General features: G+C 38.7%; 5 protein-coding genes and 1 long non-coding RNA gene across 23 annotated transcripts; 2 read left to right on the forward strand and 4 right to left on the reverse strand.

Moving 5' to 3' along the window:
* Window positions 1–67070: 67070 nt before the first annotated feature.
* Window positions 67071–70816, reverse strand: LOC125689546 (uncharacterized). Its single transcript, XR_007375333.1, has 3 exons — window positions 70137–70816; window positions 68093–68221; window positions 67071–67470 (listed from the first exon to the last, which is right to left on the reverse strand). It is a non-coding gene; the product is annotated as an uncharacterized LOC125689546 (long non-coding RNA).
* A 209-nt stretch (window positions 70817–71025) lies between these two features.
* On the reverse strand, window positions 71026–159560 carry WDR27 (WD repeat domain 27). 9 transcript variants are annotated; one of them, XM_048936840.1, is made up of 24 exons: window positions 159275–159560; window positions 157935–158076; window positions 155868–155992; window positions 155306–155419; window positions 154769–154820; window positions 153648–153718; window positions 152690–152804; window positions 151899–152031; window positions 151541–151644; window positions 151093–151160; window positions 150291–150424; window positions 148663–148736; window positions 147445–147523; window positions 145112–145183; window positions 143807–143910; window positions 141594–141683; window positions 138135–138256; window positions 137446–137579; window positions 133418–133515; window positions 133050–133171; window positions 128198–128295; window positions 117212–117310; window positions 106368–106466; window positions 71026–71936 (listed from the first exon to the last, which is right to left on the reverse strand). In XM_048936840.1, the coding sequence occupies exons 1-24, from the start codon at window positions 159464–159466 to the stop codon at window positions 71762–71764; spliced, it is 2616 nt and encodes an 871-aa protein (XP_048792797.1). In that variant the 5' UTR covers window positions 159467–159560; the 3' UTR covers window positions 71026–71761. The 9 variants fall into 9 exon arrangements, with proteins under 9 accessions (XP_048792797.1, XP_048792799.1, XP_048792798.1 ...); XM_048936842.1 differs by having other exon boundaries at window positions 71779–71936; window positions 117208–117310; XM_048936841.1 differs by lacking the exon at window positions 71026–71936 and adding an exon at window positions 100712–101224.
* Window positions 159561–159798: 238 nt separating this feature from the next.
* On the forward strand, window positions 159799–162300 carry C2H6orf120 (chromosome 2 C6orf120 homolog). The gene is made up of 2 exons (XM_048935954.1): window positions 159799–160124; window positions 160905–162300. The coding sequence occupies exon 2, from the start codon at window positions 160952–160954 to the stop codon at window positions 161507–161509; it is 558 nt and encodes a 185-aa protein (XP_048791911.1). The 5' UTR covers window positions 159799–160124; window positions 160905–160951; the 3' UTR covers window positions 161510–162300.
* On the reverse strand, window positions 161513–179046 carry PHF10 (PHD finger protein 10). 4 transcript variants are annotated; one of them, XM_048935951.1, is made up of 12 exons: window positions 178917–179046; window positions 176818–176924; window positions 176495–176625; window positions 175935–176018; window positions 174462–174595; window positions 174198–174347; window positions 173164–173273; window positions 172272–172425; window positions 169721–169876; window positions 164814–164922; window positions 164362–164550; window positions 162425–162934 (listed from the first exon to the last, which is right to left on the reverse strand). In XM_048935951.1, exons 1-12 carry the CDS (start codon window positions 178983–178985, stop codon window positions 162849–162851), a joined length of 1479 nt encoding a protein of 492 aa, XP_048791908.1. In that variant the 5' UTR covers window positions 178986–179046; the 3' UTR covers window positions 162425–162848. The 4 variants fall into 4 exon arrangements, with proteins under 4 accessions (XP_048791910.1, XP_048791908.1, XP_048791907.1 ...); XM_048935953.1 differs by lacking the exon at window positions 169721–169876 and having other exon boundaries at window positions 161513–162934; XM_048935950.1 differs by having other exon boundaries at window positions 162425–164550.
* A 1253-nt stretch (window positions 179047–180299) lies between these two features.
* DYNLT2 (dynein light chain Tctex-type 2) lies at window positions 180300–188148 on the reverse strand. Of its 6 annotated transcripts, XM_048936262.1 has the most exons (5): window positions 185351–186421; window positions 185197–185252; window positions 183147–183323; window positions 182209–182367; window positions 180300–180880 (listed from the first exon to the last, which is right to left on the reverse strand). In XM_048936262.1, the coding sequence occupies exons 2-5, from the start codon at window positions 185233–185235 to the stop codon at window positions 180770–180772; spliced, it is 486 nt and encodes a 161-aa protein (XP_048792219.1). In that variant the 5' UTR covers window positions 185236–185252; window positions 185351–186421; the 3' UTR covers window positions 180300–180769. The 6 variants fall into 6 exon arrangements, with proteins under 6 accessions (XP_048792219.1, XP_048792222.1, XP_048792218.1 ...); XM_048936265.1 differs by lacking the exons at window positions 185197–185252; window positions 185351–186421 and adding an exon at window positions 188000–188148; XM_048936261.1 differs by lacking the exons at window positions 185197–185252; window positions 185351–186421 and adding an exon at window positions 186752–186852.
* ERMARD (ER membrane associated RNA degradation) lies at window positions 186894–205929 on the forward strand. 2 transcript variants are annotated; one of them, XM_048936258.1, is made up of 18 exons: window positions 186894–187007; window positions 188262–188430; window positions 189526–189665; window positions 190178–190279; window positions 191167–191256; window positions 192781–192878; window positions 193480–193616; window positions 194746–194860; window positions 195307–195409; window positions 195861–195890; window positions 196592–196660; window positions 197468–197638; window positions 198421–198504; window positions 199325–199404; window positions 200223–200351; window positions 201524–201733; window positions 202623–202736; window positions 203411–205929. In XM_048936258.1, the coding sequence occupies exons 2-18, from the start codon at window positions 188262–188264 to the stop codon at window positions 203568–203570; spliced, it is 2001 nt and encodes a 666-aa protein (XP_048792215.1). In that variant the 5' UTR covers window positions 186894–187007; the 3' UTR covers window positions 203571–205929. The 2 variants fall into 2 exon arrangements, with proteins under 2 accessions (XP_048792215.1, XP_048792216.1); XM_048936259.1 differs by lacking the exon at window positions 200223–200351.
* Window positions 205930–288358: the final 82429 nt, after the last annotated feature.

The raw sequence follows: 288358 nt of genomic DNA on the forward strand, positions 1-288358 counted from the left end.
TTCAGCCCATCTATTCAGGACACAGGATATGGATTGATAGACTGTGTTTCAGCTTCATACTTTTAAGCCAACAGTACGACAGCTGTCAGAGACCAATGATATTTGTTTTGGCAGAAACCTAGAGTGATTTGGACCAGTAATTTTTGAACCAATATTAAACTTAGACAAAGACTGAAAGTTTTTGAACCTATCTGAATCAGAGAAATAAGATCACACATAAGGTTATTAATTTGCATTCTAAGGTCTCAGTGTTTGTAATTAAAACTCTAGAAGTAGATTATTATTGTCTAGAAAGTTATGTTTTTGCTTTTGTTGTTGAAACTATTCTGTTATTTACAGATATGTACGTTTACACTAGGGAAACAATTTATTTAGTTTCTCAAATACTTTGGGTTAAGTTCAGCAGAACTTATGAAACAAGTTAACAAACAACATGGTAATAAGTAAATATCTTAAATATAAGAGAAAATGGGAAGAAGGGGAAAGGGACACTACGACAGCAGCCGCTTCTCAAAAAGATGCAATATACTTCCCAAAACAGAGCTCTGAAATAGTCTCTAAGAAGCCATTTATTTTCATAAATATGTGTTTAGTTGCTAAAACACAGTATTTTCCTATGACTAAAAAGCATTAACTACTTTAGCTTATTTTATGAAGTAAATAATTCCATGTGTACCAAAATATTAAACCTACAAACATACAGTTGAGTTAATCTCCTATAATTAATTCAAGAATATGAAATTAATTCAGGAATGCTAAAATTATTTATGTTCCTTTTGTTTCCCATATGTGTTTTTTATTGATTAGTGGAAGGAAGAGAAGGTTTGTTTTCACTCAGATAATGTAACAATTTGGAAAGAACCATCAAATACTCATTGCTGATTATGGATATGGTGACAAACGTACCGTGTCATTCCAAGACATATTTTACTCTGATAATCCCCCAAAAGACCAGCTAAGGGACTGATAGACAGTTTTCTTCACACACATCATCAGATCATCTGACATGATTTTCTGGATATCATGGTCCATTAAATTCTATTAAAAGATTCCTGCTTTGATCCCAGTAACATGATTTTATTTAAATCGTATTTTCCAAAAAGATATACCTAATATTTCTTTCTGGTCCATTTATTTCCATCATTTATCTTCACTCTTGAAAAAAAAGTAAATGCTCACTTTATAATCCAAATTTGCCTGTGGTATGTATATACATATGTGTGTGTGTGTGTTTGCTGTGGTTTTTGTGAGAACCCCTAGAAGCACAGTATTTTTTTTCCTGCACAAGTACTGTGAAATACTTCTTAAGCTTCTCTAGATTTTTTCTCTAATCTTTGAATCATTTAGGCAGCTTGCTGTGTTAACATGTCCAGTTTTCCAACACCCAGTCAACAATGTGAACATTAGGTATTTGCAGAGAGCATCTGGTTCCAGGGACACTTAGTTTAGAGCCATTAATCATATATTTGTTCCCGTTGTTCCTCTCTTTGTGTGATTAAAAACAATTTGAGTTTTTCTGCACAGCTAAGTTGTTTCTCCAGTGCATCCCTTCAAGTCATCCTGTTGCTTTTTTATCCAAGGTTACAAGCCACCAATCTATAAGCATCAGCAGCAGTGATTATATACATTTATTTGAGGACTGCTCGAAAAGCAATGCCTCCTATTTTATTGTGTTGACTTACAATGTCATGCAGGGTCTTGTTCATCACTGCTGAAAATGTGCAGCTAATGGTGGTGACTACTTTTGAAAAACTAGCATTTTTAGGTGAGAATTTTCTCTATCAAATAGTGTTGTTGTACTCTTTGTAGCTGTTGTTCCGTGGGAATAAACAGGAGGCATTACATTCAGAGTGACCTACATAAAAGATTGCATGAAAGTGTACTGAAATGTAGTTCTTTTAGGAATGATAGATCACACTATGCTATGTACTACAGACTTATCTTTTTTTACTACTTATAACTGCCTTTCTAAGCACTGCAGAGCTTCCTGTATGAATACCTCCACTTCCCTCAAAAATAAAATAGCATTAGTCACCAAATCAACAGCACCATTCTTCTGTGATAGAATTTCTGAACAGCAAATCCTGAATTCAGAAATCTTGAGACCTTGTGATACAGAAGAGAAGAAACTTTGCTGTTTATAACTGCACCTGGATTGCAGGAACTCCTGTGATGTCAGGTACAAGAATGTCACAAAGTAAATTTTGACAATAGGCAAGAGCTCTTGTTTGTCTGCTGTTTTTGAGCATGAACTTAGTAGTAAACAGCAGCCACTCATGGAGCCTTTTCCCTAGCCAGATTGCCATTTCTGAATTCTAACCAAATCAAAGACTCTTGTAATCTAATAATAGATACCATTGGGGAAGATCAGATTTTGACTTCTTCTGTATTATGATGTTCCAGCCTTTGTAGATGTCAGACTAGAGCAGGAACTATGAACTCTCAGCCTAATTCCTAGTAAGACCAAAAGCATACTTTTACTTTGTCTAAGCATACATTCACTTTTTGCTCTTCTCATACTATGCAATACTATTAATATATATACATATTAATATATACATATATATATACTATTAATATATACATATAATACTATGTAATACTACATACCACCTGGAATGCACAAGAAAATCAGTGTGTTTTGCCTTATTTTTACATGAGTTCTCTTCTGCTTACTTTGCATATGCTGCCATATTCTCCCTAATGTATGAAGCCTTTTATCAATCAGTCACTAATCCTCCAAGGCGGTTATCAATGGCTGGAATAAGAAGTTAAGGCCCAAGCAGTAGTGAGGTCCTTCAGTACAGATGGACTAAATGCCCTGGGCAGAACTCAGGGTGAACACTGAAAGGCACATACATGGTTACCTACAACCTTTTCTGTCCTTTTGAATGTGATACTCAGAGGTTTCTCTGCTTGCCCACCAGATATCATATTAAGAAGGAAGACAAAGTCAGCAAATCATTATAAGATTGAGATGAGGCTATAGCACAGGAACCACCTGGAAGGCCAACTGTGTTCTGGGCTACATTAAAAAAGGGGCAGTCAGCAGGGAGAGGGAAGTGATTGTCCCCCTCTACTCAGCTTTTGAGAGGCCCCATCTGCAGTACTGCATCCAGGCCTGGGGCCTCCAGTACAGGAAGGATGTGGAGCTCTTGGAGTGGGTCCAGAGGAGGGTCACTAAGATGATCAGAGGGCTGGAGCACCTCTCCTAAGAGGAAAGGTTGAGAGAATTGGGCTTGTTTATCTTGGAAAAGAGAAGGTTCCAGGGAGACCTCATTGTGTCCTTCTGCTACTTGAAAGGAGCATATAAACAGTAGAGGGAATGGCTCTTTATCATTGGGTGGATAATGACAGAACAAGGGGGAATTATTTTAAGCTGAGACAAGGGATGTTTAGGTGAGATATTAGGAGGAAGTTTCACACAGAGGGTGGTGACACACAAACAGGTTGCCTGAGGAGGTTGTGGATGCCCCATCCCTGGAAGCATTCAAGACCAGGCTGGATGTGGCTTTGGGCAGCCTGGTCTGGTGGTTAGCGACCCTGCACATAGCAGGGGGGTTGCAACTGGATGATCATTGTGGTCCTTTTCAACCCAGACAATTCTATGATTCTGTGAAATTCCTGAACATTGACCTTAAGCAACCAGTGGCCTTCTTCCTTCCATGCTCATTTGGCAGCCAGTGGGGTGTGATGCTGATGGAGCTTGGCCACAGACTTGAGAAGCCCAGTCCACAGTACTCAATTATATGAAATAGTCTGCCTTGCACATTATACTTAAATGTATTTCATTCTTTGCCTATAAAATGCCTCACATACATATGGAATAATAAAAGTAGTAATACTATTTATGCTTCTGTTAATGGAAAAGTTGCTATTTGCTACTTATCCTAGCCCCTACTAATGGAACCATGTCCTGGTCTGGCTTCAGCCTGGTCCCATCCCCAGGGAGGTGCCTGAGGCCTGGGACTGGGACTGCTCCTGTGCCCCTAGGTGCTTGCTGCTGGTAGAGCAGAGGTAGGAGCTGCTAGCCAGGCTCTGCCATGGGAGATCCTATCCAGAACCCACAAGCAGCTCCTGGTACCATGAGTGCCCTGACAGTCCTTTCTCACACAACTGCACTTCTGCTTTGACTCTGGCTGTTGCCTTGTCCCTTACTGGCAATTGCAGACCATTTTTCTCTTGGTATCTGTTACAATTCTGCCAAGCAGTGTTCTTTAACACATACTTACCCCATTCTCCCAAAGGAAACAGTTTCATTCATCTTTATATAGAGTTATCTTAAAGTAAAGAAACACAAAGCCAAAACTTACCACAAGAACAACACTTGGCAGTGACGGAGATGATTTTGTAATTACTAGAGAATACTTTCAAGTTGTGACTTACAAAGCAGAGACAACCAGCAGAAAGTAAGGAGGGGAATGCTGTGTTTCTCAAGAGAAAAGTGAGGAGTGGACCTGGAGTGGTCTCAGAAAATGGGGAGTGTTGACTGCTTACAAAGCACACTTTGTTCACTGTGACTGATTGCACAGTGTCATCATCTGGATTAGGTGAGCAGGAATGCAAGACTGGCCTAAAAGCTCTTTAGTCACTTTGGAAAAAATGCACATAATGATGAATATTAACCACACATCTCTGGAAACTTTTTTCCAGCATCCTCAGATTACTTGAATTGTAGACTTTCGAGCAAATTGTGGTCCTTGCATGATTATCCCAATGCATTCCAGACAATGCTTGTGTTTATAATTTATTGTTAGATAAAAAGGGAGCTACAGATTCAGACCAATAGTCTTGAAATCCTCTAATAGTAGGGAAGAAAGAACGAAAGTTTATAGATTAATTGGAATGGCTCTTTCCTGTTCAGATGTAAATATCTCAAGCTCCTATTGCCCTTTGGCAACTTTAAATCTTGCTCCAGAGAAACATATTCCCTCCTTGTTTTGCAGTACCTGGTTGTCATGAAAGAAGGCCTCACAAACAGCCCTCTCAGTTTCAGTTACCCAGAAGCCAAGAAAAGACCTCTGAGCATTCAAAATATGTGGAAGTATCCTACTATTTCTGTGCAGAGTTAGTTTTCACAATGAGGGAAGTGTTATCAGGGCCAGTCAAAGGGCCACAGCACCTCAATACAGAGCCAGGTCTGGAGGTATGTGGTAGATAGACGAAGGATTAACAGGAAGACAGAAAAAAGGATGTTAAAGAAGTTAAAGGATGAGTATTTAGGCAAGTCATCCTGCATGCTTGCAAGATTATTGAGTGATAAACAGTAAAATGATCTAAGGAACCATGAAACCCAAATGTTAATACTGGAAATCATTTCCAGGCACATAAAAGAGAAGAAAATCTTCAGAGCGGAACATGATTTGCCAAAGAGAAGTCATGTTGAAATATAAAAACTGATAAGTTTCTATAATGAAATACCCAGCCTGATATATGAAGGGAGAGCACTGGATATCATCTTCCTAGACGTCCGTAAGGCTTTTGACGCTTCCACCCACAAGAACATGTTGAAGTATGGGCTGGATGAACAGACTATGAGGTGGACTGAAAATGGACTGAATGGCTAGACCCAGAGCATTAGAGTTCAGTAGCATAAGGTCTATCTGGAAACCAATAATGAAAGGAGTACCACGGGATAAATGCTGGGTTTTATTTTTTTTTTAAGATCTTTATTAACTGAGGGGAGTGGCTGACTTGTCAGAGAGCCATGCAGCCAGCCAGGGAGACCTTGCCAGGCTAGAGAGCTGTGCCAATGAAAAAATTGTGAAGTTCAGCAAGGAGAAGTAAAAAGTCTGCATCTGAGGAGGAACAACACCATGCATCAGTACAGCACACGCTGGCAGGTATTCACCTGGAAAACAGCTTTGTGGCAAGGGCCTAGGATGCCTGGCAGACAACAACCAATGTGCCCTTGCCACTAAGAAGTCTAGTGGTATTCTCGGCTGCATTAGGCAAAGTATTGCCAGCAGGTCAAGAAAGGTGTACTTTCTACTCAGTATTAATGAGGATGTATCTGGAATACTGTGCCCAATTCTGGGCCCCCCAGTACAAGTTCCCATCACCTTCATTCAGCACCTGATCTCCCATGCAGAAAAATAACTGAATCTTCATGCCAAAACTAAAGCATACAAAAGGAGTGAGGAAGTGATCAGTGGAGCTGCAGTCCATGTTTTATTGCAATAACTGTTTATTAGTCATTTGAGAAGCCAAATATTTTATGACATGCACAAATAAATGGCACTCAGTACAGGGTATTCAAGATCTAAAATAAGCCTTCTGATTCCACTGTGGGAAGAAATTCTTACATTTTGTCACTTCTGAATGAATGTCAATCCTTAAGGCTAGTTGATGTTCTGCCTCAGTGTTCCAGGTAAAAGAGTACCAAAACTTCTGTAAATATGTGCAACAAATGCCCAGAATCAGAACCATCTACAGTGGTGTTGGTACAGTAGAAACTTAGATGAACAGACTGAGAAGAACACAGATGTGTTCTCGGGATACTATTGAGTAATGAAATGATGACAGATCTACAAGATATAAAAGTAGAATTAATTAAACTATTGCTCAGACTAAGAAAATTCCACATAATGGACAACCAGCAGAGCCATTACAAAGTGATAAATGAAACAGTAAGGCTGATGTCAATGCTCTTTCCATAGTTTAAATATTCAACTTCATAAGTAATATTCTGGTAATATTGCAACATGAGAGGTATAATGCATCATGTCACTAAGAGATAGTCATTCTAGAGTTCATCAAGAAAAAAGAGGTAACTGTTTCCTTAGATCAAGACTTTTGCAGGGAGCATATGTGAATAAGAACTCATAAAACTGAATTCTTAGCCTTCTTGTTCAACTCATCTGATGTTATTATGCAAGCTCTTTCTAGTGAAGTTTGTGGTTTGATGATAAATTTCCCAATATTACTTTTTTATTGTTGCTACTAAGCTATCCACAAAAGAAAAATTTAAAGCATTTTTATTTTCTCTGTGCTTGCAACAAATACACCATAGAAATCTTTCATTTAAGAAAAGATGAGCGTTATAAGATCTGTTCATGTAGGTCAAGGGAGTGGGACTTATCTCCTAACTTAAATGTCTTAAAGTGAATGCCTAGACTGATTATATGCATGAAAGAAGAAGTGGTGCTTCCAAAGGACAACTGTCTTCACTTACATTAGGACAGGTTGAATAATCTCAAGATATTTGTCTGTTGCATTGTCAGTATGGGGATCCTATACAAGTAGTTGGGGCCAGATATTTGATTTTTAAATGGCTAAGTAATCCCAACTGAATATCTGTCAGTTATATGAAACACCAGGTCATGCTTGTGTTGGTATGTATGTAAAAGCTGCCATCCACAAAATGTTCCAAGATATTCTTGTTTTCTCTTTCATCTACTCTCTCTGAGTACAGTCATTTCATATGTTCTATACTCTGCCTCTCTCCTTCCTTTATCTTTTCTGCCCTGAACTTAAATTATAGTTGAATGTTGTCCTCCATCTTCTGCTTTTCCCTTCTTCAAAGATCTTTAATTATAGTTAAATCCAGTGCAGTATCTTCTTACTCAACAGTTCTGATCTCTATGTGTGTTATAAATTATATTTGCTTACTTTGCTGACCAATACATGTCTTATCACTCCGGGAAAGATTACTCAAAGGTTTTACAGGTCTGTAAGAATAGTGAACCAATTTTCCAGTAATAACCCATGGAATTACTATAAATGATGGTATGAAAAGAAGTTCCCTTAAGTTTGTTTGTTTGTTTGTTTGTTTTCCCCCAGAAACTAGGAAGCAGAAATAAAAAGAAATGAGGTAAAAGGGGGCTGTAAAATATCAATTTGAAATGCAGTTTTTCTCTCAGGAACAGCATAGGGACTTAAAAGGAGCAAACAAGCTCATCAACATTGTTCCTGTATTTTATCTTAGCTATTTGGGCTACAATGCAATTTTGTATGTCTTTATTAACGTACATACACTCGCTGAGGTCCATACCACTATTCATATTCCTGCATTTAACAATGTCTTGGTTTCAGCTGGGATAGAATTAATCTTCATCATGGTAGCTGGTATGGTACTATGTTTTGGATTTAGAAGGAAAATAAGCTTCATAACATACCACATTTTAGGTGTTGCTGAGCAGTGCGTACACTAAGTCAAGAATACTTCACCTTTTCATGATGCCCCACCAGCGAGGAGATGTAGGTACACAAAAATCTGGGAGAACATAGAGCCAGAACAGCTGAGCCAAACTGGACAAGGGTATGTCTCATACTGTATGGAATTATGCTGAACAACAAAATGGGGGGTTTGGCCATATGGGCTACCATGCTTGAGCACTGACTGAGCATCATTTAGCAGATGGTGAGCATTTTTGTTCAGCACTTGTTTTGTATATTCTTTTCTTCCCCCCCCCCCCCCCCCCCTTTCTTTTCCTTCCTATTATCCTATTTCCTTCCTATTATTATAATAGGAATATTCCTATTATTATATATTCCTATAATCTCTATCATCCATTATCCTATTATCTCCTATTATCCATTATCTTCATAATTCTCTCCCCATTCCACTGTGGTGAGAGTGACTGAATAACTGTGTGGTGTTTAGCTGACTGCCAGGTTAAATCACAACAAAAACACTTCAGAGATCATGCTTTCATTCTGTATTTTTGCTGATGCCTAGTACAAGATGTTCTGATCCCTTCAAGGATTGCCATCTGATGAGATAAATGAATGATCACTCCCCAGTATTTTTCAGTTAAGAGGGAAGGATTTTCCCTCTACAGTAACTGGCTAGTAGATTTGATTTGGTGTGACTTGTGGTGATTATTAATTCAGTAAACAAAAGGGAAACATGAAGAATTTTGGTAGTAGATACATACAGGGAAAGCCAGATGTACAAGGCAGCTAGTGTCACAAGGGAAGTGAAAAGGCATTTCAACTGGTACCACTCACAGATAATCAAATTAGTTTCTTCTAATGTTTGAGTCTACTAATCCATGACAGACGTCAGCTATTCTGCTTAATTTCACTATCAGCAAAGCTAAATATTTTTGGGAAGGGATTCACAGAACAGAGGAACAAAAAATTGCTTGGAAATATTATGAAACTAGAAAACTAAAAAAAAACAAAAATAAATAAAAAAAATTATATGATTCTCAGGCATGTGTAATGTGTTCAAGGATAAGATCAAAAAAAAAGAGCCTGTAAGCATAGAAATTATCACTGAAATTCCTGACTTCACCCTTTCTAGCTTCCTGAGGTGACTAAAGGCTATGGATGCCTGCATATTTTTCATGGAGCTATCTTGAACATCTCAAATTGTGCAGCTTTCCCCATGCAGAAGAGCTTCCTTTTTTGGCTTGGATTGAGCACTGAGGCAGCTCTCTTACTTTAGGAGCTAGACAAGCCAGCCAAGTGGCCTAACACCTACCTCCCCAGAGCTATCTCATCAATGCACAATGACAGAGGCAAATCCAGAGGACTACACGTGAGATGGCAGGGTAGCCACAGACATTTTGAATGCAGAACATGGTTGGAAGAGGAGATAATGGGTATTCCTTTGTCTAAGACTGTCCCCATATATGGAGAGGCCCATCTTCCTTCCACTCACCAGGGATTCATATTAGCATCTGTTTTGAAAGAGACTGCTGTGACCAGCTGAGCTCATAAATATCATAAATATCTAAGGTGTGGGGGGCAGAATGGCGAGGCCGGACTCTTTTCAGTGGTGAGTGGAGACAGGACAAGGGGAAATGGCCGGAAACTGCAGCATAGGAAGTTCCGCACAAACATGCGCAAGAACTTCTTTACAGTGAGGTGACGGAGCACTGGAACAGGCTGCCCAGGGAGGTGGTGGAGTCTCCTTCTCTGGAGATGTTCAAGACCTGCCTGGATGCCTACCTGTGCTACCTGGTGTAGGGAACCTGCTTTGGCAGGGGGGTTGGACTCGATGATCTCTGGAGGTCCCTTCCAACCCCTACAATTCTGTGATTCTGTGATTCAGTCATTTTGATATCTGTAGGGATGCTCCCTAGAATTGCTATTGAAACCTCTGAGAATCAATTCTGAGACCAAGGAAAGAAGATAGAAGTGTCTAGGCTATTAGAATTGAAAGTAGACAGTAGAGCTAGACTATTCTAAGTCTAGCATGGCCAGGGGAAATCATAATGGAAATGCGCTGATAAGTTTTGGAAGGAAGATAAGTGAGCTCAGTCAAAATTTTACCTTTGCTTGATTGTTGTAAAGACAGATTGTTACTGGTATCCCTAAGATATTTTTTCAGTGTGCTTAATCCAGACAATCTTTTCAAGGAGGAATAACAAATACAAGTAAAATTGATACTATCTAGGTAATAAAACAAGATTGCCAGTTAAAACTGGGAAGAAGCTGACAGAATGAGGTCCTACATTTAACGTGTGCAGTGACGCCAAACAAATAGGCGGTTGACATTTCAGAAATAACGAATGCATTACACATCTGGCCTTGAAGAATTCTTCCTGAATATATTTTGGTCCAATGGTATCAGTTGATGTATCATCTGTTTTCTTTGGCTCTCTAGTGATGCTATCATCATGGAATGTGAACCATATTATTCTTATGAAATTAAATGTCACAGAAGTCAGATGCACTGGCTTGTATTTGATTTACCTACCAGTATAGCTACTCTTGGAGGGATGGTTATTAGCCATGACTAAAGTGCTAGCAGTAAATAAATATAATGGTAACTTAAGTAATGCCTTTCTTGATAAAGAATATGGGAAAAGAAAATTCTATGATTAAAATGAGATCTCACTCTTATCTGTATTACAATTATTCTGTTTTGATTGTTAGTTTTCTGTATTTCTCCTGCTTCCACTCTGTGACATTTGTCTGGGATTGCATTTGCATGTGTGAATCAGATAAATTATAGCAGTGCAAAACTTCTATTTCAAATCTGCAAAACTGATACTGTTTTGTAAGTTCTCAGCGTACATTTTTATCGCAGCATCAATCAAAATAAAATATTGCATGATTTTGTTAAATTAAAAAAAGAAAAGCCTAAATGCACAGAAGGCACCTCATCGGGAATATTCATAGGTATTCATGTATCTTTTATTTCCAGGCAAACTGGAATTGTAGGTACATATGAGGCATGCTCATGGATCATTTACAATTTAAGAAAGGCAAAGTTATTTCTAATACTGAAATGTGAGATTATATGTGAACAAAGTACTTTGAGTCTGATACCACTTTAGAATAAAACCAGTTAAAAAAAGTATCTGTTGTACTGCTTGTAAGACTGAGTAATGAACTGGAAAGCTAAGGATAAAAAAGTATAGTTACTTTTAAGTTAACTATGGGTTATACACCTCAGGGTTGGTTTTTGTTTTCTTTTTTTTTCTTGTTTGTTTGTTTTGGTTTGGTTTGTTCTTTTTTTGTTTGTTTGTTTGTTTTTTTTGTTTTTTTTGTTTGTTTTTTTGTTTGTTTGTTTGTTTTAGTATAGATATATCTATATCTATAAAAAGCTAAAATGAGTTCATATTTTGAATTAGCCAATAGATACTTAACTCAAAAATTAACAAATATTTCAGTCCTGGTGCCAGTCATTATAAAAATGCCATTTTGCTCAGAAGGGTTAAAGATTTAGGACTCTATACATTTGGTCTAATAAATGAATAACAGCCTTGATCCAAAGTAAAGGTAGCTGAGCCTAAAATCCTGCTGCAACAGTGGCCATCAGCAAGCAAACAAGAGTAAAAGCAAGGTAAACATACATGACAGTTTCCCTGCTCCAATACTATGTAGATTTTCATCAAGGGTCTGATTACAGACTTCTTCAGACAACAGTTATTATGCAAGTTTAGTAATTCTCAGTGGATATATCTTTCAAATATGTGTCCTATCTCTGTTCCACAGGTCTGTTAATCATTTCACAAGGAAATGTCTCTACTTGCTCAAATTCAAGCAGCTCCTACAAACTTCATTTGATATCCCTCCTTATTATAGTGGAAAAGACAGTGAAACAGCCGTTCTTCCATCTGTCTTATGTGAACTGCTCATTATTTTTAGATCTTTGAAACATTTCCCCAAAACTAAAGTGACTATATTCGCTTTGTTAGTCCTACCTTTCATCTTAGAATATTTTAGGTTGTAAGGGACATTTAGAATTCATGAAGTCTGACCTCCTGCTCGAAGCAACGCCACCTTCAAGTTTAAATTCAGTGAGATTCACTTAAGTTCTCCAATAGAGAAGTTTTTGCAGCTTTCCATCTAATTTCTGAGAAGGAAATCCAAGTCTGTCACGGCCCACCTATATTTCCTGATCCAAACTGCAGGTTCTGACCTGATACCTAACAGGTGGGATTGGTCTAAACAGTAGTATCTATCCAAAAAATGTAGTGGCTTATGAAAAGTAGTTCTCAAGCATACCCTGTAGTCAAGAACGAGAAGAGCACCTCAGGGTGTGATTTATCCCATGTAGTCAAGAGATCTCTTGTCATGTGCTGAACTGCACTCTGTTTCCCACGTTGGTTTCTAGGAGGAGCCTGATCTCATAAATTTTCTAAAAGAAAAGAATCAGATGAAAAAAGTTCCAACAAAAGTCCTCAGCTAGGAACAGCTAAAAGACAGTATTACAACTGAAAATTCCACAGCAGACCCTTCTTCAAAAATTTTATTTCTACCGTGCTCAGTGTGAACTCACTGCTGAGAATGCTGAGAATGTACATGCACTTCAAAAGGATGCTGTAAAAAAAAAAATAATATGTGATATATCTAGTATAAGGGAAGGAAAATTATGACCCAGGAAAATTATGGAAGCCAGGATCTATCTGTATCTGGCTGATTTGCTATTCTGTGTTTTCTGAGAATGAGCTGAGTATTTTCCATTTTTGAGATGTTCAGTCTACAAGTTAATTAAGTAATTTCAACTACTATAAAACAAAGTTAGAAATTCCACCCTCCTGGTCCAAATCCCAGCAGAGATCAGGTTGTTAAGTACCCATGTAACATGAAAGTGTCATTCAACTGCTAAAAGTTTCATCCAGCTTCCACTCACTTCACAAAAATTTACAGTTAAGAATAACAAAATGTTCCGTAGATTTATGATGTGACAATTTATCTAGATCTCAAACCAAAAATAATTAGCTTATTTTGTAACCAGTGCACAAAGGAAAATTCTAAATTCAAATATTTTTAGTATAATTCTACAGAAAACATTTGATCATGTATTTTACAACCACAGCTCTCTATAGCTACAAAATATGTCTTGCACTCATCTTTCTTTCATTATTCAATTGATTAAAATGTTGTATAAAAAATCATTTGGAGCCCATTCAGTTTTACACATCTATGTATATATCACCCATTGGGTAAATAGTAAGTAGTTTTGAACATGAACCTGGTCTCATTCAGTTTAGATTGTTTCAGGTCTTAATCATGCTCACACCAGCTGAATCTGCCAGGCCATTTTTGGACAAGAGTGTTTTTGTTGTTTTTGTTGTTGTTTTTAATCTGGGATGTCTTTAGAAGCTCTACCAATGAAACACAGAATAACTTGCAACATCCACTTTGGAAGTTAAGAATTCACCCAAATTTACTCCTAATTTTCTTCTGTAAAGACAAATGTAAAGTCATCTGCTGCTTGCCACGCTGACTGCATCAAAAAAATGGTACTTCAGCAGAGGTTGAATTTGAAGGTCTGAGTTTCTGTGTTGTCAGCAGGAAAAATGGAGGAACTGACAAATTTTATTGAAACCATCAACTTGGAGGCTCTGGGATGGAATGCTGGAATTACATTTATTGTGCAGCCTTAATTACTGACTATTCCTTACACAACATTGCAAACCTTCCTTAGATATTGATTATTTAGTTTTGGTCTTTGTAAAGCCTTGGGGATGATAATTTCAGCTGGTGCCTTCACTACATCCTATATACCTAGTGATACTTTTTTTCTTTTATATTTTGTTTTGGAGATTTTTTTAGTCACTTAACTGCTTGTGTGTTGTGTCTCAACCCCAATAGACAGCTAAGCAACAAACTCTCCCTCCCTAAACTGGAATAGAGTTAGAGAATTAATAGAGTGAAAACAAGAATAATTGTGGGTCCAGATAAATACGGTTTAATAAATAAAGCTTAAGCTGTATGTGCAAGCAAAGCAAAATAAGGAATTCATTCTCTTTCCCATCAGCAAACAGGTGTTCACCCATTTCCCATTCTGTGTGTGAGTTGTGGCATAAAACATTTGGACATTTTGACTCGGGTGGCCTGGCTGTGTCCCCTCTCAGTTCCTTGCGTGTCCTCATACTCCCTGCTGGCTGGGAAGAGTGGGAAACAGACGAAGACCTTGGCAGTATGTAAGCAGAGTTCAGCAATATGTTAAATATCATTGTGTTATCAACACTGCCTTCACCACATCCAATATATAGCATCAAATGAGCTACTATGAAGTAAATTGACTCTTTCCCTGCCTGGTTAGTTGTAGTAATGTGATTAGCAGAAAATCAGAAGTGTTAGAAGAATGACATAGTGACTAGCCTAAAGCATATTCATTCAAGACAATGGTAGTTCTCCTAAGGAAGCAGTCTTAGATTTGTACAATATGAAAGAAAGTAAAGACCTACTTTATTCCAGGAAACAAAATGGAAGATGCAAAAAAGTGAGCTGCAGAGCAAGAAATAATAATACACGTAAGCAGTCAAGACAAAGAGTGAAGTAAACTAAAAAGCAGCAGCTTGTACCATGTCCTGGCTATGTTTTTGAGAATGATTCCCAGATCTTTTCTCTGAGCCTTAAGTGGCAATATTGGATGAATCTGGGCATATCAGCCAGTGACTTGTGAATCCTATGCAAGTTTCCTGTATCACCCCAAAGAAAAACAATTTTATCTAGAATTATTTTTATTCTGAGCTATTTTTCAATTAATTACTGAACCTATACAATATGAAAGCCATTGCTTCAACAGTCTAACAAAATGAATGCCCTCCACATGAATGGTTTCAAGTTATATGCACAGGAGGCCTATAGGAAATCAAATACGTAGAAATGTACATAAGCTCTCATGATGTTAAGATCTGGCAGGCACCATGTGCTTTCGTTTAAAATAATAATAATAATAATAATAATAAAAGATCAAGTAATGAATGACAAGGGGAGGTTGTTTCCTTTACAGCCACTTTCTATGTATGGTGACTGAGTTTCATCTTACAGAAAAGGAAATGTTCATTTGAACAAATAAGAAGGAACACCTAATCCTTAGTGGTCTAGACAATGGTATCTTTAAACATATACTGTGTTTTATTTGCAGCATTCCCTGGTATTCTTCCAAGAAATGTAATTTCATGAAGATTCATCTCAGAAGACTGGCTATTCCCTCCCACCCATACATTCCGTATGCTGTTTTTTGGGGTTTTTATTTGGGGGGGTAGGGGGGGGGGCTGCCTGGGATTTCTGGTGTTTTGTTCTAGTGTTACCAGAACAAAACACAAATACAAGCCTCTATGTGTCCTCCACTAGCATTATTCTGAATGCTAGCAGGGTGAAACTGTTAACAATTACAGTTTGTTGACCTAATGGCCTATCAGGATGTGCTTTCATTCTGGTGGGATAACAGAGAAAGTGTTGCAGAGGTTCAGAAACATAGTTCTCAATTCGGAAACTTTTTTTCCCACACAATCACAAAAAGAAAACAAAGTCTAAGTTCAAGGAACAGAGGTTCTTTTGCATTGAAGGGTCATTTTGAAATGTTGACATGTCTGTTCAGATTCGCAGAGGTGTTTTTTATATATTGTAGTGCTCTGCAAAGGAAAGTAGATGAACAGATGATCTTGTGACTTTACTATAAAATTCCTATGCCTCTTCCCTTTGCTTAATTTGTCTTTGTGAAACAGATTCCACAGAAGAAAGGATTCTCCTTCTTCTCCCTCTCCTTCTCTCTCTCCTCTTTCCCCTTCTTCTTCTTCTTCTCCTTCTCCTTCTCCTTCTCTTTCTCCTTTTCCTTCTCCTTCTTCTCCTTCTCCTGTTTCTTCTCCTTGTTGGTTATTTAAAAGGAGATCTGAAATTAAATTTAGATACATCTTATGTGAGAAAAAAATATAAGAAGAAAATGTTGCTCCACAAGACTGAATTTATAAGTACTTCTGAGTGTACAACAGAACTGTGCTCAATAAATGTCACCAGTAAAATCTATCTTCTGTGTCCTGGGCATGTGTTACCTCTGAAAGGGAAATAAACCATTTTTCCTGTAGAGCATTGCTACTCTGAAGTAGGATCTGCTGCTTCATTTCCACAAATGGTGGAGAAAACCAAGAAAAAAAGTGATATAAAGTAGTAACAGGGGAGTACTGCCTGGATTCCCTGGTGACATTAACAGTCCTTGTGCTGCATTTTGGGTAAGTTTGAGTTTATACGAAATAAACATAAAATGCTAGCATTTTTTTCTAACCTCAATAAATTTATCTCCAAATGGAATGTGAGCTCAGTGGTATTACTGGATGACCTAGAAATAGAGAGTGCTAAAATTGCATGGAAATCAGGGTAGAAAAAAAAAAGCCATACAGTGTACTATATTCCTTCAAGAAGTATTTTTACTTCAGAAGACATTTCTTTATTATTAAAATGCATTTGCTGTGTGGGCCTTGAACAGATGCATGCTTTTCAAAACTTAATAAATCATTGACTGTGGTTTTCAAAAATGCTGTTCCACCCACTCTCTTGTTCAGAGAAGGCTGCAACAAATGACAGACCTTCCCTTTAAGGTTTTCTGATTCATAGTCTGTCAAAATAGTGGGTAAAGAAATTCCACAAACTGAGGATCTCTCTTAGATCCTTCTGATTTTATTGCTAAGTCTCAGATGCAGTAATGCAGTAAGAAAGTGTTGCACTTTCAGCAAGGAGTAGGCTTTATCAGCCAACATCTGTTACTTGAATTGGACACAGAAATGAATGAATGGCTAGAGAGCCAATTGACTAAAAAATATGTATATATATAAGCGTTTTGGAAGCTATTTTCCATTAAGGAAGCTGAATGCTGATGCATCAGATGAAAAGATGGTCCCTTTGCTCCCATGACTGTGTTATTTGTACACATGAAACAGCAAGTGTTTATAGGAACTACGGCAGAGGCATGTGATATAAAAGATCCTCTAGGAGTATTCATACGTTTAACCACAACAAATCAATTTTAGCATAATTAATTTTAACAGAGTGTAAATAAAAAGCTTGTTGACTACATAACACTACATAATACTACATTATACATACTACAATAAAAAGCTTGTATGACTACAATGCAGTATAGTACATAAGAAACAAATGTTTCACCACAGCTTTGAGCAACCTAGAGATGAAGCCAAGGACTGCAAGAATGGAACAACTGGAGAAGGATTTACCTGAGGGCCAAAGAGGGTTGTCCAATAAGACTTCAAATCCAATGGCTTAAGTTTATGCATATGTCTATATTACTTGATGGAGAAGATGCTGCTGCTATTTGTCCTGAAAACCACTCCAAGTACATCCTGCCATGACTACTTTTTGGGTCTTTGTTCCAGCCTTTCTGGATGCATTAGCAGAAAACATTGCTATTGTTAAGAATTAATCCAGCATTATACGGGATCTCTGATTGGCAGTCATTCATGAATCTTAACTGGCAAATAAGGCAAAAAAAAAAAAAAAAAAACAACCCACAATGCTAAAACTGAAAAAAGGCACTGGGAAAACAAACAAACAAACAAACAAACAAACAAAAAACAACACAACTATGTTATGTACTAAATTACTTGTATTAGATTTCTTATTTTTGCCACAAAGTGTTTTTACTCATACTGCTGCTAAAAACAACAGCTACAAAGCCTTTGCCATTTAAGCAACTCTTCCCCTATCATCCATTTCTTCTTAGTTTTACATTGCGGAGCAATGATGTCATTTTGGGTTGATATCACTTTAACTTACAACAAAACGTGGCACTCAACATAAAGAATGTAGCCCATCCCAAACAGGCACCTTTAAACAGTCCTGCAGGGCTTGCATATAGCTACTAAAAAATCCACTAAGACTTCAGAGCAAAATTCAGTTGAAAACTCAGTCCAAGTTTCACCCCTTGCAGAAGTATGACTGTAAGAGTGCAAGGCCAGAAGATCTGTGCAGAGCACATGGTTCTGAGCTGTCCAGATGTACGAAAGCACACGGGGTCACTGTTCCTGCCGTAACCCCAGAAGCAAGTGTCCTTTGAACAGTCATCTGCTCAGTTCTGTTGCAAAAGGTGAGCATTCCTAGGTCCTGCTACCTAAACTCATTTAAAACAAGAGGCCAGTGGAGCAGACAAGGAAAGAGAGACCTGTACAGGAGCAGACAAGAGCTGGTATCACAAGGAAGTAGAATCCCTTGGAAATGATGGAACAGCAGGAATAATAATGCTTGAATCCAAAGTTCGGCAGAGGACCTGGATGAAGTACTGAAAGTTCTCAGTAAGCAGGAGTAGGATCAAGGTCCCTCTGCTATTCCAGTTGGCTGGCTCCACACAGCCTTTAACTTCTTCTCAGGAAGGCAGTTTCCCTCCAAACATTTTTCTCTCCAGCTGTAAGTTAGGCTGATGATTTATTTTTTCCAGAGGTGGTGTATCTTCTTAGTCACTCACATGAAATGATATTTCAACAGATATTTTTGGTGACAAAGTGCACCCTGTACTGTCTTTCTGCAGGAAAATGTCAAAAAGCATGGAAAAAACTTAAATAAAATCATGCAGCTTATAAAAACACATTCCAAATAGTCAGACTGATGGGTTTGAGGGGGTGAAATTTTGGGTCACCTCAGCTTCAAAAGCAGAAAGCATCAAGAGGATCTTTATCATGCTCCACAAAATGGATAATTCTTGAAGCAGGGTAAGAGGAAAACTAATGTGGCTGTGGCCTTATAGCCCAACACTATAGGCAGAAATGCAAAGAAGTCTGGCAGGAAACTGTCTCTTTTTCATGACTAAGAGAAGGAAGCATAGATACTTCCAGAAAGCCTTCAGCTTCCAAGGACCTCTTCTTTTCATATCTTCATTAAATGCTTCAACAGCTTTGAATGCTGGACTATATTGTAAGTGCAATGTATTTTTAGCTAGCATTTGTTTTCCTTTCCTTGCATTCCTTTCATAAAGAAAACTGAATGTCATTACAGTCACTGGCATCCTTTAAAGTGTTAAAACTGCTAAGTTGTATATTTTGAAACTGCTTTACATTACAAGGAGGTATATATACCTGGCATTTCTAAGCTTTCATAGCATCTAAAAGAAGTTCATTTTATTGTAACTAACAAAATAAGAAACCACAATGCAAATCTTCCTGGAATTCTTTTTATTAGTTTGTTTTAAGAATGAATCTTAAAGAAATCTCAGTTATATCTCAATATGTCTGCAAGCAAAAAATAATTATGCTCACCTGACCTAGACGTGTTAATGGACAGACGGAATTGTGCACTTTAATGTTGATGAACATCTGCTTTACAAAAGTGTGCAGCTGCTAATGTGCACATAAGCAAGTGCATATTTCAGCATCTAAGTCCCAGTAAAATGATCTTCTGCTATTTGTACATGCTGTGCTAGCCATGCAACCCCTATTCAGCTTTTATTTCACTCACAGAGTACACATAATTATATATTGTCAACACCAGCAGATTTGTCAAGTACATATTGTGCATCCACCTGTAAATTCTCAGAAGAAAAATTTTAATAAAAACGTCCTGTCTCTAAGAGAAAAACAGAAGAAAATTTGGACACAAAAAAATAAAGCATTGCTAGAAAATCAGAAAATTGGATCCAGTAGACTATTTAAAAATAAGAACAACTGTGATAGCTAAATGTGCCTAATCTGATGGATGATGATAACACAATACTTCATGTATGGCTACAGACTTTTCTTTCTACTTTTCTGTAGATTATACCATTATGGAGATATTGAATTTTAAAAATATTTGCTGTCATGAGAATATCTCTCTCCCACTGCTTCTTTGGCAAACTGAAAGCGGCAGAAAGAAAATAGCTTGCTGGCAGTATTTGTGCAAGTCTTCATTTTCAGAAGAATAATTTGGAACATTTGTCATGTAAAAGTCAGTAAGAGGCCACACTTGAAGGCAAACTGATGATAAAATGAATTGTGTTCTCAATTGTACTGATGTAAATATGTTGTAATGAAGTTACTCCCTATTTATACTGGTATGGTAGATGGCAGTAGTGGGCATTTAGGTTAAACTTAGGTTAAATTTAGTGTAGGTTGAAGGGCAACCAGCAGACTCTACCAGTCCACCAGTCCATCACCTCTTGGAGTTATGGCACATGCAAAGCTGGAAAGTTTCAAATACAAAGTCTCATCCACCTGTCAAAGTATTAGAATTTTCTGTACTTCCTGGCATCAGCAAAAAATAGAAATCAAGCCAAAATGAAGCAGCTGAACTAACTAGTTTTGAGTTTCTAGCGTAAGGCTCTTAGCATCTGCAATTGTCTCATAAGCATCTCTTTGTGTTATCAGAACATCTGAATAAGTAATTGAGAGCAGCAGATTTTATTTATATGTTTTAATTTTTTTTTAAAAAAAAAATCTGATTCAAATGCCTTCAATAGAGGCATATATGTAGCCAATATAGCCAGAAGATAGATTGATCCAAGTGCTGAATTTATCTGGTTATAATCAAGAAACTGTTCAGATCTAGATTAATGAAAGGGCAGATATTTCCAGTACACAAACTGCTCTAATTCAGGAACGATTTTGCTTGTACTATATTTAGTCAGAAAAGTCTCCATTTGCAAATTTATATGCCTCCTTCTCTCTTCCTTTCACCCCAGTTAGTGTTTGTGGCCAATCTCGTACTTCTTGGAAAATTCAGCAAACTGCAGGAGTGCTCACACTGTGCCAGCATTGGCAGAATGGCAAGAAAAATGATCAGCTTAGATCATTCTTAGGAGAAAGAAGAGGAGAGGAGAGGAGAGGAGAGGAGAGGAGAGGAGAGGAGAGGAGAGGAGAGGAGAGGAGAGGAGAGGAGAGGAGAGGAGAGGAGAGGAGAGGAGAGGAGAGGAGAGGAGAGGAGAGGAGAGGAGAGGAGAGGAGCTTATAAAACATATCTAAAAGGGAGTTCAAGTGTCCTTGAGACAAGATGAACGTAAGCAACAATGCTACTTATACCATCTAGCACCATCTTTAATGGTCAATGCTTAATACAGCTGAAGTGTGTGCCTAGGTTTCTACTGGCATTTTTCTTAAGGCTAAGGTTTGCAGTTTTAAAACCCAGAAACCCAGGTAAGAATTTTTTAAAATTATACACTTTCTTATATTTGGATTCATCCTAAAGCACAGCCCTTATGTACAGAAAGTTGGTATGCTGAATTTCCAGAATATTTGATTGTAGTTCAGTCCACACAGAACTAAATACTTTAGTCAGTCCTGAGAAAGCGCAGTTGAGAGCAAAATCACAAATATGGTTTACAGGATAGAAAAAGTGATTTATTATGAGAGACGGGAAACGTTTAATAACTTTGTCTTGCAAAAAGAAACTTGACAGGTGTCTTGTTTGTAGTAGGTATAAATTCTTTATGAGAAGAAAATATGAGGTACAAAAATGCAAAGTAGGAGAGAAAGAAATGACAGAAAAACAATGTCTGATGATGAGGTCAGCCAAATGCAATTGAGATAAAAACCATAGTTGCTCTGGTTTTTAATAACTAGAATAAAGCACCAAAGAATTCTCAACTCTTTATGCCTTCAGCTTCAAACTTTCCATCTTTCTAAAAGCTACTTTTACCAAACAGAAGTTATTAGACTCAGAGCAAGGCCAGCAGAAAGTGATACAGTGAAACTTGATAAACCATGATCTTACACTTAAGACCTAATTGCTCAGCTTGCAGTAAATTCTGTGGCTCTCAAACATAATATAAGGAATGGTGAGCATTTAGATTGAATACATCCAAAGGAAACCAGATGCCATAGACAATATTGCTGGTAATCCTTTCTGGTGCTAAAACAACTCCTACTGCACACGCTTCTCTCCTGGGATGTGCTATCCAGTAAGACAGGAATTTTTAAAAATATAACTTTGATCTGTGCTCTTTCTGACATTCTTCCAATTATCTTGCCAGATTCCAAGCGTGAATAAACACAGCCTTCACCTTTACCCTCCCAGCTTCCACTGGAAAAAATTTCCTTACTTTTTTTTTTTCTCTCATGCAGTGCTCTAGGAGAAAATGTATATACAAAGCAGTGCAAAATACAGTAGAAATTTTAAGTTTTATTGATAGTGTCTATCTATTCTCTGCAGGAAAGAGATAATTCTGGCCTAAATCAATTTTGAAAATGCAATTATGCCCTCAAAACATCCAAGTGTCCAGTTAAAATCAGTGTAAAGATTCTGATTAACTTTAATTGGCACTGAATCAGACTTAAATACAGGCCAGGCAGCCAAAGTGCTGTATGTGCTTGTACTTGCAAGAAGATATTTAGTTTTTTGCTTTCTATTCAAAAGTTAACATTTCCTGGAGATTTCCTTCATAATTGACTCATACTGATAAGAAGCTATGCACACAGTGTAAGGGCAATCATCTATTTCTGTTTAAATATGCTGCTTTAACATGAAACAGCCTTTGTATGGATTATAGAAAAGTAGATAGCACCTGACTGAACAAATTCCAACAATATGGATTGTCAATGGGTAAGGTCAAAATCACAACCATCTCACAAGTTACTTCAGCCAAGGAGTGATATGACAGTGGGGATCAGAAATAAGTCTGTGGTAAGGATCAGCTCTCAGACTTCTTAGAAATAGACCTCTTTTCCACAGCACAACAGTAAAGTAAAATGTTCACCTACGGGGAAGTTAGGAAAAAAAAAAAAAAAGGTTTCTATGTCAGCATTTTGACAGTTTTAATGTACAGCTCCCACATGGCACCATCCAAAATCAATCTGATCATTGCTTTTCTATTATAGGAAACAATTGAAAGAGATGGTAGACCAGAGATGCAAGTGAAAAAAGCAGTGAAATTGACCTAACTTTTAGTTGCTTACAAGTTTCAGATACTGTAACTCTAATTGCTCGATAAAAGGCTATGCTACATGCTAACTTCCTCACATCTGTTAGTACACAGAAGACCTTTTTCTCCACACTGAAACCACCGAGATCCATGCTGGACATGAAACTGTAGAGCCCAGAACAATTCTCAGCAGTGATGTAGTTAAAGCCAGGTGCCACAGTCCTGCCTGCTGTGAGATGCTAACTGAGCCTGAATTTTGGGGACTCTTTTTTTGTTTCTTTATATACAATGTCCCACTCTGATCCTTATCCTGGAGAGGAAATAATTGCAATACTCTTGGCAACAGTTGCCAGTGTTGAAAACATGAGTAAGGGAGAGAAATGGAGAGAAAGGATTTTGAAGTTGTCCTCACTCATGATACTTAATCCAGGAACCACTGTTCAAAGAACTGTTAAAGGTCTCACATTAGATTCTTCAGAATTTCCCCAGGCTAGACAATGCATAAATGGCAATTCCACAGGTAACTGAAATCTCAACTTCAGTAAAGCTTCCCTTCCATTTCTGTTTACCTGCATATAATCATAGAATCATAGGATGGCCTGGGTTGAAAAGGACCTCAGAGATCATCTAGTTTCAAACCCCCTGCCATGAGCAGGGTTGCCAGCCACTAGACCATATAACAAACCCTCTTTTCTTTGAAATACAGGAGTAATGTTCTGAACTTCTGGTAATGTTGTTTTACAGACAGAGCTGCTCACACACAAAGATTAAAAAAGGGGAAATTGGTTCAGCTAACCCTTTTGGACCAGGCTTGCATATTCTCTCCTTCAGCTTCCAGAGCTGGTTGAACTGATGAGCTATTCTTTTCTGTCTTCAAACCCTGACAGTGAATTCTTAGCCTAAGGGAAGGAAAAAGGGTTTCACTTATTTTTACAGTAGGGATTTAGAGGTGTTCTTGAAGTGATGAAACTGCAAATTTTAGCCAGAAGTGCCCTAAATCTTGTGAGAGTATTGTAAATTTCCCTGTGTGCAGCAGAGCCCTACCTCCTCCATCCTGACCCATACTATCCTTCAAAACTGTTCCAGAAGAGACAGTCAACTATGATGAATTAAGTGTGTTTGCAAGGGACCAGATCTATGTGACCACCAAAGGAATGTTTCCTTTCCTGAAAGAACTATCTTTCACAAGAGATTTTCTGTTCCTTTATAAGTTATTTTTCAAGCATTATTAGTATCATTAGTATTTAATGAATGTTCTGTATGTTCAAATATTCACTATATTTATTACTTTCTGGCTGAGATTACCCTGAATTCTCTGAATTTCCTGTTATGTTTCATCTATTCATTACAAAAAGACAGATGCAGACTTCTGTCTAGTATGCACAAGAAAATCCCAAAGTTATTTCCCCAGAGCACAGGACTCTTCATTCATCGAATAGAACATAGATAGAAAAGTGCAACATTTGTTCGGTAAGCCTCAAAACCCTGTCAAATGAAGTCACTAGAAATTACTTTATCCTTATATTATGATATAAACTATTACAATTAGTACAGAGAAAGCAAGTTAGAAATTAGGAAGAGAAAGCAAGACCGTGCATTCAGATTAGTATCCAAACATAGAGGTGTAAGAAGTTACAATATTTCAGATTAATATTTAAGCAAAAATTGCCAGGGTTTCTTTACACAAAGTAAAGTACCAAAAAAAGAGAATATTTTTGTCTGCATGCATTAAAGATTAGCACATGGTATGCTCCATCCATGTCTGACTGACATACAAGTCCCATTATCAGTAAATCCTTTCATTCTCAGCTTACATTAAATATAGCTAAGGTGGAGCTTGAAATCTTTCTTAGCCATACTGATTTTTGGTACATCAAGAAGTGTTTTTCCTACTTAGAAAATTAAGCAATTATATATACAATAGTATATATTTTTTCCATTATTAATCAATCAAGTAATTTATTAGCTTAAATGCATAAAAGCCAGTTGTGTATTTAAGGTATATGAGAGGGTGTTTGATATGTCATCAGTACCCAAGAGCAGGCCCATGGAAAATATGAAATTCTTCAACCAATTAGTGAGGCACTGCAGATGGTTTGATTTGGAATCATTAGGAGGAAGAGATCCTGGCTCCTTGCAAAAGGAGATGTGAACAAAGCGAAGGAACTGCAATCCGCTGACCTCCACTATTATCCACAAGAAGAAAAAATAAAAGAATTCTCTGAAATTACCAGCTGAACATGAAAAATAACTAATTCCTGATGTAATATTTCCACAAAAGGAACTGCAAATCTCAAAGAGGAAAGGAAATGCACAGGCATGAAAAGAAAGTGTCAGCAGAGTAATCTATCCAACATTGCAAGCTGCTATAGAAAAAGAGAAAAAAGAAAACAACATAAATGTTTACACAGAAAATAAAAGAACAAAAGAAATCCTGAGGTGAATGCCAGGAGCTTGGATTTTTGTTCACTTGAAATAGTTCATAACTTTTTTTAAATTCTCTGTTCCTACAGTGCAGTCTGCCAGGTTCAGCATATGCCTGTTAGCATTATATTTTCATGGCTCTGCAGGAGTTCTAGGTGCCATACAGATAAATGACAGGAACACATCCATTCACCTTCCTCTAGTGCAGCTTTTTCCCTTACTTGACCAGAGAAATGAGCAGCACCAACTCATAAATAGAAAGTGATTGAGTATGAAGGCTTTGCAGAAAGCTGATTGGAAAAGGACGTTTTCCTTTTAACAATGTTCGTACCTCAGTGTAATTTGGAGCAGCACTTTTTTTTTGCATTAGACTTTTTTTTTAATTCTATTTTTCACCAAAACTAGAAACAGCTGTTTTCTGATGTCGACTGGTGTATGTGGTAGCAGTGCGGGTGGAGAAAGAGATTTCTTTTTCCTCACAAGAAAGACACAACCATGGAAAGTATGACGTTTTGGAAAAGTGTTAGCAGGTGATATAAAACATTTCTTTGGTTTACACTAGTTAAAGAACATCCATCCAAATTGCTTCTGAATGATTCCTGTTTAAAGTACAAAGGTTTGATCACCACAACAGTGATTAGCAGAACAAAATAATCTTTTTTCTTTGAAATCATAATCCCCAGGAGAGGATGTTTGGAAAGCATTCTTCGGCTACAGGAACCAATTCTTGCCCCTCTGACATATTCCAAAGTGATCATGTGAAACAGAAAAATAAAAGCAGAAAGAGCCCAGCTGTCCATCACTCCCTTGTAATTATACCTCTGGCTTTTTCCTTTCTCTTCTCAAAGCAGGAGTATTTTTAGAAGTGCCACTTAGTTATTTTGAAATATTTTTGACCACTGTACCACAACACAAGCTTTTTTTGCTTTAGACAAACCTATCATATGTAATGTTCCTTCAGAAGCTCCCTGAAAAGATGGATGGAAGTTTACCAATTTAAGCAGAAATGGGCCCTAAGCCTTCCAAACACCTCTTCACCAGTTCCAACATCCATACACTACAGCATTTTGCCCCAGTGATTCAGGCTGAGGTTTGCAATAGCTCCTCAGTCACTTAGCTGCAGCCCTGTTAGCTGTAAGGACACATGCCATGGTGCTCTGCAAAGCCATGGAACAGGGCAGTAAGCAGGAAGGCACAGGAGGTTCCCCATATAAAGGATTTCTTATTTTTTGTGCAATATTTAATCATATTGTGGACTGTTTTTTAAAGATTGGTACGAAGTTTACATAAGTTCAAAGGTGATCAAATAAATTAATGAAAGAAAGAGCTATCAAGGTTGATTGAATACAAATACTCCATCTCCACCTGAGGAAGTTTGTAAGTCATAAAATTTTGCTTGGACTCAGTACATCCATTTTTATGGTCTTATGTCATTTAACACCGATACAGCACCAAAGGTCTTTGTAGAGCAATATAAGGCTGGGCCAGTGGGGCAGCTATCCTTATGAAGTCTAAGATCTTAGATTTGAAAATTGCTCCTTAGAAGGAGGGATGCTTGGGGTGAGAGAGCTAGTTGGTACTTCCCTTCCCTTCCTTTTCCTTCCCTTTGGAAGATTAAACTGCCTGCATTATTCTCTCCTTGCCACTTCTCCACATCCCTTGGCAGACAGACCTGTCCTTTTTTGTAAAGCAACCTTGAAGTACAAACTAGACTGTGGTGTTTTTGGTGACACTTCATGCTAATTAGAGTCAAATGTTATCAGCACAAGGCTCAGGAAATGTAGAGAACTCATATGGAAGTGTCAGTATGATTTTCCTGAACATACGTGCAGTCTAGGTCTAACTTCCAGTCTTACGATTCAGAGCACCTTCAGTGGACTAAATCAGGCTCCCTTTGGAATGACTCATGGATAATCAAAAGGATCCACAGACACAGGACTGCTGCTCTCTGGGTTGACTATGCAGACTCAGTCTTTGCATGTACACGTCAAGAAAACAAACTTCCTGTGCTGTCTTGAACAGTAGCAGCAAAAGTCTTTCTCCTGCTGGGACTAAAATTGTGTACATCCTGCATGAGCTGACTGATTCCCCCTAGGGACATAGCCTACTGATTCTGCTTTCTTCCCTCTCTACTGATAACCAGAGAACCCTTGAAATGGGCAGGTGTTATGCTCCCAGGTGTTGCTGAGTTCAGCTGTGCTCACTCCAGGACCATGACCTCTGTTTGGAAAAGGAACCCCTACTTTAGTGCTGGGGAATGGTGTAAAGATAGCAGGGACACGCTACTCTGTGAAAGCCCCCAAGGCAGTGTGAGCTACAAAACACCACTGTTAGCCCAGACCAACCCTAGGGAGGCATGTGGGAGAAACCCAGCCACTGGCCAGCCTCCCTCCTGCATTTTGCCAGAGTTGTGGAAAGTTCAAGGTGAGCCATTCACTTCCTGTAGAGCTTCCCAGTCTGATCATGAGGTCTATGGGGAAGTAAACAAATGACATGTCCATCACTCCCTTGGGTTTACAGCCTCAGTTCAACAGACAGATGCCTCACAAATATATGTACATTTATTCTTGTTAGTTATCCCTTAAGAAAAAAGCACTCTTCCTTTAATCTGTACTCCATAATTTCTCGTGTAATACTCTCCTTAAGTGAGCACACAGCTGTACGCCAGTGGCTGAAGACTAAGTAGAAACTAATTTCAGGTTTTGGCCCATAGTGATTTTAAGAAGTCACACCTGGGCTGGAACTTTGGGTGCCAAGATTTTAACCTGGAGCAAATTTTTACAGCCAAGTTTGAAAGCCCTGAAAATGAGAAGCGAGAGGGAATGTTATAATGGAAAGGCTGGCATAACTTCAGCTGCTCTATAGCAGCCATAGAAATCTCAGAGGCCAGGAGATAGAAGAAAATTCGCCAACTTTCACTCTGTTCAAATAAGGTAAGACTTGCTAAAACATTTCACTCTTTAAAAAAATAAAATAAAGTTGCTTTCACCTCTTCAGAAAGCCACCACTTATTAGGGGGAAAAAAAAAAAAAAAAACAGTCAAAAATAATATGAATACACTTTCCTTCAAAGTCTACTTTTCTTCTTTGTGCTGCTTGATTTTTTTCTGTTGAGTAAAATGAGATGTGGGAAACTACCTTTAAAACGAATTTGACTGTTCCTGGCTGGAAGTTTGGTCTCTACCTATCCAGAAAAAGGCAGTATAGTCTGGGCCATTCCCAACAATAGAGTGGCGGCAGGCTAAATATAACCTCGCTTACAGCCCCAAAATTGGCATCTAACACCAGGGGCTTACAATAACACTGGAGCTGCTCCTGCTCCAGCAACAGCCAAAGCAAGGGGAGGGAAAGCTCTGTTTGTTTTTCAGCTGGGCCCTCATTCTTCACTCAGCTGTTTGCTATTAGGGCTGGAGCAGTAGCAGTGAGAAATTCATTGCTGGTTGGTCTCCGAATCCTGACACAGTTACAGCGCAGACCCAACCAGCCAAATCCACAAAGGATCAAGGGAAGGGGAAAAAGAGAGCAACAATCTTTTAAGTGCTTGCCGTCTTGCTTATATTGCACCTTTCATCCCCGAGGAGCCGATTTACCGAGGGTCTGACTCTGCCCCATTCCTGCAGAGGTGCGTATTGCGAGTGCTGGAAGCAGCACAAGGAATTTCCTCTCGTCTGGCTCCCTCCGCCCTACTGGTGTGACCTGTGTGACTGGGAGGTTCTTCCACCATGTCCCTCCAGCTGTCACCTGCACCGTGCTGCCTGCCAGCTCTGCTGGCAGGGGAGGAGAGATGGGGGCAGAGCAGAGTGAAATTGTGAGATGGCCAGCAGGAAAGTCCTGCACAGAGCTGCTGCTCTTTGTTCCCTGGAAGGGCACAAACCAGGCGCAGTCTTAGTTAAATTCATCCTGATGTTCTGATGGCCTTTGGACCCAATTTTGCTGGCGCTGACACAGGTATACAGTGAGCTGAATTATGCTGAAAATATTTTTTTTGCTATTTGACTTTAGCTGGAAAAAGGAAAGTTGGACTAATCTTACCAGCACATCTCTATTTAGTTCAGTGGAGTCACTGACATACCCCAGTGTTGGGGGCAAAGACTTGGCCCCACAGGAGCTTAGTGAAGAACACAGGCTCCATAGGGATGACAGGCTGGGTGAAAAAGCAGAGACTCCTTTCCAAGACAATTCTCCAGAGCATTTGCTATTTGGGAAAATTAAAACTGCTGTCTGGGGTTTTGTTTTTGTTGATAAGAACGTGCTACCAAAGTGAATCACTGCTTTTCAGAGCAGGCTTCCCTGCTGCTGCAGAGAGCAGAGCTCAGCTTCTCGCAGAGGAGAGCTTTGGAGGAGGAGCCTTGGCTTGGGGTCCCTGGGTACAAAGGGTGATTTCTGCTAGTCCTGCTCGAAAGCACTGCAGCTGAATGACGGCTGCTGGATGCAGACAGCATCGGCAAGAGTTCGTGCTAGAAAGCCAGTCCCAGTGGTGGAGCTGATTTGCTTTCATTCTTTTGCAGACTATTTACATTTGAAAATACAGATGGTATGTAAGAACACTGGAACTTTTCTGCCAGTATAGCTGCTTCCCCTTCTGGGGACTCCACGCTGTCTGGCTTTTGAGCTAAGTGATAAGATTCCCAGGACTGGGAATTTTGTTTTGCATTTCACTGCCTCCTTGTCCTGTTGACATAATGATCTCATATGCAAAAACAAATCCCCCCCGACCACAGCATAACAAATAGAATGCAATACTTGACACATGGACTCTGAGACCGTCTGCCCAGTTTCTTTTACTGCAGTAGAGTAAAAGAGTCAGTCTTCTCCTATCTTCAGCCCGTGTACAACTGCGTTCAACTGCAGTACAGTTGAGTGTATTGCCAACTGTCACCTGTGAGAACTTCCCTCCCAGCTATGCTTTCTGATTACTGGGGACAAGTCAAACACATCCCCAGAGGCTGACAAACTAGACATGAAGGAATACTTCGGAACGTTTGAAAAAATAAAACAAGCAGCAAATGATTGCCTTTGTACAGAAGTAGTCTGAGTTCTTCATTAAGAAGCAAACCTGTCACTAGATCTGTGCAGGTATATGTAACTACAGCTGGCTGCAATCTGCACACATGCAGTGTGAGCAACATGAACGGCAGCATCTTGATATTCAGCATATTTGGAAAAAAATCTCATGTATGCTGGCCCATCACCTTAGATCAGGTCTGATGCTTACACTGAAACCTGAACTCCCCAGAAGGCAGCAAGAAAGGAAAGATTCATAGCTGTGTAAGTATCAGCTGTCACCCCACAAGAACTGCTTGCCTTTGTTTCTAACCCACAGCACAGCATGTTTACTTCCTCTACTTTGTAAACAAAACTTGTAGTTGTTCAGGGCTAGAAGCTCTTGATAGGCTACCCAGCACATATGGGATGACAAACACTGCATGTTGATCAGTTGAAAAAATATGGTTCTGGTATTAGATGATTTCTGCAGATTTTTTGTGATAGATACCCAAAAAGTAATTTTTAAAAATGCATTTCTGTTCACAAGCTTACACTACATTGCATTAGAAGACAGGGTCTCTACTTATACTAGAAAACTTCAGGAGCACATCTGCTGAAGTACCAGGAACCACTGGTATGTACGGCTGTACTCTCAACCCAGACATGTGAGTTCTGAGCTGTGCCAAGTCCTGCAGTTATTCAGCTGAGCAGACTAGTATCAGCCCGGGTAGTGACACTCTTATTCTCTATAAAGAAAGAGAAAACTTGACTAGTAAGAAAGGAGAACAGAAGTGAGCCCACAGCCTGTATCACACTACATACATTTATTTCACTACTACAGAAATACAATGAATAAAAGCCATACTAAACAATTTATTTCATCTATAGCAGAAGCAGTTATGTTCAAGTATCTGTGAAGAAGCCCACTTTTTTAATGCCAACATTTGTCCTGAGTACTCTGTGACTTTTTGATATAAAAACATGACAACTCCCAAGAATAGATGTTAGTCAACTGACCCAGGGCTTTCTTCTTCCAAAGTTACCTTTAATTTGCCCTGGACACCTCAACAGCTCCATACTGAATTGGCTTTTCAATAGGCTTTTATTCCAGTGGTTAAAATATCCATTTCACCTCTGAGGAATAACTTGGAATTACTCCACTAAGGCACATCTGGCATGAGCCTCATTAATCTTGAAACAGTATGATATATGCCCTGCAAAATTTTGGCACTGTGAAAGAAGGAAATAATAATGTTCCTTCAGAAGCTCAGAATTCCTGGCATTCTACACAAGTTACTATAGAAAACATAGTCTACCTCAGCCCTACACTTACAGATAGAACATCCTAGCAGCTGCCTTGAATTGTTTTGCAGAGATTAAAAAAACAAAGTCTGATGTGTCTTTGCCAGTCCTCAACTGGTTCAGCATAGTACCTATAAGTCCACTGTCTTCCATTGAAGCCCTGACTGGATTACAAATGACATCCCATGAAATCAGCTACAAACACTATAGAAGGACCACGAATTTCCAATATATGTGAAGTTCAAAGACCCTTGAGGATATGAAATTTCTTTCAGCAACTTCTGTAACTAATACAACCACATGCCAAGACTCATCATTGGTACATTAGGCGATGAAAATCAAATCTTGTAGACAATCATTCTTCCACTATCGCATTTGTTGTGGTAAAGTAGCTTCCACCTGTTAGAATATGAAAACCAGACAAAGGAAATGCTTTTGACATTGAAGTCATCACTAACATCACTAGAAGGAGTAAATCTGTTTTTAAAAGCACCGCCTGAATCTTTGAAGTCCTTCCGAAACATTGACAAAGTCCTCTGCAGGTCTTTAAGTTGGTAATGATAGTCTCTAGCATATCTAAGAGCAAGTGGAGCTTGACAGATTTGCACATTTATCTTATCAGCACAGTCTTAGATGATGGAAAGAAATAAGCTATACATCTTACTTTAGGTTCCTAAATCATGTGGAGATGAGCCACACTCTAGACATCTCTATTTCCCTCAATTGTCTGTTGAAGGAGGCTAGGATGATTAATTCGAAAGTAATCGTTCATACTTGATCATCTGAATACCACAAGACTGCCTGAACTGCCAGTAAACCTCTGACCCCTTTACAAGACATCTCCCTTTAGATCACATACTCTCTATTTCCTCCTTTCCTTCATACTTGACTACACAAGTTGAATGCAACGCTCAATCACAGTGAAGGTGATGTTCTTCAGTGTTTTGGAGGCAAGCAAACAACAGAGTGCTTCTTACTACCTGTGAGTGTCATTTAAACTTACAGTACTACTTGTGAGTAGAGACAGCACAGTGTGATTTAAAGTTTTGGTTAAAGACCATGCTGAAATCCTAAACTTCAAGTGTACTCATTGAAATGGCGCCTTGTTCTTTGATCTCAATGGGATTTGTCAAGGATGAAAGTATTATTTCACCTGAGTAAGGATTCCAGATGTCCAGTCTCATGTAACTAAACTTTAAAGAACAAATTACCTACTGTTTTGACCAAGTTACCTCCAGTGTTCTTTCATGTGCTTATAGGTTCTTAAAACACAGTTGTCATTCAGTATTTGAGGTCATACTGCAGTGTTGCTATTCTTGCAGTGCATTCTATTCATCCAGTGATCATGAAAATGTATCTGAAACAGCAATATTTTCAATCGGATGGAGCTATGCATTGGAAATCAGTCAGCCGTGTTCTAGCTCAGGTGTGTGAAGCAGGACTGTGTGCAGACTGACTGAGTCTCATCAAGAATGTGAGCACATCATACAAATAACACTAGCCATATCAGTTAAAATAAGAGCACTGACAGATTAGTTTCTCCATCAATGTGAAATCAATCTGCAATCCCTCCAGAATGTTCTACTATTTTGTAGCGGTGACATTACATCCAAATAATATTGGATAATTTTTGAGTCCTGGGTTAAAAAAAAAAGAAAAAAAGAAAAAAAGAAAAAAAAAGCTCATAAATTAACCATTTTGGTTTAAGTTAATGAATCTCATAAACGAAAATAAATCAATAAATAACTCCAGAGCAGCCCTATGCATATGATTTTGACTCTCCTGCAACTGTTCATTTTCTCAAGCTCCTACTCCCTGTCCACTCCCAAGACAAATCAGCTATTGCGGACATGACATGTAGCCCTGTCTTAACATCAGACAGCTTACACAGCTTCTTGTACCAACCTGCCTACTCTTAGCTTGGTGGGCACCAGGAAGCAGAGGGCAACTTTATTGCTCCCCAGAGAAAGCAGCCACATGCTGCTCCTGCTTCTAACAAGCAAGCAACTTCACCAACTCTCAGCCTTCGTCAGGGAAATATTCTTGCATTTCATTAATGTTGATGTTTTATTTCAAGCTTTACAGACAGGAATGATATGAATTTTATTTTCCCACAAAACTTCTCACCCCTATAGCTGCAGAGAAAAGCTCAAGAATTTATGTAGTTAATATTTAAGTTCCAAAAGACAAAAGGGCAAGAAAGCAAACCCAAATGGGCTTATTTGCAGCTCAAGAGTTTTAGAACATAATTTTTGGGAAACTTAACCCAGGGAAAGGGAGAACATTTGGATGTTTGGGACTGGAGGTCAGAATGCAGGGATCTACAGCAGAGCAGCACATGCCTGGTACTGCTCCTTTCTGCCCTCAGGCCCCCATGGCAGCACACCGACCACACACAGCCCAGACAGTGCTTGTCAGTGGCCAACAAACAGCACAACGGCAAGACTTCCCTCTGCATTCAGCTGCTAAACCAGAGGCAGAGAAGCAAGGAATCTTCTCCTGAAGATATGGTGCCTAAATAGATGGGAAGAAGGCTAGGTGTAGAAGTAGAAGGTGTAGAAGTGTCCTAAGCCAGGTAAGCTTCCCAGTAACATGGCACACAGTACATGGGGAAATGCTTCCTGACATTATTAAACATAAAGGCCTTATGAAGTGTCTAGCTCCTTGTGCTTCAGTAACATCAGAATTGAAATGAAATGCAGTAAAACAACTGTCCCTTCCTTTCTGAAATAAAAAGAAAAAAAAGAAAAAGAGAAGAAGAAGAAAAAAAAAAAAAAGCTGCAGTTAGCTTTACTGCAGCAATAGGCAAACTTAATTTACTGTCTTCCTTCCTCCAGGGCACTGTCTGCTAGACAGGACATCTGAGAGGGTCCCTAAACAGAGCTGCTATGTGAGGAATCCTGAGCAGCAGAAAAACACAGGACATGGAAAGTTTTTTTTTCCAGGGCAATCCTCACCTGGTTTTTATTGTTAATGAAATCATCTCCTGAAAACAGCCAGACTCACAAGCTCCATTGATGCAGGTCACCTCATATTATTAGGCCACAAAACAATCTTCCCCCAAATCACCCTTAGAGGTTGGTTTATACAGTGCTCTGTATGTTTATAACTGAGAATGGCCAAAATGTGACCCTGCCAATGGAAGCAGGAGGTTGTTATGGCACAGCATCATGTGGCTGCTCTGCAGCACTCTAACAGACCCACAGGATTGGATCAAACAGTTAAGGGGGGAGCTGATGATCATGCCTTGGTCTGGAAACTGAACAAGGATGAAGGGGAAAAAAGCTCTTTTCATGGATTCCATTGATCCTCTCCATGGATCCATGGGGGTGTCTTGATGGTTTGCTCTGCTGTTCCGGATCCACAGAGATGCTGCAAACCCATCCTCCTAAATTGGGTGTTTGGCACTGAAAGTTCTTTGTGGTTCCTTTTAACCCCAGAGGATGGATCTTTCCTATTCAATAACGCCATTTCAGTCTGCTCAGCTATATTCACCCCAGCTCTCAGTCTTCCAGTACAGTTTCAACCCCAGCTTCATGACCAAAATCTGAGGAAAGTCCTTGGACCTCTGACACTCAATAGGAGAACTCAGGAATTACAGGATGTCTAATAAGGGCTTGTAAGAGTTCACATGACTATTATTTCCTGCAGCCAGAATACAGAGACTATTATTAGGTCACTTATCTCTTTTCTTCTTGACCCCAAATACTCAGTGCTTCAGATTGTCCTGAAGTTGGAAAACCTTTCAGAATATTCCCTTTTAAATTTCAAGTAGAGAGAAGGCAAACCCACTGGTTGCTCCCAGACACATATTCAGCTCTACAGAGAAATGGTTTTAGCTGCTCAGGCTTCACCCCGACGCCTTTTATGGATTAAACGTGATGCTGCCCCGTCACACTCAAAACATCCCTCAATCTTTCTCCCTTTCAAAGCTCCCGCAAACTGCTGCCAAACTGTTCTGCAGTGCCATCTAGTGAGGCAGACACATTTTAACAGAACTTCCTCACTGAGCATGGACAAAAAATCATTCTGACAAAGCTTTTCAGTTTTTTGCTAAGGCTTATTCTTCCCTTCCCATATAAAAACCTCCCCTCGAGTCTTTTTATACAGAGTCCAGCCAGACAAGCCCCTTCCTCCTGATAGGAGGCCCAAGTCTTTACTCCAGGACAGTTTCCCAGTTTACCAAGTCTATCACTGCTGAAACTGGATCATACCTTCACAGTCTGCAACATATTAAATGGGTGTAGAGTTCTGACAAAACTCAAAAAGGCAAAGTTAGGATATGTGGGAATGTGATCTTTCATGTTGGGTGCAAAAGGAAAGGAGATGGACATTGAGTGGATGAAGAAAATAACAGAGACTCATGCAGGGAGGTGGGAAGAGAGGAAAGTACCAGCTGGGGAAGGGAAGACAAGATGCAAGAAGTAAGAGACTTGTCTGTAGAGGACTGTGTCTGCCATTCTGCAGACAGGACAGAAAGAATGAAGCAGGAGATGAGCTCATGGCTAAGGCAGTGGAATGATGCCACAGAGCTGGACTTTCTTTCCTTTCCCAGCATGCCCAGGGGAAACACATCTAGTCTTTTAAGTCTTTTCTCAGGTGGAGCTTAATGTGTGCTTCTTGATTTGAGTGTATCAGGCTGGACTAAAAATGGGGTCTTCAGAAAGGTGAAGACATGAAGCCATAAATAACACTGCTAAGAATTTCCACACTGAATTGTCACTCAGGGCTATACCATAAAACCAGCATGAAGGGCGCATATACTCCAAGAAAACCATCAGTTTGAACAGTGGCGATTTCTGGCTTTCTCGTGTGTTGCTAACCAATTTCCACATGCTCAAGCACAACTCTACCTTTTTAGAAGGTAGGTGTTCCTGTGGTCTGATCTGCTGTGAGTTTTCATGAAGTTTTATGAGGCTAGGAGTCAAACTACTAATAAATGGAACTGCATGTAAACTGATCTTTTAATAAAACTACAGCTATTGGGGGGAAAAATCTTTGTAAGATTTCAGAATGGTCTGCGCTACTTTTTCCATTTTGCTTGGCAGAAATGTGAAGCAGTGGCTGCACCGAGGAAGCAGAAAGCGACCTCTTAAAGCCCTTAACTATATCTTTAAGCACCTGAAAGAATACCACAATCACTCACTGTTTTAGTTCAGTAAGGGTAGGAACTTAGTATACCTCTAAGTAGCAAAAAGGGAGGGAAAAAGTGAAAGAGAGAAAAGCCGCAATAAACTCATGGGGTATTTTCCATACTGCGTGGCTAGCTTTTCACTATTTACATTACATAATACACAGCTACTAGAATTACTGTGTCCTATTCCAGAGAAGCTTCCGGAAACCAAATTATTTAGTGGCTTAGAATGAATGCTAACCCCCTCATTTGAAACACAAGCTTAATAATATAGAAGTTTATTCTACCCAAGGGTATGTGCATCCAGTGTACTTGAGAATTATTCCTCTGTATGATAGATTCATCTTGATGGGCATATTTACAAAGGCTTTCTTCCTAGGATAATTGGACAATTTTGGTTTAGGGGAATAGAGACATTTGAAAAGTATTCTAGCACAGTAAAACACTCCAGAGATCTGGCTACAAAGAGCTGAGGCCTGAGTAAGTGAGAAAAACTCGGAAAGGAGAAATGAGATCATCAGTCTCAAATGGCCAAGAGGCCTGCTTGGATAGGCTGTGATTGCCACTAAGACAGCCATGGGTGACATAGCTGCCCCTTTTTGCCTACACCACACAAGGATGAGGACCACTGTTCATTTGTAATGCATGAGCTCACCCAGCCTCCTTATGATTTTCTCAGAGAACCCCTCCCATGAAGTACTAGAGATCTGTCAGTGAGCTCCCCAAGGCTTGCAGAGTGGTTGCAGGTGATGTATCATCTGCCTGCACGATGTGAAAAACCAGCAGGCAGTTGAAATTGCTATTGCAGTGCAAAATCACACTTAAATCCTTAGAGTTAAAAATAATTCACCACCAATACAAAGATTCAAACGTGACAAATAGGTTTATGCAAGATGAAGATTCACTTGTTCCTTGCATATTCCTCTCTCCCCACTACCTATACTGAGAGTTGCAGCTGGTATCTTACAGACCCCTTATACCTCACTGATTTATCCTATAAAATATTTATTTCTATAACATATAAATATGAAGAGATTTATTCAGTTACCATATTTCCCCACTTAACGTCTTTTTTTTTTTCTTTAAAATACATTGAGGGTTAGTATTCACAAACTATCATTAATTTGTTATTCACAACTAGCCGAAAAAAGAGATGTTACATGTGCTTGTTTTATCAGTCAGGAATCAGATTGGGCAGGGTCACCAGGATGCTACTTCTTTGCAGCTGCTAAACCTAGACTTTTCAGAAATAAAAGATAATAATTTCTTTAAAACAGCTGTTCAGTGTCTATTTTCAGAAGTGGAGAGGAGTCACAGCTTGCAATAACATCCTTTTATGCTTTGTCTAGCTCAGACTGACTCTGTGGCAGCACAGGGAGTGTTGGAGCATCCCAGCAATGCCTCCTGCCTAAGGAGCCCACCCTGTTGCAAAGGCCCTGGCCTCCAAACCACCCTCAGCACATTTGAGGCATCTCACTCAATATGTTTCATATCCAAACTTCTTATAAGAAAGACACTATTTTGTGTAGTCATAAACCAGAGAGAAGGGGAAACACAAACACTGGAGTCAAATCCTTTGTGGTTGGACTTGATGATCTGGAAGGTCTTTTCCAACTTGAGCAATTCTAAGAAGAAAGAAAAGCTTTATTACAGTGGGAGAGGATGGGGAGGAAGTAGGAGAGGGTGATGAGCAACACAGGGAGGACAGTAAGAACTGGCTGCTTCATTTGGAGGAAGGATGCAGGAAAGAAGCTGAAGGAGCTGTTAGATCTCTTTCTGTGCTGAAGTGGCAGGTAGTGGCTGAAGCCTCCCTGTGAGGCTCTGGAATAACAACACTTTTGAAACGTGAATGGCCACTGAAACTAAAAAGCTTTTTTTTTTTCCTTTGTATCAAAACACTCAGAGCCTCTCTGCCTTTTACTGGAAGTTTAAGTGTAAAATTTGTGTTTGCAAGATTTAAATTATTCAGTCTTAACTCACACACTTACTTACACTAAAGAGAAAATCATAGCAGGGAAAGGATACTTTCCTTGCATTTGCTTTAAGCATCACCCCATAATCCAAAGTACAGTTTTTCTGATTTCATCCTTGCAAGGAAATTTTCTGTAGCCCTGACTGTCACAGGAACTGAGGGCTACTAAGAACTATTGGCAAAATGTACAGCCAGCATAAGAGTTTATATCCTGTTCATATATATGTTTAGGGGTGTAATGTTCTTGGCACCAACACTTGAAAATGTCTGATTCAAAGTCACCTAGCAATTTGCCCAGGTTATCCCTTTCTTGAGAACTTTGTCAGACTACCAGGAAGAAACGTGAGATGGCCACCAGTGTTTGCTCTAAACATCAAATTTATATTCAACGTCCAATGGGATTGCAAAGCAGGTGGTGGTCTAAAGCTTTAACCATCACAATCTGCCCACAAGCAAGGTTAGAAACTGCCAAGCGTCAAAACCTGCAGCTAAGGAGGTTTGCCTACTACCAGGAACAGGCTACAGTCCTCAGATTTGACTAACCACATAAAGTAACAACTTTGTGAGTTCTACAGAAGTGTACAGAAGTTTGAAGCTGCGAAAAGGAAGTGAGCCAGTAAACAGTTTAAATTACATGGCGTGGGTTCTAGAAATAGCCATGAAACCTTAAGAAGTGCCATATGCTCACCTGGGAGTACCTCAAAATCAGCAAACACCAGGGATACTTATAAAAAGTTTTTTCCAGTTGTGGAATAGGGATTGACTAACAGTTATCAACTCCAGTGGGAACACAGGTCTAGTAATCATAGGCTAAGTATATCCCCTGACTTCGTAAGCACATAAGCACATAGATGCAGATATCTGTTCAGAAACAAGCCCATTAGGAGTGAAACTGTCAGATGAAACTGATCCTGATGCACCACCAATTCTTGCATAGCTGCAGAGATGTGTTCATTATGAGGCTCCAGTGCTACTACAAGAGCAAGAAGTCCCATGAATTCCAAGATTCACAAAACCACTGTTTGGCACTAAGAAAATAAACAGCATTTTTGCAAAAGTAAAACACCACTAATGGCTTGTTTTGCAATGGATTACGTGCTGAAGTGGCGGAGAGGGAAAGGGCAGAGATAATCCATCTTGATATGTATTTTAAAATAAAACAAAAAAGCTGAATGTGAGTTTAACAAGCCATTCACACTAGTAATCATGAAAGTTTTCTGTAAGATCACCTGTTGCATAAGGAGTCAAAGTCTCAAAGGTTAGTGGGTGAAAATGCTGGTGCTAAAATTTCGTAGGCTATATTAAAAAGAAAACAAGTCGAGACAGACAGTAATTTTATTAAAAATTGAATTGTCTCTTAGTATCACGTTATTATCTTCTGGAAAATTTATATTGTCCTAGGAAAACTCTAGCGTGCAAAATGTTCAATTGAAAGACATGAGTTCAGTCATTTATTGGGGCCTGGCATAAACAAAGGTGTTCTACGCCAAGTAGACGTAACCAGGCAAGCTCTTTGACATTCCTACAGCAACAAGTAATTGTTATTATTCCAGCTTCAGATATGACAATAGCTTTCTTGTCTCCTTACATAAGAAAGAGCTATCATTTGCTTTGTGAAGCCTGGCAGGGAGCACTTTGTACCTCAGTGAAGAACAACTCACAATAATTGATTTTAGCACACACGCTTCACAGTTTGGTCAACATTAAGAGTATGTTCACTTTACTTTGTGTTGTGAATGAATTCTGAATGCAATAAACTTGTTTTAAAGCAAAACTTTCAACATGTTGAGGCCTCACATTCACTTATTGATTATTGGTTGCAGTTATTAAAGGCTCTTTTATTAGAGTAGAAATCAACATATCATAAGTAATCCCAGCCTTTCTTAGAAACCTAAACTAATGAGACAACTGTGACAAGGGGTAGAAAGACATTCATATGGTATGAGCACAGCAATGACAACCTGTGACTATAATGTCACTCATCCAAAATCATTCATTGGGTTTCACAAATGCGGTTGTGTCACTCTAGCAGAGAGTGTTGTGCACAATTTGTGCACAAAGCCTGTTTCAGTGCACGGGGAATGTATCCCTGACTGAACAGCATTCATTGCACAGATCTTTTCCTCAGCACCAGCAACTGCATCATTCTAAGCAGCCAGCTGAAATGCAGCAGGATTCCTTTCTTTGGCTTCATGAGGTTATATTTTGATTGTGCTCAGGTAGAAGGATCAAAAGCACATCATTTCCATCTCATCATGGTGCTTTTTGAGCACTATTTCAGTGGTTTGCTAAATAAGTACTGAGCATAAGCGGTCTCTGTTGTGGCCCAATTGTGCTGTAGAACCTGTAGAACCTGTAGATCCTGTGTGCTAGAACAGATAAGTAGGGAAAGAATTTGACCAGAATAAAGTAGATCCCATGCCAGAGGTTATGCCTTAGACCACTGGCCTCCTTTTATGGGTATGATCATGGTGGGTATTTTTTGGATAGCAATAAAAACACAAAAGAGTTACAACTTTTCCATATTAAAGACTAAGTCGTATCAGACTGGTCCTTTCTTAGGTGAGGTGGAAGAAACAGGCACAGCTTCTGCCTTTGGTATAAGGAGTGGAAGCACCATGCTGGGCTTTCTCTGAACGTTTCCAGATTGCTCTTGAAACCATCCATCTTTCCTATCTCCCACACTGTGTAACCAGCAAAACTGACTAATCTTGTACCCTAAGCAGTAGTAGCTTATACTGTAGCATTTAAAGATGAAGGATTAAGTACTGACACATCATCATAAAGTACCACATGTTTGTCCATATCTGTGCCTGCATCTAAATCTGTTCTTACCTGTATTTATATCTGTATCTGGAAGGACGAATAATCTCATGAAAACACGGAAATAAAAAACCAGGAGCACAAGCCAGAACTTGGCCTTCTGAATGTTAAACTGTTTGAGAAAATCAAACAGTAAACATTATACAGTGTCAAACAAATGGAAAACATCTAAATTCCATCACATTTTATTTGCAGATAAATATTTTAAGTGACTTTAAAAAAAAAATTCTGGTATATTTATGTAATCCTCTAAAACTACGAGTTTAACTGTACGGACAGTAGCTAGGAAAATAATGACAATGCGGATGATTTAATTATCTGTTCACGGAGCAAAGCTGAGATTGTAAAATTTTGGGCACTGATCACTGAAATGCAGCACTCCAGTACAGTGCTCCACTGGGGAGATATTCCCCCTTCTTGTTCTTAGGGTGATGAGATGATCCTTCGATTCATTATTTCTCACAGTTGGCCTTTAATGTAAGTAATTTGAAAGAAGTAAAACAAGAAAGAACAGATTTTTTTACTCTTTAAAAATACTGGTTGTCCTAGGTTGGACTATTGGAACAAGTCCACCAGGTTGAAGTTGCAGAGGTAACCACAGATCTGCAGTTTATTACACAGAGAGACCTGGTTATATAGAATTTTGGAGAACACACCTTCTTGGAAAAGCACAATTTACATGTTTGTTCCACGTGGATTTAGATTTTCAAGATTGTTACAGCTGTGGGGAGCCAGGGCTACTCCTACTCCCAGAGAAGTAAGGGGAAATGTGCTGTTATATGCAACAAACAAACAAACAAACAACAATTCAGTGAGTGCCTTTGCAAACTACTTGAGAAGGAAGTGCTACCAGTCAGCATGTGTAAGGGTCTGGCTGTTTGTTACCTTGCCACAGACAAATCTTCCTGAAGTTTGGTCCCACGGAACTCTTCCGAGTACTAGCTGTAAGAACCAAATTTGACCTCATTTGGGCAGAAATGTGATGTGTAAAGGAGACACTCTGTGTCAGTAATATTGATTCAGTAATTGAGTCAGTAATATTGAATCAGTAATAAATGACCCAATATTGGTCAGATGAGAATCTGACCCAACACAACCATTTTGGTGTTTGTGCTCACATGTGTGTGTCTGCCTGTTTGAATCCTTTCAATAGGCGTTTCTAGCTACACCCGCAGCGGATGACTACAAGCATTCTTCTCCCATGACTGGTACATAGCAATCCATGCAGCTCCCTGGTGAAGAATTTTGTTTTAAGACTGTAGCCTTTCCCTATCCTTTTACATCTCATGACAAAGGGGAATAAATTCTCACTGTCTGCGTTTCCAAAACGGCAGACAAGTTTATTACTGCTAGTAATATTTTCAGCTACAAAATTAAATCAGCTGAACAGCCAAAGCTTCTGACTGAAGTAGGAGGATCCCACATTTGGGACTTTCTCTTTTTCTGTGTAACGCATCAGCAGTCCCTGGTCAGAGTTTGGTCCCATCTGGCCACAAAGTTGAGGCAAAAGAAGCCTGCTGATGGCTCAGCAGGTTGGCCTTTGGCCAGCACTGAGTGCACCTCTCCTGCCTGAGACCTAGAGAGATATGGAGACAAGGAGGGCAAAATAAGGGGGAGAGAAGTTTGAGGAAAAAGCAAAACTTATTTCCCCAGGCACTATGAGCAGATGTTCAGGGTGTAATCTAGCTGATGCTCAGGGTGGAAAGTATTTCCCAGGTGACATGCAGTTGTGGTGTTGTTCACCATTGCTCTTTGTTCAACATATCTTTGTTTGCCTCCTCTGAAGTACTGGGTACTGTTAAGTGCTGACAGGTGAGGGCAGTTTTCTGCAGTGGCAAAAATAGTTTAAGCTCTTGTTCCCTACTGCCTCCCAGTCACTGACACCTATTTCCAGCTCACTATTTCTCAAACCTCCTTGCTTTCAGAAGATGGAGATCATGCAAATGGTCATTACAGCCTGACATCCCTAGAGAGCTGGAGCAGCATAACTGAAGGGCAGGCAAGTTGTGACACCAGAGTACCAGAACCTCCCACAGTGGGGCAGAGCCACAGCATCAGCTGATATTGGCATAAACATAACACCTGAGGCTGGAAATTCTGGCCAGTACGGGATCCATCCACCAGCCTCAGAAATGTCCTTCCATAATGCATCTTTCACCTAAAACCATTTCTGGCAAGGCATGCACTTTCTTGCTACACCACTACTTTTGGTTTTGATGAGAGGCATTCACTGGCTTTTTTCTCACTAGAGGTTTCACTGCATTTTATATTTAATTAAGTATTTTTAAAATCATGTTTTTTGTCTGAGTACATGAGAGTTTTAGACAAAACTTTTGCAACGTTATGCCATATTAGATTGGCCCATTAGGATTAGTCTTCAGTAATGTGTGGAATTGCAATTAATTTGGGATATTATTAACATTTTCTAATTGAAAGTATCCAGTTATGGTTCTTCACTTATGCAGACAATAAGGTTTAATCCACTGTGAGATTCAGGGTTTTCCTTTCTTGCTTCCCAGAGTGTGAAAGTATTTAAAACCAGCTACAGGTCAAATTTATAGTGGGAACATTATAGTCTTGTGTTCCAGAATTGGGGTGGGAGTCAGGCTAAATCCAGAGTATCAGTAGCAATTTTGAATTAATTCCAACTTGTGCACATCTTTAGAACCTGTTTGTTAGAGATGGGCAACATTCACAGCTTAATCATAAACATTTGCTACTAATATTAATCTGTTTCTGTTTATGACTCAGAGCACTTTGTTGCCAGAACACTGAAAACCCCAAAGGGCAGTGACAATGAGCGTATTTATGATGTTTGCAGAGAAGTTGGATGGGGGTTATGGGGGATGGTTAAGTTGTTTTACAAATTAGAGTTATGGCTATTTATTATGAGTCATTTTATTGTTTGTCTCACCACATTACCTCGCTTCAGTCTATGCTAAGCTTCATGCTGAGAGAGAGCCCTTGCCCTGGGAGCCTTCCCAGTCAGGTGCCAAGCATCTCTGGAGGAGACATAAAAAGCCCCCATGGAGGTCAGACAAGGTGAAGGGCCAAGTAAGAGACCCAGGTCAGTCCAGGGGCACACAGACCATGCACTCATGTCCCACTGGCTGCTTCAAAGGGTAGGCAACCACAGGAGAGAAGCAGGCACCTATCTAAATGAGAAAGGAAAAGGGATAGAGCCTCCTACACCACCCTTAAGGCTCATCTTCCCCTGAACAATGTATCCCCCATTTACTTTTTAGAGACAATTGCAAATGTATCTCACAGCATAAAATAAGAATAAAATATTTTCCTGGACATCAGAAAATAACATCTTTGTTTCTGGCCACTCTTCATTTGAAGGAGTGGGATCTCTCAAGCAAGCTGGAAACACCTACAAAAAGCTACAGATGTCAGGAGAAGGAAAAGAAAATCATTTCTAGCTTTAACAGCAAAGTAAATTCCCTGAGACTCCATTTCCCATTCTTCTGAGGAAGGATTTGTTTTATTCCCCCCAAGTGCCATGGCACAGCTCGGCCATGCACATGAGAAGAGCTGTAATATATTAATATCAATAGAATATATTGAACACTACCAGCATTTCTATGGTAGATCTGTTTTCCCCTAAACAGTCCCAAATTCTTCCTACATGCCCTAAAATAAGAAATCTGCCCCTGGGTCTATACAAAAGATGGCACTATAAGACAAAGTCTGGCATTCAGATCTCCACTTTTAGCCTTCCACAGTGCCACAGGATGCCTCATAGGAATTCCCTCAGCATAACAGATTTTCAGAACATTTAAAATTAAGCATATATGTATAATGGGGAAAAAACAAACAAACGAACAAACAAAAACTCCCAACAAATGCAGAAATGCAGAGCAGAATCATTCAGGTATTAGTTGAGATATAAGCAAGTAAAGCGAATAAACGTTTCTAATTGACTTGAATGGCCAGTTGGTTACACAACCTCCAAAACAAGGACTGGGCTGTGGACTTCAGTGCATTTGTTCCTCTGAGTCATAAATGTGTCAGGCTCCCTAGAAAAGGCCAGCCAAAGGAGATTGCTCTCTATCTTCCCTTCTGTTTCATTCCATTGGCCATAGGCAATTCCTGAGCATGCTCCTAAATGGTACAAAATAACAAGAACTGGATCTGGTTCACAGGGAGCACACCAGTGTCCCATAATCTTCACTGTTATCCCATTTCTCTCAAGCTCCTTATCTCAGCATAACTTTTTGGCTGTGTTTTGTTTCTATTTATGACTTTTTTCCCCCCTAGATCATTTGTGTTGGCCCAGGTGTTTGGTAAATAGAAATGAGACATGTCAAACACATAAATGAACACAAAACAAATTATGGATAATTTACTGGTCCTGAAGATTAAGAAAAAAAGAAAAAAAATATATCCTCTTCAATATAGAGGTAAGGCAAGTTCACCCTTTCTCCATCTTTCAGTTGACCCACAAGGCTCCGCAGAGGATACCAGGAACGTCCGCGTGCTGTAAGGCTGATATCTTGCCATTAGGCTTTGCACAGCTTCTCAGATACAGAACACCTTCCTCATGGCTCACAGTGCATTCACCCTAAACTTGCTGAAAATTATTGGATCACAAAGATCAGTTGAACCTCTTCTTACTTCCAAATTCTAAATGTCTTTGATGTCAGCATTAAGACTGTAAATTGCTTTATGCTACAAAATGCTCGTATAATTATTTGCTTAATGATCAGCTGTATTTTTCATTTAGAAGTGTGCAATATGAGGATAGGGTGAGTACAAAGATCTACTAGCAGTTTTTTTTATGTCTATTTTTCATAAAAAAACCTTGCCTACTGAAACTTATATCACTGGTCTTAGCCACTGACCAAGTTTGGTCTGTACTTTGCCTGAGGTACCTTAAATGTTGGAAGAGGCTAAAGAGAAACCATTACAGCTGCCTTCTCAACCTCGTGTCTGAGCAAAAGTAGTTAGCCCCTCTCCAAGAGATTAACACTGAAAAGTACAGCCCATCTCATCTTGTGAAAATGCTGCAGTCAATTACACTGTGGCTGTGCCTGTGCCTCCTGTGAGGCTCATGTTGAGGCTCATGGTGAGGCTTTGGAAAGCCAACCAGGATGATATTCAGCTCTCAGCCTTACAAACCCAGGCTTACCAGAGCTCAATTAGGAATCCAATCCAATCATTTGAGTGCCAAATTAGAGGAGAAAGTGATGCTATTGGTTATCTGTCCAGGTCTAAAACATCACACTTCTAGGCTCAGTGGTCCTTTCTGCACCTGCAAGGAACACTCCCAGGTATGAGTACATGCTGGGAGAATATCCTGCTGGAAAACAGCTTTGCAGAAAAGAACTTAGTTGCCCTGGTGAACACCAAGCTGATCATGAGCCAGCAATGTGCCCTGGCAGCTCAGCAGGCTAGCGGTATTCTTGGATGCCCTCAGAAAAGCATTCTAAACAGATGAAGAAAGTTGACCCTTTCCCTCTACTCAGTGTTGGTCAGGCTACACCATGAAAGAAAAAGAGAGAAAGATGAGAAAGAAAGAAAGATTCTTCTATCACACACAAAGAGTAGAGATTAACAATTACATTTGATGTGGTTCCCAAGCTGAAAAAGTAGGTGCTGGAAGTCTATTCTATTTGGCAGGCAACATCTTTTCCTGCATAAAAGAAAATAGATAAAAATCTGGGACTTCCAGTTGCAAAGGAGAAACCTCGTACTGTGGCTCATCTTTTTGGGTTGGTCAAGATCCATCCATAAGTAGTTCTGAGTAATGCCAGGGTGGTCATTCAAGCCCACACTGTCTGGAAAGGAGGGACATCATAAATTTCTGAAGTTTTATTCTCACAAAATTTATGACATATTTGTTTAAACTTAGTCATTGGGATATTTCAAATAAAGGTAAGTTGAGCATCCAAATAATGGAGTCTTGTCCCACAACCCTGTTATCTAGCAACAATAATTCCATGGTTGCATTAAATTACTTATGCTAATTGTGTAGGTATTTGAATTTAAGGCTATAGAAATCAGGTTTTGATTGGAAGCATTAAGAAGTTGTCACTTCAAGAAATATGCCAGTGAAAATTTTCCTTCCTTACAGAAGCTTTCTGGAAGATGAATATCTCAGGGCCTTTGACATGCTTTCATTCTCCATCAGGTGCCATCACATTGCCCAAGATAGAAGAATTCCAAGAGTTGCAAGAGGCAGAAGCTTTCAGCTTTGTTACTTTCCTGGAAAACACTAAATTCTTTTCACACTTTTGTCTGAGAAGAATAAACAAAATAAATTGCATCCCACATCAAACTGAAAATAATCCATGATTTCTGTTTTAATTTCTTTAGCCACATCTGCTTTGTATCTTGTGAAGATTTTTTGATTTTGAATGTATGGCATATGTCCAGGATGTTTTTCATCTGGGAACCTGTAATTTTGTGCTCTGAAAGATCAGCCAACAGTAATAGCAATATTGCCTCATTCTTCAAGGAAAAGCATAAACATGCCCCTCTAAGATTTCCTTGCAGAAGTTGTAATTGCGTATTATTCCTAGTGCATATGATTTCTCAGAGAGACTATGGCGTATAGAGAAGTAAAACAGAGTTGATTATTCCATGAACAATTAAAAAGAAAAAAAGAATAATAAAAGAGCAAATAATTCTTTGAATTCAGTGAGTATGGCAAGCCTTTCCTGACTTCTTAACCCCGGGTCATAGAGAACATGACTTTGCATTGGCAGTTGGATTTGCATTCATTCTTGTCTGCAAACAGATCTGGGGTGGGGAAAGAGGAGAGCCCCTACTAGAACTTAACTTGGAATTTCCCAGTCTTTCTTCCAGCTCTTACAAAAAAATCAAAGAAAACAGATGCAGTGAGGGCACTGTGACACAACAACTGTTAAGATGTAAACACTCAGAGGTTCTGAACTGTGAAATATATTCTAGCTTGTTCATGGTCTGGAAGCTAAACACATTTTGCTGCTGCAGTGCTCAGCATCTGGTTGTTGGATTAGAGTTGGACAGCTGGAAGCCTACTGTTAAAAATAAATGCTATCACAGTGGTAAACAAAAGATCTTTTAAATGTTTGAGTAGCCAAAATGTCAAGGAGAAAATACAAGAATAATAGGAGAAAATAAAAATGTTATCTCAGTTATACACTGTGCTAAGTCAGATAAGAAAGTTTGAAATAGATATTTAAGTTATTTTTTGATATGGAGCGCAGTCACAGTGAATGAGGGAGTGAGTATTCAACTTCATATAGAGCAATCTTAATGAGGATAATGCTTTCTTAAATATGAAAGTAAAACTTTTCTACAGAAAAAAATCAGTTCTCCCTGATGAATTCTCCAGAACTTTTTGCAATATCCAGTGTATGTCCTCCCTCATACATGTACTGATTCATCACATCTAGCTTTGAGACTCCAATCTAAGGCAGTAACTTATAGAAGCTTTCACAGACAATGCTAGGAATCTTTCCAGCATAGTTCATTTCACTGGTCTTAGCAATCTATCTGTGTCCAGAAAAACCCTCACAAGATGATTGTGACAGCCTTCAGCATCAGCAGACACTCAAGAACTATTTGAGACCATGGGAATGTTTAATATTCCAAAGGTCATATCTGGACTCTGAGCACAATACTTTTGCGAAGTCTGGAGGGAAGTAGATGACAAGATGCTGCAGAATGAGTTTGGAGTCTAAGAAAACAATTCTAACAGACAATCAGAGTTGTGTATCAGTGCTTGCAGCACCTTTACTGTAATCCCAAGCAGCATTGCTTGTACAAAGTAACCTCATCGCTTTCTAGCACAAATTGTTATCTGTTTCACCTCCATGGAAGAGCTGAAAGCACTAACCATAATAATAAGCAGAGGTCAGAATAATAAGTCATTTCACTTAGGACTCCCAATCTCATCTCTGTACGAACTGGGAAGAGAAAGAATTTCAGTGTTGTAGAAAAGCTCTCAATAATGGATAAGTTCCCTTACCAGGAGATATCCTGTGCAAGTCTTCCCCATTTCTCAAGAAGAACAAAAAGAAAAGGGAGCTGAATAAAGTCAGAAGAAAAAGAAAAGAAGAAACATAAAAAGAATTACAGATATATTTTTTTTAATTTATTGATTTGTCCTTTTCAGATGGATAGTTAGCTGACATGAAAAGGCATTATAAGAAATCTAAACTAGTACATAGACATCAATCCATCAAAACATATACAAGTAAAGCAACCACAACGTTTTAAAGACTGTTTCTATATTTGCAAAGTTTACTCATAATTATTTCAGTTGGTAAACTGTAGAAGCATCCATTACACTACATTCAGCTTTATTCACATACGGAAAAATCTTCTGGAATGTAATAAGAGTGAAACTCAAATGGCCCAATAGAAATGACTGTATCCAACATTTATATCCCTTCTATACAATTATATAAATTGATTTTTAAATTCTGTAGGAAGACTATCACTCTATTAAAGTCTGTCAGATTTTTTCCATAAGCGCTACGTGCAAAAGTGCTTATAGCAAATATTCCCATGTTCTTCTGCATTAAAAAAAATACAGCAAAATCTGTGACCTTCTATATATCCATTTGTTAATACTCAATTGATTGATACTAGAGTAGAGAGACCTTTCCTTTTTTTGGACTTAATGGTATTTGGAAAGAGACCCCCTGCAATCCATCCAACAAATCTCAGTGATGTGAGAAAAGAGACCACTAACACATCAGTGCTCTCTAATATTGGAAGGGAGACCCCCTTTTGCACTGAATTAGTGCCTGGAAAATCTGCTCCCCTTATGCTTTTTCCATGTGATTTGCTGGAGCTCACTCTTGCTCCATTGCTGGGAAGGCCAGGACATATCCCCTGGCAGTTTTAAAAACTTTTATAAACTGGAAAGTATTTTGTTGGCTTGAACTTTGCTTGCCTAGAATCTATGAAAGATGCTGCTGTTATTGTTGGGGTGTTAGTTGAGTTAAATCCTGTTATTCATTACCATTCAACTGAATGGTTTATTTTTTCAAAAGTTTTGTATTTACCTCAGGATGTCAATTAATTTTATTCCCAATTGCTTATTTGTGTTTCCTCCATTTGTTTCATTCTCATATGTTCAGGAACTTGGGGGGTGGGGGGGAAGGGGAATTTATTGTTCCAGCTTGGTTTCCAATTTTTTATTTCAGTCTAGGTGAGAAGGCTAATCTACAGTGATTCATATACCTGCCAGGTGAAAAAGAGATGGATGAGAGAGTTATGTTGCCAAGCAAGCAGGCCCTTTCCTAAGCAGCCTTAACAACAGCTGCATTTTCATCATCCCTGAAATGTGAGGAAGCCATGTATGGAGAACTTTGATGTTTCAGGTGAAACAGAACAATGTTTTTGTGATAAGAATTTGCATGTATTTAATGTGAGCCCAGTGCTATATCACGTTACCCTTTCTAAAGCAATTAACTGGGCCTCCCTGAACTTTCACTGGCTGAAATATGATTTGAAATCCTGGAAATGCCAGTGTGTGTGTCTGTATGAGCATATGTGCACAGACAGGGGGAGAATGCAGCATTCTTAATTCTCTTTCCAGTTTACATAAAAATCTCTTGTAAAAGATCTGAAAATATGTATAAAGTTTAGATCTTAAAGTCATTTACCATTCAGCGCACTCAAAAATTTGCCAACAAGTCATTCACTTACTTATTTGGCTCCTTGCCTATGAAATGCACTGTGGAAGGATTTATACAAAGAGTTTGATGGAAACGGGAGACCAAGTCAAGACTATATTCCCGCACTGCTGAGGAAATATGTCTTTACTAAAGTGAATGTACTTTTTAGTGTGCCTGGAATGAAGTTTTAAGCAATAGTTTTAAGCTGGTGATTTGTGTACTTTGAACTCCATAATGGAAATAATACCAACCACTGATTTGGGTAAAACTAAATCCTGGAATGGCTTTCGTCCCATTGGATCATTCCTCTGCTAAAGAAAAAACTTATTGCATCTGAAAGAAATAATATTGTAAAATCAATAAGGGAGAACAAGTAAATCTTTTTAAATCAAACTCAAAATTTCCTGAAAGCCATGAAACACTAGGACAACATCAGTTTGGGTGTTTCTACTTATTTGCCTACTTCTGTTGCTATTATAAATGCAACACTTAGCTACAGATCATGTTATAAAGTGTCATGGATAGTTCCTATGGTAGGAATATAGACAGACTTGAAGTCAGAAATTACTCGTGTATTTATCTGTGTCAGTAATTTATTAACTTGCACATCACTTAAGGAAGGATCATTCAGACCCCACCAGAGCACTGCACACATTGCAAACAGGTAGGTGCAATGCCAGAGCATCCCTGGCCCATGTCAGAATGGAAATATATACCTGCTGGTGAAGGCCACCCAATCTCTCATGAATTATGCCATAGTCTTTTGCCACCTTTTCAGTGCATCCAGAATGCCATTCCTAAGGCTACATGCTGATGAAGAACTTTCCAGCTGTGCTCCACCAGTAGTTGTGTGACTGAAACAGAAGTTTCTGTAGCTGTGTAGTAGTTTCACAGTAGTTGTGTGACAGTTGTGTGACATATGTGCTCATTGTCAGTGGCAGCAAAGTACTTGGGGAAAGATGCACATGAGAAGACCTTTTGAAAAGGTCATTTTAATCTGTGTTGCAATAGAGTGCTTGGAAGAGCCACAACATTTCTACTGTATTCTTTAAATGTGGCATTTCTAAGCAGCCTGGCCCTCAGTTATATGATTCCAATCTCTGGCCTCATAAAAATTTAGAAAAAGTAGGGAGAATCATGATGAAATATTTTCTAGACTGGTCTGAAATAGCTCATGAGTGCCAATTTATTTGGAATTGATCCAACATTTTTTTTTTCTCATCAAAGTAAGCATATGTGGTCAGTTCTGTATACAGCACATAGAGAGCAAACAGGGCACAGGCACATGGGTAAGAACACTGAAACGTCTGTACAGAGAGAAAGGACTCATTGAATTATCTGGCTTTCTCTAGATAAATATCTAGTAAATATACCCTGCTAAGCAATGTAAAATAACTAATGAGCCATAGTCCACTGAGAATCACTGGCAGTATGACTTTACCTCTGGCTTAATTTTTTGTTTTATTGTATTGAATAAATGAATTTATGAACTTTAGTTTCAGTACCTTTGCTCCTGCTCCAACCAGAAATTAACTCTGCCTCTTCTATATGGAAATTTGCTCACTTATGATAGTGCATTGCTCCCTCATTCATTATCCTGTCTAAAATGAACATTACCAAACACAGTATTCCTGTACAGCTTTCTCGCAAGATTGAAAGGAGAGCAAAACTGCCAAGTAGGCAGGAACAACAGAGTTCAGCATCAGAGCGTGTCAAAGAGTACATTCCTTTCCTGTTACTGCTCATTGAGAGGGAAGAACAGAGCTCTTTTCAAATGGCTTCTTTCTTCAGGAACAGCCATCTCACTTACAGGTACAGCATCCTCCAACAGTGTGTGCATGCTCACTGACAGTAAAACGATCCACGATTTAAAAAAATGCATATTTTTTTCATAGAAAACCACACAATGTGCAGCAGCACTCCTTGGCTAAAGCCCACGGACTCAGGCAGACCACCCACACACTCTCTGCTGCATGTCACCCTATAGGACAGAAGTAAGGTCCTGATGAGGCCTGAAGTCATTGATCGACTTCTCAGACAGCAATCACTTAGTGGAAATAGTGAGATTCTCAGCCAGAAGAGGGGTAAATACTAAGTAACAGAACAAATTCCTCTAGGTTAAGTTTCATTTTTCACAGAAAAATGAAAAAAGCATAAAGCATACTATTTTAACAATTCTTTAAAGTAACTCCAACATTAGGAGGTGGTAAATACAGTCTGTTTTTCAGTGTTTATTCCCATTTCTGACCAAAATGTCCTTCGGGGCATGCTGCACAGAAAACAAAACCTAGAAAGAGCCTGTAAAATTGTTACAACAGGAAGAAAAGTGCCAGCTAACAGTAGGTAGAGCTTTTATAATAACAATACTTCATGAAAATTTCATAAGCATCTTTAAAGATGTGTTTTTTTCTCCTGTTCTCAAAAAAAGCTGTAAAAATGCAGTTTACTTATCAGTAAATTGTAAAGCAGGTGGTGTGTCTCACCAGTACTAGAAAGAAACAGCAGACACTGAGTCTAAAGTACCACAATCATCCAATTAAAATCTATTGCAAGGACTATTAATAACTTGCAATCCTCCAATGATGAACACTGCGCAAAAGAAGACTCTAAAGTACATATGATATCAACATATGTTTTATCCATAACATTATGGATTGCAGTACTCAATTCCAAAATTTTCTTAACACAAGAGAAACGTGATTTTTCAGCAACTCCAAACCACACACTTGAATGATCAGTATAAAGCATGCCTAAGACCAAACCCAGTACCAACACTTCATAACAAGGATGCAGACTCTCAGTTTGCTCACCTTTAAATCCACCACCACCTCTGAAGGACTTGAAAATCTAGTCATGCCAAATACGTACATTACTTAACTTCCCTGAAGTTTTGCATCCCCTTCTTCTGACTTCATCCATCCACATAATCACCACCACAATTACAAGAACAGATTCTTCTAGTATTGTACCTTTCAGTACCACCTCCCAAATCCAATTAAAATTTTTTGTCTGATGGAAGCTCCATCAATTTCCCCATGATTCTAACAAGCTGTCAGGGGATAGCTTTGACATCTAACTGTCTATTCAAAAGGAAGTGTGTATAATTGATTTAGGAGTTATCAACATTCAAATGGTATATTGCTTGATTTTACCTTCAAGAATAAACGGGGTCTAATCATCATTTAAAAGGCTGTTGTCTGCCAACTGCAAAATACCCAACCCAAGGGCATCTCCAGGGTTTGAAACACTAGCTGGGTTTCTAGACATCCAAACTTTTTATGTCTCAGCATTTCTAACCAACTCTCGCAGTTCTAAAATTATCATCTATTTATCTAAAATCAACCTTTAGAACTCACCAGATGAGGACTTCTGTTTTTTTTTTTACCTTCTGCAGAGTTATGAACAAGACCAGTGGTCTTTTTTGAATAACAAAAATGCTAAAATGGATGCAGGTGAATCACAATTCCATTGCCTTACTTTTCTGCCGTGGTTACTTTGCCAGATGTGGAGTGTTAGTTACTAAAAGTCATCAGCATTCAGATCCTTGTCTTCTCAAATATAATCTCATGTCACTAATACAAACTAACAGCAAGAGAGCTAAGGATGTGAGAGCAGACATAAGACTTCTTGCTTGAAACTTTGCTTACAATCTACCTGCTTTATTATGTTCACAGAAGAAAGAGGAATAAGTAAGAGGTCATTATTTTAAGGTTTTTCTACCATTCACTGCCTCCTAGAAGGGATCCAAGTGAAGCAGTATGCCCAAGCAGTGTACCAGAGCGACATGAATAGGTAGAATTTATAGGCCATGTGGGAAATAGATCAGTTGCAGAGGAGGTCCTTTTCTCCTGCTTTTGCCACTTGATTCACTCCCACTTTTAACAAAAGTCACTCAATTTGGTTATTTCATGAGATGAAGAACCTACTACTTCACTAAGCAGTTTTCCCTCATACAGTGTTAAAAAAATGTGTGGTCATAGATTCTTTTGATGTTTTTGTGCATGCATAAGACAAACATTCAGTACTTTCTTTTCTCCAGATATGAAGGTATTCAAATAAAGCATCTAACCTCCATTTTTTTTTAAATAGAGTTAAATTTTAAAGTTAAATTTTATTTCTTGCACTATTAACTTTGAAGCTTTTTTCCATGCATAGTAGTGCATCATCTTTGCACAACTGATTTTTGTATTAGGTGTGTAACATGCTCACTGCAGATCTTGAGTTTGTCTGGTTGAAGTGGCTTCATTGACAACTTTACAGGAAAGAGGATCCATTCTTTCCAGGTCTGAAATCCTTTTTTAGCCTAAGGCTGATAGGAAACACCATTTTGAGGATCAGGACCTCAGACAAATTTTGTTTGCTTTCCCTTAGTATTTTTAAATGTAACAATAATATCTTCAATAGCATTTGTGCTGCTTTTTTTTCCAGCCTAATCTCCTGTTGTTTTATATTGCATGTTTCATCCAAGAGCATTCATTAACTATTCATATTTCAGGTTTCTAATTCTCTTTTGTTGTTGTTGTTGTTGTTATATATGAAAGATACTACCCTGTATAACACTCAGCTATAGAGGTCAGCCTCTGCCTTCAGCCACAAAACAAAAGCCATAAAATAAAACCCCCCTTAAGGCTGAGTTCATTTTCAATTGACTATCAGCATCAGAAAGAACTGAGCAAAAATGCCTCAGAACAGTAAGAAGATTTCCAAAGAGAAGGAAGCATCTCAAAAGCACATAACAGAAACTCACTAACCAACAGCCACTGCATCCCTGTGAGGAAACTACAAACTGCTCAATAGGAATGCAAGAGCATGGATGCTGATGGCACTGAGCTTCAAAGATGTCACATCTGGAAACACTTCAAACACTGTGGTGAAGAAACCAACAAGGACAGTGTAATAATCATAACCAAAAAGTGACAAATAACAGGGAGAAGTTTCTCCACATGTAAAGTGACACATTTCAGAAGGTCCTTGGCAAGGCACATTGCTGAGGGTGGCAATTACGACAGTAAAGGAGGAATGTACCGAATAGGTCCCTGAAACCTTCTCCCTTGAGCAACTCCACTTGACCTTGGAATGGTCCCATTCAACTACAAAGAAAACTTATGCCAGCTTCTTTCAGTCACAAGATTAGTTGTTCTCAGTACATTTGTATATCTATATAGTTCATATAGACTTGGCCAAAGGCTTGCATAACTGTCAGCCTCTATATCAATTAACCATTAAGTACAGTTCTTCTTCCTTTGTGATATTAACCAAATGTAAGCCTGACCTGCTCTAAAAAAACAACTTTTTTTTTTAAATAAAAAATACCTGTTTATGTCATGTAAGTCATATGGAGGCCCTTCTCCATGTGACCATTCTCTACAAACCAGCTTTTCTCTGCTTTCAATGACACTTCAGGCTCTTCTTGTGCCCCTTTGGATTCATACCCTAAGCTCTCCTCCCATTCTTCCACTCCTTAATCAGAATTGCCCTTTTCTCTACAAAATCAGCACCTGGAAACTCACATGGATGTTAGTTCACCCTCATCACTGCCTTCAGTAATGCTGAATACCCGCAGCCCTGGTGCTTGGCCTGTGCCAAGGAGGTTTGGGCAGTCACACAGAGCTGGGCAGCAGGACAGGCAATGTTACCTTTGGCTTTTGGCTGCAGATACCATAGCCTGCGTGAACAAAGACAGTGTTTCTTTAGTTTAGGACCTAAGAACTTGGCAGACAAGATAAAACGTCTTAGATAAAGAACTTATGTCCGTCTCACTTTGGCTGTTTTTAAGATTTCTGAATGCTTTGGCAAACTCTAGCCCTCTCCTCAGGACCTGGAAAGCAAGCCCTCTTCTTCATAGTGCAACCTGCTTTTTTTCCACAGGTTGTCAGCAGCCTAATCACTGTGCAGGCTAGTATATATCTTTGACCTGGCCAGCAAGTCACTGTGGCCTGCCAATTATATGTCTGCACTTAATGCATGACTTTGTCTCAGCACTTGAACATTTCACACTGAAAAGAGAACCTCCAGACTTTACCCAGTGAACGGGAAAGTTCTGGCAAATTGATCTGCTGCCTCACCTGCAGCCTTGCTTTTGGTGCCAGGGACAAAACCCAGATCTTTGTTTCTGTCCACCTGAGAGCTCTGAATTCACATCTGATCCCAGAATACACACTGCAATGTTCCTGCATGTCTGTGCAATCTTAGTGCTTCTTAGACATTCAGATGTTTACTGTTACTCAGTTTTATTAACAGCTGCAGGCACATGAGGCTCATCTCTGAGAAACTGCACAATTGAGTCCTGTTTGTAGCTGTAGTTGATTGGAGGCAGGAACAATAACAGATTTGCTTTATAAGGAACTCATATGTGGCCTAGATCTGTCTCAGGAAGAACAATATCAGCAGCTGTGGAGCACTGGATTTTTAATTGCTGGACAAACAAAACTTTCAGATTCTCCCCAGTCTCTGCTATGCAAATGAAAAAGTTCTGTGCCTCCATTCACACCCCTGCGAAGGAAGCAAACTGTCACAGCAAAGTAGGTAAAGGACGTGGCATTTTCTAGAGGTAACTTAAATGTATAAGAATAGGAAGATTAATACCATAGTTGGTATTATATTATGATACTAATAGTATACTGTAAGAGCATGATTTCTAAACTATGATACCATAATCACTAACTGTTAAGTATTACAAAAATACTTTTGTGAACTTTTTTATTTTGTAGCTCTTCCAACTCTTCCTTGTTTGTCAGCAACAGGCCACCAAAGAATCTGATCTTCATTTATAACTTAATTATTCCTGCATCTGTGAATCAGAAAAGATGACTTCTAATAGGTACAAGCATTCACCATTCATACTGGAAGATACGAAATTCACAGAAATTTAATTTTTCATCCAAACACTGGACAGAAGCAATGGCAGGTGATTCAGTTTATTGGTTTCATACTATCTATCCACATACTCAAACATATAGCTAATACTCCTCCACCAGGACTCTTCTGCCACCAAGCAGGCAGATACTCTAACCTTTGAGAAGAAGGTTTGATATGTTTCTCCCTCCTGGCTAGCAATTTCAGTAACTTTCTATGCTCTCTAGTAGCAAGTTTGTCATACCCTGCTGTTGTCATTTCCATCCTGGAGAGATCCCTCCTTCCCTACTCTTCGCCCCCTGCCAATCCCCGGACAGCCTAAAGAACCTGCCTGGACCCCTGAACCAACAATGTTGCTCTTGCCTCCAAGCATCTCCATTTTGATGGAAAGCAGTAGGCAACACTCATCCTGCTCCAGATCTGTAAAGAACTGCCATGGCAGAGAGAGCTGACAAAGAAAACTTCTGGAGATTCCCTGCCACTATCAATCCCTATCTAAAAAAATTAGTGGCCAAGGAGAGCTAACAGAAATTCACAGAAATAAAAGGCTGAAGATGGAGGGAAGTCAGCAAGAAAAGAGAGGAGCCCTCACAAAGGAGGATAAAGAAATCCTTCAGGAAGTAGCTGTGATGGAAAAGGGATGCAGAACTGAAGAGCCTATGGCTGAAGCACCAGTATTATTTCCTTTGTTTTGCACAAACTGAACGAAGTGATTCTTGCCACATCCTTAATCTATTATCTCACAAAGGAATAACAACAAATCAGGAGAAAAACATTATGCAAAACAGAATGGAAAAGAGAAAACATTTCCAAAGGTGCTTCAACATAGGAAGATACTGTGATTTAATCCAGGTTCTCCTGGTTATTCCTGGCTATAATCTTAGGTTATGGATGCAACCTGGAGTTCGTCACCAGTCGAGTTCTGTTTATTTTTTTCTAATAAAGATGCAAAACTCTTCTGTCAGTAATGCATTAAGCTGAAGGAAAAAAAATCCCATTAGGATCCTTATATTCACATATGTGCATCTCTGTTCTTGTAGAGAGGCTGCCAGAGAACGTAAAAGGGAGAATCGTGAGTCAACAATCTTTTATGTTCACATAATGTCTTTTGGGACTGTGTATGTTCTAACACAAAGCCATATGTTATGTGATCATGGAGAATAAGCATTTAATCGTAGCTATTATATAAAGCCATGGCTTTTTTTTTTTTGATGGATCAACTGAGCATTGTTTGCATAGCTAGCACCATGGAGCCTACATTTCAAGCCAAGGGCTTAACTAATCAATACCATTTCTCATGTGTTAAGTGAACTTCATTATTACCCTTCAGTTTTGGAACTAGAGGTGACATTACTTTACACATGTATTGCTTTTTTGTCATTTCATAATTAAATTTTCAAAAAGAATGCAATAGGAAAAAATTAGGAAAGTCTTTTCACATGAGCTTTTGAAAACAATCTCAAAAAAAAAAAAAATGTATTCTCCCATGCAAAGAGACAAGAACCCCGCTGTTCCAGCAAGGAGCAAACACAAGAACATGCAGACAGCAACTCTGGTCAGTGTGCTGATCAATTGTGTTTTGTCATTACTTCAGGGTACATTTCATGTGACACACCAGCTTTGACTGCTCTGCAGCATGATGCCTTTAGAGTTCAGGCACAGTGTAGTCATCCAGGCTGACCAGTCAGTACGACTGGTCTTCTTTACTAAAGTTCAGTCAAAATCTTTGAATAATTTTGCTGTCTGGACCTCAGATACCATATAGGATGAGTGAGTGGAATGGAAGCTGGAGGGAGAAAGGAGAACCACAGCATTCTGGTGCTATTCTAATCCATGTATATGTTTTGTTCCATTCTAATTTTTCACAATATTTATACCACAGGAGCCTTGAACCTTGCAGCAACTGAATGTATCTGTGCTGAATTTCATGTAGCAGAGTTATAAACACAGCTATGTTTTTCACCAAGACCACCACAACGCGTGCGAGGTGTCTGCTGCACAGCTTTATTGGAATTAAGTGGCAAGCAGAGGGATCACAGTGAGTTCAAGAGACCCAAGAATTTTAATCTTTTTACCTCTGCATTTGCACAGTATCAAAATTCACATTACAGGGGTATCTCTACTTTCATGCTTACATGAAAATAATTGAGAACTCCATATTTATATGTACATTCTGTGGATAATATTAGAAATGGAAAATCTGTGCACTAGGAAACTCAAAATGTTATCTTCAGGACTAGTATTTCATATTCAAAATTGGATTTGTTAGCTACACTAGTAGACACTGATTTTTTCCTAACGAAGTAATAGTGAATGCTTTACTCCTTACTTGATTTTTAAGGTTCTCTAATTCTAGAAAGGAAGAAAGTGAAAGCAGACTAGAAGGTCGTGAACTACTTTCTCACTTAGTACTCTCTGGCACAGCCAAAGCTATGAATAAATCACTCCTTGATCGGATTATTAGCTGCTAACTAAATAGGCTTTTCAGCCCTGCAGCATACAAATGCCACCAAGACAATCAAGCCCAAATAACTAAATATTAGAACTTCCCTCTCATTTCTTTTTCCTCCTGCTAAATTCAAAACGAAAATGAGCAGGTGATTGTAGGCTATTCCCAGACTGGAAGTTCATTTTTTTCTGGCCATCTATGAAAACGCTAAAGGAAAGGAAGGCAAATTACTTACTAAAGTAGTATATGGACCAGGGATTTTGTTGTGAAGAGGCAGTGGTGGGCTCATCAAAGATATACGCTTTAGTTTGAAGTCCTTTACAATTCCTGAATGTGTTGATTCAGGAAAGCCAACAAGATCTGGGTGGTTGGTTTTTTGTTTGTTTGTTTATTTGTTTTTGTGTGTGTCCAAGACAGTTTTCTGCTGGATTTCTTTATGAAAATTCCACAGAATCAGTCTTGCACTGTGGAAAACTGGCTGCTTATTTGTTAATTCAGCCCACCTATGTTTGGACTCCTGGTTGCTCTGTACATTTTGGACTAGGGTTTTAAGACCTCTCCACTTTGTTTAGGATTCACAGGGAGATGCCATGGATCTGGAGGTTCTTGGTTTTCTGGCTAAGTATCTTACCAGTTTCCCAAAGTTTTTCCCCCCTGTTCCACTGGCCAATTTGAAAGCTGCACAGTGGACTCAATGTCTTACTCCTTGCTCATCCAGCAATTTAGATTCTCAGATTCCCACATTCAAATGTTTCCTGCACTGCTTGGGAACCAGAATAACCACTCACTGACTCGTAGGCCTCATCTGAGACTTTTGGAGGCCCTGTTCCCTGACTTCTCAACTACCCATCTTCCCACACTCCATGCTAACTTGAAAAGCAAGATGATGAGAAGGTGAGCAGTCTGTCTGCCTGCAAACCAGAAGCAGGCAGGAAACAAGAGCATTTGATTTTATGTGTCGTGAAGCAGAATTTCCTGGAAATCCCACACTGGGAAACAAACCTTTAAACCTGCCTTTTGACATTTTGTCCTGCTTCAAAACAAAGCCCTTTTTTACAATATAGAAGCACTTCAGAGAAAGATATTTTCATTTTCCCCAGCAATACTGATGGAGCTATTCACTAATTCCATTTCAGATACAAACCAAATACACATTCTCACTCCCCTTGAAACGTTCAGAGTAAAGGGAGCAGAGCTAAAAGTGACTGCAAACTCTGAATTTCTGCAAAGCTTTCTCCCTTAAAAAAAAAAAGAAAAAGCCAAGGATGACTTCTGGAGATTCAGACATTTCATCTCAGCTACTGTTTCTTGTTCAGAGAGTCCTTTTTGCAATGAATACCAAATTGCAAAAGCAGAGGACAAGCGTTTAGAGAAAGGGTTAAGGGACCAAGGAAAGTTCAGAATGTCTTTTTCTTTACTTCTTTTCCATTACTTTAGAATGCAGATTTATGTTAGGAAGTTTTTCCAACTGAATATTAGTGAAGGGGAGAGGAAATAGCTGCAGCAACTCATTTTATTTTATTATCCTTTTTATAGAAACATTTCATGTCTGTCACTCAGAATGTTACTTTTATGGGGAAGTCCTCTGTTAGTTGCTTGATGATAGGGACAAGTCTAAAGCAAAAAATTCCTCCTACTTTGGCTGTAGTTTTGTTATCGTATATAACCTCAGACAAGCCAATTAGACCAAAATATTTATAATGAATCATTTTACCAGCCTCATTATAGGGCATCCTTTCCTCTTTTCCATTTAGAAGGAAGTACAGGGACTTCATGCTCCTAGAGAATCTTAGAAAAGGTTCAGACTTGAAACTCATGTAACTATCATATAATTTGGCAACTTTACCGTAAAGGAATTTGGAAAAAGCATTACAAGAGGAAACCTCACCCTTCTTACAGGTTTCCCTCTGGGACAAAGCTATTTCCCTTCTTAATTACATTACTTCGGAAGACACCTATAAAAAAAAATGTATTAACCACATACAGTAAATACAAAGTGCACAGAGATGTTGCTGGGTGTTAGTTCCAATTGCCATTTATTAATTTTGAAGTGCTTTTCCGGTCTGTGTGCCAGAGGACTACGTAGGATAATGATGGTGTGCATAAACTGTGATATATATGAAGGGTGTGCAGTATCATCATACTTAGTGAGTGTCCACACTGGGAAGAAAAATGCTTTAAATCTCCAGTCTCCTCCACCCAAACAATATTTATTTCTACATCATTCTTTCAGTATTTATTTTAATCTGTATCTTAGGTTATTCCAACTGTCCTCAGAATGTGGATTATTTCAGAATTTGCTGAAAAGAGAAATATCAACTAAAATTATTTGTACTAAAGCACCAACTGGCAATCTAGAGATTGTAAGTGTAAAAACACAAAAAAATGAAACTATAGCAGTGTGACTCCTGAATGAGAAGATTTTCTCAACCATGACTATATAACTTTGTTTTCTTAAGCAGAGTCAATGTGATTTACTGTCACGAAATCAAAAAGCTGCAGTGGATGAAAAGACTTGGGATTAGTAAAAAAAAAAAAAAAAAAATCATACTCCTGTGTTAAGACAGAAGATAATTTGCATTAACTAAATCCCAATTCTCCATATTGTGCTTCCTTTGACAGAGATATTATGATTTCATGTGTGGGAGAAGAGAGACAGAAAGGGTAAAAGAAAGCATATAACCATGTCAGACCACTGATCACAGAAGTTTCAATTAGAGTAAAATAAAAACTTTTTCCAACATTACCTCACAGCCCAGAATCACATATGGAAGAAGGCATTTCATTCATTTGCTCAGCTTCCATTCCCTCCCCTTGAAATGTCTTTTTTATCTACAATGGTGGAGAGTGTTTTATACTCATTAGTCCAAGATCCCCTGGTGTAACCCTAGCTAAGGGTATGGAGTTGGGCCAGGAATGCATTCAGCCTCTGGTCTCATTCTTTCTGGAGCCATTACCACCTGAAACCAGCATCCTCCCCTGAGGCATAGCTTTTTGGTCAGCTCATTGGCGCACACAGATATGAGGCAACATTATCTGCACAGTGATTGGTAGCTGCTTGTGAGACCAGTCTACAAATTGGTAAAATGAGATACCTTTGGGTATTGTGGGAGAGTATACTATATGCAGGCATTTCTCTCTTCCAAAATGAGAGCTTAAACAGCAAGTTTAGGGGCAGGTGCTATCCTGGGAAAGCAGAAAGTGCTTAATCCAAGCATTTTGGCAGGACTCTGGGTAATAGCATGGAAGCAGAAAAGCAACTACATTACTATGTGCTGTTATTTTTCACAGCTCACACTGCAAGTCAGCTCCAAGATGAGTTTGCTGTTGCAGGCTTTGCAAACAAGTGGAAATACCCAACCAGCATTTCAGTCAGTTTGAATTTGGGCCTGTATTTAAGCTACACCTGCCATTTCTTTCTTATTGTCTCACTGATGCTCAAAGCAGTAGAACAGCCAGCACAGATTTAGCTACCTGTGAGCTTGCTCCCTGTAAGAGATGGCAGCCTTACTATTCACATCCTGCATGAAGACTTTAGATAATGCTTGTAGACAACTAGAACTCTTCTTTTATGTAGAGATTAGAAAGTATGTGGGATTAAGAAGGTTTTAAGACTAACAAGTCTCAGAATTTTGAAATCCTGTCTTCTTTTAACTTCAGCACACAGTGAAATCAGGTTAACAATAAAAGTAAAGGATAAAAATTAAGTGCCACATCAAGATCCTGTAACAATGGAGAAAATGCTGACTCTGGATAATATGCATTTTTCCTCCACCCTTAAGTTGTGTAATTCCTTTCTTCTGTTAATTCAACTGCTCAGAGAAGTGTTGTGCAATAACATGGAAGTTCCCTGTATATGACACCACTAATGAGAGAAACAGCAGCTGGGAGCCTCCAGTCACTCTCCTAGTATGGCCAGTCCTGCAGTGGAACTCTGTAGCTTTCGTATGAAAGCTACATAAATATTCAGAAGTTGCCTTATTCTTCAAGATAACATCAATACATTTTTTTCTGTCCCTTTCCAATAGATGTTGCACTATGGCTCTGTTGATTCAGGGTAACTGCATTTGATGTGATCATAACATAAGGACTTCTCTTCAAAGTGACATATCAGTTTTATCAGCGCAAATAAGGAATGGCTCTTTTAACACACTTGCAGGGATTAGATGTAAAACAAATGTGACATCATTGTTGCTACAGCGCCTGGTCCAAGGACTTGTACTTGCTTTTCTCATCTAAGAACTCTTTGAATCTATCAAAGTAGTTAGATTCAAAGCCAACAAATTGTGTCAGAGTCCAGTCCTCAGATAAGAAACATTTGAATATAAGCGCATGATCAAGTATTTATTACAACAGGGGAATAATGCACCAACACAGTTCTGATGAACATAACTTTGCACTGCCAGATAGAAAAGTACTGATAACACCCACATGATGTTGATCTTAACATTAGCAGAAGCTGAAGTACTCTGTTTTCACAGGAAAGACAGAATAAAGTAGTAATTTCAGCTGACTATATCACTGAATATTCTCTCCCCAAGCCCCCATCTGAACTAAGTAAACTAAGAACACCATATTTGGCAGTGAATATATAACCTAAGAGCCAAGTCAGCAGGCAACTTCTTCCTTCTTCCACCTTCCAGAATCTTTGCTTATTAAGTTTACAGACAGTAATAGCTTAGGAAGGACTCAGGATCCAAATTCAGTCAAATCTTGACCAGTTGGGAAAATGAACTGAAATTACATGATGGAAGTGAACTTCAAAAAGTGACAAGTTTCGCCATTAGGAAGAAGGCTCTGCTACACACATTTGAGAGGGGCAACAACTATCTTGCTTGTAACTCCTTTTAAAGGCACTGGAGCTCCAGCAAACAGAACAGAAGTCAGTAATGCTACGTAGCTGTAAACAAAAAGCACCACAGCAGAATGTCTAATTACAAGTGATATATTTAAGATTAGCCAAGTCAAGCCTTCAGACAACACAGCACTGACTTGACCTGTAATGATGTAACCTTCAGGGAGTGCTGTGCTTCCACAAAGAACACCAGAGAACGGGAAAAAGTACAGAAAATATCAAAAATACACAGAAGTCTAGAAAGCAGAACCTATGAGTACACACTGAAAGACCTGGCTTTGTTTAGACTAGAGAAGAGAAACCTGAGGGGAGACATAGGATCAATCTGCAAATACACAGAAGGCTGCTGCTAAGAGAAAATAAGTTACTCCCTGTGCCTAATGGATTAAGACAGAAATTAATAGGCTTAAATTGGACCAGGTGAGTTTCCTACCTGAGGATGCTGTGGAATCCAGGTTCCCAGGAACACTGCAAACATTTAGAAGTAGCTGCATTGGGATAGAGGGCTTAGCTTTGGCAATAACACTTCTCAAGTCCTGACCTTTCTTCTGTGACTGGATGATAGTTTCAACCTAATTACCACAATATCTTTCAGTACTCCTCTTAGAATGGACTCTTGCTCTGTAACAAACAAAGCAAAAGAAAACCATCAAATCACAAGGTCTCCCTTACATGAACAGAAGGAAGATGTGAGTCAATTTGTGGTTACTAGCTAAAACAGTGCAAATACTTTACTGAGCTTCATTTAACTTTGGTCAAAGCATAAAATTAATCCATATGCTTTTAAACAGAATTGGAACACATTACACTTTGTGTTAAGTCAATGTTGTTGCTGCTGTAATTCTGCTCAATGATGGGATAGCATTTACATCATCTTTGGTCCAATGGTTTTTTTTTTTCCAGAGACATTTGAATTTCATGAAAATATATGCAAAAAAGGACTTCAGTTAAACATCACAAAAATGTGTTTGTTAGAAGTATACTGTTATCCTTTGACAGTTATTAAAATGCCTGAGAGAGTCCACTCTCAGCAGCACACATGCTCACAAAATTAAGAGTAATTACTGACACTTCACTGAAGTATAGAACTCCAAAGAGCAGAACCTACCTTAAGTGGTCATACGAATACACTGGTAGGTAAAAGTTCAACTTAGACAATAAGATGAAAAGTAGTATCTGACAGAGCATCATTTCACTGTCCTTGAATAAAATTAATTCATTAAACCTCTAAGTATTTCAGGGGATCATAGAATTACAGAAGTTGGAGAAGACCTCCAAGATCATCCAGTCCAACCATTCACCTATCACCAATATTTCCCGCTAAAACATGCCCCTCAGTACAACATCTGAATGTTTCTAGAACACCTCCAAGGACAGCAGCCCCACCACCTCTCCAGGCAGCCTAGTCTAGTGCCTAAACACTCTTCTGGAGAAAGAGTCTTCTAGCTGCTCTGCCCCAAGCCTGTAGCATCACCTGGGGTTGCTGTGGCCAAAGTGCAGACCTGTAACTGGTCTTGTTGAACTTTATCCTGTTGGCCTCAGCCCAGCTATCCAGCCAGTCTAGATCCCTCCATGAGCCTTCCCACCCATAGGCAGATCAACGCTTAATGCTAAGTTGTGTGGCAAGAGGGCTCTGAGCTCCCCTGCATATGTGGCGAAAGAGGCACAGACTCCCTTGCTGGTGCAGAACGAAGTATCTTTATTGAAAGTGCTTATAACCTTTTATACCCATGCAAGAACAACTGGTTACATGTGGGAGCCAGGTGCCTTGTGTATGTTTACATCTGGCTCAAGTTACTAAGCTTTTTTACTCATTAGCATGATAATGACTTTCTTTATCCCACATCTCCCCCTTCTCTTCTTAGTAGAGAAAGAAGAAAAACGATGGGTTCTTTAGAGCACAAACAATAGTCCATATTAACCTAACCCAACAATTCCAATTTTCGTGACTCCTCGGTGAGGCAGCTGACAAAGCGTCTTGTCGGAGAGAGCCCAAACCACTGACGAAAGTACTGTGTTCATGTTACAGCAAATGATACGGCCAGACTCATCGTGCTGGTATCCATCTTGGACACATTCCTATTAAGACAAAAGCATAGCCTCAGTCCCACCTTATCACTGTAAATGATTAAAAAAATTAAGAACACAGCATGCTTTAGCTACTCTTTCCTAAGGGGTCATACCTGCACTCTCCCTTTCTTGTATTTTTTTTTGTTTGTTTGTTTTTGTTTTTAAATAGGGAAATCTATTATTATTTAAATCGCTGAAATTATATAATCAGAACCAGAATTAAGAAAGCCAGGCAGGTGTAGGTAAGACATTAGCCAGTCAAGATGGATTACACAACCAAATATGAGAAAGCTTCCTATATTGATAATCTACTGCACATGAACACATCATTTTTACAGCAAATACTGTTCTCCAGTTTAGAATTCAGACATAGCACAACTTTCAAATATACTTAAAACATTTTTAGGCTTATCTTAGAATTTTCTGGAGCACTGAACAACTGCTAAAAGGTTAAGAAAAATACACTGCAACAATGCCAACAGCTGGAATAGTGCAACTCCAAACACCAGCATACATCTCAGCAGCAGCTTTTGCAGCTCCAGCTCCCACATACTGACTATCACCAAGCCTGGAGGTTTGATACTCCTTTTCTCGCGGTGGTGAATGAACCATAAACTCAGGCTCTGCAAACCTTGCTTCCAGTTGCTGAGATCCGATAGCTTCCACTCCAGCAGCTTTTGTTGCATCAGTTCCTTCGTAGTGGGATTCTTCAGAGCATGCAGTATTTTTCGAAGTCAGCATTCACATTTTCAATCACTAGCTGTTGAAACACAAGAGCTCTCTCCTGCTTGTTATCAACCTGTTTTTCCAACGAGTTCTTAAGCCTATCCGCAAATGACATATATGGTTCTTGGGACTGTTGCTTAATACTAATAAAAGACTTTTATGCCTTTGCATTCCATCCTCAGCTACAGCTCAGACAGCATGCATAGCCAAATGCTTAATTTGCTGTAATCCCTCTGCAGCAATTAGCACCCGTAGAGCTGGGGTGGAGAAACCACCCTCCCCATTAAGACATTAACATCTACAGCTCAAAGCAGGTTTCTCTAAGGCTGCAACAAGTTTTCAGTTGCCTGTGTCAAACCCCTCCATTTGGATTCACACAAAATGTCTCACAGGTCACCATACAACAAAGCCTCCCAACTGCTGCTCCTGTCCGGGGACCACAATGAAAGGGAAATCCCTCAACATATCAATGTCTCCCAATTTCTGGACCTTCCAAAATCCCACGTATCATACAGAAAAAGGAGAAACAGATCCGGCCAGGGGCTGCCATGGCCAGGGGGCTTCTCTTTCAGCCCTTCCGTGCACTGCCATGGCCAGGGGGCTCTCTCCTGGGGCCACCGTAGGGATGTAAATGCTAGAAATCTACATCTCATCTCATTCCCCTCAGTAATATATCTAAAACGAAATGTTGGCAGTAGGCAGTAACTTGCTTCCTCTATTCCTCTAACCTCTCATCTTCCAGCCACGTGTTGATTTCTCCACACCCTTGTTCTCTATCATAGCTTTCTATGACTGCTCTGAAAGCACTGGCTCCAAATTCTGTTGCCTCACAACGTTAGAGGCTGATGGTGGTAGTATGGCAGTAGGGGCTGAACCTTCCCACCAACATCCTGTCATACAGCAACATAATAAGTGGTTGACAGCAGAGAGGGGCAGTCTGACAAAATGGCATCTGACATGGAAGTACTTAAAAAGCACAGGTGTCACTGAATTCTTCTATGTGGGGGAAAGTGAAAAACAGCACCCACTGACACTCATTGATGCTTGCTGAACACTGATGGTGGTGCTTTTCAGCAGTAGCAACAGCAGGTCACCTCCACTGGTGCAGGTTGTTGCAAGAACAGTATACAGGCTCTTGTTCATTGCTGGTGACTTGACCTTAGACCTGCCTTATCAGTACAGGCTTCAACTGCAACCTGCCCCTTGGTGCCTGGCTTTCCCTACTATTATTGCATGAAAATGGAAACAATCAGAATTACAGGAGAAACACATATTTGCCTATCTCCCCTATCCACAAAGAAACAACATGAGACCCAGGGCATGCTCTGTTCCTTAAGGCATTATTTAACAGCATCACTATTACTCAGTGTTACCCACAAATAAACAACCAACATATACCCAGAGGGTAAAACCACACTGTTTTACCTCAGATACAGTTTCTCAATTTCTTTTTGTTTCTATCAGCTATTTTCCATGTCGTCCCACTCCCCCTTCTGACTTTTTCTAAGCTCTATAATCTACTAGAAGTCCAAATAGTGTATCTACTCAGAAAATACTCCATCTCCATTCCACACTGGAAAACAGATAGTACCCAATGTTTTGCAAATCATTTAACCCTAAACAGATTTTAACAGGATCCACTTCAGAATACCACTGGCTATCCCCATATCTTCTGACCTTTAAATATAAAAGACCAAACTGCTGTTGAATTCTATTTTAAATAAAGAATTCAATACACTCAGCTGGAACCCCCCCGCCCCCCACCCCTCCGCCCCACAAAGCATCAATCAGATAGGAAAACTCTGCTCCTCTACCCAAAATATTGAAATTCAAGGGTAGATGCTACGTTGTAACTGCAACAATAGGAGGAGGTACATACAGTTATTTTTAACCAGTTTTGTATCTCTCAGAAGGGCTCACAACTCAGTAATAAAGAAGGATCAGCTTACCCCTTTCCAAAGATCAGGACTCACTAGAAACTCCCAAAGAAGATAATCTCCAAACAGAGATATTTCCCTTTCAGCTCCAGCCCTTAAATGAGGTTAGGGAGAAGGTGGACCCAGACCCCTTTTGGTTGCACAGGTGAATTTTGGTTGCACACAACCCTTTGGTTGCACAGGTGAATTACTCACACGTGTGCTCCCTGGACTGGCTACGCCCCTTCACCAGGTGCTCAATCACTGGTTCAGGCTGTGAACTAACTGTTCCCATGCAGTCGACACAGCAAATAATTTAGGAAACTAATCCATGTTCTTTCAAAGCTAGTTTTCTGTTTTTCATAAGACATTTGGTGGATGTGCTACGCTTAAAAATCTTCTGAAAGCACACTTAAACTCCTCAGAATAGCTTGTTAAATATTTGCAGTTGTCTAGGAAAATTTCTGATGGCAGAAATTTTTTGTCATTGTGCTGAAAAACACAAAATGATACAGTTGCCTTTCTAAAACCAAAGGTGTAGTGTCTCTGCAGGCACATTATGCTGAAAAGTAGCCTTTTGTAATTGCAACTCTTTAGTAACTAGATATTCTCTTCTGTGTCCTTCTATCACACTGATCTCAGAAGGATAGCCTACTGATTGTGAAATTTTAAAATATAATATTATAAGACAGCAGCACTATCCACAACTATTTTTTTCCACTCATGTTTGCCATTAGAAAACCTGATTTCAAGAACTCAACTTTGCCAAATTTGAACTGTGTCAGCTAAAGTTTTCCATTCTCAAAACCACAAGCATTCAAGCATTTCTGAGGAGTCCGGGGGGGGGGAAGTTTTTTTGTTTTTTTTTTTTTTTTTTTTTTTTTTTTTTTTTAAACATGACAAAATTGTAGTAAATTTCCACTTGAAAATATTTAGTGCCAGTGTGGTACAGCATATTCTCTCACCCCTGAAGGAAAAAGGGGTTAATAAATTCTTGGTTTACCATGGAGCTGCACATCTGCAGGTAATGGATGGATGAAAAACTCTATTCGGAATGGGCTGATGATGCTGTGACCACTGCCAAAATACCCCAAAGCACTTTGCTGTCCAGCATCAGGCCTTCGTGAAGGTAACCAGAAAGCCTCAGAAAGCCAAGTTGCACATTAAGCAAGGAGAGATAATCCCATAGACTTAGAAAAGAGATCCTTCTGCAGAGATCAAACTAGCCCAGGACTAGAAGGTGTTACTGGGACTCCTGACTAATGGAATTTAAAGATCCTGTCCTAGAAAATTTAACAATTTCAAACAACATCTATGTTTTCTCCAGTAACTCAAAGGTACATGACACAAAGAATCTTGTGGTATTTCAGAAAGGCAGTTCTCCCTCTCAGATTAATTTAAATATTTGGGCACAGGTGGACATAGTTTTAAAACAGGAACAGTTGCAATTTTAACTGCATTTGCAATCTGGAGTGAAGTGGTCTCAGATAAGCAAAGCTCTACAGTGTACTCAACTATAAATGATCAAGCAGTCCTCTAAAAGCCACTTATCTGGTGATTTGCTGACAAGAAGTCGGAATGAGTAGTTTTTGCAATAAAGGCAACAGATTGTACAACAGAAAAACTGAGAACAGTTTGAGGAACTTGCTTAAATAAAATCAGAAGAAATCTATGCTTTTGAAGGGAATGTTAAGCTGCTTGCATACGCCAGTCACCAGTCTGCTTTCTCTCTGCAAAACGCTTTTCTCAGAGCAAGAGGGCCAATGCTCCATATGCTGGCAAATCTCAGGGCAGAAACAACTGGAGTTTACCATCCAAGGTGGCAGTGACGAGCTGCAGTTCAAAAGAAAAGAACTATGGCTTTAGTCAATGTCTTTGCAGTGAGTTAAGTTTGCATCAGTGTAAACAGAAGTAAAGTGAATTTAAATAACTTCTATGTTAAAAGACAACTAAAAGAATTCACCTTTAAAATGCTCCAGCTTTACCTATAAATTCTTCTAACACAAACTAGCCTGAAAATTCCTTTTTTTTTTTTTTCCTTCTCATGCTCTTCAAATTTGTGTCAAGACCAGCTAGCATGTCAACAGTTTGTCAAAACAAAGCATATGTTTAAACCACATAGAAATTTAAACAGACTGCATTGTGTATGACTCAAGAAGGGAACATAAAATAAACATGAAAGAGCTGGAATAAGTGAAGATGGAAAACATTATGAATTAAGTCAGTCATACCACCATGTGGTGTTTTCAGGCTTTGGTTGATGTTAAAATGTAGTATAATTTCCTTTCTAGAATGTATACTGAAAGAGGATGCAAACCTTTATAATGAAGCAAGAACTAAGAGTCATAGTTGCATTAGCTTTCTTTTATCAATCTCACAAAATCTTAATTCTGAAATAAAAGTAAGTTCTATTTTCTGCAGTTTCTTCTGTAAACTAAGCACTGTGAAAGTTATGTCTTCAAGCGGTACCTTTTATTCAAGGTGTTTTCACTGTGTGTATCAGGACTTACAGTCACTGATGTCAGTGACAAAAATCCAAACTATACTCAGTATATTTTGGTTGAAAGCAAACAAATATCTCGTGCTCTAATCAGTTCATCAAAATTCATCTCATCATATCACTTACAGTTCTCATCTTTATTTCTCTTGACCTGTTATTTGACATGCTTAGTCATTCTCTTACTTTCTTTGGCTCAGTAAATTATACTGTTTGCTTTGGTGGTTTGTACATCCTCCTTCAATATCTCCAACAATAAATTTTCAATCTCCCACAACAGCTATCCCCAAGGACTGTGACTTCAGTTCTCTTATTTTCATCTTTTTCTCTCTCATTTAAGTAATCTTGATACTATAATCTATTCAGAACTGTCCAGTCTGCTTCTTCTAACTGTATTTTTATTGCTATTCAAGACTATTCCACCTTTCATAAATACTTTTATTGGCTCCCTATCTACCTCTGTAACTTATTATTGGAAAGAGGATATGTTGGTAAAATATGTAAGTAATCTATCCTAAGTTACTGTATTCATTTTTGGGGAAAAAAAAAGCTTTTAATATTGTTTCAAATTATAAATACAGAGCTGATCTAACCTAACAAATCAGAGATTCTATTCTAACTGAAGATTCATTATTAAGCCAATTTAATTTCTACAAGACCCAAGAAGGTCACCTGCTCCACCTGCTTTCTGTTCTCAGTGGTGACTGAAAACAGTAGAATGAGGTAAGCTATGGCATTGTCAAATTTAGGACATCTGTGAGAAGACAAGTTTTCACAAGCAGTTCTAGTGCTGCTCTGGCCCCTAGTGACTTTTTCTTTTTTTTTTTTTCAGTGCCCAGATTGAACCTCAAAAACTGCAGCATGTGGTCACTGCCTCATGCCATATCCTCTGACACTACTAAAACACTGCTTGGTTTCATCTTGCTAAATGCAAATGTATTCCCTAAATGACTATTACATTGGCCTTCCAGAGTCCCATTGTTCATCCATTAAAAACGATCTTTTTACTCAATCTTTCACACATCTGACAACACCAAAACATAGAATCATGGAAATGTTGGCCAAGCTAAAATACGCTCACTGTCTAGCTTTCACATCACTTCTTCTTGGTCATGTGCTGATTGTCTTACAAGTCCTACACTTTCCCTTTCTACTGCTTTTCCACCCTGCTTTCCTCAGCAGCATGCAAAAGAGGCTGCCCCTAGGCTGTGTCACTCTCCAGAGAAGTATAGAGAGAGATTATTTTTTTAATCCAACTAATGTTTTAAAAGTCTAATGAAAGTATCAACAACAACAACAAACCAAGCAACAATTAGACAGTTACAATGACACTATAATCATAATTCAAATTATCTACTTGTTACAGAGAAGTTTCACCACGGAATTTTTGATGTGGTCACTGAATTCATTAGCATCCTGAGGTGTTCCCTGAAAATTTAGCAATTACTTCTTTATGTAATGAATTGCATCTCATGGTTTGAAACTAAGTTTATTGTAATATCACTCTACCTTGTAAACCTGCTCTGTTATGTCATTTGACTTTAAATCATTTATATATCTATCTCCTGGAATAGGACTGAAAGATATTACAGTTATAGGAGAACATGTCAGACAACCAAATCAACACATTTCTCATTTAAGTTCCTGTGAAAGAAGGGCATATATTCCATATGCTGCATACTGCACCAATGGCCTATGAGCATCACCACGTAATACAGAGAAAAAGCAGTGGAAATGTCTGAATGGTTGAAATTAAAAGGTATCAAAATTAATAAAGAATTTATTCTATTTTTAGAATCTATTGATTTATTTTTTTTTTTTCAGTTAAAAAAACGTTTTAATATTTTAAAACGTTTTAGTATTAAATTTCCAAACATAGCATATCGTGGTACAGTGACCAGCAGGATGAGAAGGTCTTTCTGTTGCAACAGAAGACATGGAGCTACTGCAGAAACATAATTCCAACAGACAAGACACCAAAAACAAAACAAAACAAAACAAAAAAACAACCCACAATATTTCAAACATTGCCAAGAGGGCAAGAGAAAGGGAAGCAAGAACCACAGGGAATAGCTGAAGTGTTTTAGAAATGATTTGCAAATATATTTCTCAGTTTGCTAAGCAAAAGTCTCCAGTGAAAGAGGCATAGCACTTTTTTCTATTAAAAATGTAGAAAGCTGTACAATTCATTGGCTCAAATAATTGTAATATTTCAGTCAATTACTTCAAGTGACATCAAAGTTGTATGGGATTTAAGTCACCGGGAAATTAAAATAAGTGACATTTTAGGAAGTCAGACAAAATAAAATGGTTATAATGAAATTATTATAACTGCATAAAATTCTCCATTTCTCTTTTTTCTTCTGCTGAATTAGTAAAATATTTGCTTTGGGCTTCAGAGTTAGGAAGTCTTGGTTTCAACATATATTATTCTTTCTCCTTATATATACACCAATGAAGTCATAAATTTGAAACTGTCCTTCTCAATCATTGTAAAGAAAGCAAACAAAATAGTTTAAAAAGTTTCTGAAGTCCAGTCTTGCAGATGAAAATATCCAACAATGCAACTCCTATCGGCCATTACTATTCTAGACTCAGTTACCTGCTATTCTGTTATTCTGCTGTGAATTATGCTATCTAAATAAAATGTATCCTCAGAAGTGGAGTACAGGCAGCTGATGGAAGTTACATGCTTGCACTAAGCACTGAGGAATAAGCAAATATCAAGCTCCTGTCAGTTTGCTCATAGCATCATATCAACTGTGAGATTAAGTCAGTGCACAGGAGATTCCCTGGAGACATTTTAATTGCTTCTTATGCCCTGAGTCCTAGGCAGGGACTATGAAATCAGTTCAGTTGTTGCTATTTGTATAACAGACAAATACAAGTAATAAATATGAAATGTGAGAACCAGATCATTAGTCCACAGTCTAAAACAACATGAGATGAAAGCCTTCTTTCTAGAAGTTTTTCTTGGTAGCAGAAATCTCTATATTAATTTCTATTACAAAACATAGATATTTACTATAGATCTCAACTTGGATGCTGAAGATAATTCAGACTACAAGCAATGCTTCAAAAAAAAATGTTTCAACAAGGTTCTTTCAAGTCAAGGTACAGCAATCAGTAGAAAATTATAAAAATATGCTGAAGGGATTAGCCTCAGGAAAAAAAATAGCTAGCAATACAGAATTTCAAACTTGAAATGCTTCAAATTTCTATGACAACAATTCAAAACAGATTATCTTCTTCAGCTCACAATCAGCACAACTTTTACCAATATAAGACTTACTCATCCTAGTACAAGATTTACCAATTATGTCAGATTTTCTGAAACTGAGTTCATTCAAACTCCTCAGCTCCCAGCCATGCTATTCCAAATCTGTTTTAAATTATATTACAAATGTCAAGAGTAGTTAAGTTAATATACCACTCAAAATTTAGAATTTTAAAAAAAGTTGTCAAACTAATACATATTTTGTTTTGGCATCACTTCTGCAACTAATTGGAACTCTATATCAAGGTTTTGTACAGGACAAACACTAAATCGTTGGAAATATTGAAAGGCAATATGCAAACAGAGATAAGAATCTTTAAAAAGCCCAGTAGCTGTGCAGCAAAAAGTATAATCTTGCCCAAACTCCCATATTTTAGCAAACCAGATGGTAATGTAGGTTTTAGAGGTTTACTATTTTTAGTTTCATTATTCAAACTATTTGAAAATAAGAGGGCACATACAAAACCACAACTGCAAATTTTAATTTAAGGATGGTATCACTGAGCATCTAAAGTTATATCACCATGACTATTTTTAAATCAAGAAAGAAATAATGGTAATTTGTAGATTTTGGTAATTGATTATGAGGGTTTTTTTTCCTACATTTTCTTCATTCCTACCTGTTTATTATTCTGCTTCTAAAATCTTTCCTCATTCAAGCCATCTTCCTTTTCACAAGGTATGTATGGTGTTGTTGATAGAAGGCATTACTCAATGGGTTTGAAGTTCGGTACACAAGAACACCATCTTTTGTGGCATATATTACCATACACTCACATTATTCACTGATACAATAAATATTAAATTCAAGCAACTGGAACTAAGCCACATTGCAAATTAGTGCTGGAAACAGTATTTTGATCACTGTTTTTACTTTTAAAACACTATTAATTTAAACATCAGTGGAAATCTCAGCTTACCAAGAATGTTTAAAGATATATGGCTATGAAACAATTCAGAACTAAATTTACATTAGATTTTTTTAAATAATTGTAATGATTTTAAATTCAAATTAAGTTATATGCATTTTTATGGCATACCTAAAAATCCTTACACCATATTATAAAGCACCACATTTTTAATCAACAGTGGTCATAGATTGGTAAATATTTTAGGAAGTAACTTTGATCTCTTTTCAGTGAATACAGTCAATGTCTACAACAGATTTTTGTTTTTATCATCTTTGAATGGGTAAATGTGACCTCTGAATTTACAAGTGGCACACTTATAGCTCCTATATACAATTGTCAGAAGAGAAATGATGTGGCTGAAGTGAAACTGACAGGAATACCAGTGAAAACTAGTGTTTATCAGTGAAAACAGAACCACCAATAAAACAGTGGCTCTTGAATTTTGCAATAGTTTGACAGCAGTAATCACGAGCAACAAGAAACACTATGGAACTGAATTTTATTATATTTTTTACTTTTCTGAAAATGATGTCTATAGAAATGTAGCCTTCTACCTTTGTCCCTGAAGATCTGTACTACATGAAGGATTTACTAACTCTGGCTTTGTGGTTTAACACGAGAAGAGAAGATATGTACAATTTATGAATGTAAAATTATGAAAAGATTTGTTTTCTTGAAAGATGACTGTTTAATCCGTCAGCTATACTCTAAGAATTCAATCAGATCAAAGCCACATGGTGGTTTGGTTTGGGTTTTTTTTTCACAGAAAGATAGTACAGAATTTTTTATGGTTAAAACAGATACCCTATTGCAGAAACAAGAACTGAAAAGAAAATATAAAAACAGGTTAGCAGTCTTTAACCATAATTCCTTGAGGTATAAACTCCACACACACAAAAACATAGAGAGTATAGATACAATATCATTCAAGACCTGAAGACTTCTTTATGATCATAGTATTCATAAATTATACGCTATCCACTTTCTGAGGTGTGAAATTTACTTGATTTAGATACAACTTGTGATTTAATTTTATATTTATCTTTTTGCTTCTATACTAGCATTCACAAATCTTTTTCATTTAAATCTAGTACTGATGAAGAAATTCTGAAAGAATAAGCTACCCTAAAAAACTTCAGATTCCCGTAATGGATCACATTTGCTTAACTTTGCCTTCTCTTGCATAGGTAAGAATATGTGCAAGAGCATAAAAATCCCCAGGAAGACAATGAAGAAAAACAAGCTACCACCAAAAATCCTCACCTAAAAGGATGAAATTCACTTGATACTTTTCTGCCTCTAGAGGTAAATGAAGAAATAAACATGACAGAAGGTAGTTATAAAGCTTGTACCACTGCAGGAAGAGCATTCAACAATGCAAATGCTATGAAGATGGGTGTGATACAGAGCAGGATTGTATGGAAAGCCCTGCACACCTTCCAGATTTGAGAGGTAAGACTTTATTTGTTAAGTCCGTTGAGAGAATTTTCTCTAACTTCAAGGGGCCTTGGATCAGGACTTCATATAAACAAGCCAATAAGTGAAACAATACACTGATTTAGAGTTATTCTTTACAACTAGCAGCAATCAAATAAACTAGTTTCTTTCTTGCTACCACATTATTAATGACAACTTACATAGGCCCCCAAATGCTGTTTTTCTTTTAATAGGCCATATTAAATATTTCCATTCCAGAAAACATGCCATTTTGGCAGTAAACCCTAATGTGTGCAGAGCACTAGGACAAAGTGGTAGTAAATGTTCCTTATGTAAGTACACATCAATACATCAAATCCCAGCTGCTAGAACACAAATGAAAGGACACGACTGAATAAATTACAGAAAATTGTAAAAAGGCCAGGCTGAATGAAAGCAAGATTGAGCTGGAAAATTATTTATAACATGTTTTAAGCACTCTCATATACAGTGTTGTTTGACTGAACTGGCAGGTGAATGTGCTGTGTAAAACTTAAGTCACAAACTTAAATAAATTGCCTTTATTTTTTCCTTCCTTTAGTATGACTTCTGTAGTGTTCTCTTTCTTCAGAGTTTATGTTTTTGAACTGAATCCTTGCATTCACTTGGGTTTTGCGACATCATACCTTTTCTATTGAAACATTAGTAGTAGTAATTGATTTTGTAGCAAGATAAAGAAAGCTGAAGTGTGAAAGAACAGACACATTAAAACTCCCAAACAGCTTAGCAATAAAAAGTGAACTTAGAAAAGAACTTATACAGTACTTAATTTTTTTTTCACACAATCTTTATTACATTTGGTCCCATTATAAAATTCTGCCTCAACACTCCATTCTGGTGGTTAACACCTTTGGGTCTGCTTGAAGATCCACATAGCCTGATACTTAAAGCAACTAACTCAAATTCAGTCTGGGACTTATGAAATACAAAGTTCTACTCATTTCTGCACAGGTGTGTGGCTTACTCTGCTAGTGGAAATGTGCCCATACTGTGTAAAGAAGCTGGCAGTAACAAGGAAATATATGTGAGATTACAGAGGGCGAACTACGCTTTTCTTTGCCACCCTAGTCAGTATCAAGGTATTGAAACACAGCAATGAAAGAAAGGGCAATTTATTACTGTGTATGTTTTCTGAATAAAAAGTAAGCTTCTCTACAGACCATAGCTACAGTTCATGTCTCACATAAACATACATTATCATTTTAGAAATCCAGCTGTTGTGTCCTTTGCTTTCAGATTCAGATTGAATGAAAGATATCCATGTTAAATAATTTTCAATATGAAATACGGATTTTTGAATTTCCGTTGGCATGATTGCAAGGCAGCAATGACATAAGTAGGCAAATACACTGTATTTACATTCCTAAAGTAGTCCTCCATCAAAATTATTCAGTCCTTTCAACTAAATTCAGCTTTTCCAATTTTAATTATAACTATATATTGATGTATCACTCAGCTGATCTACAAGAATGTAAAAATATTTTCCTGGTAAATTTTCTTTAACGTGTTTAGAACTAGAAGAAAGCAGGAGTGAGGAAATTTCCAGTGGATAGGATGTGATGAAAGAAAAAGAAAACTAACAAACAAACAAACAAACAATGTTTTCAATGTTGTAAAAACCATTTGAAATTGATTTTATATAAACATAGTGAGTCTGAGAAAAAAGTAATGGTTTTAGCTGTCTGATGAACATTTGGTCATAAAAAAGTCAAATCTCTCACTGCATGTCTCAAGTTCAATACAACCAAATACAATATTTCAGAGTATTTCCTACTGAACCCACAAAGGAATCTGCATTTAAACAAAAGTGCTATGTCAATATTGCTATATCTTTCTGAATAAGTATCAATTAACATAAAAACACAAAGCATAGAGTAAAATCCAGCTGTTTTGCTTCAGGATATTATGCTCAGGGAATTAATAATGTCTTGCTTCCCTAGTTCACCCCCACAACAGCAGCACTGAACTAGTTACAACCTTTTGTTGCTACAATAACACTTCCCCTTCTAATACTATTTATTCAAAATTTACAGTATCTAAACAGCCTATGAACTTATATATCTGATATTTTCTTTTTGAGATGTCATACCCAGAGTGAACGCTTCTTTGCTAAAATTTCCTTCTTGTAAAAAAAGCAGAGAAATGTCAGCGTTCCTGAGTGAAATCCTGTTGCAACTGGAATTAAAAGGACAGTCATCAGCAATCACAAAAGGCTAGAAATAATCTCTAGAAGTTCATGATTTATCTCAGCAAGAAGTATTGTCACCAGCTTTAGGTATTCCTAGATCTGCTTGGTAGACACTAACATACACTCACAAAGCATGATCTCTGCTGGAAAATCTTGAACGTGTTGAAATGTGGAATATGAACGTCACAAAAATATTTCACTTGTAAGAATAATGAGATACTCTGGAAATTATTATGTAATTAGAGATATAGAAATATAATATATAGAGATATAGAAATGTATAATAAACTATTTTTAATGCAGAAAAGGGTTTTATTATATTCCTATAATAGTAATTTTGTAAAGTCTGCAAAATATACTTAGAACTCACATGGCTGGACAAATGATCGTTTATTTAATGATAGGTTTGAAACAACTTAAATGTAATCTCAGACATTCTTCGAAAAGACTGCCTTAATCTCCAAGGCTGCTAATGTTTGCATGACATCATTGTCATTACAGTCCTGTCTCTTCACTCAGTAATGAGAAAAACTGAGGGAAACAGGAGAAAGAGTTTTACTAGCATCCCACTGGGGTGTATAATTTCAGTTGCACAAACTCCACTTCAAAACCTGGACATTAGCTCACAGCAAAATATGTTAAGAACAAAACAAAAAAAATTCCTTCATGCAATGCCAGCCAAACAACAGCAATCAGGCACTTCCCTTTGAAGTAGCTGTTAGATAACTCTAATTATCCTTGATACACCAAAGAGACAGATTTTTCTTCCTCAAAATAAGGCATGTATCAGAATCTAACAGGATTACATTTCCACTTTTATTATTCACATTCAAGTGACTGAACATGTTTACTTACAATATATTGTTGTTTTTTTTTCCAAAACCTGCCATTGTCATACTACTTTTGCATTCAAATTAGTCACTTTATCATGAAATAATGAAAAAATGCTCTCTCAAAAGAGAGACAAGTACCAAAAAAGAAAATTTTCTGTATAAAGACATTTCTCTGACTTATTCTATTCATAATTTTCAAAGCAAAACACAAGAATAAATGAAAAATTTTGGTATGATTCAACTTGGGCAGTGTTACGTCTACCTGGATATGTTAATTACAAAAATTTGTCCTATTAGCAAAAATTTTATGTGTTTTAAAAGCATACGCTGCAAGAAAGAGGGCTTTTTTTTAAGTAGTTGCTAATTACTGATCATATAGGGACAAAATGACATAATGAAGTCATTTATATCAGAAAAAAATTTACCCAACAGATCTAGACATGGTTGAAAGTAATTGCAAGTGCAGTGACTTCTTCAGAGAGATTATTCATACCGTTCAAATTGTCATCATAGTTTAAAATATTTTTTTTTTATTCTATAAAAATGGTTATTCGTTAAAATAATCAATGTTCTCTCAGGTTAGCTGTCCAAGAGAAATGACTGCAAAAGCAAAGATGCCACTATATCACGTGGCAGTTATCACAGTCACAAGAGGCATTCTAAATATAACTGAATTTTAAATTATTTCTGGGTGAACAATTATAAATAAAGAAAATAAACAGAGATTAGATAGTGTCCCTTTTATATGACCTTAAAAACATGTTTGCTGGGATGTGGTGAGTCCATCTAAATATAAAATTCATGTTAAAAATAGCACCAGTGTAATTTTAAAAGCAGATTAAATTCATGGAAATGTTAATCAACTTGAACTCCCCCCCTGCCTCTACTAAATATAATGTTAGTTCTTTAGGTAAGTTAAATTATTAAAGTTTCTTTATTTATTGATGTTTTTTAGACACGGTAAGTAATAAGTATGTATTCCAAAATTTAGTAAAGTGAAAGTACACAGTGATGAAAAAATTCGGGATGTCCCTATCTCTGAAATAAACTGTCTGAAAAAAAGTATATATAAAACTTACTGATGTGACAAAGTTTAATCTGAGATATAGTGTAACTTTATAACATGAACTACAGAATTGAACCTTCCTGACCGAAGTCATGAAAATGCAATTTCATGAAAAATCACTCCAGTGGTATTATATTATCACTTCACTGAAGAAGCAGAAGGCCCAGGGAGATTCCACTGAGACAAAAATACTTTTGGAAGCAACTGTTGGGTGTAATTTTTAAGAAGAACCTTGAAGAAAAGAAGCTGCCAAATGTGTTTTCCATGTATAATGAAGTATAGCTGTTGGCAGTCAAAAAACATAAAATAAAATGAAACCTCAAAGCTTCACTGCCTGAAAAAATGTCTTCCTTCTACTTAATGACACAGTGCAAGAATGTGTACATGAAAGAGTCCAGGTAGCTCATTAATAGCAATGAGACTGTGACTCTGCAAACTCCACAAACCCATACTCTCAGAGACTTGGGCTACTGTCACTTGAAATCTAACACACTAAATATCACTGATAAGCACTAAATCTCAGAGTTTTCTTGCCATTAAAACAGGCAAACCCACGGGTCAACGAATGAAAGATGAATTTCTACAGTGCAGGAAGCTACAAGTCAGCTACAATAGTGTATGGCAGGATCCATGGATTTTTCCATTCATGATCTCCAGTAAGTGTACCTTGAGGAGAAGGATTTTTCATCACACTTTTGCCATTCCACAGATGATTATTTTAACATTTTCCAAAGACATCTGTATTTTCAGATGATCATCACCGACTTCAGTAATTACAAAAAATGTTCGGAAATGCAAAGTTTTAAAAGCAAAATAGGGCATCATATATCAAATGAAATCAAAACCTGTGGACACATAAATGTAAATCACTTAATAAGCACAGCTTGCCAGTGTCCAAATGCCATTTATCCAAAGTCAACAAAAGCTGCCTCTTGTATTTGCTAATAGAATGCAAAGTATTCATTTAGCTGGAAGACTTAAGGTTTTCAGAAGGAAGTGAAGTTACTGATTCATAAATAACTTGAAAATTATGCACACCCAGCTGTGCTGATTCATTTTGCTTACAGGCATTTTGTACATGCAGAAATGTGTAAAAGCACAGATCACAATCCCTCCCCAGCACACCACACAAGGCTTACTGTCAACACAAGCAGAGTTTTTAAAAAGACATCCCTGGAAAGAAAGAGGAAAAATTTACCTGTGCTATGTATTATATACATATATAACTGTATGTAAGTATTTTTTTCCTTAACATGTTAATATACATAAACACAACACACACACACACACAAAAAAAAAAAATCTGCTTTTTGATGAAATTTAGATTCTAAAAAAAAAACTCTTAGGATGAGTAAAATATTGTGCAGATTTGACTTTAAATCTATGAATTCCACACTGCAAGTCTTAGTAAGACTCCTGTTCCAGTGCAAAATGAGAGGTGAGAGCATACATGTTTTTTCTTTGTAACCCTGTGTTGTTTCTAAGAGTCAGTCATCACATCTGGAATAGTCTGCACTTATCCTTCCACAAAAGAAAGCATGAATAGAAGGGCAGCATAAAGTGATTTTGTTTTTCATTTTATATTCTTACTTTGGTAAATCAGGAAGTTTAATGTTTCTGGTGGCTAAAATGAACCTATTAAATGTGCAATTTGCAGATACCTCACCACTGCAATTGACTACGAAACAGTACGATCTACATGTGGAATTACTTATTGCTTTCAAAACCTGAATATTATTCACAAACAAATTATTTAACTTTGCTGCCATTTCACAGCTAAGGATTATATTTTGATACCTTCCTACAAATGATAGGCTTTAACAACATCTGATACCTTTTGGACAGTATATATAACGTAAATACTTCACACTGAAAAATTGCTATGAATGTACCTGAAGTCTTTGAAAAGAGACTATGTTTAATGGGCAATAGGGAAGAAGAGCGTGACAAGAAAGTATACTGTACACTGAGTTTAGAAACTGTCTGGAAATAAAATGGTCAGAACAAAAGACTGCTACTTAAGTGATACATTCCTCAGGTATGACTTTAGAGCACTCAGTTCTGGAGACTCCAGCACTCAGCACAAGAAGAACTGAGTGACTTGCCAGACTATTAGGAACAAATAGTTTTCACTAGCCACGTACAAGACCTATAAACATAAAGCATAATCGGAACCACTTTCCATGGCCAAAGCCCAAGGACTTTGAATACAAGCATTTATAGTATTGCTGATACAAAGGCTCATATATCACATTCGTTATTTTACAAGAGATAATCAAATACTTCTTTTAGGGCATATTTCAGTCCTAAAAGAAAACCTTGCTATATACCACACATGGTAAAGTCTGCTATTTAATACAGGATGCTGAATTCTTACAATATATGATTCCTTTGAGGTAAAAAAGTTATATAAAAATCAATTTTGTGCACTGCAAACATTTTAAAATTATTTGTGATTTTCTACTATTTTCTGTTTTTGCAAATGAAGGTATTACAGACTGACTTTTTTATTTTCTTCTTGAATATAATTGTTACACATGGTTTTGAAAAAAGTCCTACAAGTTAACAAATACTCCAAGTATGCACCATTGAAAACCTTTTCTACAGCAAGCTAGTATCATGATGTATACACAAAACTAATATCATCTTAATTTTCAGATCACTGCATATTTACCAATTGCTATAAGCTTTTCAAATTTGTAAGTACTGAGAATTATTCTGCAGGAAAAATTGCAACACCACATTGCAATTTGGAACAAAAAATTACTAGAATAATATACACTCAAAAAATACCCAGAATCTTAACAGAAGACTGACCAGAGTTAGTTTCCTGGAATTTCTTAGCTCACAAAAGAAAAACATAAAAGGAATTAGATTAATAGCTTTCTTAAAATGTGTTTTTCCTAAGTGCACGATTTGTACAGCCAAATGAGAAGTTTAAATGTAGCATGTCAAGTAACAAGCTCATTCAGTGTGCTGTACCTCAAATATATATATACAAAAACACAGGCATGAAATGTGGAGTGTACCTATACTGTTAAATGGCCCATGGTGCAGTAATGCTTGAGCCAACAGAGAATCAAGGCAGTATGTTGATATGGCTTAGTACAGGATTATGCACAGTTCCTTGCAGGAGTTCAGAGGCAGGCAATGTGGTCATGTTGGTACCACCTTCCATTGAGTTAATAAGGCTGACAAGTTACTAGATCACCTCCAGTGCTGGACTAGATCATGAAACTGTCCAAGTCATAAACGGACTTGCTAGTAATCCACTGAGCAGTTTAACTCTGGTAAGATTAATGCAAGTTTGGAGTCCTCAAGCACACCTACATAATAAATATGTCCTTAATTTTTTCAATTCTCAGAGTTACTGGAAGGACATATTTGCTTTAGGGTAGCACAGATCATGACAAAACAATGGATCATTCTTTTATGGATCATTCTTTTATGGATTTAATGCATCATTCATAGTCTGCAACTATACAAATGCATAGTTTTGAAAAATTGGTTTGAGCTGATATCTTTCAACCGATATTTCTCTCCAGGCAGTTCATAGCAGGTACCCACAAAGCTGGGAAAAGGTATCAGTCCCTAGAAAGAAGTTAAGGCTGTCAGAATATGAAAAATTAAACACCCTCCCACAAAAGAAGTACTGAGCAGAGACTGGTAGTACATGAATCCTCAGTTTCATAGAACCTGTGGAGAAACACAATAGTGTTTGGGACAGGGTCCTCCCATTGGAAGAGATTGGATTTCATTCAACATTAGAATGGCAGTCCACATCATTATATATTTGCAAGTCCCTTTCTGTTAATCAAGTGTCAAAGTAAAATTGCTTTAACCCTCAGAGCTACATAATATTTCCGTAGTCTGTGGTTGAGAGTTATCAATATCATGCATGTGAAGTAATTTTCTTGGAAACATGCTGTCTTACACTCCTATGCATTTACAGTACTAGAATAAAACAGCCTGGAAGAGTAGAAACTAAAGGACATGTACTACAGAATCAAAGACAAAGGATAGGTCCAGCAGGAATCCCTAGTCAGGAGCAGAAAGTCTGGCATTTTCCTAAAGGTGGCCCTATTGGAAGAGCTAACAAGAAAGGGAAATGGAAAATGTCAATTACAGCAACAACAGCTTCTGGCTTAAAGTCAGCAGCTCTACCTGAGGCCATTGCAGATATCATCTGTTCAACCACTCCTGAGTGGTTTGTAGTAGTGTACAGAAGCACCCATTTGGGTCCAACTTGCACAGCAACGACACAGAAGGTGGTAATGCCCTTGACAAAGCTTGGACCTACATGGAATCTAAAATCAAATCTTCAACCGAAAAAAAAATCTCACAGAAACACTTTTTTCTTATTAACTAAATTAGAATTCAAAAGTGAATCTATGAGTTCCTAATAGGACAAAAAAATAGTAGAAAGAATTTAGTAGAGTTTTTAGTGATACTTCTGCCTATTTCCAGGTTAGGACACTTAGCTGCATGTGTTCTTCCATGCACATGAGATCAGGACACTAAAATCAAAGCACAGGTGAATCTCAGACTGTTCATCTACAAGATAACAGAGAAGTCACCAGTGAAAGAAAATGAAAAGGTTATTGCTAAAATGTCAACACGGGGAATGTAACCCAAAAAATAGTAAACAACAGAAGATTAGGAACAAGTTCCACATTATTTCAGAGACTATAGAAGTCAGTAGCCTTGTACGCTGCAAAGGTTTGCAAGTCAGGTTTTGATTTTATCCTTAAACCTCTAAACCTGTTAAGTGAATCAGCATATGCATAGAAATAAATGAAATTTTTTAAATTCAGTTCCACTGCACTTGTGTGGAATAGCTACACAGAAATTACAGGAATCTTTCTTTAGAGTTCCAAGATGCTAACATTTCCTTGGAAAATTTCTGGGGGGGGGGGGGGGGGGGGGGGGGAAGAAGCCTACTCTTTAAGCAAGCTCCAGAAAGAACTGTTGTTTTGTGTATACGGATTCTCCATTTATTATGTTGTGTAAAATCATAACTGTGTCTACATTTTGCAAATGAAAAACAAGGAAACAATCTTTTTTATTTTTTTTTTATTTTTTTACCTAGTGGAGGTACAAATATGCAAACATTAAACTGTCAAGGCATAAGGTATGAGCCAACATTAATGCTTCACCATCCAAAGGTACCTTTTCAATAAACAGAAGCAACCACATTAATAATACATTCCATATATAAGTTTAGAGAAGAATGGTGCAAATAGCTTTCTGGGAATCTACTAATTCATATGGGAGAATATAAAATGTAATTATTTTGGCAACTAATTATCCAAACATGTATTAATGGTATAAGGTAATACTAACAAGATTTTTACATGTAAAGTAATTCCTTTCCTTTGGTTTTTATTTCATTTGAAGAAGTCAAAACTGAAGGAAATTGTATGACTGCTGAATCACTTTGGAACAGCATACTCTGAAGCTGCCATCATACTTCTGAATATTTTTTTTTTAAGATGCTCAAATTGGCTAATGGTAATGTTGAAAAGGAAGACTTGCATGAATTTTTAAGGAGGATGCCCCTACTTTATCCTCTTTCCCTGGAAACACTAAGTTTCATGGCACTATATGTAATGATAAGCAGTACCAACACAGAACATTTATTAGGATGCCATAAAGGGCTATCCCTTCTACCTGAGTGAGGACAGATCTTTCAAGACAAATTCTACTGAAGTTCAAATATGGATTAGCTGGAATTGAAATGCCCAGTAAAACTCTGTCCAAGTACAGGTAAATTTTGTTTAATATATGTATGGATTCAGGAGCCTCAACCAGCTAACTGCACTGCTGCAGCAGACCAGATGAGCAAAACAGTTTAACCTGTATACATTTCAATCAGAAGTTTTAACTAAGATTCTGAGAAGTGTCTTTTTCTGCTTTTGGTGTTGTTACTACCTTGACTAAATAATGTTACTTTTCTAATACCAAATTTCATGTCCGTAGTCCCTACTCTTCCATACTCTCTTTCTTCCTCCACAGTATTTTTACATTCTTGTCTTTCTTTTCCCCTACTGCAGTGTTTCTCTTCTGTTCTCCTTCTCTTGCCCCAGAGACAAAGCATTATACATTATTTCCTCCATTTCTTATTAACATATCACTTTCATCTGGCTCTTCCTTCTTCCAGTGTAAGCATTCCTTAGTTTCTGTGTCCTTAAAAGGCCTGCTGCTGTCCAAATTTGTTTCTCTAGCTACAGATCATTTCTCACTCGCTTAATAACAAAGAACATGCCATTTGCAGTTGGTTTATTTGTTGTTGGTTGTTGTATGGGAACTGCTGAGTCACGGCCTGAACCTCTGATTGATCACCTGAGGTGAGCCATGAGTCAGCCAGAGGAGCACAGGTGAAGGCAATTCTCCTGTGCTGCCGGAAGGGGTGGAGCCAGGCTCCACCCCTCCTAGACCTATTGAAGAGCTGGCTACCAGAGGGGAAGGATCTCTTCTGGAGATCCCCTCTTTTGGTATCTTCTGGTGAGCTCAACTCAAGGGTAAGCTCTTCCACTTATTCTCTTTTTGTGATCCTTGTTTGCTTTGCCTTACTCTCTTGATTATATTGCGATTATAACATCTTGATATCTATTGATTATACACAATTATATTGTGATTATAACATCTTGGTTATACAGTTGTTTTTTTTTTGTTGCTGTTTTCTTTTGTTCTGTTTTGTTTTCCAGCCAATTTCTCTAAAGTACCTTCTGCCCTTGAATTTCACTGAAATTATTTCTCATGGTCCCTCTATTCCTAGCCGTATCTAAAAGTTGTGGCAGTCAGGTGAAGGCCCTGGTGACTGGAAAAAAGGCAGTGTTGCGCCCAATTTTAAGAAGGGTAGAAAGGGCAACCCAAGGAACTATTAACCTGCCAGCCTCAGCTCTGTGACAGGGAAGACCATGGAATGGATCCTCCTGGAAACTGTGCTAAAGCACATGGAAAACAGGGCAGTGAAAGAAGAAAACCAGCATGGCTTCACTACAGGCAAGTCCTGCCTTAGTGGCCTTCTACGATAGCATAACTGCCTCAGTGGACAAGGGAAGAGCATAGTAAATTCTCATACATAAATGGAAGAAAATGGCTGTGATTTGGGAAAACAAACAAGTATTATTTTTTAGTTATCATAATTATTTAAATTAAAAAGGTTTACTAGTTTTAAAACAATTGAGGTATATATATATTATTCTTCTTTATGTAACATTTCAGTTAGAAACAATTTTGACCACATTACATCAGCTATAATAATATATCCTGCATGTCTCCAATAAATAACCTAAAATGGGTGTTCAACAAAAATTGCTAATGTCAAACATAGATTAAGTTTCTTTGGAACTAGGAGTTTTTTTTTACCTTGGATATTCTGAATGCCAGTCTGATGCAAAATTCCAAAACTTACAGTTACCACATTGTCCATAGAATTCCTCTACAGCACAAACTGATGTTTTACTGCCACTTATATAAGGCAAAGAAATAAAGTGTGTCATAGATTGTCATACAGGTTATCAAAAACATCAAGCTACCATTCATCATTCATCCTCAGCATCTACAGCCCATTGACACAAGACAAATGGGTCATTCTGCAGAAACTTCAGCTTCTGAAATACTTCATAGTTTGGTATCTTTTTAAAATTCAATAGTGAACTGGGAAGAGATTTTTTTAAACAGTCTCTGAAATACTTCGAATGTTGCACCTCGATATCATAGACAATAAGATCAACATAAAAATGTTTTTTAGTATGGTCAGGAGCTATATTGGTAACTAAGCCAATGTACACTTTCATTTCAATTTGTATTTGATGGCAATTGTAATGAGTCACAGAATTAAACCAAAAATGACACATCATCAATGCTGAATTTCCAAAGCAAAACAGTGTTCAATTCAAGGCTGTGCAATGTCCAGCAGAGCCACCAACCAATCAGAGACTATTTGAAATGACAGTGGAGCAGCTTGGATGAGGTCGCATGGAAATCAGAAAGTGCTGCCAAGAGCTCTGCAAGATTTAATTATCCTCAACCTGTCTTCCTCAGCATGGTATCAGATCATATGGGGAATCTAGCTGTGTAAAAATATTTTTTCAGCTGTCTGACAGGAAAGGATTGCTGCCTAAGTTAGCTTCTCATCTAGAAATGTTCAAACACACATAAAAGCACAGGGACTTTAATTTGCTGTCACTTTCTGCAAATCCATGAAAGATCTATCTGCCTTTGCTCATCAGAAAAAAAAATAATATTTTGCCCAAAACACTAATTTTTTTTTAATGCCTTCAATTCTTAAACAGTACGAATAAAGAAATGTCTTCAATGATAACCCTATCTCAATGACTATGACAGCATTATAGCATCACAATTATAATTTCAAGTTGCTGAAGAATTTGTATTTTCAAGACATAAAAAAAAAGTCTGAATAACTTGTTTGATTTTTACTCAAAAATATCTGAACATCTTTTTCTGAACAGCTGAGTAGAAAAACATACTTTAATAATCTGTCCAAAAAGCAAAAATTTCAGAGATTAGTAAACAGCTGACATGGCAGAATGAAAAAATTCACAAAAACAACAGAATTATTCAACCCTAATACATGTTTATAATAACATGGGTTTTTTTTTCCTTCATTTTGTTTCATTTAACTTTTTTTTTTTATTGTAGGATTGGCATTTTATGAAAAGACACGAGGCTGCATTTAACGTTGGCTAAGATGTATTACACAGACTACTGGAAAGAAAATAAAAGCTACTTGTCTACTGATTTGTCATAGCAGAATTCCACAGTTTACTAATCTCCAACATGAATATATTATTAATAAACCACTGTGAATGGACAAATATACTGACACTGAGGAGTATATGGAAGGTGTTGAAGCCAATGGCAATATCATGACTGATATTTTTCATAAATAGAAGTGTACTGTGAACGGAAGCAGTATCATTCTTAAACAACCAGCATCAAAAAGAAACTCTGCTCTACTAACAAGGTAATCCAAGTGACTCACTCTTATAGTAAGTAAATATAACTCAAATCACAGTCTCCCTACAGCAGTTTGGCACACAAATTTCCTTCAACCTCAAGATCTGGAAAAATTCTGAGGCTTGGCAGGAGAGCAGCACAAGAGTACAACTGTATACAGTATTGTGAAGAAAAATTGTATTAGCTCTTAAAAAAAAAAAAAAAGGACTAAATTAATACAAAGATTTATCTTTTTTTAAAAGACATTGCAAAAAAGTGTAAACAAATATTCTAATCTTTCACTACCTCACCACAATCCAGTAACAGTAGCTGCTTCTGTAGTTACAAATTTAGAATTGTAATTTTTTTCACTTATATAACATAGAAAGCCAGCTAATAAAGTACACTTCAAAATGAGACTGTGAACTATATGACTGTCTTCTATGGAAGCATTACATGTAGAATCCTCTTTTTCTACATCTCTTTCCTTCTTCTCAGCGGAGCAGCTGTCCCAATGTCAGTCATGCCGAGTAGACTTTGAAAATACATCTTTAAACAGAGAGGACCACTCCCATTCTGGCCACAGCATTTTCCTGAAATAGTCCCTCCCAGGAAACTCTTGGACCACCCATGATACACCCTACTTAAAAGCTATTTGTCATTGATGGACCCTCCCTAACTGCCAACTTACTATGACCACCCACTGTGGGTTTGCATGAGGCATGCAACTCATTCAACAAAAACAGCTTCATGAGTCAAGCTAAAGGACTAAAAACTCAAACAATGAATAAATAATGTAAATGAATAAGCAATAGCTGAATACGTGCCTTGAGTAGGATACAATCACATCTTCAAGCTGGATTTGTAAGTTCTTTTAAGCCTAAATCACTTTCATGTTTTAAGACTCTACTATTAGTGCATACAGCCAATGTCTAGTAGACACTTAACACACTCTTGTGCGTGAAATCTTGGAAAAGTACAAAAGCCTCTGATATATTCACATGGGTTATATGTTCTTGGAATCTATTTAGATTTCCAGATTAATTCCAATTTTATTAACTCCAATATTAATAAAATGCCACAATTGTCTTGTGAACATCTGTCATTAATACTGTACAGCTTTCTCCCTACAATCCAAAATTCCATTTGCTATCAAATTCTGTCCTTACCATCTACTGTATAAATTCCAATCACTTTGATATTCTCTAAGTTTTAAGTGTTGCAGTCTTAATTTTGACTTTTAAGTCATTCCAATTTTTAAAGCATAAAATCTGTAAATTAGAGACACAGTAGAAATTAAAATGAAAGAAGAATTCAACGAGGATACGGTTTGAATAGTGTCCACTAATGATCTGTAACAAAATTCTGATTAAGTTTATCTCCTAGGAAGCCCCTCAGTCTTTACCCTCTAATATTCTAGTAACCTAAAGTGATTTTCAGTACTACTTTTTACACTCTACATTTGGCACTATTTCTTTGGAATCAGTACACATTAAAACTACACATTAAAATTCTAGAAATAACTCAGTGAAACAGGAAATGCTTACAGAAGTGGGAGCTTAAAAACTACAACAGTTTTGTGCATCAGCTAAAAGCACTGTGACCAGCTGTCCAGCTGTAGTGGTGTCATTCAATTTGATTCCAGACCTGATGTCACGTAGTTTATTTACAAATGTGCTTAATGGAAAAAAGAAAATCTCTCTTGCCTCGTTGCAATTTTCCATTATGTAATTAAACAATTGGATTAAGAGTTGTTCTCTTTTACTCAATACTGGAGAGGCAGAGATCAACCTCTTTTCCAGGCTCTCTCATGGTCTGTTCAGTTTGCTTTTTTTTTTTTTGAAGCAAGAAGTCCATGCACTATATGAACTCTCTTTGCATGCAAACAAGTGCTAATATAGCTCATTTTGCTGAATTGCATTGGTCAGTCTTCATTAGCTATGTAATCATCAGAACTTTCATGAAAGATTAATAAAGATTTGCCTTTTAAAATAAACTATCCTAAAGCATTTCTGCCACTAACATGCACACACTAAAGTTCCTTAATGCAACATTCTCATTATTCTATATGACATAAAAATCAATGAGTTTTGTGAATTTAGTATTGTCATTTTTCTTTTTTTCTTCTCTTTTTTTTTTTTTTTTAAGGTTTAATTTTCCTCTGGATAGTACTCATCTTCTATGGCTGATGGATTTATAATGCTTATATATGTCGGGACAATATGGCCAGGGACTGAGAACATATTTTGCTTCTGCATTATTTGTCCCCATCTCTATTTACCAAGAGAATGAAAGTTCATTTTATCACTGGGTAATCCACCTTTTCCTCAGGAAAATATTTTGCAGATCATAGCAAATTCAAAAGCCAAACCATGGTTTTAAATGGCATACTGCAAACTCAAAGATTTTCAGCAGAAAAGGATATTCTGTTTAAAAGCAATAAAGGTGTATAACTCATGCTTCAAGAAAGTGGAATTATATTTGTTTTATACAGACCTCTGTATCACTTACAGGAGTGTTGGAATAATGCATCTAACTTTCCTGAAGGACCTTATTATTTGCAAGGTGCTTTAAAAATTCTGTTTCAATATCTAAAGTAATAGGAACAAGAGCTGCTCAAGTCATGAGATTGCAATGCTTGCATAACACTGGGTAAGACAGTGGGAAAACCAGCTAACCCTGCCAGACTAGCAACTTCCCAGTGGAGAGTGTATCATATTCTGCAGTGCAAACAAAACATTTTGAATTTGAGTCAATCATAGACAGAATTTGTTCCAAACTCCAAACATAAATTAAATTTGAAATTTGGGAAAAGAATGCACTTAGAAGCGAAAAACCACTCCACTCAGTAAGCAGCATAATACAACCGTTTAGATAAGTTTTTGATGGTAGAACTTCAAATGTTGTATGATACAGCAGAAGCCAGCATTCCAAATGCCAGCTGGAATCTATTCAAAACACTTAGATCATGTATAGTTTACAAGAAAAACAAAACAGTAATCTGTGCCCATAGCTTATATTCAAAATACAGTATTCTGCAAGTGAGAGAAGGAATTCTGGAAATCCTTAAAAATTTTACAAGGAAACACAGCTAAGGAACCCCTCATTTAATAGTTTTTTTACTGTTAAGATCAGTCCTAATGGATATTTTACTAAAACAGCACAATGGAAAAGGGATTTTTCCCAAACAACATTATTTTGCTGTTATTATTACTTGACAGTAATAAATGGAATGCATTTATAAGCATCTATTGTCTTCACTAACATTCCTCTAGGCATTCAGACTGCTTCTTAAGCAAAAATGAAAAATGCATGCTTTTATTTTGTATCAAATACAGCACTCATGTTTCATAGCACATCAGCCATAAAAATAAAATGGAGGAAATCCACCCAGACAGACTGAGAGGAGAAAATGTTATGCTCTGCAGATATAACAAATTTTGTCAGACACAGTGTGATATTTGGTTTACAAACAGAATCTGTTGGATGTTCTCAAGATTCATCTGCTGGTTCTATATCCGTTACTCTTATGAAATTCTAAATCAAATGGATATACATGTAAAATTAACATTTCTGCCATACTCTCCATAAAAAGTAATCTCACTTTATGACTTTTCTTAGAATTATATGGCTGCAATTTCTATTTTCATTTTTATTGTTATATATTTTCCTATATTTGACATTGTACATTTTAAAAAAAATTAGGAAATTAGCTCAAATATGGTAATTCAAATGAGATTATGCTTTTCACTGCTGCCGTCTTCTCACCCCCAATATTCCATTCACATTCAAATTGAGCAACTAACCTCTGATTATTCACAATTATTTATTTTTACAAAAGCTCCTGTATTACATTCATCATCATCATATTTCAACTCTAAAACTTTAGGTATAACAAACAGAATTTCATTCTGCATGGGTGTGTTTTACACTTCAGTCAGCTGTTCTATACCAGAGAAGATCAACTGGTGATTTTGGGATGGAAACAGGCAAAGTAGAAACTTTAATAGGCACCTGGAAAGCTTTAGGATAGACTGCACAAAATGCAGTAGGATAACTATTTTGTTTGGCAAGTAGGTAGTCAAGGAGAGTTCATGAAACGGTTAAGGAGAGAATGTAAACGCACAAGGCTTGCATGAATAATCTCCCATAGACAAGAGCTAGCCCTCCAAGTAGAGGGCCAGTCAGATGCCTTTGCACTGCCCTTTGCTGAAACCAAGATTTGGAGAGCTGATAATTTTAGTGAAATACAAGATCTGAGTTATCTTTACGCAAATAATCAGTTTGCTAATAAGCAAATAAGAGCAGTATAGAGTTTTACACAGACATTGCAGGGTGACTACAGAGACATAGCTCGTAAAGGCTAATGGGCTCAAGCTGTCTACATATGATCAGTATCTGCACTGCAACAAAAATATCCTTTGCCCATAATAAAAATATCCATTCTATACATAACTTTTCATTGCCTGAAGTATGCCATAACTTGCAGAGCCAGGCGGATGTAGTAATGTGGAAAACTTTTGGCTTTATGGCTCATTGTGAGGACACCTATAAGGCACCAGGGTGACACCAAATAATTAATGAAAGACTTGTTTTTTCAGCAAATGACTGAAGTTATTTATATGAAGTGCACTGAAACAGCAGAAATATTTTCTTGTTTTTTCTTTAGTATCTACCATAAGCATAATGAACTCACCATCCTCTGCGTATAGCTCTAGGATTTTTTCTAAGCAAAGAAACTTTTTTATACATATCTTTTGAATATAAATGTTAGTAGATTCTAAAGATAAATTGTGTAGATTATCTGGTTGTGGTGATGACAGCCTACTTTAAAATGATTAAATCTAGCGTTTTTTCTCCACAAATATTCCATGAAACATTCATTGAGTTATTTTGTGTCAGTTTGATAAACTGCAGACTGAAATCTTATCAAAAGGGAGTTTGAGTCATTCAAAGAGTACCATACATACCATACATTTACAACAAGCTAAAAAAAGATTTGAAAACTTCTGCTTCCAAAAAAAAAAAAAAAAAAAAAAGAAAAAAAGAAAATATAGCAATAATTAAAAATTTAACTCTGTGAAGAGACAATTTTCAAATCAATCTTTAAGACCACAGGAATCACTGGATTTTAGTTGCTTTTTATTTGGGCTTTTTTTTCTCCACACTTTGCCTGGAAAACTATAAAATCTGTTAGTGATAGTATTCCAATTGTCTGTGGTTGTTACTAGTAGGACAGCTAGCTCCAACAAAAAAATTGTAAAATAGAGTGGTTGAAATGGTAATATCTAGAGTTCCTAATTCCCTAAATTTCCCATTATTGTTGCTCCTGATGGCATTTCACCAGTAACATCTATAATAGGATGACAACTGAATTAACCTAAACACTAAAAAAATGGAAAAAAAAGGGAAAAGTCTGAGGTGTGAAACTAATGATATTACTGTACCAAAGCAGTAACATCCATTCTTATGTAGGATAGTTAGGTTAGTTTGATGATATCCATATTATTCACAGTTAAAATCCATATTTTCAGATTGAGGGGAAAAAAAATAGGAGAAAAAATTAATCATTGTAAAATAAGTAAGACAAAATTTGAAATTAAATGACCCTGTTTGTTACCAGCATCATCACATAAAATTATTGAACCTTTTATCCAACAGATGGTAAAGAAAGTTAACAGTGGAAGCCAGTGAAGAGTTAATATTTTTGGAAGAGTGGAGCAGAGCCTTATTAATACAAAGGATAGGAAGGAAGGAAGAGAAAGCAAAAAATAGACCATGGCATTTCCGTACAAAAAAGCTCAGTAACTACAATAATGATATCAACTATGTGCCTTGGATAAATGTATAGTACAGAAATTATTTGATGAGATCATAGCCACAAGTATAATGCTCCAGTTGCTTTCTTTGTGACATAACTGAAGATCTGACACAACCTTATTCAGATCACCAGTAAAATATTTATTTAATGTGTAACTGTAAAATAAAGGCAGAATTAGTGAGCTCAAATAGAGAGGTCTCTCTGTCTTTGGGCTGGAGAAAATATGTGAAGTCCTGCATCTTGTTTTGTCCATTTATGGAAATTCTACCTCTTATGTCATTTCAAATAATCAGAAAGATCACAGATTTTTACTGCATATGAATTATGGGGAAAACTATGCAGGGTCAGACTTGATCAGCTCAGTATCCTCCCTCTTATAGTGGCCCCAAGCGAATGCCCACGAGAGAAGAAAAAATGAACTTTTAAGAACAGCAAGACATAAGAATAAACTAAGTATACCATCCTTAACATTCTGCAGAACTGGAAAATTTCTGTAGAACTTCAGAGACAGGCATATTTGGCTTTAAATATAATTTAATGTGTTTTAATTTATCCTTAACAGATTTCTTACCCACAGATGTGTCCAATCTTCCCTCAAAACAACATAAACTTCCAGCATTTACTGCATCCCATGTCAAGATACAAGGCTTAACTACATGTTAAGGAAAATCAACTTCATTTGTTTTTAACCTATGATAGGTTATCATCATTTGATGTAGACTAATTCAGTATCAGAACATGAATAATCATTCATCACTCATCTTCTCTTGCTCTCACACCACTTCCAGTAATAACAGGTAGTGAATCAGACTTCTGTTTACCTTCTTTTGGAAACCAGAAATAAAGAAAGCCACTGGAAATAAATGGGCTAGAATTTCACGGTACTGCCATCATTCTCTGCTGATCCTTCTTCAGCATCTTTATCTGACCTAAGAAGTTGTTCACTTGTTTTCAGATGAAACACACCTACTGAGGTGATATTAAAAGACAACCTGGAAATGTATAACATCTTTCACCTAACCTTAATTCTCTTCAGTGCACAGTATAGGTTGCTACCTGATCAGGTAACTCTGACAAAAAAGACAATGGCAGAAATCAATGCGACTCTCTCCAGATGTTCATAGAAGAGCAGAAATGATGGATATAAACGCTGGGGCAAGCCCCAGACATGGGCTCGTAGTATGGTATTGTATGACAGTAGGAAAATGATCTATTTGTTTAAAGAAAAGTTCTTTCATAATTAAACAGCACCCCAGATGGAATACTGCTACAGTACTATAAAAAAAAAATGATGTCACAGGATGTCTCAGCTAGCAAGATATATCAGACAAAGTAGACACATTACAAAATTAGGAAAAACATAGATAAACCAATCTCCTTGGATTACAATACCATTATTTTAACAAATGACTTACTGTAGTTGTTAGACATCTCAAATACCATTCTTTAGAAACCCAGCAGCTAGGAAAAACAGTGATTCCATCTGTTGATTATTTCTAAGAAATAAAAGAAAGAGCTACGCGATCCCTTTATCAGGATCTACTCTTTCCTGCCTACATGTGCTGCAGGCCAGAAAGGAAGAAAACAAAACAGAAGCCTCCCATTTACCAAATCACTTCACAAGAAGGAGAGCTTGCTGGGAATAAGGACCTAGTAGTTCTGAGCCTTCTGTTCTTTATACAAAGAACAGGAAGTTTGTAAGAAAATAAGTGCAAAAGGCAACATTAAAGAATTTCTGCTTCCCTCCTTCCCCAGTTGTGCTGTACACAGTTGAGACAGCCAGAAGCTGGGCCAAAATGCTTGGTGTGGCTATATCATACTTCACTGGACAGCTGGAATCATTTTATGTTGCTATTTTAATTTGAGACAGAAGTTGTGTCTGTTTTTCTTTTCATATTTAATATGTTAGCTAAGATTTAGTGTTCCTTTCTACAAAAGCTCATTTGGAATGCAGATTATTCCATTCTTCATTTTCCTTGTATACATCTAATTACATTTTTAATGGCTGTATTCTACCATGCTATACATTCTCTATTCATTTAAATAATAATTGCCAATAGATTTGGCCATACGTTTCTTGAAAACTATGTAACAAAGGATAATCTTCTTGCAGTACAAATATTTGGATTTTAATCAAAGTCAAGGAAGACACTTTATACCTGTTCTACAAAGCCTCAAACAGTAGAAATGAAACCTCTCCCATAATGGTTCCTATTATCAGCAAGTGTTAGATTGCATTCTCTGAATGCTCTTTGTTAAGAAGAACATGTGATACAGACTAGCTTTATAAGATGGCAAGAAAAAGAAATACGATATTTGAAAGATAACTTTCTAGAGGGCTATGTAAGATAATTAAATCCTAATTCTTACTTCAGTATTTCTATAAGAAACATAGTTTGGTCTTTCCCTTTTTCTTTTTGCCAAAGCTTCCTCATTTCAGTTTCGCAGGACAGAGGAGAAGACTGTATTTGAAGCACAAGATTTCCACCTCACAAAAATTTTCTACATGCTCCTTTGTGGAGCATGACAAGCAGATAAGCTCATTTGCTTATCCCATTCAGTATTATGCTAATGCAAGTTCTCTAGTGTGTGAGAAGTGAAAGAGATGTTCATTTTATTTGGCAGCTCTGCTTCAAGTCCTTCGAAGGGTAGTTTTTTCTGAGGCACTGAACACAGTAATTTTCAGAACTGTTAAGATCAACTGCAAATTCTCATTACCTCTGAAGCCAAGCACAAGACATCTCACTTCTGGTATCTTTTTCAGAAAGGCATAACTAAAACTGCAGAAGCCGTTATTCTTATCCTTGCAGCTATTTTCTCTTACCTCTCTGCAGGGCTTTCACTCCCTCCCTCTAGGCTCTCTCTTCATCTCTCCAATATCATACGTAGGTCCTTTGCCTCCAGTTCTTATTGTTTGACTCCAACATTCCCCCTTTACCTTCATTTTATGATTATCTCCTAGAAGCTCTTTTCTCCAGATTATCCCTATGACTAAAGTCAGTGACTTTCCATCCTACTCCCAGCCAATCCTATCTCCTTCCAGTCCACAACTGACCTCAGCCCTCCCTGTCTAGATTCTTGGTAAACAGAACTCAAGACAGTTGAGTAACCAGTTGTTTGGTACCACCCCTAAGTGTCATTCAGACTATTAATGCCACTCAATAGAGTATCTACGTTTGTAAGAACTACAGTAAAGATTTTATAACAAATGCACTGTGAATTGAGAAGCTTACCAGTGCAAGCATATTTATCTCAAATCATGTGGTGTACAGCTGTGGTTTGCTGGCAACGTACTTAGAATGACTTGAGTATCTCATGATTAAACTGAAATGTATTGTCCTTGCTAGCTCACATAAGGCTTTATTTTCCTTTTTTTTTTTTTCCTTTTTTTTTTTAAATTCAACCATCCTTCTTCAGAGTTGTCATATGTGCTTACAAATCATTTCTTAGGTATAAACAAACTTTTCTGCTAAGTAACATTACACAAGATGGCACACAGCGTTACTACTGTTTATTAGAAACAGCAAAAGTAACATTATTCCTACTGTATGTAATAACATATTGTATGAACATGAAAACAGAAAGTCTGGTTATGAACAATCAGGGAATGGAATAAACTTAGTAGGACTACGTTCTGTGCCACTCTAATGGGTTCACTACACACTGAATCAACACTGCAGAAAGATTGTGGTATAACTAGAAGCTCTACTCAGTTTTTCTATCAAAGCAGTTTTTATAAAGGAAAAGCCCATGATCTGTTTGTGTAAACATTATAAAAAGGTGGGAATCAAACTAGGCACTGTAAGGAATCAGACCTACACTGAGAAGCCCCAGGGGTGATAAAGCTGAAGAACCTATATGAGATAACATTGGGCTTTTTTTTTTTTTTTTTTTTTTTTTTTTTTTAAATGCAGCTGTCTTCTTTGGTTGGACAACAATCACTTCTCCCCACACATCAACTGTAATACAGCTCTTGGCAGACAGTCCTCATACAAAGTATGCAATACTGCACAATACTGTTTAAAGGGAAAATAGACCACTGAAATTCCTTCCTCAGTATCTTAAAGCAGTATGTAGAAAGGACACGTCTGTAAAATAGTAAGTAAAGAGTTGTAAACTTGATAATAAAACACACAAGGCCCAGTGCATGTGTAGATCCAGTTCATCAAAAACGTGAAGTAAAATATACTAGCCTAAGCAACTGCCGTTGTGTTTAACATTTGCAGTGGAGCATGAGTACAAATTTCACAATCACAAGATAGGTTGCTTATAAACAAAATAGCATAAGATAACTGTGCACAGCACAGTGGATGCTTGAAGATCTCAAAAAGAAAAAAAAACAAAGAAATAATTAGGCTTGAGAATTTGTGTATTCAAGAATGATTAACAAATCTGCAGTATCCTTCTGGCCAAAATAAAAATAATCTCCTTTTTCTCCTTTATTAATAATTTCCAAGCATGACATTATTGCATTTAGAGAATATGATTTTATAAGTACATTAACTGTAACAGGCATAGCATATTCCTAGTTGGTTCAGCTCAGGCCAATCTGTAAACTTCCTAAAATTCTAGGACAGTGTCTCTTCTGAGAATAACAGTAGCCTACTTGCAAAAATGTATTTGTTTTGGAGTTAATTAAAATCCAAAAGAAAATAATTAACCTTCAGATTTTTACCAAGTGACCTTCTCCACAAATATCCTTACATCTTAAATCTCAGAATCCATCTTTCTCAAACTTCTAGAAATCATTTCTACTCTTTCTAGATGTGCATGGTTTTATTAATTCAAATAACACAACTGATCCTCTGTACATTATCTGCTTCAGGGTTGCCACATTTTAAGTCAAGTCTGCCCTGAAAAAACATGTTACGATCATTTTTCATTGCCTCATTTTTTGCCTTCTTACTCGTTGGGATTCGAACTCTCAGCTGCATTCCATTCTGACATGCTTGCAGCTTCCATTTAAGCACTCAAACAAGCTTGTTTTTCCGTCTTCTTATTCTACTTCTCTCATGACCGTGAAGATCAATCCAAAGGCCGTACCAAAGACAAAAGATTCTACCAAATAATTTTTCAAAAAATATTTCTAGAAAACTTTAAAAATGTTTTTAAAATCTGTGTAATCTAGTCTCTCAGCAGAATTCACAACTTTCATGAGAATTTCAGAAAGGAAAAAAGTACTAGAGCAATTTTTAAGAATTTGTTTGCATTTTTTAGCCTTTGAATTTGATCACTGGGAATGAAAGAACAGAAAAGCTGTCAACTGGCAATCTGTTCCTCTCAGACAGAAAATTAAAGCAAAAAAGAAAAGCCAGTAAATTTCATTAACATCCATTTTGACGTATTTGCGGACTATGAGAGGAAGTACTTAGACTGACTCGACCAAATACCAACATCAAAAGAACCACGTGAAAGCATTTTCCTGACTTCAGTTAAATCGTATTAGAGGTGAAGCTGGTCACAGGTTTTATATCCACATGAATTAATTTCTGACAAGACAGTTCTGAGTCCTAAGGCAGAATATCATACTGGAAAAAATCTGCCCTACGTAGGTATAACACAAGACAAGTTAGTAAAGCCAAAACTCAAGCAAACTTCAGTCAGAGAAAAAATTTTCCATATCACTTCAAAAGTAACCTCCATTGGGGAAAAAATTATGATTAAATGAACCATCAATGGTGAACTAAATATCACAAAAGGATGGCATTTTTATATAGAATGTTCTAAACTGAAATCTCCAGATGTGACCACCAGGAAAAGTATATTTTGTTAGTAGCTAGTAAAAGATGATAACTCATTTTTCCAGACACATCCAAAACCACCCGTAGGCAATTCTGACTAAACTGGTGGTTATAGCAAATAACTGTGTTACTGCCCAAGAGATCCACAAGCAAATCTCATTACTAGGAACATTACATGTCTCTCTCCAAACAGGTGGGCAGAAAGTTACTGTGAAATTTTCAATGGTTTCCAAGTAAACCTAGCTGTGAAAGAGTCTTTCAGATCTTTGCTATTAATTTAAACTTCTCCAGCTGCCCAATAATATATTAGTTTCTAACATAATCTTGTCACAATATACCTGTAACTAATATTATCTGAAATATAGCTGTACTCACTGAACACAAAATCAGACTTATACATTAACACAAAAAAATTGTTCTACAGACTAACGGTTTGAATTAATATCTTCCACACGTGTAAAATAAGCATTTGATAAAACAATCTGTGGTCTGTTCTATTCAGATTCCAATTCAACCACTTCTACTTTGCATTTGAACTTCTGTGGAAAAAAAAACATTAAAAAAATCGAAGATGATAATGTTTTCTAAATGACAATTTTAAAATGCTATGCCTTCAGTGATTTCTGGTGCATATCAGCTTCAAAGAAACATCACATAATTCAATTTGTAGGGACTTCAGAAAATAATACCATCCAACCTAATAAGAGGAAGGTGAATATGTAGACCCTTATAGTCTAGTCAGCTAGACAAAAGCCACCAAAAACCTGCAGACAGCAATAGTCTCCTCATTTGCTTTTATTCTGCTTTAACAACATTTCATAAAGAGATGATTGATAGCTTCTCTATTTGGCAGACTCCCCCTCTATTTTAACTTCAATTCACACAACTGTATTGTAGTTAATAGTTACAGTTATTATAGCTTAAAATCATTATCTCTCTTAATGCACATTCTTTAAAATAGATTTAAATGCAATTAATATGTATAATAAGCTTAACACTTTTCCCTATATAAATTCTGACCAATTAATGAAATCAGAAAGAGGCACTGATAGGCTAAAACTAAGAAATCAGCTTGAAAATAAAACTAGGATAAAGCCAATACTTTTATCTGATTCTTCTTTACCAGCTTTCATGGCAAACATTTTATAAGCCATTCCAGAGCATAGTATAATGAAAGGACACAGGATATCATTTAAATAAATGAATAAAAATAAAATAAAAAAATTTCCCCCTTATTTCTGGAAGAACATTCATGGAACTAAGAGTTGTAATAATGATTGGAACAAACTGCATCATGGACAGGTGCTGGGCAAGTAACCACTGAACTGGATTGCTGCCAATACACCTCACTCTTGGCTGGATCTCTCCACCAGAAAGCTCAGCCATAATGTTCAAATTTCACTAATCAGTCATTTCCCTTTTTTCACCCCTTACTCTTTCCCCTACCAGATCCCCTTTGAACGTAATGGGGCTCTGTGTAGGGATTATTCAGAACACAATCTAGTTCTTAACCATATTCATTCAAACATCAGATGAAAGAAAACTAAAGTCAATTTTAAATTCCTAACAAGTAGTAGGTATAAAAATCATCCAGTGTTGAAGACTCTGGTTGCCCAATACAAAGTCTTTCTTTCAACGCACAGGATTATTACTTTCTAATTCATTTGTGACTTGCTTTTTTCCCTACTCTACAGTCTAACTGATATTCTTAGCTTCCTTTCCTGCCTTGTCCTAGCACCTTCAAATGTAACTTTATGCTAGCCTGTATTGGAAAGCCTAGTTGTATTTATTTTTTTCTTGATTCTGTAACTCCCCCCAAAAAAACGTATTTAGAAAGCATTACAGACTGCCTTATAGAGAAGGATTCAGTTAACAGAAACTACTTTTTAGTTGTAATCTTTTAAAAGTGCGATTTCTGCACATTTCTTTCTTTTTGTAACAGCGTTCTTGATAACATCAGCTTCCAAATCTTTCCCCATTTGTACATGGGGGAAATATGTAATTTGTAATATGGTTCAAATCTACAGTTCTCACTTCTCAGGGAGGAATTCTTCAAGAAAAGGGTTTCAGGTCCTTGAACTTCTGATCTAGTTTCTTAGTTATGATATTAAACTGACTGTGTGATGTTTTGTAAAGTTCAGTATGAAAGGTTTTGTGTCACAAGGCACACTGTGTTAGATCAGCCTGGCTTAGATCCCCCCATAAGCCAGCATTTACTTTATCTTTTGCCGATTCTGCTCCTCTGATCAACAACTGATTTTAACTTGGTTATTTTAAAGTCTTGAGTCATTATACTGTAACTTAGCCTTTACTGTTTCTACTCTGACAAAAAAAATAATCCATTCCAACAGCAGGACATAAGATCAGGATACCGCAAGGCTACAGGAAGTCACTTCTATTCTTCAATTTAAAACATCTTTTATATTTCGCAGAGTACAAACTCTGAAAGTAGCCTTAATCTGGATGCAAATTTTCATAAACTCTACCCTTTTACTGACGGTATTGTAGTGCTGAATCCAAAGGGCAGAAATACATAGTGCTCATCACAGGATCATAATTATACATTTCCTCAGCTCAAATAACACGTACTCAAAGAGTAAGACTTCTAGAAAATTCTAAAGTCACAGAAATGCTAGCACATTCTTTTATATATGGAAGTATGAGAAATGTAAATAAAACAATACTCTTTGATGTAAAATAATTGTACTTATTCCTTAATTATTTTTGAATAGTAGCAACCCTTGTTGAGGAGGTAGTAAAGAACTACTGTGTATTCTAGGTTAACACATATATAGACATATCAATTCATATATCTGGTTATTGTTTAAAGTATTGTCTTTAAAGTAAGAAGAAATATTTTACCTATTGAAATGAGAGAATATTCATGTACATCAGCTTCTACGTTGTAAATAGACAAAAAGTAGATGTGCGTGCATATAAATAAAACCTTTGGTTATTTCTTAAGCTTTGTTCACATTTCACATAATTATGACATTAAGTGGATGACATCATACAATATCTTATTATGAGCTTATTCTCAAACTAGCTTCAGAAAAGGAAACATGATTATTTCTTTTTCAAATCTGAAGCAGTGGGAGATCAAAGAGGAAGAGGTAAACTGCTGAAAGTCTGTAAGAATCTAGGAGCAGAAATAATCTGACTACTCCAGTACAAAAAGTTTGGAAAAGTATGCTTAACCTTTGACATGAAAGGACCATAGGCTGTGTAAGTATGATTATCCCTCAGGAATGGTAAGATCTGAGGTTGTTTGTTTTTTTGTTTTTTTGTTTTTAAGGTGATTCTAGACACTAAAACCTTCTTTAAATTATACGTATAATACTTATTATACTTATTATATTATTATACTTATTATATACTTATATTATTATACTTATTAATACGTATAATACGTATTATACTTTTTGTAGTGACTTGAGTGAACATTTTACATGTTTTAATTACAAAGTAAAAAAAAAAAAAAAAGACTTACCTGTGGCAAAAAGGGACTAAAAGCCACATTAGTGACAGATTCTGTGTGTCCTCCCAGTTTATATGAAAAGGTACTCGAATGCATCTCAAATATGTAAGCCTAAAAAACAATGAAATAATTTTCACCTCAAAGAAGTAAAACACTATGGATACACCAAAATATAGTACAAGAGGACTAAAGATTCAGCCTAAGGTGAAGTTAGGAATGTTTCATAATAGCTAGATATATTTCTGTGTCTTCCACATCTTTAAAGAGATTTCTATAAATGAGGATAATTTTTCAAATGCCTAACTAAAGTTGATTAAAATGAAATATATATATGTATGCTTATATATATATTTACAGGGAATAGTGCAATTTTTTAATCTTGAATAAGCCCCAGAGTAACTCAGTTTGACCTTGCAGACAGCAAACTGCTACAAGATACACATCCTAAAAACTTTTGCATTCAATTAACAGTCTTTCCAATTTATGAAAGGATTCATGGACAAAGGCAGCTCTGGAAAAACACTTAATGTCTCACTCAGAAAACAAATCTCAACAGACAACTCCAAAGATTCTCTAATCCCAGTGAACACCAATGAAATCTGACAGTCCTCAGTGACAAACATTCTATTCAAGACCGTATTTTCTGAGAGGCTCACTGTAAATCTACTTAATTGCATGTTGTTTATATATTTCACAAAATCTGTATTCAGTCCAGGATACAGAATTAAAACTATCTAAAGGCTTCAGTCAGCTATCTAAAAGTGGACAGAAAAAGAAGTATACAAGTAAGTATATGTATTTTTAACTTCTGGATCCTTATCCTTTGTAGCATTCCGCATAGGTATTGCCACACTACTACAGAAAAGTAGTAGGATCTCAATTAACGTGTTGAAATCTTCGTGCCCTTCCTAAAAGGATAGAGCAAGGAAGCTTGTTAATTGGAAACTCTGCCTCAAACAGTAAGATTCTCCCCTCTCCTTTTTTATATATTTCAGGAAACTAGTCAGAAGAAGTACTGAATTGCTAATAATATGTAAGAAGCAGCTTTAGTTTTAAAACTTACAGCCACACCACAGCTACAATGACTTACACTGCTTGGAATATGATCAGTTCACATGGGATGAAAGAGGCAAGAGGAACCCAAACAAGATAAAATTGCTATAATGACACAAAATAAAGCATTATGCTGTGTCTATAGGCATGAAATTGTTTTCTTTGATGGAAAGTAAAAGACCACATGTTAGTAAATAGTCTGTACGCAGAACTGCTCAGGTTCTTGCCTGTGAAGTTTTCCATACAGAAACAATACAAGTGACTCTACTTTACTGATGTAAAAATACTAAGGAAAGAGTCTTAGTTATTTGCTTCATACCGCTAGCAGATTACAACATTGCCAAATCATTAGATTTAAAAAGAGAAACACTGTCCTTCTAATTATTATTAAATTCAATAGTTTAAAAAAAAAAATCTGCTTTAACAGAAATGGTATTCAGATATTCATAAAAAACTGAGTAACTCCAAAATAAATATTCTCCTTCTGTAGGTTGCCATCATGCTAATTCTGCTACATTTGTGATGCCATTCAAATTACTTTTCTGTTCTATAATGACTGGATTTTTCTCCCACTTCCTTCTCTACAGAAAAAAAAGACCAGTAAGTGATGTATAAACAAGACCATGACACGAGCAACAACAAAAAAAATGTTGAAAATATGAATTCAGTGATAGAGGAGAACATGTTCTTCAGTAAACGAAATGTAATAAAGACAGAAAGCAAAACAGTCTAGGAAGTGCTCAGTAATTCCCCAAATGCATATGTACATATAATCTGCTACAGACTTCAGCCAAAGTCAATTCCTTTTTTTTATATTAAGAACAATTTTTTTTTTTTTGTAATAAAATTACTGATTCAGTAGATACTGGTATTTTCTTTCCATTCCTGTCCAAGGGTCAGCCAAAAGTAAAAATAATTTACCTGTACCAATAGCTTCCAAATAGGTTTCCTGCAACCATAACCACATACTCACTTGTGTTTCCATTCACTTAAAGTTTGGAGAACATTTGGAGTAGTCAGTTTTGATTAACCGACAGTATAAGAGTGTATTTAGCACCTTATACAAGCCTATGCTTTCTTTAAATTTGTAGCAAGAGACAGGGAAGGAAGGTGAAGGCCCTTTCTCGAAAAGAATTTATATCCAAATGCAAAACCACTTTATTTTACTGCACTGGTAGAGAGGGTGATCTAAATAAAGTGACTCTGCCTTCAAAGTAACCTTATCCCCTTCTGTTCCAACTGCCCCCTTGTCTAATCCACAATCATGTGTATTTGAATCAAACTATTTACATGCTTACACTCCGTCAGGAAAAGGGAAGAGTGGGAAGCAAGTCAATAATAGTAACATTGAACACACAACAGAATAATTCTTTTTATCAGTTCTTGCATAGAGACTGAAAAGCAACAACAGTTGAAATACCCAACTTTTCTAGACACTGTGGTTTTAAATTGGAGTGCCTTCTTAACGTATTAATCATTTAAATAAATGAATAAATATGGAAATAAGGAAATAAAAAATAAAAGACTCTAGCATCTAACACATTTAATTTGACCTTACACAAATAGAGATTTCTTCTTCAGAAATTTTGAATGGAATGGCCAAATTTTTTCTAGGACTACTTAATGTAATATTTCAAATGAGCTCCAGCAGATGGAAGCATTAGAGTATCTGGTGGGAAGATAAATAAATAAATAGCTTACAGTTTCATGAAACACATCTGGATTTGTTAGTAAGACATTAGCCTCCCTTTGCCTCCATTAGTGTCATTACATCTGGTACACAGTCCCTTGCTACATGATATAATTGTTTGGCTTGCATTTCATCAATCTGTTTACACTGGGCCCACATCTCCTGCTGAACTGTATATTTTTCCTTAATTTCAAGCTTAAGAAGCACCTGAAATACTTGTTCTAAAATGTAAAATAACAATCAGCCTGGAGCAGACATCCAGCATGGAAAGTTTCAGCACAAAACATTCCTAGTTACAAACAACTAAAAACAGAATTATAGTGGAAAGTGTTGGACTACTGTAATTACACGCATCAGTGCCAACTCCACACATAATAAAACAGATTTTGCAAGTTTTCTCAGCACTGATTAACACTCTTCAGTCCTGAGACATGTTATACAATAGCAGCACGGAAAATCTATTCAAGCCCATCCCCAAAATATTGAATACAATATGCCCTTTGAGAAACCCTGCTCTTCCAAAGCAACTTGTGGAAGCTGCTTCGGTAGTTGCAAGAAATTACCTATTACAGTAGGATCTCACTTTCCATTTGAGTTCCTTCCATGTAACCACAGAAGGAGTAATGGTGAAAATTAATAAGGTTCTTCATTATCAAAGCTTAATATCATCAAGATCAGGTCTTTCAAAACACATGGTATACTTTTCAAATATATATATATTTGAAAATTATATGTATACTGACAGCTACAGCTAACACAGTTTAAATTTTCCTCATTAAAGATTATATAAGAAGATCCAAACCATACGTGAGTTTTACTTCTTAGAAATTTCCAATTTATATTTTTTTTCTGATTTTAGTGTCTATTTAATTAGTCCATTGCAAAGCTTTATACATATACTTGTTTTTAATTCTATACCTGGTATTTATGTAGCACCAAATATTATTGTTTTACTTTTATAACACACCTGGGTATGGAAGAGTGAAGAATTATTATTGAAGATTTTGCTTTAGGAAAATTTACCTCCCTTCTAGTTACAACTAGAAGCAGAACAGTTGGAGCATATCCACCCTGTAAATGGCTCTTCGGCTGTTGCTAAAACTGTCTTCTGTATCAACTTTAATTGCATTCCTTGTTTGTATACTGCTATTGATTGACAAAATTACTACAGAAAGATACAGAGGATCCTCCTTCAGCTGCTCAAGCATAAGAGAATTTCATTAGCTTTACAGTGGATTGCTACATATTAATAAATTTGCAAGCTCAGTGCAATCAGCTACAAGGACAAGAGGACTCACATACCAATGCCACAAAATTCTTCAGAGATGTACTCAGCTATACTCATAGAAAGCCCAAGACCTGTGATTGTAAACCTATATCCATGCTCTCTTAGCATCCCACTAGTTTTGTTGGACACAGATAACTATTAAACATGAATTAAGTTTGGTATTTATATCTACTTTTACTTCCTATTTCACTTATATTTAAATATAAGGTATTTCCTTTAACTAATATTCTCCAGCAAAAAAGCTAACATCTAGTATTTCCATTCTGCTGGCAGAATTACCCACAGTAGTAGCCCCTTGCTGACTTGGGGAGGCACAACATAAGAGATAGAGTCCTACTGAGTGGGATGAGACATCAGGCTTAAAGGTTTACACAGTAACACACTGTAGCCTCAAGTCAGTTTTGACAGGCTACTAGAAAATATATGTTTTGTAGTAGTTAAGTAAACACACTTAGAATCATACATCACTTGAGTTGGAAGGGATCCTCAAAGGTCATCATGTCCAACCCCCCTGCAATGAACAGGGACATCTACAACTAGATCAGGTTGCTTGGAGCCCCCTGCAGCCTGACCTTGAAGGTCTCCAAGGATAGGGCATCTACTGTCCCTCTGGAAAACCTGTCCCAGTGCCTCACTATCCTTACTGTAAAACATTCTTCCTTATATCCAGTCTAAACCTCCCTTCTTTTAGTTTGAAGCCATTTCCCCTTGCCCTCTCACAGTAGGCCCTGCTAAAGAATCTGTAACCCTTCCTTCTTACAGCCCTGCTTCACATACTGAAGACTGCTCTCATGTCTCTCTGTAGCCTTCTCTTCTCCAAGCTCCCCAGCCTAGAGAAGAGAACAATTCCAGCTCTTTCAGCCTGTCCTTGTAGGATTGGTGTTCTATCCTTTAGATCTTTTTTTTTTTCTTTTTTTTTTTTTGTGGCCACTTATAAATAAATTTGCCAATTCTCTCAACTGCTAACCTGGATTTATGTTGATCAGTTCTGAGATGTAGATACACCATAGATAAAGCAGCAGTCCGAGCTGACCAAGAGGCAAACAAGAGCAGCTAATATGTTCATGTTTATAAAATTCCATGGTTCATAACATAATCTACCACAGCTAAGATTTTCAATCACCTTCAAAGATATACCCAGAGACAGTGGAGTAGCAGCCCACTGCAAAGTCATTCCTGTATTACTAAGAAAGCAATATTTACCTCTTCTCTCCTAAGACAGTAGTAATAAAAGCCAATCACACTCCCAAAGAGTCCAAGAAATTGAGGTGCAAGAGTAATACAAAGATGTACTCTTCCTTGGAAAGGGATAGATTTTGTCTAACAATAGATGGCTGCAGTCCCTGTCATTCATCCTCTGCCATTTATATTTCTCTGCCGAGCAACGTCAGTTCTGCTTTTTCCACAGTAATCATTGCTAATACTATTTTCTCCAGATGTTTTCCTTTAAAGCTTGAGTTAAACAATATGGACATATAAAACACAATTTGAACAAAAAATAATTGAGATGCTTATGACACCGAAACTCAAAATATATCAGATAGTCCCTACCACTGCTTCATATAATACTTTCTGTTCTGCAAGCCCTCTGGTACAAAGCATAGACTGAGATAATAAATACTAGCCCTGCTACCAGACATTTTGAAAAGCAAATTTCCAGAAGGCGTCCTACTTGTTTCCAAATGCAATATTAAAATCAACGAGCATATTCTGTTGATGAAAGATAACAAAAACATCACTGATAGCATAAATTTATAACTCCCAAGAGAATAACGAACTACACATAAGTACAACTTCTGAACTACTAGCACATCCTTTCTCCTCCATATACATCTAAAGCAGAATATCTTTATCAAAACCCTGAGCCTTCCTTCACCTGTAATCCTTTATCTTCCATTCATTACTACCTAAAAAGTTTTAGTGAAATCATGGTCCCAAGCAAGAGGCAAACCACCACACAATTTTATCATTTATATTTTGAGGATCTGGGGATGTTTTTCTTTTTTCTATTGAGATAATGTAATGTAATTTTGGACCTAATCAGATGCAGTTTGTAAGCATATTACACCAGACACAATATGAAAGCTTTTCATGTAAATAAGATCAGAATAACTGACTGCAGTGGTAACAAACTGAGGTAGACTTAATTTTTCACTCAAAGAAAAAAAACACAGGAAAAATGTCGTTGCTCAATTCAGTTTTACACATCAAAACTGAACCACAGAAAGACTAATATGATTAATAATACGTTAATCAGCAGCACAAGAAGAGAAGATATATATAGAAGAAAATAGTGCTGACAACACAACCTCCAAATGAGTTTTGGTGATTTACTTTGGTCTATCTTATCTGGGTCTGTAGATTGAACACCATTAACACATAGACAGCATTCAGATTTCTGAAGAACAGAGAAAGCATTGAGATATACCATAAGTAGCTAATATACTAATTTAGTAAAGAAAAAAAAAAGTTTCAAGCTAGGCAACACTTTCCCTCAGTATAATAAAGCAGAGGCTGTGCAAAATCAAACTATAAAATATAGTAGCTATAGAAGTCCAATTTAAAAGAACATTTCAGCTTTGTTAGCATTGTAACTAGCAAATTTGTATCCTAGTAATCCAAAAGGAGGACTTCCCTTCCTGCACTGGAATATATGAGGTCCAGTAGTAAGCATGCACAAAGTGACTTGCTAAAGTTCAAACAAGAAGTTCCGAAGATCAAAATGCCTTTCTTCTCAAAGAACTTAAGACATCAGCAAGGAACAGGACTTGGAACTTTGCTAAAGCAAAAATGTGCTTTCCTACACTGAATAAAACATTGTCAAAATATCAGTATACTGTGAGATGTTTAAAGGAACACTGGGGAAAATAAGGAAAAAAACTTAAAATATTTAAGCTACTTTAAATAGTAAAGCTCCCTCTATTGCCGTTTCTCAAAGCCAAAATATATGTGAGCAAGTCTATGATGACTTTAACAGATAGCAGCACTGTTTTTTTAATACATTTCTGAAGGACAAAAACCAAAGGAATATTTTTAAAGTAACATATGATATAATTATGGATAAAAATAAAACTAAGAATTCTGTTACATAACTCCCTTTTTCATTCTCATAAAATAATTTATTAATATAATCCAATTTGAAAAGTCATAAAAGATCATCTGATTTCAAATGGTGAATTTTATGACTAAGTAAACATCAGGGAATAAAACATTAAATATATCGCTCAGTACCTCTGAAATTCCATACAGAATATCAACCTTTTTAACTATTTAGAACTGTCAACTACAAACAAATTGTACAGTGTGCATTGTGCCAGGTGCAGAATCTTGCTCCTGAAAATAACTGAGTCAGAAAGTATAACCATGTCCATTATTCACAGGCTTACAGATCACTTTGGATACGTCCCCTAACTAGTATGTAATCAGCATCATTTGTAAAGTGAGAATTAACTATAAAATCAATATTGCACAAATGTTAGCATTCAGGAATTCTGTAAGTGATTAGGATTGATGCATAAGTATCAAATCAACATACCATGTATCTTGTCCCTCCTTTCACTGTCAGTGTCCTTCCAGAGATGAAAAACTCTACCACTTCTGAATTTGGTGCCTTCACATTTTTTGGAGGTCTACACTTAATCTCAGATTTAGAACATGCTTCAAAGGTATCACTATGAGTAAAATCCTGCACTTCATTAAAAAGCTTAAATAAAACGGAAGACAACTTCATACAATACCCTTGCATTTTTGTTATTGATGTAGCAACCTCTTATGCTGAAAAAATACTCTGGGTTTTCAGTATGGGTCACTCAAACCCAGCCTGTGAGACTTGATATGGAAACAGACTTTTAAATTAGCAAATTGGATATCATCAATGGGGCCAAAATGTGCCATTAAAGTCTAAATTTTGAAAAGAAACATCATAATCCGAAAACAATTTAAGACCCAAAACTTTACTACTGCATTCTCTTTTTCATTTCTGGGAACTTGGAATTTATTCAGCGAGCCTCAAGGTATTAAAAAAAAAAAACAACAAAACAACGAAAAAGAAAAAAGAACCTAATTAGACATGAAGTAAAAAAGTAACTAGGACTACACTGAGCACAGGAATGTTTCTATTTTTAAAAGAAGCATTTCAGACTTCTCAAATACTTCTATCCTTTTAGAATAAGATTTCACTGATCGGATAATATTTAGGTAAACATTTTTCTACAGAAACCAGGAAAATGGAAATCTAAATCAAGCAGCAATATTTGTCTAACATCCTTGGCACTGTTCTTTGATAGTAAGAAACTTCAAATGTCTGCTTGTTAAACAGACAGAAATTATATTGAAAAGAGAGTCAACCCACTCCATTTGCAGCCTTAGGCTTCTTAAGATGAAGACCAGAACCAATATTAGAAATGCTAACTTTCTAGATTTTTTAATCACTATGAATTATGAAAAGGCTTAACACAGCTCAAAACCAGGATACTGTGGGTGCCTGCTTTGATCAAACTGTCAAGTCCTACACAGTTCTTGGCAAAGATTCTTTTCAATTGGGAGTAGCCAGGTACGGGAACGCTTGCATCACATGATTTACAATATGTACACACACAAAAGCAGTTCAAATCAAAGTAAGAGGTTACTTTAGCCAAACAGAAGCTATACCAATTAGTTTTTGCATCAAACAGGCAGTGTATTTCATAATAGAGTAAAAAGCATACAGAAGTTGCAACTCTATTTATAACAACATCTTTCAGTTTTCTTACTCTTTGCCCTGCAGGAATATGGTTTTGATTTTGCTGTTAGAAAATGCAGCCAGCATGTATTTCTCTCTGGCAAAGATTGTAGAATACAAAAGTCATTTTGTGATTAATATTTCTCAATTATATCCCAGTTCTTCCCCTACTAACTTAAAAATCAATTGTATTTGTTAACCATAGGGTGGAAGCATTGCATGTGATAAATTAAACTCAAAGATGATCGAGGTGTAGTTACTCATCAGTAGAAAGATACATTTCATTATTTAGGAATAACCAAATAAACTTTTACCAGTTTTTTAAAACATTACTAATATGTTTTTACAGCTTTTATAATACCATTAACTCATCAACACTTAATGGACGTTAACTCATTGAATATTATCTGCAAAAATATCTGAATTCTTAGTACTTGTAAACTTGTTCCCATTGCACACCAGTCAATTTGTTAGAATGTTACTTGTTTAATAATATGAATGAACTAATGAACTATTCCGTGTCATGTTCAATCTTTTTTTTCTTTTTTCCAAAGGAAAGACAAAAATATAATCAGTCAAAAAGTTTCAAAGAGAAGTCTACAAATGTCCCTGAGCTGTATTTTGTCCTAACAGTAGAGCTGTAGCAAGTTTCTCAGAATCTGAAACTTGTCTCAGATTTCCAGTGGGGACAGCAAGAACAGTGAAAGATATCTATGGACGTTGATGTAAATAATGCAGAATTCCAACCCATGAGACACACTAAATTGTATTGACTGGCACTGTGCCCACCGGGGACTACGTGCCAACTGGAGCAGGATGCAATCTAGCTATTCAGCTTCCTATAATGAGCTACCAATTGCCAAGAATTTGGAGTAAGGGTAAAATCATAAGCTATAAATTTATTTTCTATCAGCAGCCTTTCTTAACAAAAGCTTTATGGCAAAAGAGAAAAGGTTTTACAACTACACTTCTTTTTATACTATTCACTCTCAACCTTAATTAGGATCTCAACTAATAATATAGTATGTATCATGCGTTGGGATCAATATTAGATATGTTTCATTTGACAAATAAAATAAAAGCTTCTGTTCTGTATTGAAAACTACTTTCTCAAATGCAAATTACCAGAAACTTGAAAAATGTATCTTATCATGGAAACCATGAGAATATTCTAGTCATTGCCAAATCTTCACAAATCTGCCAATAAAACCTTCACACATGATTAGAGTCCATATTTCAAACTGGCTACAAAAGTAAATTCCATTTGCTCTGAATTTGAAGTTAACTTCTTGAAATTGAAGTCAACTTCTTAATGAGTCACCTAGAAAGACCTAAAAGTTAGACAGCTTTCCAAAACAAGTATTTTGGAAGAATGCATTTATAAGCCCAATTTCAAAGAGCAATACTACTAGCTAGCAAGTATCTATCTCTTATTAAACACCAGGGAAAACATTGTGCCAACAATACAGGACATTAAGTTAAAATTATGTGCAAACTCAGAAAAGGTAGCAGTGCACTTTTACTCAAGACTCTTTGCTAGGAGTAGCTAATTTAAATATAGCAGACAGTGAGAAAAGACCTAGTCTGCAAGGGATGCACAAAAAATTCTAAACACAGGTGAGGGTCTTTTCATTTTGTATTCAATATTCCTAAGAAACCAGCAACAAAAGCTTCACCACCCTGTGTTTGATTGCCTAAATAAATTCATGTGTAGTTGCTACACAGTTCCAATGGTAAAATACACAGACACTATGCACACTGCATAAAGCTGTGTTACAGAAGATAACATTCTCTTCAACTATGATGGCATATGACAACTGAGAGTCAAGTACTGTGAAAATTTTGAGAGATTAGCTCTTAACAATCACTACGAGTGACAAAATTTGTTCATTTCCCACACAAAATACAAAAAAAAAAAAAAAAAAAAAGCATCAGGAATCAAATGCTAGTGCTACATAGTAATTAAGCATATAAAAGTGCAATTGACCTCAGTTTTGCACATTAAGCTGAATCTTAGGAATGCGCATGAAAGAACTACATTGCGTACAATACAAGTATCTACTGTAGTTTTGGAGGAAAAATAAACAAAAACATTACTTACATACTTGTCATCTGAACCACTGGCTATAAACTGCCCACAAGGAGATACTGCAATTCCACAAGGGTAGGAGTGGCTACTATGCCCTTCAAATCGACGTTCACACCTTCAGAGAAGTTTCAGAAAGTCTCATTAATAAAAAATAAAGACTAGCTCTTTTACCACCATTTTCGTGAAATTCTGCTCAAGTCTCATCATTTTTCTTAGTGTACAAATTTAATTAAGGCAACTACACTAGGTTACAAATATCTGTCATAGGATCTGTGAAATTGGAAAGGCATTAAAGTGCATCACTGAATAAAAATAAAGTGAGTGCACAATACTACAGGACAATGCCCAAGCTTAAGCCTTGTTTAGTTTACAAAGGTAGAAACATCATTAGCATTTAGAAATGATGCCTGCCATTAAACTACTATAGTTAGCTACCACAGAACCATATGATAGAATGGCTTATATTGAAATCAACTTTAGACATCATCCAGTTCCAACCTCCCTGCTGTGAGATGGGCTGCCACCCACCAGACCAGGCTGCCCATGGCCCCATCCAAGCTGTCCACGAATGCCTTCAGAGGTGAGGCACCCACAGCTTCTCTGGGTAACCTATTCTGTGCCTCACCATCCTATCTCCTGGAGGAAAGCCAAACCAACACTGCTGGAAGCGTGGAATGTTTATGTAAAAGCCAGTCTACACTGAAATTCCCCTCTAGGAACTTCCATTGAATCAAGATGCAGAATGTTGAATCATAATGTAAATAATTACTGCTTCCTTTTTTTTGTACTCAAGTCTGGATATTTAATTTAATTTGTGTTGCTGTATTTACATTCTTACTCCATGCATTAGTTTATTGCATCTTGTAAAATCAATACAAAAATGACCTTCCAAAATTATAAATATTTGAATATAAATATATCTAAAGTACAACTGTAATTAATCTCTTATCTATATTAGTATAGTATAAAGGAAGGATTGCATTTAAATTTAACAGAAGGAATTAATTCCCTATTTTAAATGTTAACACTGCAAGATAGCATTACTATCATTGTGGAGTAAGTTTTTGACGGCTGGGCACACCAGGGCAATATAAGAAAAATTTTAAGTGAGATGAAGATCACTATCCATCTTAGAAAGTCCACTGCAAAGAACTGTGATAGTTTTGTAGTCACAGCAAAACTATGGCCAAAAAAAAGGACAATTTATAGTTGTTTCAATGTTAAAAGCCATTTTAACACACGTAAAAATTAGAGTTCCAATCACATTCAGAATGATTATTTACAAATGTGTGCCTCATATAAAAGTTTAATTAAATAAATGACTTTTCACACAGTCTGATAGTGATAGGATAAGGGGGAATTATTTTAAACTAAAAGAGGAGAGATTTAGAATTGATATTAAGACATTTTTTACTCAGAGGGTTGTGAGGCACTGGCACAGACTGCCCAGAGAAGCTGTGAGTGCCCCATCCCTAGGGAGATGGGACCCTGAGCAGCTTAATCTGGTGGGTGGCAGCCTGGTCGTGACGGCGGTTGGGATGAGTGGGGTTTAAGGTCTGTTCCAACCCAAGTCATTCTATAATTCTATACCCACAAGAAGTTATAATTCAAGGCTGACATAATAATTTGTATTCCTCTTCTGCCTTCATTGTGAGTGCTATCACAAAATCTTTTGCCATCGCTCCGTTGTCACACACTCCCTATGCATGCTAAGTTGAGGAACAAAACTGAAAGAGTAAAACCTGCCAACACCTGCGATACACAATTTTCCCTGGCCAGTAACATCGTTAACGTTGCGTTAATTGAATCAACTGAACTTGCTTGCAGAAACGTTTATGTTTTTAAACCATTTTGTTCTTTTTCAGATGTATATATGTCTGAATGCCAAGTTGATCTTGTTTACCCGTCTGAAACAGGCAAATAAACAAAAACATTACTGTGTAACTGATTCAACATATGCTGAACAAAGCACAAAAGGACACTTTTGAGTGCATGAAAATGCATCATTTTACAGAGCTTAACTCTCAAAGATTATACTGAGATTCAACCAAATATATAGAAAAAGCTACTGATTTCAGTGCACTTTTTTTAGTATAGAGTAATCAGATCTCTCACCTCAGGTTAGTTCTAATATAATACTGTAAATAGCACAATTTAAAAAAAAATTATGCAGTTCAAAAAGAAGTAAATTATAAAGACATTCAATTACTGCGAGTACTACATGAAAACATTCTTTCCACTTCAGTTTCCATATAACTCTTGAGTTCATGTTCAGAGACTTTCAAAAACAAATGGATGCCGTTGTATAACCTGCCTCTATTCAAGCTTTCCATTGTCAGAAAAGAGAAACATCAGCTACCTCAGACTTCTCTCCAAAGCAGCACTCTATCACCACATAAGACTCCAAAGGTTAGGTAACATAGAACAAGTAGCAGAATACATATTTAAATTAAATTTTCAGAGAGAAAAAATGAACAATATTCATAATTTCTCGGTCACACATGAATATGCCTCCAGGATCACCTTACTTCTTTAGGTATACAGCTAGCCATAAGGATTAAATGGAGTTTAAGGCCTCATTCCATAAATGCTAATTTCCGTGATGAACTGTTTCTTCTTCATAGAAACATCTACAAATAAATTACTGATGATCTTGCAAAAGAATTTGACTCTGCAGCTACATCCCATAACTCACTTCTCTACCTATGAATGGATTGATAAGAAATAACACAATTCCAAGGCTTCCACTGATCTTTTTTTCTGCTACACTACAGCAGTGTAAAACAAAGGCTGAGTCATAGGACAGTACAACTCTTCACCCTTGCTAGTACAGCCATAGTAATAACTAACAACCTGGATTCCATTTTCTTAGCTGTTCCCTGTTACAGACACGTTGTATTTTCCATTACAAGTATAGTTACTTTTCCAATCCCTCAAAATTCTGCTCTAAGATGACATTTCAAAAAAGTGATTCCAGTTAAACTTTCCACACAATCTGGCAGAAATTTTGCTACGCTATCTATTATCTCCAGATATCTCCAGGTACTACAGTGATGAAAAGAAGTGAAAAAAGAAGCTTTTAAAAAATAGCTGGTATTACACACGCAATTTTAGCTTATTCTAGGAGCTTACTTATTTCAGCCATTATTTTTCTCCTGTTGTGTTAAGTAGCAGCAGGTGGTGATCAAACTTATTTTGGACACTGCAAGCCTTCCTCAGCCAACTGGCATGCTGTCCCAGCCTCCTGAGAATAAATCTCTGGTCAGAACTTTTCAGGGGTTACCATGGCAAACATCTGGTAATTGCATGGGACAGCAAATAGCCAAAATTTCCCTATGTTTTCCAATGTACAGCTTTTAGACCACTTTCCAAAAAAAAAAAAAAAAAAAAAAAAAAAAAAAAAAAAGTATCTTATGTCACAAACATCTTGTACAATACTGGGGAAAAAAAAAAAAGTAACTTTTTTTTCTGTCTTTGAAAGATACCAAAATAGTATATATTGATATACCAGGGAATGTGTAAATGAGTCTATTTCATTCTTCTTGTTACATTCAGAATAAACTTGTTAGCAGCCCAAAGCTTTCTTTTTTTTAAACTACCTCATCTTTTACTCTGCTACTTTGTCTCTTTGCTGCACTATTTGTTCAGAGAACCTACAATGCCAGCAGATCCATTGAGATGCTATGAATATCCAAGTATAACCTGACAGGAGTAGTAGCTAACTCAGATGTACTGTACACATGGGTTTCATTTAAAACACACGCTGAACTCTTCATATAGGAGCTCAGCATGCTTTCAGCAACAGTGTGAAGCTGAGACCACACATTTCCCATCCTGTATGCCTAGATGCAACCCCAATCCCAAACTTGGAGGAACTCCAGCCACTGCTTATCCCTTTCTCCTTTGTTATCCTCAGATAACACTCAAACATTTAGAGGGAATTAAAAAAAAAAAAAAAAAAAAGAGAGAGAAAGAGAGAGAGGGGAATCATAGGATTCTCATGTTCAGAAGAGACCAAGAAGAAAAAGAAATAATTTGTTTCTTAATGTGTTTTTGTGCATCTTGCTCAGAATATTATGCAGCTAGTGGAGACAGAAACTGAAAATTTTCTGAAAATTGAAAGCAATTCATTTAAATTGTATGTCTGACCCTAATGCTCTCAAAGTGTAATTGTTAGAAAATGTATGAGATGAGTTCCACGTGCCTGCAAGAATTCTCCTGAAGCATGCTGCCAAGGGAGCTTATGATCTAGTTGCACAAGATCATGATACAAGTTGGACGTATTACTTTCATGTCAAAAGCTGTCTCGTGTAAAGACCTGGCAAATTATTTCAGAGGCTGAAAGAGGGTGAAACTAATTTTCTCTTGGGTCTTCCACCAAAGCATTGTCATGACCACGAGTAATCTGCAGGAGAAGTTCAGTATGTTCAAATAAACTAATACTCTTCAAAAATCTTCACTGTGGTCCCACGAGTGCACTCTGCTTTCTTCCAGGAGATAAGGAACAATTGCTCCAGCAGCAAACATAGTTGGAGCAGCTGAACTTCTATTCCTTAACACTTCAGAGTTAGTCAGAGGAAGACTGCTGCTGCCATAAAAGGCATTAATAGTGGTGGTGCCTGGAGGCTCCTCAAAATGTTACTTCTGACATTTTCAGTGGTGACAAGAGCAATCTAGTTGCTGTCACGTCTACTTTCTCAAACACAGCCTGGTCGCAGCCCAGTCCTCTAAGCAGGGCAATAGCTTTTCTGTTCTCTTCCCACTTCTGTGTAGAAAATTAGCATATCTGATAGAACAGCACTACTGCCTCGATCTCCGGATTAATTCCCAACTTCATCTGTCCTTTTCCATCCTACTTTTCCAATTATGTCACAGCAGATGTCCCAGCAAGTTCTCCATACTATACATCTCTGTGGCAAGTAGAGAAGAGAAAGCGCTGGTTTCACAGAATTATAGAATGGCTGAGATTAGAACCTCAAGAAGTCATCTGATCCAACTTGACTGCTTAAGCAGGGGCATAGAACCATGTCCAGGAGGCTTTTAAGTATCTCCAAGAAGGCAGACCCTACAGATTATCAAGGCAATCTGCCACAGTGCTGTCACCCCCACAGTAAAAGAGTTAAGAGGATTCCTTAAACCCTCCCTTCAAGTATTTATGCACATTGATGATATCACCCTCAATTCTTGCCTCCTCCAGGTTGAATAGTCCCAACTCCCTCAGTCTTTCTGCATTGGAGAAAGACTCCAGTCCCTTTAATGCTTTTCTAGCACTACACTGGATTCTCCCTAATAGCTGCATAGCTCTCTTGTAATAGGGAGACCAGAATGGACATGGTTCTCCAAGTGCAGACTCACCAGGGCTGAGAAGAGGTAAAGGATAACTTCCTTCGACCTGCTGGCAATATTCCTCTTGATGCAGCCCACAACAACATTAGCCTTTTTTGCTCAAGATCACACTGCTAGCTTACGTTCACCTTGGGGTCTTCCAACATCCTCAGGTCCTCTCCTGCCAAACTGCTTTCCAGGTGCATGGTTGCTCCCTGCCACATACAGGACTCTGCACTCCCCACTCTTAAATTTAATGATCTTGCTAGCCCACTTCTCCAGCCTGTCAGGATCTGTCTGGACAGCTGCACAACCTTCTGGTGTACCATTCAGTTCTCCCAGTTTTGTGGCATCTTCTGCTCATCTGTTGATGAGGACATGCTCAATTCCACCATCCAGATTACTAACACAGATATTGAACAGGAATGGTCTCAGGACTGATCCTCAGAGTATTCCACTAGTTACTCATCTCCAGGCTAGACTTTGTGCCACCTATCACCATCCTCTAGGCCTAGTTGTTCAGGCAGTTTTCAATCCCCTTGTTGTATGCTCCTCCAGCCCACGCTCAATCAGCCTCTCTATGAGGATCTTACAGGAAACAGTGGCAAAAGCCTTCAAATTAAGTCCAAGTAGACTACATGCACCACTTTCCTCTTGTCTACCAGGCCAGCCATTCCAATACAGAGGTTCACATTGGTGAAGCACCACTTCTCCCCTCCTCCTATGAATCCACAGTGACTACTCCTGATGACTCTGGACCTTTGCAGTCTATAAAATGGTTTTCAGAACAAGTTGTTCCACCACCTTCCCCAGGACTGACGTGAGGCTAACTAGCTTTTATTTCTCTGGACCTTGCACCTTCCAAAGGGCCTACTCCTTAGAAAATAATAAAAACTAATTATATATAGAAATTGCAGAAACAATGTCTATGACCAGATAGATATAAGAACAACTTCTGAATAGATAATGTAAGGCTACACCTCAAAAGCAGCCAATTTGCTTCCACAAACAGAATTTTTGCCCTGATAAACTCATACTCTTCCAAATACTAAGTGTCTTGAATTAAGACATCTGCTCTGTTGTTGCAGGTGTTCTTCCTGCAAAGGGAAGGAAATAACTGATGAGGACAGAGATAGAATGTTTATTCATGTCCTAGATCATGAAAAGACTCTTTGCTGTTTATATAATACTTTACAGATTTCTGCATATACTACCAATGTTACTATTAAAAAACTGAATAAATAATATTCTCTTGGAATGTTAACCAGTCCGATTTCCAAACTGCATGGAACACAGCCTTCATACTTAGTTTTAATTATCAGTATATTTTCTGGAGTGGAAACTTAAAAAAAAAAAAAATTACAAGGCATTCCTTAGCATGCATTTCCAGACTTAAGCTCATTATGTGAAAAATAAATAAAATGGTGAATGCTCATCAGGATGCAGAAAGAGAAGGGCTGACACAAGTGGGAAATTTGCCAAGAATTCAAGGGCAAATAAGGCATAGACCTATAAGATAGTTCTGGCTAAGACTGGATGCCCAGGACTAAGTTTAAAAGGAGAGCCAGGAGCAAAGGACAGAGTGCATCAGTAATGAGTCAAGGCTGGTCTGAGTATTTAAGGCCCACTGAAGCTCTCAGGTCCCTCACAGTACAGTCTGTAGCTTGAGTTAAGCTACTTCTGAAAAACCAAGATAATTCTAGGACATGCAATTAGTGTTATAACAAGGATGAATCTAACCTGCATGCCAATATGACTTCAGCCACATTTTACTGATGAGCAAGAAAGCAGAAGAGTTGAAATCCACCTGGAAGAAAGGCTTTCAACTATTTACATTCTGTAACTCCTCTTATGTCTGCTTGAAATGAAACATGCAAGGAAAACTGCAAATTGCTGCAGAAATCTGGACAGATGATTCCCCCCCCCCACCCCTCCCATATCAGCCCGTCATGAAGAGTACTCATGAAATTTTGCTGGTGAATGTGAGCTTATGCTGTATGTTCATTGTCAATAAATCAGACATTTACAAAAGTATGGAGGGCAACACTTTGAATTGGTGGTTTCCTCCTCACATCATGAAGGGAAGAAGCTTTCTCTATTGGGGATATTATATCACACAATTACCTAATCTGTAAGTGGGAAGAAAAAAACATATGAAGGGCAAGAAGTAAAAACTGTCACATGAAGATCAGATTACAAATATAAGGAATCAGCTGGCATTTAGTCTAGTCTATCATTTGTGGTTGTTATGGTTTTATTGTGTAAGGGAATGGGATTTTCCTTAGCTTTTAAGTTACTATGTTCTAAATGTCAATTTCACAGCAGTGAGATGCAGAAATCTGTCTCTCACCACTTGCTGTTTTGATGAAACACAGTAGTCACTAAAAACACAGGGCTCGTGGATAAGAAGGCTTGATCTCTATTTGGCTCCGCCAACTGCTGTCATTCCAATACAGATGTAAAGATGATATTAAATAGTAAAGGCAACAGATATAGACATCACTGCTAGACTCTAGATTCTACAGTGAATTAGTGCTAGACTCCTGACTTCAAGAGAAGTTGTAATGTTTATGAAATACATTCAACAGGAGATAAATGGGCAAAGACAACAAAATGGTAGTGCTTTTGTGTTTCATGGGCAATTAAGAGTCTACAACGTTTCATCACAAAGAGGACTTAAACTCTTAAAAAAGTTAAGCATGCAAAATCCTGGTCAAACATTTGTCTGACTCTTGGCAATCCTTTAGCTGATAACTATAAAATTATTCTCAATTAAACTGAGAAATAATAGGAATCTAATGTGTTCACTGCATCTAACTTAGACTATAGATAAGTAATTTCACTTTTTCCTCCATCCAGCCATTGTTTGGACAAAAAGGCTTAATATGCTTTTCACAGCTGATCAGAAGTCACTATCTTACCCCATCACATGCATTTATAATGCCTGATACCTCATTATAGTAACCTGAAAGAACAGCAGCCAAAGTTGGCAGTTCTTCCAAAAAGATCTAACCTCACCTCCTTAGTGCTTTATGTTGCTTTCTAGATTGTCTGGATCTTTTCTTAGCTACGGTTCTAAATGAGGAGCAGAATGCTCAAGAATGCAGGAGAATGCAGAATGCTCCAGAATGCTCCAGAATGCAGGAGAAGTATAAAAATGTTGACTATCTTCAGATGTAACTTTAAAAATCCACGCATTTAAAAGCAAATGAAGCAGGAGTCTGAGCAAGTCCAAACATCACTAGTAATGTCCAAGACTCTCTCATTTATTGGCAAGATGACCTGGCTGTGTGAGGTTGGCTGGCAACATCAGAAAGTTAAAATGCCTTTTCTTGTACCACCTTCAGAGGAACTCATAAGATTTTCTGGCACTCTTTGAAGCAGCACTGAAATGCTTCCAAACCACCAGTACTGTAAGAGACAGATGGACTCACAGCTTTATCCAGTAAGGATGATGAAGTTGAAAGTGCAAAAACACTCCCACCGACTTCAAGACCAGAGAAAAGATTAAATAAATTAATTTCCACTGTGACAAAAAGAAGAAGTTTGATGATACAGACTGACTGAGGAAGAAAAAAAAGTCTGTGAAATTCAGAAAAAAATAGAAAAAACTGAATATGTTCAAAGTCTATAAAGCTGTAAAGTCAGGTTCAAATGTCTGAAAATATACACTATGCATGGGTTAAAGAAACACACCTGAGCATTGTATGATTCCTTAATCAATTATGATTAAAGCAATGCATACCAGCAAACCATGTCAGAAGAATGACAAATGGAGAATAAGAAAAAGGATCCAAAGAAAAAGGCAATAGGAAGAAAAAAAAGAAGATAAAAACAGTTTTCAATATGGTTGCCTGAACATTTAGAACAAAAAAAAAAAGAAAAAAATTGAGATCTTGAAATTAGTGTTACTACTCACAGTGCTGCAAACACTACAAATGAGAAGGTGGAATTACCTTTTCTATATATCAGAAACACTGGAAAAAGATTTCAGTGAACAAATGTTACTCTGGCAAACCCAAAGCAGAGAAAAAAAAAAAAGAGGTCATTCCAAAGGGACTATTCAAAACACAATAATGGCAGATGCACTAACTTCACAAATCAGCAAGTGTAAGAGATAAAAGGAATTGGCCCACCATAAGATTAAGAATCTCTTCTGTATGTGTAAGGGATGGACTGGATTTGATTGGACAAGACATGTAAACAGAAAAGCAAGAAATTTTCAGTACATGTAACTGTACAGTAGACCTAACACTTCAGTGGAGACCTTTTCCAAGCTCAGATAGAACTTTCCAAACTCAGCCATTTCAAAATAATTTATGTGTAAAACACCTGGTGAACACATTAGGAAAAAGTGAACAGCTTTCTTCCTTATGAGAACTCAAGAATAGATTTTAAAATACAGAAGATTTAACCTGTAGCCAGAGGAATGAGAGAAAATTTCATTTTTAAAAATTGAGTTACCCTCCCCAAAAAAGCTGCAAAAGTGATTTATTTTTTCTCTACAGTGGTTACCATCACTGAACACCGTATAACATGAAACAAACACACGTATGCACACAATACTCAATGCACGCCCCAAAAATATGGGTCATTAAGAACTTGAATAATCTTTCTTTTTTAAAGTTTGACTAACTGAACTCAGCAGACACTAGAATATACTGACTTGGCCAAATTAAATATGAAGCAAGAACATAAATTATTCCTTTCTTCCCAGGACCTATTTATTTAATTGATTGCCCAGACTTTACACTTTAACTATTTTACCATTCACCTGCTCTACTCATAAGTATTTTGAAATGAAGAGACAGATAAGTGACCTGTGAAAAGCTATTTACTTTTTCATTACTCTTCTAGCAACAGAGTTAAGGCAGCTTATTAGAAAAACATAAGAAGGTAACAGATTCCAACCTCCGCATTCTCTAGTTTCATTATTTTCTGACATTCAGTACAGGTAATACAGTAACTCTTTTGGCAAGAACACATGTGCCCCCTATAGGTTTAATACATTCTTACCACAGAAACATGAAAATAATGGAAACAATCAGTAAGCATTTCCTAAATAGAAAATTCACTAGCAGAAAAGAATATTTTTAACTCCTTTGATGTTTACATACTCAGAATGAACATGAATTATTGCTATATATTTGAGCATCTTTCCCATCCAAATCACTTTCCTTTTAAATGCGGTTCTTTTAGCCAGCATAAAGAGTTTGTCCTAAGTATTTCCTCTACTGTGTAACGTTCTTACCACTCTCTCTCTACCCCATAGCTTTCCCAAGTACATTATAAGCTTTTTTGAAAAATTGCAGCATATTATTCTGAGTTTATCATAATGCAGTATGCATATTTACACAACTATGTAGACAATTTATTATAATGTTGCTACAATTATATTTGCATTTTAAAAGCTGGATCATAAATGTTACCTTCCTTAGCAGTAACGATATGCTGTTTTGGAAATAACATTAGCATCCAGTTCTATATACTATTTTATAAATACAATTAGATATCAAGATGGGTAACATATAGGTGATAAATCTTGATTGTTTAATGATTTACATATAAGTAACTACAACTGAGGAACCAAGGAATAAAAATCTACAGATCCAATTCCAAAGCAAGTACGACAATAAAAGAATGCCCTTTTATTACAAGATATCTAATTCAGCCTTACTTGAGAGTTCTTAAATCCCAGAGTTTGATTCCATCTCCTACAGCAGTGGTCATGAAAAGGTTGTAAGCTTCAGGCTTCTTAGTACTGAATGCTGACCCCTGTAAATATTAAAATTAATTTGAAGTAACAGTTGTAGTGTTAAAGATTAGATCATTCAAGAATAAACGTTAAGTATTTTATTAGATTATGGGATAGAAAGCTTTTATGCTGAAACACAAAGGAGTACAGAGAAACACTGGCATGTGGAGAAACCCCTACAACTCCAACAGAAAAGTATAGCTTTGCCTTAACTTCTTTCCAGGACAGCCATGAGCCCTTTGATCCAGGGGCGACTCCTACCAAAAACGAGTCACAGGGACTCTAAGTGACAGTAATAAGCGATAATAAGCACGGGGTTAATTATGGAAGTAGGGGAAAATAGGGGAAAAACACTGTGATTGAACAAGACTTTACGGGCTTGTGTGTCCTGCAATAGCGAGGGTCTGGGAACCAGCAACTGGAGTGAGAGCACAGATCAGATGCCCTGTTGGTCTAGGTGCCAGCAACTGGAGAGATCAGAATGAGTGAAATCACATGACAGCAGCTGAAGTTGGACCATGGCAATAGGGGCCAAGGGTCTGAAGTACAAGCAACGGGGACAATTGAGGGTGCATAAGCAAGCATATTATCACTTGCAAACTTCAAGGACTAGCCAGCAAGCAGGTGAAGTAGCTTGGTAACCAGGTGTGTGTGCATTTCAGGGTATGAAGAGGCCAGTAGAGCTGACTTCCAGAAGGTTAAAGCCATCTGACACAGAAATTTAAAAAAAAAAAAAAAAAAAAAAAAATTGCATTCCAGGCAATGAATGCTTCTTTATCAATAGCACTTCACTTCAAATACTTTTCATGCCATCAAAGACTAAATATTCTACATCTTTTTCTAGACATGACCAAAATATTGATCAATTACCAAAACCTGAATTGGCCCTTGGCCACTCATTAGCAAGTAATAAATAATAAATTTCAACAGTTAATTAGAGGACTGTAACAATCATAAAATAACTAATCAATTTTCTTTTCACAGTAAACTGATATCCAATGCAAGCAGGAATTATTTTAACAACTTCTAGTTTGAAGTTACTTTTTTCAGACTGCAAATATTATTACAGTTCAGGTGAGGGACAAGAAGAGTAAAAAGAAAACTTCAAGGAATTAACTACCTTGACAAAGACAAACTACACAATACAGATAACCAGCGTAGTCAAGTGTTCAACCCAACAGGGGTTGGACTCGATCTCCAGAGGTCCTTCCAACCCCCACAATTCTGTGATACTGTGAACTAAAAGCCAAGTTTAGCCCTGGCTTAAGTGGGCACTCTGTTTCAATAGTAACTGTGCTCACTCATAACTGATTTGGGATCCATACCTTTAAATAATTAAATCCAGGATATCTTTAGACCTCTGTTGTTTTTTTTTTTTTTTAAATCCACATTGGCAAACCTTGACCTTTTTACTGGCTAAAACCTTCTTTCTCCAGGGAACTAAATATAAACAGTTGGAACTCCTCCTTTCCTTTCCCTACCATTCACATTCTTGATTTGCTGAATACATCATGGAAAGCTCAAAGCCATTTCCCGCAATCAGTGCTCAACTGCCAGGAATCTTCTACTTCTTACAGAAACTGGTATATAGGTGGAAAGTTCTCAAGTCAATAGAATTGGCCAAACTGCAAGACAAAGTTGGGCACTCAGACTACAGGAGCTTTCATTTCCTAAGCTAAGGATTACCACAGCCTGCTCTAACAAATGAGCAGAAATGCACTTGCCACTGATTTCCCAACAAAGTTGGGGTCTACACATTTTCACATAAATTCTGTGTATCATGCCTAAAAAACAAAAAACAAAAGCTAACAGCTTGTAAAATAGAAAGACATTGCATATAATCTGGGAGTATCTTTACAGAAACACAGATTCAACAGCATGTTACAGCACAAACAAGTAACGTGACAAGTTTAGTTAATTTTTACTTCCACTCATTATCTTCTAAACATATTTATAGAGAGAGTCATAAAATTCTAAAAGGAAACAGGATTCATGTGCATCTGTTAAAATGGTTTTCCAAGAAAAAATTAGCGCAGCATCACCCTTTAAGAGATCATTTATAACCATTGCTGCCATCTTACATATGAATATACATATTTGCAATATTTCCTGCTAAACTGTTCTGGAAGAAGACTCAGGATACTATTTACAGCAGACATAGCCTGATGACTAAGAACACATTCCAAGTGACAAAGTAAGCTTAATCAAGTACCCTGAAGGCTGAGACACATCTCATGCATTGACATTCTTGCAAGTAATCTCCAGAACTGACAAAAAGAACTGCTTAAAGTAATAACACCACAAGGTATATGTAATTGTGTACCACTGCTGTCTAAAACCAGCAAGAACTGAATGCCACGCTGGATTTATGTTACTAGAATGTCCTATACATGGAACAGATAAGCAAATCATAATCAAACCATACCTCCAGGAGGTTTTTATAAAACACTAGTGAATAGATTTCTTCAATTATTTGTTTTAAAAGAAAATCTGATATCTCCATTTTCCCCTGTTCAGATTGCACACAACAGCAACCTTGGAACATGGATACTGATATATTCTTGTATGAAGCTATAAACCAAAAAAATACTTCAAGAATACACCTAATACATTGCAACCATTAGTAAGCATTCAGTTCAAAAGGTTAGAGTTGGTCTAGCCTGAACAAAAGTCTCCATAAATATTAGAGCCTTAAATCTACTTCACTCCACAGATCTGCTTCTCCTGCATCATCCCTCTCCAACAGGTAGGGTAGTCATAGACTTAGATTCCAGTATGTTTTACACTTAAAAAGGATATAGTTTACATACAGCATTTTGCATTATTTTGAAAATCTATAAGATATTTCAACATGTTATCTTAAAGCAAATGCACACACATATATATATACACACACTTTAGCCATTTATATTAATGTAACAAGATAGCTGACAGTGTAATTTTCCAATGGACTTAGCTAAAGTATTAATTTTATGTAACTGAAAAAATAACTGAGAACCTTGATCTATAGTTTCCCTCCAAAATAAGGAATTTTCTTTGCTATACCACATGCCTCTAGCTTTTCTCCCAAGTGAATACTTGTCTACAGCTTTAAAGTTTTTCTTGATTAAATAACCTGAAGCCACTCAGCTGACCAAGCAAAAAGAAAAGCCAAAACTTTATATGTGTTACAAATAGCACTGAAATAGTTAGCAGAATTTTAAGTGCTTTACCAGATCACATCTCACAGGAAAACCCACAAAGTGTTATACAAAAGTAGTAATAAGGAACTGTTTTAAACCCACAGAAATAAGGGCTTTCCAAATGGAAAAGAATCAACAAAACCTAACACAGTAGGCATTCTAACATGCACAGGAACATAAAATTCCCAAACGTTCATATCAATCTTCAAGTGTTTTTGTTTTTGTTTTTTTTAAGAGGAATTTTGAAGTTACCCACTCCACTACAATACTAAGCAATTTTTTTTCCTTTTCCAAAATCCCCAAATAAACCAGATGACTTCATATTCAACTCTGTAGAACACTTGCATAAGACATAAGGCAACAAACCTAGAGTCACATAATACAGAATTAATAAGGCAAGCCCATCATTCATTTAGATATAGACTAGGTTGTACGTTCTATAATTTAGTTTTAAGTAATAAAAGAGTAAACAAAATACATTTATCAGCTTAAGGTTATTTTGCAGCTACTTTACAGAAGAAAGCTCAAAATGGAAGAAAAAGCAAGGTTGACAGTTTCCTAAGAACAATGAACTCCTATTCAGATAATACAGCGATTAAAATACTTATTTGTCTTACTTCCAAACTGTTTTTTCCCCTCTATATTATCTTTTGGGTCAAGAAACACACAAGGCTTTTTTTCCCCCCCTCACCTCTCCCACAGCCAAGGATCTTACAATTACCTTTATTTCTAAGAAGAACTTTTGCTGATTTATGCACAGTACACTTTAAACTATGCATGAGAACAACTTTAGGCAATGACAGTCTGCTCTGAAAATGGCCATTTGCTGTATTATTCTCTTTGGATTATTTTGGCTGCGTTTTGTTTGTTTCGTATTATTGTTGTTGTTTTTTTTAATTTAAATGCAAAATGATTATTTAACATATCAATTATTATCTTCTCTTCTGCATATTAGGGGAAGACTATTAGGAGTCTATATAGCCCCCCAAGCATAATACTCTCAGAACAATGTATGTAACAATTTTGGTTCCAGGTAAAATAACACAGAGGTCATGCTAGAATAAGTTACAAGAATCATTAGAATTTCTACAGCTCTATTTCCCCATACAGGAACTAAATGTTAAACTTGTTTCCTCTTAGTCATGAAATATTTTGAGGGATCAAAATTCAGTGTGAAAGTCAAATGCATCTACGTAAATACTGCAACAAATCAGTTAGAAAAAGCACTCAAGTCAATGTCAAAGATGTGACAAGTGTTAGCATCTATAAAAATAACTAGAAGTCTACAAACATTTCAAACGTTTACAGTTAACAAATTCTGCAATACTGATGTTAGTAGCCTGCCCAAGTACTGCTAAGTTTAAGACACACTGCTCTGCTCGCAGGCTTGTTCAGTGATTATTACCACTCCCTGCTTTCCACTAGAGAATGAGTGAGATCTTGTCTGTGGATATGCCTTTATCACATAAAATTACATTCCTGTCCATCCCCAACACAAACTCCACTGATGATGGTTAATTACGTATTTAATTTTTTTTTTTTTTTTTTGCTGATGCACATCTGCTATTATAGATATTCAGTAATACGTATACCTTGTTTTGACAGATCTGATGGACTGCTCTAGTATGAACTTCTGGTATCACTGCTGTGCTGTGGCCTGCATTGAGATCAAAAACTTCCAATGCTCGGTTGCTGCCAGCTGTAAGTACAATATCTGTAAAATTCTCTGTGTTAAAGTTAAACTGATCTAAAGGAACAAAAACAGATAAACGTTTTGTTGTATTTAGTGTCTTACAAAGCAACAAAAAAAAGCAGTTCTAAGGCTTAAATTCAGTACCCCAAAAATATGATATCAACACTGATACAAAAGTTACGAAAAAAATAAAAATTAGTTTACAGCTCTTCCCATATCATTAGATTCAACATTCCAAGAAGAAAATAAGAATTTGCTGAAGGATACAAGAGTAGAAATCATTCACTGCTGAAAGGCTGGTAATCTCCACTGTTGAAGCCATGGGAAATTTCTGTACCAATTTGCAAATACTTTTCTGTTTGTATCTACAAAATATGTAAAATAAATGCTGGCGTTAATGAAAGATTAAGAATTCCAGTCTGGACAGTTTCCATAAATAAATTTGATGGCTTGCCATTATAGCAAAGACAGTTCCTTTGTAGGATTTCCAACTGGCTGCCAAAGCCAATTCATAGAATCACCAAGGTTGGAAAAGACCTCCAAGATCATCTAGCTCAATTATTGGATAACCACCAATGTTTGCCCACTAAACCATGTCCCTTAGTACTGCATCTAAATGTTTCTTGAACACCTTCAGGGACAGTGACTCAACCACCTCCCTCAGCCACCTGTGTTCAACATTTGATCACTCTTTTAAAGATTTTTTTTCTGAGCCTCCCCAGCATAACTTGAGATGATTCCCTCTAGTCCTATTGCTAAGTTGTGAAGCTGTTTTCAGATATTAGAATACACTAAGACAAGTCCTAGAAAACACAGCACAAATGAAAGCTAACAGGAAGCACGTACAGGCAAAACTCCAATCACATGAAAACTCAAGTGACTACTGTAACATAAACAGGTCTAAATTATACCACCATCCCAAGCCAACAAAAAGCTAATTAGAAAAACCAAAGAGGGCTGCCTAGTATCTTCTCACATTGTTTTTGTTTGTTTGTTTTCTCCAGGTTTCCAGTTCTATGCACAATACATAATCTCAGCTGGCAATCCTAAAATTACAGTTTCTATATAATCCAAATTATAACCCTATCCTCCTTTAATACCTTAAATCACTGGAAACCGATAACAGTCTTAAGTGTCTTATTTGTAATGCCTTATGTCATCCATATTTTGGAGATACAGTCATGCTGGGGTGAAATACATTTACAGAATGGTTGTTTTCAGGAGAAGAGCATAGCTTGTTTATTTAAAAAACATTAGGAACATTTCACCATATTAGGCATTATATCACACAATGGCTTTGAAAAGCAATGCTTCTGTTACTTGAATGCAATTTTATTTGCTTTAAGCTCCTTTCAAATGGCTCCTTCTGGTCTTTAGAACAACACATGAAACTAAATATAAAACAAGATTAGATTTTGTTTTGCTTAAATTCATATGGAAAGTAAAAATAATTAAAAACTTCTAAAAAATTAAACAAAACATCTACAATTCACATTAGCAGGCACAACTGCTGACAACAGTGGAAATTCACTGGTTAGAAATTTTGAAGAACACAAATTTGTTTAGGTTGTGAAACATTTTGAGATTAATCAGATGTAGAAATCAAGAAATTTGTATTTTATTCCCAGAAATGCAATAAATATCCTCTGTGACATTTATGAAGAACACTTTATTTCTACTTTTCAATTACAGTTTTGAAACTCAACCAGCATTTAACCATCAAAATAAGTTGTTGTAACACTTAGCTAATTAATACTAACAAATAGTTTTTAAAATTCTGCAGAGAAATATCGATAAGATTTGTCATTGTATTGTTTCCCATCCAAAATGCGGTAACAATCCATTGGTTAGTCAGATAGTATAATCATGCTCTTCTAATTAAGGATATAAAGCATGCTCTGGGGGGTTAGATCCAGCTTCTCCTTGAATCAGCTCCATTCAAGCATTCTTCCAAACTTGACTCAGAAGGCAAAATTAAGAGTTGTGAGAAACAAAAGAAATGACACAATCTTTCATAAAAGAAGTGCTGGGAAATGAACTGGAGGGAAGCCACAAGAAAATGTCAAAGCAAATTTAAAAAAAAAAAAAAAAATAGGTACTGGAGGTTAATCAACGCATATAATCAAGCCTCAGACTGGTTTGTGGATTTGTTGTAATGTCTACAATTACGTTCAGTCTACTGGCATTACACTAATATCCTGGAGAGCCTAATCGCATATTTTTGAGTTTGTGTTAATCCATCAAGGAAAGCACGGCAGTAACAAAAATGCTGGTATAAGCATAACTCCATACACATTAACAGCTTTAAATCAGGATATTACATACTTCTAACAAAGTAATTGTAGAAACACTGTACAGGATGAGAGGACAGTGTTTAAGTCCTTCCAAAATTGCTTAGGTGGGTTCTACAACTACAACACATTTCATAATACCTTTAGCATCTGAACTAGCTAGACCAAAGAAAGTTCACATCCATCTGAGAGACTATGGAATTTCTTACTGTTACCAGATACGTTCTTCTGGGAGGCATAAGCCCAGAAAACAGAAGTAAAAAACATTTTAAACTAAATCTTAAAAGCAAAAAAATAACCAGAAAAGGGTACAGAAGAACAGTATTATTTTGTCCTCTTTTTTGAAGTTCCTCCAATATTGTCTGTATAGATGTTACCAGTTAGGAATGGCACAGGCAATTCGCCTGTTTTCTGAATTTACTAGCTTACTCTGAATAGATTTGCAGCAAAACTGGGAGTGGGAGTCATCTTTCCTGACTCCCATCTTCAATTTATTTCATTATTTGCCTCCCAAATTCCCTTCACCCTTACCCCCCATTAGTTTTATCTTTCTAATGTAACGTATATACAATAAAGTGAAAGCAGAAAATTGGATTTTGAATTTTGAATTTGATTTTCCAGTCTATGTGCTGTGTCTATGGGCATTCCTATGACAATATATGACTAAGATCATATAACTAAGGGCCAGAGCACATACCCCATTAAGGATTTTGACAAGAAATGGAAGTTAAAAGGTCACAAGTACTTCTGCATTAACAGCAAAACCAGACAGATCACTGAAATCCACAATTAAGTAAACATTTGGAGAAATTTACAAACTGAAATGAGATCACAACCCATTAGTTACTTTTTCAAATATGAAGGAAAAATCTGCTTTCAAAATGTGTTTTAAAGTACTGATGTAATTTAGCCTTTCTCTCCTCTTTTTTTTTTTTTAGGACTATTTAAAATTTCAGTGAAGATCAACATCCTCTATCCAGGAAAATACTCCTATTCAAAGAAATATTTAAACATGAACTGTGGCTAAACATCCAAGGAAACTGGCCAGTCTTCCCATCTATGAATGAGGCTCAATGCTACTTAATAACACACTATTCACAGTATCAACTAATAGACTTCAGTGCTGTAATTTTAATTCACTTTCCTATTCTTCTAGAAAAAAAAAATACATAGTCATAGCAATGAGAAACCAATCTTGAAGAGATTCTTTTTTTTAATACTACTGTGTTTAAAAACACAGTGTGCATATATAAGCACATATATATTTGGATGTAATAAAATATCTTAGACAAATATATTGCTGAAAACCAGCAAGAGTAAGTGAAGAACAAAAAACTTGGTAAAAAAGATACAAGGACAATTTAGCTGCAATAGTGAACAAACATCCAAAAAAGGTATAAACAGATTAAATAGGAAGACTTGATTCCGTACCAGAAAAGAGGAGCAAGTTAATAATCAATAGAGCAATTAGTAAAAAGTGCATGAAGGATGCTACCAATTACGTGGAAAAAAAGATGCATAAGGAAATTAGACATATATAATAGATTGAAAGTAAATAAAAACGAAAGTAATCTGCTTCCATTTCACAGAAAATGAAGAAAACATCTGCAGCATATCGGAGCCTCTGAAAGAAAATGCAATTAAAAATATTCCCAAGAAGAGGAATTGCAGAAGCTACTCAATCATAACTTAAGATACCGATGTAAACAAGTAGAAAGTATAGAAAGTCCCAGATAATTAAAAGTAATGGTAATTCTAACCAATTCTAAATACATGCACCCAATAATGCATGCAGTATAAGAATTATTGATAATCCCTTCCCCCTACTTACTCCCCCATTGCACAAAAGTTTCTTTGTTCTGTCAATTAGCTTGTTCAACTCTCATCTAAATATCATTCCTAAGACAGCCCTCCATCCCACCTTACTCCCAAGAAAATCTCAGCTCACTTAGTAAAAGGAGTTTCATGTATTTTTACTGTTCTTCTGATGAGGATTTAACTCACCGTCTTAGGTCATCCTTTGCTGCATCTAGATGGAAACTTAATAGATGAAATTCAGCTCCACAGCACAGCAATATAAATGTATCCATAAAATAAAATTGTGCAAAGCCTACAGCCCGCTGGAACATCTCTTTTCCCTGAAATGCAAGACATATCATTAAGAATGGATTCTAAGACACTAAACATCTTTTGTCTGAGATAACTAGAACTAAAGCATAATTTTCCTGCTAAACTAACCATAAGCCAGAAGGTTAACCTATTACGTAGTTGCCCTTTCTATTTCTGAAGTTTTCATTTTGCTTAAATTAATTGGCAGTAATGTTAAGAGTATCTGTAGTCAACTGACTCCAATGCCATTGAGTCTAAACTTCCATGTGAATTGTGGAGTAACCATAGGAAGACAAGCAGAGCTGAGCCAATGCAAATAGAAAATATATAGCAGATGTTAAAATAAAAAACTTCCTGACACATCCACTAGAGTTGGCTACTGGACCTTTTTCTAGATTGCCGTGACAAAAGCCTAATTTGAAGGCAGCGAAGATCACCTAGATCATAGTATCAGCTTGAATGACTACCAGTCTAGCTCTAGAAATCAGTCCATATGTTCCTCCTACAGAACCATTAAAATAAAATTAGATCAAAGCGCAAAGTAGCATCTTCTGTGATCTAAACTAACAGAAGTTTCTAATTACCAGAATTAGGGCAGGTTCATTCTTGCAGACTGACCAGACCCTTACAGTTCTATCATCTGATGCAGAAACTATCCACTTCTTGTCATGACTCCAGCCAACAGAGTTAACTGCACCATCATGACCTAATAAAAATAATAAAGGAAATATCATAAACCCCGTTTATACTAACACATTTCTCCAGAGTTAATCATACTGTTTTAATACAGTTATATGTAACATTAAAATACACTTAAATATAGGCTTCGAACAGTTGGATTTAAACTGGTAACAGTAAACCACTCATTGATTTCTTTTTCCCCCACCAAAATCCATGGGAAAATGTCCTCATTTATAACTAAAGTACATGAAATTAAATATGGTCATAGAAATATCAATCTATTCTACCTGAAATCGCATATATATTTGTATGATGTTGATTCCATTAGCGTAAGAGGGGCTTGAAAGGAAACGTTATAAAAAATATAAATAAAATTTATCTTTAGAAGAAATGAATACTTCAAAAGATAAAAGCTAGCTAAGCTTTTTTAAGCACATCCAGGGATGGTGACCCAACTACCTCCCTGGGAGCCTATTCCAGTGCTTTTAACTTCTTTCTGTAAATAAGTTATCCTGATACCCAACCTAAACCCAGACTGAACAGCCCCAGTTCCTTCAGCTCCTCACAGGGCATATTCTCCAAGGCCTTCTTAAGCCTTGTTGCCCTTCTTTGGACCTGCTCCAACACCTCTATGTCCTTTCTGCACTGAGGTGCCCAAAACAGAACACAGTAAAAAGGCTGTTTTCTTCACTCTGCCAACAACATGGTAACCAAATATTTCAAATTGCAGCCGAGATTATTAAGGCACAGAGTTCTGTGATCTGCAACAATGCCCAAATGACAAACGAGATCATCATATAACACAACACTTTGCACTTATCTTCTAGTCAGTATTTGTCTCATGGGGAAGCCTAAAAGATATCATCTAGCCCACACTGATCCTGATAGTAACCATGTATTATTTTCCTCTGACTGATAAGCTGCCCTGATTGCTTCATCCCAGATAGATTTTTCTATGCACAGCCTTAACAACAGAAGTGTGGAAATCCAGCAAATCCAAAGGCAGAAGCCTGTGCCTTTTAAAGCCTGTACCTTTTAGAGCCTGACTTGCTTTGTTTGTTTGGCTTTTTTTTTTTGGTCGTGGGCATGCAACAAATCCAACCGCTGCAGAAAGGCTCAGATAGAAGAAAAATCCTGAATCTTAGAAAGATTACTTGGGACATGAAAGGCCACCAGGAGTTGAATCAGGCTTCAAATAGAAGTAATTTTGAATGCTTAACTTTCAATGCTTCAAAGCTGATTTTTCAAAGCTGCGAAGTACTGAAGACTAATAATGTAATTGGTGAGCTCTAACTTCAAAGTTCAGTCTCATAAAACACAAAACAGCAGTTACAAAAGAATCACTAAGCTAACTCATCCACAAACAAAGATAGCCATAATTTCCTAAATTCAGTCAAGCAGTATTTTTAAGAAACATCTCTGAAATTCAATTTGAAAAAGGGAAAAAAAAAATAATCACAGTATTAATCAAAAGAAAGTTGTCCAAGCATAAGTTAAATTGATTTTTTTCACAGAACTCTGAAAATCACTTCTCAAAAGTTGCAGTATTTTATTCCACTCATTAGGTTTTTATTACTGAGCTGTTTCTATAAAAAGACAATGAAAATGCCACTGCAGCAGTTTCCAAAGGACTACTTCATTAGTTAAAACATAAATAATTAACAATCTGTTTACTGGGGATAACTTTAAGAATTATAATCCCCCCTCAATTGCAAAAAGCCTCTACAAGAATCACACTTCCCCACTTCGACATCAAAATGAGATAAACAAGGATTAGAAAACCATGAAGAATGAGCTTCAAAAGTCAGAAACACCATCAGAAGCTAAAGTTCTTAATTGTGTCCAAATTTATATTGATGCTGATCAGAAAATAAGAAAGTATGTTAAAATTAACAAATTTCAGTCCATATTACATTCCTAATTTGTCCAGATGAAGTCTAATTTACTTCATACAAAATTAAAACATTCAAAGTGCTCATGCTGCCCTCTAGTGCACATTTTCTTTTCAGTCAACTGAAGTCCTATATCAAATATTTTAAGTCCAAATTAGAGAAAAACTAACAGATTTAAGCCAACTGTAATACAATAGAAAAAAAAAAGCAGTGATAGTGGGGCAGCAGAGTTCCAGGAACAGCAAACAAGAACATGCTCAAAGGCAGCAACCACAGACATAGAATCAAACAACAACAACCTATTTACATCCAAAAGGCCTCAGGTAGGTAGGGAACCCCAGCAAAAGATGTCTTTGCCTCCAATGCCTACACTTAATTGAGGTTTGGGAAGGGGTGGATCCTGTCTCCACACCTTTTGGCCACTCAGGTACATTGCATGCACCTGAGCTCCTCTGGATTGGCCCTGCTTTCCCACAAGCTGCTCAACCACTGCTTCAAGCTGTGACTGAGCATTTCTGCTATAGCCAGCAATTAATATCTTCTCTGGTAATGTACATCTGCAAAAGGGTTTATAAAGAAGGTATTTTAATTAACAAATAATAAAAAACAAGCAGAAAGCAACAAAAAACAAAACAAACAAACAAAAAAAGTGTGTAGGTACTGGGTAAGTACTTACTTTACTCCCAAAGCAAAACTTTACGCGATGGCTTTGGTTTTGTAAAATCACTTAGAAGCTTTTTATTACCATTATGAGAATAAAATTAAAAAAAAAAAAAAAAAAAAAAAAAAAAAAAAAGGAAGGAACATGAGAAACTTTAAGAAAATCTGAAGTTTGAGTAAGAACCTAAGGCTTCAGGTCCCCAGTATCCCCAAGAACAAAGAACACAAAGCGAAGAAAAAGTCAGCTGGCTTGAAAGAGTCCAGTAAACTCAAAACAGACTGTGTTCAGGATTCTCATATCCTGAAGCACATTAGCTGGTTTTGTAAGAAGAGTTTTTCAAAAGGGCCCAAGCTGGATGTAACCCTTCTATAAGCTGATCAACATCACCTGTACTTCATAACAGAACACAGACACCTGAAGAGGCAACACTGATTGGAATGCACATCTACTTTAATTGAAAGCTTTGGGGAACAAAGCTGTAAATAGTAGCTTAAAGCAAAGTTGCTGTTATCTCCTCTTTTCTCTGCATAAATACATTTTTAATAATCAGCAAAATGCAGGTGTTAATGCTGCTATATTTTAAAAAAAATGTTTTTTGTTTCAATTTCTCAATTTAAATAAATAAATAAATAGCAAGTTCTAAATTACCAAACAAACTTATCAGGCATTAACTTCTACTCCCTGAATCAGAAGCATTTCTTACTCCTGTTCTTCTGAGGGTGTTGTAAGTGAAATCTGCTTATTAACGTGGCACTTTATGTTAAACTCAATTGTATACTACTCTTTGCTAACGTAATTCACAAATTTACCTGCAAAAACATGCCGTGTATTGGTGAGATCAGAGTTGAATATCAGTACAGTCTTGTTAGCCAGCCCACAGGCCAGGTAATTTCCATCCCCTATAAAAAGATTCTGATGATTTATGTTCGAAAGCAAAGAAGGAAATAACACGCTATCCTTTTACGCATAAAAATTACACATGCCACTGCAACAAAACAAATACTAAGTATATATTTCACATCGAACAAATTTTTTTCATGAACATCACAAGCTCATACTGCCAAATTTAGTATGAATTTATACACCATTTCTTCTCTTCCTGACATATTCTCACAACACGTACTCATGGCAGAAATTTGCTTTATATGTGTGCTACAAATTTTAAGTATATAAATTTTTAGCAGTCGTATAAATGTTTCCTGACTTAAACTCATTTTTCATATTGTCATCTTAAAAGCTATATCCATTTCTCATATATATCAGCACACAGCAGTCATCCTGGATTAGTCCTTAAAAGTTACAGATTTCTTGTCAACATCATAAAATAATCCCCAAAGCTATTCAAGCACAGATGGATGGATGGTTCATTTATGTTATTGATAAGTAGGGACCACGCAGTGTCAGGTTTGACTCCCCTAATGTTTCTATTAAAATAATTAAAGCAGCAAATTGATCTATTGGGGAAAAACAACAAACAAACAAAAAAAAGAAAAAAGAAAAAAAGTAAGTAGAATGAGAGAGAAAGCAGAATTGCATAATTCAAATCAGTGGACACTACTGGGTTCACTGTGAAATGCATCTTTTAAAAGTAGCATCTTCTTCCAAACTTCTTCCTATGTCTCCAGAGCACATGTGGAAAGGGTGACAAAATGTGTCATGTTTGACTGTTGATTCACCAGTCTGCTGCACTCCACTAAGTCAGAACCATCCACCTTGCTGTTTCAGAATTCCACATCACATTTTTTTCCAAACAAATAATGAAAATAGAAATGGATAAGGGATCCATATTTATAATCTCTGAGAACCAGTACCTAAAAGTTAATTTTAAAAAATCAGATGCAAAATGGAGGAGTGGAATATGCTAAAAAAAAGCGTCCCAGAATCTTCTTCTATCTTACTAATTATTAAATACACCAGCATACTAAATTGTCAAAGTGCTATGTTTTGATTTTGCCTCACCAGCAATATTTCAGCTGGCTTTTTCTCCAGATGTCAGTAATTAAATACAATAAATAATGATCCAAAATATTTTTCTCTCAAAAATAAGATATCTACTTCTAAACAAAATACTGGAAGAAATGCATGCCCCATACTCCCCATAGTCTTTAAGCTGTAGGGTAGTGCTCTTCTGCAGAAGTCTCCCTGTTTTTTCTAAGATTTTGACAGTATGTATTTTCAGTGTGAGAGCTGACTGGTAAGTTTGAAGCTCACATACCATTGCAAGAAATAAGGTCTCCACAACTGATCTCCCTTATGGGCCATAAAAATAATTTCTTACAGGTCTGTAGGGAACACTTAGGGTTGAGGTATGCTTTAGGAAGTTACAGACTACTTTAGCTTACTTTTATTTCTTGAAGATGAAAGTTGTTCTAGTACCTAAAATACTTATAAAGATACATATTTTTAAATACTTTGTATATCCTGTGGTTTGCAGCACGTGCATTGACATAATAACGTACTCAGTGATATACTTTATTGCTGTCCTAGGAAAAGGTTCCTGTATAATATTTACCTGGATTGGAAATGACAAAAGCTATGACAAGACTTGCTTCTCCAAAGCCTTTAAAAAATATATCCTTCTTTGGATTATATTCAAGAATTCTTTTTTTATAGTTTTAATACATATGTAAATACTGAATGATCTTCAAATTAAAAAAAAAAGGAGTATTCTGATTCTTTTGAAACAGAACTTCAGCTTCTAACATGCCTTAATGACACCAAGTACATGACTCAGAAGACAACCTTCTGACGTGTTAGAACACTAATTTTCAAGTTGTGGTGGAAAAGTGATAGAACGGGGCCAAAAGCAAACATGATAGAAAATCAATGGAGAATTAGAATCATTTGACACATATTAGCAGATTGCATAGTTTTGCAAGTTAAAAAATGATGACCAGGCAGCCGATGCCAGATTTTTCTAGGAGTTTACCTAAGAAAACCATAGCTTTTATAAACACTACACAAATTTTGTTGTTCTGTCTCCACAAGGTCACAATAGTACATTTAATGAAACTGTACATACCAGAATACTGAACACAACAAATTCTAGTTGGTTGAAAACTAACGGATGTTTCTGCCTCATGGTTGATTGGAGGAGAACTTTCCAGTGGATATTCTTTATTTTTACTTCAGAAAAATAAAAAAAAAATTTTTAAAAAAAGGAAAAAGAGAAAGAGAGGAAAAGTATTGAGATGTCTAAACCTAGTTTATTGCCATTTCAATAATGAAATAAATATCACTTGCAGTTATTCTAAATATTTTTATGTGTATATTTCCTGGAGAATTTATGCTAAATCCAGAATAAGCATCAGAATAAATTAAAAATTATCATAATTAAATTACTCACATCAACAACTATTATGAATTTATGAAAGAATTAACACAGCATTTTACAAAAAAAATCAAATTTCTTAAATTACATAATTATCTAGTGAAATTAATTAAAAATGCAAACTACCTTGCTGTGAGAGTAAGCAATATGAAAAATACTTCTGTATATAAACAGAAATAGGACATTGATCATCTACTTAACAGCACACTGGACAAAACAATAATTGTTAACTAGGTTAAGCCTCCACAATAATGTAAATCAATTATGAAATCATCTGAAGTATTCATCTAAGGGCTTGTCTATGTGCACGTTATTAACATTTTAAGAAAGTTTAAGAAAAAGAAGAAAAACAGCATTCATCCTTTATTTTTATGTTTGCAACACATAGAAGAATGACTTTATATAGTAGAAAGAGAAAAAAATGTGTGTAATATTCCCATATAACATACCACATCAATTAACAAAAAAATGCCAGTTTCTTAAAAACATTAGCTCTTGTGTCCACAATGACTGTGAATCCACTGATCAAATCAGCCATTACAGAACTGCAGGGGTTGGAAGAGACCTCAAAAGATTGAGTCCAATTCCCCTGCTAACGCAGGTGCCCTACAATAGATTGCATAGGTAGGCATCCAGACAGGTCTTGAATATCTCCGTATCTCAACAACCTCTCTGGACAACCTTTTCATGTATATTCTATTTAACTCCATTACACTAAGCTTGATTAGGCTCAAGACAACACAACTTTAGAAGTAAAAGAGGCATATGATATGAAATCATGAATACTCACTGTGTCACATTCAGCTATTTTTCTTATTAGAACTGCAGGTGAAGATCTGAATCACTTGCTACAGTCATTTTACAGCAAATTTACAGTGTGTTTTAGTTCCTTAGATACTCCTAACTAAGGTTATGAGAGAAGCAGTTACAAAACATATTTATGATAGAATTCATTTAAATTTGTTCCTCCTCTAAAGCAGTTGCTATATTACCTACCCTTTAAAACTGGTCTTGCACTTTGATACATTATTTTTCTTCAGTTTAGTATTTGGAGAAAACATGGCCATTCTACGAGAAAGAACAGAGACTGACTATTATATGAAACATTCATTGTTTCATGAGAGAAGCAGGGTTTTCTTGTGGTAGTTTTTTTGACAAACAAAAAACAATCCTAGTTACTTCTTACTGTTTATATATACTCCTAACGTCTGTAAGTAAGACAATGTACACGCTGAATGATAAAAAGATGACTTTGTAGTGATTTATAATATTCCAGTTTCAGCTGTAGCTTTGCTTTCCATGCTTTATTTGTTGGACAGTGCATTCTGAATGCCAAAGTCCATTAAGATGAAGTATTCAGGTATTTCTTTCTGCAGATTGAATGAACAAGAGTAGCTTCAAGAAAAACACAGAATGCCCAATAAAGACTTAGAAAAAAAATTGGAACAACCAAAAGGGGAGAGTAATTTTTGAGTTAGCAAAACATGCAGTGCAATTCCTTCCTAGAGCAGTACAGGAAAAAATCATTACCATAAGCACAAAGCAAATGGAACAAAGACAGTCTTTGCTATATCTGAGCAGAATTATTATAGGTTTCTAAGCTACATTCCCTGAAAAAAAATGGAGTCTAGACTCTCTGGAAACTATGCTTAGCAAACACAGCTCTAAATCTTTTAGTAGCAGCAGCACAGCATATATTAAAAATTGAGACATTTCTTAGCAAAACCTGCAAGAGCTTGAGCTGTATTCAGATCACTCTGAAGTGTGAAAGACACTCCATCTTGCAGTACATTTTAACACTCTGTTTCAACAGTTTATCTTCACATGTCTGAAACTTCAGGAAAACACAGGGGAGATATTTTTGGTTAAGGGAGAAGTCTGACACCACATTCAAAAGTAATTTAGGATATTCCACAGTGAACACTGTGTGGTGGGATAAATGAATGGTTGTCATCTACCCCACACATCATCACAATGATTGCACACATCATCACAACCAAAAGCTCCTTTAACTGACAAGCAAAGCTACAAACAAGATACAAGAGATGCAGGAGAAAATTCATAGATGTCCTTAAGCCAGATATAGTTTCCTCTGAAACTTCTATCTATTGCTGGGGACAGTTTCAGTCGTGTTCTCAAAGGATGCTTCAGTAGTGGCTTTGATTAAACAAGGAAATTCTAGATCATGGAATTAGGAATGAGATGAATAGAACTTTTTAAAACTAGTAGTCCAGTGACCGTATTCATCCTATCTTATCCAAGGCTTTTAGGTTGAGAGAAACTGGAGAGAAAAGACAACACAATCTCTATATTCACAGAATTAGGAACACAAACAGAACATTCAGAAATCAGCAAAAAGGTTCAGGTTCATCATTTCAAAATGATTGAATCTATTTTGAGGTCCCAGTCTTTAATGGTTTTTCTCAGAAGATAAAAACCACAGCCCCCAGTTGCAATCTGAATATGTAGTCATAAGCAGACTTTCACTAAGATCACTTAAAAGAAATCTATTGCTGACAGGTAAAAGCTGGCTCTTAATTTCTCAGTTCCAATACTCACTTGCATTCAAAGGGTAATTTCTCATGTAATACCTTGCACCATTCTACTTATGTTCTAACAGTTATACTACAAAAGAATGGTGTTGTCCAGAATAATCTATAGCAAAAACGAAGTGCCATCTCTATGATCTATCTGTGGCTCTGAGAAACTGACAAATTCTCCATTCATGTGGGGAACACTAACAAAACACTACTCATTTCATCTGTGAGTGTGAGTTCTCCATCCAAAGATAAACCTTTAAAAGCCAGCAAAAAACAGGCAAAGCTACAGCAAACTTTTGGAGAAGTGTTCCTCAAGTGATTTTAGAAGCTCCTAATAAAAGATAAAAATAAAAAAGCAACAATCCTGAAAGTTCTTCAAAAATAACACCATGCCAATAAAGAGAGGTTGTACAGCTCATAAAATTGTAACATGGCCCATCTCAAAGGATGGTTGAGAGGAAATAAATGGCATACCTCTCCCTGGGTTGATCTGAGAATGCTGTATGTGAGTAGAACAAAGGAAGAAACTAACTGGCTTTAAGTGACATAGTAGTTAGAAACAGACACTGTGTAAATGTACACAGAAGTTTTCATTTCAAGACCACTTGCAATTAATCACTGATCAGAAGCTGTGAAAATTTACAATGTTTTTGAAAGGACTATGTTTGTTAAAATCATATCTATTTTTCATGGGTCATCAATTTCACAGTGGTGAGACTATGCATCTCTATTACATGACAAAATATCAGATCCCAGTAAAACAGATAAAATACAAGTGTATCTACTCACTGTGGTGCAGCTGTATAACCCGATGACTTAATTTTATTATGAAAAACCAGTGGTTGATCTTTCACAGTGCTTTTCACTCCTATAGTAAAATAATTTAATATTCACTGAAGAGCTTCCTAATGTGACGTTACATTTTTACAAGTTTATGGATATACAGTTATGCTAGAACAATGGCAATTTTTAATGTCTCCTTGTAATACAGAACACAATTATGATCAGCTACTTTGAAAGACTGAGAAAAGGAAAGAAATGAACTATCTCTTTGCATAATATCCCTCCTCAAATATCAAGTAGGAACTTCTCTAACCTTCGAACTAACGAAAAATACTGTTCTAAGGAACTTACTTCATCATTTACTCGTGAATGTATTCTGTAGTTGCCTACTTTATGCTTAGGTTTTCTATTTACTAGCTATAAAATGCACACAACTTACATTTGGAATATAGCTAAAGATCTGAAACAAACTGGCTAGTAGGTGCACATAAATGACTGTTCTTTTATGTGGATTGAGGTCTCATTAATAATGGCTGCATTCACCCTCTTGTAATAACATTCCTGAAGGGCAGCTTCCAGCTCAAAACTAAATACGAGCATTTCATATCAGCAGAAATGACCTAATTAAATTTAAAAGGCGGGAGCGGGAGGGTGTGGAAATCTTGTTCATATTCCAAGGGAAAACCTTCAGGTGCACTGTGAGTGATCTCGTGGGCACATTTACCAGTGCTGAGGGTAGGCACATCTTTAGCTTCCATCAGCTATCACTTCTCTATATGTAATCACAAAGGAGAAAACGGTCCTTCCTAAAGAATGCCTGACACCACTTGCTCTGAGATATCATAGGATTTCCTTAGAACAACTAAGATATGTTTAACTAAAAATGAGAAAGAAAGTCAAGTTATATAGAAAATTATATTCCACGCTATGAAAAAATACGAAAAAATGTAAGCATTCTACATACTTTAACTCTTTCAAAATTGACGTTTCTCGGGAGACTATATTTTAAAAAAGAAAAACATCACACTATCATCATTTTCACTACAAATATTTGGGTACAATATGAAATACTACTAGAAAAATAACATTCTGTCTAATAAAATAAAAATAAAATACATATAACTTAAAAAATAAATATATTGCTTAGAATAGGCACCAGACAGTCTTTTACTGTTTTTAAGAATATTACTTTATTAATTCATATCAAGATTGTTTTACACTTACCATGCGTTTTACTCGGACATTTTTTATTTTTATTTAAATTTTTACACAATGGAGATGTTGGCAACAGCGGACACCTAATTATAAAAAAAAAAAAAAAAAAAAAAAAAAAAAAAAAAAAAAATTGATAAATTCAATGGACAAAATCAGATTAGGAAAAGGTGTCAAAACTTATTTTTACTAATTTGTGATAATCTACACATGACATTTTCACTTCACTTCACTATACACATCAGGTTTTTCTGTGACGTGAAATTTCAATGTTTTCACAGAAGTCATTTCAAGGACCATGAAGGACCAGACACTCATTGAGAACTATCACCGTGGATTTGCCAGGGAAGTGATGCTTCACTGACCTTATAAACTTTTGTGATTAAGCGATTATCTTGTAGACAAGAGGAAAGTGGTTCATATGGTTTACCTGGACTTGAATGCTTTTGCCATTGTCTCCCATGAGATCCCCATAGAGAGGCTGATGAAGTATGGGCTGGAGGAGCACACAGCAAGAACAGCCAGGCCCAGAAGTGATTGGTGGCACAAAGTCTAGCAGGAATCAAATAACTAGTGGAATACTTCAGGGATCAGTCCTGAGACCAATCCTGTTCAACATCTGCATTAGTAATCTGGATGGTGGAGCGTGTCCTTATCAAGGCTTCAGAAGACACCACAAAACTGGGAGAATGAATGATACACTAGAGGGTTGTGCAGCCATCCAGAGATCCTGACAGGCTGGAGAAGTGTGCTGGCAAAAGCATCAACAAGTTCAACAGGGAAGAGTGCAGAGTCCTGCATATAGGGAAGAAAAACTCCAGGCCCCAGTACATGCAGGGGACCAGCAAGTCCAGAAAAGGACCTGAGGATGCTGGCAAACCCCATACAGGAAGTGAACCAGCAATGCGCTCTTTCAGCAAAAATGGACAATGGTGTCATGTGGTGCACCAAGAAGTAATGCCACCAGGTCAAAGCAGGTGATCCTTCCCCTCTGCTCTGTTTTAGTGTTCAGGATTACATCCCCCAGTTCAAGACAGACATTGTGCTACTGGAGGGAGAGTTTAGCAAAGAGCCACAAAGACAATGAAGGGACAGTAGTGTCTCTCTTGTGAGGAAAGACTGAGAAAGTTTGGACTGTTCAGCCTAGAGAAGAGGAGACTCAGCAGGGATTTTTCCAGTGTATACCTGAAGGGTCAGTGCAAAAGAGGTTGTGTCCAGTGGTGTCCAGTGACAAGAAAAGAAGTAATGTTCACAAACTGGAACACAGGGAGTCCCAGCTAACTACCAAAAAGCATTTCTTCACTGTTCAGTTGACCAAACACTGATACTGGTTTCTCAGAGAGGCTGCAGAGTCTCCTCTTGGAAGGTGCTCAAAAGCGAACTGGACTTGGGCCCTGCTCTGAGTGTCCCTGCTTTAGAAGGGACCTCCAAGATGACCTCCAGATGTCCCTTCTGGTCCCAACCACTCTATGCAATTTAGTAATTTCTCCCACTCAGTGCAATAAAGCAGGACAGGGAAACAAGTTAATCCAAGTCAGAAAATAACACTGTACAAGAGCATGTGATATACCTAACTGTCAGAAAAACAAATGCATTATCCAACTTTGAAAAAAATAAGAATATTTTAAGTTATTCTATACCTGGCAATGACTGATAGACTCCCTTCATTTCCACTTTTAAGAATACCACTCTGCTGAGATGTCACCAACAAAGCAGGGTTAACTTCCAACACAGCGATGATGTCTTCAAACATTGAAGTGATCAAGCATAAAACCTGCAATAATTACACTATAAAATAGCACAACATGTTCTTCACAATTTAAGCTCTAACACAAAGGTATTTATAACAGAGAATGAAACTGTTTTTTAATAATGAAAATTACTCAGAGATATCCATAGATTTGGTCTCACAGCATTAAGCAGTAAAAAGTACTTAATGGTGTCCTTCAAAATATGCTTATGGTGCTTGTATGTAATATTATATGTATGTATTTCATTTCCTAAAAAAGCTCTTTTGCTGATTTTCCACAGAAATTTTCTCACAACTCAGTTTTTGCAGATTTCTTGGAAAGATTCAGAAGTTCATCCCAGCATCTGTTTGAGGAAAAGGTGTAACAATGTTTTTACCTTTTTTTCCTCTAAGGCAGCACCTCTGCCCCCTCAGTGGTCATTCTTGACATTCAAGGTACACACCAAACACCATAAAAAACAATTCACCTTTTGCTTTCTAGTCACTTCAGATAGTATTCAAATTTTGAGAACTATTAAAACTAGAAAACTCCTTAAAGAATCATCTCCAGCAAAATAACTCTGCAATTCACATTTTGAATAAATAGAAAAGTATACATGTACATGATTTGTATACAAAATGCAGAATTAACATTTATAAAAAATAACTGGAAATGTAAACATTTGTTAAATAAATGCTAAATATATACTCACCTTTCCATTAACTGCTTTCTTCATTAATGAACACAATCTAGCAAATCGAATGCTGAGGCCACTGTAATCTTTACCAAAAAGAACATAGTGGTAAGAGATGTATTTACATTTAAAAGGGAAAAAAATTTACTCATGCTGTTTTGATATAATCATAACCCACGATTTTCAGTATATACCCATCTAGCTTACAGCCACATCATGAAGTATGAGTAGAATAACTTGCCTTGTAATTAGCTTGCTAAATTGAATAAGAATTCATTAGTAACCTCTACAAAAATCTAGTACTGACACATGTTCTGAAACAAGTCATCAGTGACAGAAAAGCACAGTAGAATTAATTGCTAAATTAAAATATTAAAAAACATTTTTTGCTGTATTAACTCTTTTATATCAGCCAACAAAGAAAAGCAATCATGTTAGATTGTAGCCAGACATTTTCTAATGATACCTTTGTAACATAAAAACGCTTCCAGTTCCAAGTTTGCTAAGTTTATTAATAATAAGCCAGTAGAGGTTCCTATCCAAAAATAGCTTCTATTCTGGGCACAGCATCTATTAGGAAAAAAAAAAAAAAAAGAAAACATAGCTGAGTATGATAAAGAAGCTGGTTTTTTTGTTTTTTTTTTTTTACTATATAAGACACAGTAATACTAGCTAACATGATTCCAATATGACAAAAATAATAAGCCATCCCATAGAAGATTTTAAGTGCATTTTTAAAATCTGTAGTTCAAAGGAAAAAGTTTCAATTAAAATTGATGCTATGAAAATAACCTAAGAACCCGGTGATATTTTAAAGGACTTACATATTTTCTTCACTGTGGAAACATACTGAATAGTCACAGTGTTCAATTAGGAGAACAGGCAATGATGCTTCCACTGACCCCTCTGGTTTCATGCTGTTTGTTTTGCAAAGCTCAGAAGCATTTTCCCTTCCACCTAAAAAAAAACAACAATCAACAATATCATCAGTCAACGAAACAATGAAATAAGGCAAACAGAAGGGATTTAAGAGAGAATTAAAATTAATGCAGTAAAATAACATGAAATAAGACCACACTATCTTTCAATTTCAAAAGATGGAGATGTCTTGAGCCAGAGAATCACCTTGCTGAGGTGCAATCATTATTCATTTATAAGTACTCAGTGTTATAAAAATACCACTGTCAGTTAAATAATATATCATGGGTGCTCCGGTATAAACATAAAACAACATAGCATAGCAAAACATATAGCATAAAATAACATAACACAGCGTAAAATAGAAGATTCTTAGAAGCTTCAAAGGTAACTGAGAAATGGTACTCCACTTAGACAAAGCATTATCTTTTTTAGGAATTGATTTTATTCTCACATGTATCATGCAATGATTTACAAGCAGATACATTATCCAAGATGTTATTAGAGACATATACGCATAATTCCTCCCTGTATGCCAATCCCCACCTTCATATCAACTTCATAAAAGATTCCATATGACTGAGATTCAAAACTCTATCACTTACACTAACCTTTCATGGCATAAAAGGCACACACACTCAGTAGTCAATAACAATTGAAATATAGCAAAACCAGCATACTAGAAGCACTATGCTACCTAATTCTTCTTCAGATTTCCAGATTTTATTATAGAATTTCTCTCGCTCTTTCTTTAAGTCAGTATGTGCCACACAACGGTAATTATGATCACTGCTTAAACTGAAGATCCAAAGCTGAAAGAAAACAAAAGAAAAGCAACGGCAATGAAATTATACAAATATGAGCTACAGGTTCAATACTGAACTCTGCTTATGTAAGTAATGAATTTTTATTCATCTTACCTGGGACCAGAAATTAAATTACATCTATCTATATCCCAAACTTTTCAAAGGTAATTTCATTATTAGCAGAAGAAGCCATTATCAGTTTGAACAGCATGTCTAATTCCCATATATTTATGTCTTTTAAAAACAACTCCTCACAGACTATTACCTACAATTAAAAATCCTAGGCTACCTGCGTGCAATTGCTTAATGGGCCACATAAGTTAATCTCATTAATACCTTTGTCTTTTTAGGCATCACCATATTTACATATTAAACTTTCTTCATGACCCATTGAACACTTACACTGAAGGGAGCTTCAATATGCCACAGAAAAAAATCAGATTAATTTATTCCTAGCATTAAATTAAAGAAGAATTCAAGTGCTTGAAGTACATTTATTACATTTTTTCTTAGAATTCCACCACACTAAAATCATGGTCTCTCCCATTTATGTTTATTTGTTTTATTCCTTGGCCAAAAAATGAGAATTCTGCTTTTCATCTTTTTTCTTTTAAAACAGACACTTATAGTATCTCAGTGTACATATACTTACTGATTGCAGTTCTAAAAACTTTAATGGTTTTGAGGAAAAAGTTTGCATTTTGTAATAAAGGTGTTATATTGTTATGTTTGCTAAAATAATTGTTGTAGCATTTTAAAACTAGCATGCAAATTGTGATGCTTCTTGATAGATAAATTAATGATAGTTGACTATTTTGTCACACAGAGATTATTTTTTATGTCTACTACCTGTCCTTCAGCACATCCAGTGATGATCTGTCTCTTTTCTTCATCAATTAGTAGACTTAGCAAAGGAAATGCTGTTCCAAAAAAGTTGCAATCAGTTCCAGAATACACATGAATCAGAAATTTTATTCAAAATTGATAGCTCCTATTTATAAAGAAAGGCAAAAACAAAACAAAACAACAACAACAAAACCCTAAAGCAAAGGGTCTTCACTTTTTTTTGTTGCAGTGGGTTTTCCATTTCTGGATCTGTAGCCTGCCTTCCTAAACTGGTATGGCAGATTTTCAGTAACCTTCTATCCACACTGCAGAGGCCGTGGTTTGCTGCACCCTTTCACCCAGGCTTAAATAGCAATATTTTTCAGAGCCCCATTGTCAGATCAGCTACTGTTATTCTCATGGCCTTGCTACTACAAACCAGTTCAATCAAAGCAACTGCCACAGGCTCTGAGAGGAGTCATTCCTTCTTCCTCTTCTTCCCTACCGTAGGTTTGAGCTCTCCCTTTGCTTTGAGGCATCTACTAATAGATAAGCACAAAGCTTAACAACCATTTCCCACGTAGTTCCTTCCCCCAGTTGAAGTGTGCTCCAACTTGCTCTAATTGCACCATAAGCAAGAACAACCAACACAGAATTGGAGCAAGTTCTGGTGAAAACCATATGGTTACTCTCAGGAAAAGTTCTATTGCAGAGGAGCGTCCTTGCTGCACTGATGCTTGTCCTCTTCTCCTTTTGTTCTCATCTTTCTATAAAACGCAGCTTTTGACTTTAAAGTTGATGTATGCCTTCAACATCAAGCCCTGCTAATAAACCTACATATGGTACCCTTACAGTATTTCTTTTCATTTCCTACACAAAACTTAAAAAAAAAAAAAGCACATAGACAATAGAACTATTTACACATCTCAGTAAATGCCAACAGTTAAATGCATATTCTGTACAAGAACTGTTTATAAAAATACACTGAAACTACCTACCCACTTTAAAGGAAAATATATGACCTAGCATATACTTTACTAGAAATATTTTTACTAGATCAACTAAACACTTAAATACTGATTTTATTTTATTGTTCAGATCGATACATTTTGCTGTGCAAAAGTATATAAAAAAGGAAAAATTACCTGTTAATATCCCTGACTGATACATTAACAGTCCAGTAGAATAGTCCCATACCTGTGGAGAAAAACAAAATAAGATAGGCACCTACTTAGACCTTAGGAAAAAAACAAACTTTTAAAGGCCATCAAGTGGTGAAAACGAGGAAATGCAGCCACTGAAAGCGATGCAATATAGTGAGGTTGTTTTCCACAGGGTTTGTTTATTTGTTTGCCTCTTTATCATGTCGGGCTCTGTTTAATCGATAAGTGCCAGAGTTTATTTGCCAGATAATAAAAATCACCAAAGTTAACACTTCACTGTACTGTTTTGACTATGAAAAACCTTCATTGTCATTAGAAATAAATAAATAAATAAAAAATAATTAATTTTTACAATAACTTTACAAGCAATTCTTAAAAACAATATCTTGGTCTCTATAATATCAAAGATGACTTTTGCTTAGCTTTCAGCAAATATTTTTAGGAAAAAAAAAGACAACATTAATTCAAAAATTCATTAATTCTATTATTTTTTTTAATGCAGCTCAAGAATTTCCTTGCCTTGAAGCTTCTGTCTTCAGACACCGATATAAGCATATTTTTCTCCCACGTGCAAAACTCAGCAGCAGTCACTGGAGCCAGGTGGCCATTCAATTTAACTAGTATAGCTTCATTCTACGAATAGGAAAGTCAAAATAAAAGCAAAGCAGATTTCAAAACAAAGCTGGCAATTAATTCAAGGTCTTAATAACTAAGAATTATTGCTAAAAATAATATCAGACTTAGGTTCAAATTACAAACTCAACAAGATTTTCTTAAGCCAAATATAGCCACGTATATCATTCTGCTGGCAGAAAACACTACATGCTGCATTTGCTTTTTCAAAGTGAGTGATAAAGGAATAATTTTTCAGACTTTTCAGAACATTGAGATATTGTTTAACTTCAACACTTTACTCTGTCATCGTTTTTATGACGTCATTGATAATGCTATTCAGCATTTATTTGTATTTGTTTTCTTCTAAACGAGAATATGAATGCATACATTACCACATCATGATTTTATTGAAAGTGAGGAACTTTAAGAAACAACAGCACTGTGGCTACAAAGAATGGTATCTCACCTTTGCACTTAACATGTAGATTCGATTTCCCGCACATACTGCCACTTGTTGATCATCTGGACTAAATCTTACATGAAGAACCAATCTCAGAAGAGTTCCAATAATAATTCCTTGAGGTGTTAACCCTGCAGCAATTTTATTATTACTGAGATTTAAAATTCTGATGCAGCAAGATTCTCACAAACATTGCACAGCAGCTATCTAACAAGACATTTATACCAGTATCTGTCAGGAAAATATACAGAGTAACCCATCATTTAATAATATATAACAATATGGGTTGGAAGATCATCTAGTCAATTAGACTAGGTTATTGGAAAGCAAAGCACAGAACTATATACCAGTAAGATTTCTCCATCTACCTTCTTGCCTAGACCATATATGGTACTCTTTGCAACACTAATAATAAGCGTGCATATCAAATCTCACTAATGTCAAGGATAGAATTTTTGTAGCAGAACGGCATGTCTAGAGAACCTAGTAGTGCCTTGTTCATTTTGGATTTCCTTGGAGACAGGAAATCCTGATTCAAACCCAGCAGAACAGAGATTTGAAAAATATTTCTGAATATTTTTGATGAATATTTCAGCCACTCAGCCACTAAGCTAGGAGACTTCTCCTGGTTTTAATTCTTCTCTGGGAAAAGGCTGAACGGGGGAGTACACCACTACAAATCATTGCATAGTAGGATGATAAGAATGGCTTTGAGAACAGACATTTTTCATCCCTCTTATCACCACATCATTATGTTCATCTCAGTCGTTTTGTAGATCCACATTTTATGATGCTGCCTTCAACAGTGCACAGATTTTGGACATCTTATCAAGTCTTAGGATTCCATAGGCCGCAAACTAACCAGAACATAGCCACAACAGCTACAGATGTCTTTTTCTAGGTTTTACTCTAGACACTGAGGAGTCTTTCTATAACAGATTAATGCATCAAGGTTTATCAGCACAGAGAGATGAATCACATAAAGAACTCAAGTTCCTGACATTTGATAAAAATAACGTGAAAAAAAATAGTCCAAGACTGTGCAGAGAGCAGTCTGGGCAGAGACAGTCTACACAGCATCTGCTGAAGAGCGTGTGGACAGAGACAGAAAGGTGAAGAAGGAAATCTAGCAGCAGTGAATCTGGCTTTCAAATGTCTTTATATTAATTATACACAGACTGTCTACTGATCTTCTACTAAGTGACTCTAATTAATTTCCATGTTTGTTTCCCCTGAATTTTTAGACCAATTTCATGCCCACTCCCTGAATCATTCCCTGAAACTCTATGTTACACTTGCATGGATTAAAGTGTAACAATAACATTCATTATAAAAGTATTTAAAACATTCTCATTTCTTTACGAGTGTTTTTTTGTGCTTTTTTTTTTTTTTAATAATATGTAGCTTTGCACATTCACCATGGCAGAGTACAAAACAGAATTTCTACACATTAAATGGTAGGCAAATCAACATCATTTTTAACAATGATGGGCCACCTGACTCTTCCACAACATTGACACAAAAAAGTGGGTCATAAAGCCTCTAAATCATAATGCTATAACAATATGTTTAGGACAGTGTCACTGGGGCACTAGTGAGCCATGACTTGCTCTCTTTCATTCTTCCTATACATTTCAGTCCATTTAAACTGCCAACAGCCGCCATTCAGCCCAGCTCAACCTCAGCTGCGGGTCAGCACCATGGCCAGCTCCCTGCCCTGCCAGCGCGGCAGCGCGCCGGTTATTCGGATGCGGTAAGGCGGTCGGGCTGCGCTACGGCTTGGCATCACCGGGGGAGGGCAACCAGGAAATAAAGCTTTTAGTATCTCGTATCTCTATCTCTAGTATCTCTAAATACTTTTAGAATCGTTGAAATCTGAGAGGTTAATGCGTTCTACTCAGAAATTACAGCTTATTATAAAAGTAGTAGTGGAAGAAGGTGTTGGAGGGTCGTTTGTTAAGGTGGTCATTGTTGAGAGACGGGTTCAGCACTGCTAGGCTTATAGGTGGCAGTGAGTGATCGCCTTCTATTGCATATATATCTAATATATATGTTATGTAAATAATACTCTACCGTCTCGCAGTTTCGTTGTGCATTCATCAAGATTCCACACTATCACACGCTCATGGGAAGCTGAGCAGACTAGAAGTGGATTAATTTTACTTCCAAAAGACAGTGCAGAAATTGCATGCTGATGTCCTGACAAACATAATGGCTGACAAAAGTAGGTGGAAAAATAAGTCATTTCAAATTAAAATTACAAACAATGTAAAATTACACGGATAATGTTTGAAAAATTAATAAAATAACTGTTTCAAATTCATTTTCTTTCATTGTTCCAAAATCACTTAATAATTTACAATATAGCTGTACTGGGATGAAGTAAACTTCCCTTGTAGCAGCTTATATGGTGTTGTTCTGGGTTTTGTGTCTAATCTGGCCACACGTAGATAATGCAAAATATTCAACCATTGCTGAACAGTGCCAGCGGTGTCAAGGCTTTCTCATTTTGCCATTCTGATGTGCCAACTTCCAGCAAGTAGGCTGGGGGCAGGCAGAAAGCAGAGAGCTGATACAGCAGGGCAGCTGCCCCCAGCTGGTGAAAGGAGTTTCCCATACCACCTGATATAGAATCATATAATCATAGAATGTTTTGAATTGATATGAACCTTTAAGATCATCTAGTTCCAACCCCCCTGACACAGACAGGGAAACCTCCCACTAGACAAAAAGCCCCATTCAGCCTGGCCTTGAATGCTTCCAGGGAGGGGGCACCCACAACCTCACTGGGCAACTTGTTCCAGTACAGATTTTCTTCCTAACATCTAGTCTAAATCTAGCCTCTTCCAGTTTAAAACCGTTTCCTCTTGTCCCACCGCTACATGCACTTCTAAGAAATCCCTCCCCAGCTTTCCTGTAGGCCTCCTTTGGGTACTTGAAGGCTGCTATAAGTGCTATAAGGTCCTCCGGAGCCTTCTCTTCACTAGGCTCCCAGATCTGTCAGCCTGTCCTCATAACACATCATCTTCAGCAATGAAAGATGTTGAGGAGTTGATCAGAAGGTGACTGGGCACCACTGTGCTTGCGAGAAGCACTTACCTTTGCATCACTTTCTTCCCCTGTCCTTCTCTCATTATGCTGCCTCTATCTCAGCACACAAGCCTTTCTCACTCTTGCCCTATGGATCCTCTCGCTCATTCTGGGAGGCAGTGAGCCAGCGGCTGCATGCAACTCACCAGCCGCCAGACTCAGGCCACCAAAACCCCTTGAGTTATTCTCATCACAGCAACAAAGCTCAAAATAAATGCACCTTCTACACATAGAAATGAAACCTAATGCTTCATCACCATGTTTTTTCTCCATGCCTTCCCTTTTGACGTTTTTCTACAGAGTACAGCGGGAGGCGTTGTTACCTGTGCAGCAGGGCTGCCAGCTGTATTCCAGACGCACAGCTCGTTGCGATTCAGCGGGAAGGCGCAGTGCTGGTGTCCGCACGCCACCTGGACGAGGCACTCCGGCAACCTGGACTTAAACAGACGTTTTTCGCGGACGACCTCAGGGTCTTCGCTCCTTCCCCACGAACAACTGTCGCCCTCGCTTTCCATCCTACAGCGGGGCACCGCCGGCGGCTCGGGGTGCGTCCCGACCTCCTGACTGCGCGGGGGATCGGGACGAAGCCGCCCAGCCGCCGAGCAACGGGCGGGGAGAGAGCTCGTGGGAGGTCACTATGGCAACCGCGACGCTGCCGACGGGTCGCCGAGAGGGACAAGCGCCGCTGCGCGTTGCGCAGTCACACAGGAGCAGGTGGGCGGGGCGGGTTGCCAGAGCGACGGCCGCACGCGCAGCCCAACTCTCGCGACAGCAGAGGGCTCAGTCTGCGGCTAGCGCGCAGCCCCGCCTGGGCCGCCTGCCGCGGTGCGCGGGAGAGGCGGGGAGGCGGCGGCGGCGGCGGCGGCGGCGGCGGCCGCAACGGTGGTGAGTGGCGGTTGCGGGGCGGGGCTGGGAGGCGGTGCCCGCTCGTCGCGCCGCTGTCCGGGCCGGGTTCGAGGGGAGCGGCGAAGCGAGAGGGGCGGTGCCGGGCCCGGAGGCTCTTCGGAATCGGCCTCCGCGCTGCCTCTGTGCTGCCGCTGCTGTTGGGGTGTGCCGGCCCGCCTTGGGGCGGGATCTCTCCGCGCCGCCCTGCCCTGCCGCACGTCTACGGAGCCTCGGCCTCGCAGTCGCCGAAGCCCCGGGGCGGGTCGGAGGTGAGCTGCACAGCGAAAGGTAGGTGGCTATTTTTCTGTCGCTGTTCAGAGGGGTTTTTGTTGGTTTGGAAGGTTACGAGGGCGGGGCTGTTCTCTTGTATGCTGTCGTTGCAGAACTGGGGCCTTGAGGCCCATGCCACCGTAAGCTGGGAGCTATAGAAAAGTTGGTGTGCTGTTGTTCCTCCGTCTGTCAGCTATAAAACGCGTGCGATTTAAGTGACGTTTCAGCGGGAGTCATGCGGTTTGTTTTGATGCTAGCAGGTTACCAACAGTTCAGTAGTAGCTGTCATGTTTAAGGTAATTGTACAGTCTTTGTGGAAGGCACGAAGGGATGGAAGCCATCTGAAGCTTTAAAGCACCCTTGACTGGCATTTAAATTCGGTCAGCTGCATTCTTTGGAAGTCTTCGGCAAGGTTTAGAGTGTGTTGTGTGCGTTGTGTGCAGCTGTTGTGCTGAGGCTGCCTGGGCAGCAGCGTGCAACGAGGGAAAGGGTGCGGGAGCCTTGATTGTGTAACAGCCCCTTCCCTCTCTGCCCTGCCCCAGCAGCCTGAGCTGTCGTGTAAAAGCGCTGTAAAGAGCTGAGCGTTCATATAGTAACAAAAACTTGATGAAAGTACATACGCTTCTTCAGTGACAATATGCTGCTTTTGGGCAGAGAAATAATCTACACGTCATTTAGCGCATTGTGTTTTCTCAGTAAATAACCAGCTTTTATTGAAGTTGCTTGATGTGGTCTGAACAAGAACTGATTCCTTCCAGGAATGAAATATACTAACTATAAATCGTTTTGTATTCACAGAGTACTGGACTTGACAATAGGAAGAATCAGAATAAAACGTAAGAGCCATGGCAGCACACTGGAGGAGAGTCCTGATAGTATTTGTGGCAGCTCGAGTACTATGTTTGGTAAATGCCTTTGAGGAAGAGGATGTACCTGAAGAATGGATTCTTCTTCATGTTGTTCAAGGCCAGATTGGAGCAGGAAACTACAGCTACTTGAGACTAAATCATGAGGGAAAGATAGTACTTCAGATGCAGAGTTTAAAAGGTGATGCGGATTTGTATGTATCCGATATGACTCTTCACCCCAGCTTTGACGAGTACGAGTTACAGTCTGTTACTTGTGGCCAAGACGTTGTCCACGTACCAGCACACTTCCGCCGACCAGTGGGAATAGGGATTTATGGGCATCCCTCCCACCAGGAGAGTGAGTTTGAAATGAAAGTCTACTATGATCGAACAGTCGTACAGTATCCATTTGGCGAGGCTTCCTACAATCCAGAGGAGATGGAGGCAAGCCAGAAATACTCGCACTCTACAGAAGATGAATCTCAGGATGAAGAGTCTGTTTTCTGGACTATACTTATTGGAATCTTGAAGTTAATACTTGAAATTCTTTTTTAAATTGATACGTGATGGACTAAATCACATTTCAGTTTGTGAAATTGAACATGAATAACTTTCTATAATATTTAATACTCTTTATTGTTTCCTGAAGAAGTATTCAGTTTGATTTTCGTAAATCAGAAGGAAAGTGGTGGGGAGGAAAAAAGCCATATTTAATTTTATATTGTAAGTTTTTTTTCCCCTAAAAGTAAAAGGAGCAGCAACTGTGCTATTTGCAGTATTCTTCAGAGATCAGGGCTTAAAAATGAATGTAGAGCTGGGGATCCCTAAACAGGTGCTTAGGAAAAATTAACTCTTAATGATTTTCTGTCATTAGTTTCTTGATAAAGACTGAAATACAAACTGCTGCTCTGTAGTGCGCCCTCAATTTGGAGCATATTTAAAAATAAATCCTGCTCTTCTGACAGGTTACCTTCAGTTTAACTAACAAGCAATGGCTTTGAAGCGTACTGAAGTTGAGGGATGTAGGGTGAAGGAAGAAAAAAACAGCCGAATAAGGGGATAGAGGGGCTATAATTTGACTGCTTGTGCTGTACATCAGTCATCTGTAAGCAGAGGCCTGTCCAGTCACTCACCACCTCTGTAAATCCATGACCTGAATCAAGTGCATGTTACTTCAATGTTACAGTAGGGAGGGAAAGCCTTCAGCTGTTGTTACTTGTCAGTAGAACATTCTCATTCTTCATTAAAAGCAATGCAGTATATAGTACCTTAAGCCTGAGAGGTATTTTCTTACATCTCCCTTCTATAGCTTTTTGAGATTGATTTTTTTTTTTTTTTTAATGTTTACAGTCCCTTTTTTTTCCCTGTAAATTTATATCAATAATTCAATAGTTTGCAAAGAAAATTTTTGCTGAAAGGAATTTTCAGAATATTGTAAGAAAGTCAGATTGTGTTCACTTTTTCCCTCAAAGTTAGTCTTTTCCAGGAGTACTTTTTGCCTTGTTTGAGTCTTTCAAATTAATTGCTATGCAAATAGTATGTATTTAAATTGCTCTGTAATTTTCTTTTCACAGAGCTTACAGATGAGTACACTGAAATAAATAAGCATGGTACTATAATTTTATACAAATGGTGCATGTACCATTTAAATTTCATTATATAAAGCTTTTTCTTTTCGAACAGGAATTTGACTTTTTTGTCTAGATAGCTGACAGGACGTGATTAGAGACTTGTCTCACAAAAAATGGTTATATAGCCAAAATTAAAAGTTTATTTGATAAAAAGAAAAACGCAGTGGTATTGTTCCTCTTAAAAGTGGTTGGCTAAATAGCACCAAAGTATCACTTCAATTTGTGCAGTTAAATTTTGAAACAGCAAGGTTTTTTAGGGGAGTTTAGCCTTCCTTGCTGTTTTTCCCCCTTCTTCCTCCTCTTCTGGGGATGGGAGGGTCTTTCTGACAACAATCACAAATCCAGCGACCTATGAAAAGAAAGTTATCAATTAATGGGAAACTACCTTTTTTGTATTCACTCATCTAGTTATGCACCTTTCACCATTTCAATAGGTTCTCAGCAATTTGTAGCACTTTGTTTAATGTATAAAACCAGCTCTTCTTTAAAATGTTAAGTATCTTTTCTAAAAGGTACAGAAAGCAGCATGTACAATTCACCATCCCTTGCAAACTCTCTGCATGTAACAGTTGGTTACTTTAACACTTGCGGATCTCAAGAAGGGCCAGCGCTGCTAAGGCAGTGGTTCTTAGAAAAGAAATGACAAACTACAAGGTTACAAGTTGGATTTTCATATGAATGACCGCAGTTCAAGGTTATGGGTGGTTACAGCAGAAAAGAATGATGGCAGTTGAAGAATGTTGCTATTGTGCCACAGGCTAGGAGGGCTTGTTTCCCAAACTAATGTGAGTTATTTCAGTGCAGTTGGGCAGCACAGATTAAAGTGCTGGCAGGGGCTCAACACCAGACCTTGTACTAAAACCTGTTAATGGAGGGAACAGTAACAGCTTGAGCAAAGAGCAGGAATATTAACTATTTATATTACAACAGCTGGAATCTCAAAAGCTGCTTTGCTCATTTTAAAGTTTTGTAGGAATATTATCTATTTTGCTCAGATTCTCTCCTTAAGTCAGAATGAAAGCTGAATCAGCCACAGAACCCAGACTGACGTGAGAGCAAGCTCTAGTGCTTTCCCAAATGGGAATATATATTTGAGGTAGTAGTTACAGGGAATACTGTCGCTGAATACGTCATCACAAACATAGCATGGATTTAGTATCATGTGAAAAGCAGTGCTGCTACCAGTTTGCCACTGAAGTTTTCTTTACACAGCCTTGAGTTGGCCAGGAGATACCAATGAGCAGGTGATTCAAAGGTATAAGCTGTCTGAAATTTAGGTACCTCACTTCCAGATATGACATCTGAGAATAAAAAGGGCAAGGAAAGGTGTTTAAAAAAGGTGTTTACAAATACTATATTAAGCATACTTTTTAATTTAGAAATTAAAATAATAGCACACTTCATTAATGTGAAAGCTGTATTCCAGCAATATGCAGCAGTACAGGTGTTTTTACAGGTTTAAGAAAAGAGATGATTATTCTCAGTATTCTGTAGAAATGTATATTTAAAACAAAATAGCTCCAAGTGGGTCTGGATTTTGTTGTAAAAGCCAATTATATTTCCTATTGAGGAACTGCCAGGTTAAACTGTGCACAAGTAAATATACAGAAATAAAGCTTATGAAAAAATGGGACCCTGCTGGATGCTTTCCAACACTATTGTTCATTCTTACCCTTCACACTGCTTTTAAACTTCTTTCAAAAAGCAACACATCTATTCTGACAGAATCCCCAGGACTCAGAGGAGGTGGGAAGAGAACAATTAAATCTTTATTACCTGAGGGAATAGCGTCAAGCCCCACACAAAAAGTGTGATAACCACGGTCACATACATCACAGAACATCATTTCTTCTTCATGGTGAGGCTGCCCACACATAATGCATGTTTTACACTCCATACATTGCCAAGGGTAAGTCTTAATCATAGCAACAAGCTCCGGGGTCATATCAAGGCAAGAAGGGTGGCCTAGATTAAAACCAATATTATTACTATGTCTGAAATGAAATGTAAAATTATTTAGACTGCTTTTACAGAAGCTGAAGCTGAGCTCACCTCCTGGTGAGATCTGATAGTGCACTGAACGTGTCAGTACATGTAACATTAGATAGGAAGCTTTAATGAAGGAGAGAACAGGCAAGAGAACTGTCGCACACAAGTACAAATACTTCCACCAAAAATCTGTCAGAGATACTCTCTTAGGAATCCAGTTAGTGCATACAGATACTTACCACTGTTGTCACACTGGGAGCAATGTATAAGAGCTTCAGCTTTTCCTTTCTTGTTGGACTCCTTACCCTTCAGACAAATTCCACATATAGCATTTGGAATGACCTTTGGCTGGAAGGGTAGAAGAGGACTATAAATTCATTCCAGAAGAATTCACAGATTTAACAGGAAACGTATCTCCTTAACTCTAAAAATTAATGATTTATCTGCTGTGTGAACCTCAGTACATAGGACAATAACTGACAATGAGTGATGTTTCAATCTTTGATGAACTATGTACAATTTTGCACTTGGCACACCTGTAGTGAGCATGGTGTAAGTTCAGCTGGAGTAGAGCATGTAGCAGTGTCTTCCCCTGAATTCATCAGCTAACAATCTTCTACATGTAAATTACATGATGTAACATTAAAAATTTCAGGGATTTTGTACTTTTTTTTTTTCACCAAAATAGAATACTTATGAATGGCCATGCAGATTTTCCATGTGGAATAAATTAAATACAATTTCCCCTTTGCATTGACTCTCTAAATATAGAAATTTAGTTACAAAAGCAATAAACTAGATTTTTGTATTGTTAGTTTTAAAGTACCTGGTTAACTGTACTATATACTGCTACCCTTCCTTATTGTGTCCAGTCATAACAGCAGTAAGAAATACACACCATTGTACCTAATTATAGTTTCATAATATTTCTAAGAGATCATCTGGAGCCTATTTGAGTGCATGAGATGCATTTAGAAGGTAAGAGAGAAATAGGAGCCTGTTAAATTGAGCAACGTTTGTGGATTAATTCTGTGTCCAAAACAAAAAGACAAACCAACAGAGTTCTAACTCAATGATGATCAAAAAAGATACAAGGCATCACTTTTTTCAGAAACATCTTCATGAGGACCAAGGAACAACCCAAACATTATGAACTTCAAACACATTTCAGTACATTGTTGAGTTTTGACTACTGCTTAATAATTTCAAACCCAATTTCTCACTAATTTCAATAGTCCTCACTGATTTTAATGACTATTGCCAGAGTTTTGAAAAGAAATGCTGCTGCAAAGGCACAGCAACTAGAGGGAATTCAAGGCATATTCCATTTTCTGTGGAACCAAATGGCTCGTCAGTAAGCAAGAACAGTCCCAGTCAAGTACCAACCATTTGTGGGGAGAAGAATGAAGTTTAATTTAAAAAAAAAAAAAAGAAAAAGAAAAAGAAAAAAAAGTATATATTTAAAAACAACAAACAAAAAACAGATCTTTTGTAATGCAACTTACAGTTAAGTGCGTCTATTGCCCGTGCCAGTTTTTATGCTAGTACCTATATCTAGTTAAAAAAATAATAATCTGAACTCATATTTAAGTAGTCAGGACACATTGCTTAAGGATTTATGAAGTGTTCCATCTGTTTAAGTAAAAACACAGTTACTGTCTCTGATGTTGACTGGTCTAAACAGTTTTATTTAAAAAAAAAAACAAAAAACACCATACCAGCTCTTCACTGGTAACTTCCTACAAAAGATGACAGAGGCATTCATACAGACTTTTTTTGCTTATTTATTTTAAAAAAGCATAGTCAACCTGTTTTATACATAAATATAATAAAACAATAAAAGAAGTCTAACATTCACAAAAGTCTCTACAAAGTAATAAATATAATGGAAGCAAAAAACACACATAAAGTCTCTTACTGTTAACTAATCTATGTGTCCTACATGTATACCTTTATATCCTCCTCCTCTCAACAAAAGTGGCACACACTTAAACTTTGTCAGTGTTGTAGCATCTACCCTTCTGTTGTTCGGCCTACATTCTAATTTATATTGTGGTTGTGTTTTTATCTATTTTCTAAGTAAATCAAGCCTTTCTAGAATAGCAAGTGCACTTCTCTAATCAGACTTCTAGTTTGTTACAAATTTGTATCTCACTGCCTTTAATATTCAGCAGCATACTCCCTTGTACTCCATCAAAACTAAAGTGAGCTACTTTCTGGTCACTGTTCTTGCATCAGGGTACGTGCATTAACACTCTGCTCTATATATTTCTAAGGTCAGACACTGATACAGGTGCATTAATTAAAACTGCTTCCATCTACACTTACTTCACTAAATTGTGTTTATTAGAAATCGTGCATTTAGGGGGTGGGTAGGATGGGAATCACAGCCTATTAATAATACAGTTCCAACAGTATGGAAGTAATTTTTTTCTTTTTTTTTTTTTTTAATAAAAAAGGGAAAAAAAAAAAGAAAGATTTCACATTTTTTAACAATTCAAGTTCTGTTATCATAAATGGCTTTTAGAAACACTATGAGGGAAGTGTTATCAAATCCAAATGGGAAGTCACAATATCCCATCGATTATATTTTGCTTTGTACATATTCATCTAATCGGGGTAAGGAAGGGGGAGGAAAAGAATGCAGGTCACATAGATGATTGCTCTGCTAGTTTTAATCTCCATGCTGCTGTGCTGCAGCTCTCAAAGTCAGCATTCCAATGATGCCATTTTTGCAAGGTCATATTCTGAACACAAAGCATTCCACTTGCATATATATAGACCCGAAATAGAAGTGTTGTAAAATATAGTTTCTCAATACGTTTCAGTTTTGTGTGCAAACAAAAAAACAAAAAAAAAAAACAAAAAAAAAACCAAACCTTTACTTTCAACAATACCCTGTGTGCGCAATTGCAATAGCCAGTCCTGCAGCAACAGAGACTTGCTACTTGTAACATGACAAAACATCTAACACATTCTAACCCTTCTTTGTCTAAGAACTGACAGTAAGAATGCCTCCATACAAAATACATTATTTCTTTTACTTAAAATTTAACTCCATGGAAATGTGTAAGTCCTGTAATACTCACAATGTGTTTCTATAACTATACATTTGCATTCTGATGCTGTAGCAATTATCCTTCAATTAAACCACAAGTAACCAAATTTACTGTCCTACAAAAATAGTCAATATTAGAGAATGATACAGAACAAAGGTATTACAAAGTTTTAGAATTCACAGGGACAACATTTTAAATCAGTTATGTCTTCAGCTCAAAGTGCCTTAACATTCAGGCACGTGTGGTATATAATTATCTGGTGTTTTTAACTGATTAACAAACAAGTCTTTCTGTCTTACCAGCTAAAGTGTCTCATATAATCGAGTTTACTGAAAGCATTTAAACACTCCCATGAACAAGAAAGCCAGTCCTCCCAACACAACATCACCACCTTGACCTATCAACAAGCTGAGGGCTGATGCAGGCAGGATACAGCTGCCACTGCAAAGATGTGGCACTGTGAATTTCCAGTAACAGATTGTTACTCATGCAGCTGGTGATTTTGAACCCATAATTGCTATGGGAATCCATTTCCGAAATGCAATGCTGTATACCACCAATGTAACTTTTTTTAAAGTTCTGTTGTTTAAAATTATTTTCTCTGTGCATTCAAAAGGCCATGCATAGATTAAACTAAATCAAATACTCAGAAATCTCAAAGTTCAGTGAAACTTCTTTATGTAAACCAGTGGCACACAATCACTAATGTCAAGGTAAACAAAGCTAAAAGAATGTCAAGTGCCATCATAGGATTTCATGTTCATGGGAACGTAGGTATGCATTCTGAGTCTACAACAATTTGCGAAGTTACATATAAAAAATAAACTTATGGTACCACAGTCTAAATCTCCATAGTTTGCATATTTAAGTTGATGAAAGACAAAACACAATCGAAGCTTCACACCTGTTATGAATTTTTAAAGTTACTGTATGCAGAGAAAATTTATCAAAGCTGTCCAATTCTTGCTGTATATTAGCTTCTTGGTTTATAGCTTATTTATTGTTAACTTGGTGCCTATAGATCAGAAACAGTTTTGAATACAGAATGCAAACCATCAACAACACACTTGCTGAGAAAGTTTCTTGATATGCATGATCTTGCCACTGACAGTTTTCTTTTTCATAACCTCACTTAACATGCGCTCCTGTTTGTTCTATAAACCTTATGTTAATTTAATGCTTTTCTTCTCTATAGGCCTATTCCTGTTCCTGTATGTCAAAGGATAATTCTCATTCTTTTCAGTGGAACAGGATTGGACAACATGTTTTAGAAGTGTTCAGTTATATTCAAAACACTTCTTGTTAAGCAGAAAAAAATAATGATAACACACGTCGATTTCTGTTTCTTCTGAAAAGTATTTTTATCAATCTTCTTACCATCTCATTTTTTTTAAATTATTCTACAGTAATACTGATAATTTGTGTCTTAGGTTTGGCAATCACTGCTTCATAGCTCAAATGTATTAACATCCTAATGAGTCAGATAAAAGCATATTGCCTACAAACTTTTCTACATAGTATGAACTACATAAAATGTTCTTTTCCATATAGTGTTAAAGTGGTTATGTAGTGTTGCCTGTACAATTGTTGCAAGCTTCTTGCCTTTCATCCTATACATCGTAACATCTCAAGATGAAAGACTATTTAAAACGAACATTATAACAACATGTTCAGCCACATCGCTGCACTTTACAGCGCTGATCTCTAGGTATGTACTAAACAGTACAAAAAATAACGGATACCAAGTGCTAGTTTTGAACTGGCAACTAATTCTGACTGGCATGTCAAAGTCAAGGCAGACAGAAAGATGTAGAGTTCCAACGACCAGTCCACAATGGATTTTTCTAATGTAGCTGCCTAGGAATCAGAGAAGTGAACAGAAACAGAGGCTGCTGAATAGCTAGAGTACAGGAGAGGCCCATGTGAAATAAAAGCAAAAAGGAAGTAAGGAAGCAAACAGATGGAGCACACAACAGGAGAGCAGCTAGTGAAGTACAGCAAGCAGAAGTTCCATAATACTGAAATACAAGTATTTCAGGGAGAGGCTGGTCAGTAAAGATGTTCAGTCAGGGGCTTTTTTCTTCTACCTTGTACCCAGGAACTGATTTGGATAATACAGAACGTTTGGAACCATCTTTTCTTGGAGTAGCACTTTTGTCTCTCGTTTTTTGTCTTCCCTGAAAAGAATCTTCCTGGTTGTCTGTGGCGCAATCACCTTCAGATACATTGCCAGACGAATTGTCCTACAATGAAAATACCATAGCTATATTTTTTACTTTTTTGGATAGACAGTCTTTTGTATGCCCCTTAGAGCCGACTTAGGTAAAAGAAGGACATCTTTCCTTCTACAAAAGTGTGGGGTACAACAAAATAAAACATCTTTTCTTGTAACCCTTATCTATTTGTTTTCATGCTAAAAGACTGGCATCAGCAATAACAGTAATGCTTTTTCAGTTATCTTGATAGCATAGTGGGATACACTAGTTCTTTGAACCATTTTCCTTTGACAGTCAGCAAGAAATCAACTGTATGCAAGATATTTATGTAACAGAGGGCCAGCAAAAAGTTAAAAGTGCCCTGGCCATGCAATTAAAGTGTATTAACAAACAGCACTAATTCAAATTTAATATGCAAAGGTTTTTTCTGCTACCCTCATCTCTCATTTTCACCAGGAGCACCCTAAATATTTCATGTGGATTGCAGCAGAAGAATGCCAAAGGCAAAACATGCTTCAACATTTAATACAGAACCAAACATAAATTTTATGCTGCAGTTAAATAATTTTGTGAGGAATGGGAAGGTGAGAAAAAGGGGAAGAGGTTCAAAGAAAGTGAGAAACCAACATAAGCATAACTGAGAGCAGCAGCACAAGATTTTTCTCAGAGAAGTGTTAATAAAAGCCTCCAAAAAGATCCAGCAGAAAATAATACAATCAATCACATTTCTTGCACTAAAAATTGAAAGGCCATGTAACAATGGTGCCCTACAGTAACAGGCATCTGTAATCTGCCTATATATGCCCAGAACCTAAAATCAAAACAGACTAAACAGACACAGAACAAAAGGAGGAGCGTAACAGAAAAGCAAAGCTAACTACATGGTAAAAAGAAATTGTATGTTTCACAGCTGTTGGGTGTTTTTATTTATTTTTTTTTTAAATTATGGCAGGGTTATTTAGGACAAGCCCATTAAAACACTACAGACCAAGAAAACTGCTACCTGACTCCAACGACAGGGAGGGGATAAAAGGAAAAAGCATATTATAGGACTCAACAGGTAGAATGGTAGGCAGCTCAGGAAAAGAGGCTTGAGAACTGTCTACCTTTGTATTCAACAGATATTTTGCCCAAACATTACCTTCCAACACCAAACTCACTTCATAAGAATCTCTTTTCAAATATTCCCTACACCTTTCCCACAGAAGCACATTTTCCTTTTTGTGTGCTCTCATTAAAAAACCATCTGAACTTCTGTGGAAAATGAAAGGATAACCTGCTCAGTGCAAACACTTTGCCATTAATAAAAATGGAAGCCAGCAGACATGGGAACTACAAAGAGGTGATTAAAGACCAACTATTAAAACAAATAAACAAACAAAAAAACCCACAACCTGGAGTATGATTAGACCAAATTTTTGTGTTGAAATTTAACATTCTAAGCTTACATTTTCTTTCCCCAAAATATAAGCAAAAAGGGCATATTAACACTATCATTCTACAAGCTGACCCCTTCCATTCTTCTTTAGTTATGAGTATTTTGTAAATATTTAACAATATGGAGAAATTTTACAATTTTTTTTACCCTCTATCAATTACCCACTATCTAACATTTTAGTCAGTTGAACTAGAAATTGTTAAGTGCATCTGCAATTTTATATTCTGTTTTTCTCAGAATTAGGGCTCAATTTTCAGAAAATGGTCAGCACCAATACACCAACAACACCAATACCAACGATTTAGTTGTACCTGGACAGCTCATCTGAAGCACAACTGTTCCTGAGTATCAACAAACACTACCAAGGCAGGTATGTGAAACTTTTGCTTATATTCCAGTAACAGTTAATTTGAAGTTTGCATAAGTAAAGAGAACATACACACCTATTAAAGATTTATCATAAAACAACAACAAAACTGCTTTCAAACTTTTCTTTAAGATGCAGCAATAAAGTAACTGTTTCTGTACTGAATACTTCCTGCTTCTACTTCATAGGAAAACACAGTAAACAAGGCTATTAAGTCCTTTCCTTTAGTGATAGGATACATTCTATGAAACTTAAATAGCAAAATATGCTGCGAACTGAACTAAAATTCACTCCTCTCAGAAATGCTAGCAGCCAGACTTGTCACTTGAGGAAAAGGCTGTAAAGAAGGAAGGTTCTTCAAAACTTATTTAAAAAGAAGAAAAAAAGGGCCTGGCATTCCAGAGGTTTGTTTGACTTACTTTAAAAACAGAGCAAAACGGAAAGTTGAAGAGAAACGTTACAAAATAGAGAAGTACTAAAAAGATGGAAATTTTGAGTTTGCAATTCTACTTCCATTTACAAACGTTAAAAGATTCTAACAGGAAATTACTGAAACTGAAAAAGGCAAAGAGAAAGGATTATTTTTGTTGTTGAAGAATACTTTCAATTTGTCTCACCGAATTGCCTTTGGTTTTCCGTTTCTCGTCACCTCGCCCTTCCTCTGCATCATCTGAATCCCCATCACTGTCTAATGCAGGCAGCTCTGGATCCAAAGGGGGTTCGTAAAGAGCTGTGTTTAATGGTAAGTAACGAAGTTCATCTGGAGAATATCTGAAGTTATTAAATAAATAAATGAATGCCTGTGCACTTTATGCATAGATATTACTCACAAAATATACAAGAAAATTAGAGAGAAAGAGTAAGAAATGTAAATAACTCCAACCCTCCTTGTCAGGGAAACACATGTAAACATGCACTTCTAAAAAGATAGGAAACTTATTTATCCCCACAAATGATAAACTATTTAGTACTTCTCATCTTTGTGTAGGCAGATAATCATGGAACACAGGAAGAGTATATTTGCAACGTTGCAAACCCATGCAATCATAAAAGGTCACCTGAATGTCTACAGATTTTTAATCAATCCATGCCAACAAGCCATATACTTTGTTTATAAAAGCACATAGCATCTGTTCTAACCCAGGGCACACAAAGAGTTGGGGTCCAAAGCAAAATAAGTTGGTAGATTCCAGATCAAGTTTCATGATTGCTGAAGGGGAAAAAACTGCAAATAAAAATAACTACAGGATAACGTCAAGATTTAACCAGATTATCTGAGCGGGCCAAATTTCAGGCACCACAATACATCAGAAGAGGGGACATCTCACAGCAAGTATTTATATACGTGATGTTGACAAAAGCCCCCATGCTGCATATTTGTTAGACTAGCAACTGCTTCAAGCATAAGAGTAATTCAAAACTTTGCTGCAAATATACTCAAATGTTTTCCACCAGCCAGATGTAGAGATCAGTGCAAAAGAAACAGCAGTTGCAATGCTTTTAAAATACCTTTTGTAGTATTCCTGGAACTGGCCGGGTATGAGAGCCACTGGATAAGGACTAACCTTTGTTCTCTCTGTAGGCAAGATTTTGTATTTTCCTTGAGGCACCTGGATAATCTGTTGTTTAACACAAAACAATGAAGTTCTTGTTTTGTAAACTTTTGAGCTTTCCTTACCCTCCGTTCCCTGCAAATATTTTGATGTGCCAGTTTTATCCCATCTACTCAATCAGAACAGCTACCTGAGCTCTCCCATGGAAAATTCAATTCATTAAAATGACAAGAGATCCCACTCACAAAACAGTGTTACAGATTTAAGTCTAAAGCAGTAATCCTGAACTTTTGTGAGAGGCATCTTTGATGTTAATTATTATTGAGGGTCCATAGTGGTAGAAGGCAGCAACAACACCATCTAATGCCAAAATCAGACTGTGCCACTATAAAATCCCATTAATAATAAAATACGTCAAGAAGAATCTTACAGAAGCCTTCTTTCTTTAGAAATGAGTCAAAGGAATTATCCACCACCTTGTTTGTAACGTATCACTGTCAGGAAGATATTACCTTTCCATAATATATACCTTACTGAAATAATTTGCACAAAATGTTACATCTAACAAAAATAAGGGCGTAAAATTTGATACTGAGCATTCTTTTAGATAAACAGCTAACTTTTTAAATAAATACATTGTTCAGAGAGAATTTTAGAAGCATTCCAAAAAAGAACTGGCCATTTACATGCACAGATATAACAACAGAAACTTCTTAAACTAAACATCCTCCGAATTTTATGTTGTTACCAGCAGATTAGAGACAACAAAGGAAAAGCTTACACGGATAGAAGTTAAAAAAAGTTTTATATTAAATGTATTTGAAATTATTCTTTTTAAACATGGTGTGAAATGGTTAAAGCCCCTATGTCTCTGTAATGAGATTAATCAGCCCCCTGAATTATAAGATTGTTAGAAAGGTTCTAAGAAACACCCTTACTAAAACATGGAGCTACCTTTTGGCATTGATAAAGAAAATTTAATTTGCCTACATGTGTCTGTAAATCAAAATAGGCTCTTCTTTCTTCCATTCGCTCTCGGTTTAAATTGCTGTTGAATTCTGCAGCTTTCTTGGCAGCTTTTTTAATATATTCTGGAACTTTACTGGCTTCTACTTTCTGTGTGTTCTGCTGCTGCATTTGCTGAAACAAAAACAACTTCATTAGCTTACACACATTTCACTACCAGTTTGTGAACGCTTTTTTATATATTCCATGTTACAGATCTGGTTCACTTCACATATGCTATTTACTCACAGAGTACTCTTTATAATGATCTGTTATTCGCTGACGTTCTTTCTCTTGCAGTATAACAGAATACTCAGCATGTTTGGCAGGGTATTCTTTAATCATAAGATCAATTACTTCATCACTACGCAAAGCTGTTAGACCTAAAATAGATAAAAGCAATAATGATGCTATCTGGCAAAACTAACTGTGGGTTATTTATATCTCACAATCATCAACTGAAGTTTTTGAGAAGCTAAAGACAATAAACTACTGTGCACAATGCCTCATCCTCTATCACATAGGAGTGAACTTATGACATTTAGCTTTCAAGGCTGATTAAGACTTTGCTTCTCCCCAAGGAGGAAAGATTCTTCTCTTGCTTACATCTACAGAACCCAAACCCCTAAGAGGCAGAATCTTTGCTGAAAGCAGGACCTGATGACATTTGTTTCAGTTTCTTGCAGTGGTGAATGGTTAGTTTCACTGCCTCTCACTATATAACTATGAGGTCAGGTTCTCTATACAAATCAAAAAAGAACCATTGCGAGGTCAATTCAGAGCAGCAAACTGCACGCAGATGCCTGATTCCTGATTAAACTGTTTCAAGTTCAGAAGTCAGAACGTGTCATTTTGCAGCTATCAAGTCACTCAGAACCCCTCTTCAAAAGCTTCCAATACAACTAATCTCTGTTGACAACAGGATAGAATTTGGCATATGTTATCACAGGGACAGTTGACGCAGCACATACCTCTACTGTATACCTGAGATAGAATACATCATTTTGCTTCTACTGGTACAAATTAGATATTGTTATATCCTGCATATTAAAGTAAAACTTTCAAGAGAGATCTCTTGAAACTTCAGAGAGATGTTTCAAGAGAGAAACAAAGGCAGTGTACCAAGGACTGTTGATTTATAAAGTGGTGTAACATCTGCACAGATCCATGGGTACACTGGGGGAAAAAAAAAAACTGACAGGCATCCTTTAATTTTTAACACACTCCAAATCACACATATTAGCAGAGAAAGAACAAATACTTGAAGTTCCTTCAATATAAAATGCATTCATGACACTGTTCTGTTGTATATACACTTAAGTGGCTTAATATTCACCCTTCTGACACCTAAGACATAAGCTCAACTCTATAAAATACACTAATGTTTGCTGAGTCGCTACTAACTCAGCTGAACAAGATAGACTTTTTAGTTTAAAAAATCATGCTGTTCTTTTTCTGTTAAGGTGAGAAAGGGTTATAAAAGCTAATTTACAACATAGGTTTTATTAAGAAATTGGAACAGAACCAAAATTTGTTTTTAACAATCAATACTGAGCATTGATAGCCTTTGGCCGATTTACACAAACTAAAAATAAAATACAAACTGGTTTTCATGTCAGAATTTACATTTTCATTTGTGAGTCATTCACTTCTCTACCAAAATGAGTCACATTTTCAGTGTGTCATTTTTTATACCATAACAAGGAATTTTTTTCCTCTTACCTAACGTGCACTGAGTCTCTGTGATAACATTTAGTTCTCTGAGGTAGAGTTTCTCCTTGTGAGACAAATCTCGTCGTTCTAAATCTTCAGAGAAAACAAAAGAAAAAAACAGCAACAGAAGTGTATAAAATTACTCAAAATCCCCCATAAACAACGTTAAAGTATTTGAGAATTTTATTTCCAAGCAACAAGTCTGCACTATACAGGAAATGGAATACAAAGATAAAGCCAGCTTTACAGTAAGAAATCACCAACAAAATACTTCAGAATTAAGCTGAGGTCAGTTTTCAAAAGCCACCTGCTGATCTAACACTCAACTCATTCTTTTGTATAGATTTTCTAGTGGCAAGACTGAAAAGTCTTAAATTACTGTGAAAACAAACTATAGGATACATTTCCAAAATGCCAGTAACAAAACAAAAAAGTACAACATACAAAACTAATTTTGCTATGATATTTTTTAATTAAATGGACCATTCTGCAGTCAAAAAGACACAGAGATTACATTCAAAATGTAAGAAGACAGAGTTTTAGAAGTAAGACTTAAAAAAAACAAATACCTGGATACTTTCTTTTAAAGGAAGTCACACCCAAATATTCACTAACTTGCTCCTGAAGCATATAGTACTCCCCTGTTTCATCTGGTGGCCACTTGTACTCTATCAGGTTTTCAGCAGGAAAATAGCTGTATCTGAGCATAAGAACAACACCAGGAGAAATCAAAGAATGCTGGGAGAAAAAGACCAATAGCATGACTCAATTCAGAAAGTTAAACAAAGAATATGAAAGAGTGGAGAAGAGCTGATGCTTCAGCATATTGAACGAAACAGTAAGACCAGCAATAAAAGTATTGGTTACTGGTATACCAAAGTACTGCTATTACCCAAGGTCCTGACTAGAAGTCTCACAGCTCCGAGAACTGTCCCCTGAGCCCATCCGCCGTCTTTTGGATGGCTGGCTGCCATCATTGGAATTTTCTTCAGTGTCATCCTGAAACAAAAATGAAAATAGATATTAATCAATTTCAAATACTGAATGGGTAATTTAAAACATCAAAAACATTCTAAGACGATATAAAGTTTAGATACACCTGAAGTACTCAGTACTATTTAATAACAGTCTACACAAAACTGGCAGGACAGTTTACACAGGAAGCATAAGAACTGGCAAACAGTTTATGGAAAGATTGAGTAGCAAAAGCTTTTTGTTTACAGAGGGATTTAAAAAAGAAACTATGGACTAGTATAGAAGTATTATTAATACAATAAATATCAGTTCAAAAAACGATAAAATACAGACAATGTTCAAAATTCTCATACTGATTCTTACTGAATTAAAGTATTAATACACATTATGCTTTTCTGAAGTGTTTGGAGCAGGTGGAGAACAACTGAAGAGAAACTGGAGCCAGTCACCATGCAAGGAAAAAGCACCCATGACTTTTTAACTGTGCTTACTGTGTCGTTTTACATTATTAATAGAAATGCAATCTTATAAACTCAATTTCTGATCTTAAATCTATCACCGTTACAGTTGTATTGGAAATGCATTGAATAGCTTATGCTGAAGTAATCTTTGCAATGAAATATTAAGAATTAGAAAACCATAGATTGTATGTAATTTATCAATGCTATTTTGCTAACTTGCAGATCTTAATCATGAAACACTTTGTGTAGTGGAAGAGCTACTGCAAGTGTCTAACTTTGTGCTAAGAACAATGTTACCATTTTGGATGTCTGCTTTAACAGCTTTCAAGCAAAGCAGGTAATTGTTGATATATACATATATATATATATATGTTTTTTGTAAGTTAGTGTCATCCCTGAGCTGATTTGAATTAGGCGGTCAGCTTCTGCTGGGCACAGAAAAATCATGTAGCTTTCATATGGTCCCATTACAAAGGAATTTTGGTCTGAGTAGTTTGACCTGGATCTCAGATTTCCATTTGGATTATAAGTGAGGGAAAAGAAATTGTTTCTCAAACAAGAAATTGTTATTTTTTCAGGTATGCTGACTGTGTGATTCTCTTACTTCCTCAGTCAGAAGTGGGACTTAGATTGCTCTTCGCTACAACTAATGAATGCCCACAGCTTATTCCTTCCTCCCACACAGCACCCTGATGCACTCTAGAGTTTAGAACTGCTGGACTAAGACATAACTCTTAAAGTCACTCTTTCCTATAGCAAAGCCGATAAGAAACTTCAAAACATTTTTCAGTAAGGGCCTCGCACAAGTTTCTCCTTTCTGCTTCAGAGTCTTCCCTTTCCGAACGCCCTGTTTACACGACACGAGCACCCACACCGCAGCAGGGACGGCTGCCTCTGCTTCCTCCTGTGCTTTCGGTTTCACTCCCAGACGGACACAAAACACGCAGAGAAATGAGGCAGGCCGGTGCAAAGAACTCGGCAAACAAACGAAAACGCTCGCAGCGCACTCTAAAGCGCGATACAGCTCAGCCACGGACTGCATCGACGATTTAAAGAAAAAAAAAAGGGACAGTTCAATAGAAAGGAGCAGCCAAAAGAGGCCTTCCCCGCCTCGCAGAAGCACGCCCAGCACACCCGCACGCTTCCCCGTTGGTTGGCTCTTTAAAGTTACAGAGCGAAGTCTCCGTACGCCAATCAGCTTCGAGAGCTCCGCCACGACGCTTTATTTTGTAACTGGCAGCCGGAACTACCCAAACCTCCTCCAAAGTGCCCACCGAGCCGTGGCCGCGCGGCCGCTCGCAGCCGGACCCAAACTTCGCGGGGTGCGGCGCTCCGGCGCGGGCGGCACTTATACGAGCGACGGCGGCCGCACGGGCGCTCAGCCCGGACCCCGCGCCACAACTTCGCCGCGACCGCGGCAGGACGCCGCGCCACCCCCGAGCCCGGCGCACGCCCCGCGGCGAGGAGAGCCCGGGCTCAGCGCGTCGCCCCGCGGGGGCCGGCCGAGGCCTCCCGCCGCCGGGCCCCCGAGCGCCGCGGCCGCCGTCGCGCTCACCTTCAGGGATTGGTTGCCGGGCGTGGCGGGGTCGCTGTCGCAGAGGCGCGGGGACAGGACGGCCGCCATCAGCGCCGCGGGGGCCGCCGCCGGCTGGGCGAGGAGAAGCGCCGCCGCCGCGCGCCCCGGCCTCGCGCCGCGCCCGGCTCCGCCCCCCCTCCCCCTGCGGGGGGTGGCAACGGCCCCTACCGGCCAGCCCGGGCACGAGCGCGGCGCCTCGCGCAGCTCCTGCTCCGCCCCCCTCCGGGCTGCCCGCGGCGACCCCGGCCCGCGCCGCCGGACCGGCACGCGGCCCGCCCCGCCCGCAACGCCGCGCGGACCCGGCGCCGCCGTTCCGCCGCCGCTACTGCCACCACCGCCGCCGCCGCGCCCTCCTCCTCCTCCGGCCGCCGCAGCCGCCGCCGCTCGGGCGGCCGCGCGGCCCAGCCGCGAGCGCGGGGCCGATCCGCCTCGGCAGCGCTTGGGCAGCAGCGCGGCGCGCAGGGGCAGCATCCCCCGGGCGTGGTGGGCGCCGAGCGCCGCCGCCGCCGTCCGGCGCGGGAGCTGGCCCCGGCAGGGCTGGGCTGCTCCGTCTCCGGCACGTCAGCCGGGGACGAGCTACGTTTGTGAACCATCCACCAGCGCAGGAGGGGTGTACGGGGGGCGGGGGGGAGCACTCGCAGGAAGCCGGTGCGAGCGCTCTCCCCCCCGAGGAGGGCGCTTGAAGCCGGCCCCGCCGCTGCGCGGAAGGAGCGAGCGCGCCGCCGTCAGCCCGCACCCCCTCCAGCCGCGCCCGGCGCCGCTCCCGCAGCCGTACCTGGCAGGAGAGCCCCCGTCCGCGCTGCACTTCGGCCCGCACGCAGCCCCGCCCGCACCGCACCGGAGAACAAAGCGAGAAGCCACTCCCACGCGGGGACCGCAATCCCCCGCCTCGGGCCGCCGCGGCGGGCGGGGAAGCTGCCGCACGGCCGGCAACGAAGCCGCTCCTGCCTGAGCCTTCGGCCCGGGCACCGCTCCGCACGGACGGTACGCACGGCCCCGGCACGTTCAGGGGTAAAACCTACAGCCTCAAACATTTACGTGGAGCTCATAACAATAGAAATGGTGTCAGCGCTCCCATCCCACGTTCCGCAGTTCTAAAAGCAGGTCTCTCTGGGGGCCTCACAGGTCTGCCTTATTAGCTCTCACTGTGCTTGCCTTCTACAGCCCGTTATCAATAGCCATGCTGCTAAGCACGGTGTCCTCTTGCCCTGGCCCCAAGAAGCTGCTTGCTGATTTCAGCATTTACCCACCTGCCTCCGCCCTGCTTAGCAAAAGTAAGTAGTACTTAGCGAAAGACTAATACTCAAGGATGTTAATAACCAAACTCAGTCCCTTCCAGGAGCATACGTGGAAATTCACACAAATCAAGCATGCAAAAGATGGCTTCCCCCTTAACATTTCTACCTAAATTGGCATTTTATCATAAAGCTACAAAAAAAACCAAAAACAACCAACAGCACTGCCTTCTCTTTCAAAAAAGCACACCCTCAAGAGAACCATTACCTACAATTTATTGTAAGTATTCATTAACAACTCAATGCACACAACAGACAAGCAGCATTCAAAATTTGCTGAAGTTCAACTTTCCACCAGTTGCTCTGACTTTCACAGCAGAGTGCTACAACAGACGAAGCCCATATGTACTCAACCTTACACATTTCAGAAGTTATTTTTACAAAGCAAAGTGGTCAAAATTTTCTCAACTATCACATCAGGTTTGTTATTTTTGCGCTAGACTTTGGACTAATGCTGTTGGTAAGTGGATGCTCTGAAAATTTTCAAATATACCAGGTACTGTGCTGCACAGAAGCAGTTGCATCATCTTGGGAGTGTCACTCGTAATAACAAGCTGTTATCAAAGCCAGTGCAATAAATGTTTCAGTTTCATATTTAGCCGAAATCCAGGTGTCTCTTTGAACATCCCAGACCCATCTACTGGCGACCTAAAGGAAAGAAAAGACAAAGCTATGATTGAAGTTACTCATAACACTATTTTTATATTTTGGAAGAGCACAAAGCATCTCACAAGTGCTGATATAATTGCATTATGGGAGCTACAAATAGAACTGCACAATGATAGCGAAAACAAACAAGTGCTATTTGATATTAAAATGCATATTCTTCCTTCACATTAAACACCCCACCACAACAGACCCAAACATGTCTACACCAAAACCTCAGTTCTCTGTCATGTTCACTTGACAGCACTTTAGCATACTGGACCATAATGCCAAGAGACACCAGTGCTGGCAACAAACTGAGCTAAGAAGTAGCTGCTCCCCTCCACCTCTAGGACTAGCAGCAGCTTACTCAAGTATACTTGCAGCTATTCTGAGCTTTTTTTTTTTTTTTTTTTTTTTTTTTGTAGAATTTATTTCAAATCTAAACTGTGAAAATTCATTGCTGAAATAAGCATATTCTTCATGGAAAAAAAAAAAAAGTTTGGAGCATTTGAGTAAACCATCACATCCTACAGCTCCACACCCACACAGCACAGATTTAGAAGCATCATACTGTGACACAGCACTGGGAACGTGGGTAGAGAAAGGCCTTTCACAGATTGAAGACAGCATCCTTTCAAATATTGTTTCACAATGTACATTAGAAACAAGGCATGATTTCATCTTAGAAAGACACAAGGTGTTAAGAGGTGATGCTCAACACTCATAACTACAAGTGCTCTTCAGCATTCAGGAAGAGACCAAAAAGAGCACAGAATGCCAAAGTAAGCTTACAGCACTGCAAATTTACACATGAAAATTGCAGTCTGAAATGCTTTTGCTTTGGGTGTACTAAGTTCAGATCACTCTTGTCAAGTTGTGGTCCCACCAGCATCCATTTGGCAGCAGCTGCAGTTAAAACAGTTTCCCTTCCTTTTGTTGGCACCTATTCCTTTCCACATCACCCCATGCTACAACAATTGCACTGCATTTCACACTTGCATACAGTGACCCAACTGGAAATCAACGTTCACTGGAAAAAAGAAATGTTCACTGCCTTCACACAGTTATACTGGCATAGGGCAGAGTGGAAACATCTGGTTGACAGAGATGCATGGGCTGCTTTACCACTGTTACTGACCTCAGTAAAAGAAGAAGAAAAGAAATTAAGTTTAAAGAAATCCAACCCCATATACAAGTATGGAACCTGACAGCTGCAAGCCCACTTCTCATTACTTTGTTGAATATAGAATAACGCCAAGGAGATAACATACAGTTCTAAAGGTTATTTTCAATTCTCAAAAGATATTATAAACAATTTGTTTGCTCACATTTATTGCTTGGCCTGCCTTTTCCACAATTAGCACTGTTACCACGTATTTATAACGGTCGAAGCCCATTTCCTTTGTAGCCTTTAATATTTCTTCTGAGAGTGAAGCACACAAGGATGGACTAGAATCTGCATCATATTTGGCTTGTTGAAGTTTATTCTATCAAAAACAATGTTGAAAGATCTTAGTTCTTATCCTGGGAGTCCTTTGCAAGAAATTTTTACAGGCATTTTCTTTAAAAGAAACTAGTAAAACAAACCGTAAAGTAGAAATGATGCTCACAAACAGGAAATGCTGCACTACTTTCACTCAAAAAATGTTTTGTCTATTTTTTGAAAGTAAAGAATTAAATATGTCCAACCTATCTCCATTCAGTGAACAGGGGTGTATTATTTATCTCCAAATTTCGGGGACACCTCACTGGAAGAGAGCGCTGCAAATACCAGTTGAAGGCAGGTCTTCAGAATTACAGGAGTTGGTTGTAGCTTTTCAAGGTATCACTAACAGCTACATTTTAACAAACTGCTCCCATTTTTTTCCTGCTTATCTTTTGTACACATTGGTCAGACTGCTGAGGACACCAAATATTTTATGCAATTCATGTGATAGTACTAGAAATAATTGAAGCATAGTTCCACAGGTTGGTTATCTGGATGTTTTGGAGATCAGGCTACTTTGAACTGCGCTGTAGCTCACTCCAGTTAAGAAGTGGGAAGGAGTGCAAAGAGCTTCAGCTCTATGTTAACAGCACATGCTTTGTGACTACCTTGCAGAAAGCCTTCTGCACCTTGCAGAACAGAGCACATTTATACTACATGTGTGCCAAAACAATGCCTGCTAAGACCTATGCATATATTTAAGCAACTTCCAATGTTCTGCTTATATAGTCACAAACTACTATTGGGAAAAAAAAGAAAGTTCATAAAAAAATACTATACCGTTAATATTGCTTGAGCTTTGTCTCCTACTAACCGATCCTGAAATTTATTATATGGTTCCAGTCTGTACGTATTAAGATATTTTATTTTTGCAGTAGTTTTTGATGAACCACTAAAACACTCTTCTTTCATAGGGGCTAAGCCTTCATAATTTGGTAGCTTCATCTTTCCTTTCATCTGTGCAAAATAAGAAAAAACTGCATTACATATCAATGATCTAGTGTTTAATGGCTTCTAGAAAATATCTTGTGGGAGTAGATAAGAGGGAACAACAACAACAAAACAGTCTAGGAGTGTGTCACGGAAAACTCATAGCTTCTTTTCAGGCTGTTTTGAGACCACTACCTTCACTGAAAAGTAGAATAGTACTTTCCTTCTGCTCAATTTTCATTTCTTTTACACAAACTAAAATTAAATTTGTACTTAATCTCAGCTTAAAAAAAAAAAAACAAAAAACAAACAAACAAACAAACAAAAAAAACAAAAAAAAAAAACATGCCATACTAGTACCCAAAATCTATTTTGGGTTTAGAGGAAAACTCCACAAACCCCTGCTCAAGACTTTCAAGATTCTCATTCAAACATTGTACACAAAACCTAAAATACACATTTGGTTTGTTTACTAGGAAATTTTACTTGTCCTATTAAGCAAATGTTTTATGAGTTAACGTCTTCATCTGCTAATTTAAAATGTACTTCAATGTGCAAGCTTTGTCATTTTGATTGGAACTTAGAAGCGGGATAGCAATTCTTTTTGTGAGTCCTCAGAACTCTGAAGATCCAGATCTTCTCCTCACCCAGATTCTGTAACATAATTCTCTTCAATACAAAAACAAAAGTTGGCCTTCTGCAAATACAAGCTGCAGGTCTAATGATACATACTGGTGTCACCACCTGCTGTCCCCCATGGTTGGCTTAAACCACAACCATTGAACAGTAAGATGACAAAAGCGCACAGAGCCAGTGAGATTGCAACAAAAGCCACAGTCAGCAGTCATCCACACCAGCTACCTTGCATCCACTTTCCAGCATCCCCAGTTCCTCAGTCCCTTGCTCTACTTCCTGACTACAGAGAAAATTTAAACCAGAGAAAGTTACCAGCTACCTTTAAGGAGGGAGCACGAAGAGGGTATAAAACCACAGTAAAGGGCTTACACTAAAAGGAACAGAACAAACAGAACAAACATGGGTAACACAAAAATCTAGTACAATTTTCTTGAGAAGACGCATTACTCAGAGGCTCACAAGTATTTCAGCCAGAGGAGTCTGAAAATAAGGGAAGCAAAATAGTTTCTATGATGTCACTTAAACATTAGCCATGTTGACATGAAAGACATTACCTACGCCTATATCTTCTGTTTCCTTAACATTAGATTAATTCTGCTAAAAGCTATTTAGGATACTGGCAGCCTTTATGCAAACTGCCTGCAAGCGTCGTTACCACATCACAGAATTGTAGGCGTTAAAAGGGATCTCGGGGGGGGGGGGGGGGTCACAACATCCAACTCCCCTGACAAAGCAGGTTCCCTACAGTATGCTGAACAGGAAAATATCCAGGAAAGTATTTAATATTTCTAGAAAAAAAAGATTAATGTCAACAATTGGAGCTTGAAATAGTTCTGATACTGCACTAAGATGTAAGTAGACAAGTTCCACTCAGGTTGTGGACTCTCCTAATCTGAAACTCAAAACTCTGAAGAGTTAGCCTTTACCTGCTCATTGCAGGTCTTCTTAAAAGAGGATTTATATATATATAATATATACATATGCACACACCACACATACAATATATATATATATTAAGAAATTGCTATCTGAGCCAGTTCATGAGCATCCCAAACCATTTCAAAGGAACTGAACCTGTGAAAGCAGTCACAATCTAAAAGGCAATTCATTGATAACACATTTGAACACGATTCACAAAAATCTTCAGCCTCTACAATTGTAGATAAAAGAAAACATACCTACAGTGTGTGACTTCAAATAGTGCTATTACCTAAAGTTTAACAGCTAGCAGTAATAACAGAAACTTCCACAGACGTTTCCTTACCTGCAAGAAACCATTTACCAATGATATCACCAACGTCATCTCTATACAGTGCTGTTCTGCTCATGAAGAATTGAAATTGTTTTTGACAGGTTCTTGGCAATACTAGGTAAGGCATTCATAGGTAAGCCAACAGTTATTTACAGAAAGAACTCACCCAACAGGTGAAGGAGCTTTCTGGCTACAGCAGCACTCCCTCACAAGAAGCAGCCTAGGTCCAAAAGATGCCCTCCTTCCAGTGTCTGGCTCTTACATGAGCCAAGGGTATCTCATATCTCCACCATGGATCCACCTTTTCTGGTCAATTTGCCTATGCTCCCTAGGCCAACCACACCCCTTCACCAGGTGCTCCATCACCAGTTCAGGATGTGATCTAACAGTTTCTCCACAGGTGTTAACTTCATTAATTCAGTAACTAAGACATCCAAAGGGCTAACAAGCAAACCTACTACTGTATTTCACAATACAAACACTGAATTTTACCATTTGCTTCTTCACGTGCATTAGCATGGGGTTCCAAAATGTAGCACAATGTTGTGTTGTGATTACATTTCTATGCAGTATCTATGCCTTCATTGAAGGAATCTATCAGAGCCACACAAACTGATTTTGCATTGAAACTACTAAAGCCTGTACTAAAGCTGTTTTGTATTCCTGGACTCTGGGAGAAGCTTAGTTTTGGACATATGAGTATCAATATGATTAGAAAACAAAGATTTTGGCATTTCACAAAATTATAGAGGATTACACTGAGTTATAGAGGATGGAAGGCACCTCTGGAGATCATCTATTTCAACCCCATGCTAAAGCAGGTTCTGGACAGTAGTTGCACAGGAAAGCATCCAGGTGGGTGTTGAATATCTCTAGAAGACATTCCACAACCTTTAGTCTGTTCCAGTGCTCTGTCACCCTCAAAGTAAATTTTTTTCTCATATTCATATGGAACTTCATGTTTTAGTGTACGCACAGGTTGCTTGTTCTGTTGCTGGGCACCACCAAAAAGAGTTCGACCCCAACCACATAGCTCTTGCTCTTCAGATTTTTATAAACATTGAAAAAATCCCCTTAGTCTTCTTTTCCCCAGGCTGCACAGACCCTGGTTACTCAGCCTTTCCTCATAAGGGAGATGTTCCAGACCCCTTATCATCCTTGTGACCCCCTGCTGGACTCTCTGCAGCAGCTCCCTGTCTTTCTTGAACCGGGGAGCCCAGAACTGCATGCAGTACTCCACGTGTCCTCACCAGGGCAGAGCAGAGGAGGAGAATCACCTCCCTTGACCTGCCAGCCACTCTCTTTATGATGCACCCCAGGATCCCACTGGCCTTCTGGGTCACAGGGGCACACACTGCCGGCTCACGTGAACGAAATACTGCTTGTTGTTAGGGCAGCTTTAACAAGAGTTGCTTTATAGTTACACAAACGGAGTATTTCTCCAAGCACAGGGCACGCTCGTCCCTCACATATAGAACTGCCGGCGGCCATCACCGCCACTCGCGGGGCGCGGCCGCGATGACCGCCACGCCTCCCTCACACCAGTCCTCCCGGCCCGGCCGCTCACGGTGTTTCTATCCCACACGCTCGTTCGCCGCCTTCCTAGTCTGTGGGCGGTGGCGGACAACTTCGACACGTTGGAGGAATCCTCCATGGTTGCCGGCTGGCAGCGCCGCTTTCCCCAAGGAGGGGTCGGCCGGAGGGCGCACCTCCGCCCTGCTCCCAACGTCGGGAGCAGCGGCCACGCTCGCGTGCGGCCGGCGTGACGCTGCGCTCCGGCAGCGCGCCGTGACGTTGAGCGGGAGGGCCCTGCAGCAGCGGAGGTAATGGCCGTGAGGGCCGCCGCGGTGCGGGTGTGCGAGCGCTCCGCTCTCGGGCGCTGCGGGGTTCCCCGAGGCCTCGTCCCTTGTGCTCTGCGCAGCGGAGTTTGCTGCGGTTCGCGTGGTGCTCTGGCGGTGAAATCCGGAGCGAAGGACCCAATTAAGCGTTTGTCGAACGATGTTTCGCGGCCATCTTAGGTTAATAGCAGGCTGGGTACAGCAGATGGCACCTGATTGCAGCAGGGGGTGTGCAGAGCTCACATACAGGCCGTGATCTTCAGTCTGTCTGCATAGATTGCTCTGAAAGTAATCCCTCCTATTTGTTTCTTATTTATGTTAGGAAAGCTACAGCAGAGACAAAGGGTGCAATAACATTGCTTGATAGAACATATTTGCAGCTTCAAAGCACAATTTTTCAATATAGTTACTGCCAGTAGCCAGTTAGCATGGATGAGCTAATTGAGATGTTTCATTTTGTGGTGTGACAGATGTGCATGGCTGTCCAGGATGTGGCTTGGCTTTCATGTTGCAGTCACTACTGCTGAAACGCACCACCCACTGCCCCATATCCACTGTTTGGTGTCTATAAATGAACATCCACTTTTGACATTATGAGCCAACAAAATAGGAGGTACTGTTTCAGAGCAGCCCTTATATACAAAATAGTTTGAGTCAGAGGGACACCAGCACCCACTCAGTTCCAACCCACTGCCATGGGCAGTGCTGCCCCCAGCCAGCTAAGGCTGCCCACAATCCCATCCAACCTGACCTTAAACACCTCCAGGAATGGGGCATGCACAGCCTCTGGGCAGCCTGTACCAGTGCCTCACAACTCTCTGACTAAAGAATTTCTTCCTTGTGATTAGTTTGGTAGGTAGAATGCATCTGAAATATACCTATACAATCAATGAATGTATAGATGTTATAGTTATGAGATGTACCAGAGAGCTTGCTACACAGTTATTACACCAAAGCAGAAAAGATAAGATGGGTACCTGTATTCTGGGCTCACTTATGAAACTTGCAAGGAGTGGATCTCCAGAAGAGATCCTTCTCCACTGGTAGTCAGCTCTTAAATGGGTCTAGGAGAGATGAAGCCAGGCTCCACCTTCCGGCAGTGTTCCTCCTGTGCTCCTCGGCTGAGTCATTGCTCACCTCAGGCGATCAATCAGAGGTTCAGGCCACGATTCAACAGTTCCCATACAATACCAAACTGAAATTATTCAAATAAAAGCGATTCTGTCCTTCCTTTTTCAGATGGCATCATCAGACTCAGTCACAACTTGTCTTTCTCCACCTGTGCATTATGTGCTTTGCAAACTTGGCTTTGAGAAAAAAGACCTCTATGATATTAATAATATTGTGTCTGAAAATGGAGAAGTGTGTTGGCAATCTATTACAGAGCACGTGCATTATCTTGAATCAGGTTGGTATTATTCTGATACGATGAGAAGATGTTTACAGCTGATGTAGAATCTCATTACAGTTCACAGTACTCAGAACTTAGTTGTAGTATTTTATTTTGGTATAACGTTAGCTTTTCTGCTGGAATATGTACATTTATTATTTACAGGGAGCTTTAAATGTTTTATCCATTTCTAATATTTGGTTATAGATGACTCCTGAGATCCATGTAATCTGTGCTACATAGATAGTTCAATTTTTGTTTCCCCATTCTTGTTTCCCATCTCCTTTTGCTTGTACGTAAGGAGTTTGCCACTCTCATGGCTCATACTTGTTTTCTTCTATGTTCTTTGTATGCCTTTTGCAGTAAATTTAAAACACCTGGGAGTCATCAGTAGGGCTACTGTTGTTTTTGTTTCCTTTTCTTCATCTTTCACTTGTACAGAAGTATTATTTGTTCTCCCTTCTGTATATAGAACAGTTTATAATTATGCTTTTTTAAGCAGAACAAAATGTTTCTATTCTGATGAACTGATTGTTCATTTGCCAAACTGCAAGCTTTTGCTAATTTGCTGAAATGGTCAAAATGGTAGATATTTCTGCCCTGGGCAATATTTTTCCATGAGTCAGGAGAAGTTTGCCACCCAAGAGAAGCAGTTATACCACTCTGTAGGGTACCACATCAATCTGCATTCTTTAAAGGGTGTAAGTGGTGCTGCTTGTTTAAGACCTCAGAGCCTGCAGTAGCTTCCAGCTTGGTTATGTGGAATTGCTGCGCTCTTTTACTAGTGGATTCTTCCACTTTCAATAAAAATTGAGCATAATTAGATGTGTTATATTAAGACATAAATAGAACTTCAATTCTGTGTTTTCTTATATTAAGTTTTGTTTTGGAGAAGGCATTTGAATCTGGTTTTACAACGCACTTTTCTGTAGTTCATTTGTCTGTTCTTTTGGACAGTAAATTGTAATTTACTGCTTGTGCTGAACTAATAGAGATAAAAATGTTTGAGCTAAATGTATATACAGACTGTTGGAGGCTTTACTTGTTATGACTTTTAAAATATAGAACCTTCAGAAAGTTTGGTTCTAACCACATCCCATTTTTCAATTCAAGATCGAAGTGTGGATTATATCAAAAGCATACGATCGCTTGGACCTGTATGTGAATCTGTTAATTTGCACTTCAAATCTCTGACCAAGGACAAATTTGTAGTTCAGTATGCAGTATGGTTCCAGTGGACAAACTACGCAGAGGTATGGAAATATCTGTTGACAGTTGTATTTTGGCACATGACCTCTTGTTGGAAGTTTTTCCATAAGAACACACAAAAGAGATCAACAATCCAAAATGTGTTTCTAATTGTCCTTCTCTTATATAGTCACTTCTAATTTTCCTGACTCAGTAATTAGATATATATATTTATATATACATATAGGGTCTGTTCTAACCAAAGATAGTAGTATCTTCTTTTTCTGTAAGACCTACTGGTCTGTGCTTAATATCAAATATTATTATGCAAAGTCACTGATAGTTTTTTTTAGATGTATTGTACTAAATAAGTTTTGACTGAAAATACAGGAGGCGTGGACAGTAACCCTTCAATCATCCAGTTTGACCACCTTGGCGTGGTTTTATTTCTGTATTTGCATAGTGACTATCACATATGAATATTTAGATCATATTTTTTGTGTGATTTTGATTTCTCCTTCTGAATATGTAATTCAACACTCTTCTTCTCTCCAACCCCCCTTCCCAAATCACACAGTTATTTCTTGAAGTGTTTGATGTTCTACAATATGCCCAATCTACAGAAGTTGCTCTTGGGTTAATGAAACTAACATCGTGCTTGGAGAGAGCTTTGGGTGATGTAAGTGCCACTATGAAGATTCAATTGCAGGTTTGGTTTTATAAGATGAGAATAAGTTCTTAGATTTAATTGCACAAAAGGGAGATTATCCTGTAGTGTGATGGTATGTGGTAGCCTGGCCACATCTTCAGTGATAGTACTGTGTGTTATGTGAGCACAAATGTTTGAAGACAAGTGTTGGAATTGATTAACTGGTCTCAGTTCCTTTCCTCCTTTTTTTCCCACACTCTCATTGTTATTTTTCAACTGGATCGATTCCGTTTTTACTCCATAATCATAAAGGTGCCACCACTGCTAAGGTTGGCATGCAGGCTAGGGAGAAGGGAACACCTGTTGTTTTTTTGTTCTTGGGGAAATCACTTCCTTCCTACCTCTCCCCACCTTGCTTTCTTGTCAGAGTATGTTGCCCATAGATGAGACAGAGTAACTGGTTGTTGAGTCTCTATGAGGAAAGGGCAGAAGACAAAAGGTTCACATCTAGAAATACAGTTTTTTCCAAGTCTGAAGGGATGATGAATTTTTGAAGTAATTAAAAATTCCCTTAATTACATGGTGTTGTGCTCGCTTTCTTGCTTTTTTCAATTTTAATTTTTTTTTCTTGGAGCAGCGGAGAGAGAAGAATGTGCCTGTAGATACTGCGAATATCATAACCAGGGGAACATCAAATAGGATATACACTCTTCTCTGATGCAGGCCATATTTAATTTGTAGTGAAACTTTAGAATTGAAAGACTTTTCAGTTGGTGGGTTATGTTTGATTAGTGATTTTACAACAATGAAAACACTTATTGGGTGAAATTAATCAAGGTCTATGCTTGAAATACAAAGAAATATATTGAATTATTTATGTTATAATCACTTCTACTTATTTTTTTTTTTTTCAATAGGTACATTTACTGATTGGTAAAGATTGTCCCTTCCTTCTAAGAGATTTGCTTGCTTCTGAGCAGCTTGCAGTTGTTTTTGGACAAGTTGTAGTAAGTGCACAGTTCTGAAGTAAATAACAAATTTATTTTTTTTTTTGGCCTGGCTTCCAGTCATAGTCTTTGCCTGTGCTAAGGAAAAGTTTCAAATTCTGTAATACGTTGGGAAGACTTCCATTCCATTACATACATGTGAATATTATAATTGTAGGCACTGGAATGGGCTGCCCAGGGAAGTGGTGGAGTCACTGACCCTGGAGGTGTTCAAGGAACATTTGGATGTTGTGTTGAGGGACTTGGTTTAGTGAGAACTGTTGGTGATAGGTGGATGGTTGGACTGGATGATCTTGAAGATCTTTTCCAACCTTGGTGATTCTGTAACTTGAAATAATTTTAAAGGGTAGCCCATAATTTTTTTTTTAAATTGCTTTTCTATGTGAAAAAAACCACATACTTAAAATGTCCCATATCTGGCAAGGAGGTAAGCAAGTCACAGTGTTGTCTGCCTCTTTTTGAGTTATGCAACTTGAGAACATATGTCTTGCAGTGGCAGTTTACTTGTAAGATAATTTCCCTTTCATCACCACTGTAGTAAAACACTTTATAATATTGACCACAATGCAATTCATGTGAATATAGGAAACTAGTTTGTCTATTGCCATTTGCAAATAATAATAAAAAATTCTGAAGACACTTACCTTCTTGTGTAAGCAGAAGAGATGGACCCTTTTATACTGTTCTATAAATACAATTATTATTTTCTTTAAGGACTGTATTATCAATGGATATCAAGATGTTACAATCACAAAATACACAAGAGAGTTAGGCAAAGTAGACTATGATAACAAGAGAGAATAAATGGAAGGCTTACCCTTATGCTGGGCTCACCACAAAACACCAGAAGGAGGGATCTCCAGACAAGATCCTTCCCTACTGGTAGCCAGCTCTTAAATAGGTCTAGGAGGCACTTGCCTAGAAGGTCAGTTGCCTTCACCTGTGCTCCTCTGGCTGACTCATGGCTCGCCTCAAGTGATCAATCAGAGGTTCAGCCCGTGACTCAGTAGTTCCCATACAAGGACAAATTATTGGATGTGTAGTGTTAGCCAATCTAGTAGTTTTGTAAGGATTATGCCTTGAGCTGTAGTTCCATGTGGAGTAGATTAATTCTTACTATTAAAAAGTTTCCTTTTTCCCAATGGAATACTGGGAATACAACTTTGAATGCAGATTCTTCTTTTTTATGTTAATTCATACTAAATTATTGTGGATTTATAGTATGATAAGTAAAAGCTCAACTTGAATTAATTTGTTTCCCTGTCATAACTGTTTGACATGTTTAGCAGTTTTGTTCTTTTTGTATTGTATTCTATAGTGTGTATGAGTAAGTTAAGATTTCCTTTCAGAGAGTAGTGGGAATTCCAAATAATGAGTTGCAGTTACTATGACAAGCTGTGACCAGTTGTCTTGACAGTAGATATTATAGTTTCTCGATAATTTCTTGAATTTCTTGTCAGGGCAAGACACAAAGTAATAAATAATAAATTTCTTCATGTAGTAATCACTTTGTTTATTAATTAGATGGATGTACTCAGGATATTCATTGGATCACCATATGGTCTGAATCTTCGTAATGTTTTGTGGCATGGGTTTGCATCCCCACATGAAATTCCTGCAAAGTAAGTTGTTAAAAAAAAAGTCTTATTTTCTCATCCAGTCAGGCTAACAGTGCTTGAGAATTGATTAATAAAACTTGCTACTCTTACAAAAAGAAAAAAAATAAAAATAAAAAAAACCATTCTCTAAGGCTTTTGGCAGAATCCTGACAGTTTTCTCTATTTTGTCCTGCTGCTGCTACCACTTCTTTTGGAACTAGATTTCCATAGAGTACTTCAGCCATTATGAAACCAATCAGCTTTAGAAACAGTGTGTCTTTTCTGTCAGGAAAAATGAAAAAATGTAAGGTCTGGGCAGTCAGGAATAAATCAAAACAAAAGGCAGAAGAATAGGAAAGGAAGAGGAGCAGCAGCAGCCAAGGAGAATACATTGGTGTTTTTTTTGTTGTTGTTTTTTTTTTTCTTCTAATTCCACATTGTTTTATCATGCTTGTAAAACGCAATTAATCATTTAGCTCCTTTACCCAAAAGGGGTGGGTGAAATACGGACTGAATCTTGTTTGAAAGAGCAAAAGAAACCTTTGTCCCTAACCCAGAAATGTGGATTATTTGTAAAAGATTTTGTTGTATTAGCTTTTCTAATATGTTTTAATATTCTCCCTAGATATTGTGCTATGCTGCTTTTTTTAACTGCAGGATTGGGTCAGTTGTTGCAGACATATCTTCTGAAAACTAAATATGTTTTAGTACATCGACCTTATGTGACCTTCATTAGATTAGAGGATCTTGATGCATTTCCAGGCAAGTATTTAACCTTTAGTCATTACTTATTACTATGTTCTTTATTGTTTCATTGTCTAGAAGTGCTATTGAAAGTAATGTGTTTTCCAGTTAGATGACTGAATCTTTTAGGTAAGATACATATATAATATTTTCTTTAGGTGAATCAGTTGTGCTTGTAGACACCGTAGACAACTTTTTAATATATAGACTGTTGTACTGATTAACAAAACAAAAAATACTGAATTCTAAAATAGATGTAACATGCTGAAATGTGTTAATAGTGCAGCTTATGAAAGACTTCAGCTATATGTTTCAATGTTTTGATGATGAGAACTCACTTCCTTTAGTAGTCAGCTAGTTTTGGTTGTTTTTTTTTTTTGTTTGTTTGTTTGTTTTGTTTTTGTTTTGTTTTTTTCAAAAATCTTTAACTCTTTCCAGAATCAGTGGATTCTAGCAGCAAGGGTCCCGTCAGGAGTACTTTGCATCTTGCAGCAAAGGTTGTGGTGAAAGAGATCATGGTTACATATCTTCAGTATCCTGATACTTACCTCAGGAAAAGTTCTGTATATCAACAGTTGAAAATTTCCAACATCTCTGCATCCTTCCCCTATTGGAGGGAGGCCCCAGGCTTGGACACAGTACTCCAGATGGAACCTCACAAGGGCACAGTAGAGGAGGGCTATCACCTCCCTTTCCCTGCTGGCCACCTCTCTTGTGATGCAGCCCAGAACATAGTTGGCCCTCCAGGCTGCAAGAGCACACTGCTGGCTCATATCCAGCTTAAGTGTCAGTACAGAAAATTTGATAACATAGGAACAATGTCACACTGATTCTATTAATGTAGACTATACTTTTCAAAAGTATTTGAAGCTGGTGGAGAACAGCTGAACAGAAACTGGAACAATTACTACATAGTCTCAGGAAAAAGCACCCATGACTTTTTAACTGTGCTTACTGTGTCGTTTTACATTATTAATAGAAATGCAATCTTATAAACTCAATTTCTGATCTTAAATCTATCACCATTACAGTTGTATTGGAAATGCATTGAATAGCTTATGCTGAAGTAATCTTTGCAATGAAATATAAAGAATTAGAAAACCGTAGATTGTATGTAATTTATCAATGCTATTTTGCTAACTTGCAGATCTTAATCATGAAACACTTCGTGTAGCGGAAGAGCTACTGCAAGTGTCTAACTTTGTGCTAAGAACAATGTTACCATTTTGGATGGCTGCTTTAACAGCTTTCAAGCAAAGTAGGTAATCATTGACATTTTTTTTCCTCCTGTTTTTCATCTTCTTCTACATTTTTATTTGAAGGCATTCATGATTCATAGAAAATTAGCCAGCAGCATTTGTAGATTCCAGAAGTTTTTGTTGAATCTGCAGAAGATGTAGCTGAGGAGAAGTGCTTTACAAAGCAAATGGGAACAGCTCTTCATGTATTAGAGTGCTTGGGTTGTTTGTTTGTTTTAATAAGTATTTTTCGTCTTCTTTGTCCATTCATGTTTTTGTAAGTTAGTGTCATCCCTGAGCTGATTTGAATTAGGGGGTCAGCTTTTGTTGGGTGCATAAAGTCATTTAGTTTTCATATGCTATCATTAACAAGAAATTTTGCTCTGGGTTCTTTGACCTGGATCTCAGATTTCATTTGGATTGTATTTATAAGTGAGGGAGAAGAAATTGTTTCTCTGTTATTTTTTCAGGTATGCTGACTGTGTGATTCTCTTACTTCCTCAGCTGGAAGCTGGACTTAGATTGCTCTTCACTACAACTAATAACTGTCCTAATAGATTGCTAACAGCTGAGGTAAATTTCTGTCTAAAATCAGTTGGTGCTAGCAATATTTGCAGAGTAGTTATTGTGGTAGCACAGTGTCTAAATTTAGCTTTTCCTCTCTCAAAATCTGAGAATTAGTAGAGCGTAATTTACATTTTTGTAGTACATTTTAATGATTATTTTTTTTCTTTTTAACTAAAAAATAAGGAAAAAAGATGCCTGCCAGTAAAAGTGGTCTGAAAAAGTACTTCAAGGTTAGTGTTCTAGAATGGTATTTGAGGGAGGAAAGTTGATCACATTCCATTTATTTGGAGAAAAAAAAAAAAAGTAAAAAAATCAAATACACTCTTTTTTATTTTTTAAGGGCTTATTTGCTATTCATGCACCTCTAGTATCTCAAGTATACTGAACTTAGATTTATTCACTCACATGTCTATATAATTGTTTTCTATTAATAATCAAATAATGTTTTCTATTCCAGTCTTCTGCTTTCTACACCACTTTTGATGAGGTATTTCTGATTTTATTTTTTAAATTCATAGCAGAGTCAGCATTTAAACTTTTACATGTTTCTCATTAGTAGGGATCAGAACATACTTACTAGTTGAGTTGGATAAGGCACTATTTCTAAATTTTTCCGAGTAGAAGATGATGGGCAGTAAATATACTTTAAATTTGGAATCCTTCAGAACATAACAAATTCATACAAGTTATAATGAACAGAACTTAATTTCATAGAATCATAGAATGGCTTGGGTTGGAAGGGACCTCAAGGTTCATCAAGCTCCAACTTCCCTTTTGCAGGCAGAGTCACCAACCTCCATATGTAATACTAGACCAGGCTGCCCAGGGCCCCATCCAACCTGGCCTTGAACACCTCCAGGAACAGGGCATCCACAACTTCTCTGGGCAAATTCTTTTAAGTGTTTTTATTTTATTTATATGTTTTTATTTTATACTTCTTCATCTTAAAGAAACAATTATTTCTGGTAGACTTAGTTATTCAAAATAAATACAAATAAACCTTGCAAGCAGAAGTCCTACGGCTATTATTGAATTGTCACAGTCTGTCAGTAACAAATAGGCACCTTGACTCTGAAGCAGCTCTGAAATAATTGCTTTAATATTAGAAAATCTCATTACTTAAGTGTTTTTCCTTTGATTTTTTTTTTACTTTCAATAAAAGCTTTCTCTTCAAATGACTTTTCCTAGATGCTAACAAAGCATTTGGATAATGAAGAAATCAATCAGCTTCCTTCTGTTCTTGAAGAACCTGCTATGGCAAGTGTTTTGAACATTCTTTTTGTTGTTGTTATTTTGCGTTTTTCATTTATTTGTTTTTTTTTGGTTTGTTTTTTTTTTTTGGTTGGTTGGTTTGTTTTTGTTTTCCTAAATTTAGCAGTGTATTTATGATTGTGTATTTATTTGTCATTTGTTGCCTGTCTCCCGAAGCCTAGTATCAGAAACTTGTTGCTGTTTCATTGTGAAGGATACAAAGTAGTACCTGACATGTTACATTTGGTTAGAATCTAAATGTCTTTCTGTCTGAAATGTTCAGGTCTATGAGTTGTCTGTGGTAACTTCTGAAGATTAGCTGAAGGGAGTAGAAGAAAAACAGATGCCTCATATGAGGAAAGCTAAACTGTTTTTCAGTTTCTTCTGGGGCATATCCTGTACTAGGTAGGCAGATCATACAACAGTATAGCTGCAAGCTTGCCAGAGCACACCCTACATATTGCCACCCAAGACTGTGAACATGAAAAATAGAGGTATTGAATTTACAGGTCTCTTGAGGCTGTAAGAAAGATATAAGTTCATTGCACTGGGAGTCAGAGGCAGCAAGGTGGTGGAGGACTTGCGACATAAAATCAGAGAAAATCTGTTGTTACCCTTTATGGAATAGTTTGTGTGTCAGTTTCAAGTTTCCTGAGAAGCTAACACAGTGGACTAACTGCCCTTTTATTTTTTTATGAGCATAGTTGCATTGTTTTCTATGCCTAAAGGGACCTTTTCTTATGGATACAAATGCATTTTTACCTTTTAGAAGATACTCTGTATGCTTACCTCTATTGGTGTATATCTCCACAGGAATTTCTTTGGGACTTCTTGAACCACCAGGAGGGTCCACGCATAAGAGACCATTTAAGCCATGGAGAGATCAATCTAAAAGCATTTCCCAGAGAAATAGCCAATCAGTTGGTGGCGTTTGCAATTACATTACTTTGCAGGTTCTCAGATGAAGACACAGTTGCTTTTAAGGTAGGGTTCAATATTATGCTTTCAGAAGAGTCAGCAGTTGGATGACAGATGCGATTTATAGTGTCTTATGACTACATCTTTCTTGACAGCAGCTTTCCATTGAAATGAAATATTCCTCTAAGTGAAAATCTGTGCAAGCATGTTTTCTAGGATTGCAGTGAAATAAGTGCAGAAAGTTTTCCAAATGTTTATCCTTTCTTACTGTATCTTAATCTGTTTGCTTAATCAATCCTTCTTCAGGTAGTTAGTCCATTTTATATAGAACAACCGTAGCTTACCCAGAGAGATATGTAATGTTTGAGAATCTCTTTCTCTCTGACATGCTATTAGTAATGGAAGTAGTTTAGAAATGGAGATGTGATTTGTTAACTCTCCTTACTGCGTACACTTTTTGTCTAGCAGTACATGTTTTGTAATGTTAACTACTATTATATTTACTCCCTCAAATTTCCTGTTCATATTTGCCATTACTTTCAATCTGGTAAAGCAACCTTTGAGATAAATCTTCTATTTATTCGTTAGAGCTCTTTCAGTTTCTAAAGATGATTTTCATGCTGCTGCATTGAGAAAGTACATAATTAGTTATCTCTCAGCTACTGCCAGCTTTTGTACATGGAAAATGTCAGAGAAATTAAGCTTTAAACTGATGATTGCTGCATTAGTCTCTCAGAAATTTGGAAGTCTTTGACTTCAGTACTGTAGGTGGCTTGAATACAGATAAGCATAAGTCTAGGTCTGCTCACAATTGGGACAGTTTAAAGAAACTTGTATTTTGTAATCAGGAACACTTAATCATAAAGCCACTGATGAACTGTGCAAGTTGCTACCGCTCTCGATTTCATCCAATTTCCAGACTTAAGAAACAGGTAAGTCCTTGCAACTGAAAGCATTTTAGTCCTTAAAATTGTGAATCTTTAAAAAGTAGTCTTAGTTGCTGTCTTCAAACTTTGGTGGTCCTAAAAAGTTAGAATTTTACATAACTCTTTTTTTTTTTTCCTAATGAATTTTCAGGCTTTGAGAAGTAACTAAGCACATGGCTGGACATACAGCATGTACTGTTCCTGGTCAAATCACTGTATAGCTTTATTTTTACCTGAACGGTTGCTGCTTTATGGATTTCTTAATCTTCCTGTCCCTGACAAGGATTAAGTACTGTATAAATCTTGGATTGGGCTACCACAACTAACATTTTTGTTATATGAAAGCCAATTACTTAAAGTTTTCTTGGTGTAGAAAAGGTTGCTTTTTAGTGCCACAGTATTTCTCAGCCAATTAGTTCATGAACTGCTTGAAGATGTTCTTTATTGATTTGGGTTTGCAGTAAACAATACTCATTTTAGACAGCTTTTGAATTATATCTTACAAAGGCTTTTTTTTTTTTTTTTTAATATCAAAGGAAGGGAAGAAAGAGTAGTAAAGTGGTTTCTTCAGGTGATATTTTAGCATGGAAGGATTTTTGCCCTAACATAGACCTTAATAATTTTAATAATTTGTGCTGGCTTACAAATTATAACTGCTAAACAACTAATTTACCGTGTGTTTCTGTCTGTTTTTTTGTGTGGTTTGTTTTTTTTTTAGCTAAAATTGCTACTGAGAAAAATAAAATATATTGTCCTGTATGTTCTCCTGTTTGTCTAAGGCTGTACTTTGCATAAAGTTTTTTCATAACACATTCATGATTTTTAGGTGCTAGAATGTATGAAGAGCATTCACTTGTGGCATGAATTACCAACAGTGACTGAGGAACAAATTCAAACACTTAAAGGGTATGTGTATGCTGTTTTAGAAAAGATACTTCTCAAAAACATATGAACAACAGGGTTTGAGATTAAAAGTCTCATCAGATTCCTTACTAGTAAGATTTTAGACACCAAAGGGGTTGTGGGAAGACTCCTTCATTTTCTTTTTAAGTTAATCTGTGTTGTATGCATCTGTAGCCAAAAGATACTGGAAAAACTGCAAACACTGCTATCTGGAAGAGAACGTTGGAGCCCTTTGAAACCAACACAAAACTGAGTAGCTGTTCTATTTGTGAAGAGATATTGAAGGAGCTCTTAAGAAATTACGCTAGATAATTACGCTAGATGTTGAGCCCATCACAACAAAAACAAAAAGATGGGTCACTAGATATAAAACAGAAAATAATTGCTTGTTCTGGAACAAGAAAGTAGTAGCTGAATTAATGGCAGATTTTAAATGAGATATTAGATAGATGAAAGAGTACAACATTCTTTTGTGATTTAAAAATGAAAAAGTCTGTTTTATTATTATCTCTGGGAGAAATTGCGCTGATGTAGAGCTAAGAGATGAAAATACAATGTGTCAGGCATATACCAAGTATGCTTCAGGATTTTAATGAATAAGTGGAGAAATAAAGCGATTAAGAAGACAGAACAGAAAAGACTGTTTTTAATTGAAGAAAGAAAGTCATAAGATGGAGGGAAAACTAAAATAGCAGAAAGTGAGAGTGGATATCAGATACACTGCTGTCCAAAATATCTGCATTTTGATCTGTGCAACCTAGGAAATAAGTACTGCGTAGTGTTGTCATCTCAAATTGTACTTCTTTGTTTTATTTTTTGAGGTTGGAAGGAAATACTGAAGCTAGTATGTTAGTTTTAAAGGTGGCTGAAATTCTCTCTCAGTTGCAGCAGTATTTGCCCTGTAACTTCTATAATTCAGATGACCCAATGAGTACTGTTGCAACAGAGAGGTAAGTTTGATCTTTTCTTGGTTTCTGCTGTCAGCTTGTACATGCAGATCACCACTCAAGAACACTCAAACCAAAGTTATTCATTTCTCCATCTTCAGTAGCAAAATTCTGAAATAGAAAATTCCTTGTTATACTTGTGATCAGATTTTAGAGGTACGTTGGTAGTTCCAGATATAATCGATGTGGAGTGTGGATGATCAAAACAACTTGTCTTTTACTTGATACTCTGGTGGCAATCTCAAGAAACTTGTGAATCAATTGACATGTTGGAACGAAACACCTAATCAAATGTAAGAGATGTGGGCAAGATAGTGCAAAGAGGGTGGTACACATTGCTTTATTCATATAAATTGCATGCCTTCTGTTTACTACCGCTCAGTTTATAAGAGCTGTATGCTTTCTACGTACTGCCCATCAGTCTGCATTTGTTCTCATTTATTAAAAAGAAGCCTGATTAGTAAATTGTTACATGGTTTTAAGATTTTTCTGCTTTTATCACTTTTAGTCATCAATGTTTTGCTGTCTCAGATAATTTTGGCATGAGGGAGATTAAGAAATGCTTCTGTAAGAGCAGAGTGCTTAAAGTGCCCTTTGACGCATTGTGTTTGCAGATTAGAAAATGACAGAAGAAAGGTATTTTGTTGCTTTAACAACTTATTATCCAGTGTTCAGTTGATTAAAACATTGGCCTCACCGCCAGTGCTTTAAGAGATGTTAAATCTGCTACTTGTTCTGCCCGGAAGACCGTACGCTGCTGTGGCTATTAACTAATACCATTTGTCTGATTAGGTTTTATTCTGGTGGATGCTAATTCATTGTGAATTGAAATATTGTGGGAGGCCTAAACCACAGTGCTCTGATTTGATGTGCTTAATGTATCGTTTTGGCTAAGCATTTTTGTTTATTGTGGTTGTATTTCTGTAATTTGAAATGGGAAACATATTCATCACCAGTAGGTTTTAAATTATGTTATGTAAAGTGATAGAAAACACAGTCACTGCTTCTACAGAGATCCATACTTCTTCTGTCAGAGTAGTCAGTTTTTAGGTTTTTTTAACTTAAAACGTTAACTACAATAAAACAAATATCAAACTACAGCTGATATGAAATATATCTCATGTTAAATCCAGCTGGCAAAAGGTGGAAACTAACAGTTACTTTCTATTTTGAAGGCTGTTGCTAGAACTTTGTGCTAGGCACGTTAGCACACTCTATTCTCCAAGACCTGTTCTGGAAGTGTTAGTGGTACTCCGTAAAATATGCACACAGTGCCATCAAGTGTCTGAACAAGTTATTGCCAGCATTAAGTTGAGATACCAACAGTGGACAGAAAAGACTCTACGTTCTCGCCAGAGGCATAACTATCTACGAATGTTGAACAGGTTGGCTGATGTTTTCTCTCTCTACTTTGTGGCTGCGTTTATGAGAAAGTTGCATGCTGCTGTTGCTAGTTTTCAGTGTTTTGTCACACAAGTTTTAAATACACAGTGTTCATGTATTCTCATTGATCATTTCAGAGTTAAGTGTCAACCCAGTGAAATAGCAGAAAATCTCAATTTGGGGAACAGTTCAATGGATGGTTTTATCATTACTACACTACTTTCCTTAAGCTTTAAAATGAAAGTGTCGCTTAGGACTATGTTTTTAATTTCTCAATTTTCCTGCTTAAGCATAAAAAATGGCATTTGAGTTTTACCTGAGTACAGAATGTAAAACTGGTTTCAGGACTCAACCTTCTCCAGTTCTGCTGCTTTTTATCATTATACCTGAATCAGTATCTTTTAGATAGATTTGGAGAGATTTTTTTAGGATTACATTAATTCTGTTCCCATTCACAAGTGTTTTTAAAGGATTTATGAATTTACTTCAAAAAAACTGGAAAATATTTTTTTTTTTACTTATTTTCCTCAAAATATTAAACCACGTTATTTAAAAAACATAGCTTAAATGGACAATGAATATTCGCAACTCAGTTGATCTCCATTTTATTATCTTGGGTTAAGAGGTGCTGGTGAGTTTTCCTCTGAAGTCTTAGTTAAATTTGTTGTTTTTTTTTCCTGTTTTGAGATTTCACAGTTTACTGTATTGTTTATAATTTAGGTATTTCATTTACTCTTTGCTGATGGACTTCTTGTGTTCTTTCTCACTATCAAATACTCAAATATTTAGCATGGGTCTAGAAATCTGAGAATTTTTTTTTTTTTTGTATTAGTGACGTCAGATTAATTTGGGTTTATTGTAATTCATTTATTTTACTCTTGTCTCTTCTAGCATTAAGTTTTTATCTCCGGTGTTACGGCTCATCTTAGTGTTGATTACTCTGGAACTTGTTAATGTCCACTTGGTCTGTAAGAAGAATCCTTCTGATTATCATCAGTATCTAAAGTAAGTATATAAGGTGATGTAGAAATAGAAAGTTTCATACATTCTTCATAACCAATTGAATAGATTTGATCTGTAATATGCATCCTATGGAGACAAAAAAGTAAAAAAAAGAAAAAGGAGAAAAGAAACAGCATGCCTCTTAGTGCATTATCATCCTTTCTGTAATTATAGTCATCAGTTCTATCTCATACAATGTTAGCTAAGGACTAAAATAACTTTGAAAATGTATGGTCCAATTATTCACATTTTTTACTGATTAGACTCCTCCTTAGCATAAACAGAAAATGATCTCACACCCAAAAAATGTTAATGCATAAAAGCTGTATTTAATATTTAAGTGATTTTACTCCTTGTGTGTCAGTTAACAACAAGTTGCATTGTGAAACATTTGACTGAGAAAGGAAAGAAAACAGTATGTGGAAAATTGTATTACACATTATATCATTGCATTCTTTCTATGTCAGTATTTAATTGCAGTTCTGAAAATCATTACTTCTTGCTGTTGGAATGAAGGAGTGGTTATTTTCCAAAAGTAGAATGAACTTTAATGTGTTGGTCATCCTCAGGGAAATTTGGAAGTTTGGAGAAAGTAGCAACTTCAAGTCAGGCATTGAGGTCCTTTTCTCCTTTAATGTCCTTTTAATGAGCTTTACTTCTCTTTTTATTTCTTATAGGTTTTTGAAGTCTGTCTTGCAGTATGCTGAGAACTTGGTGACATACACAAGCCTTGAGAAAAACAAGTGGGATGAAACCATACAGCTAACAAATAAGGCTTTATTAAAAATAAGGAAATTCAGTGATGGAAAGCTGACATTGATACAGTCAGCTACATAAATACTTTTAATGTTATTTGGACGTTGTTATATCTTAAATGCTTTGGAGTCCTCATGCTTGTCAAGTCTAAGATTTAAAAGCAAACTTCATCATTGTAAAATTTTGGATGCAAAAGTCATTATTTCTATTATAAGGCTGTTGACAGCAGAGTTAAGATCAGGCTTCTGAGGAATGGGCTGTTCATCAAATTCACTGAAAAAGATTGAATGTGAACCAGGTCAGGATGGTGCATGTTCTACTTCAAGTATATAATGTATTTTGTAGATTGGTTTTAAAAAAAAAAAAAGATTTTTATTACACTGTAAGTATCTAAGAATATGAATAAATACTCTGAAAATTTTTAAATGCCAGAAGATTTTTTTATTTTGCTGAAATACACTAGAAATGGTACCAAATATTGTGATCAACATATTAAGACACAATAAATAGCACAATATTTAGCATTAAGTAGTATTCCTTGATAGTGTGATTGTTTTTATTAGTTCAAAACAGACTCAGATCATGCACAATGTTTATTTTGTTTAATAGCGTCTACTCGCTCCCAATACAGATCTAGTTAATGAATTAATTTCATATAGGTTAAATATGAATACTAACATACATACTCATAGGCACACACTTATTGTGGTACAAAAAATTGTCCTCTTGTTGGACACAAGATTCTTTAGGTTTTTGTTTTTTTTCCAAAATCTGTTCTTGCCCCTTTCTAATCCTCAAGGAATAGAGTTCCAAAGAAATGCATCAATTTAAGAACAGATTCATAGGAGACCTCCTGTCTCTATTTCTTTCTGGTATGGAGTGTAAGACCAGAGGATAATATCCAGAGATTGTTTGGATATGCAAAGGATTAGAGATTCAAATCACATTTCAGTAAGATTCTTTGCAATGTTTCTTGACATTCTCGTAAGGAGAAAATTATTAGTTTATTTGGTATGGAGGGCAGATCTACACTGAGATCATATTGCTTCCTTTATGCTACCCTCGCACCATACTGTTATTGTTTGTTTAAATTTAATTTTATCAGTTTCCATGTTTTTTTGTCACTATAGAACTAAATCATATGGAGAAGTGAGAACTAGAGAAAAATAGAATTAAAGCTAGGCATAGTTAATCCAATGCAGTCTTTGAGCCCCAGTCTGGAATTTCAGCTTTTTTTTTTTTTCAGCTGTAATGGAAGGTCTAATTACGTTTTTGAAGGCGCCTTTTCTATCCATTGACTTTACCTGCACTTCTGACACTTGCTTTGTTCATAAGTATTACATGACAAAAATTTACTAAATCTTTATGTATTTGCTATAGGAAAGAGATTAATAATTTAAAACTCACTGCATTTAAAAAGTACGTGAATAGATAACAAACTTTCATAGAATCACCAAGTTTGGAAAAGTCCTCTAAGATCATCCAGTTCAATCATCTGCCTATCACCAATGTTTCCCACTAACCCATGTCCCTCAGTACAACATTTAAATGTTTCTTGAACACCTCCAGGGTTGGTGACTCCACTACTTCCTTGGGCAGCCCATTCCAGCACTGGACCACTTTCTCGGAGAAGTATTTTCTAATGTCCAACCTGAATCTCCCCTTCTCCTTGTTGAAAGTATGTTTGTGCACAGAAAAGCACCTTATAGACCATAGATGAATATTTTCAATGTGACTTTTTCTTCCCGTATTTGAACTTTGCTAAAGTGATCTTGCATGCTTTTCTTTTCCTCTGCATTTACTGAGGAAAGAGTACGCTGACAGTTTCTCCTTTAGTAATTAATGCCATAGTTGTGATTTGATGTTTTAAATCTATGGTAACAAATGTGATGGACATCTAGCAGTTTTGTCAAAGATGTTTCTCCTACCTCTGAAGTTCTCTGATGGGATTGCTGCTACAGCCTATTGATGTCCAAATTTGGAACAGGCTGAGGCAATCCAATTAATTCTGACTTGATGCTATTATAATCTTAGACAGTTTCAATAGAGCTACATACTGGGCTTATGGTGTCTTCCTGCTGTTACAAGACTTACAGAGTTGCAGAATAATTGTATATTCTCTGTGTAAGTATATATATGCACGTTGAGGAAGAAATTGCAAGGGACGTGGTATAGTTGATTGTTTTTGTTGTTTATCAGTTACCTGAAATTACTTCTCTACTCCAGTTGTATATCTTTGCCATCTGCTTGGAGTTACTTGGATTTCAAGATACTATCTGTCTTGACTCTGAATCTTCTGTTTTACTGAGTGCAAAAGAGGTTTGGAATAACCAAAGACATAGCAGATGTGTGCAGAAGCTGACAAAACATGTTTAAATGCAAGTGTTCTGTTGTTGTTGTTGTCCAAACTGAATTCATAAATGAACTGTCCAAAACTTCATCTTTTCCTGTAAGGCTCTTAATTCGGATTGGAATAGGTACAATTTTCAAATATGAGTAGGGATCCTACGCTTCTTGAGTTAAAGCTAGTGAAAATTAATGAGTTTGGAAGACCTCCAACAACATTATAGGAATGTTTTTGCTCATATACCTAAAAGCTTTAAGAAAAACTGCTCTCTGAAGCAAATGTCTTGCAGTTGTGTGAATATTTGTGGGTTGTGATACATTATAATGATCATGATGATGAACTAGTAGCTTATAGAACTGGGCAGTTAGAAACACAACGAAACATCAGTTATGGAGGAGTCCATGTGTGGAAACAAAATGTGTTTTTTCTCTCTCATTCTCTAGTCATTGTTCTCCACTGTGATGAAAGGAGGCTTTAGAATCGGCACCGTGTGTTCTTATAGAAATGTAACTCAGAAGATCGAAGATTTTAAAAACAATTTTAGGGTTGTCATTTCTACTGTATGATACGGGAGCAGAGCAACAAATTTGGTTTACTTTACCTTCTAATGCTTCCATCAAACAGTCTTTAAAGCTAACGCATGGTGGCGGTGTTGGGTAACTCAAAATTGCACCACTGCCTGACGTTCACTTACCTCTTCGTGTTCTTATCTGTATATTCTTATCTAATATCTGTAAAGAAATAGATTTTTCTTCTAATAACATCAGCTTTGTTACTCTTTATGCGTTTCCTTCGTTGTGGCTATTGCTTCTGGTGAAGGTTATTTTTGTTTTTTTTCTGTCTTCATTTGTTTCAGTTCACTTATGGAGAAATTAAACATCCCTAAAAAGTATTCTGCAAATTGCTCTCCAGTAATTAGGTAGATGTTCATCACTCATCGTGTTGTTTTGAGGACTTTTCACATTTGCCAGAACTTCATTGTGCCTCCTTTTCCTCAAGGAGTTTCAGAGAATGAGTTAATAAAGATAATTTAATAAATTGTTTCTTACAAAACATGAGATTGTATTCCTAAAAGATTCCAGATCATCCTTTGTTAATTGCTGTGGTGTCATGGAAAAAAAATCTTATTTCAGGAGCAAAATGTATCTTTTGTACAAGATGTATAATTGTCAAGGAATGTGTTTATTGAGAGAATTGCTCTGAGGACTTAGCCTTATTGCCATGGTAATGATTTTTCAAACTGTTAAAACTGAAGTGTGCAATTCGTATGTCATACTGTGAAAAAGATACAGTAGAGCATTGCTTGTTGGGTGGCCTTTGCAATCCATGTCCACAGTAGCACTTTGCAGAGAGATTACAGTTAAAAAAGATTTTCATTCGCATGTAGAAATTTTTTTTCTATGCTGTGAAATCTTATGTAGAAATGTTGGAACGGCCCCAACAAAGCTTGTTTCTGCCTTATAGTACATTAATGCATCTGGTCCTTGTAGCGCTTATCACCTTTTTTTCATAAATTAGTCTGCAGATGCTGAGCAGATTCCTGGCATAAGCTGTTCTTGTCCCCCATCTACTTCAGTGCAGAGTTTTTATTCCTCTCAGGATTTGTCTCATGTTCTTTGGGTTTCCCTTGAAATGAATTGGCTCCTACCTAACTCGCGTATTTTGAGGGGACAGAAAGTAGGAGTTGTGCATTTCAGATAAAACTGCTTTATAGAGAAACATAATTGACTGAGTGGTTTACTTCACAAGAAAGTGGGGATCATATAGAGGACTTCATGGCTATATACTAAACTTATTTTTTAATGTTTGTGTTTGAGAAAGAGCTTCACTGTAGAGAAGAAATCAGTTTTCTTTTTGAGGCTTTTCAGGGACAGTGCTTTAACTTGAATTACTTGATTCTTGCCTTTTCTAAATTTTTAAGGATAAATGAGTATCTGTTGCTTAAGAAATCTTATAAGTCATGTAGACTTTTCAGATAGAAACTGACTGAAAGGAGAATACCTGTTGTTTGCCTTCCCTGGTCCCCAGACAAAAGGATGTAAATATGGGTAATGAATGCTGTGGGAGATCAAACTGGCATTTTTTTCTGAAGGTGAGAATCTAAGACAACGTATACAATTAAAACCAACTGTCTTGCCTACCAAAAGGAGTCCATGCCTTCTGGCATTCTTCACTGAATGCCTCCTCTGTTCCCCTCCCATGTATATGCATCTCAGAGTTTCTCTTCCAAAAAAAAAAAAAAAAAAAAAAAAAAGAGAGAGAAGAAAAGAAAAAGAGAAAGAAAAAAGAAAAAAAAAAAAAAAAGGCATTGTAGAACCAGCCTGTGCCAGTTTGTTTTCCATGTATTCTTTTCTCTGTAAGGGATTAGTTGTAGTAACAGATTTCATGTGCCAGAAAGTGGGTGAACATTAACTATTTTGTCATGCACTGATCCTTCCCACAGCCCTGCAAAATTTGAAATGCGGGAATGGTTATTCATTAACGTTTCTTTGTGTCTACAGGAAGTACATTTACTATGTAAACATGTTTTATATAGAACATACAGCTGTTTTGAACGAGCACTCAATGAAACATAAGAGTACAGTGCCTACACTGCCACTTCAGAAACTCCAAGATACCACAGCATTGTGTTTTAGAAGAGCAAACACAAAGGCTGCCCAGAAAAATGAATGGTGGAAGTTTCTTTAAAATAAAACAACCAACAATTAAAAAAAAACAACTTTTAATTTGATTTTCATATCCAAAATGCTTGGATACTGATCTACTGATGCGCAGTCAATATTTAGAAGCATAGGAGTGGATTGGGGAGAGGGCTGAAGTTCTTTTTGCTGATTTTAGTACAGATCTCATTAGAGAAGGAAGATGCCAGCACCTTCACATAGTCCATTTAGACTGAGACATTTATCTCCATGGGAAAAAACTTATCTTCCATACGCTGCCTCCATATGCTGGAGGCACTCTTGTGTAAAGTTTACCTTTCATAAGGAGCATGGGATTGACTCAGGTAGCTGTGCAGTGGAGAGGGCTTCTGTACAACTACCATTGGGTATATCTTCCCTATACGAGGGGGAAGGTATTGAGGTAGTGCTGGTCAGCATTTGGACTATGGGCTGGTATGTGGCATGTCTGACCTTTAGTTGAGATGATTCTTGCTCAGAAAAGCCCTAGACAAGAGAAGGTGTTGGTTTGTTTAACAGATCACAAGCACAGCTGCTAAGTGTAACTTTTATTAAAAAGTTAAGGAAGGTATGGGTTTCTCATTGTGTTAATAGGAAAATGGTCATATGCTTAAACCGGCTGAGTCCTACAATGATAGGAGGTGACAATTAGATGAGCTCACAGATGTTGGACCAATGGCAGCCTTGCAGAAGTAGAAGGTTAATACTACAGAGTTGGTACAGAAAAAGCAAGCAAAAAAAAAAAAAAAAAAAAAAAAAGCTGTAGTTGACCCTTCAGGATATAATGCACTTGTGTCAACATGGACTCTGCCCAAACATTGTTCTGCTGTGGAAGCAGCTGGATGCCCTGCCCTTTGGTTTATATAGTACCGAAGGGAGGGGGCACGGCAGGATGAGGTGAGGGAAAGGCAAGTGGGAAGATAAAGCAAACCCAGCTCACCTCTTAAAACAACACAGCTCTCTGGGCTGAAAATGTCTCACAAGCCAGCCCTCCCTGTGCTTGTTCCTTTGTATCTGGGGCCCTGCAGCAGCAGAGAAATAGTGCCGACCTCTGAGTGTTAGGAGTTGTTACAAGCAAGCAATTTTTCTGCTTTCTTTAAAAATATTGTTCTTGGGGAGGATAGACAGAGATGGGGAAAGTGGGGCAGGGAGAGAGTAATGGCTGTTCCTGTCTGCCCTGCTATGTTTGTGGTCTAATTTATAGCACTGCATGTAGCACGATGGTGTCATTTTAATGGTGTAAAAATGCTGAAGTCTGGATTATTTATTTGGTTGAAAAATGCATCCGATACTAAATTCATCTCTGGGGAGATGGCTGTGGGATGATTACAGAACTGATAGCCATCAAATTGATAGCGTTTCTCTGTCCTCCCAAGTCTGCTGCTGTAAAAGGGAGACAAGGTGTTTTCTGGGTGAGAGTAATGGTCTTTGTGCTGTCCTTGGAGGCAGATGTGGCTCAGCACCTGCGCTCTACATCCTGGACAGGCAGAGCTGCAGCACAATTATCTGCCAGTTTGCTGTAATTTCTATTTGGATTAATCAGCTTGACACGAGTCACACTGTGAGTTTAAAACTGCCACACACCATTTTTGTTTGCTTATTTACAATCTGTTACTCATGCTCGGAATAGTGGCCAGTTTAACCTGACTTGTAGTACTTTTTCCTCTTTTTATTCTTTTAGTTTCAGCTGAAGTCTCTCTTGTGCATTTGCAAAGGTACAATATGAATAAACCAGGAGGGTTCATTGCTGTATTTTTTTTTCACTTGACTGTCTGTACCAGGTAATACAAGATAGTGCCCAATAGAGATTGTTGGCATGCCTTTCTTTAAACTGGTTAATGTGATGACAAACGACATATTACTGATCTCGGGAGAAAGATGGAAGCATTAAAATTGCATTTTGTTTGCTACTTGCATCATGGCTGTGTCTGATGTTGTAAATCTTCCGAACTGAGCTGGATGACTCAGCTCTGTTGAATGATGCTGTGTACAGATCAGAAGTGAGCAACCACTTTGCACATGTGTGCACATTTCGTGGAAATGTACTTAACATGGACTGTGGCAAAGCTGCGCTTGGGGTATTTTGATAAGTTATTAGTATTGGCATGCAAACAAGACTCAGACGTGATGGAAAGAGCCCTGCATCCCTGCGTCTGCTGCATGATTCTCTGTGGCTGGGGCTCCTACAGGCCCATAGGAAATGGGTGTGAGAGCAAGAAGGTTGTCTGTGTCTGTCGGTGGGGCTGTAATGGTGGGGATTTGCTTGCCAGCACCCTCGCTGGATGGCAGGGACTGCAGCTGTTAGCAATCAAGAGGAAGCTATTGTTTCCTTTTGACTTTTACAGACTGGCCTAATATGAGTCTATTTATTCAGGTGCTTTTATCCAAATTTTCCAAAGATCCCGAGTTCGACCTTTGTATGTGTAGTTTCCCCTCCAATTAGTAAGAAGTATCTAGAAACATCAAGAATGGGACTGGAAGGGGCCTTGTAGGTGCTGCGTGCTGCTGTCGCTGCCAAACATATTGCGCTTCATCCTTTTCTTCTCTATCAAATACCAGAAATAATTCATCTCTCCTACTCTTCTCTTTGACATACTGCTGTACCAGAACCTTGCTCAGGTTGCTTGGAAACCCTCTTCGAGTACCCAGTTTTTTTCATGGCCCATTCATATTCATTTCTCCTGGTGTCAGTATTGTCCCCTAGTTAGGTAGCTCAACTCCCTGTCTAATGTTTACACATCACTTGGATGTGTTTATAATAAGGAACAATATCCTTTCTCAGTTTTCATATTGCTAGGCTAAACAAGACCAGGTTTTTTTAGTGTCTGCTCATAAAATGAGTTCGTTATTTCCTGGGTATACTCAGTAGCCTGTCCTCACACCTGTTCTAGTTTCAGTTCTTCATCGGTGGGACCAGTCCTGCACAGCCCTCCCAGCCCTGCTGGGAAGACACACCATCATTTAACACAACAACAGAAATTTCTCCTTGTCTGCGCTGGTTTTACTTAATGTGCTGCAACATAGGTCCACATCTGCCTTTGCAACATCTCCTGTTGATGAGTCATGGCCATTCTATCATCACCTAATAAATAAGGATCGTTTTCCCCTTGATCTGCCTTCAGTAAGCATGCTGGGTTTGTCCTCCGCCCCCCCCCTCCCCCCCCCCCCCTTTACTTTTTTCTTACTCTGGAACAATGCCATGTGCTGGCATTAGATCTCCCTTGCTCCTTCCTCACTTGAAATACTTGTTAAACAGATTGCCCCTCAGTTCCTTCTGTATTTCACAGCTCCTTAGGACACAGTGACTTCAATCTCTGCAGCTTTCCTCCTGCTAGCAATCCATACCTCTGCATCACCTTCCTTCACAAGGCCTGGAGGAGAAGCCTGCATCTAGATTTAGACTTCTGTGCCAGCTACAGCTTCAGGAAACCCTCACTTTCTTAGGCTTCCGCTACATTTCAATGCCTAGATTACTATATGTAGTTTGTGCTGTTGAGGAAGGTATAGGTCAGATAAAGTGGAACAGTTTTGACTTTGATGATACATTTTCTCACCCTGAAAAAGGCTTTTTCAATGACCCATCCCTGCATCCTTGATTTGATACTCTTTTGATGTGATTACTCATACACGAGAGTATGATGCTGTCCTCATAGCGTTCTCCTCTTAGTCAGAGGCTTGGTATTTCACAGAACTCCAGGTTTCTTCCAAAATCTGTGTCACTTGAGATTTTCAACCCAGCTTGCCTTGTGAATACATCCCATAACGTTCTAACATTTTATTCCCACTTTATCCAATCAGGCAAGTGCCCACACCAGAAGCTGCTTTTGCAAAACCCTCTGAATCATGGCGGGCCCCAGCCCATTGCCCTTCCTGCTGCTGGGGGCAGCGGGCCGTGTCCCTGCTACACGCAGCAGTGCCTGCATGGGGCAGGTGGCACAGAGGATGTGCAGCTGTGGGGCCAGGGACACCCACCCTTGGCATCACCCCGCTCCTGCAGCGGCATGTTTGAACAAGAAACAATAACACACTCAGTAATGGTGTGAGTAAAGTTTTACAAGGAGAGCAGGTGTGCCTGCTTGAAAGATAAACTCTTTCCCCATGCGACGATAAGATAAATGATCTGAATCTTGTGATTTAGTTAATGTTTCTGTCTTTAGCCTGCTGTGTACACAGCACCCTGCTGGCTAAGCTGCCCAGAACTGCGTGCCTCTGTGTGCACAGAGCTGTAATCATCAGCACCATCGTTCTCTCACCTGGTGTGTGATTAAACAGCCTTTAATCATTATACATCGTTAATAGGTGTTCCTTATTGTATGGTGCAGCAGCTACCTTACATTAATAAAAAGACCAGCACCAACATTAAACAGTTTCATTGGCTGGGAGCGGAGGATCTTCTTTCACTGCTATTTCAGGCTGTCACGTTTCCCCAGATCAGTATTTAAATTATGCCTGAATTTAGGCAAATGTTTTTGTTCAGCTGCCTTGAGAATTAGGGTTAATCCATCTTTCCCACCCAGAGAAAATTCCTCTGAAGGCATCTTGCTCTTGTTTCACCGCTTATTGATTATCACTCCCAGTTTGCACGTTACTGACTGCGGTGTTCCAGCTGCATCTGAATGAGCAAAAGGAAAGCCAGCTGGTGCACTGTTGGTCTGATTTTTATATCAGCATTTTGGTTTCAAAGACATTTATCTAATCTTATTAACTGGCTTTACCAAGAGGATTTCCTCACAGACTTAACTGCGAGAAAACAAATAGACAGAAAGGAGGGGGTGGTGGAGGATCTCTTCTGTTATTCTACACAGAAGCGTTCTTACCTACTGGGAGAAAAAATAAATCAGATTTTCCATTCACTCAAATGCTGGCACGTCCCAGCTAAGGCAAAGCCATTCCCTGGTGTGAATGGGCTGTTGGAAGGCGCTGCGATGGGTCCTTGCAGAGAGAAGGCAGACAGCAAACCCCGCTGTGGGTGGAAGGCAGCAGCAGCAGGACCTGTGCCTGTGTGCAAGAAAATGCTGCCAAGCATGGGGCCCAGCGGCTGTGCCCTTGGCTCATCCCCACACTCCCTTTCTAGCTCACCTGCTATGTGTGGGGCTTTCCACGGGTGGCCAAGTGCCATGCGTACGCTCAGAGAGTGCAAAAAGGGAACGGATTTGGGGAAATAGTTTCAGACGGTGCCTACACATCAGGGACATCTAAGGCTGAGGGTAGCAGACAGTATTAAATGTGGAGGTTGGTGGCCCTGCCTGTGGTGGAGGGGTTGGAGATTCATGATCCTTGAGGTCGCTTCCAACCTGGGCTGTTCTGTGTTTCTAGGTGATTCAGGCTTTGGAGGGTAAAGTCTGAGCTCTTGATGAGGAACAGATCTTGATACTCATAAATTCAGAGCCCTATTGGAAATAAAATACAATGGCATTGCTGGGCAATCATACATATTTCATTACAGGGTTCCTTAAAAATAGCTGCTGGGAAGACAGGATTTCTACTACAAAAAAAGGGCCATGTCTTTATACAGACTTTTGTCAAAGAGCAGCTCTCAGCTTCGCCATCCAGGCTGTATGCCCAGGGCTTCCTCTGCCAAAGGGCTCCCAAAATCAGGAAGATTATCTAGTTCTGATTTAAGGAAACTTACAGTCAGGACAACTGGCTGATGGGTGAAGTCTCTGAGAGCATTAGTTAAAAAAGAGAAGGAGTTAATTTTCAAAAATTTTAATCTAAGAGCTTTGATCTTGTAGTGTCCTAGTTTTGTTAATTGAAATGCCATATGGTGCCAGGTGAAATGCTTTGTGGAAGAAAATCTCCTATGCCATTATTTTGCCCTTATTAATCAAATGTGTGGTTCAACAGCTGTTGGGTAGCCTCTGTGAAATACTTTTTTACATTTCATCATGGCAAAGGACTTTCTTTCAGCCTTTATATAACTCCAGGGGGCAGAGCTTAAAGAGAGTCACCTGGGTTGGTACACAAGACCTATTTCTGTTATGACTTTCCATGAACATTTAATTAATATTGTGCAAGTATTCAACCAAGGTAGATGTAATCCATAACATCTGTTCTTTAAACAGAATTTATTTAAAGTTTGCATAGCCTGTGAAACAAGGAAAGGATGACGCTACTATCAACATTTGCCAGAGATCATTCTGTGTAACAGTTTAGAAGAAGCGCAAGTTCATGACTCATGCTTTTTTATCCATGAAATATTGTACAAGTTGATGACTTGGTGTAGATGAAAGCTTATACACACCTCCACAGCTGGGATGTGAACAGCCAATTTAATTAATTATTCTAATTTGTTCAGGTTCTGTGGACTTGGTTGTATATCTAGACAGCATGCTTAATATTATCTAGCAAAGCAGTGAATGCCAGAATTCAAGTCCAACATCCCTTTTATAGAAATCTATCTTTGGTACATTTTCCAAATACATATTTTTTTCCATTTTTTTTTTCCCCAATTGCCAACACTTATGCCAAGAAGACCCCCAGCAGCACGGGCTGTGGAGTCCAGTGGAAGGAGTTTGAGGATGAGCTGTCACCCCACCCTACCACAACAGCATCCCTCCCTGTGATACAGCTGGGGAACAAGTCCTTCTCTCCACCACCTTCTTCCCCTTCTTCCCTTGAAAATTTAGTTATTGCACATGTATGAAAGACAAGCTCTGAAAACCAGCTGGCCAATGAACGTTCTGGGCCAAATAGTAATGAATAAGTACAGAAAGTCTTCCCATAATTCTTCTTGGCCATATCTCCCATTTCTTTAACTTTTCTCGATGCCCCATGAATCACAGCCATGACTCCTGTCATTACTCTTTTGAAGCACCTTGGTGCTGTGTGTCTGGGGTCCACCATTTGCCATGGGATGAGATGAGAGCCATGGCATACAGATGAGTAAAGAGGTACTTGGTTGACACCTTCCCTCAAGATGACACCCCTCTTATTTTTTTAGCTATGAAATCTTTTGGTTGCAAAACAGAAACTGCAACTTCGTGGTGATCATTGTATCCATTTTTTCCATGTTCCCTTATACTCAAATTGAACTGGCCATTGACAGTTTTTGTCCTCTATTCATCCCTTACCCATCATCAGTGAGATGCCTGAGTATGGCTGTCACCCTGCATGAGCTCTGAGAAATTTCAGCCTATTTTAGTAAAGTTATTGCCTCCTGCTCTGCATACCCCAGAAGCTGAAAAACTACAGATCCAGCTTCCTTAGAGAAAGCATGCAACAACAAGAAGCAGAGTGTTGCTTACTAAGATTCTGTAATTTCTGCAAATTGGCTTTATGGGTCACTAAACAGTGATAGAAGATTTGTGTGCTAGGACCCACCTGAAACAGAAGTGCTTTGTGGACACATCTGCTTTCTGGTTTTGAGCATTATGGTGGAGTTGTGGCCTTCTCTTCTGTGAAGAAAAAGAAGAAAACTGCATTTGTTTACATATGTGCATTAATTATTTGTAAGAAACCCAGATGTTAAAACACTTGCATATCCCTGCATAAATAAATAACAAATAAGGGCAAGGTTTCTGAATTTAGGAAGCCTTTTTAGTGCACATTCTCAAAGGATTTCTCTTTTCCAAGCATAAAGCACTGTTTCTTTTGAAAAAAGAAAATCAACATGCACCATAAATGACAACTTGTTATGGATGTAAATATTAATTATACATTGAAATTCTGGAACTGTTTTTACTAGAAGCTTGTTAACTTGTTAATTATCATAATTATCATACAAGGGGAAAGGGAAAAGAGAGAGAGAGAGACTGATTAGTGTTGGTAATTTGCCTCATCCTTTCTGTGCTGTTGCCTTTTTTTTTCATTTTGGGAAAATTAATTCTGTGAAATTATCACTAGGGTGCTGTGCTCTGGGACACGTCTGTACGATGCAGCATTGTTCTGGCAGAATGCAGACTTAATTCATGCTTGGCACCTTTCCTGTCTCTCCCTTCCTTGCCGTGTTAGAGTCTGCCAAGCTTGGGCAATGCCATATCATTCTCTCAAAATAATAACAATAAAAGACAGGGGTAGATACACAGAGCTCCTGAAACCTTGGGCAAATATGAGCAGAATAGAAGAAAAGGGCGGTGTTTTAGTTACAGTTGGATAGGGGAAAATTACCCATAGGAGATACAAGGCTGTTGGTTCGTACCACTAGGAACCTGATATCCTTAGTGTTTGGGAGCATCCTTAGGAAAAAATTCCACCTTTTGCTATCTTCAATGTGCTCCTTTTATCTCTGTTTGTACCCGTATGTGTTGGAAAGCCCTGGTTCCTGAAAGAGGAGCACAAAAATAATAGACCCACTCTAACATTTGCTCATTGAAATGCTTTTATCAACTGTGAGATTGGAAACAAAAGATGAGTTTGAGTGTCTATAGCTCATCATGACAAAAATTTGCCTTTGGGTTATTTAAGATTTCATCCTACCTCCTGGGTTGCTCAGGATATTCAGTAGAGATATGGAAAAGGTGGCTGTGAACCCACCAACAGGGATATAGAATTAGTCACATTCTGAAAAGGCTGTGAGAAACTTCAGAGGCACCTAATCCGACTAGATGAATGGGTGACACAGTGTCAGACAAAGTTCAGCTCTGCTCAGACAAAGTGTTGCACACTGAAGGAGAGAAAAAATGGATGTACTCCTTTGGCTCACGAGGCTCTCAATTACATGCGGGGGCTTGGGAAAGACAGCTGAGTTTCACTGTGGATGGCTCAGTGATCATTTGGATGTAGAGCACAGTTCTAATTTATTGGTCAGGCAAGGTGTTAGACTGCACAAGGAATAGGATAGAGAAAAATGCGTGAAATACAAGCAGTTAATAATGTAAGTCAATGATGCGTTTGCATTTGGAATAACATACGCAGAACTGGTCACGCAATACTCCCAATTTTCACAAGAAGACAGCACCAAAGCAAGATAGAGTTCAGAGAGAGGTGACAGGAATGGAAAAGAACACGTTAAATCTCTCATGTGAGAAGAGGCTGACAAGACCAGACAGTTTACCTTTAAAAATGCAAAAAAGTGTTAATATGGTACGAACATCGTAAACGTATGTTGTGATATAAAGATAGCAAATAGAAAGCCTATTTGACTGGTGTTACAATTCGGAGTGAAAGTGAAGTGACTAACCTGAAAAAGTAGCTATTTCAGAGCTGATGAGGAAAAGGAAGCACTTTGCACATATATTAATATTATGTACATATCACTGCCACCAGATGTTGGTTCCTTAGCATGTAGCTGCAAATAGCATGCAGGAGCAGGCTCACAGAGCAAATGGCTGGAGCTGGGGACCCTCTGTCCACACTACATCAGTCCAGAGGCTGGGCTGGACCTGCTCTCATTCCATCGGCAGCAACACTCCACATCAGGAGCTGAAGTGTAGCACATGGGGACTGTGGGGAGAAGTGCTCCAAAAGCTCAGCTCAGATCTAAACTGAAGATTCATGCAGGTGTTCACAAACATACTAAGAATCAATGTGGGGCTTGACATTTGTACTGTGTAACAAGAATAAATAGAATTATATTAATGAAATTTAGAAGAGATTCAAATAAGGGTAGCAAAGCTTTATTAATATAATATTAGAGGTCAGTTTTTAAGTTTTAAAGCAGATATGTTACAGGGGGTGGATCATCCCATATCTTTCTGGATCGGGTTTCTTCTGTCTTCTGAAATCTCTGGTGCTCACAAAAATCAATCAGTGCCTGGGTGATCCTCAGCTCTATTTCCTGATAGCTCCTGGGCTAATGGTCTCTCTCTGCCTCTTTGAAATTAAGGCTGCCCCAAAGATTCCTCAGCTTCTGCAGTGAGCACCAAGAATGACTAAAAGTGGAATGACAGCGTGGAAGCTGAGAGCAACTTTTTAAAAGCATTTTTCTGGGTGAAGGAGGATAAATAAGGACATGTGTGTATTTAATTTTTTTAGACTAAGGTCAAGGAGGATAAGTACTGCAGAATCTGCTGCCTTTTCAAACCTAGTAAATTGTGGCATGAAAGTTGTATTTAAGTGTCAGAGAGATTGCTCAAAGAGACCTGGCCTCTGGGAGATAAGGATAGAGTGAAAGAATAAGAGAAAAGAGAGGGAATGTAAGAAAAAGAGGTTTGACATAAACAAGCACAGTGGTGACCCAAGTGAAGAAAACATGAGGACCCCGGTAATACCAGCATGTACAATAGAAAGTGCCCCAGCCTGGCCAGCTGCATGGCCTGCAAGGGCCAGTGCAGGCTGTGGGGCTGCCCAGTCCCCAGTGTCTTTCAGTGGATCCCCAGCAGCAGGAGTTTCCTGATAAAAGGTCTCGGGAAATTGCCCTGTGGAGACCGCAGGGCGACATCTGGAAGATGCACCTATCTCTGGAGGAGAATGGCTCTGCTATAATTATTCATGTTAGATAATTAACCAGGATGTAATTAGATATAATCACCCTGACGACAGTGTGCACCTTTTTCAGCAGACAAGGAGAAGGCCTTGTTGTCCACCTGTGTCTGATCGAAAGGATAATAGAGGAGCAAACCATTAGTGTGCACATGGTAAGAGAGCTGGACCAGGGCTCTCATTGAAGGCTTGACAAGTGATACAGCTGGGCATGGCATAAAATAATTAATTCATGATATTTTTTAAACTGTCTTCACCATCATGATCTCAGTTGTCAATAGCCAACCTGTTTGAATAGCACTGCATAAAAAAAAAAAATAAATAAAAATAAAAAAAAAAAAAAAAAACAGAAAAAAAAAGAAGAAAAAAGGCTAAGGCAGCTAAAAGAAGAGAAACATTTTCTACAGCATCAGTAGGGTTCAGTGAAATTACTGCATCCTTTTGATGCTGCAAACAACAAGAGAACAGCTGAAATGTTTTGAATCCATTTGTGCATAGCACCTACCCAAAACCTGCTTAACACAAATACTCTGGAGCCTGTGACAAGAGTTCTGTCCAGTTCTTATCCAGATAGACTGGAGCAGTGCATAGAAATGCCTGCCCACAAGGGGAAGGCTGGGAAGGTGAATGCTGGGCATCTGGTGTGGCCGTGGTTGTGCCCGAGGAGTGACAGGGGTCTTTCTACTTTGGTCCTGGGGCATTTGGAGAAGAGCAGAGCCATAGGAGAGCTTTAACCAAATCAAGAGCAGAAGCTTTCCCACACATTGCTGAAGTCCATGTCTGTTTACCAACTGAAGGCTGAAATGGGCTCTACTGTTGTAATGGGTAACGCCAGCTCTTCTGGCCTTCTACTTGAGATGTGAGGGTTTCCTTCTGAGGAAAATGCATAGCACAGGGTGTTCCCTTGGAACAACTGAGGGCTCTTTGAGGATGCCAAAATATCACTAGTTTGTACATGAACTGCAGCCCAAGGTTTTCCAGAGAGCAAAGTCTCCTAAAGCAGGCACTGTACTACAAGATCACATTCTAAATATATTTTTTTCATATGAGTTATATTGAGAATAATCAAAATTTAGAATGTTGCATTAGAAAGTGATGTTTACTGGCTTTCTAATGGAAGATGTGCTACATGCATATAGAAAACTGCTGGGGTTAGAATCAGAGCACTGACAGTCAATGTTTCTAGCCAAACTATCTAGCCAGGAGCTAGACTCTTTTTAAAACACCTAACCACTCCAGTTTAATAGTCTTCCTGCTTCCAGGGCTGAACACATAGATCTTAGATGAAGAAGAACGCCTATGCCTGCCTGTGCTTGATTCATCCTGTACAAGGCAGCTACCAGATCCTTGCTTCTGCAGGGTGGCAGCAAGACAAGCTGCCTACAGCCAGCCAGCAAGTTCTAAGTACACTGTATTCTTTCCGTGTCTCATTGACAAAAACATCTATCAGTCTATCTATTTAATTTTCCTTATTTATTTATTTTACTATATATTTTTTGCTCTTTCCTCTGGATTCCATCCCACTTCCCTCCAAAACAGTCAGGCAAATCAGACTTTTTAGCAGCCTGTGGCAAATGCATTTTTTTTGTTGTTGAAGTCCTGAAAACCTAGAATGAGACTATAATCAAGGTGTTGCTACATATAACCCCTAGTTGCTTATTCCTCTGGTTTCCCAGATTGTTCTGCCCCTTTCCATGGCTCCATCTTGACATTGCTTTCTGGCTGTGGGATCCTGACATGTACGATTGTAAAAATGCTGCAAAGCATCTGTTAAAGAGTCTTCCCATCACTTTAAGAAGAAATGTCTCTATTAGTACAATAAAAGTCTTCAAGTTCTCTTTTTCTAGATTTATTTCCAGCATTTGCTATGTTTTGGCAATCAGATCTGCTATCAAAGTGCTTGTTACAGCACTGAAGCAGGTAGCAGAGCAGTACTCACACAAGTGAAATCCAAGCACATTAAAACACCAAGGCAATTTTTCTGCTTTTCCTCTCCTCTCCTCTCCTCACCTCTTCCCTTTCCTCTCCTCTCCTTCTTGCCTTCTTTCCTTTCCATTCCCTCTTTTTCATATCAATATTTAGGAGATTTGGGTGTTCAGCTTGTCTTTCTAACAGCGCTGTGGAGGCAGCTTTGTGCAATGGAAGCAAAGCAGCCGTGTCAGCAAAGACTCCAGTATTCTGGGACAGGGATTGACCCCTGGCTCCAAATGTAGCAGCACGAGCAGAGGTGCACAAGCATCAGTCATGCTGCTTTCAGGAGCAGCTGACAGATCCTGCGCTCACCAGGGTTTTTCCAGCTATGGTACTGCACTCAGAATAAGGTGCCGGTAAGATTTTCTGGCTTCCCACATATATGGCACCAAAGTTCCCTTCAAAAAACACATCCCAGCTCTTGCTTTCATATGGTCGGAGCACTTCAGGGGAGAGCCACTTCCACCCTCCCCTCAACCACCACACAGCCACCTGACACAGCACAGCAGAAAGCGAGGGTAAAAGGAGCTGGCCCAATTAGCACAGCACCCTGGGCCTGATGCTTCAGCTGGGGTTGCTGGGCTTCCTGCTGGGCCAGCTGTGATGTGCGATCAGTGAGTGCCAGGCAGAGGAGCCAAGAGCTGGACACATTTGAAACCCTCGCCTGAGATTTCTCTTCTTCCTTTTTCTCTTTCTCCCCTTTCACTATGTGAAATACGCAGAGGGCTGTATGTGCAAACACTGACAGATGGTGACACCCGGCTCCGGCCCTGGCAGATTAGAAAGAGAACCCGATGTTCAAGGGACCAATTACCACTCTGTCCCCTCAGGGAAGAGCATATCAGATGTTTACTGGGGGTTAATAATAAATGAATTGAAAAAAAAATTGCTCTTCGAACACCATATTCTGTGTATTCATGTCAGCAGGTTGTAATTAGCTAATTAAATGCTTGGACTGACAGAACGGCCCCAGTGGGGGTTGCAACATTACAGACCGCTCCTGAAATATGAGCAGGAAACATCTTGGAATATGCAGGCAGGAGAGCAGTTAACACCTCACATTTAATGGGATACCTCTTCCTGCAGAGGTGATGGGGGATCAGGAAGGAGGGCTTGGGCAAGGCTTGTGTCCACAGGTTGGTGGCCAAAGAGGCCAGGGACAGCGTGTTAGTGAGGGGTGCAGATAAGGGTATGGCAAGTGGTCAGATGCTCTCAGGAGAAAGTAAGCCTGGCAGAAAAGGGCGAAGCTTCTGAAATGTGAATATGTGGTTTAAAATTAAAAGCGGTTCACGGTGCTGTGGTGAGCAAGCTCCAGGAGATGCAATTTCTTGTAAATAAGGATGTCAAAGCACGTGTGATCAGCTTGAGTCACCAAAACCAAAGCCACTCAGAGAATATGAAAGGCCCACCTTCACTCTCATGGAACAGAAGAAATGGGGATGCACGCCCAGCCTGGGGTGTCAGCTCATGCAGTGCATCCCTGCCCTCCTGCCAAGGTAGAGCATGCTGTATCACAGACTCGTCACTGCTGCATGTTTGCTTGCCAGGTTCCATCGCAGCAGTGGGCCAAGCTGAGGAACAGCAAGGCACCTGGCACACTGTGCAAATAGGGGAGCAAAACCTGTGCCAAGTTACAGCAGGAATAATGCATCTCACTGGAAAGTATCAAAGGAGGCATTTGTAGCACCAGCAGTAGAAATGAGAGTGCATCAGGCTTTTTCAAGCACTGCGTTTCTTTTGTCCCACTTTTAGACACATTGCGTTAGAGGTTAAAAAGATTGTTACAAGGAAGCCATTGCTCCCCTGGGATCCTGGGTGGGACAGAGTCACTTGACACCAGCAGCGTTTGCCCCCTTCCCTTCCCTACACAGCCTCATCTTGCTCCCAGCACTGCTGGTGGGATGAGGAGAGCTACCCCAACTCTTGAAACAATGATTTCCCAGAGATGAAAGGCAGGGTAGATGAAAGGGATGAGAACCATTTAACAGATCCCTCCAAAATGTAAAACATGAGATATCCACAGAACATGGGAAAACAAAGGGAAACACGCAACTTTGCACCTTGCATTCATTACTGCATCAGAAGTGAGGGGTACTCAAGGCAGCTCGTTTGGAACCATTCTGAGATGTGCGTTAGTCTGATGACACCGCAGTGTGGATCTGTGTGTCCGGGGCTGCTGATGCACGCAGGATCTGGGGAGGACCACACTGCCAAACAGCGCGTGTGCGGGGCCAGTCTGCTGCAGATAGGAGGTGTCATCTGATTCTCACCACTAGGAATGCTCTGATGAACTCAGGAGGTCTAACCAAACTTTGCTTTGCTGCAGCTGTGATGTTTTCCTCATGCCCTTGCCTGTGCTCCATGCTCTCTGCTGTAAACATGCCCACCCAAAGAGCCTGAGAGAGAAGGGCTGTGATATGCTGCTGCCAGACTGAGATGTAGACACAGTCTACACTGTGAAAGCTTGTTGAGCGTTCCTCTCCCATCTCCCCAAGTGCTTGTTATGATTGCAGAGTGAAATTGTTGCTGCACCAGGAGCACTGGGCTGATCCTTTCCCCTCCCTCGCCCTTCTACCATCCCAGCAGAGGACCCCCTGACCTGGGGGACAGTTTGGTGGGGCACCAACAAGAACAACTGCTTTTCTTCTTCTTCTGCCCTTGCACATAAGGGAGTGAAGCAGGTTACTTTGCTTGTGATTCATTTTTAAAACCTTTCCCTTTGTTGAGCCAGTTTCACACAACAGCACGCAGCTCGGATTCTTTTAAGGGCTTTTCAGTACTTGTTGGGCAGATTATGGAAATAGCCTTTTTCCTTGTATTTTGCTCTGTTGGACCAAGTTCAGCCTTCTTTTCTAGGCCAGCTGGCTTGTGAGTGCCAGAACAGCTGAAGTTGATTCAGGCAGTGACAAGAGCTTGGTAAAATGAAACCTGCATACAGGGTATCTCATCAATGTCAGACAGCACCTTTTTGGCAGATGAGCACCTGGGTGTTTAGAGTCAGTGTGCTCTGAGCAGGATGGTCCTCTGTAGAAGTGCCCATGGGAAGCCTGCCTCACTGAGTCTTGTGTGTGTTTGTGGTAGTCTCACACGCTCCTCCAAACATGGGGAAAAGCAGCTGCCCTGCAACATGGGACATGCATGCATCTTGGAAGAACTGCACTGTAAGGGCAAGCGACAGGCAGGGAGTAGGCTTGTGGGGTACGGCTGGGAGGAGGAGCAGGTCTTGTGCCAACAATGTGACACTTTCCAGGAATGATTTGAAAGTACAGATATATGCTGGAATGGCTAGAATCACAAGCAGAAAGTTGTTTTCTGGGGAAACACGAAGCAAATAATGTGCTGTGATTGCAAGCACTCAGCACACAATGTGTGTGAGGGGAAGAAAGCTTGGTGAAATCTGGCTCCTGCTTACTGGGTGCTGACCTTGCTCAACCGTAGTATCCCAGAACAGAGGCACCAGCCATGCTTGTAATTACCATATCACACAACCACATAGATTTAATATTTACACACATGCTTTATTGGCATTCATTACAAGCTGTTAATGAGGTGTCAGTTTTAATGGCAGCCATGAAGCTAATGAGCAAGAGGTGGAAGGATCCTGCCTGAGCACAGCTGCCCTGAGACCACTCAGTGTTCCCTGGGATCCCCAGCTCCCATCCTTTTCCCCAAGAGACCCAGCAGAGCCCCTCAGCATTGTCCTGCTCAGGCTCAGCTGAGGGATGCATACAGGATGAAGCCATGCTGGCAGCATGAGGCCATGCCGTCAGGACAAGCCCTTTCCAGCAGCATGAGACCATGCTGGCAACTCCTTGCCCTGCAGATTTGCAGGGCTTGGGCTCATCCCAGCCCGCTTTCAGGGATGCAGCACAACAGATGCAAGGCAGGCACCACTAGTAGAGGCTCCCATTCTTTCAGCCTTGGGCTCTTTACAAGCAGTGGCCTTCTTGAGAGTCACCCGGCGTTTGGCCAGATCCCCAGTGGCTTTGCACATTCCTTTTCTTTCTCTGAATGAATGGTCTAATCTGGCTGGAGGGCATTGCAAGGCCCAATAGCCAGTTTGCTGCACCTGCTCATCAAAGATTGAAACACCTGCCCTGGTTAGGGCTTAGCATTTAAGTGCTGCTATTTGAAGACAAATCTTGTCTTTTGTCTCTGCCTGAGCCTTGTCCCGTGTCCCCACCCCCACCCTCCCCTTAAAAAAAAAAAAAAGAAAATAAAAGAAAAAGAAAAAAGGCTGTGCTGTGTATTTTTTGGATGGGACTTATTTTTTCCTCTAGTTTTCCAGAAAAATGACCATTGCTTTCCCTGTTAGGTGAATCGGTAGGGAAGATTAGACACATGGGCACAAAGCAGTGTGAGCACTTTCCTTTTGCTTGCAGCTCTGTGAGGGGCTTGTGCTGATACTAAAGCGCTCCAGCATTCAGCAGATGTACTCTGAAGTACTGTTGCATCAGCCAAGCACTGGTCAGCAACGCCATGCAATGAAGTGATGTTCTTATTAAGAGCAAATGTTCCTCCTCCTCTATGCAGTCTCTTGCCTACATTTTGACTTCTCTACTTGTTTTCTTGTGACAACAAACAACTGACATCAAGTCAGTAATGTGGGTCTTACTTATTGATAATGAGAAGGGACTTATGCTGCTTGTGCTGGGAAAGTAGGTGGCACGGAAAACATATTTTGTCCAAGCAGTTCGATATCTTTCTTTGAAGACTTTGTGTGTTTGGTTGACTAAGGTACTGCAGTTATGTAAAGGAAGCTGTGATTTTACAAGATTTGCTTATTAAGATGCTGGAAATATACAAAATGCACCAACTCAATAGGGCAGGGACCAGGTGATACATCTCCTAGGATATTGGAAAGCACAAGGTGTGCTTTTGGTGGCACTCAGAAGGTGTGTCCTTGAACCAAGTTCTCCAATATTTCTCTCAGTGATCTGGAAAGAAATAAAGCCTTATTAGGCATAAGGAGAGCAAAGACTGCAAAGGAAGAAGGTGAGGAAGGCTGTAGAGAAGGATTTTGCTTAAGCAAAAATCCCGTAACAGAGGCATGACTGCCCAGGCTGGCAGTGAGAACCTGGAGCATGGGGCCCCTCTGCCTACCCAAGTACAGCATCAGTCAGAGCGAGGGGCTTTTTTTTTTTTTTTTTTTTTTTTTTTTTTTTTTTTAATTATAACATCACATTGAATACTAGGGGAATTAATTTAGGCCTAAAATAAGATCATGTTCATTCCATGATGATCAGCCCATGAAATTCTCTACCTTGGGCACAAGATGATCAAAGGCACAGTCAATTTTTGGAGAAAGAACTACTAGTAAAAGAGAAGCTGAAGATGCTGCGTTCATCTGCACAACAGAGTGAACTTGCTGCAGGGCACAGATCAGTTGCTGGAAGGATAAAGGAGAAATTTCTCCCACATGTAGCTTGGTTAGAGTGATGCATGTTCCAGCAAGACCTCAAGAGACAGGAGAAGCCCACATCAGTGTGCTGGGAGCTGAGCCTACACCTCTTTCATGAAAGAGGCTATGAGTTTTAAGAATTTTAATCAGCTGAATCTTTTCATATCTTTATATTGCATCGCCCTTGATTTCTTTGAGATTGTTGCAGCTAAAGGATGAGGTAGGCAGGAGTGAGGCTGGGCTGAGTTTTGTGTTGTTGCCTTTGCCTGAAGCGTTTAGCAGGAGGCCACTGCGGGAGGAGGGGTGTCAGGTGTGATTTGATCTGGCACGGGTTTTACTGATACAAATTCCCTTGGCTGTATCCTCTTGGGGGCTACACCAGCTAAAACATGAAACAAAATAAAGATCAGAGACAAATCTACTTACACATCCTTAGCAGTAAAGAGAGAATATCTTAATTATGCTTTGCCTGTGAGGTTAATCATACAGGACTGTTGTCCTTTCCAGTTGCCTACAAATTTTAAATAGCTCTGTCAAGTGGAAGATGATTCAAAGGAGAAGAAATTTCACCTGGAGGTGTTATGGCTTTGTCCTCCACACAGCTTGGCTCCCTGCTTTCCAGCAGCATGGCATGGAGATGGGTAGCGCCTTACACACACACACAACATGCAGATCAGCCTACACAGCCAGACAACTTACTGGCACCAGCACAAATTTTCAGTCTTGCTTAGGTATAAATTTGAGTTACAGTATATTTACTATGATGTGAGATACAGACTAGCCTAATTCTCAACTGCTTTTAAAACAAACAAACAAACAAACAAAAACCTGCAAGAAATAAACCTCTGTGTCTTTGAAGCAGAAGATGCTATTCAAGTAACTCACCACAGAGAGTTAATGGTTACAGTGCAGTGGGTGGAAGTAAAGCCACTGCAGGTGTGTTTCTTAATGAGGTACTAATTGGGCAGGTGCACATAAATAGGGGACAGGGAGGGCTCCCTAGCCATGGGGACTAAAGAGAATTCTGTGTTAGGGAAGGCACTGCTGCAGCTGGAAGAAAGGTTTATTTGTTTAATTTGCGTGTAATCAGTGAGGATGTTGGTGCTGGTAATAAGGAGAGAGCTGTGTGCTGGAAGGGCAGCATAGATAATGAGGGTTTGGGAGATAAGACAGGGAGGGCAGGGGATGAGACTGCTGCTTGTGTGCTTGCTCAGCAACAGAGCTGAGTTATTTGTAGGAGTATAGGAGAAGATGTAAAGCTTAAAGGAAGAGTTGTTTGGTATTAAGAGATGATTTGGGGTGCTGAAACTTAACTACATGGGGATAGCAATGAGCCCCTCTGATCAGCTAACTCTGTCAGCAAAGCTGATGCTGCATATCATAGAATCATAGAATCACCAAGGTTGGAAAAGACCTAAAAGATCATCCAGTCCAACCGTTCACCTATTCCCAATAGCTCCCACTAAACCATGTCCCTCAACACAACATCCAGCCTTTATATTCACTGGGAAGGAGAAACATGTATGATTAAGGAAATATAGAGGAAAGGAAGTTGTGCTTACAAAATGGAAGGAGAATGGAGGGGGATCTGCTCCCTGGATCTTTCAAGTACTCTCTCTTCTCCTTAAGAGCTGGAAAAAACAGCACAGACTTCTATGTTTAGCCATACACTCCTTGAAGTTTTCTGTCTGCTTAGGAGTGAAGGTTATAAGCAAGAAAAAAAAAAGAAAAAAATAGAATCATAGAATGGCCTGGGTTGAGATGGACTGTGATGATCATCTAGTTTCACTCCCCCTACTGTGGGCAGGGTTGCCAACCATTAGACCATGCTATCTAGGGCCACATTCAGCCTTGCTTTGAGTGCCTCCAGGGATGGGGCATCCCTTTCTGGGTGAATAATAACAATAACATAGAAGAATAACATGACTCTGCTGTGATGTTTGAAGTAGCAGGATACAAGCATAACAAGAATCCAGCACGGAGCTTTTCTGTGCTTATGTGCCATTGAAGCAATACCTTTCCCCTCAGCTCTTTCTCACTAAAAGGTTGTGGGTGGACTGTGATAGTGTTTCCCCCTTGCCTCTTAAGAAGCAATTTGCAACTAGATTTCCTCCACTATGTTCTCTTACTGCCAAAGCAAACTTATCAATAGAAGTCTGGTGTTTAGATGCAAAAAAGATGTATATCTAATTAAACATGAAGCTGGTTTGTGAGAAAGGAACATATTGAGAAGCCACTAAAGTGCATCACACAGAGTGTAAAGAGCTGGAAGCAAATGTTTGAAGGAGAGAAACAACATGGATATTACGACTTCAAGCCACAAACATTGTGGTAGTGAAGCAAATGGTAACACTAGTAATTTCTGGGTACTTGGGGGGAAAAAAAATCTGCTAGTTGTATTGAATTAAGTCTTGAGAAAGATTTAATGAGTCTTCAGAGAGCTGTGCTTGGAATGTATGCATAGAGAAGCAGATCTGATGGAAAGGTCTTGGATGACTCCATGTGTGCTGTGGGGGGGGACTCCATTTCCACATCTTCACCAGCTTTACTAAATAAACACTTGTTCTTAGGCATGTCTCCTGAGACAGCAACAATTGAGAATCTATCTTGGAGCATATGTCAGCTATCAAACAAATAGCTGACAGCTTAACAGTTTTGTTACTCCCTAACTGCTGGAGGAACTCAAAGGTGCAACTGGCTGCCAGACATTGGATGTGTTTTAGCATTTACCTTTTTTTTTGATGAGTTTTTACACAAAAATTGTCAAAAGCATAGAGGCTGTGCTCTGATACTGGAAGTATTGATTCATGGGAATCAACAGTTTGGAGCCTTCTGTTAAACAGCAGCTGGGGAGCATATACGCTAGAAAAGCTGTACATCAGTGATGATCCAGAAATACAATGGAAATGTTGAGAGTTGCGTTCACTTGAACTTGTTGGGTGTTTCATGTACTTCTCGTCTCACAGTGCTCAAGACAAATGATGCTAATGAGGGGGAAGAGAAGGTTTATCTAGGATCTTCAAGTGTCCAAATAATACAAGGCTCTATGTTTTATCTCTACGTGGAGGATGCTGTAACAATTCAGCATTGTCCAAGAGCTGCTTTGACATGATGTTGCGTTAAGCCAAAGTTAGCGCAATATATGTACGGGACAATAAGGATAATAAAACTTATTTTCTTACTTTGGGAGAACCATTTAAAGTGTGGAAAGTGGTGAAGTTTAACATCCCCCTTGAAAATGAGGGAAATGATAAAGCAGTCAGCAAGAGTTTCATTTTGTACTTTGTTAATTGTCTTATTCACACACACAAAAATAATAGATGCTATGTTAATTCTGTAGTTTAATAAGTGATGGTGTATACATAATTTGTCAAAGATGACTTTATCAACATCACTTACTATGACAACAATGGCAATTTTTGTTTTTTAAAAAAGTAAAATACTGATGAACAAAAACCCATGTTTGTCAACTGTGGCTGTCAGTATCCAATGACTTTTTTAACAACTGTCAGCATTCCTTCTTTTTTTTTTTAGGTATCTAAACTTTTTTTAGGTATCTATAACTTTGTTTTTTTAGGTATCACACATAGTGAATGGCAGGAATAGGTAGCTGAAGGGATCTGAGGTGTCTGGTTGTGCACAGATGCTACAGTTTTTCCCAACCCCGTGCTTAAACACAGGTAAGGAGGATTTTGGTCTCATGAGCTAACCTGATCTAGATTGTAAGCGATGATTAAACCAAGCCAAACAGTCTATGATACCTATCTAATTATTCTGTTTTCTCTCTGCATTACTTACATCTCCTTTGTCCCTTCATAAAGCAACTAATCTTGGTTTGCCCTTGGCAGAGATGAGGATTAGCTGGTCATATTCCTCATTAAAACAGCATCCTTTTATGTACTGGGTAGTTGTCTGTGTCACATCTTACTTTTCCCTACTGAGGCAGACCCTCTTTGCCAGCCTCTTTCTGTGGCATTCCCTCATTTCTGAACTTCAGATTTTGGGTCCTCAGAGACCAAAGCCAGTTTCACTGCCCACAGGAGTGTTTGAAATAAATGTTGCCATTGGCTGTCAGAATAAGAACACTGACCAGTCAAGGATGTTGGCTTTTTTTCACTTTCTGTGAAAAAAATCTGATTTGAGAAAGACTGGAGGAATGCACCTCATTTTTAATTGCATGAGCTCTGGCATGATGAGGTATCATGTCTTCTTACTCTCCACAGTGAAGCATTTGCACCCCATTTTTCAGGGACATGAGTGACAATGACCCCAGGACCCTGGCAGTACCAGGAAACAAGGGAGGAGGTGTGTGGGCCATGGATCTGGCTTGTGGCTATGGCTGATGATATCTGGTGAAGTTCAGTACTTCAGGGGCCGTAAACTGAGGGCTGTATGCTGGTAGCTGTATCTTCCAATGCAGAAAAGCTGCTTCTTTCTTGTATCACACCACAGGCATGGTGCCTGCAGTGCAGGCTTAATCACAACAGATTTTTTTTCTGTGGTTCGGAGGCTAAACCAGAGCTGCCAGTGGTTTTGCTGCAAAAACACTTGCCAGGCAGCAGGCAGATTAGGCTGTGCTGATGGGTTTGCACTCCTCCCTCCGCTTGTCAAGCTCTCTAGCTACGTATTTCCAAGCTCCCACAAGCATGGCCTGCTCCCCATCCCTTGGCACCATGGTCCCACCTCTGTAATTGCAGATTTCATTCTAAAAATTAGGTATAATCACATTTATCACCAAATAGTGTGTGCACATAACTGTTGAGGTCCAGACCATAGTGAAGTTCTGAGATAGTAAAATTCTTGCTTTTGAGAACTTTCAGAACGTACAGCATTAATTCAGATTATCAGAGGGCAGGGCAAACCATTTGAGCATAAATCAGTCACAGGCTGGGGATCATGACAGAGAGTCCACTGAAACCAAGCTATAGTCTATCTGGTTTAGTTGCTGTAGAGAGAGCACATTGATGTAGTGGAACAAATTAATTTATATTAGCTTAAAAATATTTGTGATTTTTTATGTCTAATAAAAAAGAGTCCCTGGGACTGGAGAATGTGAATGTTAAATGTGAAGGTCATTTCAAAAAACAAGTCAACGAGAAGCTTGTCAGCATCTTCTTAGTGAAATAAAATGGCAAAGTCAAGACAGTTCTACCTTTGAAACATGCTTCATCACTTCCTTGTTCCTCAAACCCAGGTGTGCAGCCAAATCAGCAATCTAGGTTTGAGGGAAGGTTTTGTAGCTGTCTTGTTATTTAGTGGGGAAAAGAGTTGCTTATTTCTTTACCATTTCTAGGCCCTCTGAACTGCAGAAACCAAACCTCAAGGTGAGGTTCCCATTTGTATCATTACATGCCAGTTTGACTCCTCAGTCCATTCCAGACTGGGCTCATTGTTCTTCCTGTCTATGAAGCAAGCAGTAGCACTCTTGCTCACCCCAGTGTCACACCACTACTGGCCCATTGAAAGGGACTTGAACTGCAAGGGAATGGCCTGAACAACAGAGACTTCAGAGCCAACTCTACTGAAAAGGACAGGTAGATGACAAGGAATACACTGATGGGTAGTCAAACCAAAGGGTAAATGACAATGATTACCCACCATCTTTCAAATTTCCCCACTATGCCAATCTCTTTACTGCTTTTGTAAGGCTTTTGCCATATTACCTGAAGGATGAAATGGCTTTTCACTAGCTCCTCAACTTCCATCTTTGCAAATGCACTTTAAAAAACACTAATGGTGACTAGACAAAGGGCAGGTAGTGGGGAGTGCAGAAATTTTGGATGAATTCAGTGGAAAGCCAGGTGTCCCATTTGTGGGAAAGCACAGACATTAGTGAGCTGTAGCTGAAATGCCATATTATGGTCAGTTCCAGTTAGAAAGTGATTACAGGCAGCATTCTCTCTCTTGTCAGTTTTTTATTTTTCAGATCTGTTAACATTTTCCTGAAAATGAATCCCAGACCACAGGTGTTGCTGGAGGTGTCAGTATCAACCACCAGCTTGGGCTTCACCTGCTTCCTTCAGGAGACCAGCCAGCAGCTTGTGCTTTCATAAGGAGTCATTTCTTTTTAGAAATAGTGCAGATATTTCCTACACTTGTCTTCAGGATTCAGGCACTGTGTGGTCCCAGAATTCTTGCCACTGATGAGCTTTTAACAAACTCTGTTCCTCAGGGAATGTCAATGACTAGTCCAAGATGCATTGTTTATCCTCTCAGCAGATTGACTTGCACCCAAACAACCAGGCAAACACTGCCTCAAAGCAGCAGAATTATTCTAAAGGACAGTGCATTTCACTGGCTATCAAACTAAAACAGAATTGTTTTCAGATGTCGTTCGTTACCAAAGGTGCTATTGCCAACTTTTCCTCAACCGAAACAGAAAAATCTTTCTTCACTTTCTGCACAACCATAGCATAAAAATATTTTTCTTATCTCACACAGTTTTCCAGCAGTTTCTAGCACAACCTAAGACACTGGGATTGTTGTCTTCTTCATCCCTGCCTAAGCCAGCAAAAGATATCTTGCTCAGCTCGATGGGAACTGCAGTGTCACTTCTGCTCCAGGAGGGATTGGCATCATAGGCCTGATAGTATCTAAGGTAGGGTGTGAAGAGCACTGTCAGGCTTCTTGCTGGGTTGTTACCTTGGTGGTACGGAACACTCGGGGTGGCACTGTCTGCTCCAGAGCAAATCCCTGGCACCAAGGAGCTAGGAGATGCTGACACTTGTCAGCTTAGGATCCCGTCCTTTTTGCAAATCTTTACCATAAAGTTTAAGAAGTAGCAGCTTACAGGTGTAGATAGATAAGGATTAATGGTGGGCCAAGTTCTCCCCTCTGCCTCCCCACCTCTGCCTCCACCTAGAAATATTGCTGAATGAAGCATAAGACCTGGGTCCAGGAAAGGAGTAGCTGTTTAGGTTTAGCTTTTTTCTTCTTTTAACAGTGACTTCAACAGCTCTCTGTATGGCAGTTTCTGTAAAGAAATGGTCTGGTGCTGAATAGCAAAGAAAGAAGCCAAAAATATGTCTCATTTTTAGCATTTTGTAATTGAAAGCTTAAACATTATAATCACAAGATTTGTCAAACAGACTTCTCAGCTTTAGCAGACTTTTTTTCTTGGTCTTCAGAGTTAAATACTTGGAATCTGGTAATCTTCCATTAAAAAGATAATTTTAAAATTAGTTTCAAATCCTTTCACTCCATTTAAACGTATAAATATATATAATACAATTTAAAACAGAAAATTGAGCAAAGCATCAGCAGGAGATTTAGCCTGATTGCCTACGTGCTTAAAAGAAAATGCTGTGCATATTTAAAAGAAAAACACACTTAAGTGCTGCGACATTCAGTTTTTAAGAAACCCAGTTTAATTATATTTTCCCTAATTAAGGATTTCATTATAGGGGATCACATGATTTAATTATATCAATACCCGAAAGACCTGATTGTGAACATAAAATGTGGATTAAAAAGATGCCTCATCACTTAATTACCTGCTAGATTGGAACAGATCCATGTTGTAGGTCAAAAGGGACATAAAATGCAGGCTTCTGCCTCCCTCTTTGTTGTGTGTGAAGGGCTCCGTGCATGGAGAGAGAAAGGGGGGAAGTACTCTTGTGTGTGTAATGGGAGTGATAATTACCTGTGAACAGCTTTATTAGCATATATTGAGAAATGCAATGCATTTTTATTTTTTTTTTTTTTTTAATTTAAAGTTCTTGGTGGGCCTACAGTAGAGATGAGATGCGTTGTCCAACCTGCAGCCTGGTGAGCGCATATTTCTTCTTCCTAACACACAAGCCCTTGTCTTTCAAAGGGAAAACGTCAAGCAGTGGAGAATCTTGGGCTAGGAGTGTAGCTTCTCTTGTAGCAAGCAGATGGGCACCTAGCACTGCTGTGTATACTAGGGATTGGGGATCTCTGAGCCCCTCCAGCGTGACCCTCCTGTGCTAATCACATGGCTGGAGACTCTTGGCTCCTGAACACCTCGAGCCAGACTGGGGAAGGAGGGGAGGAAATCTTTTGGGACACCAGTAAAAAGCTGGCTGAGGCAATGAGTTTTAAGCTGCCCAATCCTTGCTTTCCATACTTCCCTCCCTTTCCTACCACCTAAACAGTTCACATTCCTCACTCCCAGGAGGGAGCTCATGGAGCTCTTCCTCAGAGATCACCAAAAACATGGAAGGAGAAACTCATTGTCTCCATGACCTGTTTTTGTGGTGTTTTTTTTCTTCCCTCTTCCACCTCCTTTCACATCCCTCACAAGTTCCTACTTTGTAAAGCTAGAAATCCGACCTTTGTTGATCCCATGTTACAAAGCAAGTTTGCTCAGTAAGAGAAGGTACAGGATTATTAGTGCCTGGGACAGCATTGCACAAAGTGGGTTCAGCCTCTTGTAAACCACCACAACATAACTCCCCATAAGTTCTTGTAGGACGTGGAGAGTTGGAGAGACTCAGTACAAGAGAGTGGAGAGTCCGGAGAGTCCGGACTTGCAGACGTGGGATCAGGGAAGCCAAGGCGCAGGCAGAACTGAACTTGGCAAGGGACGTGAAAAACAATAAGAAAACCTTCTACAGGTACATTGCCCAGAAGAGACAGGCCAAAACGGGCGTACCTACTTTGGTAAATTTAAAAGGAGAACTGGCTTCAACAGATGAAGAGAAAGCCGAGGTGCTGAATGAGTTCTTCACCTCGGTCTTCACTGGTGGCCAGGATTCTAGTCTTTTTCACGTCCCTGAACCCTGCATCCCCAAACCTCCATGTGGGGACCAAGGAGGTAAATCCCTCCCCACTGTAAGGGCAGAGCAAGTCCGAGAGTGCCTCCTTAGACTGAATGAATACAAGTCTATGGGGCCGGATGGCGTGCATCCCAGGGTCCTGAAGGAGCTGGCCGAGGTGGTTGCCGAGCCGCTCTCCATCATATTTGAGAAGTCGTGGCTGTCAGGTGAGGTCCCGGACGACTGGAGGAAGGGTCACGTCACTCCCATATACAAGAAGGGGAGCAGGGAGGACCCGGGGAACTACAGGCCGGTGAGTCTCACCTCCGTGCCTGGGAAGATCATGGAACAGATCCTCCTGGACAACATGCTCGGTCACATAAAGAATGAGCATGTGATCCGAGACAGCCAGCACGGCTTCACCAAAGGAAGGTCATGCCTAACTAATCTTGTGGCCTTCTATGATGGAGTGACGGCATTGGTGGACGAAGGGAAGGCGACCGATGTCATTTACCTGGACCTGAGCAAGGCCTTTGACATGGTCCCCCACCACATCCTCATCTCCAAATTGGAGGGAAGTGGATTTGATGGGTGGACGACCCGATGGATAAGCAATTGGTTGAAAGGCCGCAGACAGAGGGTGGTGGTCAATGGCTCTATGTCCAGGTGGAGGCCGGTAACAAGTGGTGTCCCCCAAGGGTCTGTCTTGGGACCGGTGCTCTTTAACATCTTTATTAATGACATCGATGAGGGAATTGAGTGCACCCTCAGCAAGTTTGCTGACGACACCAAGCTGAGTGGTGCGGTTGATACGGTGGAAGGAAGGGATGCCATTCAGAGGGACCTCGACAGGCTGGAGGGCTGGGCTCGGGTGAACCTGATGAGGTTCAACACGGCAAAGTGCAGGGTTTTGCATTTGGGCCGGAAGAACCCCAGGCACCTGTACAGGCTGGGAGGAGCGGTCCTTGAGAGCAGCTCGGCAGAGAAGGACCTGGGGGTCCTGATGGACGAGAGACTGAATATGAGCCAGCAGTGCGCTCTGGCAGCTCGAAAGGCAAATGGGATCCTGGGCTCCATCAGGAGAGGGGTGGCCAGCAGGGACAGGGAGGTGATTGTCCCTCTCTACTCGGCTCTTGTGAGGCCCCACCTGGAGTACTGTGTCCAGGTGTGGAGCCCTCAGTACAAGAAAGACATTGAGATTTTGGAAAGGGTCCAGAGGAGGGCAACTAAGATGATCAGGGGGCTGGAGCACCTCCCCTATGAGGACAGGCTGAGGGAGTTGGGCTTGTTCAGCCAGGAGAAGAGAAGGCTGCGGGGTGACCTCATTGCAGCCTATCAATACCTGAAGGGAACCTACACCCAGGAGGGGAGTAAACTCTTCAAAAGGGCTGACAACAGCAGGACTAGGGGAAATGGTTTTAAGTTGAAGGAGGGAAGATTTAGGTTAGATGTCAGGGGGAAGTTCTTTACTAGGAGAGTGGTTAGGCCCTGGAACGGGCTGCCCAGGGAGGTTGTGGATGCCCCGTCCTTGGACGTGTTTAAGGCCAGGTTGGACAGGGTCCTGGGCAACCTGATCTGAATGTGTATGTTTGGTGGCCCTGCTAGGCAGGGGGGTTGGAACTACATGATCCTTGGGGTCCCTTCCAACCCGGGTGATTCTGTGATTCTGTGATTCTGTGATTCTGTGAGAGTTGAAGAATATCCATGTCAGGTTGGGTTTTTCCACTCCCTACAGACTATAAGGAAGACTGTTCTCTTTAACATAGTAGGATAGCACTGATGCAATAAATATGATAAGATGATCGATAAAATCTGTTGCTAGCAGAGGTCTGATCTTCTTTCTCAAGCTCTTGGATCTACAGGATCTGGAAATATTGTACAAGGAGACACTGCAGCAGGCAAGAAAATCTGTGTTTTTGAAGGAAGGGCAGGATTCCTATAATGAACTACGTGCCTTTTCAACCTCCAGCCTCTTTGAAGGCACTGATATACTACTGTCCTCCACAGCAGGGACACTGAGATCCAGGCAGAACCTCCATGTACCACACATCGTGCGAGTGTGAAACCAACCACCCAGCACACTGCTGTCCATCATATTTCATCATGTATGAAACTCTCCTGCAACACTATCATAGCAGGTATCCTGCTTCTTCCCCAGTGCCAGCAGGGCTAACAGTGTTGCTGCAGGCCAGCAGGACCGTGGCTGGCCACCTTGCTGAAAGCAAGCTTTGCCTGCATCATGACTCTGTCCTAATGCGGAAAACGACTACTGAAGGAAAAGTTGCACAGCTATAGTCAGTCTGGAAAGAGCGTGCTGGGTTCTGTATTTTCTACGGAAGAAACTCCCATGTACATGAGAGTGGGTACTCTCTTAAGAAAGAGGATAGTCTTCAAAGTGTCCTTTTGCTCTCTAGGGGCTGCCTGGTGGCTAAGGCAATGCAACACACCCTACAAACATAATCCTGAGAATATTGCTGCAGTAGTGGTGTTCCTGCCTGGCACAAGCCAGGTAAGAGCATTTTAGGTAGCAGGCCTAGGAAAGAGCAAGGTCTCCTGTCTGTAAGGCATCTCAATAGAAGGTGCTGCTGACAGTTGATGCTGATAAATCTTAAGTCATTTCTATGGTCTTACTAAAGGCACCAAGTAGGCTTTGTAAAGCTCTGAGTTTAGGGCTCTTCCCAAGAAATCTACCCTGATAACTCATCATGGGACTGAGCCAGGTCTGCACTGTGCAGCTGGCACACAGTCACCCCATCCCTCCTGCCCCATGGGCATTGCCACCCTGTCCCTCCCACTCTGGCGCAGTGAGACTAAGGAGAAGGCTTTGTGCCTATTGCACACACTGGGGTAATGTGCCTGAGGGTTGTGAAGCAAGAGAGCACACTTGACTGCAAAATTAACATCTGCAAATAGCACAGTACTATGGGATGAAGACTCTTTCCTTTTACTTTGACTTGATCTTGTTTTTCTAAGCAGGGAAATGCCCCAGTGACAGAATCACTGCAGATGGCATGACAAAGCCCCGGCTGGCACCAGCTGAGTTGGCACAGTAAGATTATCATGTTTGAGTTTGTGTCTGTCTTTTTTTATCCCCCTGCTTTGCTGTGCTAATAGCATTTCTATTACCGTATAAGCTTCAGCCAGCTCTCTCAAAAGGAGAGACATCAGCATAAAAAGTAAATTTCATTATCACTGGCAAAAAACAGGTCACAGAAACAGCTAAACTATTTTAATCTATTTTTTTAAATTATTATTTTCCTGTTTCCCTCCCTCTCTCTATTTCTCTCTCAACCAGGCTTAAAGAGGGGTTGGAATTGAAGTTGCAGGGTCTCCAGGGCAGTAATGTGGAGCGGTGTGGCTTAATGGGGCAGCTGGTAGAGAGAGCCCAGCACATGTTTCCTTTACAGTTTTCATCTTCATACTTCACAGAGTCCAGGGACTGATTGATGGAATTCTTTTTTTTTTTTTTTTTTTTTTTTTGAACATAGCTTTCTCAAGGCCTAGAGACTGCCTCTCTCAGCCACACTGAACATATGTCCATATATTCCCTTGGGCAGTATTTAAATGTGTGCATCCATGTGGCTGTATTTGTTTAGTGTGTGCTCCCACTGATCTAATGGGACCTTTCCCATGACCCATTGCTTCCCTAAGTTTGCCACTTGCTGCTGTCAGGCGAGAGAGACTTTAACTTGGATGGCTGTAGCTGTAAATGAATGGAATTTTTTTTCCCTTTCAGTACTTTCAACTGCACCCTCTTGCTGATGGATCATCTAATGCAGTTTGGTTGAGAACCCTTCTTTGCACTGTTAAAAAAAATGCCAAACCTAGACAGACCCCATCTGTTACAATCCCATGTCGATTTATATGAATGCAGAATTGGTAGGGCTGCTCTCTGCTTGTTAATAAACCATCCTCTGAGAACAGCACTCCTTGAAAATGCCAAGTAAGGTGTACTTTGCTTGATACACTGATAGCTTAGACAAAAAAACTCTTTGGTAAGAGGAAAAGAAGTGACTGCACAGCACTGATTTTTCTTTGAGGAGGCACTGCAAGATTCTGCATGGCATTTGTCTTTCCCAAGGAAGACAGGCTGGGGAGACAAGAATCAGAACAGAACTGACTCTAAGGACATTTGCAGCATACAGAATCTACTAATACTGATATGGCTCAGAAAATGAGATTCAAAGAACATCATTTACATTTCCAGTTAACACGGCTATATGCAGAGATCTGATTATATCATATGTTAATTCTGTCTTTCTTTTCAGATAACAGAAAGGTGATGGAGTCACTATCCCTGGAAGCGTTCAAGAAACATTCAGATGTTGTACTGAGGGATGTGGTTTAGTGGGAAATATTGGAGATAGGTGGACGGTTGGATTGATGATCTTAGAGGTCTTTTCCAACCTTAACAATTCTATGATTCTGTGATTCTAAACTTGAAGAATATCACATACCACAGTTAAGGGAGGTGCAGAAACCGTGACTGTCTTGATATAGCTCACAAAGGGGAAAGCTATATAAATCTTCGATAACTGTCATTAGCACACTATTGATGCTGTTCCAGGAAATGCCATAATTTATGTAAAGATTATATCCATGGTAAGTTAAATATATATGTATATCCTCCCAGAGTTCCTATACCAGTGCAGGGCTCTCCTGTGCACTCCAGTGTAGAAACTGTCCCTACCCCAATGAGCATCAGTGAAAGCGCAGTGAGCTGAGGCGAACTGCCTTCATGCCCCTGCAAAGCTGCATGTCCTTCTCTCCTCTGCCCTTCTGGCAAATGTCCTTCAGCACAGTAATGTGCCATCTGCCCCACTGCCATACCATGCCAAGTCCTGCTCAAGGTGGGGCTGACAGCAAACCAATTGTCCTGCAAAAGTCTGGGCTCCTTAGTGGAGCACCTCCGCATGGGTTGCGCCAGCATCCAAGCAGATCATAAAGGAATTCACCCTGAAAATCCAAATGTCAGCTACAGACCTAAGCTCAGCTATCTATTTAACTTGACATAGGTTAGAGATGAAATCAGCTGAAGAACAGGAACAAATATACAAAATAGAGAGTGTTTGTGAAACCATTTTCTATCGAGTAAAGTTATATTAGCAATAGCAGTAGGATATCATGGACTGAGAAACAATGCGAGAGAGCTCAGTCATCCTGAGACTAAACTAACTTTTTGTTAGAGAATTATTTACTAAACAAGAGGACAGCTGCTGTGTTCCCACACGCGGGCCTGGCTTCCCAGAGCTGCCTTACATCTCTTTGCTCCTTCATCCTCCCCTTGTATCTCTCAGCAGGGCTTGCCAAAAGAGCAGCCTGCCCAAAATAATGATAAGAAAACGTAGCAGCAGCCTGTGAAAATGTTATCTAGTAGCATATTTCCAACTGGATCATGCTAAAAGTGAAAGCGAGCAGGACCTCCCCCAGAGGACCATTTGAATTAATGAAAGGTCCTCACTGGAGCAGGTATCAGCATTTCGAGGTCTCTTGTCCTCTTGTTTTGTACTTGTTACTTGCCCTCTTTGGCTTCAACTCACTCTTCAGGAACATGATCATGATGTCACAAGAAGGTTTCAAAGAGCTTTGCACAGCAAGCCACCACTGAGCGAATACTGAGCACAGACAGTATATCCAAGGGGCTTTTAATATTTAGGATGATGGACACAATTAAAATATCAGAATACCAATTTCTCACATGCTACTGTATTTTTAAGATCGCATTCTATTTTTGTTTTTTTCTTTCTCCTTATTGACAGCAAAAATCAGGGGAAGCATATTCATGGCCAAAAGCATGAGGAGCAAACCCAGGTTACCTCAAGGGCTGACAAAGGACATGTTATACGTATGCTAAGTCCTACTGTAGAATACTGTCATGTGATCTTGTGCTGGGATATCAATCAACTGGGGTTTGCATCACTCTCAAGAGGAAACTTACAATGAAGGATTAGCTTATTTACTGCTTCCAAGGAAATATTTGTTTCCAAATTGATACTTAACCTTACTTTCTTTAATCTACTGAATAGTGCACTTGCTGGAAAATAGCACTTTGGGAATGAATGACCAGTGCAGCATCCTGATGTTGCTAGAGTTTGGGGTTTTGTTTTGTTTATACTTTTTTGTTTCTAGGATACCGACCTCAAGGAGCATGGCAAGCACTGTTAAATGCATTCTGTATCCATCACCACCACTGCCTTCATGCATTTGAGGGTGCTTGGAAACATGCACTTTGGAGACTGCTAGACATGAAACTCCAGAGACTTGCTCCAAATGCAACTCTAAAAACGTCCATGTCCTCATCAGGTAAGAAGAAAAGCTCTGCTGATTACTTGAAATCTGTTCTGTGCAATAGGATGCAACTGGGATGTGGAAGCACAAGAATTTGTCGCTGCTGCCAGACTCTACATCAGTGTCGGGTGGGGGTTTCTCTATATCAGGTGTATTTGCTGTAATCACTTTAGTGTAATGGTGACCAAGATCAGAACATTTTTAATCAGCATTTATTCTTACATTGAGTGAAAATTGTTAAAATTCAAGTCTGCTTCTTTCTGATCCATTTCAGGAATAGGATGTCCTTTAGCTGTTCTGACCCCACCACTCACCTCCCACAGCTATCTCTCCCACTCTGCTGAAATTATCAATCATTCTGAAAGCTTTGATTCTTCTCAATTTTACTACTGGTAATTTTGTCTAAATTGGGATTCTAGTTACCATGCAATAGAGTGAAACCCAACTGCAATCTCACATCACGGTTTCATTAGAAACTAGCTTGTTAAGAATTGTGAAGTCCTCCTAAAGGAGGACATACTAAAGGACTACAGTCTAGTTCAGATGCAACCATCATCTTCTTTTGACTTTCCTTAAGGAAATTGTAGTTTCTGACAAAGACAAAGCCCACTTTCCCATTTGTAATGAGTAATTTTGTTACATTCTTGCAATGTGAGATATGAATGACAACAGAAGTGCTGAATAGAAGGAAAGCAAAATAATAATTCTACACTTGAAGGTCTCAGCTGGAGTGCTGTGTTCATCTTGGGGCACCACTCTGCAAGAGAGAGATGGACCAATTGGAACCAGTCCAGGTAATGAGAGAGCTCAGAAACATAGCCTGTGGGGGAAGCCTGAAAGAACTGTGGTTGTTTGGAATAACAACAGGACTAAGAAGAGACCAATAACATAAATTCAGCAATGTAAGTGGTTCCTGCAAAAAAAAAAAGAAGGAAATAAACTCTTCTCTATATTGATTGTGGACAGGATAAGAAAAATGGTTTATAATGAAGGACTACAGATGGATGTAGTCTTGGCTTTCTGATTGGGAAGAGTGACAAGCTCAGACTGTGGGAGACAGTTATCCAAGAAGTGGATAAAAAAGGAAATCCAGAGCTTGGATTGTCCCTCAGCAATCCAAATCCACACCTGTAAAAGAAACATGTTCGACCCAGAGCAGAGAAGAAGCCCAAAGCTGGAAGGAATGATGACAATCAGGCCAGCTGTGGGGAGAAACAAAATGTTTGTTTGGACAATTTGCATCTGTTGCTTTTCTTAACCGGATAAGAGAGTACACTGTGTAATATACACACACCAGCCTCACTTACCGACAGAGAATTAAAATATTTATATCACAGACAAACAATGCCAAGGAACTCCCCTACAAATGCAGTGATTTAATAAACACAGTTCTGCAATGTAGCATTTATCTTTATTATATATAATCAGCTGTTGCTTTTACTTGGATAGAAATTATGTCAAACTGAGCCAAGGTAAGATGACAGGGTTGGAAGGTTCCCACTTCCCCATTCCCAGACATACACACCTTTTTGGCTTTTGCTAGCACATATGGATTTAAGACTGCATGAAGCATAGCTCTGCATGACCTACTCCCGCTCCAGTCTGTGAAGAATGGGGCATCTCACAGTCCTAGTGTGGTCTTCCGTAGGAGACATCTTCTTTCCTCTGCATTCAGCAATCAGTAAAGAAATATCTTCCACACCAACACTGCTCAGCATGTATGTATGCATCTAGGAAAATGATGCACTTCCAAATGATTACTTCCCAAGCAAAGGTCTTCCTGAAAACACAGGTTACCTCTACGTGAAGATCTTTCTTCAAATCCTACCCAGTGATAGCAATTCAGTTGTTACACACTGTTTAACAGTAGAGAAAATAGTGAAGGTATTACACCATGACTTTAAAGGCAGTTCATAATCACATGCTGACAAATCATTTAAGGAATGACTGGCAAAACAAACTATCTCAGCTGCTTTTTCTTCTTCAACAGAACATTATTAGTGCAAATACATAAATAAAAAGCAAACATGAGAGATGAAGTCGTGGATATTTTTCAAAGATATTAACATTGTCTATAAAGCTAGGCATTTTTTTCATTTGCTCATGAATATGATCCAGTCTGATGCTTTATCTTTTTCCCTAGCAATAGCTCTATGGTCTTCAACACTCATGTAAAATAGGGAATTGCCCCCAAAAGCGTTTATTCAACAAACCACATTTTTAAATGAAGCTTTACTTCTGAAGAAAGAACTTCAGAAATTGTTCCAAAGCCAGAGTAGAAATTGGCCCACTCTGTGCAGACCTGTGAAAACACAACACCAGCAGGCTCAGAGAGTGGAATGAACAGGTTTTGTACAGGCTGAAGGCACAAGTAGATGTAAATACATGAACATTACACCTAAGGAAAACTTACTCCCTGGGCAGTGTGATGCTAGAATTGTGGCTAATAACAGATTTTGTTCCACATGACTCAGACTAACCAGCTCACCGTAACGCCAGTGGCCCTTCCCCACCAGGTCCCTGACAGTTCCATACCCACCCTGGTTAAGCCCTATGTCAGCATACCCAAATTACACTGGCCTAAATGCTTCTTAATGACTTTTAAGACAGAGTTATATTTTTCCTTCTTCTGATTGAATATTTACCTAGGAAGCAACTTATTTCATGTCAAAGCAGGGATAAAGTTGCCTAAGATGGACATCACTAGGAAAAGAATCTGCTAAACAAAATAAAGCTGAATTCTTTGCAAGTATAGGCGCCAGTATAATCTGATCAAAAATTAAGTTAATTGAAACAATAGCCTCCTTCTGAAGAGGTGTTTACTTGCTCTTACCTGATTTCTTGGGAAAGTACCGGGTTGTGGTGTCTCCCAGTGCCAAGACTATGAGATCCTTAGAGTGAAGAAATGCATATTTTGAACAGCACATGAATAACCCGAAGTAACAAAATGTTCAGGTGTAGGTGAGCTTCTTGAGAAGATCACCAACAGGTATTGTCACTAATTCCCAAATGAGACCCTTGGTCACATGAATCTTATCTGGAAAGATGGACAAAGGCCACAAGCAGCATTTCCATAAACATCTAATGATTTTCTGTTACAATGCCCATATGCCTGTGTGATTTTGATGTGCACAACATCAAACATGATAAACTCTGTCACCTGACTTGAAATTGAGTGACCATGGGGTGTGAAATATGCCCTACATGGTACCTGCGGCAAAGTATGAGGATGGCTTATCCAGATCATGCTGACGTTGTCAGCTGAGGAGTTGAGGAGCACCTCCATGACCACCTCCCTCAGACACAGGAATGGCACAGGGAGTTGGTAGGGCAGCTCTGGGGACTCACTGAAGAGGGGCTGTTAGACTCACTGGCACCCACCCATAAATATCCAGTTCCTCTGCTGTCTTAGCAGGAAGAGCAGTTATTCTATAGAGGAGGTGCCTTCAAGGCCTGGAGATTGTGCAGGTGCCCCTACACAATTCCTGAAGACTAATAAGCAACTCATCTCTTCTCTGGTTTTGTGCCTACAGACATTGAAGTGGTAGTACTGCAGCAGAACTTCAGGTTCTTGAGCTGAGAGTTTGATTATAGCTGACAAAGACACCTGGAGAAAGGCATGGAGAAGTGAACACTGCAAAGGAACCACGGGATGGAGGACAAAGATGTGGGGCAGTCAGGGGAGCAACTCAAGCAGAAGCAGCATGCCAAAGTCTTGGTACCCACCAGGCACATTTGCACTCTGGTGGAGCAGAAGCTGGTATTTACCCCCTGAAAAACATTCATTTGCTGCTTCGTGTTTTCACTAGAAATCCTTTGTCATGTCTCAGCAAAATGCGGGCTGTGCCTCATCAAGGCAGAAATGTGTTTCTTCCTCCTTTCCTATTTTGATGTATTTCATTTCCATATAATCTCCAGAGGGATCATTTAGCCTGTTCAAACACCTTATTAAGGAAGGGAGACATTGTTCTTCAAGCCTTTGTGCAGTACCGGAATGCGTCTCTTCCTGAGCTCCCCCATGCATGGCCAGGCCTTGATAAAGCACTGCCTGCTTTTCTCTCATTGTTTCGCATTGCCTTTGCCTTTCTTTCTCTATCTCCATTTGTCCGAATACTAATCTGTGTTTATAACAAGAAGCGGTTCCCGCACCTCCCCTTTGTTGCTTAATTGAAGGGAAACTGAGCAACAGGTGGATCTCAGGAAATATCATTAGTCTCTTTTCATTGTTTTTGGCACTTCTCTGAAAGAGAAGTTCGGCTCAATGCAACTGGCTGTTTGCTGTTTCCAGGCTAATTACTGCAGGATCCAAATGAGGAATGCATTTGAACACGTCTAATTTAAAGAAGGTGAGCTCTTCATCTGATTTCAGTGGGACTACTCATGAGCTCAAACTTACATGTGTGCTTAAGGACTTTGATGCAGCTGAGCCACATAACCAAGTCCATAAAGCAAAATGAATCCCTTCATTATTGTAATGGCACAAGAAATACAGTTTATGTACAGAAACACAGCCAGCCATGAACCAGTACTTTCATGTTCCAGTAAGGGCTTCCTTTTAACCTGCTTTTTTGTTCAGAGAGAATAGAAACAACGTGGAAGAATGAAAGTATTGTGGTGTATTTGATTTTGAAAGGTGCTTGTAAAGGAAGCTTGCATCCAGGAAAGGAAAAGTTGACGTGGGAGACTGCTACAGCATCTCCTCAGCTAGCAGATCCAAGGAGTCATGGAGAAGGGGGAAGGATGCTAAAGAAAACAAGCAGCATGATCCTTCAGCATGTGGTTTTATCTCAGTAATTCCCAGGAGGATAAAAGAGACAAAAGCTCACAGTGTGCTCTTCTATCACTTAGTAGACAAAGCTCCAATTTCTGCTATTTTTAAAACTGGAACCCCAAGGGAATATTTCATTGAATATCAGCCAAATGCATTAACAAAGTTAAAGCATCCACCTGTTACAAGAATGCAGGCAAAGGCTGGATGATAGCAGCTTCCACTTGATGGAGAAGTCGGGATATTCCTAACAAGTGATATACAGCAATTACTGGCCAGCTGAAAATCCGCTCTTGGGACATGCTTTGTAGCTCAAGCCTTGAACAACTAGATAAGTCAGAGGAAAAGAAGAGAGTGGGGATATCTTCTTTGATGTCAAGGGTATGGCAATAGGGGCTCAAAACATGAGAATGCAGAAAGTCCTTTAGATGTTACTGGTGTAGTGATACTAAGCTCTCACCACTGCCATCTGAAATTTAAGCTGATCTCATTCCACTTTGCTGAGAACCTGGAAGGTTCAGCACAGAAATCCTCTGACACACAATGTGTCCTGAGTTGTTTGGAGCAGTGGTAATCATGGGGTGTTGACAACCAGAGGGCAAGAGGTGGTAGAGCAAAAACACACACACACTCAACTACAAAAGCCAGGGAAGCTAAGGATAGTGAAATTATGATCCCTTGATGCGGCTGCAGGGGTGGAAATAGAAAAGCCCTGACTTTTCAGAGATGTCTTTATGGGTTTATAATTGTAAATACCCCCTTTTTAAAGGATGTATTTAGGAAGCAAAACTGTTCCCTTTTCATGAATGATCTGTTGTACAGGGCTTAAAAATATGTCAAGGTTTGCTGCAGTAAATCCTCCTTATGCTGTAACTGAGTAATGTAAGCAACTTGGGTTGCCGTTTAAACAATTCCCAGTGTGTGGCATGGCCAGTGCAGTTTGAAATGCCTCTGTCTATCTAAACAGAAACAGATGTTTGAACAGCAGAGCTGTGCAGAAGTCATTCTTCAAACAGTAGATTAAAACATCTGTCAGGGCCATTGGATGGGACCAGACAAGTAGCAGTAATATCAGCTGGGCCTGCCAGTCATGTTGGCCTCACCCTGGAGGTGGAAGGGAAAGGGCAGGGGTGCTTATTCTGGTCTGAGCATCTTTCAGCCTCATCTTTTATCGTGTTTCTCCAGACATGCAAAATATTATGGACCTGGTCGTATGGACTCATAGATTAACACCTCTCTCAGCATTGCCTCCTATAACTGAGGTCTTTTTCTAGATTTCCACTTTCCCGGATGCTGCTGGCAGTTGCTATAAAAGATGTGAAGTGTTGGCGTTGTTCCAGGTTACAGCATTTGCAGTGATTTCCATCTGTCCATGTTTCAGCATTTGACCTGTTCAGTGGCATTGCAATTGAATTTTTCAGGTCGATGACCCTCGATGGGTCAAAAATATAGCAGCCGAATAATCTTCTGCCACTTGCCTGCAGGATATGTGCCACAGGCAGAGTATTCGTTTCCAGCTAAACAAGAGTCTAAACCAAACTCTTGGATTAACACCTCTTTTGTACTCTACCAAAATATCAGCCAAGAAACAGAGTCAAGAAATGGTTCCAATTTTTTTGGTGATTTCAGTTTAGGTTCTGGATCCAAACAGGCACTGAAGGCTGTCCATTTTCACTGTCTGGATCTGAAATTTGAGCCTTGACTCCATCTTTTGCTTCCAGCCCAGATTTATTCTCACTTCTTATTTCACTGTCCAACAAAACAAGCAGGGACAGTCCTACCCTCCAGGCTGCTTATTTTGGGGTGGAGCTGCTGTGGCTGCTTTACCAGTGCATTCATCTTCCCAACACACTCCTGCCCTGTGCATCAGGGCCAATTCCGCCACCCTGTACATGGGAGATCCTTACTGTCCTGTGAGGCCAGTGCTGGGGTCCCAGTGAAGCTGGTGGGGCAATCCTTTCTGTACAGATGGGTTACACTCTCATCTTGTTTGTCCCCCAGCACCCATTAATTGTGGGCTGTAGCGGCAGCAGATTACCTCACGACAGCCTGGCAGATGTGCTCTCGCTGAACAAATAAACTCATTTATATGGCTGTAATGACTGTTGCTTCTGTGCTCTCATCATGAAAACTCCAGCCTATCTACAGCAGTTTATAAACAAAGCTGCTTTGCCTTTATGGAAAAGCAATTTGTGACTGAGGATCCTCAGCAGTGACTCGTGCCAAATAGAGCTCAGGCCATTTCTCAGGGAACAGGTGTCCGCATCATTAAAGCCACAACCCCCCTTGGCATTAATTGCTGTCCCTGTTGGCACACTGAGAAAAGAGACAGGGATTTGTCTGGGCCACGTGGACTTGCTTCCCTGCTCCTTTCTCATGATAGTCTTGCTTGTGGTGTGCTGCCACGGCGGGGTGACCACAGCCTTGGCCACCAGCTGACCAGTACATCTCCTGCAGTCCTTGCTTGTTGGCTGTCTGGGCAGGGAGCTCTGGGAAAACATGGCCAGCACAGACTGGTGAACAAACAGCACTCATAGGAGGAGAGAAAGAAGGAAACTGTTTATTAGACAGAGCAAGTTCATTAACTTCCCCCTTCCTCTCTGTATTTATTTTAGCTGTCCCCTTATTTCCCTCTCTTCTTGTTTGTTTCTTCCCTTGCTTCCTTCCGTGCTACGTTAATATTTCAAAAAGGAAAGAAAACTTCAATCTTCTTGTGATTTTAGAGCAATAAACTATGACTAAAAAACACATTGAGCTACAAAATTGTGAGTGATGTTTTAATTTATAACCATGGAGGGGTGACTAGTTTACTTAACCGCCCTGATCACCTTGAGTTAGGGAGGTGTCAGTACAGATGGGACCTGAGTTAAAATAAGGCAGCGTTCATCCCAAAATGAAGATCTTCACCAAGAGGAGACACAGCTCTCTGAGCAAAGTTGTTTTCCAGTCTGCACTGAGTGAGACACTGGACATTGCCTCTTTGACTACAGGGAGTCCTGGGAGAAGTGGCCATGAAGACACAGGACCACCAGGGAGCCTTTCTGGGATTAGAAGAAAGACAGCCATCTTCAGTGGCTGCAGGGAGCCACATACTATGAGCATCCTCACATCCCCTTCCAAGTCATTAGTAGAGCCATGTTACTTACCAGCCCATCCGTGGCAACTCTCAGCCTAGGGGTGCTCAGTTAGCTCTGCTCCATGCACTCGTGCAGGACATGGGCTCACTGCCTCCTCCCTGCCCTTACTCACAGGCCGATAGAGAGTATTTGTGCAGCTGTTTAAACCATCTGGAATAATCGCTTCCCTTTCCCTATAGCTCCTCTCCATCGCCAGGCAGGGGCAGGAGGGTGAGCACTGCCTCTGCCTCGCAGCATTTTAACACTCCTCTTTTCATAAACCTTACCAACTAACTCTGTGGTTCGCTTCCTCTCTCTTCCTGGAACCTTAGCAGTTAAACTGATTAAAGCTGACTTCAGAAATGACAGTGGAGAGCTTTCCCTCTGCTCCCTGCCACACCGCCGGGTCACCAGCAACTCACTCTCACTCTCACCTTCCTTCCCTGCACAACGGCACGCAATGCAGCATCTGATGCCACACTGGGCAGCAACACACAAATGGGCAGGGAAATGAGGGAAGGGAATGAAAAATCACACTGAGGAATGTGTGTGCTGTTTCTAAAAAAAAAAACAAAAATAAAAAAAAAATTAAACGCTAAGCAAAACCTCTGGCAACCTGCAAGAAATTATAAAATCACCCTGTGTCTGCCAAGAATTCAGTGTTGGACATCTTCCTTTGGCCATCATCAACTGGCAGTTCCCTGTTTCTTGGGTAGACTAAATCAGGTACACTAGAAGTATGATGTTTAGAAAATGTTTTTGTTTGGCTTTTTGAACAGAATCCTCTTCTGTCTTTTACAGTATGGTGTGCTCTCCATTCATCAGATCTGGTTTTGGGTTTGTTTGTTTGTTTGTTTGTTTTGTTTTTTCCTTTCTGAGTATATATATCTCTTACTGAGGCTTTTTCTGTTTCTGCAGGCAGGCACATCACAGAAGTCTGTGTCACAAAGAGACTCCAAACACTTTACGGTTTATTTATGTAGTTCAAACCTTGACTGCTATTAAGACTCAGAAATGGCCTTGCCATCTCTGTAAGCACTGGATTACGTCCTGAAGAGAAGATGAGAAGAGTTTGTTTTGTCCCTATCTAGGCACTCCCAGGCAAGAGTAATGGGCAGAAACTCCCAGACTTAGGCACAGTCAACAGGGAAGAAATGCATGTTTGACTGTCAGGCCTTTGTGAGTACAAAAGACTGGATCACCATCAGCCTCCATATGACCGCCAGCCTTAACCAGACTAGCCAAGCCATTACAGAAAAGGGAAATGTTACATGTACTCAAGAAGTTTTATTAAATGAGAACAACTGCATGATCCACAAGCATCTGATGACATTACAAAACACTGGATAGGCATTTGTGTGCCTTTCACCCTAAATAACCATGTGATGACAGAGCAAGATTGGCATATGCTGTGGACTTGGAGCAAAGCGGTAGTGAGCTGAAAAGGCTTTGTCCATGGCATCCTCATTCTGGCCCCAATCACTTTTCACTCCAGAGAACACTGCAGACTTTCATACTAGATGTTCATAATGAACATTTCTGATTGTCTTATCTGTGAGCCTAAAAATGTTCTGAAAGCATTTTACTGGCTAGCAATTGTACATGTACATAGATTGCAGTAGTTTCCTGATGCTTTAAAAAAAAAAAGTTATTATGATATTTTAATCCAAACATTTAAGTCAAGTAAGCAATTTAAATAGGCACACAGCCTTAGGATGTGTCAGATCAAAACTTAGAAAATCTGGAATCAGATCCCAACATCGTAAGTCATCATGATAATTGTAAAGGATAAAAACAGACCAGTGGCTTAATCATTATTGAAATTTGTAACTGTGTTTGGATCTGAACTCTGACATTTCCAGCAGTGTTGTACAGCTTGTTTTTCAGGCAGCCATTTCTCAACATATTTGAAAAATCAGGCCTGAAATCAGACACAGAGACATAATGCACCCAAGACAAGAAAGCTTTTTGAGAATCTTGATTTCCATTTGATTCTCAAAGCATTAAGAAGCATTTCATAGCCTCATTAGAATTAGTACTGTTCATAATAGCAACATGTACTTTCTTTAATAGCAGTTGTATTTTTAGAGAGATAATTGGCTTTTTCTAGGATTTCAATTTGTTAAAGAAAATAACTGTGAGTTAAAAAAACACCTTTAAAGTCTGTGGAAGGTACTGAATTAGTTTAAAAACCTTTTCTTCCATCAGAAAATAATGCACAGGTGTTGGTCACCTATCAGCTTGTACATACCTTTTAATTCATACCAAGCAGCCAAATCCATTATATCCTAGACTGCTTCTGTTTTTTCACAGCTGGGAGTCAGTCCCCGGTCTGGGTGCTACACCAAGGTAACCAAAGGATTTTTCTCATTAGGATTTGAGAACTAGCTGTCCTTGGTCAGGTTTATTTTGTACCATGCACTCTGCACATCTGGAGGTGGGAAGATCTCAGGGCGTGCTGAACAGCAGGGCTAAATGGGACTATACACATCATATTATATGTTGTACATATTGTCTCTTTTCAATGCAGGACTAGATGGCCTTTAAGGGTTCCTTCCTACTCAAATGATTCTATGCTTCTGTGATATCATAATCTACTCATACGTCTAGTCAATCTAGAGGAATTACACTTCATAGATTTCCTCAAAAGATGCTTTGAGGAATTTATTTAACATCACTGAATTTGTCCCTGGTGACAGATTCAGTGACTATAGGCACAATAATGTCAATCTGCAGTTCTTGTCACTGTCCCAGACCAGACATCAATATCAATACAGTTACTGGAAGAATTACTTTTGGAAGCAGTGTGAACTATCTCCTACCTTACTGAACTCACCCTCACTTCATTACGTAAAGCAGAACTTCTTACAAAAAGAAAACTTTGAGATGCCCAAAGAGACTTCTAGCTTATGAGTTACTGTTCATGTAAGATAAAAATATCATAGCATACTTAACTGACAAAAGCTGGATCTGCTCTCTTTATTTCACATTTTAAATAGTAAATTTCCACCCCAGCTTAGGGCCCAATTTTCATACCTCTGCTCTGATTGTGAAGGATGTAATATTGCTACTATTAAAAGGATGGCAGTGATGGGGGGAGGGGCAGGGGTGGAATTAAAACCCAAGGGAAATGCTGGAGCTGAGGATACAGAGCTGATGTGAAGAGTGGTCCTTTCTACCCAGAAAGTTGACCATCAGACCCATGTTTTTCTCGTTCAATTTGGACTAAGCAATAATTATGGTTGCTCTGCATTCCAGTGGAATATATTAATCTGCTGCATGCAACAGCACACAGCTGAAATTGCTGTTGGACATACTGAACTTCCAGTTGTTGAAATTTTCTATGCAGTTTTTTTTTTGCCAGCCCGTATCTGAATGACAGCAATTTTATCATTGTGTTAACAGCTGTGGCAGTCACCTTGAGTACTTAGGGGAAAAGAGTCTGGAAAAATTGTTTCCCAAAATGTACCTTCATGAAATTGTTTTCTGGGAAAATAGTCTATTTTGGGCTGACTGGTCAACCTAAATGCCAAGGAGCAAATATTTCTTGTGGCAAATATCAGGCCAAGAGTATTTTTCTACTTTAACTTTTTTTCATGGATTTTATTTATTTTTTTCTGACTACATTTATTAGAAAGTAGTGGTACAAGTCCAGAATAACTCTGAGCTACACAGACTTAAAACGTACGTAGTAAAATTGGCCTAGTGCTGAGAAAACTGAACAGTACAGCCCTAATAAGGTGAAATTGCACAGCTCCCTTCAGCTTCCAGGAACGAAAAATCCATTTACATCAGCGCTGACTTTTCATTTCTGGTCTACAGGGTTTCATGTCAATACTGGCTCTAAGTTCACTACCTATCTCACACCACAGCCAGCAAAAAAGGTTGTGCTAACATAATGCTTTTTTCACATCCTTCCTTGGCCTGTTGCAGTGTATTTAATTCTACTCTCACCAGAGTACAGTGGCTCCCAAGTTGTGCTTTGCTGTCCAGCTCACAGTTGACCCACCAGAGATATCTCCACTTTAGTGGCAGTGTAAATGACTCCTCTTTACTTTTTCTATTTTGCAGACAATCCAGAAGGCAGCAGTTTTGCATTAGCAAGGGGTGAAGGCAAGCTTGTTTAATACCTGTTCACTGTCTTTATCTGTGATTTTGGAGACAGAGGAGGATGCAGAACAGGACTGCCTTCCCTTGTAACTGGTCATATTAAGTTTTACTTTTCTTCTAGCACTAGGCACCAAGAGTTACCTCCTCTCTTTATGTTTTACATGTGATGGCTTTGATGGGTGTCCCATTGTGACTTGATGCCTGTGTAAGTATTCTGTGATGCACAAAAGCCAAAAGGGGAAAGAGAAAAAACCCACTCACTCTGAGACTCTCTATTGAATTTTGTTTTTCAATTACCTAACAAATTGCTGACTAAGGACAGGATAGGGCGGTGGAAATGTAGGACCTAAAAGCACTGTACATTCCTCATCTGTAATGACCAGAAAATGTGGGTGTTTGTTAGTGGTTTTAGCCAATTTGCAATTTATCTTGGTTTTAACCCAAGCAGGCTTGAAACCAAGACAAACATTCTTTGATGTAATCTAATTGTGACTAAGACCGTTTGCATAAAAGTTTCAGAGCTAGGATAGGAAGAGGAAAAAGACCTTGAAAGCATTCCAGTGGAAAAGTCATGTGGAGTAGGGTTTTCATTGAACCAATGGCATCCAACAGCCCATTGTTTTAGTTGCAGCTTAAATTAATACCTGATAGCAGAGGAATTAAAGTGCTGCTGAAGTCATGTATTCACTTAATCTTGTTTTTTTACAATCATGTTTGTACAGTGATAGCCTCAGGTAAAGAACTAATAGGAAAAAATGTTCTTTCCCTGCTTCCATTGCTACTCCATTCAAAAATATAGTAACAAGCTAACTCAAAAACTGGTCTTAAATTCATTAGCCAAACCAGGCTATCCTCAGAAACTAAACAGAAACTGTGTACTGTTGGAGAGGTCAGAGAAAGAGTCTGGAGAGTGCCACAAGGTGTCCCAAAGTTGTGCAACACAGGTACAATCAGTGCCTGTTGTTTTTCCATACACAGATCTGAGTCTCACACTTCTGAGGCTCAACCTACAGCAGAGCTATGTTAAAAATAGTAGAGGTATCTTTTCATCATTTTCCCTTGTTCCTGATGTGTGGAGAGGCCAAACACAAGCATCAGTGAGGTGGAAGAAGGAAAAAAAATCTAAGAGACAATCTGACTTGGACAAAGCTGAAGATACAGGAAAAGTGTCTGTGTACTGATGTGATTCATGGCCTACTTCTGCATGCATCAGGTTTTTATTCTGATTCTCCTTTTCCACGCAACCCACCATCTCTGAATTACAGCAACATAATTCTAACAAAAATCCTACCAAACAATTTTGTTCTCATATGTGTGTGCGTGACTGTCACAGGATCAAGAACATAGCACTATATTTTGTTCTACCATTCTACTTGTTACTGTAACACATTTGCTACTCATAAGACATTATGGTTTGTTTACTGGTCTTTCAATCAAAGGTTTTTGAAAAAATTCCCACTGGAGACCATAGACAGTAAGGTACAATAAGCAATTTCTATACTAAGTACACTAACATGGCTTTCAAATTGGCCTGAAAATTGACCAGCCCAGGCATAAAGTCTGCTCATTTGATGTTTATGCTTAATGATAATGAAAGTATCCAGTGATGTTTTTCCATCCTGCCAAAAAACCCTCTCCTCCTAGCCTGTACTTGAGTCAAAATTTGCAAAACAATGACTACACGTTCCCTAGGAAAGCATGCATATGCATCTATTACTGCATTATGCTTGCAAAATTAAAGACTTGAAAGATCAAAATATCAAGAGTTTAAATGCATCCACATTATTTAGATGTAGACCACACAAGGTATTCTGTCTACAGAATAGAAATGCTTCTTAATTAGACTACTACAGCTTACTTTTTCATGTACTGCAAGAGATTTGAGTATTGGATGATGCTTAAATTTCTCCTCTTTTCTGCTTTGTTCCATATCCTAAATAATTATCTTCTTCCTTTCTTTCTTTCTTTCTTTCTTTCTTCCTTCCTCTCTTCCTCCCTTCCTCTCTTCTTCCCTTCCTCCCTTCCTCCTTCCTTCCTCCCTTCCTCCTTCCTTCCTCCCTTCCTCTCTTTCTTCCTTCCTTCCTCCCTTCCTCTCTTTCTTTCTTTCTTTCTTTCTTTCTTTCTTTCTTTCTTTCTTTCTTTCTTTCTTTCTTTCTTTCTTTCTTTCTTTCTTTCTTTCTTTCTTTCTTTCTTTCTTTCTTTCTTTCTTTCTTTCTTTCTTTCTTTCTTTCTTCCTTTCTTCCTTTCTTCCTTTCTTCCTTTCTTCCTTTCTTCCTTTCTTCCTTTCTTCCTTTCTTCCTTTCTTCCTTTCTTCCTTTCTTCCTTTCTTTCTTTCTTTCTTTCTTTCTTTCTTTCTTTCTTTCTTTCTTTCTTTCTTTCTTTCTTTCTTTCTTTCTTTCTTTCTTTCTTTCTTTCTTTCTTTCTTTCTTTCTTTCTTTCTTTCTTTCTTTCTTTCTTTCTTTCTTTCTTTCTTTCTTTCTTTCTTTCTTCTTTTTCCTTTCCTTCTTTTTCTCTTTCTTGCTTCTTTAAATTTCAGTCAAAAATTCACTCTTCTTGCCTTTTTCATGAAGACCTAAGACAGATGAATTACTTTCCATGGCAGTGGCTGCTTAACCAGATGGCGGCATGAGGAGGGTGTGTGAAAGGATATTGAGATCTCTACGTTCTTAAGTCTTACGTCTTTGTGAAATAAGCCCATAACTGGCTCAGTGATTAGTTCAGGAAGATTTCTCTGGAGATCAGTAGATGGCTAATACATGCACTGCATCCTCTAGGTCAACTGAAGTGACAACTGAGATATAATATGTTAACAACACAGAAAGTTACAACCCAAGAGAAATACAATACTAGTTAAATCCAATGGATTTTCTAGGTGTTACTTTACTGTAACATTCTCAGCAACCTCTGAAAAGCTGCTAGTTTTCAGAATAATGCCTTTATAGATTAATGCTGCTGATAAATAAGGGTTGTTATTTATGGTGAAAATCACATAAATGCTGGGTCTAAAGGCTTCTTTGGGGCTGAAAGCTTTCTGTACAGAAAGTTGTTGTTGGGAAACAAGGGACTGGTGTGTTACTGTAAAGGATAGGTTGTAAAAGGGATGCTTAAAAGGGGCCCAATATGGTTTGGATCGCAGCCAAGATCTTGCATAACAGGATGCCTCATAAAAGGAAGGCTTAAAGGGGTATGGTTAAAAGACAGACGTTTCTTTTGAGCAAAGATGTGCCAATGGGAGGATCACTGACAAATCTTTGTTCACTATTATGTGTGCATATAATTAAAAAATGTTGGTGTTTGCAGCCATTCCCAGATGATGTTGATGTCTAGAGAATCACAGTTTGAAAAAAAGTAGACTAAGACACACAAAATGCAATTCACACAGGAATATTTTTCTGTGGTCAGATTTTAACATCCTTCAAGATGGAGAAGTAGGAATGTTCCCTAGTCCTTGAGATCAGAACCATGGTCTTCAAAACTAGACATGACTACTAATCTCAGGTAACCACCTTGCAAAGTCACAGGGAAGCGTGACATCCAGCCTAGGGTAGTTTGATGGGAGTTCAATGACAGCCATTTGCATTTAACAGGTAAGTCATGGATCCGCTATGTTAGTTGAAGAGCCTTCAGTTAAAGCTAGGGAAAATGATCATTCTACTCGCAACAGAGGGGAACTTTTAATCCAGTCCTATTGGCTGGCAAGTATTTGCATTTGCTTGTTTTACATTTAGAATCCAGTAACTCTATGTTAAAGGTGTGTAAAAATAACATTTTTGGCTTCTTTCCATTTCTAAAGGCAAAACTTGATATTGGTCTCTAGAAGCCATCTAACACAGCTTTGAGGAGTTTATTTTTGCTAATGCTAAAATACCATGTACAAAAATACAGTCAGCCACTGCCCTCTGTCAAGGTTCATGTTCCCTGGGTTTTATAATCTACTGGGATTTTACTCAGATCACAAATAAATCCTCTGGAGATACTGCTATTAAAATGATGTGGACTTTAAAGAAGAAATATAACACGATATATGACACAGCTGACACAAGGATAAGCCCAAAGGAAAACCTAGGGGTTGCACTAAAGAGGCCACAAAGGAGTACAAAGTGTGCTCAACCTCTCTCTTTACCTAGGACTCTAGCCACAAGCTCTGTGGTTAAGCTTTTCAGTATTTAGGAATAAATACATGAATAGGAATAAAGACATGAATATATATATCCTAGACACGGCTTCATGATGCTATCACAGAAACAGTGTTTTTAAACCTGGCAAAGATTTAGGGAGTTAAAATGTTCTCATGTCCTGCTTTGAACCTCAGTCTGGGATGACTGCTAACTTCCATCTTTCAAGCTAGAGGAGACTAAAGAGCAATATAGGCAGAATACTGTTTTCCATCCCATTTCCTGCTTAATACAGATGGTGGGACAAATAACTGAGTAGCAATGGCAGCAGGCTGTGTCTTTCCTCATTTGTAGGCGAGATCTGGACACAGGGGAAGTCTCATTAGAGCAGCTGGGGAAGGACAGATGTTCATGAGCAGAGCAACTGCAGCAACAGATGTACCTATGGTTGGCTTCTGAGCAGTGCTTCCCACAACTGCTTGCCTCCACAGCTGTGGGAATCATCCACCCCTCTAATCCTCCATTGCTCACTCTACTGACCATGGCCTAATGTTTCTCTTGGAGAGCAGAAAGTTAATAACTCATCAGCAGTTCTGCTTATTCTATCTCCTTGCGGACAAATTAGCTGTGAGTCTAAGAAGAAAAGATTGTCATAGATATCCAGAGTTCATACTCATGATTCTGTGTGTGAGTGTAGTACTAAGACAGTGCAAGTTCCTCTCAGGGACAATTTCTTTCGTATTTACAGTGCAGTACATCTAAATGCACAGCGGATCTTGTCCTTTCAGTATTACTCTCCACATTCACAGTGTCAAGAATTAATGATATTACCATGGCCAGATTCTTCCTCATTTACTAAAGTCTAGTCACTAAATAAAAATCTAATTACAGTTTTGTAATATTTGCATATTTGTGTCATAGGGGTGTAGCAAAGGAGAAAAAAGTAAGTGCCACATCTTTAGACTGCAGAAAGAAGTTTGCTGAGGCGTGCAAAGAAGTAGGAAGAAATCAGGTGGGTTATTGCCCTCTGGTGCTCATTTCATGCTGCGGTTCTGGTTCTGGAAGCAGAAAACGTTTCTCTGAGCTTCAAGATGCAGTTGAAGTCCTTTGGTAAGTAAGTTAGAGCAATACTGAACATGTAACAAAAAATATTCTTCATACACTGGGCATCCAAGAATAACATGAGCCTGATACACTAAGTGCTCTCCTATTTAATATGAGCTTTTTGTTTAAATGTGGAAATGCTTGTATCTAAACAATTTCACCACAGAATGCAAAACACACTTTCTTTGCAGAGCAGCCTTCCCAAATGGTGTGATCCTAATCTATAGGAGGTAAAGTTCTTGAAGAAATAACAACATGCAATGGACAGAAAGGAGTTACCAAGTCTCTGCTGCAGGAAGGAAAAAGCACACAAGCTGAGCAGTCAGATCTGGCAGAGAGTTTGGGTGCCAGATAGCCGCCAACAAGTATTTTCAGACCTAGCTATGAGTCCTCCTTAGTTAGACATCTGAACTCAGATCTCAGCCAGGCCTGGATCCACACACTGTAATTACCCACCTCTGCATGCTGTCATTACCCCACCTTTATTGGACTCTGAAGCAAATTTTACAGATGACTCATTTCATTGACTGCAATAGATTCAAATTCCAGATTTAAAAAAAAAAAAAAAAAAAAAAAAAAAAAAAGCAGAAGAAGAACTCATAACAAGAGAGGAAGAGATTCATGCTGCTGTTTACGTTGGTGTAATCAGAGATTAAAATGTTATCACTCAATATATCTGCCAATGTTTTGATGTAGGCATGTTATTGTATACTGCTAGTTTCATTCCACCAGTGTAATTAAAATAAATAAAAAAATCAAGGCTTGCCTCAACACTAAATATAACTAAAATTCTGGTATTCCAGAATTCTTACTTTTTGCTTTGTATGTATATATTTGTGTATAGTTTGGAAAGTAACCATGGTATATTCTAGCAGGAGTCAAACAGGTCAATCTCTGTGAATTCAAGATAAAGATGTATGCCTTGAAAAAAATGTTAGGTCTAGAGACGAGGCTTGAGATAAACAGCCATCTGAAAGATAATAGATTTGCCTGACATTGTTGCGTCCAGTAAATCATAACAAAACTTCAGAATACTGGAGAAAGGCCAGGAATTGGTGACTTACATTATTGTTTTATTATCACATTTTGGAAAGGTAAAACTAAGAGTTCTGTTTACTTTAATTAATATTAACCAATTCTTAACTCATGACTGCCCAAAATCCTCACGCTTCAAATCACAATATCCTTACTTTTCTGCGATTTTTCAAGTTAAAAGTCTGCCAATCTCTTCAGGGGGAAAGGGGAAACATCATTTGTAAGGGCAACATATACCTGCATCAGGAGTGAAATACAAGCTCAGGTGATGCAGAAAACAGAGCTGTGGACCAAGCCAGTGTCCACTGAAAAGGTCTCTGGCTAGTTTCTTCTGCTGCCAAACTGCTCTGTCAATTCAATCACCTTTCAGAAGGAGCACTGTAAAAAGGGAACCAAGGCATCAGACTGGGGTTTTGGACATCCCACCACAGCCAGGCACCTACCGCAGAGGAATTAGACTGCCAACACAGTGCAGCCTAGAGACCAGAGAGCTGGGGTCTCCTTGGTGAGACCTCTGCATCCCTGACCAACCTACCCTTCAGGGCTAAACACACCTTTCTTCCAGCAATATCAGATAAGAAAACTCTTCTCTTGAATCTATTGCATAACGGGAAAGGGAAGAGTGACTAATTCTTGAATGCTGATATTGGTATGCCGGAGTTTGTATCTTAACTTCTAATGTGCGCTGTAAATATTTGCTTAGAGCTTCTTGACCTGCAAAGCTAGACAAAACTCTTCACAAACCACTTTGTTTTTATTATACTTTTATTCTGATATCTTGTTTTAAAACATTTTCAGCAAAGAGATACTAGAAAGTTTTGAAGGATGCTACTGTGTAATTCCACCGGGTCAAAATCAGAAGTAAGCAGTGAGTTAACCCCTAAATGCTCAGACCTCAACAGAACTAACAGCTGCTCTCTCTGTGCAGAAGGTAGTGACTACTACAGCATCTCTGTGAACAGGAAGAGCTGCACCATGTCTGTTGTCCTCACTAATGGTCTCTAAGCCAGCATGGACCCAGATCCTGTTAGGGCAAGGTTTTGAGAAGAAGTATCTGGTTCTGCCCAATTTATCATCAAATTGACAAAAAGCCTGTTAGAAGGTTCCTATTTTACTCCTGTTTTTTCTGGAATTCTTCCCACTTTAAGTACTCTGTACTTCTGCTTTTGACTTGAAGAAAGAGCACCAAAATTAAAAAGAAAAGATAGAAGATGAATAGATTATTCCCACAAAATCTCAGACCTAGCAGCGATGTTTTGGAAATCTTACAGGGAAAGTTTCAAATGAGATTCCTGGCCTGCACAATTGAAGAAGATTGAGTGTAATCTATACTAATAAATGAATTAAGTATGTTTGTGTCAGCTTAACCCAGATGGGGAAAAATAAAACAAAAAACCCAACCAGATGATGTGTTTTTTCTGATAAAGCCTCAGACTGGTGTTACCTGGCTTTACAGTGAGCGCTGACACAGTCCTTACTTCTTTGGAAAGTTGGTCCCTTTAATTCCTTTCCCTGAAACACTTCACTAAGGATGGTCCTGGCCTCAAACAAGCAGTAGACATCTGAGAACACAGCTATAGCAAATACAACTGGCTCTCTGCAACCTGAACTCAAAACAGCACCAAACTTCACACTTTTAGCGTGATGGTACCTGTTGCGTGCACAACTATATCAACAAAGGGAGAAAGTGGATAGTCTGATTTGAGGGGTTACGTGCTCCAGAGCTTAAATGCGGTGCTTCAGAGTCAGTTATGTGCTCCTGTTGAACATCTCCTCAGATGAATCTTGTACTGCTATCATCTGATGGGATCTGTAATGAGAACCAAAACCTACTGCACAGTTAGTTAGGTACATTGGCAAGGAAAAGATGATACTGCCAGATTCAAAGAGTACACCGTAGCCTAACTTGGTGAGAAGGTCACAGTTCAGTACAAGAACCAGAAAATTGTATTATTCTCACAGAATCAACATAAAGACCAAAAAAAAGCTCTTTGGTATTTTGCGCCAGACTTTTCTTTGGAGTTAATTGGGACAGCCAAAGACTCAAGGGGACCTACAGTGATTTACATAGCTGAGTAGTTGGCCTGTTACGCTAAATTGGCATTGTTCTTCAGATGTAAGTGGACAATAGGGTATGCCTGAGAATAGCAGTTTCCTCTGGGTTGCTGTAGGCTGGAAAGACTACAGGGTGCATAGACTGAAATGCCCCAACCACAGTCATTATGATGAACCCAATAGCTTCTTACAGTGTTGAAAGTCCTGAGGCAATGGGGATGAATTCCATCATCATGCAGGTAGGCACTCGACAGACTTGACTATAGCATTTCTTCGGTTGTGGCTTAGCCTCATACTGTTATTTGCATTGCTAATGGCAAATAACATCAATGATTTCATAATTTGTCCACAAAAAAAGAAAAAAAAAAAAGAAAGAAAAAACAAGTCCTATGTAAGTAGTGATGTTCCTTCAACAGGTTCTCACTGAAATGAACTATTTGTGAGCTCTTAATATGACAAATCAGGCCTTTATCAAGGAGAGTGCCCAGAGACCAGATTTCCCTTGCAGAACTGAGAGTTTTAATCTCTGGGATTTGTCCTCAAACAAAGGACTTGCTGAAAGAAACAGATGAGTATGCAGTGAGATATAAAGATGAACCCACTTAGCACCAGGGCAGAACTTGGCTGTCCTAAGCAAAAAGGAAAAAGCAATAGAGAACAACTTGACCTGATCTGACCACTTCCTTGCAAAAACAGCAGGAGAGAAAATGGTCTTTTTCAGATGAGGTTTAGAAAAAGATGAGAAGTCAGTGTGGTCAAGCAAAAGATGTAGTACCTCCCAGTGCTGGTTTTCACTTCACCAACCTTCTGATTGTATGAGCAGACATGATAGAGCAAGCAGTGCAGGAAGGCGGGACGTCTACATGACCTCTAGCATCAGATCATAAGAGTGACCATGCCAGATGAGGACAGAGATACACTCTCCCACCCTTTGGTGATCTGTTCCTTAGAGATTCCAGCTGTAGAGGTACACTGTGTTTTGCATTCAAGCTTCCAGTTGTGAATATATTCCCACAGGAACAAAGGGAGAACTTTCAAAAATGTCTGATGGAGTAAGGAGAAACTGGGACAGTTCTGTGCTTCTAAACTGTCAGATCATACTAAAAAGCCCAGATGCCTCTTCAGCACCAATTGTGCTAGAAGCTAGAAGGTCTGCACCAACTTTGCCTTTTCTTTTCTGGTGTGTGCAAGGGCTCACCGAGAGGGGAAAGTTTACAGTTGACTTGGCTCCAAATGCACTGCTAGTTTTTGTGACACAGTTTTTTGTGTGAGTTATTACTGGAAACAGAGTTCTTTCATGTCATGCATGCTTATTGGTGTCAGGGCAATGCTAGACTTGAGAATCAGTTAGTCACTGATCTGTCCTGAATTGCAGTTATATTAAGTGACCAATCCAATGTGCTGTAGTCATCCTTCCTTTCTCTCAACCATGCTCCTGCTAATTAAGGATGCCAAGAAGGTATCTTTCATGCAGTTGGGAGGTGCTTGTGGAGAAGTGAAGGGAGAGAGAGTTAAGGGCGTTTGTAGTACATCTAATTTTTACTATTTGTTTAATCTATTACCAAAGGTCATTTGTCAAAATGTGGCTGCTGTTCCTACCCCTCCTCCTCTTGTTCACAGTAATGAGCAGCCTGAGAAAAACCTTATCCCCTTTCCAAAGGATTGGTAAAGAGGAAGAGTTGATAATAATGGTCCTGGGAAGTGAGGCAGTTGTACATGGATCACTTCTCAGGACACAAAGGCTGTACACACACATTGCACCTAGGAAATGAGGTTAATCAACACCTGCTCACAAGGACAGTGAAAAATGCCTCCTCACAATGATGGTGAGACTGAGGTTTCTGCTGCTTTTTTTTTTTTCCTCAGACAAGTGAGTAGGCACAATATCCAAGCAATGTGGTGGGTGACTGTCCCACAGGACTTTAAAGTTAGTGGGGAGATGCTCCTCTGAGGCATGAAGACTTGGGCTTTGCATTGTTCAATGCCAAATTGGCTTCTTAGTCGACCAAGATGCAGAGATGGAGCAGATAAAGTGACAACATTGCATAAAAGTTGCAGAGAACATTTTCATGGCAGAAAATTCAAGTAGAGAATAAAGTGTTTCACGGAGGCAAGCACATGCTGTGCTCTTTCAGTGATGATAAGTGGTTTGTGTAACTTCTTGGTGAGAAAATGTATGAACTTTTCTGCTAGAAGTTTGATGGTAAATGGTGGTATATGAGATCCTTGAGGCTAAGCAGTCTGTCAACTTTGAGACAACTTCGAAAAAAGTTAGAAAATTGCAACATTCTGTTTGATTATCTCACTTGGGATCTAGTTTTGTCAGTCCAAGTGGACTGCAGGTCAATTGCTGCCTGCAGGTGAATAGTAGAAGTGTCACATTAAATCTCAATAGTCAAACTCTGCTTTTTAGGAGATATTTTATATTTACCTAATGTGATTTCACTGTAGACAGCAGAAGTTGTCACTTTGTTCTTTATATGTGACAAACAAGTGCCTGTGATTAAGGTTCTTTTGCAGTGACAGGAAAACTATCACTTCAGGAAGAAAAAAAACAGCAACCATACACTTCAGCAGTATGTCATCTCTAAAAAGAAATACTCCTCAAAGAAGAAGTTGTGTCAATCTGCTAGTCAAAGGTTCAGATGTCTCATGTGGTCCTGCAGACTCCTGTAAGGAACAGTTAGATGTTTAGTTCAATAATTAGTAACTTAATTAACTAAGTTATTTAGTGGTTGCAATGTGTCTGGCTTCAGGATAACAAAGTGTTCTTGCAATAGCTTGTCTTTTTATGTATATGAAATATGATGTATTTTTCTTTAGAAAATACAGGAGAATTGGTGATCAAAAACATAAAAGGAGGCTGTATGCACACTTTACTTCAAACCTCTAGAATTGCAAATGGGACCACAGTCACTGTATGTTCTGTAGCATTGACTAAGCTTTTGATACCCTGAATTTCCAGGAAAAAGACAGGACTAAGGCATGCTGTGCCATCCTGCTCACTGTGTCTTCTTGCCAAGATCCACAAGTCTTTGTTGCCATGAAACAAAGGAGGCAGGAGAAAGATGTCATTCACATGTCATCCTGCCACGGAAATGATCCCAGGCCTCACTGTTTAGTGACAGCAACCGGCAGACTTCTTACTCCCTTTCAAGAATTTGTTAAACTTCATCTTAAATGCACATTAGAAATGTTTTTGTTTTTCATCTGTTGGAAAAGTCCTTTCTTCTCTCATTGTTTGGATCATTTGCGACCTACTTCTAATCTTTCTCATGCCCAGTTAGCATTTGTTTGTTCATGTGCCAAGGTTACATTCTAGCTTAAATAACTTTTTCCCCTCCCTTAGGTTTATGGCTTCTTGACGTGTCTACAGTCAGCACTTAATGTCCCCTCTTAGCCATTGTTTTCCAAAACAAATAAATAAATAAATTAAAAAAAAAAATAATTCTGCTTTCTTATAAAACAAATTTTTGTAAGGACATAAAATTACAGAATAACAGTCTTAGATAATTACTGGCTCTTGCACTCAGCAGTAACCACAGAGTCTTCCTGTAGTGAAAAAAAGGATGTACAACATGCTTCAGCTCATAACCATGTCTGGCACATTGAAATACAAAGGCCTAAATCTTTATCTCTGGTTAGGATTGTATGGAAATCGTGTTCTATACTAATGTGATGAGCATTTCAGCTGTAGAATTCAAAGTCTAAACACATTCCCGTTGACTAAGGTCTTGAAATGATAAGCATTAACATCAACATAGGACAATGCAGCTTTAACTGTCAGCATTTTCATTATATCCACAGTATATATTATATATTACATATATATTATACATATCCACAAGCAACCACACCTCACTGAGCAACTATAGCTCCTTACACCTAAGTGTAGTAAAAAATTTCCTTTCCCTCGTCCTACTTACTAACCTGAACTAAAGAGGAGATATCAATTGTCCGAGGTCAGAGGAAGTTGGAGGTAGGCACAGGAAATAACCACTTGAGGAATCAGACCCCCATCCTCTGCTGGTGATCTTGATCTGCCTCATTTGAAATCAGAAAAGGAAGAAGATTAGAGGAGGTTGCTGATTAAGAGGTGTGGTGATGAGATTATGTTTAAGATATTTTTTTCCCTTTTGTCTCTGTGCTTAGTTCCAGATAAAACTGGGGAACATTTTAGATATGTCTTGGAGGGTACAGTTTATATTTTCTTTGATTTTGTAAATCTGTAGACTAATGGGACAGGAAAAGTGCATCTTTCTTGTGCCATCAATCATTTTGGTTTTCAGCATTTTCAGTAGTTGGCATTGGATTAGCAGTCCTCCTGGAAATAAATAACCATTGTTTAATTTTGTCTGCAAATGGCCTGCTGCAGTCCCTGTTTATGATCTGTAAGTCTTTCCCTCTATAAATAATACAAGGGTGCAATGTCCTAGCTCACTGCTCTTGGCTTAACTTCCTTACTCTCAGTATCTTTCCCTATTTCTTTCTTCTTTTTTTTTTTTTTTCCAAATTTTTAATGAGTAAGATTAGAATGGTCCTGCCCATTTCTTGTCAAAATATTCTGGTTCCAGTTACTTCAATCTACTTTTATATTTTGAATTAATCTATTATGATAATTGGGAACTCTTAGAAATAACCAATACTTCTTTACTGATTTAGTTTTACTATGAATGCCCTGCATTGAGTACTATGAGCATACAGTCTATCAATCCTAGCTTATCCAGTTAAACAGGCAAAACAATTCTTTATTTACAGCAGTTTTTAGCTGTTTTAGTTTTTGGCTTCTCCAATTTCAGTGAATGCAACAAAATATAAAGCTTCTGTAAAGGAAACACCATTCAATTAAAGCTAACGAGAAATAGGAAAACTTTCTCATTTTTCATGTCTGTGTCTATGTCTACATCTATGTCTATACCTATATATATGTCTATATCTATATCTATGTCTTCATCTTTATAACTATTTTATCTGTATCATTTATATATCAAGTAACTACACAGACTGTAAACTTGGCAAGTGTATACCAAGCCAGACTCTATTCTCGTGGCTAAGTTTTGCCCAGTTTGCTGTCAGAGATTCAAGTTTAATTTTAAGAGAAGAAGACTCTTCAGGAAAGAAGTTTTGAAAGCCTACATGACAGTCTTCTACATATTTGTGTATTTACAAACTTCCACAAAGTTTGTTGTGCTGTAATTTTATATATGAGTCTTTCACTTTATAGACAATTACGTGCAGATGAAATTAAACCTCATTTACTTGACAAAATACAAATGGAAAGACTGTTTTCCCAAAGCAAATGTTAAGGCCCTGAGGTGAGGTAGGAGAGTACCCACAAAAAGTCCCAAGACAGAGAACGTTTGGGAGGGCTCTGTCAAAGAGTTGTTCATTTTGAGGCCAGAAACTTCACAAGTTCCATTTGTGTTGGTGTTTCATATAAACACTATAGTAGGTAATCTAAAATGAATATTCACCCATACATTTTAATCTACTTATTTCAGAGAATATCTTTGCAATTCATGGAGCCACAGGAAGAACAAAAGGGAGGCTAATACATAAGAAATTTGTTTCAAGAAAGCAAACAGGTGTCCCAGAAATGTCTGTGTTGCCTCAGTGTGGCAGGGATTTTCAGGCAATTTAGTTAGAAATATGCCTGCTGTTCATTTAAAATTTAACATACCCAGCCAAAACTCTTTCCCCAAAAGCTTTACTTTTTGGGAACTCAGGAATATTCACTTATGCAGAAGAAGAAGCGGATTCAGAGCTGTACACAGTTTTCAATCAGATTTTAATGTTTTATGTGTCAGTGTGAAGTCTACTTTTAAAACTATTTTGTCCCCATTTGTTTGCCCTTTGACCCTTGGAGAGGTTTGATTCGTGAATCCTTGCTCCCTGCAGTGCATTTCCTGGCAGAAGTAATGGAGTATAGGCTCTGACAGACCCAGCATTGCGCTGTTCAAATAAAATAAAAATCCAGCCACGAGATACATAGGAAGCAGGTCAAGCTTTTAATTTTACCATTGAGCAGAGGACTGTATCAGTTATTACATCTTCAATTTTCTGCCTCTCCTTGAGGCTTGCCCTCGCTCCCTTTGGGAATGCTGGGCAAATTAGACTTATTTCAAATACTTCACAAGGTTGAAGTAGAGAAGGGAACAAATGGAACAAATCCTCCTCTTGAGTAGCTAGGCAAAGCTTGCTGAGAGCCATAACACTCACTGCAAGTAAACAGGAGCCCTGTCCATGTATCAGAGGGCAAAAAGTGGTTTTTCTTTGCTATGGAAAAAAGTAAAAGAAAGCCAGTACACATGCTGTTGTGGCAGCTGTCATTCCCCTGTGTGCAATGCCTTCTGCAGCATACACTGCTTCTGCCCAGAGTGTCAGGGCATCGCCTCCTCCTCCTGCCTCTGTGTCCTGAAGAGGAATATGTACCTGGTACCTCTTATTGTCCAGGCAACATCTCCTGTCAAGACAAGGTGTGATACTTGGTTAGCCACGTACAAGTGACTCACTGTGTGCAGATGGGATTAAAAGTTAACAAGCTATGTAGACCCCTGCTTTTCTTCATCAGCATCACACAATTTGAAGCATTACTCTGCTTGTTCGGTGTCAGGTTGGGCCACCTCTGCCTTTTTCCTGCATTGTTTTTCAACCTGCCAGCACTGGAGTTTAATACTTGAGACACCTGGCAAGTATGACTGCCCCTGCTGAGGCAGAGGCCCAGACAGACACCTTCTTATCTCCCTTTTCTTGCCCTACATGAGGAGGGCTGTAGTTTTCTCAGCACAGCTGGAATATATTGCTAACTTGTATTACTCCAAGACCTTCTTATTCATTTCCAGGCCAGTACACTTGTATGAATTATGTATGGGTTGTTTTTTTTTGCCTGTAGTTAGATCTAGAGCAGCATCCCAATGATCTACTAACAAAATCAAACCCCTTGGTTTGTGGAGCGTGTAAGGAGTAAGTAAGGAGAGACTGCTCTGCTTCTATGCAGCAGATTTGGCTGGGAAATAACAAACTTTTTGACCAATTATCTCTGTGTTTCATTACAGAATAGAACAGATTTTCCTGCTGAGCTATTTTCATTCTCTGGGATCTCCTGTTTCTACTTCTGTTTTCTGGTAGGCACTATCTTTCTTCTGACTTTTGAGTTTGTTGTTAACTTGGCTTTTATTCTTTTTATTTCTCTGCCTTATATACCCAGGTGATTTCAGTTACACCTTGGACTGAAGAAATAACCCTGTGTTGACCAACTTACCTCTCTTTCTCAGTTTTTCCTTTTGCATTCTACTTAGCATTTCTGTCTGTCCCTTCACCTTCCCTTCTAGCAACCACAACAGGCACTGAATGCCGTCCTTTGCAGTGCTTCCCTTGCCAATCAGATGTTAACTTCAATTCATCTCCATCTGCATCTCCACTGTCAGATGTGATTTCTCTCTCTCCCGTTTCATCACTCTGGTTGCTACTGGAAACTGTTGTGTATCTTCTTACTTTCCAACACTTTCTTTGTTTTTCTTCCCGTGCTTACTGCTAAGTCCCTATTTCCCAGACATTGATTAACTCTTTCTGATATTTGCCACTTTTCTTGTATGCTCTAGAAGGTCTTCACTCAGCCTCATACTACATCATCTTCCCCTTCTAAAGTACATTAGTTCCCATATGAGTCCTTCACAGACTCTCACTGGCATCCCAAGGAAAGATCAAGTCTCTTTTGTCTTTCTCCTTGAACATCCATGCAGCTGCCATCCAGCCAGCTTCTTTGATTTTGTCTTGTCTCATTCCTTGTCCCATCTGAATACCTTCAGGAGTATCTCTTCTGCTTCCCCTCATGCACATTACAATCTTACATATGACGTACTTGAAGAGCCTTAAAGATTCATATGTTTGGATTTCTTTTTGGATTTCAGACTTGGAAGCATACATTCAGAATAAAACTATGGCATCACTACTTACTGATACTGTTTCAGAAGAGAAACCCTTAGGAAAGAGGAATCTTTCAGAAAAACACTGGATATGGTGAGATTTACATCATATCTTTCAGAAAAACACTGAATATGGTGAGATTTACATCATAGATGCCAAACATTCAAAACTATATCCTTGTGATACAGGAAATCTACAACATTTTTGTTTTTTCCTCAGACCCCGGGTAAGCATGTACTTAAATTTTCATTTCACACCTCCCTTGTAATGACTAGTGAGAGAGACTGCTCTACTTCCCTCCTCTAGCCCCAGATGCTAGGACAGCCACCTCCAGTGCCCTCCCAGGAAAAGGGGCCCCAGCAGTTAACAGTCGCTGTTTCTTAATGGTAAATAACATTCAGAGGCCTGAGGAAAAGCAATTTTAGGTTCACTTCCTAGATAAGAAAGAAAATTCCTTCCTGTTACTGATTCCATAATAGAGAATGAACTAATTAACCTGCAGAGTCTGATAAGTCAGCCCTTCATTTCAGCAGTGGCTGTGGGTTGTGGGCTAGTTTAGCACAGAAGGCCAGCAGCTCACCAGGGATTAATGCAAGATACACAGAAGAAAGAAAATTATTTTGTTCTCCCATGCCTCTTAGGGGAACTGTCTTTACTTTCTATTGCTGAGGCCACAATTATACTGCCCTGTCTCACCCCGGGTGGGAGTGCAATGCAGTGCTCCCCATGGGATGGACATGTGGCCATTTCACTCTCTGAGCACTCACCTGGGTGCCCGTGGGTCCTATGCCACAGTTTAGGCAAGCACATGCTCTGCTCCCTTTCTGCCTGATGCTTTTGTGAATGTTTGCTTTACTTCACTTGGAGCTCACTACTGGGTAGATACCAGTGTGCACTCAGGGGGATGTGGCCAAGCAGTGGTACTCTGCTGTCAGGAGGATTGCTTGCTTGAAAGGTGGTGACAAGTGGTACAGGAGCAAGAAATGTGTTTTCCAGACATCCAGCCTTAACCACCTCCTTTCCCTTTCAGGTTTTCTTCCTGTCTCTCTCATAGCTATAGTATGTCCATCAGCACACATGCACACACATACTGTGCGCCAGCATGGACGAACCCCCCAGCCACGATGAAGGGAAAATATTCCCACATATGGATTTTGCAGGAAATGGGAAGTGGGTGACAGCGACGGGGCCGTGACCTGGCAGACCTCTCTGTCTATTGTAACGTGATCCTGTGGCGGGTGGGGGGAACGGGGAAGAGAAGTCTGGCCCTGGGACTGCAAATCACAGCCCGTGATGACAAGAGGGGGCCTAATAAAACTCAGCACTTTTCACATTTAAATGAAATGTGTGGGGAGGGTGAGTGGGGAAAGGGTAATTTATTGCCTAAAGATATCCTGGCATATCGCTTTCCTAGAAATGCCTTTCACTGGCCTGTAGAGCTTCTGTGATGGAAAATGTGAATACAGCTTGGAGCAGTTAAGGTCTGTATTTGAATTAATTGTAATAGCTGTAATAACAAGACATAAGCAGTGGAGAATAGGGACAAGAAGGTCTTGCATTGCACCCCATCCTGTCTGATCGTTTCATCCCCAGAGTGCTACACTCCTGAGGGACAGCAGCACTGCAAGGAAGGGAAGGCTGGGATGTCTAGGTGGCTCAGGTGGCACAGATGCCCCTTCAGGGATGGTGACTGGCTACATTAACTCATTGGACAGGCATGCATGCAAAATGCACTCGTGGTCTGGCACACAGGGATATGGCAGGGCTCAGAGGGTCTCCTGTCTTCCCTCTGGAGGAGTCATTTGTTCACTTCTGTTTTCATTGCTTCATTTTGTTGGATTTGGGATTACGGTCTATAAATTTCAAACAAAAACAAACCAACAGAAACAGACAAGCTTTATGAGTTTCAGAAATTCTACTAAGTCAGCACTTGCAGTGCTAGGAGACTGACATCTCTCTGTAGCCACAAAAGTGGGCGGTGAGCCACCCAAACAGAAGCTCCCATACGAGATTCAGTGTGAACTTCTTTCTGGTTGGGCTGGAGATGGATGTCTTTCCCAAAGGATTTTGATAGCTCTCCTTCTGGACCTAGAATTTTTTTCTAATTAAATTATACAGAAGGGAAGAAGGAAAGGAAAATTAATTAAGAGTGTTTTTTGTTTGTTTGATCTTATTATATGGTTAAGCTCAATTTTTATTGAATCTTTAGGCAGATATTCTGGTTTGTTTAATCTATCTGTCTGATTATTATTATATTTCTAAATGGGGTGAACACCAAAGAACAAATGAAAGATAATGAAACAAACAGAGCCAAGTGTGGCTGTGCCCTAGAGCCATCCCATCTCAGTGAACGAGGCTGTGTTTCATCTCTCCTAGGCTGAGATTTCGGGACCCAGCTGGCACCAATAAAGAGGCATCACACCAGGGGGGAGAGCTGCGGCTGTGCTGCAAGCAGCCTGCCCCAGTACTGTGCAGGATGAGGGAGGGTATCCGCAACTCCCTCCCAGACATGCTCTGTCTAAACCTGCTCACCGCATCCCATTGAGCTGGAATTGCGCAGCTGTTCAGAGCATCTTTGCGCCATGCCTAAGCACATACCAGCCTGCAGCACAGCTTTCTGTGCGCAGCTGAGCCAACACAAAGCTCTGTGAGCTTTTCCTTCAAATCCAAAGAGTGCTGAGGACTTTCATGCTTTCAAAATGTTCAGCTCAGATTAAACTGAGGTTTCAAAATGATGTTGAAATCTCTACTCCAAATTTGTACTTAGAACTGTCTCCAGTGGGAACAACAGGAACAACCCATGCCACAACAGACATGCTAAGTGAAAACATAGGTGACCACTGAATTAATTAAAAGAGGCTCAGGTTCTCAGAGGATAAAGACCCACGTGGGATGTGTCTAGCAAAACTGTACTGAATTATTCACATATCTCTTAAATCTTTGAGTTAGTACCAGGAATCACAAGAGCTCAAGCTAGTTTACAGGATTGTTAACAAATCCTGCTTCTGACTGGGACTTAAAAAAGTGGCTAGAGAACAGTGTATCACACAAGCCCTCCCATCTCCTTCTAGATATTCATGCTCTGCACTGGAAATACCAGAGCTGTTCAGAACAGCAGCGCACCTGCAGATCTGTTTGGGGGTGGTATCCATGAGCTGCCAGGGTGGAGTTAACATCTGGTTAAACGTTAACATGGGGCTTGGTTCCATCTTTTTACAATGTGTAACCTGCGGCAGGTGAATGATAAACTGTTCTGGGTGCAGCCTTGGTTGCTGAGTGCTTAACTCATGCTTCTTGTTGTTGCTGTTCAGAGAAAATACTAATAACTGTCACTTGAAAGCAGGTGAGTGGAAAGATGCTGCATGCTGATTACTTACTCTTAGAAGAGGTAAAGAGATGAACATAGCACTGGAAAACATGTTGTTAAAGTTCAATATTTTCTGGACATTTTTAAGCCAACAGCAAAAGTTGCCAAAGAGGAAACATAAGAAAACTGCCAGACACTCTAGGACAGAGCTCACTAAGGACTGCCTCTGGTTCCTTCAATCATGCCAATATTTCTCCTGCTCTTCCACCGCCTGCTAACCCCTCAGGTCCCAGCCTTACAAACCTGCACGCAGAGCCTGGGGCTGGAGCCAGCCAGCAAGACGTGCCGGGCTCACAGCCCAGTCACCACACCTCCCAGAAGCTGCTCATGGGATGATGTCCTGCCTGCCCCCCCCCCCTCCCCTCCAAACCCTGCAGAGGGTTAGTGTGATCACTTCCCGAGGTGAGAGGGGAGGGCGTCCCCTTCCTCTGCAGCATCCGGCATCACCTCCACTTGGTGGCAGGATGCTGGCTGAGGTGGACACAACCGTGCTGCTGGGTACACACCCTGCACGGAGCAACGACAGCAAACACAGCCCGATGTCTTCTCCAGCTGTGCTTGCCTCTTTCCGTGTGCCACACTTCACCAGCAGCGTTCAGCTGCCCCGATGAGTGAGGAGACATCTGATCTTCAGAGATTTCTTCCTTGTCTGCTTCCTGCAGACATCAGTGTGAATTTGTTGCCGTCACCTCCCCTGTAGGATGCAAAGTCAGGCAAGAGGATATAACAGCTGCAAACTTGCAAAAAATAATACGCAGTTCAGCACAGCTGACAGCTGCTTGCTTTCTGGCACCAATTTGAGATGATTTCATCATTTTTCTAACCTGCAGTGGTTTTACGGGCTTAATTATTAGGGTTCTTCCTTCTTCTTTTTTTTCCTGCGTGCACTTTTCAGCTGTCCTCTCCCACCCAGCCTCTCTGTCCACCTCACACGGTGTGCACTGCAGACTTCCTGCAGCACTTTTATAGGCTGCCAGAAGGAAAGTGACCTAGTTCCGTGTCCAGCTCCATGAGCTGCCTCAGCAGTGCTTTTCCTCCGTGCATCCGAAGCCAACGGGCTGAACTGCAGCCTTCACAGGCTTGTGGCAGCTCCTCTATGGAGCCTGCAGTCACCGACCTCCAACAGGAGTGGCAGAATAAGATTATACCTGTGTTATTATTGTTGTTATTTTAATCAGTGTGAACTGCTCGCAGCAGATGCCCCTCTGAAAATAACTCATCAATCATGGGAGTTGCCCACGAGAGGAGCCGCCCAGAGCCTTGATCCGGCAGCGCTTACGCAGCAGGATGCCCGTGTTATCAGTGAGGAAATCCACACGCTTGGCTCTGTGTATGCAAGTGTCCTCACTAGTTCCTGAAGGCAGCAGAAAGAGAAAGTCCTGCCCAGCCTTGTACAACTCTCCTGGCAACACCCACTGCAGGGAGATGTTCCCATCTGCTTCTGCCCTTCTGAACAATGAGGCAGCCAGTTTGCCCTCATCAGGGAACCCTACAGCAGTCTCCTACAAGCTGTATTTTCTCCTCTTTGATACCTCTATCTTTCCCCCCCTCCCCCCAACTATCTTGAGTATGTAAATATCCACAAACTATTCTCCTGGATCTTTCTAGTTCCACATGAACTGCTGAATTCAGCAGCTAAGATGTTAGGAGACTTCTTGCCACCACCCTAATGTCATAAATGTTAGCAAAATAAGAGCTGTTTATCCTGTCTGTTCCTTTGGCTGACGTGCACTTTTATTTTCAAGATAGGTCTGACCACCTGCAGATTAACAAGCATCCCTCAGGAATACTGCCAGTTACAGTAATAATAGGATAGGGGTTCTTTCTGGATGTGTTCCTAAGCTTTCCCCTTCTTTTTTCCATTTCTTCCAATACTTTCATCTGTTTTTTTTTCCAGAGTTACAGCATAGAGCTAGGCAAAGGAGATCTCAGGGAAGTCCTACATAAGAACTCAACAATAAACCAGCAAAAACTTACTGCTTGTTCTATTTTTGTAGAGCTCCTCATTCCCTGTCCTTCAAAAAGCCAGTTCCAAACAGTGTGTGCTAATACGCAAAAGATGCTCACAGAAGCTGACTTGCTTTCAGCCACTATTTATGGTAAAACATCTCCAAAACACCACTGGATTTAGAAGCTTCTGTGACTGGATCCTAAGAGGGAGCAATCAGTGCTGTGCCACCAGTGAAAGCAGGGACACATCACACAGCCTCAAGGTTCTTCTCAACATTGGTGAGCATCATAGAATTCAATACAGGTGGTAAAGCAAAAAAGCAACCTTCAGCTGCTCCCCTGTCAAACACTGTGGCTGATGATCTCGGGCTGTGGGGTTGGTTGGTCTGCATGGAGAGCAGCCTGCCCACCTCTCTGTGCTCCATCTCACCTGCCCCTGCCTTCAGCTTACTGATGGACCCTGGGGGCAGAAGCCCTGTCCCACCGTTTGTAATAACACCAGGTTTATTGTTCTTTCTCAGTTCTGCAGAACAATTTTCTCTGACTCCTTGGCAGCCATGGTCAATTCCCTAGGATCTTTACAAGTTAGACAGGATGCTTACAAGCCAGCACTGTTTCTGTGGATTTTTCTAACCAACATAGATGCTAACTATTAGTTAGAGAAATCACTATAATCTTACGTAAATCCCATCGGGCTTTTACTTTTAAGGTGTAATGCCCCTCTAGTTAATCTAGATTGATACTGATTTTTCAGTGTGATGGTTTTTTTATATGGCAAAGATAATAAATTTTGTTCTAAATTCTGTAAAGTAAATTAGAAGTATTGTTTTGTGAAGATGACTTGTCTATATTTCTCAAATCCTCTTTCCCCCCCTTCCACTCCCCTTTTTTTGCTATTGGAAAAACCCTTCTCCACTTTTTCAGCATTATATCTGTCTGGTTCACATATTCATAGACATTTTTACCACTACCAAGTTGATTTTTCCTATCTAGAGCATATAAAACATATTTTAATACTTGATCTATCTTGTCATTATTTTCCAGTGGGTTTTCCATCTTAGAAGCCTTTACACTTGTCTCCATTTCATAGCTAATGTTCTTCTTGTTAATCTTCATTAATCCTAACAAGATTTCCCTATTCAGTTTACCTCTACTTTCTGACTAACAGATGTTCACTGATGACTTCCAAAAGCTTATAGACGGTCAACCATCCATTGCTAAGAAACGTCTAATTAATACAAACTCTGCACACCTAATTCTGGTGCTCTGGATAATTTTGATACTTACTAACAGGTTCATGTATATGATTTGTCACATGTGGCAGCAGTATCAGCCTTCCACTTGTGGCTGGCCCCAGTACTTTTCGGCATTAGCCGCTAATTAAATACTTTCCTCACCAAGCTGAGTATGTGGTTCTATGAACAGTTGCAAATGCATCTGGTTTAGGTGGGAAGGGATGTTTGGAGTCTCCTACAAACTTTCTGGGCCAGCAGAGTTAACCTGAGGGCTGCATCAGGCCCTCAGAGCCTTGTTCAGTTGAGTTTGAACTCCTCTCTGGATGGAGGGCCTGCAGCCTCCCAGCTCTACTCACCAAACCCTGGGTACTATGTAGGTTGAGCACTGTTGAGGAAGGAGACATTTTTCTGCTGAGCAGAGCAAAACAGAGCACAAACTAACTCTCTACAAGCAGAGACAGGTGCTGAATTCATTGAATAATCTGCTGCACATTATTTGCCCAGCTCTATTAATTAATGTTTGTGAAGCATTTGGTGGGTTAAATGCCCTTCAGCCACTGTTCGCCTAAGCTTTGCCCCCAAACATCAGTGAAATATTTTTAATAGCGGTGGAAGCAGAAGAAACAGCACTGAAATTTCAAACCCTCCTGAGCCAAGAAAAACACAATTTTCCCCTTCATTTTATGGTCTGTTGAATCTTCTGTTTTTGTTGCCGTATAGAAGAAACAATATTCATGGCCTTGGAGTATTCTTGTGGTTTTCCAAATACCTCAGCTTTAATTTGGCATCTTCCACTGAAAAAAAAATGTATCACCTCATATACTCCTTCACTGTGAACACTGTCCTTCCCCTGTTCCACAGAGAAGTCCTTACATTTAACAGTGAGGCTGTAGAGCTGCTTCTCAGCAGGTGAGGAAACCTATCTTGGTGGGCAGGGATGGCACAAGAAGAGAGATCCTGACTGGGAGGAGAGGTGAGCCCAGATCTTTAGCATAAGTCTGAGTGCAACTCACCCATCTCACAAAATAAATCAAAAAACGTAATAAGATACATGCACAGGCTGCCTATTAACAATTCCAAACTCCAACGTGTAAGAATAAACTTTGTGAATAAGTGCTCTCCCCACTGAAATGTGCTGTGAGGTGAGTGACAGGAATTGGAGTTGTTCTGACTGATGGTGCCTTCTCTTGGGCTGGGCCCCAGAAGGCCCTCCTGGTGTAGAATCTTCATGTTTGAACCCCTCTAAGGGCTGAAGTTTGAGCTTCCAGCCCTCCAAAAAGGATGTGTTTGAATCACACAGAGAAATGAGAAGTATCCAGCCTCTTTCAGGTATGTGCCTGTTACCCTAGGAACTGAGATTCCAATTCCTGAATGCAATTTCTTCCTGTAGAATTTATGTTCTGAAATTTCAGGGTTGATGCAGCCCTCATCTTAAAAGTGAAATGTTTAATTGTGTTTCATCCACCCAATTGTATGTCAGTTTGGTTGGAGAAAGAGGACACTACAAGCATTCCCCATTAAATCTGCCTTTGACACTCACGCTCCTCTCCCCCACTCCTTGCAGATGCCTCAGGGATTGTCACAATACCTACAGTCAGGGGAGCACATGAACTGCAACTTCGGGGTGCTCTGTGGCTGAGGGGAAAGTCAAAGCAGAGCCACCGCAGCCCATTTCTTTTGCACAGGACTGCATAAGGGCTATAGATCATCCTACTGCCACTACTTTCTCTTGTAGTGTAGTATATGAAACCTGTAGCTGTTTGGCTACTGCAGATCATGCCAGTGCTTCCAGTGCTTCATGCATATGAGACTGAATGAGGAATAACCTATCTAAGGTACTAACCTATCTAAGGTCATTGGCTAGCAGCAAAGCTTCCACCTTGAAGTCCTGAGTCCTGCTTAAGTAAAGCCTTGCAGTTCTATAGCTTTAATGAAGCCCATGACATTGTTCTGTGCATGAGTTCCATGCTTCACAGACCATCTGGATGCTCCAAAGCCTGTAGGGATATCCATAGGGTCATACATCTCTGCATATGAGGCCAATGCCCCAGACTGCATTAACAGAAAATATTCTAATCAGCAATATTTTCATGGCAGGGCAAAATCATAGCACTAACTAAATGGTAGATTGAGACAAGGTACAAATCTACAGGAAGATGGGGAACAACTGCAAGTAGTTTTCTACCTTATGGCACCGCAGAGCGTGTAATAGGTCACTAACTTGTCTGTCAATTCAGGTACATTCCTGAAGACATTGTATTATTTGATAGTTTAGTTTATTTTCCTATGAAATATCTAAAATAAAGGAAGACACGTAGTGCTCCCAAAGTATTTAACATTAAACAATCTTGATCAGACAGATTGCAAAAAGAAATAAATGAAATCACTCTATTTCCAGATTGAGACAAGTCAGATAATGATCAACTCCCTTCCTTTGCCTGACCTGTAATTCCCCACCCCACTTTCAGCTCTTGCAACAGCAAGCGGTGTCCTTCACATGTTGCTGATCACTGTGAAATGACAGGGGAAAGACTTCCTGTGAGGGACTTGATCTCCATTTCCAGGTGCAGTGCCCAGCAGCAAGGATGTTGGGCATGCCGCACTCCGCCTTTCCTAAGCTCCCCCACCCACAGTTATTGCTGCCAAACTCTGTGTGCTCATCTGATACGTGAAGGGGAAGCTGGCCTCTCCCTGACTTCTGAAAACACGGACACTGAGTGCAGCCCAAGGTTATACCTGTACTGTTGGTTATTGGCTTTAACTTCGTTGAATTTTCCAGGACAAGGCAGAGCAGCACCGAATTATAGGTCTGTAACTGCAGCTGCCCCATGTAACTGACAAAGGGATGGCTGGAGAACATACATTGTAGCAGGCCAGGACAACTATTGCTATTCCTCTTCATGTCTTAGCTGGGGTGAAAGCCAAATGCATCTGAGGGGTAATCCTATTAACCAAGATATAGCTTATTCTCTGGAGACAGATGATCAGCATGAAGGTAAGTAAATACAATTTTATACAATATATATGTGAGTTTTCTATTGCAAAGAGGTAGCTTTTGTTTTTCCAAGGCCTTACAGCTGTAACACATGCAGTATCTTCTGGGCCAGCAAACACTCAGTATGCTCCGTTTTACAAAAAAAAAAAAAAAAAAAAAAAAAAAAAAAAAAAAAAAAAAAGAAAAAGAAAAGAGAGAAAAAGAGAGATAGAGAGAATGGGGATACTTTTCTTTCTGGGAGATCAGAATTAAGAATTTGTGCTGGTAGATACTTTCAGTGGAAACTTCTGTCTTCACGCAGAGCCTGTGCTTTACAGAATACTCACCTGTGCCCTCTCCTGCCTAAAAAACACCAGGTTTAGCCCAGCTCTGGGGGCTGCTCTCAGTCTGCCCAGTTGTGAGCTGCCCAGGTGTGTCCACGTTCCATGTTTGCTTTGTGGATGTGTATCAGAAGCAACTGTTGCCAGATGGCAACACCACTACAATTCTTTCTCCATCCCCATGTCCAAAGCTGGGCATGAACACTCTCTCCAGCAGGCACAAGCTCACACAGATTGTCTCCACAGGCCTCTGACAGGAGTGTCAGATGAGGACATGCCAGAACTAGCATCCTGGAAGCTGATGCAGTTGCTCTCCTTCTCAGAGCTTCATTTGTAGTGCAGAAATATGTCCCTTCTGCTAACCACATCCTTTGAAGGCCCATCTTCCAGTATGCTCTTTATGCACGGACTTAAGCAGTCAGAGACGTGTTTTCTCAGCACTTCTGCCTTTTCACTTTGCCAGAATGACCAATATAGACTGCAGTGAAGAGGTAAAGAGTGGCAGAATCGCAGCTGGTCTGCAGGGACATGAGCTGAGCAAGGGAACCATCTAAATTGCCTTCTGCTACTCTCATTTGTACACAAGACTAGTGTGCATCTGCCTGTTTGTTCAAGGAGAAGATCAATTAGTGAGGTGGTGATGGGAGCAAGGACTCTAGGTCTGTCTCCTACCAGATTTTGCTGGCATTTTCTGAACACTTCTATTAGCTCAGTGGGCGCAGCTTGTACACAAACAAATTAACATTATTATTAATTAACATATTATTAACAAATTAACATATTATTAAACATTATTTGATAGTTTTCATACGTGTTACTCTTTCAACTGCTCATGAATTGTTTCGACCAGATTGTAAAATATTCATATTTATATGTTATCCAGAAAGAAAGGAGATGCCCTGGAGAGGCTAATTCTTGGTTTGCAGATTGTTTACAAGCTGTCAATTGAAATTTGAATATATTTGCAATTCATAAGGTTGATAAATAACATAAATCACATGGCATATTTTCTGCACTACATCCCTGTATAAGTAACACCAAAGTAGGCAAGCATTTGTTTCTCCATCTGCTTCTCAAATCACAGATTTAATGGAGCAAGCAAACATAATACCCAAGAGTACCTCTGCAATCTCATAACAGTATTCTGCCCTGTCTGACTCTCTGGAAAGCTCTGATCTCAATGCACTGTGTGTGGCCACCTTCCAGCAAGTTTGATCCGAGTTTCAACTCACACACAAACAGGATAAGAATTCTGGATGTCTTCTCTATGCGGCACCTGGTGCACTGTGGGACAGCCAGCCATAATGGAACAAAAGGAAAACCATTCCTCAATAACTTCATATTTAGCACAAGAGTGGATGGCTGAGAATTTGGGAGGTGTTGGGGGGAGGTCTGGAAAACCAGATGCATGAGGGTGATTCTGTTCTTTGAAGGGATGATTTACGCAATTATCAACGTAACGTAACACAATTTGTAAATTGTAATTTACAATAAAGCTTCCACATTCAGCATTTATTTCTGGCTTTTTTTTTTTTTAATATATTTAAAATGAACTTTCATAAGTACTTTCGTAAAGGAAGAGTGAATCTTTGAATATTCCTAGGTAATGATGATATTATTTTCAGCAGTATTGTTGCTTTTCATTTTGCTTCTCCTCAGTCCCAATCCTGTTTGATGGAATCAACCCGGTTACTCACAAGAATCATAGAATCATAGATCAGCCTGGGTTGAAAAGGGCCATAATGACCATCTGGTTTCAAACCCCTCTCCTCCCCCCCCACTCCCATGTGCAGAGTCGCCAGTGCATTACTTCATTACACAGCAAAGTCTTTTCACTTCACTTCCTGGTGGAAACAAAATCCTGTTTCTTGTTCTTTTCCTAATACTGTGGATATTTCTTTGCATTGTCTTTGTATCCAAATCCATCCTGCGTTTCACCCTCATGCTGTCTTATTCCCTGCACTATAAATAACAAATTATTATTACCAACTATGATAACCTCCTATAGATATGCAACTTCTCAAGTTCTCACACCTGATCCTTCCTGCTAGATGACATTATCCAAAACCTCTGAGGATTTTCCTTGTTTTATTCTAAGTGGGTTATGGCGGTTCATATCTTTCTTGAAGCCCAGCCAACAGAACTGACTCAATGTCATGTAGGACTTGGATAGAAACTAGGTAGATAGGAAATGTGTCCTAATGTGTCTCAGATGTGTGTTCATCTTTATCTATTGCTGATAAGAAATTTGCTTTTTATATTTTTGCTTGTGATATTCTATATACTGTACAGTGCCTTCTGCTGTAGAGCTCTTATCTAATTAATTTTATCCCAGCTTGTATTCATGTAGAAGATATCTTTAAAACGATAACTTTTTTCCTGTGTGTTTACTGAATGACATCTACTTTTTTTCCATATTATTTAGCCAATTTCTTAGAGCCTGACACAGGAGGCTGTGTCAATTATTTTTTCAGGGCAACTGTGTGAATCAGAGCTTTTTTGTTGCCCTCATTAATCAATCCTGGTTGGATTCCCTGCTTATCCATGGTCTTGGGCATCAGTCATGTAAGATGTACTGATGGGCATTTACTGGCTAGTCTGAGAAGCACTGTAAAAATGTCCTATAATCCAGATAGAGTATAAGGGAACAGAAGAACATCCTAGCTCATTGTAGTGCAAACAGAGTACAGGGGAGCTTTTGAAGCCTTATTCTTCCTTTGACTTAGCAACTCCAAGTCTACCCTCTCTTCTTTGTTTTCTTTTGAGTGGTTTTGTGTTTGGTGGCAGCGGGGTCCCTTGAGACTGCCTTTATTCTGGGCACTTGCAGGTGGAGCGGAAGGCGGTCTGCCAGGGTTCAATGGGGTTTTGATCTAGGGCAGGTAGCTTCACAACACTCTCTTTGTGTTCAAAGCACGGATGTCCAACCTTTTGGCTTGGGTTGGACATATTGAGTAAAGAAGAATTATCTTGGGCCACATATAAAATATATAATATAGCTAATGTATTAAGTAACAAAACTTCTCTTTTTAATATATCTTTATTATTTTAAAAAATGGAAAGAGAAACAAAAATATAAAATTTGTGGGATATTTAACTTTGTTTTTGTGAAACTAATGCATTAATATCTGGTCCAATGGAAGTGGTTGCAATTCTTAGTGAGTTCTCAAGGTGTTTGATAAAGATTTTTGAAGAAATCTTATTCTTCCTTTACTTTATCCTTGAAAATAGGTTAAATTCACAAATGTACATACTGCCAAAAACTGACAATACGTAATATATATATAACATATAACATATATAACATATAATATATAATATATAATATATGATATGTAATATATAATATGTAATATATAATATATAATATATAATATATAATATATAATATGTAATATGTAATATGTAATATGTAATATGTAATATGTAATATATAATAAAGCATGATTGTGAAGCGAGGGACATTTCTCCCTCCTAAGACAGGTCTTATTAAAGTCTGGTAAAGAGACGTGGTCAAATTCTTCTTTGAGTTGAATATCTGATCGCAACTCTGAAATTCCATTTGAAAATTTGCTGGCAGTGTATTTATATCCACTGAAAATGAAATCACAAATGTACCAAACAATTAGTGATTATTTTTTGCAATCTTGAAACCTATTTTCAAACTCCTTTATCAAAAATGAAAGCAAAGTTGAATATTTTTCACTGTACACAGGACTGCATTTAAACAATGCATCAAAATTCATAAAATTACTTGCCAAAAATTTAAGTTTCCTTTTGAATGCTGTTATGATTGAAAAAAGGGCAACTGATTTTCACTTTGGAGTGCATGTCAAAACTTCTGGCAAAAATTTTGCTTTTTATTCCATGAATGACTTGATTTCATTTTGCAAATCATAAAATCTTTTTAGCATTTTACCCCATCTTAGCCACTTTACTTCAGGAAAGTAAATTATGTCCCCCTAATCAGCATCCATACTATTAATGAATTCCTGGAATTGGTGATAATTTAATCCCTTGGACCTTTTGAAATTCACAGCTTTGATGATGATTTGCACATTATCCATTTTTAAAGCTTTCACTCATAAAATATCTTTGTGAACAATGCAGTACAATTGCATTGTCTTCTATTAATTTTGTAAGTCCCTCTTTTTTATCAGCCATCACTAGGGTGCCCTCCGTAGCTATACTAGATATGCATTGAACAAAATCACTTTAACTTAATTTTTACTAGTTCATACAAATCAAGAGATTGAGTCTTCTAATGGCACCAAAGAAGACATTTCACTTCTTTCAATAGTTTTCCAATTTCTTTGGCTTGCCTACCTATAGTCTGTTGAGACAAACTGATCTTAGAAAAATCCATTTTTTTTATCAGGACAAATTATGTCTGCCACACTTTCTGTACATTTCTTAATAAATTCACTTTCAGTAAATTGTTTTATTTTTTGCAATCAGATTTGCTACCATGTAACTAGCTTTTAAAATAGAGTCTGATTTGTAATTTCAAAAAAAATGTATTGACATGTTAGACTTTTTTTGGTTCTGCTATTTTGTCTGTAAGAAGTATTCCTTGATGTGCATTGAATTTGTCAGCATTTTTTTGCATATAAAGGTATTTTCAAATTATAATCTTTGAAAATTGGCATGATTTCTGTACAAATTAATCACAGTGACATATTATTTATCTCAACAAAAATGTATTTATCTGCCCATTTTCCATTGAACACTCTTCGTTTATTCACTTTTTTTTTTTTTGGGGGGGGGGGGTTGTCTATTTCCTTTTGGAATGATGTTAGGTAAGCTGAAATATTATCAGTAATCACTACCTTTTACCGAATGGCACAAACACATAAAATGTGCAATCCATGTGGGTTTCAATTCTGCTGAGTATGTGTGGCAGGCATGAAAGGCGGAGTTAGCACTGCACTGTGCCCTTCCCTCAGCAGCATCCTGATGTTGCCTACACAGTCCACACTCAAGCTACATGCAATTGATTCATGAAAAATATCACTAAAAAATCACACAATAATCTTAAATGTATACAATTTTGTGGGGCTGCATTATTAGCTGTCCCAGGCTGCATGCAGCCCATGGATTGGACATGCCTAATCTAAAGGGTGGGATAATACACAGCAAAAAACTACAGAAGCCAAGGCTCTCTAGGCATTAAGAATGAGGGTGGCAAAGTAACAGAAATGGGGCTTCCTAAATGCTCAATCTGACAAACTCTCTAAAACCAGAGATATTCCTGTAAAGGAGAGAGAATGACTTATTGCAATTTGTGATGCCCAATTACTTGCTTTAATAATTGTTCTGTGTGGAAACAGAATATTTCAAAGAAAATTAACCAGTTTGATAAAATATCTCCATCTAGACCGTACATAAGTCTTTCCCACTCTCATTATGTGAAGTTCTTTGAACTGTGTTAACCCACCATTAGCATTTGCCATGTGTACAAAGTCAATTGTTACCCTGAGGAATGGGATGGATGATGACATGCTTAGATAGTAATGCTTTAAATTAAGATTCTTGAATATGCCTCTGATGTACGGAGGTTAATTAAGAAGCTATTGTGAGCTGAATTAATACCATTTGCTTATTGAAAACATAAGTCATGAGAATTAACAACAAAGTCATAAATATATTTCCCTAAGGGCCAGATTCTTCAGCTCTTACTCATTTGAACAATTCTTACTCATATAAGTAGTCCCACTGAATTAATTGGAACTACATGTACGTGTTCACTTATCTGTATGACTGAGAATTTGTATGCTTGAGCCCCACCAACTTAGCTAACCTAAAATGAGTATGTTTTTAATGATAAATCAGTATTTAGATGGACTAAAATGATTGTTTATATCCAAATCTTGTTTTAATAAGTCTAGGTTAGCCTGCCAAACAAGTAAATGCCACTCATTATTAATAATCAAGTGACAGAGAACCAACAATTACCAATTAAAAGCAGAATTCCGACACACACAAAAAATAAGTTTGAGGTTTTATTAGATCCCTTAAATATACATACATTTTCTGTGATACCTGAATGTAAAGCCGGTACATCTTCAGCACTGAACTTAGTGCTGTGATCCTCGAGCTAGATCTCTGTGAGTTTGCTCCAGAGCCAAATGCTGGAAAGTTGCCTGGGTGAGAGGGAGGGATGCTTAGCCAGAAGGCCTACAACCCAGCCCATCCTGTGGTTACAAGCCAAGTTGCTATGTGGCATTACACTGTGCTATGTAAAAATATCTGCTCCCACCATGTGTGGTCAGGGATCTCCTTCTGCTCTGCTGCAACACTCGTATATTGCTTAAGAGGCATGCTTAAGAGTCTGGCTGTCAGCTGCCCAACACTGAGTGTGCAGTAGAGAACAGAGATCTTCATCTTCTGAAAGATGCCCTTGTATCATGCTCCACTGACAAAAAGCCTCTGTGGGGACACTTTGGTGTTTGTGGAGAACAAATGGTGCAAAAACAGTATGTCCCGTGGACTCAGTCATGTGTGAGATACTTTTCATGGCCATAAGACAAGGCCTGGTGACTCAAAAGCAGAAGAGTAGTTCTGGCAGAATCTGATTCTTAAAAGTATCTTGACGCCTCCGTGGCTCGGGTCAGACACACCACTGCTGCCTTTCTACTTCCACCATATAGTGACTTCAGTGGAGACTTTTAGTGAGAATAATTAGTGGCAGTTTTCTTTTCCAGAGTTTGAGATCTGGGAGAAAAGCGAGAGAAGGGCAATCAATCACTTGAATTGTGTCTACTGTCAACTAGGAGGTTTTTCCTTTGTATTTTCTTCTCTCTCTCTTCTGACTCTATTTCTTTTCAGACGCAAGAACTGCCAAAGATGGGGAAAGAAGAGTTGCCTATATGCCATCTTCTCCAGACTACAAGGAAGCATCACAAAGATTGTTTCCAGAGACTCTCCCTCCTTCAGGACTTCCAGCCTGGGGTGGAGTTTTTTTGGAAGATTAAGTTGCTGCTCAGAGTCAGAACAATGCATCATTTAAAAACTGAAAGACACCAAAGAAAACTGACCTCAAACCTTTAGCAATTATCCATTGGAAAATGATATTAGTGCATATTTTGACATTGTTTTTGTTGGGAAAAACATTTATCACTACACATTTTCATTCTCATATTTCCTATAGATTCCTGAGAGCCATCTCAGCCACCTAAGGGATACCAATTGAATAATGAGTAAAAGCTAAACAAAATCCTGCCTTCATTCATAGCCATCTGTGACAAAAAAGAAAGATTGTATTTTGGGACAAACTCCTCATTATTGGGCCTTTGTGACATTTATTTTCTCATTCCCACTAGCTACACTGTAAATACTGTTTCCCCATCCTACATCAGAGGTATGTAATAAAAGTAACAATTTAATGCAGTGAATTAAATACGAATGCTAAAGCATACTAGCTGGCATGGGAATCACCATTATCCTCCAGGATTTGGTATTCAGCTTCGGAAACATAGTTCTTATGCTTTTTTTTTCTTTTTTTTTTTTTCTTTTTTTACTGCAGTCAGCTGTCACCCATGAAAAGCCGGAGCTACAAAGCATGCATTCTGCCTGGTGCCAACCTGGCCTCTTCTCAGTCTCCATGGCCACTCTCGGGGAGGCAGAAGGAGGAGCAGGGATGCAGGCTTCTCTCCACATGTGTGTGGTCCGGGGTTGTGCCTGGCAGTGAGGCCCTGCACCCACAGCATAGGGGAGGGAGTGCCATGGCCTCACATACTTTTGACAAGGGTCTCTCCTGCTTTCAGCAGGCGAAGGAATAGATGAGGGGCAACAATATCAGGAGGAAAAAAACACGGGAGTAGAATAACAAAGCAAAGAGGCTGCAGAGTCTACATTTATGAGGACATGCAACAAGACAAGATGGGCCATAAACACTGGCGCTTTCGTTCATCAAAAAGTTAAGTGCTAAGGAAAGGGTCTACCAGAGAAGCTGGCTTGTTGGGAAATGCTGAGGGAGCTGGCATGTTCCTTTGGTAACTCTGGGCCCTTCTAGTGCTGAGAAGGTGGATGTTAATGACAGAAGTTAACACTTCAGATCACCAGGTCACTCTGCCTTTCTTCCCCCTTCAAGCCTCTTCATAGCAAGTAAACACACAGGACCATAGCTTAGAAATGTGTCCTCTGGTACTTCAACAACACAAACAGTGCAGTAATGGAAAAACAATCTGTTTAGCCTCAGAGCGTTAGCAGATGGCAGCTTCCCTCTCCCTCTTTCTGCTGCAAGCTGCAATGGTCCCTGAGGCTATCGCTGGAATTGGCCTTCTCCAGAGCTCATTGACACGGCATGCACAAGGCACGAAGGTAAACCTCACATGGCCTTCTCAGGGACTTGTGTGGGAGCACTGACTGCAAGGGAACGAGTGCAGTGAAATAGCCTGCAGATACACATATTCCAGCTAGAGTATTGCATATACATAGCGAGTCCCAACAAAAAGAATGACTCTGGGCTTCCTCTGCATCAAAGCAGCACCAAGAGTGGCCTTATCCTGATACAAGTGCCCCCGAACCAGAGGACAAATGGAAAGGTTCATCTAAGGAAGGGTGTCCAGCAGGCTAAGGGAGGTGATCCTTTTCATTGACTCAGCTCTTTTGAGGTCCCAGCTGCAGTACTGTGTTCAGCTTTGGGACCCCAGCACAGGAAAGATGTGAAGCTGTGGAAGCAGGTCCAGTGAAGGGCCACGAAGATCAGAAGGCTAAAGCAACTCTCCTACGAAGAAAGGCTGAGGGAGCTGGGCTTGTTCAGCCTGGATGTAAAGGCATTTCTGATTTCATTTCTGGATTCACAGCCTCCTGCGTTATGAAGGAGGGAGATGTGCATTACATGAGCTGGACCCTCCCATTAAGATAAACTTAGGAGAATGATCACATTGAGGAATCTGAGATAGAAGCTTGGATATTATCAGCTAAATAAAACCCGGAATTGTATGATGATGTCTTAGTTTCATCTGAGGCAGAATTGCTTTTGTTCAGAGTGTCTTGTATGATGCT

The sequence above is a fragment of the Lagopus muta genome, chromosome 2 (genome assembly GCF_023343835.1).
Source record: "Lagopus muta isolate bLagMut1 chromosome 2, bLagMut1 primary, whole genome shotgun sequence".
Classification (NCBI taxonomy): domain Eukaryota; kingdom Metazoa; phylum Chordata; class Aves; order Galliformes; family Phasianidae; genus Lagopus; species Lagopus muta.

Bases quoted from the DNA above. Each gene is read 5' to 3' on its own strand.
- ERMARD (XM_048936258.1), top strand. From the start codon at position 188,262: ATGGCATCATCAGACTCAGTCACAACTTGTCTTTCTCCACCTGTGCAT. The intron at 190,280-191,166 runs GTAAGTGCCACT...TTTTTTCAATAG, and splicing joins TGGAGAGAGCTTTGGGTGAT to GTACATTTACTGATTGGTAA. The intron at 197,639-198,420 runs GTAGGGTTCAAT...TTTTGTAATCAG, and splicing joins AAGACACAGTTGCTTTTAAG to GAACACTTAATCATAAAGCC.
- WDR27 (XM_048936840.1), bottom strand. From the start codon at position 159,466: ATGGAAAGCGAGGGCGACAGTTGTTCGTGGGGAAGGAGCGAAGACCCT. The intron at 155,993-157,934 runs GTAGAGTATTAT...AAATTGCTGCAG, and splicing joins CACAACGAAACTGCGAGACG to GGTTAACACCTCAAGGAATT. The intron at 138,257-141,593 runs GTAAATTTGTGA...TATTTTTATTAG, and splicing joins TACACGGCATGTTTTTGCAG to GTCATGATGGTGCAGTTAAC.
- PHF10 (XM_048935950.1), bottom strand. From the start codon at position 178,985: ATGGCGGCCGTCCTGTCCCCGCGCCTCTGCGACAGCGACCCCGCCACG. The intron at 176,925-178,916 runs GTGAGCGCGACG...TTTTTGTTTCAG, and splicing joins CCGGCAACCAATCCCTGAAG to GATGACACTGAAGAAAATTC. The intron at 169,877-172,271 runs GTGAGACAAATT...TTTTCATTGTAG, and splicing joins GGAAAACCAAAGGCAATTCG to GACAATTCGTCTGGCAATGT.
- C2H6orf120 (XM_048935954.1), top strand. From the start codon at position 160,952: ATGGCAGCACACTGGAGGAGAGTCCTGATAGTATTTGTGGCAGCTCGA.
- DYNLT2 (XM_048936261.1), bottom strand. From the start codon at position 186,838: ATGGAGGATTCCTCCAACGTGTCGAAGTTGTCCGCCACCGCCCACAGA. The intron at 183,324-186,751 runs GTGAGCGGCCGG...TATTTTGCACAG, and splicing joins GCGTGTGGGATAGAAACACC to ATGAAAGGAAAGATGAAGCT. The intron at 180,881-182,208 runs GTGAGCAAACAA...TCTTTCCTTTAG, and splicing joins AGGCAGGCCAAGCAATAAAT to GTCGCCAGTAGATGGGTCTG.